Source organism: Neolamprologus brichardi, chromosome 11 (genome assembly GCF_056152115.1).
Source record: "Neolamprologus brichardi isolate AB-2024 chromosome 11, ASM5615211v1, whole genome shotgun sequence".
NCBI lineage: Eukaryota > Metazoa > Chordata > Actinopteri > Cichliformes > Cichlidae > Neolamprologus > Neolamprologus brichardi.
The window spans coordinates 10,778,238-11,066,595 of record NC_142114.1 but is presented as its reverse complement, the minus strand read 5'-3'; the positions used below and the strand labels follow the sequence as shown (position 1 = coordinate 11,066,595).

The following is a 288,358-nucleotide window of genomic DNA, read 5'->3' as shown; positions in this document are numbered from 1 at the left end:
GCATTCATTGCTGTGTTGTTGTGTACCCAGTGGGTGCCAAGTTTACTTTACAGACTGAAAATAACAGTAAACTGCTGCAGGAGACCTTTTGTTTCGTTTTGCATTTCTTTGGCTGTTCTGCATTGAAAACCATGCTACATTGTGTGGTGGCCCTGGCAGTTCAACACACTGCTGCCTAAGACATTACAGGCAAGTAGTCACAAAAAATAGCAAACCTAGTAAACACATTCCACACACTTTATAAGAAAGCCCTCCGCAAAGCCAGAACAGCTTACTACTCATCACTGATTGAAGAAAATAAGAACAACCCCAGGTTTCTCTTCAGCACTGTAGCCAGGGTGACAAAAAGTCAGAGCTCTTTTGAGCCAACCATCCCTTTAACGTTAACTAGTGATGACTTCATGAACTTCTTCACAAATAAAATTTTTATCATTAGAGAAAAAATTACCAATAATCATCCCACAGATGTAATATTATCTACAGCTACTCTTAGTTCCATTGATGTTAAGTTAGACTCTTTTTCTCCAATCGATCTTTCTGAGTTAACTTCAATAATTACTTCCTCCAAACCATCAACGTGTCTTTTAGACCCCATTCCTACAAAACTGCTCAAAGAAGTCCTGCCATTGATTAATTCTTCGATCTTATATATGATCAACCTATCTCTAATAATCGGCTATGTACCACAGGCCTTCAAGGTGGCTGCAGTTAAACCTTTACTCAAAAAGCCATCTCTAGACCCAGCAGTCTTAGCTAATTATAGGCCAATCTCCAACCTTCCTTTCATATCAAAAATCCTTGAAAGAGTAGTTGTCAAACAGCTAACAGATCATCTGCAGAGGAATGGTTTATTTGAAGAGTTTCAGTCAGGTTTCAGAGCTCATCACAGCACAGAAACAGCTTTAGTGAAGGTTACAAATGATCTTCTTATGGCCTCTGACAGTGGACTCATCTCTGTGCTTGTCCTTCTTGACCTTAGTGCAGCATTCGATACTGTTGACCATAATATCCTATTAGAGCGATTAGAACATGCTGTAGGTATTACAGGTACTGCACTGCAGTGGTTTGTATCATATCTATCTAATAGACTCCAATTTGTGCATGTAAATGGAGAGTCCTCTTCACACACTGAGGTTAATTATGGAGTTCCACAGGGTTCAGTGCTAGGACCAATTCTGTTTACATTATACATGCTTCCCCTAGGCAGCATCATTAGAAGACATAGCATACATTTTCACTGCTATGCAGATGACACCCAGCTCTATCTGTCCATGAAGCCAGATAACACACACCAATTAGTTAAACTGCAGGAATGTCTTAAAGACATAAAGACTTGGATGGCCGCTAACTTTCTGCTTCTTAATTCAGATAAAACTGAGGTCATTGTACTCGGCGCTGAAAAGCTTAGAAATATGGTATCTAACCAGATTCTTACTCTGGATGGCATTACCTTGGCCTCCAGTAACACTGTGAGGAACCTTGGAGTCATTTTTGACCAGGATATGTCCTTCAACGCACATATTAAACAAATATGTAAGACTGCGTTCTTCCATTTGCGCAACATCTCTAAAATTAGAAATATCCTGTCTCAGAGCGACGCTGAAAAACTAGTTCATGCATTTATTACTTCCAGGCTGGACTACTGCAATTCATTATTATCAGGATGTCCAAAAAACTCACTGAAAAGCCTTCAGTTAATCCAAAATGCTGCAGCAAGAGTACTGACAGGGACTAGAAAGAGAGAGCATATTTCTCCTGTTTTGGCTTCCCTTCATTGGCTTCCTGTTAAATCCAGAATTGAATTCAAAATCCTGCTCCTCACATACAAGGTCTTAAATAATCAGGCCCCATCTTATCTTAATGACCTTGTGGTACCATATCACCCTATTAGAGCACTTCGCTCTCGCTCTGCAGGCCTACTTGTTGTTCCTGGAGTATTTAAAAGTAGAATGGGAGGGAGAGCCTTCAGTTTTCAGGCCCCTCTTCTGTGGAACCAGCTTCCAGTTTGGATTCGGGAGACAGACACTATCTCTACTTTTAAGATTAGGCTTAAAACTTTCCTTTTTGCTAAAGCATATAGTTAGGGCTGGACCAGGTGACCCTGAATCCTCCCTTAGTTATGCTGCAATAGATGTAGGCTGCCGGGGGATTCCCATGATGCATTGAGTTTTTCCTTTCCAGTCACCTTTCTCACTCACTATGTGTTAATAGACCTCTCTGTATTGAATCATATCTGTTATTAATCTCTGTCTCTCTTCCACAGCATGTCTTTTATCCTGTCTTCCTTCTCTCACCCCAACCGGTCGCAGCAGATGGCCGCCCCTCCCTGAGCCTGGTTCTGCCGGAGGTTTCTTCCTGTTAAAAGGGAGTTTTTCCTTCCCACTGTCGCCAAAGTGCTTGCTCATAGGGGGTCATATGATTGTTGGGCTTTTCTCTGTATCTATGAAGTGCCTTGAGGCGACATTTGTTGTGATTTGGCGCTATATAAATAAAATTGAATTGAATTGAATTGAATTCCTCAGAGCTCAGTGTTCAAACATATTGTCTTCCCGGTACAGTAAACTCTTGTCAAAGGGTTTGGATTTGCAACGCCAAGCTATGTCTTGATAAGCTCATATTCAGCACGCTGCTCCAGCAGCTCTTTCAAAATTCAGACTTTTACCTTGTGAAAAGGTATGCATTACTCCGTTAAATTGGTTTTCATTTGTGTGTTTTATAAACTAACAAGAAGCACTCAGAGAGCTCAAACTTCCACCAAGCCAGCTCACTCCACGATCTCTTACCTAAATGGTAAATGGCCTGTATTTATATAGCGCTTTACTAGTCCCTAAGGACCCCAAAGTGCTTTACATACCCAGTCATCCACCTATTCACACACACATTCACACACTGGTGATGGCAAGCTACATTGTAGCCACAGCCACCCTGGGGCGCACTGACAGAGGTGAGGCTGCCGGACACTGGCACCACCGGGCTCTCTGACCACCACCAGTAGGCAACGGGTGAAGTGTCTTGCCCAAGGACACAACGACTGATACTGTCCAAGCCGGGCTCGAACCGGCAACCTTCCAATTACAAGGCGAACTCCCAACTCTTGAGCCACGATCGCCCATATATTAATTGTTAGTAGTTTTCTTTGTTCTTTGTTAATGTACTTTAAGACGTTTGTGGTGCAGTAAAAATAATGCCTGTTTGGGTTGACTTGAAAGAAAAGTATACGTGAAATGTGAAAATGAGAGCAGAGGTCAAATGTGACCAATAAAGTGATATTTAGAATCCAGGAACACCAGGATCATTTCATAAATGTTGCCAATAAAAACAAAGAGAGTAGAATTTTAAGCACAGTTTTAATACATAAAAGACACTTTATGAAACTTTGACCCTATTGACCTTGAAGAAGAGGTCAAAGGTCCAATGTCACGTAATCTTTAGATTCCCCATATCATTTCCTGTATGCCTATATGTTGTCAGCGCAAACAATGGAAGTGAGAGTGACAAAGCTAGTTTTAAATATCTATATGTATCATTTTAACCTTCCGAATAATGTATCGACCTCGAGGTAGAGGTCAGAGGTGAAATGTGACATATTTTAAATTTTTATACAGTACATTCTTTATGTTTCCAACCAATAAATCGTTGAGTTGACCTTGAAGACCTTGTTGGATGTAAGACAAATTTTAATGGATTGTTAATATAAAACCACTGTACACCCCTACACAGTTTTATCAGAATTCAATTAAATATTTTGTGCTCTTGTGTTTACCGACAGAATGACACGCATGCAAATGCTACCAAAACAATAGAAGGTAATTAGTAACGGAGACAACTGACATAATTATTAAGTCATTTTCATTACTGGCAAAAGGGGTTAGGGCAGGGGTCAGCAACCTTTAGCACCCAAAGAGCCATTAGGATGCGATTTCCACACAAAAGAAAACTACTTTTTGACATCTAAAATGAAGATAACACTGTATATATTGTTTTTTTTTTTAACTTTATGCTTTGTGTGAACAACTAAGGTCTATTGCTTGTGAATCCATGAAGTGCTACAGAGAAAATTACATTTTATTTATGTAATTAACATATTTTAAACTCTTAAAGAAATATAACAAAAGGAAAGACACCCAGCTGAACTAAAATGATCCATGTAGCAAACAAAAACTGCTGTGAGCCGCCACCCTTTGGGCTTTTGGAGCCTTGACCTGACTTTTAACAAAATGATTGGGAAAAAAAGCACTATGCTGCTAAAAAAAATGAAAAATAGATATTTGCAAAATTCTGCCTAAATATGTGTTTTACCTGGTTAATGTGTGTAGTGGGGTGTGGCCTGCAGCCCCGCTGCAGGGGAGGCGGACGCGCCTGAGCGGCACCCGCAAACACGCCTCGCCACCTTAACGTCTGTGCTATCTATGCTGTTGTGTTGGTGTGTGTCGGGCTGTGAGCTGAAAAGCTGCAGCCGGCTGTATGTGTACAGCAACCATGTGTGAAAAGTGGTCAATAAAGAGATGCTGAAAAGCATGTTCATGGAAACATCGTCGGGTCTGCCGTGATATGTTTACAATGGAACTTCTGCTCCTGAACCTCTGCGCACAGCGTCTGCAAATCGGGGCTGTACGAAGTCACTTTCATCTTTACGCAGGACTGTAAGCTGTCATCTGTGAGGCGTGAGCGGTGTTTGTTTTTAACATAATTCACGGTGGAGAATAGCTGCTGACATAATGTGGATCCGAAGATCCATAATTGGCCTACCTGGGGTTGAACGTCTCGGTAAATGCACGGCGTTTCGGCGGGTACACCGGCTTCCGCAAGTGTGACGCTTATTTTGAGCGATCAAAAAATAATAGAATATATAATTTTATATTTCAATATCACAATACTCTTCCAATTTAGAACTACAAGTTAAAAAGAACATAAATAAACATAAATAAAATACACTTCAGCCAAATACTTAAAAAAACACATTTATTTTCCCAAACCACGCGGAGCCGCACTAAAAGGACTAAAGAGCCGCAGGTTGCCGACCCGTGGGTTAGGGTTACATTTGAAATTACCTGTAAATCATGCATGTTACTCCCCCTATGCTTGCTCATATTCTATAGTGCCACCCAGAGCCCTCAGCAATTCTCAGTACTGAGCAAACATCTCCATGTTGTCTGCTAAAAGCAATGCCACAATGCAACACATGAAAAATGGACTCGCTTGACAGTATTTTGGATAAAACTGCCAAACAGATTTAAGTACTAATTAAGTAAAGATGTCACAATGCCATTGTAGTTCTGATTCAAGTTCTGGTTAAAATTAGAAATAAAACTAAAAAAAGAAATGTGCTAATGAACTCTGACTCGAGTCAAAAAAGCCAGTAAAGCAGTACATCAAAGTAGCACAAGTACACTTTATTAGTTTGTGAAAATATTTCCTATTTAGACTGATGCTTTATTCACACCATGAGTTACAAAACAGCCAAACTTTTCATCATCTGTGGGCTTGTATATCTGTGAAAGTGTAAAGAACATTTTAATAAATCCCGTAGTCATGCCTGCTAGCATAACCTGATATTTCGCACTCATCTGACATTGCGCAAGTTAAGAATGATGCTTATTTCTCCTTATATGCATAGTTAGATTAAAAAAAACATACATACTAAAGTTGCAAATGACTGATTACATTTAATACATTGCTTGCCCTCTTTGTGATGCTGTAGTCGTTTCCTGTTTAGGAGTTTTTCCCTTTAGTGGACAGCACTGCTGCTTTACACACCATTAAATATCTCACTAATATGAAAATGTGCAATCTGCTAACTCTCAGTTTCAAACAGCTCTTTACTAGGTAGAACTAGGAAATGGGAATAGAAACAAGTTTCTAAAATCCAGGTTCCCTGTGATCCCTAACAGATTAATTGTTATAGAAAACTGATGGATTGAAACTTTACCAATATATAATTAACTTTCAAAGGTTCTTTTCAAAGTGTATAATGCATCACATAATTTAAATGTAAATTTATGCTGAATTAAAATGCATGGTGCAAATAGATAAGATAAGATAAGATAAGACTTTATTGATCCCACGACGGGGACATTTTTGCATTACCTCAGCTCAGGTACAGATACCAGAAGGAAATACAAACATACAAATAAGTACAATCAATGAAAAAAAGTAAGATAATACACTACATACAACGGTAGCATACACAGTATGGGATTATGGATATGGTTGGAAATATGCAAGACATAAACTATATAGCTTAACATAACTATTGTACCACTTGGTGCAGGGATTTAGGATATGCGTGCAACATTTTTTTTCTTTCCACATCTCCAGGAGACAATCATTACCAAACATTACAAAAGCTAACTATTTAAACCCTTGCTCCTATTGAAAGCCAATTCAGAGTGACTTAAGAAGAGGTTTTTTAAAAAAAGGAAGAAAGGGAGGAAAAAAGGAAACAATAGCCAATATAGACTTGGAGACAACGTGGAGAAGAGAAAGAGGACAGGAAAGGAATGACGGAAAAAGCTAAAGATGGAAAGAGTGAGAATAGTATAGAGAAAAAGATGGAGAAGTGAAGGCTCTTTTGGAGTGCACTGGGCTGTGAGACAGGCCCATTCAGTCCGATCTAAACACTGTGTCACACTGCGCATCAGCGCTCTCACCCGGGCAGCCAGCACTGTGGCCACAGACTCAAAGTTAACCAGTCAACTCCATTACAGTGCAGGGGGCGTGTACAGACCTGCCACACCAAAGGGATCACGCCGGCCAGCCAAGAATATTAATTGCTTTTAAATGAAGTGGAAGTCTCTTTATTGGGTGTCTGGTGTTGGTTTGTTATCTGCACGGCTGAAAAGGCCCCACTGCTCTTTGGTCTCGCCGCCTTTGAAAGAGAAACTGACTCTGGATGAGGTCACTGATCAGTGGGGGCTATATACTCCCAGTGGGTTTTTGTGTGTCCTGCCCCTTTAACTACTCCCATTGTACTCTGCCCATTGTGTCCTCAATGCGTTGGGGTTAATAAACATATTTGTTAATGATGCTTCCTCCCAGGCGTAAATCCAGTCGAGTGTGTGTTTATGTACTCATCGTGCGTGTGTTAAACCTGCAACTTTTGATAGATAAGGAACTGATGCATGCTGTGGTCTTTCACACTTTTTTTTAATCGCAATAGAATTTTAATGGAGAGTTGATACTGGCTTGATGTCACTGTGCTCAGCTAACAGAGTGGCAGCCTGCTGCAAGGACAGGAGGGGACAGATATCACGGGAGAATCTTGAACTTCTACAACCTGTAAGATAAGAGTCACATGATCAACAGAGCCAACTGAAGCTGTCTGTGAGCTAATTCTTGGCAGTTTGCTACTTTCTCTGCTTGTGTTGTAGGCTTGTCATGTGGTGTAAAACACAAATGCAGCTTGGAAAAACAGTCAGTAATTCTCTCTGTGTGTGTGTGTTGGTGTTAGAGGAAGATGGCTACAGATAGTTGCTACATTAACATAGTCTGATGAAGAATTAGAAAGTGGCAACAGATATAAGTTTCTAAAAAAACCAACCTAATAATCATTTCCATTGCAGAGGTTTACACTGACGCATGACTAGGTGACAGTATTAAAAGGTTAAAGGCCTAGTAAAGTATTATATTTTACTGACAATTAGCATTGATTATAAGATAAAGATGTAACATGTGGTGCTAACATATTTTTTAAGATGTGGTGATTAATGTAGTAAAGTAACAAGTACTGCATTTTTGTGCTTTTCAGTAATTAGTAAAGAATCTACTTTAATGAATGTTAGATGATTCAAAAAGAGTCAAATACTTTGCGGTACATCAACACTGCCTTACATTCTTATTCTGTGTAATAATTTGGCTAATGCAGCATTCAGATTAATAAATCTAAAGTGAAGCCTATATGTAGTCTGCTGTACTAACACATTTATAGAGATCCAAACACTCAGTTGGCTATATTAATAGATAGTTTTTTTTATACTTTGCCCTTTTAGTCCACATCGTATGAAGCTAGAAAGACAGTATCTAAAATAAAAGGTATGAATTTAGAGTTTTACAGTAAAAAACATTTTTTTTTATCCCTTAGTTTGGTTTCTGAAAGGTATTTTGATGCCTTAGAAGGTAAACAATGTAGTGCATCTTTTATGTGATGTTACTTGAACAGTGTCTGCTCTGTCATTTGTTTATTAGCTAGACCTGCTTAGTTAGCTAGCTACTACTATGCTTACAGGCTGAGCAACTAATGATTAGTGATTACAAAGGAATTATGAATTATTTCTGAATAAATTTGCAAAATGAGGTCAGCAAAACCAAAGGTTGGATTGGTTTTCAAGAGGTCATCTTAATGCTCACGCAGGTTTCATTCATTTGATGTGCTCAAATCTTTTCTGGATTTGCATCACCCCTTATCTGTCAAACCCATTATTGGACATTGCTCAACATGGAGGTTTTCCCCAGCTGATAAAAAAGGACTGAGTGCAGAAAGTTCAATATTTTCCTTCAAAAAAAAAAAGAAAAGAAAAGAAAAGAAAAGAAAAGGTCATCATCAAAAATTAAGTTACATCCCTTTGATGTAGCAGGAAATAAATGATGTGGACATTTATTTCTAGTTTTTATTTGCATTTCAAATTCATGCATTCAGTTCTGCTTATAGAATGACCTGTAACAAAATGTAATGTAACAAAAGAAGCGCGGGTCCCACGTAGCGCACCCATTTTGTTATTACGTCTCACGGGTAACTCCTCGCCACCTGGCTGTGAGTAAATGTGTTTCCACCCGTGAGCCCTGTTGGAACTACTGGCTTCCGAAGCTCAAATAACGTACAGTGCATCCGCCTCACTAGTCCCCACTGAGCTCCGTGTCTGAGGCCTAGCAGGCTAGCAGGGGAAGAGGATAGAAGACATTATTTATAATTCCCTGCGCCATCTCTATCTCTCTCTCAAAAGGGGCCCGAGCACCAAACAAAGCCCTGGTGCTAGACATCTCTGGAGATGAAGACGAGCTGAGGTTTCACATCCCTGTGAATAAGGTTAGATATTAATCCAGCTAAGAGAAGAAAAAACATGCTACAGGTTGCTTTCTAAGCTTCCTTTGTGGGAGTATTTCTTTGTGTTTCTGTGTGTCTGGCTTTTGAATAGGAACCCCCTCCTTCTCACTATGTCCATTGAAAAAATTGGCTTCTAAATACAAGCTATTAGAATATTTGTGTAGATGAGTAATAAGTTATTAGTTGCAATTACTGGTCATCTATTAGTCTGGTATAATAGACTGATTAGGCAGTGGGCCTTTTAACTTCTGAAGAAGTAATTTGGAAGACAGCCTACCTTTGACAAGGCAAAGAAAGGCTTCCTTTATTCAGGCCATATCTAGCTATTGTACTAACAGACATGTTATAATGGGATTACTAGCGACTACAGTGGACTGATGAAATCAATGGCGAACGCATCATTTTGTATAATTCACAGGTACTGGAGATGAGAAGAGATTTTGGCTAGTGAGAGGGCACTTCAAACAGGATGAATAGGGAGCCGTATATGCATTACACAACCTATATTTAATGTAATTTACTGCCTATAGAAGACGATGGTGGGATTTTTTTTTGTCCCTCTGTGTTTGTTTAGGATGACTTGCACAATTTGGGACTTTGAGAGCTTTTGGAGCCATCATCACCCCGACATGTTACATTTTGGCCTGCTTGACAATGAAATGCATTTGACCTCGGAGAAATTGGAAGCACAGCCTCCTCTGTACAGGTTGTACTGGTCTTTTGTCAAAGAGGATGACAAAACCTCCATTCATATTCTGCCTGCGTTTTCCAAGGACGCTCCATTGTTGTTTTATATCCCTGCCTGAAATCTTTCATTATAAAGAACAATTACAGCTCTTGTGGTCATGGTACTTGGACTTTCTCTGTTTTCATCCATCTTTCTCTTGGCTTCTTTGTTCTTTTTGGTCCAAGGAGAAACTGGTAAAGAAAATGTGGCGCTGTAGCAAGTAAACTGCTCCCACACATTTTTTGCACATGAAAAAAAAAGTGTATCCAATACTAAGGGCAGCAGTGTGAGGGAGAACCTGCACTGCAGCACAAGGTGCTGTAATCTTGAGAAAAATATTAAAGAAACAAATTTTAAGATTTCCCTGAGCATAGCATGACCAGTTTCTGCTCTTGAAGGCTGTGATGCATCACACAGATGGATTTCAGAAGTTCCTTATACCCCTCCCACCCTTCAGTTACTGGCTCAAGTTGTGCTTCCTGCCTCCTTGTTCACCAGTGGCCACAGATGGAGCACCATCATCTTTCCGTACGCACTTGTCTCCACTCTTTGTACCTCTGCTTCTTCCCTGCCTGTTGTTTATTCTAATGTGGTCCGAATGGAGCAGCTGGTGGTGACATGGGGTTGATTATGCTGTTCCCACAGTGACATTTTCAAAGGCGGCTGAGGAAGGCGCCGTTGTTGTCTGTGATCTGTGGATGACAGCCTTGCCTGTTGCACCAGCTCCACATTGACAATTGCATGGTGTGAGGGGAGCAGGGGCGAGTGTGCAGGGACGTGTGCAGAACAGAGCTCAGTTTGACCGATATGTGTTTTTAAAGGGAATTCAGACTACTGCTAGTCCATGTAAAGGATGCACAAGCGTGCATAAAGCTTACACCTATACCTTCAAGCCCACTAGCTCTAATCTGTTTAAAAGCATAGGATGATACTCTGCACACAAGCACAGAGTGCAGCTAGTCACTCAGTCAGTCCAGCCCCTTCATTACAAGGCCCAGTTTGGATCATTTGGTCGGTAATTGCTGCCCACAAGTGAGCCACTCCACATGAATGGAAGTGCAGTAAAGCGTCAGCGGCCATGATCAGCGTCTGCTCCCAGGTAATAGCCTTTTCCCTCCCCCCTTTCTATCACTCTTTCCCTCTCCCAGGCTGCTACTCCTGTTGAATGAGAGGATAAAAGTAGTGAGGGTGAGGCAGAAGGCTTTTGGAGAAAGAGGAGGGGGCAGAGAGGCGGTGATATAGGCAATCCATAATTATCTGTAATGAGACTTTTGTCTTGGAGCATTATAGGGATGTTCTTGAAGTCACCCCGGAGGTGGTTTTCAGATGGAGGAAGAGCTGCACGCGCCTCAAGTCCTCTCATGCCCCATCTCATCCATATGTGCAGTAATAAGTAATTACTGAAGTCTCATTGAAGTCCATGTGGAGTATTCTCTGTCTCTTTCTCTCGAGGCAGATGAATACCCGCCACTCACCCATTACACAAAGTGACACTCCTGGAGATCCGACGTGTCATCTCAATCTTCCTCTTCAGTCCTACTCGTTCTTCTCTTCCACCCCCCTCAGTTTGAGAAAACAGCTGGCACCCTTTGATGTGTGACTGGCAGCTCACTGGGTCACCTTCACTGCTGCATCTGACAGGGTATCTATTCAAGCTAGTCTTGGGACGCTGAAATCATTTTCTGTATGGCACCATGATAGAAATTCTTATCATGGGCTTCCTGTGCTGCTTCCTAACACCTGGAGTGTGATAGCTCTCATGCAGGGACCAAAATGACAGAATTGCCTTGACTGTGACTTTGACTTTAGCCTATGGGTCAACATCAAAGATTCTATCAAGATGAGTTCTCCCACCAAAACTGGTAACTGTTTATTGTTTCCATTGTTGATGGATAATTCTTCACAGAGGAAGAGACTTTATTACTTCTTTTTTGAGGAAATAAGCTGCTGACTAACAGGCCTGTAACAGTACTCTTTGAAAAAAAAGTCATAAAAAGTTTTATGCAGTGTAGGTTTGAGGATTCCTTTTTATTGAGAATTGCAAACCCTCCAAACATTTGTAAGGCTAGTGCTGCTTACACTGTTATTAGCCTACACCTTAGGTTACATCTGTCAGCCGTTGCTAATCATTGCTGTTTACTTTTAAACATGAATGGGAAATAAAATTTGGGCTAATATGAGCTGAAGACCAAAACATTGCCCTAGGAAGTTGCAAAACACTCCTCGGGAATCATTTTGTAGGTACAAAAATGTTGTTACTTTTGATTGATTACAGATTCAACTGAGGAAATGGGCCGCGAATAACACAGTGCATAAAGATACAATTTAGAGTTGACTTGTTTATAGGGTAGTGATAAGTGGCTCAACAAACAGATAACAGAAACTGTAAATATACAGAAGTATAAGCCTTTGACTTAAAGTGAGTGAAAAAGTAACCAATGTCCAAAGAAAAACTTTGAAAGATGAGGGAACACATCTAAGGACCACCTAAAAAAATGACAAGAAATTCAAAGCAAAATCGAGAGAAATGAAGGGTGACTCAAGACTTCTGCACAGTACTTGAACTAAGGGTTAATCTTTCCAAGTGATCCTGCTCATTGCATGCGTGGTGATTTTATCTATTATCTATATATAATATGTGGTTGAGTGGAGCTTTAAGGAAACGTTTAAGCACATCTCAATAACATAGCCCTGTTGAAGCTCTGTTAATATGCCATTCTGAAATCTAATACAGTTTCCTGAATGGACACCTCATATTTTCATAATGAGTCTTGAAGTACACTCACAACTTGTACAATAACACAATGTATGTGGTTTCAAGTGCTCATTTCCTATTATGTAAGCACATATCTATGCATTCCCTCTTAACCAATGAACTTGTTTTCAAGGCCTTGGCTTCTTGACATACACCATGAGGACTTACATTACTGCAACACAGTGGCAAATTCTAGTATAAATTAAAATTTTTTGAAAGCTCCCGGAATAATGGCATCATTTGACCTGCCAGTAAGGTGCACACCTCATATGGATATGAACTTGAAAATCAAGCTGAAGGGCTAAAGCTTTATTGTTTGAACCGATAAAAGATATTCATCTTAGCGCCGCTGTTGTGACACAAAGGCACTGAGAGGAATCTGAAAAATAACACGAGCGCAATGAGGGGGTCACCAGTAGGTACTCCAAGCTTCATCTCTCAGGTGGAGTTTTAAAATGAAGTGCTTTAATTGTGTGTGTGTGGGTGTGGTTTGAGCTCTTGAGACTTCTACCAGACTTTTTTGTTGCCAAAGCAGAAAGTGACCCTTGGTCACCGCACGTGCTTAGACTCACAGTCGCGCACTCTCTCTCTCTCTCTCACACACACGCATTTGCACACGAACAAACAAAACAGCTGTGCGGGTGGGCCTTGTCGTTGGCTGTGCCTGTTTTGTCTTTCGATTGCGGGAACTTGCATTGCGGTGCAATTCTCAATGCATGTTCGAGAGCGATCGTGCGCGCCATGTGGATCAGTTCTCAGTGTCCACTCGGCGCTGGGACTAATTTGCATTCCTTTGTGCGTGAATAAAGGACACCTATTCTGAGGACAGAGTTTACCAGCTGCCATCCAGGACTAGTCCTTATTAGAGTCCTGCTGTTCCTCTGAGAACGCCAGCACATGTTCCACACACGCTGCCGCTCACACACTACCTACACACACGCACACTCAAGGACACGTGCACCCCCTCAGTTATAATCTGTGCACAAATGAAAACACACTAACACAGATGCACAAAGAGAAACAGACACACACTTTCCTTGCGGACAGTACAGGCAGTGATTACAGGCACCAGTGGCAATATTCTGTGGTTGTCAATATGTCAATAACAGGGCAAAGGTCACTATCTCGCTCTCATACACACACACACACACACACACACACACACACACACACACACACACACACACACACATCATATTTCCATTCTGTTTACTCATATACTGCAAGTTTGGATATGAACAACTATGTCACCTTCAGTTTGGCTCAGTTTTTCAGTGCCCACAGACTTGGATGGAGTTATGGTTAAATCGAGGTAAGAGGCAGTACTCATCATTCCTTTTAGTAACAGAATAATACTTTCTTAGATAGACAAAAGCCAGAAAAACCCAGTACTCAAGGTTACTTGATTGCTGCCAACAATAACCTGCCATCCATGTTTTTCTTCCATTAAAAATCTTTAAAATGAAATGAGTTGGTAAAAGTTAAATACCAGTTATACAGGTATAAATACCAAGTAGCTCGCTGTAAATTAAATATAAAAATGTAAAGGAGTGAGAGTTAAAGGATGATGAAAAAGACATTTTTGAGTTAAGTAAATGGATTATACTGATAGTTGTCTTCTTTAAACACACATTGCGTAAGTTTTGGTGATACTGCTGCTGGATTGCAGTTTAAATGGTTCTGAATGGCAATATGTACATGCCCGTGCCATGGCGATGTCTGAACACGGTGGTATCCTCCATACAGTCAGCTCATCTCGGGTTTGCAGACACTCCGTGCAGAAATCCAACCAGTCACACATTTTTTGTTCTGAATGAAATAGAAGAGATAATGCGCTATTGTAGGGTTTTTATCTTGCAATATACAGCACCTCGGGGTGACTATTTTTGTGATTTGGAGCTATATGAATAAAACTTAATTAAATTGAACCTTAGAAGTGCTGAGTTTTAGCTTTAATTTGAGCATTTTTCCATGAATATAGGCAATACTATGCGGAAGATACAGCCCTTTAACACATAGTCATGGACATGCAAGTGTCCAAAAGTAACTGCACACTTGATTATTAACGTTCGCTGAGCAGCTGTGTATCTAATGGTTCCTAGATGGATACATGGATCAAGAAGGATAAAGCCAAAGGGAGCTCACTAATGACTGGTGCCTGTTAGCTTGACAACTAGAGCATTCAGTATGTCTATTTCTATGCAAATATACTTCATATTCTGTAGTAATACTTAAAGATATGTTCATATGTTTTGTTGACAAAAATGCAGCTTTTGTAGTTTTGCTTGAGTACACACCCACAGTGGACTTTATGTCAAATAATTAAGGAGTGATTAAAGAGCAGACTTTCAGCTTCAATTCAAAGGTTTTTGAAATAGACTTGCACTTTCTAGGAATTATAGAATTTTTTTTTTAGACATAGACATTTTCAAAAATGTAATTTCCAGGTGAGCACGATCCTCCATTATTCCATGACAAATCAAGCAGACATAAAATCTAGAGTAATTCCAAGTGATGAATTTGTGTTTAGAAAGTTCACAGAAAACTCACAATAAAAGGTCCAAAGAGCTGCTGGACAGCATCGTGGTGGAGTGGCTAACACTGTTGCCTGTAACTGGGGGGACACTGGAGGATCTATTTTCCTTGGGAACTTGCAGATGGAGAAGGCAGACGAAGTTTCCAGGTGATGGTGACATCGGAGATCGGATTGGCAGAGGATTCACAGGTTTTATGATCGATGGCCAGCTTAGTTTTTCTGGTAAGATCTTCCTTTTTCAGATTAAACAACTCAGAGATTTCTTGGGTTGCAGTCAAGGATTCTTGATGCAGCCAAAGGGTAATGAATTAATGAGAGACAGGTGTGCTGGCTGGAACAGGAGGCAGGGGCAACCCTGGTCAGGGGCCTGACAAGACCTGAGCCCTGCCCAACGTGGATGTGAGGTAGATAAAGTCTTCTAAGCGTTATATGAATGACTGATTTTCCTACACCTAGACACTATTAGGATAGTATAAGTATAGAATTCAGTGAGTGAATCTAATCAGCATCATCGTCTTAAATGTAAATGAATACTTACTACCTTTGGTGTAAACCAGTCCAGTATGGTACATTATTGTAAATTTCACCACAATACTGCAAACTAACCAGTTTAGCTTACTTAAACGGTGCCACACTGCTTAGTAGACCTCCGTAATTTTCATGCAGAGGTTGAATAACACAAAATCAAAAGGCTGTTCCAGATCATTCCAGCCCATGTTAACAGCTGGTTATACTGAAAAACTGAAAGGACAGATGACACTTTGACACTTTGCCAGAAAAACCTCTAATAGAGCCTGCACAGTTTTGTCAACAGATGAAAACAAGTTGAAAGTGTGGGAAAGGAGAGAAACAGCTCACTTTGTGAAGCATATCACATTATCTGTTTAAAATGGTGGAAAACCTGGAAATCAAAGTGACAATATACATATACATACATAAGTTATAAGTGCGGTGTTGATGGAGAATTTAGGATTAGTATGTAGCGTTTATTTTGTAGTTAGAGAGGCAACAAATATCAACATAAAGAAACGGTATTTGGGGAACATATTGTTATCGTGAATGAAAAAGTGCCCTAGTGAGCACCTTTACCTCTCCATCAATTATCAGCAGCACTTTGTAATTTAATTCAGATGTACTTGTGTAATGAAGAGCTGCAGAAGGACGCCCATCGGTGTCATTTCCCATCACTCCCCTGAATGTAAATAACTTGCAGATTAGAGGTTGATTTGGGATTTAAAAGGAGAAACAAATTGCTCAATTTGTGCTAATTAGAGAAGAAGAATGCAGATAGTGACCAGTGTGGTCTTAGGATGAATACCTAATTACAGAGTACAAAAAAATGACTCTCCATTTTTTTAGTCCACCCCCAAAATCAGGCTCTCCCACCAAAATTACAGCTGAAAAATTAAGAGTAGGACCATAGAGTTTGTATGTTTTATGCATTTGACAGAAAACATACACTTCAGTGTCTCCTGTGGTCATGGATCCATGGGTGTGTGTGTATGTGAAGTGGTTGCTGATATTCAGGCCCATATAATGTTTTTTCAGCCAATATTATGGCACTATTGTCCCAGTTTTCTTTATGCTTTTCTTTTTACCAGTTCTCCTTTATCCATTTTGCATTAATCGCATCTGTCCTAATTGTTCACGCGTTAAATAGAGAGTTAGTATGGCGCACAACAAGTGAGGAAGGACAATGGCACTTCAGAAATGTTGCACGCAAGCTAATACTCAAGCACACTTCAGCACAGTGACAAAGTGCAGTTTTTAGTGCTTAATCAAAAATCATTTTGAAAAATAAAAGCTATGTTAATTAGGTTTGTTATTGCACTGCTATCAATTGGTGCAGACACACTGATCACTGAGGGAAAAAAAAAATAATAAAGATGATAATGTTGACCAGTAAGAGCGGAGACATGGAGGAGAGGAAGAAAAAATAATTTACATTTAAATTCTTTGCAGGCTGAAGCAGTGCTGGCAGTCTTTCTTTTTTCTTCTTCTTCCTTTGTTGTCATTGGTTGTCATTTTTCAGAAAACATTAAGGATCTTAGAGGTTGGGAGGAAGCTTGATGTAGGTGAGCCACTGGAATTTCCAAACTCCTCATACCTGCAGCACCTCAAACTGTTCACGCATCAGCACCACATCTTCAAAGGTCAAAAGGTCTGCAGCTCCAGAGACGCTTCGACCATGTTTTCTGTGCCGGTCAGAGTGCAGTGTGTGACACAAAAGCAAGATTTTCTGCTTTGGTTTCACGCACATATAGTCTTAGAAAATATTTTTTAAAATGAAAGGACTTCTGTCAGAAGTTTACGTGTTTAATAACTGAATCTTTTTAGGTCGGGACAAATAGCTACCAGTCATTCGAGCTTCCTCTTCATTATTAAACATAAATCTCCAAATGATAGATTCTGATTTTGTCTTCCCAGGATGAAGAAAAAGAGGCGACGCAAAATCCTGCAAAAGATTAATTGGATCGCCTCAATCAAAACTCATTTAATTAAAAATGATGACCATTGAGATGAATGCAAATGAAAGGCAGCTATTGAACTAAACCCATTCTTCTATTCACGAGCTAAAGGTGGGATGAGACTACATGGTTAATACGCTGTTTGCTCTGCTCGGATTGTGTGTGTCTGTGTGTGTTCACCATTACTCCGATTGTGGGATACTCGTAGCTGAGAGAGGGGCTATGTGATGGAGTATGACCGCTGTCACAATACAGACAACAGAAAGGCTTGGTAAAAAAATGTAATTTTCCCCTCCACTGTGAAGCAGCAGCAAAAAAAAAAAGAGAGAGAGAGAGAGAGAGAGAGAGGGAGAAAAAAAGGAAGGATGAAGAAGGAAAAATGTGGGGGTATAAAAAAAAGGACCCAGCAGAATTATTTGCCTGTAACAACTAGGGCTTGTGGTAATTATTATAATGATGTCTCCGAGTCAAGGCAGAGGTAGTGCCGCGATCACACGAAGGCTGATCAGAAAATACAAAATTTCAGGGGGTGCATAACGCAGCCACAGTCAACTCATTAATGTGTGCTAATAAGGAGAAATGACAGAATGATGCTGGTTAGCCTTCTGCAAATATGACGGGAGGTAGACAGCTGTGATCGTTTTCTTTCGGTTACGTGCTGAAAACATGTACAGTTCTCTCTGAGGCTTCTGCTATCTGCAGTCATTCATACATCAATGAAACTAATATTCCATGTGAAACTTTTGGATTGTCGATTGTATTACATGTCATGCAAGTTGGACTTGAGTACATGCACACAAGCAAAAACAATACATCTGCTTACATTGTGGCATGGGTTTGGATACAGCAGAAAACTTTATGCCCAAAAAACAGTAAATAAATGACAAATATGAACAGTTTTTACAGATGATAAAATGAGAAAGAAAAGAAAAAGAAAGAAAAGAGAATCAGCAACGATCCTTGTTACACTAAATTAAGTGTGTATCAGTAATTAAGGATACACTGATATACTGGCCAATATTACACTACTATTCAGGTGTATCAGTAGAGTTTTTTGTCCTGGTTATAAATTAAAAACTACTGTGACGAGTTGCTGAAGAACTTTAAAACACGTCATTTATTTTACTGATGCTGGAACCTGGAACAAAGTAGAAAAACAACACAATAAACTTAAAAATGTTGGTAAAATATCAGCATTCCTTACCTGACATTTGATCATTTTAAACATTGGTATCAATACAGGCTCAACATTTCCGTGCATTTCTGTGCATCCCTGGTAATTAGTATAATATAGAGTACGAATGGCCATTTAAACACACCAAAAACCGCGATTGCGCAATTTTTAAAAATGTAATTTGCATTCAAATTTTAATCATATCTGTTTCTATCATATCTGAAAATTGAGCTCTATTGTGTACACAGCACGCACGGCTTCATGTAATGTTTCTCAAAGGACTGGATTTATTCAGGCTACATGCTGAAGATCTATTGTAACTTCTCAGGTAATAATGGCGCGCTCTTTTTTCTTGTTCCTGTTTGTCAGATTAGCAGATGTTACATGTTTCCCAAGTATTTCACTGCAAAACAATAAAGTTACTCAAGCAATAACAAGTATTCAACATCTTTGTCTGCTTTCTAAAAGAGCCCGGGCTCTCTTATCTTTTGCAGCTGCAGAGCAGTCATTAAAGATGCTGTTAAAAAGCTGAAAGTCCCCTCACACTTTATTTTATCATTATTAATATTATTGATTTATTAAGTTATTTGAATAACATACTGTAGTATCTGTTCTTTGGAAGAATGCATACATGTTCTTTACAGATGTGCTTTAGATGACAAAAAGACCCTCTTAGAGCAGGAGTCCTTTCATGAGAGGGGAAGGTGTGGCGTGCTTGAACTAGATTTCTTTATGGAAGATGGATTTTGGCAAACAATGTTTTGTGACCAAAAGCATTTTCTCTGTGACTCTGCGACTGGCCCAAGAAGGCATGGTGGACATGCAGGGATAGGGTAGGCTGCTGATATGCACAGATGTTCCCCCTCATATCCACGAGCGTGTGACCACAGTCACTGGTTCATCCTTGCCCGGCGCCCGCTTACGCATCTTGCCTCTTGGTCTCTCCACATTACACAGAGCTCTGTTTGATTCTGATAGGTCCTGAAAGCCAGGAGACATACACAGCTGTAACAACATCAATGCGCTTCGTCAGGTTTTCAAGTCGGGGACATGTCTTATTATAATTACTACCTTTGCATTACTTATTTTGCTCTGCAGAGGCAAATTGTTTTGGTGCTTACTGGATGGTTTTGCGTTTTCTTCTTTTCCCTTCCTTCCCTCCCTCCTTCCTGTCCTCCTTTTCCTGCTCTGGGAGAAGAGAGAAAACCGGAGTTTGGGAAGAGGGACAGGGTGAGAGTAGGTGAGGGGAGAATGGTGGGGGTAGCAAATCATTTATTTACGTTTGGCATCTGCATAATGAGGCAGGGAGCCAATGGCAGCCCTGGCTGGCTGGAGACAGGGTGGCATGCCTTCAGTTTTAATGGGCACACTGAAGAAACTTCCAATCCTTCTTGACATTTCTCATAGCGAAATAAACGTGCTCTGGGTCAGAGTGTCTATTAGCAAGATAAGAGACGAACAAGTCAATTATACTTCAATGACTACATAGCCAGGGGACCTCATTAACATGATCAGGGAGGTCCATGCTGCAGCAGCCCTCTCCTGTGTGTAGCCCCTGATTAAGTTGTGGAAGAATGACATGGCCTTTTCCCTTTGCTCCATGCAGGAAGAGAAGAAAAAGCAGCGCAAAGGACGTAAATATATTCAAATCTACATAAGCAACCACAAACGCCCCCCCCCCACACACACACACACACACACACATGGGCATGCACGCAGTGGCAAAGACACAGCAGACATCGCCAGGACGTGGTGTCTGACCAGCCAGCCAGAAATTGTTGACACATTCAAAAAAAGTAAGAGGCACACTTCATCAGAGGTTTGTGGGGAGGTTTTTTTTTTTATCTGCTGATAGGGTCACAGAAGTGGATGCTTTGGGAAAACATTTGTGGCAGGGGATGTAGCGAGCTGTCATGCACAGCCTGGACGCATGGCCTTGGGTTGCGAGTGGAGGGTGGGCTATGTGGGGAGGAGGGGGGGTGCGGCGCAGCAGCCGAGGCGGGGCACAGGCAGAAGCGGAGGCGCGGGTTTAAAAAAAGCAGAGCCTGGGGTTTGGTGGGCGGAGTGGTGCTGTTTTTTTTTCTTTTTCCCTTCCCTTCTCCTCAGCGCCGGCTTGTTTTCTCGGCGAGGAAGCTGCGATCTGTTGACGCTGATGCGATGAGTGCAGACAGGGTACAGGGAGCACGGCTTGTCTTTTCTAGTGCTTGCATAGTGTGCATCATATACAGCCACTGCTTGGCCAAGGCTCCAGCTAATTAATTTGTATGCCTATTTGGACCAGTGGGAATTGATCAGCAGTCAGCTTATCAGCAGCAAAAGTGTCGACTGCTGCTTCCGACTGCAAGAAAAACACTCATTCACCCAACACTTGCAGTCTTTTATGTCGTGAGCTATTGTGGCTCTGCCTCTTGGCTTGAAAAGCAGTGTTTATACATTTATCTTTCATCTCCATAAGTGTGTTTGAAATAGTAAAGAGAATGGCATTGATTTGGTAACCCTGGCCAGGATTTAAGGATTGCTAAACACTGGCAAAAGATCACAAGTGGTTAATAGTATAGAATCAAAGTAAGGCACTAAATGGAGAAACTTCTCTGGGTTGTGTGTGGCCCTGAAAAGTAAGAGGAGAAGGAGAGACGGTAACAAGCCTTTGTCCACAGGCACACCAAGCACACACAAAGGCATCCCACTAGGAAAGGTTCCAGACGTATTTGCTCACATACCTCCATTATTGCTCTGTGAAACATGAATGATTTGATTATTTGATGACAGCTTATTTCTTAAATCTGTTTCGGCACCATATGTGTCTAATATGCGGCTCGCCCGCAATATGAATGCGTTGCCCTGGGGACTGTAAAAGGCCAGTGCAGTTTTCAAACCTGGAGGGAGGATTGGCTTGTGAGCTCAGACAGGCATACTGTGCTACGCAAAAGCGCAGCGGACTGGATTCAAGTGCATGTTCAAGGAAATGTCTTCTTATTGCCGTGCCTCTTGTATTCTCCCAGTCTTTTTTTTTCTTTTGGATTATGAATTAATAAGACTGCTTAAGGCTATAACTACTGTTTTTGAATATCTTGGCCTTGGCAAGCCAAATAAATCAAGCTGAACAGAGCCACAGAAAGACTCCTTCTTTATGTCCACTGTCGTCCTGAGGTAATATTCTTGTTATTATAATTGGTTCCTGAGTTTTTTTCTCCCCTGGCAGGAATGTCAAACAATGTGTTGCAATTGAGACTAACTTTAACCTGCTTGGCAACCTGTGTCTAATCATTCTAATTGGCTCCTTAGAGGAGCTGACTGGATGACAGTGATGCTCTGATGATAAATCACATCAGGCTGTTCACACTATTGGCACAAATTCCAAATTAATTGAATTAATCCATAATTCTTGCAGAATTGAGTGGTGATCCAGAGCCGATGACTTTGGCATTTTTCTGTGAGAGGTGATGCAGTTTCTGCTTTCTGTCAGGCTTCATCAAACATATATTTTATATATAAAATATATAGTATATATTTTATATATAAAATATATAGTATATATTTTCATTTTTTCATATTTAGTATATTTTTGCCGAGGTTTTAAATTACATATTACATGTGATTTATATTTCCAACACTTAGGAAAAACCACTGCTAATTAACTCATAACTAGTTATATTTTAGTAGCATTTGGTAGTATTTTAATATCTGTTACACAATAGAAATACTTTGCTTAATAAAAGTAATTATTTTCCAAATTATAATATTGTGTTATGTATGTCTATTATGTCTACATATATCATAAATTACAGCTTTTTTTTAAAATAATTGTGTTCTCTTTATGGTCTCACATGCATTTTGTGTTTCATGTACTTTAATGATTACCAAATGTTATTTTTTTGTAATAATGCAATTTTTGTCATTTTAAGCCTTTATTTGACAGCAAGGCAGTGTTGTGTTTTAGTTTTAACTACAATCCTTCCATATCTAAATCTAACCAAGTAATTTGGTGGGAAAAGCCAAAGTGAAAAACAACAGATAACAAAACTGAATGGTTAGAGAAACCAAATATGAACCCCCTCGTCTGAGTTCACAGTTTTATTATTTATATAAACTACTCAATAAATTGTAGTAGAATGAAACTCTATGAAACCCACTTTCATGAAACAGCCATTTTATTGCTATTGTACTCTTGATGCTAAGCTAGAAATCACTCAGAGCTTAAAAATATCTTCTTCATAATAAGAAGAGCTATATTTTTTAAAGTGTGCAGGGAAAACATCCTCTAGATTGGGAGTCAATAGTGCTAGCAAACTAAGCTAAACGTGTGCTAACTAATAGTGGCCCTACCTATGTAATACACTTCACTGTTATTTTCCCAGTCAGTTGTTCCACTGAGAGTCAACCTAGTAAGTGTTTTTCAGGATTACATTTGAAGTAAATCAGTAAATGGAATCATAAACCTTGAGTACCTTGAGTGTTTCACACGGCTCTTTAGCATAACTATAGATATTAGCTAAAGTGCGTACACCTTTAAAATACTGCTATATGCGGATTAGTTTATTTATTATTTCATTCCTGAGGTCCCTCTATCCAAAGTTTATTATACCATAAGTCAGCTACTTCTCTATCTTCTATCTGGAAGTGGCTAACATCCAGAAATCCTACCAGTGGCTGGACAAAGCTGCACTGAAGACACCTCTGTGACATAGAGGCACTAATCATGGCAGCACAGGAACAAGCTCTAAGTACAAGATCCATAGAGGTTGGGGCCTATCGCACCAGACTAAACCCCAGGTGCAGGCTGTGTAGAGATGTTCCTGAGACAATCCAGCACATAACAGCAAGGTGCAAGATGCTAACAGGCAGGGCATACATGGAACGCCATAACCAAGTGGCCGGCATAGTATACAGAAACATCTGTGCCTAAAAGTCCTGATGTTAAAATGGGAGATGCCCCCTAGCGTGGTTGAGAAGGACCGAGCTAAGATCCTGTGGAACTTCCAGATACAGACAGACAAACTGGTGATGGCTAAGGTCGCAAACCGGCACTGCATCCCTGCTATAACTCATACCTCTAGCACAGAAACACCTGATGTTATTCTTACTGAAGTGCAAACAGACATAGTTAGCTTTATGTAATGCAAATGACCTTGTGGCACTGAAGCACATTATAGTATAAAATTGTATAGTGACATGTACAAATTACTTAAGAACTGAGAGACTGGAAGATAAATGGGGTGTTTTGATTATTTTTCTGCTTTCTCAAAGAACCTTTCCAACAATCGGAATATACTGACTTGCTAATTCTCCACTTCTGAATAAAATCAATTCATGAGCTATGAAGGAGGTCGCACTGCGGTCTTGGGATACAAGTCTTCTTTTATCTAACTGCAAATAAAGCCCAGCACCGCTTCAAGGTTTGTGCTACAACAAAATTTTCCAGTGGAGAAAACTGGAAACTCAACAAGGGCAAATTCAGACACTTTTGACCGTACACAGAGATTTTCACAATTAATCTTGCAGTACTTCTGGAAAAGGTAGTTTGTAGGTGTCACAAAGGTGAGAGACATCTGAGGTGGGCTGTAATTCTGTGTAGACGTATATGTGGTTCCTGTGAGGATTTGAGGGGGGTTGCAGCTACGGGGATTCTTTCTGGCCATTTAGCCCGGCTAATAGCCTCTCTGCCATGCCAAATCACCCTTCTTGCCAAACATTCAGACCTGAACTCCTGACATCCCCTCAGGGGATGGAAGAAGCGCTTTAATTGATATACTGCATCTCAAAGCCTTTGAATGTAAAGGAAGGAGGAAACTGGTGTAACTAGAAGAACAAAAGGCTACAGCACAGAAAGCAGGATTCATCTTCTTCTCAGCATTGCTGGTGTCACACTCGGTGTTCCTGCTGCCTCAGATCTCTACAGCAGGGATAATGCTGGCTGTGCCCTAACAAGACATACAGTTATGGTTGATTTCTTGTTTCTCAGGTCTTCTCACAGACTGGAAGAAAATACTCCCTTTATTCACTTCAAATGCGGTAACTACACCCGTCTGCTTGTTCTTTTGACATGTGAAGAATAAACAGAAACCTCAGATAAACAAAAGACCAAAATCACCAGCAGGAATTAATATGCTGGATTTTCTTTTCGTACAGATTTTCATTTGGATGGTCGGCTTGTCTGTGACTGTTTAACATTGCTTATTACAGCAGGGAAGTGAGGCATGTAATAGTCATCCCTTCAATAACCTCTGAGCCATACAAAAGCTGTTAAGTCTGGAAGAGAGAAGAGCACGAGTGCCACTACGCTCTCTCACGGCAGGTAGTTTTACTGCGAAAATCAATAACAAAGACTTCAAGACACTTAAAGGCTGTGGATTTTATATTAAGAACTTATTGGCATTAGATTTGAATACACTCACTAAGGGTTAATATTACTAAGGTTAGGATTTTTAATTTTTAGTGCTTTGTCCAAACAACCGAGTGAAAGTGATGGCAAAGGAGTGAAAACACATTAAACGAGCAAGTGAAAACAAAGCCCCTAAAAAAGCACACAGATCACAGCAGACTAACTGATAAAGCTTCAACTTGGCCACTTCCAAATGAAGACTTTAGTCCTCTTTAAAGGAGGACTGGTGTCTCTCCGTGTCGTCTGCACAGAGGCACCAAGGCCAAAGGACAAAGATTACTAGCAACCTCTAGAACTTGAGATCAATATGATTCAGCAAAATGTTGCAGAACACAGAACATATTGCACATCATAGCAATGTTGTCAAGAAGAGTGGGTCAAAATTCCTCCACAATGATATGAGAGACTGATAAAGTCATACAAAACACCATTACTTCATGCTAATGTTTCTAAATGTTTTTGCACTAATTTACTCTTAGTTGCAGAACCACAAACCAGTATGTCACACAACGTCATACAACGTCTTCCTTGTCAAACGGTGGGTCCTACATTACCCATGATTAGTGTTGGGAAGGTTACTTTTAAAATGTATTCCATTACAGATTACAGAATACATGCCCCAAAATGTATTATGTAACGTATTCCGTTACGTTACTCAATGAGAGTAACGTATTGTGAATACTTTGGATTACTTAATATATTATCATGCTGTTTACAACTACGTGAATGTACTATTGCTGTGATTTATTACTGTTACTGAAGGTCCATGGCTCCGAACCGTAGTAAAGGGACCTCTGACTAATACGGTGGGTCCTGTGTCGGGCTCATAGCCGAAAAATAGCTTTACTTTTTTGTCTGGGTCAACTTTGCTTGCTAGAGACAAAGAGAGGCGTTGAAAGACTGCTCCAACTTATTGTTTCGGAGGAAAACACGAACAGTGTACAGTCAAGTCTGCTTACTTACAACTGGGCTCGTCAGGCACTCTTCTTGGCTGCAGTGGTTATTATTATATTTACATGCTTCCAGCTTCCGTTTCTGCTCCGTGACAGCTCGTACTTTTCCTTTTTCTCCCTCCCTCGCTCACAGACACATAACGTGTATGGCAGTCCATTCTCCCAGCAGCACGGACTACACTGCCTATGATGCTACATTCTTTAGAGCTATACCTGTAGCATTCTGCCTATTAGCTTAGCACAACAACAACAAAAAGGCGCTCTCTCACCCAGGGAACACGCAGAGAGAGAGCGTCACCCTGTAACCATGGCAACCGTAACCCTGCTGCCTGGAACAACAGAACGTAGCTGTCAAACAAAACCCAAACAGTCCTGACCCACCACAATATGAAACAGGGAAGTACCGCAGTGTAATCCATTTATTTCAACAAAGTAACTGTATTCTAAATACCACCTTTTTAAACGGTAACTGTAACGGAATACAGTTACTCATATTTTGTATTTTAAATACGTAACGGCGGTACATGTATTCCGTTACTCCCCAACACTGCCCACGATACATCTCACTCACCAACACTGCTGATTTAGGTGTATGCTAGTGCATGCTTATGTAGCTTATAGATGAACAAACTAGAAGCTGCACACAGTTGTTAACAGATTTGTCTCTTTAGAATTGTTTGTTTGAAAGATTTTGAGTAATTAGTAACGGAAAGAAAGACCAGATAGAGAACCATGACTTGTATTAAACACATCTGTGATTAGATAATAGTGTTGGAGATCAACATACACATGCACAGACACAGTTGTCGTGTGTATTACGTGCTAAGAAACCGTGGCTCCTAAATATCTATTTGCCGCCTGCAGGCTAAAACAGGTCACAGTGTCATGCTCATTTGGCCTGCTATATTTTTCACACTTGTATACGTGCCGGCTAATTTACCATAATTACCAAATTAACTGGTGAATAATTTCATTTTAATTATTACATTTTTTTCACTTCTCGTTCCTTCATCTACCTTCATAGTGTTGGATTTAAAGACGAGGCCTGTTTCAAGTGTCATGTTCAATAAAGTGGGATGGGAAGGGACCCAATTAATATCAGATAGCTGGAACCTTCAAACAGAAAAGAAAAAAAAACAGACTCTAACAGGGACATTTCCTCAGGACATATCTGAGCCTGACTAGACTAGCTTTAATTTGAGCAGTGAAGCCCACAGGGTATAGGTTTGTCTTGAAGGTAAGCACTTTGGACCAAGAAAAGACCTGAATTAATAATAATAATAATAATAATCTTCCGATAGTAAGCTATGCACCTGCAAAGCTCCTGTTGTTAGCAGGAGATGTGGTTAAACAAAGCAAATCTAAAAAAATGAAAAAAAGAAAGCACATGCTTCCATACTTTCCCACCATACCCTATTATATTTGTGTCACTTTAAGGATATCCAGCTCTGACCTGATTAATGATCAAGTCCATGCTCATTCATTGATTTGGTGAGCTAGTTTTTTTGACAGCTACTTTAAAACTCGAACATATTAGATGAATCCACATGACTATACATGGCTACAAAGGTGAACTACAAAGGCAATTTTTTCTATGGGTGGGATGTCACTGTAAAAGAAAAAAAAGGAGAAAATGTAATATTTAAGTGTACCTATTATCTAATAGTAATTTTCTGCATTGAATAATTTTTTTAAATGACGCTTTGACTTACATTTTCAATGAAGGGGATTTTCTCGTAACAGGTTACTTCTGTTCAGTGATGTTGTCACTATAACGGAAGAAAAAGACTTCAATACTCCTTCCACAGTTTGTGTGAGCTCCTTCGTCTTTACAAAAGATGTCTGTGCAAAACCTTTAAAACTCAGACAAATATTTTCGGTGCTGTTTTGGTGCAATTATGATTAATTACATAAAAACTTAACTGAACCCTAGTGAAGGCTCAAACCCACCCTGTGCCATCAATGACCAGTGCAGAAGTTGCTGTGAATGTTTTTCTGCTGTGCTTCCGCTTCTGCTTCCACGTCCCAACCCTCTCGCCTCTTTCTGTCTGTCACTCCGATACTCTAATAGCTCTTCTGCTCCCTGGTAGTCTTAGAAGGATCTCTGCGCTGTGGTCCTTCAGCTCACATTACCCAAGGCTAGTCCACACTCTTGAAATTGTAACCTTATGATTCTCCAGGCCAAAGTTAATGGGACACCAGAGTCCTAACCCGCCCCAACCAGCACCGTGGATTAGTGCTACTCGGATCCAATCACATCCAGGCCCGTCACAGTGGCCCTTCAGACCAAGTAGCTGCAAATCTGAGGCGGCAACTCTGGGCCCAAGACCTGCCTGAGTTTACCCATAGCCCCAGGTCATGTGGCTTTGCTCACCAGCCTTTGATGGCCTCAGGGGACTGAAAGAGCAGAGCCAGAGAGAGGAAGACAGCTAGACTGACCCAGAAAGTCTAGCATGGTGAGACACATGATGGTCCCATGATGACCTCCCCTGGTTTTCAGTTGACGAAGATGTGGACTAAAGAACATCTGGAAGGCATCCCCATGAGCAGCAAGAGGCATGTCTGTGGCTGAAGTGGGGCTGGTCAACAGACCAAGATAAGGGAACGCCTTCTGTGGGTCACAGAGGTAATCTAAAGTGAGCATGTCGATAAGGTAATGCTAGCTAAACTCACTACCTTACGAAACAGTTAGCCACTAAAATAAATACCTTTAGCCCTATGTGAGTTGGTTGTAAAGTCTGTGTCCTTTTTTAAGATACAGTCATGTGACAATACAACCGCAGATAACCTACAAAACTTGATATATATGCACTGTGTTATTATTTATTTAGCAAAAATTGAGCCAAAATGCAGTAAATAGAAAGCTTAGTAATGCTTCCATTGGAATAGGAATTAAGAAGGTAAATAGCCACCAGGTGCTGCAACATAACCACCCCTAACATAAGCAGAGGATTTGGCAGTTTGTTAAGGAAGAAAGATATGAGCAATGAATTTAGATAAGCAATAGTTGCTGCCCATCAATCTTTGACTTTTTAAGACCATTTCTAAACAGTTTGAACTCCATTAGTGCAGTGAGAAAGATTATTCACAAATGGAAAACATTTAAAACGGTTGCCAGCCTTCCAGGAGTTGGAAACTCACTCCAGTAACCTCACTCCAAGATCAGACGGATCTTGTTTCCTCAAAGAAACAAGGAGAAAGCCTCATCTCTCTAAAGAACAGTTCGGCATGACTTAGATTTGCAAAGTTGCATCTAAACAAACAAGACTCCTTGAATAATGTCCTTGGGACAGGTGAGACAAAAGTGAAGACGCCTGGCCACAATGCAAAGCAACATGTTAGTTATAAAGGTTTGGGCTGGGCCACAAGACCTGGGCACCTTGCAGTCATTGGGTTGATCGTGAGCTCCTCTGTACACTAAAGTGTTCTGGAGTTAAATGTGAGTATGACAGCTAAAGCTGAGCTAAAACTGAGTCATGACAATGGTAATAATCCCAATCACAGCAGAGCAATGTTGTCAAGAAGAGTGGGTCAAAATTCCTCCACAATGATGTGAGAGACTGATAAAGTCATACAGAACACCATTACTTCATGTTAATGTTTCTAAATGTTTTTGCACTAATTTACTCTTAGTTACATGGCACTAGAAGTCAGAGGTGAACTCACAAATGAAGGATAAAGTTGTATTCCGGAGGACGACACTCTTAAGGTCTTTTTGATCAAATCTTGCCAATTTATTCTTAATGAACACAATCTCCAAGCCTTATTTTTTCCAAATACTTCTAAAAGTTCCTCAAAAGCCACAGAAAATGTCTGATGATGCCATTATCCCACTATTACACCTGTTTTGGGGTTTTTTGTTATGTTTTTCTTAATGGCGCCCTTAAATCCGTAGACAGTAGAAGGCTGATGTATGCTGCTTCCAGGTCTGAAAAGAAAGGCTATTATGAAAGTACCTTAAACCTTTCGTCACCAGCAGGGGGCAACTCCTGTAGTTGCAAAAAGACTTCCAGTTGTGTACAAGTCCATGTGAAAACAGCCCTTGGCTCACTCAATCCATGCCTTCAAGTAAACACTTTCCTGATGAGATTATAGGCTCGATGACTAGTTTCAGGTCATACTGAACAGAGCTGGATCACTGCGACTGCGAACCTGTTTATTTTCACCACAGCTTCATTAGTTTTCTTTGAACATCCACAGTCCATTTCACGGACATTCAAGACAGCGTGACCGTGAAGCTCAACAGCTGAGCAGCAGGATCCACGAGATGTCAGATACTACAGTAACCAGCCAGTTGCCTTGAATGAAGGTGCACTGAAGAAACGAGGACAAATCAGAACAGAGGAGCCACTTGGTTACAGAGACAAAGAGATACATTTAAGAGAGTACAAAGACAGAAAGGGAAAGCGAGGTGAGGCTGATTGCAAAACTCATTTAAAGAGAACGTCAAAAGAATTAGGTCCATTACATCCAACTGAGCGTAATGGAAGCCAGCGGGTTGACGGGGAGCTCGTGAATATGCGGTGGGCGTGCAACGGCTGAAATATCAGGCAAAACTTGTATGTTGACTAGTCTTTTATTTGACTGGATTAATGTTACTTAGCCCACATGCAATGAAGCGCATGTAATGCAAAGATCTTCATACAGACTGACTTGATTTCTCTTGTTGTTTTTAACATCCTTAAAGATCAAAGTGTAGAGACGTACACTCAATGACCTGTATGATGGACAGTTCAACACTTGTCATTCAAAAGACCCCACAGAACTGTTCTAGTTCTGATTTTAGTACCAGGACGCTCATATTAGGGGCACATTGCTCAGTCAACTCAGCGGGAGCTTAATGCTAGTGAGCTGATTCATAGCATCCACGGTGAATGGCACCTGATTCTGCATTACGTTTTGTTAGCACATCTGTTAAAATCATACAGTGGTTGTTTATGTTAGTTGTCAGTGCAGTGTGATACAAACTACAGTTTGAAAATCAGTCATCAGTTTCACTGCTGCAGCCATTCATTTATGGAACATGCTCCCACCTTCAACACATAAAGCCTTTCGTTTTAAAAGCCCACCTCCCTATTCATCAGCGTTGTCATTGTGAGACAACATGGTCATGCTAGGCCGTGTTTTCAATGCTGTTTACAGGTATTGTGTTCAGGGCTATTGGGCCAGCGTAGCCTGGCCTCCAGGCCATTGTGCCTGCCCACAATAGATAATGAGCTATCCACCCATATGCAGCCAGCAGAATATGGACATACACACACACACAAACGCAGTATGATTTCACCAAGACAGGGACACAAGCACTCAGTCGGTGTTGTCCACAGATTTCATAGATTGTTCTATTCTGCTTACAGTTATTTTCTGTCATGAAATATTCTGACCAGGGCAACTTTGTCAGAGTATTTGGATTGAGATTTGTGCCTGAAAGCATTCAGCGGAAGGTCAAGAGCCCGATCAGGTGTTGTTCACAAGCCTGTGAGACATTCAATGACCAGCACAGTGGATGACTAATTTCAGCCACCTTTGGGGTGTAAAAATGGTTATTCAGGCTGCATGTTTTGAGAAATTTATATTGCAGCAACTTTATAATTAAATACCTCACATACTGATTGTCAGCTTGTCAAGTTATCAATAACACATACAAGCTTATGTTTCTGATGCTTCAACTGAGATTAAATTGGGGGATATGATGATCTGATTTTGGTGTTAAAAATATTATGCTAAATTACTGGATACAATTCAAATGCAGCCATTAGAAGTTTCATGTGAAATAAATGGCCTGAATCTTCTTTAAACCTTCATACTACACTCTCAGAGCCATGTAACACTGGTTTGCTATTCAACATTGTGACATATTGATTAAAAAAATAATACAGCCTTTGTAGGTAGGTTCTTTAAATTACCCACCAGGTGGACAAACTTAGATCCTCGAGCAGTTAAGGAGGTAACACAGCAAGTGGATTTACATGCCGCAACTGATGCAAAAGGAGAGGCCACCTCGCTCACGGCGGCCACATCAAAGGGAACCTGGTTATTAATGGGCACTGGAAGCTGCATTACCATCACATACACCTCGCTGTCCTCATTTACTCTCAGCAGCACACACAAATACGCACTGAACATATGTGCGGCAAGACGGAGACACACACCACGACCACACAAGCTACGAGGGACAAACTGGGTTCTGTAGTCAGAATAACCAGAAGCTGTTGTTGCTTCACAATTAATTAGGCAACTTATTGAGCTCAAGATGCAATATGCATGTTAATTTAATGGGTTATGTCTGGTTTTAGAAAATAGAGAAAACGCTTTGATGTTCACAAAACTTGGCAGTAAATCACTGGCAGCAAACAATTACAGAATTAATGAAGATGGAGAAGACAATAGCGCAGGCTATTGTTGCAAATACATGCATGTTATTATCTTAAAACGCATGCATGGTAAATGGGAATCAGCCAGTATTGTGCCACCGTGTTTATTCAGGCTTAGTATCAATGCTCTCTTACTGGTCATGAGTGCATCAAGTGTGATGGTGGGCTCAGCTTTCTTTGATTCACTTTCACTTTGATTCATTTTGGAGCGGTTCCATACCATAGACTGTATATAAATGATGGATGTCGCCACTGTGTCATCACCCAGTGCTTTGTGAATTGTCATTTTGAACTTTTCCTTTATGTTTATCACCATGTTGTTATTTTTGGAGCCAGAAATGACATGACTTTGACACTTGAAGCTAATTTTTCAGCTAATGCTAGTAAGCTAGGTTAGCAATGCACTTCCAAAGATACCTGCTAATAACCAGGAGTAATTTACAGGGATAATACTTGTATTTCAATCATTCAATCACCAATACTGGAACTTAGTCTTCTTGGACAGGTTCTTAGTACAAAACGATAAGAAACCACCCCCCCCCTTACACACACACACACAAACATTTTCCTCCACTATTCAACCAGACAAACGGAATTGGATTAAAAAATACCATTCGTGCTGCTTGCCTGTGCTCTACATGGACATCGTCACCTCTCTGCACACCTTCCTGGCTGAAGAATTGTAAAATATTATTACTTCTATAGTTGAATAAATATCTACTATATCACCAAAATTATTTACTATTAGCTGACAGTGCTAGGTGGTGTAGGAATGTTTCAAACCATTCCTTTAAGAAAAGAAGCAATAAAACCCCACGAAAACACCTCATTAGGTATAAAACTGCATTACTGGAAAATTATGCATAAAATATCAAATATGAAAATAATTATTTAGCTGGAAAATAATCCTTATCAGTGTTAAATGTATTAATATTACTGCTTTACGTTGCCTGTTTTATTATCATCTTGTTCAGAGACGCTGTCCTCTCTCCATCATTGTCAGAGCGTTTCTTGCTAATGTACTAAAGGAGTTATTAACAGCTTTTTCATACTTCATCTTCTTGTGATGCTAAATCACTGACGTTCCTTTACTTGCTAATGCTAGCTGTGTTTTCCACTCAAAGTGCCAATCATAACTGATCTCATGCGCCCCAAACCATCTGTTAAAGAACAGAGATTTATCCACAATGCCCAAACCACCAGAAAACAGATTTCCCAGCCTACCCAACTCAAGTCAATGCGATGGTAGATGGACTCGCTTGTAACACAGAGACAGCTACATTTTCCTATGAACACGAAACGAGCAGAGCTTTCAGGGACAATAGCTGACTGTGGCCACAAGATGGCAGTAAAGTGGCGGTAAAGGATGAATCCAAACAGGCGAGGAACTTTGTGACAGCACTGTGTGAGATGAAAGGAGAGCGATCGCTTTTTCCTTTGGCAAGATTTAGATTATGTCTATGTTTAGATTTCACTTGCCTTGCTTATCCTGACAAGAGGCCACAGCCCCAACCCAACTGAAAGGTCCAGTTTACTAACTCAAAGTATCTACCATACCTGCCAGTCAGTCAGTCAGCGGGCAGACAGTAAGCAGAAAAGCCCATAACTTTAATAAACTTTAATAAGGTTTAAATTGGTAGGCCATAGAGACAACCAAATAATTTAGTTTTTGATCTTACATAGACCTACATGTTCTTACATGTAGATACAATAAGGCACACCAGTAAAGTTTTAACATACACATTAACATATATCACATAATACCGTTACACTTAACTTCAAATTCAAATTATACTTCAAATTATAGCTTCAAACATTTACAAAAATCATGCAAACTTAAACTATATTTCTTGAATTTCCAAGATGTGCTCTATAAATTCTCTGTAGGTTATATAGGTCTCCATGTGTTTCTTTTATCTGTTTATTTAATCATTTGTATTAGTGTCATTTCAGTTACTACATTAAATGTAATATAGTACAGTATGACCATGTCTAAGCTGACAGGAAGGATGCTAATGCTAATGGCCCCAATAATTTTTATTTTTCTCAGTACTGAAAATCTCAGTTTTTGCAATGTTCTAATCCAGGACCTTTATAAGGGTGTCTTTGGACTGACTTGTTTTGCATGGTGGAGCAGAAGTGAGTGATTTAGGTCACATGCAAATGTCTTGCTTGTAATATTTTCAGCATGTGTTGATCCATCTGGAGCTTGCAGCAAAATAATAAGCACAAGCCTGGCTAGCATGTGCCGACATTCAAAAGGCGGCAAAGACATGCTCAAGAGCTAAAGGCAATGTGCTGTAGAGAGACTTTACAGAAGTAGGTTAAAACATTTTCCTCCTCTTGAATTTGTAAAACACTGAACAATGATCAATGATAAACCACACATTTGGACCTGTCACTTGTTGATTTTTGTCTAAAGAGCAGGTTGAACTCAGTAAACGTTCACGTAATTGTTCACAAATACTACAATGTGGCCTATTTTAGTAGAACACTGTTTTGTTTGGTGGCGAGAGCTGCAGGGAATGATGTCTGCACACACTGTGTTGCAACAAAAATTAATTAAACACGACTTTGGGTCGTGATCACACATGTCATGTTAGATTTCAGTGCGAGAATGCCCACGCTGAGCGCAAGGCCTCATCTAATTATGGAAAGGTTGTCAAGGCGTTGGCGCTCCTGCTTGGTATCTGCGCGTGGTACCCGCCCGAGAAACAACAGGCTGTCGGAAACCTGCGCCCACCACTGCCTCTCAGGCTAAAACCTGTGCGACGTGCAGGCCTCACGAACTGTCTGCGAAACAGAGACGTCCCTCCGAATTACTCACAGAATCACTCACAAGGATGGCTGAACGATAGGGAGCTGCTGAGCAGAGGTTCCTTGATAATGGTCCTCATTCAGTCTACTACCAGCTAGGCAGGGCACCGAATTTGCTGAGAAAATAAAAGTCGGTTTTGGTAGCAACTTGTGTTGACTTGCATCACAAAAGGGGTTGTTTTTGTCATGATTGCAGGAGGTTAATTTAGTTTTAGCTACTAAACTAAGGCCGAGTGTGCCAATCTGGTGCGTACTGTCCACACATCAAGATGCAGATTTCTGTCGCTACAATCCTTTTGTGACACCGTCACAGGTAGGAAACTTTGATATTTGTTGAAGAAGTTTAGCGTTGTTGTGAAGATAAACACAAAGCATTATAGCAAATGAAGAATTTTATTTTCATTTTGTTGCAAGCTTTTGTGCAGTAATCCTTTCACACGCTGAGCAAGGTTAATTCAAAAGGACATAGAAAAGCTGCATGTTGGTTGCGTCCCGTTCTTATTTAGCGGTTGTACTCCACAATCAATACATTTCAATTTTTAATGCAGCCACCTTTATTGAGGAAGAACAAAAAGTGGCATAGTGGTGCAAACAGAATCCTTGAAGTGTAAACTGCTGTCCAGATGACGACAGAGCTGCTTTAGAATTCACATAGCAGATGTTGCTAGCTGATACACAAACAGGTTACACAAACAGGTTTTACAAAACCTTCTTCTAAATACTTTATTTTCTTGCCAAGGCTTATAAGTCTGTGAATGACTTAGGGTTTTATACAATGTACTTGCAGACAAATCAAGTTTTGGCAATAGAAAAAGATGCCTAAAGAATTTGTTTTCTTCGGTATCCACTTTAAGCTGTGAGGTCCAAAAAACAAAGTTCATGCAGTGTCTTACCTACCAAATAATTCGATTTAACATTTTTTAAAAAAAAATAAAATCATCTAAACCTTAAAAATTACAGTTGATAGAGAGGCAATGACACACGAAAAATAGCTTCTGTTATTTGATATATATTTATTTAGAAAAATCTTTCAATTCTATGGTAAAATACTCAAAATATACTTTAATATAATAAAATATTGATCAGAATCAATAAGATATTAAGTTATGTATTCTATTTAGGCAATATTAACCAGTTGTTTTCCACATACTGTCGATGATTATTAAACTGGATAACACCATCTCCACCACTGCCCTCGAGCTGGTGCAATGAAGTAATCTCTTCATTCTTTTTTTTAGACATAGGTGGTGAAAATCATGGAGGACTTTGTTTGTGGGGGGTTAAAACTGTACGTATAGTAGTCATTATCTTCATGCATTAGCTACACAAGTTGCATTAGATGTAAGGGAAAATGACTGTAGAGAAGGTGCTGCTTGGTTGGAAATATAAAAGATGCACTGTCGAGCTCTGCTTGAACAGTGAATAAACGCGCCCTCTGCTGGCACAACTTCACCTGAGCAGGAGCATTTTTTAAAAAGTGTATAAACACAGAATAATAAAGGCTGGTGTATAAGCCCTGGGGAGTGTTTCACAGCATCAGGCGATCTCTGTTGATGCACAGGCATCTAAAAACTCACAAAAATAATTTTTTATATTGTCATTAAAGTCCAAGGCTGACTGAACTGTGGAGACAAACTCAGACAAATAGGAGAAACTGCATGTCCTGTGAGGAATGAAAGTTATTCTGACCAGTTGTGCGGCCTGGTGGATGTGCAGATGGGGGAGGTTGTTTGGATAAAATGTCAGACAGGCGAGTGGGAGGATGGGTAGACAGACACGCAGGCGACTTTCCCCTGGGGGTCTTTACTGATTGGCACTGATCAAAAGGTCTTAGCAAGGTGCCATTTAACATGAGACTGTAAACAAGGTCAAAAGGATGTCGGGTTACAGCTGCATGTTACCCAGCCTGTGACCAGCAAGGTGCTAGAGAGGGCTGCAGGGTGAAGCAAACATGGAAAGGAAGCAAGGAGCACAAACAGAATAAAGTTCAAACTAAAAAAAATAAATAATTATATTTCACCAGCTATAAAATCTCAGTGTGTCTGTGACAATGTGGAAATCAACTAGTTACCTCAAAGTAATGAAGAACTGTTAAATCTGTTAGCTAAACGTCTTCTCAGGTTTACCTTAAAGAATGGTTGTAGCTGCATGAAGTAAAATAGCTCAAATTGTTTACAGTACCCAAGCTTATCTTAGAAATTCTGAAATGGCTAAAAGTAACAGAAATACAAGGAAAACTGCTGAAATGTAAATAAACAGTTCAGCTAGCTACCAGTAATAAAAAGAGCTATAACAGCTAAGAGTAACGGACAGCGAAAGCATCAGTTTTGTTAGCTCATGGTAACACATGCTAAAAAAAAATAGAGCTAAAGCTAAAACAGTTCAAAAGTGTAATAGTAGGTAAAAGTATTTGTTAAAAATGCTTAAAGATACATAAAAGTAATGAATAAACAGTATAAGTATAAATAAGTTGGATATTGTTTGAATTGAGACACTAAAACACTAGCTAAATAGTTAAATAGCTAAAGGATAGCTGATAGAAATATTAAATTTTTTAAAAAGGAGGAAATGTTATCTAAACGTTGTTACTGGGTTCTAATCAATAAAGAAATGATGCAATGAGATCAAAAACAGAAACAATAGACCGTCTTGCTAGATGAATACATTTGAACCTGACAATGAGGATAAAGGGTTTCTTCCTCAATAATAGAAAGTGCTGTTAACATTCGCCATTTTGCACATAACTCATGGAATTACTGGTGTGTTCTGCTTGTGCGATTCTAAGGTTGAATTATATCCTTAAAAATTTTAACCATGTTAAAATTTCCATATTGTGCTTTTATGTTTGTGAAGACACATCTTGAGTAAAATAAGCAGTCAGCAGCACCACTGATGAACATTTACACCTTTGAACTGCATCAGGAACAGGATTTACTTGCCTTTAATGACACATTAGTGGCTGTTTGATAAAGAGGTCCTGGGAAGTAGTAGAGGGGTTGGCTGAAAATTGTCCTGTGGACTAATTTGCATATTGACAGACCTGCACATACAAAGGGGCAAATCTAAGCCTTTTTAGGGCATGGAGAGAGAAGTTTTTGGGAAAATCTAACCAATAAAATGTAATTCAATTAAAGAAATGACCGGTTTAATTCCTTTTGAAAGAGGAACTTGAAATCCTTCCCATGTCTTTTTATAGTCTTTTAAAGTAGCTTTATCAAACACCTTCTAGTAGCAACTCTTCACTTTTTAACCTCAGAAAAAACATTTGGTCAGTTATTTTGAATCACTTGTTCTAAAATAAGGTTTCAAAAATGTTTTTTCCCCCCTTGGAAGATAAACTTTTTGTTATTCTTTGATGTTGTGGAATTCTCTGTTTTCAGCTCTGAATTCTTTTTGAGTGCTACAACTCTCTGTTAGACTGTCTGGCAATAAGAAGATGTTAATCCTTTTATTTGCCTACAAACCAAACACAGCCTTACAAAAGTCAATTATGTGTTAGTTTTATTGCTCCTGGGGCTTGCACAGCCACAACTAATAACTGGATGGTGTTGACATTGAGACATATTGATCCTCAGGTCAGAGCAGTGGTTGCCCAGGGCAGATTTGGGGATTTTAAATGGAGGCTGGAACAGTGAATGTGTAAGGGGAATTTTTTTTTAAAATAAAGATTGTCTCTCAGATTTTTGCCCTGGGTGAGACGCTGAACACTGGATGCTGACTGGTCTGGTTGTTTCTTTATTGATTTCAGACTGGGATGGGCAGTGGGCTCACCAAGGCCTCTGGTACTGACTGTCTGGCGAGTGATTGATTAATTAATTCATGTAAAATCCTCCTCAATTTAATTCAAAAGGCACCAGAAGGACAATAAAATATTTGGATTGAATTTGGCTCTCTTTGATACATGTGTGCCTCTTTTTTTCTGCGTGACACAGTTTGTGAATGCATTTCTTTGTTTGAATTTGCTATTAACAAATATGCGCCAAACGAGTTTTCAGCTCAAATCACATCATTAAAAACATACATAGAGAAAGGTGATTCAAAAGCCAAGATATGTATAAGCGCCCTGTTCCACTGCAATGACATAAGGTGGCCTCTAGAGGGAGGCAGAGCACAATATCATTCGGTGGCAGGACCTTTTACACAGCGATTCTCTACAAAACTCAGTGAAGGTTTTATTCAAAGTCTCTGTCCATCTTTGCCCTTTTGTCAGTACAAATGTGATCACTGAACATGGAAAATATTAATCAAACAATGTTTATTTGAGAAAGAATTTTTGGATTTCCACTGGTACAGTCATAATGCAACATCAGTTTACAGACTTTCCTCAGATTATTGTGAAAAGATGCCTTTGGTACAACACTTCATGACTGCTTTGTCTTCCAGTACTTTTTTAAAACATTCCAGCGCTTTTCAATATTTGTGTGTTGTCGTCCCTTTTTTCACAGTAATGCATATCAATAAGAAAATTCTAAACAGAGCTTCTCTCATATCCCAACATCACATCTTGATGATGACAGTGCACATCAGTAGTCACCATGCCTTCCCAGGGTCTCTATGTCCAGTGCATTAAAGTTTGCATGACTGCACAGTCATACTGTCCTCAGGCCAGCGGTACGAGTCAACAACAAAGTCATCATAGTCAGAGCTGTAGGACAGTGAGCGTATATAGGCTCCTTTGTCGGACGGTTCAGGGCGAAGTGTGGCCATGTTGTGCTTGTAGGCAAACTCAATGATCTGTAACACACAGGTTTTCATTGTTTCATATAACTGGACCCAGATATGACAAGATGCATCTCCTGCACTGTGTGCATCTGCTGAGCTCACCTTGACTGCCAGTTTGAAAGAGACATCCCTGATGGTGCTGAGAGGAGGATACAGTCTTCCCTCTGCCAGGTCCTCCTCAGTCACCAGCTGAGCAAGAGCCTGTTTCAAAGCAAAGAAAGAGCAGGTACTAACAGAGAGCACAACAAATTGAAAAGGATGCATATAGACTATAGACTGTGTGAGTGAATGTTTTACCTCTGCTGTAATCAGGAATATTTCCTCATTAATGTGCGGTAATGAGCAGGCAGTGACGCCCAAGCCCACACCAGGGAAGATGTAGGCATTGTTTCCCTGACCAGGGTAGAAGGTCCTCCCATCAGGCAGCGTCACGGGATCAAATGGACTACCACTGGCAAAAATGCCACGCCCCTGCATCACAGAAAAGTATTTATAAAGTATTTACAATGCCTGTTTTCATTAGGGATGATCAAAAAAATCCTTCAAATTGGACACGCATTGGGATGCACAGTCTTCAGCACCTCTGTGAATGTATAGCACTGTTCAGCAGTACATTCAGCTTTGCTGGTCGGGTTGCTGAGGGCAAAGATGATGGGGCGTTCATTGAACGAGGCCATGTCCCTGATGATCTGCTCAGAGAAGGCTCCAGCAACAGCTGCCACACCTGGGACAGAAAGCCAGTAATGTGCTGTTTATTCCATTTGGCAGCTTTTAGTCGTTTTAGTCTTCATTTTCAGCATATTCAAAATGACCTCACATTCTCACTGTAGTCTACAAATGCATTGGTGACAGATAACATTATACAATGTTTTACCTATGATAGCTGTAGGTTTCAGTTCCCGCACCACATCCTCCAGTTTCTTCATCTGTGGGTGCTCATGTGCGAAACTCTCTTTCTCATGAGTCAGGTGGTCCCGACCCTAAGAATGAAAATTAAAGGTATTCAGTTATTATTAGAAACGTCAGAGAACAGAAAAAAAATGGGTCTGAGTTAAATATGCATGTTTATAACAGATGTTTGCAGGTTAAGTAAGGTACCTTGACAATGAGACCTTTAGAATCAACCATCCAGATCTTTCTCATGCACTCCTCTTTGGAGAGCCCCTCCTTCACCATGGCCATGGTGATCAGTTCAGCAATCCCCATCGCTGCCTGTGAGCAGACAGAAAGGATAACAGTAGGATGGTGGGAGCTGATTGGCAGATTTAGTTTCACATGACTAATCCTGCCATAAAATCGCATCAACCTCACAAAAGAATATTAAACCATAATGTCTTCTTTGTGTTAGAAAGTGCTGCTAACTGTGGGGAAGAGGATTGAGAACAGTCTTGATTAATGGTAATGAAATCACTGTACTGTTCACTAGTCAGAGTGCTGGTGCTCTCTTATTACAGCAGAATTAGGTATGTTCTGTCAGCATTAACAAGTCTCTTCTTCAGAATGAATTTTGCACCCACCTCTCCTGCTCCTTGGAACACGATGGTATGGTCGCTCATTTTGCTTTTGGTGATGCGAAGGGCGGCCAGTAGTCCTGCTACTGCTACTGCAGCAGTACCTGCAGATTAAGACAGAGGAACTTTAGTGCTTGGAGATAATGCAGCTTCACAGGTTTTTTTTTTACAGCAACTCTTCCAGTTTTACATTCCGTGTGATAGAAACATGATTCCATAACCAAGCGGGACACATGGGATAAGAGACTTTGTATGCGATCCTGTCACATGATCACGTCATGTGTCATCCAATCTCAGCTGAATGATAACTAAAGTATGAGCTATTGCAGTAAACCAAAGTGGTATAGAGCCCAGATATTGAGAGGTGAGGTGTGCATTTAACTTTCTGGGGACACTGCATCATTTTGACTGCAAAGCCAAGCAAGTGACAAGACTCTCAACATAAGTCAGCAGAGGCATGTATGAGGGTAGACTACTAACCTGAGTCTGCTGCTCAGAGGCCAGGAGAACTCTGCTTAAAACTTTGCTTTTAAGCCTAAGCTTCTAGTTAGCACTGGATCAGGCGACCCTGAACCCAAGCGTAGTTACATTTCTATAGGCCTAGGCTGAGGCTTAGTTCTACTTTACTAACCTCTTTTCACTCTCATTGTATTTATACATCACTCTGCATTTGATTATTAGTTATTATTAATCTCTGGGTTGCTTCGACAGCGTGTCTTTTGTTGTGTCCCTCTCTCCTCATCCCCAACTGGTCGCAGCAGATGGCCGCCCCTCCTTGAGCCTGGTTCTGCTGGTGGTTTCTTCCTGTTAAAAAGGAGTTTTTCCTTCCCACTGTCACAAGTGCTTGCTCATAAACGGCCATCTGATTGTTGGGGTTCTCTGTATTATTGTGTATTGTATACTGTTTTTTTACTTTAGACTATAAAGCACCTTGAGGCAACTGCTGTTGTGATTCTGCACTATAGAAAAAAGATAAATTTGAATTGAAATGTAACTGAATTCTTTGTTTAACAACACCTTACAGAATCCAAAGAGGCTGTAAGAATGTAAGAATGTGAGCAGGAGCAAACTTCAGTGCTGACTGATTATTGTTACTGCTTGTTTTTATTCCTATTGACTTTTTTTTTTTTTTTACTGTATTCAGTATAAAACCTGAAGTTAAAGTAGGAGTTTACTATCCTTATAAAGTCTGACTGTTTTTCATGTGCAATTAGCTGCCCTCAGTGATGTAAAAGTAGAGACTGTGACTCTGCAGTAACATTCCCTTCAGCAGTAAAAATGTACCTACAGCTAAAAAAAAACAAGCTGTCCACTTTTTACATAGCAGGCAAGCTGTCATTAACTTAAGTGTTTTTTAGTCTTCTTGGGGCTGGTTATTAAGGATGCTAATGAAAAAGTCACAGGGAAAACTTTTGGAAAGTTAAAAAAATACAAGAGCTGAAGGGCAGTTTGGTTTTGACATCTGGTGTTTTTCTTCAGCTTTTTATCAGCTGTACTGACGACTGGTTTATCCATCCGTGTGTGCGTGTGTTACCTTGGATGTCATCGTTGAATGTGCAGTACTTGTTGCGGTACTTGCTCAATAGGCGGAAAGCGTTCACATTGGCAAAATCTTCAAACTGAATCAGGCAGGCCATTCCATACCTGTGAACACAAGAGCCGCATTACATCAGGCTGAGCCAAAACAGAGGATGAAAAGGAGCAGGGGAAGGAGAGTCGCTATCTTAACATCTGAAATTCAGCCCACACGTGTACAGAGAGCATTTTTTTCCACTCCAGAGGGAGGTGCTTGGCAACAACACTGCTGGCTTTTTGGTGCAAAAAGTTAACAACTGGTTGAATTCAAGGACTCAGCTTACAGAAGAGCACTGCTTTGTAAAATGTACAACAGCTGGTCACAATGAGCTTCAGTGAGAGAGGTCAAACATCCAATAAAAGTCACGAAAAAGGTGAGATTGGAGCAAAAGAACACCGAGCAGTGTTGGACTCGGGCCACCTATCACATGCAATCAACACAGGAGTCGGTGCTTATGAGCTCCTACAAAAAACTTTAAACAACCAACCAAACATCAGCCCAGCATTTCACATCTGTAAACAAGATATAGCAGCCAAATGGAAGTTTCCATGTCTTTCAGGGATTTCCTGATTTTTGGAGAGCAGAAAAAGGTTTGCAGATGTAGGAGAAGGAAAGCTTGGCCTGGTGTTTGTTATCAGCATACTCAAGCTTGTTTTTTTTTTAAAGTGTTACCCTTATTGCAGTCTTTGACACTTTGGATTGTTTTTATGTTAATTTTTGATTTCTGCTTATATTTTATTTTTGCTATATGTTATTTGAGTTCTGATCCTCTTTAGTTTTCTAGGGTTTTTGTACCAGTTTAATTATTATTTAAATTCTTGGTTTTCATTAAGCATCAGTTCCTAACCCAGCCATGGGGGGCTACAAGCCAGTGTACTCCTACAGCAGTATTGAGCCCAGGCCTGGAACAATGTGGAGGGTTGCATCAGGAAGGGCATCCACCCTAAAATCTTTACTAAAGCAGACATACAGATCATGAAGAATAAGATTTCCATACACTGGTTAACAATGAACACCACCAGTGCTGTTGACCAGCGGACAAGCCGCTTTGGTGACCCCTAAAGGGAGCAGCTAAAAGAAGAAGAAGTATTACGTTTAATTTCTTATTCTGAGTTTCCTCTGTGTTTATCAGTTAGTAAACTGGGTGAATGATGCTGCATTCAAAGCTGAACCTTATTGACAGCTCTAGATGATCTAGCTAGTGCTAAAAAGTCAGTCTATGGTGAAATTTCAAGGATATAGCTCCGTAGTCAAGAATCATGAACTTCTCTAATTTTGTAAGAAACAGCTGTCACAATGTTTTTTTCCTTTCTTTTTAAAGCATTTTATGTAAAATACAGTCTTTAAATAATTTACACCAAATTATACTCTCTTAAAAAAGAAAAAAAAGCACATCTCTCATCCAAAAAACTTCAGTCTCCTCGGGCTCAAATGCAACAAGCCCACCAACTTTGAGTTACATCGCATGAATGGATGTCATAAAAGTGATAAAACAAAAAACCACACACCTGCCTATACACAGATTCCTGATTTTTTAGATGAGATGGCACTCTTACCTAAGCACACACTGTAAATAGCTGTGTTTTTATTTGCTCCCAGACATTCGCTTTGCCCCGTTCTTCTGTGAGGAAGAAGACTAAAACAGATACAGATGTATACAGTCACAGGTAGAGAGGCAGATAAAATATAGTACATGAAGCTGAGAGCTCTGCCATTCTATTTTATTTGTAATGGTGTTTTAATGAAGACAGCTGGAATCTATAGTAATGATTGTGAAGCAGTAGCACATGAAGCTAGTAGCTGCTATCCATGAATGTCCACTAGCTCCAAACATGCGGCTTTTTCTCTTTGAAGAAAAGTCTTGCACTAGGTAACGTTACAAGTAAGACCCTGCAGCAGACTTTGAAACTCTCACATTAACAAAAGATGTGTGAGATTACTGCATCAAAGTCCTTTAAGCTATGCGACTCTCTAAGAGCATTCAAGAACAGCAGAGAACTGTTTGTGCACTAAGTCAGTTTCAAGACCATAGGAACATTAGGAAAGGGTGAGGTTGTCCGAAACCCGTATGAAAAGCAGAGCTCATGTTTCAGCAACTGAGTGATGGAGGAAATTGGGGACAGGCCAAGCAAACAGAGCGAGTCTCTTCTAACACCTGCAGCCCTGTCAGTGAACTGAGCAGAGAGAGAGGCCAGACATTTCAAAATCCAAGTTCCTCACTTTCTTTTTTTCTGTCCCTCAGTCATTTCTTAAAACCCCCATCTCGGACCACAAAGGTGTGAGATTGTCTGCGCTGTTACGCAGACGTCTCACTAAAGCTGTTTCCCACTTGTTCCAGTGGCTGCTAAACTGCTTAGGTTTGGAGGACGGAGGAGGATGGAGCTGAGCGGAAGCGAGGCTGTAAAAGAACGCATGAGACGCAACCTGAGTTCAGCTGTAATAAAACTCGATGTCCTTGTGAGAGAGTGCCATTCCTTGGTCCGTGTTAATCCTCGCTGCAGCCACCAATGTCTTGTGCAGATACTGACAGTGTAGCTGACTTACTGCCAAGACTACAGCAGTGCTGAAGAGAGAAATGTGTTTTCTATAAAGCAGTGAGCAGCATTAAAGCACAGAGAGCCTGTGCAAAGAGGAGGGATAATGAGGCCAAGAAGGGAGCTATAAACTTTTCATTGTGTTTGGGCTTCAGGAAAAAGGAGACAGGAGACAGGCGACGGGCGAGGATAGATGTGGCCTTGCCCAATCGCCAGCACAGCGCCCTCTGGTACAGTTTGGTGTAACTCTCTGCCGGAGAGGTCACACCAGTTCACGTAGAGCAGAGGGAGCGTAGTCCTCTGTGAGGGGAGAATAGTGCTCACTCAATGCAACTATTCTCAGCAAAACCGTCAAAGCGCTGACAGATTCAAGATTTGAATTCAAGACAGGTCTTTTGAGAGATATTTCAGAATGACTAAGCTGGAAACATATTTATGTGCATTCACTGACCATAAACTACAGACTGACTCTCTGTGGTTGTGGCAGAAAGAAAAGAGCATCTTCCTGCTCCAATAAAGATAGTTGAAGTGTTTCTGACAGCATGTACTTGTGTGCTTTGCTTAAAACACAGCTCACATTGGAGGCCGTTTGTGAAAATCTGTTTTTTTTTCTTGATGACCTGCTGAAACCTGACAATGTACTGCTTTTCCAACTGAATTGAAAAAGAGAGGAAAAAAACTGGACAAAGAAGCAGGATTTGCTTTTATGTCAAGGGCAGAAACCTAACCAAGCCCAGGCCCACCCAAAAGATGAAAAAACACTCGACATACTCCTGACTGTGCTGTGAAAAATGCATTAATCTCTGAGCACAACTGGGGAGAGGTGCACAGGCTGTGCTAACGCAGAATGAGCCGTAATTGTACAAAAACAAAATGCAGATGTTTAAACAGAAGGTTCCACTGTGGATCCTGTGCCATCGGTTGTTACGGATTGGCAGCAATTAAATTAATCAGTCATTCAAGTCCACTTTAAACTTAAGTAACACCATCAATGAAACAGTCAGTGGGCATCAGCACTGGAACAAAGAGCTGTAAAAAGAAACAGGAGAGTAGTAAATGTTGAGAACAAGGAGTGAAAAAGCTGGTATTTGAGGGCAACTCGCATGTTGTTTTAATTAATGTGTACTTTTTTACACACTTAAAGGGCTGTGCCTGGGTAACAACACAGAAAACAGGGTCAATGTAACGTTGATAATATCTCAGTGTCATTTAGTTTTACAGTTATTTGTATGACGTATAATTATGAATCCTACTAATAAACTGTAAAATAATTTATACGTTTCTTGCATTTACTATTGCTTTAAAGTTCAGCTTTGAAATGCTGAAATGTAGTGCGTAAGAACCTTACAATTCAAAATGAAGAACAGGACTTGCTGGGAGGTTTTGAGACTTGATGCTCATCTACATTATATAAAACAGTGACTTTTTTTTCTCTGTGTTATTAAAAAGATAGAGATGGATTAAGCCTGCCACTGGATAGGGGTGAAAGGTCACGTTTGGTCTTGGAGCCTTGCTTTGTCAACAGCGGTGTCTGTTCACAGAGTTTCTGAGTACCAGAAAGGGCCTCGTGGGAAAGCCCTCAAAATGGGACGGAGGGCAGGAAAAATCAAACAGCTGTTTAAGAATGTAAAACAAGACAGTGAAAAGTGTCAATTCTCCTATGGCTCAAACCAAAGACTGTATACAAAAGATGGACTTTAACACCATGAACCAGAACAGTAGCTAACAGCAACTTGTGGCACATAGTCATTGTTTAGTCTGGTATAGAGTTTCATATGAATGTTACCGTTTTATTTAAATCAGTACATTATTTTCAACTGTAAGACTAAGCAAAGGACTGTCGTCAGCCCTCATATTTTACATACCATCTTTATCCTACACCACTGGTTGTCTCTTTTATTCCTTGATTATGCTCTTAGAGGTTTCTGATGCTGACTGAGAAAACAGGTTTTCAAAGCTTACTTGAAGATTCTGCTATATTAGTGCTAGCTTTTAGTGTAAGCCAATCATTCATCCTCCACTTCTACGATATAAATGATCATGTGAAAGCAGGTGTTTTCGTCAATTTAAATGTATAAAAACAGGAAACAACCACACAGGCAGTAAAGCCTACAGCCCAAGCTTTCCTTTCATGGGACAGGAATCTGAGCTACTGGATTAGAAAAAAATAGGTCCTATTTTTACTTAAAACCTTTTTTTCCCTGTGATTTGTGACAAAATGTTGTCAGAAAAAGAAAAGGAAAGACTCTCAGGCTCATTGTTTTCAGATTTTATAGTCTCTTGGCACTTACTGTGAAAGCAGTCTAATATATTGAGAGTGAGTGCTTACGACAATAATATTAATGTTTGACAGTATATAAAAAAAGAGAGACAAGAGCCGACAGACGCATTCCCATGTGGCGAATCACTCAGACGTTTGGTGTTATGTCTGTATTTCTGAGGAGTTAACGAGTGACCCAGCTCCCACAGGAAATGTGATCTGGCTTCATCTGAGACTTAATGAAACTTGACTCTCCACTTAGAGGAAGTAGGTGGAAGTCATTTATGCTCGCACTGGTCGAGGAGGGGGAGACTGAAATCAGAGGAGAAGATTTGAACTTCTTTTGGTGCATTCATGATGGCCGCAAGAGCCAAGGTGGACCTCAGCAAAGAAGGTCACGGACAACGGTGCTCTGTCCAAACACAGCTGTCGAACCAGTGTGCATACACGTGTGTTTGTGTACACACACACGGCTGTCTGCTCCCTCCGTCCCTACAGGGGTTTGTGGCTGAGGCCTTAATAAATTCCCAGCCCCCTCTCACTCTCCAGAGAGCAAGCATCTCTCAGCACACATTATTTCCTCAAATCCCTGAGCCGTCATTAAAAAAAAGGCACATTCTGCATTCTTTCTCTTTTCCTCTGTTGGTCCTTTTATCCATATATACGTCCATCGGTCTGTCTGGTTGTTCCTTAGTCTCTCATTTCAAAAATTTTAATACATTTGATTGCACTCCTATAGTTTTTGCATGCTAGTCAGAATTATCCATGAAATACCCTTAAGTCTATTTCTGTAAAATACAGCATAGCCCTTCCTATGAAATGAACAACACTATACAGTATGTCAGAGAGTACTTTGGCCTCCAAGGGTCTTTTAATAAAATTTATTCACCTAGGGTGTTTTTGATTTCTCCTCTTTCAGCTCTCTGCATGGTTTCTTCATGCAGGAGTCTCCAGGTAGGGCCCTAAAACTATTTTGGGCACACCTTGCAGGTCTCCAAATGGAGCTCAAATACTTTTGGCCTATCCATTGTCTTCCTCCCCCTCCTACGATCCACGCCTTCTGGTTATTAGTCTGTTTTTACTTTCCATAAACTGACTTTTATCTGATTATTGTTGCCCTAACTGAAACAATCAAAGGAAAATTGTTTTCCCCATTTGCAATAATTTATGCTTGGCTGTATGGCTCTGTTCTGGGATCTCCTCTCACTCTAAGCATATGTGAAAAACATCAGGTAAGCACAGCAGCAGCAAGAACAGAACAGCGTCAGTGACAACACAAAGCAGATGTGGATGTGTGTGCATTGCATTGAATCATATCTGTTATTAACCTATGTCTCTCTTCCACAGCATGTCTTTTATCCTGTCTTCCTTCTCTCACCCCAACCGGTCGCAGCAGATGGCCGCCCCTCCCTGAGCCTGGTTCTGCCGGAGGTTTCTTCCTGTTAAAAGGGAGTTTTTCCTTCCCACTGTCGCCAAAGTGCTTGCTCATAGGGGGTCATATGATAGTTGGGTTTTTCTCTGTATCTATGAAGCGCCTTGAGACGACTTTTGTTGTGATTTGGCGCTATATAAATAAAATTGAATTGAATTGAGTATTTCAGTCAGCTATCTGTTATATTATTTATGCATTATTTAATATAATTCATTATCATCTCAGCGTGTTGGTCCAGTACAGGACTGAATTGTTGAATGCAGCTTACTTTAGGCCTTTCCTTTTTTAATTCCTGTGTCTAATACTAAAATGGCACAGATGGCATCTAAATCAAACAATTTCCATTTACTTGTTTATCTCACTGGCTTCATCTGATTCTTATTTATTTTTTATTTTTTTGCCCAAATCTATCTTTTAAAGTAATGAACACTTTATTGTGACCTCTCTGGGTTTGGATAACTTTCTCTAGTCTCATTCAGACCACCACTGTGGACAACTGTGATTTCACAATAGACCACAAACTTGCACAAAGGGCAAAGATACTCTTTTGTGTCAACCCCATGTGGCCTTCGTGCTGGTGGTCACCACTGGTGATGGGACGCGGCTGTGACCCACAGACAGAACAACCTAAAAATGTGTTGTGTATCTGCATGCACTTGAAAAGTTGAGATAATTCTTAATGAATCCAACAGAAAAGATGTCTGCCCCCAACTTGGCTCTGTGGGACAAATATTTAAATTGAGATGCACTGTTTTGACACAGTGGAAGAAATCCAGGGTACACCAGAGTATGCAGGTAGCCATCTAAAAGTAACAGAATTACCTGAATAATCACAGTAGTTCAAAAGGAGCTGACCTTAAAATAGAAAGCAGAGAAATTTTAATCTCGTAGCCTATGTTTTGGGCTTTTTATGGCCATTTTTTAAATGGTATTCTTTTTTTGCTTGAGTCTAAAAAAGTTTAAATCATTTTCCAGCTTTTTAAGGAAAAAACCTGTAGAGCTGCAATGACGGTTGCAATGCAATAAAAGTGGATTTCTAAGTTTGAAGCAAATTATCAAAATGCTGAGCAGAAATGTGAAGTTCAAAGTTTCCGAACCTCGGCAGAGCTGTGGCTTACCCTGTGCTGTGGGTGTGTGCAGGAGCAATGAGATTATGAGATAATTACTTTCATTTCTGCTAGCAGACAAAAGCACCACTGAACCTGATTCTTTTGTGGAGTTGGGAGTCTGGCCTGAAATCAAACAGCGGGTTGCATCACCAACCATTTGCCTTCGAACTAAGAAGTATTCTTGAAACAGCGGATTAAAAAGACTTCTCTTTATTGATGATGAGTCAATCTGGAGTATTTTAGTTCACGTTTAGTTTCTTAGAAAACTAAACATGAATATTACTTAAAAGACTGCAGAGCTGTAATCATTCATTGAATCTCTGAGCCCATAATTATTCATTTTCCGCCAATCTGGCTCCTTTGGGGAAAAAGCATTGCTGTTCCCTGTAGTTGGGAAGCTACCCGGTTATTAGAGTCGTGGCTTGCTGTTGCCAGCTGGAGGGGGCCCAGACCCAGACTTCTCCCTCTGGACTCCAGCCTCCCTGGGTTAGGATGAGGCTCTACCAGCCGTGTGTGTGTGTGTGTGTGTGTGTGTGTGTGTGTGTGTGTGTGTGTGTGTGTGTGTGTGTGTGTGTGTGTGTGTGTGTGTGGTTGTAATGGCTCCATGGTACACAGACATGTCTGAGACTCCAGTAAACACAGGAGGTACCAGTCCCAACAAGAAGCAATAGCACGTCCACAATAATTTTAGGTCAGAAAAGCAATAAACTTTAGCTCTGATAATACAAATCAAGTAAGTGACCATACAAGACACTACATAGTTCAGTGCCTTACTGTGGCTCCAAGTGAAAGAAGCCAAAGCTAACCACTAATAAGGTTTTGCATGTCAACATGACATCACAGATCTCAATTACAAATTCTCTTTGATTGGCAATAACACGACCAGATACTTTCCCTGCACTGGATTACTGGGGTAAACACACAGAAAAGGCACATTCCTCCACAAACCAGAGGTCTCCACCAGTTGTGTGAGCGTCTCTCACATCCTTTGTCACATTCTCCAACCATTTAGTATAAACCAGTTTATGACAAACAACAAAGCTTTCCCTTTATCCTTGAAAGAGAAGAAAAGAGCTCGATCTTGATTTATTAATAAGAAACAAATGTTTGTGGACAGGTCCAGAATAGTTGCTGCCTACTCAATAGCTAGTCAGCTGGTTTCAGTCATCTCTCTGAAAGAAACATGCCAATAAAATCAAAAGCTTCACTGACTCTCTGATCACTTTTCAATAAGCCAATGCTGCCACTCAGCCAGTAAGCAAGAGTTTTGATGAATATTTCTTAGCAACCTAAACTTCAGAAAAGTTCAAAGAAGGTGAATCAATGTGACTCAAATTCCAGACCCCTGAATCCCATGAAATTTGGCTGCATGGTAAAGCATGCACTGACCATGCTAAACTGCTTAACGTTTTCCCTTTAAGAGCGCAGCGCGCTGAAATGGCAATAGCAGGCCCCAAAGAGGAAGTGGGCAAATGATAAATTGAAGGTAAATATGACTATACCTGTCTGATACAGCCTTCATAAATTCATCCAGCAGGTCATCGTAGGCCTGGCCTCGCACTCTCTTATGTCTCAGTCCAATGTAGAGAGGGTCTTTCAGCAGAGCCTGTAAAATCACAGGAAGGAGAGGAAAGGGCAACACATGAGAGAAGAACGTAAAAATCCTAGGAAGACTGAAGCTATGCCAAATAGCACTCCTAAACGGATACTGCAGAACCAGAGATATTGCCTATTTTTTTTTACCCTATTCTTTGTCAAACTATGCAGTAGTTTTGGGGTTTTTTTAACTAAAGATTGTAAAGTGAATCCAATTAAAAATTTCCACTTTTCCATCATCTAGAATGAAAGATAACAACTGATGGTAGAGACAAATGAAACTAAGAATGTAAACGTGTGACTGCGTGAGCTATAAAAAACTGTTTTCTAAATGTACAGCAACTAAACAGTCAAAGGGACCCTTCAGGCTGAGGAAATGAAGGATTGACCTTTGACCTTTGAGTGAAGTGATGAAAGCAAGTGTGTGTTTAAGAGACGGGGAGCGAGGGTGACACTGTTGTGTGGTAGGTGAACCAAAATTCCTCACTAGAGTGACAGAGTGCCCACAAAGTCTGCTTTGATGCATCAGGGCATATTTCACCTGACATGGTCAGGGATGGAGGAAACTAATTACAATTGCTCTCATGTCCGTAACAAAGCTGATTTTCGTGTGTGCACACACAAAAATTAATTGGTAGGAAAACGTCTGTAAACACTCTTCAGGAGAATTCATGAGCTCAGTTGCAAGTTTTCAGGTCATGAAGTTCATTTTGTAAATGATCAAGTAAATGAGTAAAGTAGTACTTTTTAAGAACAAACATGACAAAATGGGTTTCGATACAAAATAAGATTTAAAAAAATTGCTTATTGGGTAACGACTTTTCAGCTTGCAATGTCCTTGTTTTCATAGTCAGGCCCTTTCCCCATTTGTGAAGTCTATTTCAATACCAAGATGGCGACAGTGAGAAACCGTTTTATCATTAATGGTTTGTTTTTTTGTATCTCGTGGTCCAGCAAACGATAGCTATCTAGTTTTGCTTACTTAAGCCTGAGTTACACCCACCACCATTCTGGCTTGATTTACAACCTGCTTCAGATGATAGATACTGATGGGTGAAGAGAACTAAAATTTAAGACATTAGTAATAATAATATCCTGTGATAACAAGTGTATTCAGAACACAACCTGAAGGACAAATTCAGGTCTTTCATCCTCCAGCATGGTGCACCTGTCACATGCAGTGTCTAATAATACAAAAACCAATTTCTAGCTAAATCTACACGTGCTGCACTCTATAAACACTGACTTCATTTGTGATGACCAAATTTGGGGGAACTGGTCCACAGTGCAGTCTTGCCTCGCTGGGACAGACGACCTTTACTTATGAAAAAGGATAATTAAAGGGTGGCACTACGATCAATGCGGCTTGGAGAAGGGAAAAGCCACCTTTCCATGGCAGGGTCGATAGTCACCATGTCCAAGAACAGCTCAAAAAGCTTATTTAAGACAATATTTATTTGAAGTTGACAAGTCATTTCCTGGCAGTGGTGGCCAAGTTCAACTGTAACCAAAACAAGCAAAACATTTTCATGTGGTCCCACAAGAGTTCTGATATCCCTGATATCCGAGGGAGCAGCAAAAGTTTTTTGTGTCACTCAGTTCATTTAGTAACTGCAAAAAAATCAAACCCCTGCTTTTTAAGGTGAAAGAGAAGAAGTCGTGAGTGATTTTCAAGTGTTCTGACCCCGTTGACACCGTGCTGAACTGTTGACATGAGTTGTCTTTCTGTCCCAGATTATCTGCTGCTGATTGGCTAAGCTGTCCTTTGTGCTGCGCAGGCCCTCTTCTCTCAGAGGGGATTAGTCCTCGTGTATGGCTTTACAGTCTGTGCTTGTGAGACACAGGAGCTCCTATTTCACTCATTTCCACACTAAAGACTTCAACTTCAAGATAATAATATAGATCTATATTCAAATGACTTGTTGTGCCTAGTTGAGTTTAATATACGTGTCGCACACAACATTAAACTTTGAATAAGAGGTGAAACAAAACTGAACATTAACACTGCACATCTTCTACCTGTCTGAGCCAGAAGACACCCAAGCGCTGAAGTCTGATAGCCCACCCAGGACTCGCACAAACAGCATATTGTTCAGGATGACATCACACTCTCATTTCAGCATGAGTCAGACCCAGAAACAGACAGACAGACACAATCAGGGGAGATAACAGGGTGAAGCAGAGGGGGAAAAAATGAGACTACTGGAGAAAATGTTTACTTTCCTTCATGCTGTGTATCTGTTTCTGAAACCCTCTCCCTGCAAGCTCAAGCTGCTTTGTTCGCATGTTCTCTGTGTGAGAAAGCAATAAGAACTGTCCTGATACAGATATTTTATTGCCGGGTCTCACAATAGTTTACACCATAGGTGTCAAACTCTGGCCCGCGGGCCAAATTTGGCCTGCAGCCTAATTATATTTGGCCCGCGAAGCCATACCAAATTACTATTAGAGCTGGCCTACTGGTATTATACAGCTAATATATATATTGTTTAGTATTAAGCTTAGCTTGTTCCATATTCAGTTTTTCAGCAAAACTTGTTTGAGTCCATAAGAAAAGATTCATTCTTATATCTAGAGGAAGATTTTTTTTTTTCAATAAATATTAGCGTTAGCCTGCAACTTTGTTCCAGTTTTGAATTTTGGCCCACTGTGTATTTGAGTTTGACACCCCTGGTTTACACAGGTCACACATGTGCTGCTTAAAAACATAATAGCAAGATAGCTACAGAGCATGCTCATAGACTAGTCCAGTTCTAGTTATTAGGAAGGGTGGGCTCAACACTTCCTCGCAATCCATCCATTATCTTAAACACTTTTTAAATTCAGGGTCACAGAGGGTGCTGGAGCCTATCCCATCTGTTCTAGGGTAAGGGCAGGGTACACACTCTAAACTATCATAACAGTCGCTCACACCTACAGCCATTTTAGAATCACCACTTAACTGGGGGAAGTCTTGGGACTGTGAGAAGAAGCTGGAGTACATAGACAAAATGCAAACTCCACACAGAAAGACTCCAGTTTCGATTACAACCAGCACTGCTGTGAGATGTGAGTGCTAACTAGCACACCACCAGGCCAACTAAATCTAACATATAAAGAATAAAAGTACATTCTAATTCCTGCAGTGACTGCTGTCCTTCAGTCCAAAGAAAGCAACATACAGCTGCAACACATAAATAATGGAGCCATTATGCTCGCCGTGTCGTGTGCCGAATTTGGCATCACATTCTGTGTTGCGTGCCACAATCTTTGTGCTTCGGCCAATCGTGCACCTCTCAATTTTTGTAAACTGGTACGCTGCGCCGTGGTGAAGACATGAGTTTACTATCGTAAAGTAAAGCTGCTGGCCTTACAGTGGCAGCAATCTTTTCATCTAACTCTTGGCATGAAAGCAAATAAGTCAGTGTCACAAAATGTGAACTTTTGGTTTAAAGAAAAAACAGAGGTATGTCTAGCTTGTGGGGGCCTGCATTCTTGACTGTTTGGATGGATGCCTGCCTCTCTCTACCCCTATATCCACTCAAGGACACACATAATCCCATAATAACAGCCATTTTAATAATTAGCTAGTGCTACCACTACCACATAGCCTTCCACCTCCATCTGCTACCATCATTCCTGCAGAGTGAAGCGAGTTACCAGTGGCAGCAGGCAAGCCTCCCTTCCATATCAAACTGGTCCTGAAGAACCACACACGTACACACTCACATAGCAGTCTATTTATCCTATTACGTCTCATTTATTCTGTCATCTCTTTAGAATAACAGAAAAATGGAAGTCATCCATGGCCAGGCAGACCACAGCAAAAGCTCTTGTACAGCTATGTATAGGTTGAATGAGCAGCAGAAATATATATCTGTATGTTTGTGAGTGTCAGACATGTATAGTAAATCTTATATCTAACACAACATTAAAGGAATGTGCGGACAAAGAAAGACTCTTGAGCTCCTTTTCAAGATTTAAGAAGATTAATATAAATCTAATATACAGTGGTGGTGAAGTCGCTTGAAAAAGCAATACAGTTTATTTATCAGTGTATGTGACTCAACATGGAACAGAAACACTAAAAAAAAATTCCATCTGAATCCATCTGTTTCATAAGGCCTTCAATCTTAAACATAAAAATAGTCTGAACAGAAATATGTGGAGTTCTCCTCTTTGTACAAGCTAACAAAGTATCTCTGAAATAATCAATCAACATCCAACTGAATGAATCAGTAAAACAACAAATAAGCTGACTTTCATTAATCAAGTCTTAACTGAGATTAGCAACTATATGCTAAAAATTTTCAAACATGAACAATTCATTTATTGGGAGTTATATGCTATATCTATAGAGTGGGTTGTCTACCCAGCACAAATACAAAACTTCTGTCCAAACACAATTTACTTTTGTGTTTGGACAGAAGTTTTGTATTTGTGCAGCATAATTTTAATTTTCCTGTGACAGAAACACTCTAACTTGTAACTGGTTTGGAATTACCCAATCATCATGTTATTGGACCAGAGAAAAAACTTCATGCAAACACAACAGAGCCTACCAGGTGATTCAAACAGGAAACCTTCTTGCTATGAGGTGCCTGTGCTAACCACTGCAGTACTGTACTACAAGAACTCCTGCTTTATAAGATGGCACATACTTAAGCAGTCAAAAAACTGTGTCACTGTTTTGGAATGAGGTTAAAAAGACACTCTGGGATAAGAGCAAGTATGGATCAAGACATTCTATAAAGACCTGTTAAAGCTGTGCTGTGATGCCCATAAATGTCTAAAACTGCTGTCATGTACTCAAAGATCTGCAGACAGTATTATCACCCTAAAATAACATCACTTAAACAGAGCAGAAGATTCAATGTGGAAAACTAGAGTCTGTAGCGATGACAGTACAGGAAAAGGTCAAAAGGTAGAGCAGGCTTATAAAGATAAAGAGCTGAGGTGCAGGACTTGGAAGAATGACTTATTCCAGTTAGAATGGCAGGACAAAGACTAATGTAATATTTTTTATGAGGTTTCTAGGAAGAGAGGAGTGTTTGTGTTGTTATTATGCAGGGGATTTTTGCTGTGAGCCTAAATTCTCTGATGGCGACTGCACCGAGTAAATGTCGTCTACAGTTCATCAAAGAAGACAGCACCTGCATGTTCTCAAAGGTTTTCTTGGCCTCTGTCCAGTCTTACTGCTCTTTGAATTTCTTCCTGCTGCTTAATATTTCTTCCTACACTTTATTTGCACACTCCACTACTCTTTGAAACGTCTCATCCTTAATCCACTTGAGACATCTGCTTGGAATGAAACTAAAGCCCAGGACTGAGTCATCCAAAGATGGTCTTGGAAAAATGAAGGATATCTACTGACGGATGGATCTCAGCTGTACGGGGCACACAAGCATCTAAGTGTGCCACGCCCTTAGCCAAGGCCAAGAGTTGTGTATATATAGAAGCACACGAAGACTATTCTTAGTCTGTTTAAGGCTACACAAACACGTGCTCCATGCCCAGTTTGCATCGTCTTTCAGAGCTGCTGACATGCAGAACAGGGTCCATAGATGGATGACTACAGCTCTGTTGGCTGCTACTCCCACAAACTGGCAAAGAGGAAAGGTGCTTTCCCAACTGGCACCCATCAATGGAGCTGCTAGCCTTGGTTAGGTAAAGGGTATTTCCTGGTTGTAAAGTGTGAGATTTGTTTTCCTTTCTCGGCTGATTTCTAGTCTTGCCCACCAATGGGGGGGATTAACCGCTCTAGCCCAAGGCTATTTTATTGAATTAGTGCCTGAAAAAAACATACCTTAATTTAATCTGTAAAAGCCCCACACTGTTGGACCAACGTTAACAATCTTGGGCTTTATGGATAAATGACATGGGAGAGAAGTTTAAAAGACGTTTTTCACCATGGCCACAAACGAAAACAACTTCAAGAGGTAAAATACTTCTAAAGAGATACGAGATACTTCATGAGACAACAACTTAATAAGCCCGTGATACAGAAGTCATTCTTCATCATAACCATGTAGACAGCCAAGTGTGCCATATATTGCACTGCTTAGGGTTTAATACTAAATATCTCTCTCAAAGGTTACAAAATGCACCTCGCAGTACCTCTAAAGCTCACAAATCAAAATGTCTTTTTATCTTAACCTTGTTTGTTTAAGTTCTTTTCAATTCAGTAGAGTATTATAAAAGTACCAGAAAAGATAGAAAAGATGCTGCTGTAGGGACTCAGTCATATTCAGAGCTCAGCTCTTACCTCATTGTCTGTGCCAACGTCCAGCATCACAGGTAGGCACTGCTGTGGTGGCATACCTCCACAGGCTGTGTAAAGGGCCAGCTTGCCAACTGGGATTCCCATGCCATTGCAGCCGAGGTCCCCCAGCCCGAGGATCCTCTCTCCATCTGTCACGCACACAGCCTGTTAATAGATTAAACTGTCAGCCATAAAAACAGCATACAGAGGTCACACCAGAGATCTTATTATCTTATTATTTTTATTAAAAATCTGTGCGTGGTTCAACTACATTCTGGTTAGAAGAAATCCCTCAAACCTTTTTTCAGCAAGAATCAGATATCAGATTCTTGCTAGTCACATTAAATTTGCTTAAATAAATAACTTTGCTTAGCCTTATTTTGTTTCAACTCCAAATTTCTTCATCAATACAAGTCCACCCCACTACCAGAAAACATGTTTTTTTCCTCAGAGTGAGCCAGGCACTCCTACACCACCTGGCTTTCCACTCACAAGTCACTTTACTTATTAAGAGATAAGTTTCTCAGTGGGTTGTTTCCACAGTATATATATATAAAAAACAGTTGTGTAATGTTTAATATAGGCAGCAGAACAGTTTAATGCAAAATGTTCCTAATTCGGAGCGTTTTTCTGTTTTTCTTTTTTTCTTTTTTTCTTCAGTTCTTTTTTCCAGCACTGCTATGACGCAGAAAACTCTGGCCCAAGGATTTAACAGCCTTTTTCTCCCATAATCTGAATGTTTAAAGAGTGCCGTTAGCTTTCTGAATTTAAAATCCACAGCACCCTTACTAAATACCATTAGCAGCTTGTTTTTTCTATCACTTGCTAATATGTGACAGAAAAGCAGCCAAGTCCTGTCAGTGGATGGCTACCTTGGCTCCAGCGTGCCCTCTGTTAAAGTAGGGCATATTAGGCGAGCTTATCATGAGACCACCCTGACAACGAGAGGCGGTATGTCAGTGCCGAGGTAAATGCTCTGCTGTTGACAGCTGCGAACAGGTGGCTGAGGCTGCAGGTATATTTGACATGCCAAGAATGCCTTCTGGTGTCGTCATTCTAAATATGGCTAGATTATGACTTGCACATAGTTGTGCTATACACAAGATTAAAGAAATAGTTGAGGTTTTTGGGAAATTGGCCAGTAAGACGGGTCAAGGGAATCAATGCCAAAGTCTTCCAAGCCCCAGAGACTCCTGGATTTAGAGAGAGCCCCTCTAATCATCTTGAAATATTTAGTGTAGTCATACTGTATTAAATGGATAATCATGCATCTCACCATTAAATATCACCATCTTATGGTTTGTACATGGTCTTATTTTTTAAAAGAAACACCTTCAGTATACTTTAGTAAACAGTTCAGTATTTTATTTTATTTCCATTAGCAAACAGTCAGTATTGATTTAATTGCATAAAAGGACCAAAGCCAATACTTCCCAGCTTCACAACCCTGTCATGTAATAATGTCAAGTCCCATCTTTCATTCATCATGAAATCTCCATATAAAACACAATGTAGCCGACACATGGTCATGCACATTTCCATACCTCGTAAATATTTCTTGCCTTATTTCAGTCACCAGTATTCTTCCGTCCAGCTGGTAATCACTTCGCCGGCTTTCAAGTTGAGTAAAGTTAAACACACCACCCATTAGCTTGTTCTACATCAATCACCACAACACTACAGCACTACTCTCTTTCTGTTTTCACAGCCCTTAGTGTTAACACAGCACACAAGCACTACACATTTGAAAGCAGTGGTTTTTTGCTATGCTGTAAATCTCCATGCATTTCAAACTGTCATGGCCCTGGGTCTGTGACCCAGCATTTTATGTTCTGAATTATCATTAATAGTCTCTGATTTCATTGTTATTTATAGTTTCTAGTCTCTTGGTTTCTGTCTCTGTGCTTCCCCTGTGTTCTCTGTGTCACGTCTAGTAAAGGGATGTTTTCATGTCTGTGCTTCGGATTGTTTCAGTGTCAGTCTGTGTCTCTGTGCATGTGTTTCCTGTTTTACTTTGATAGTCTTGTATGCTATGTTAGTGTTTTCAGTTTTGCTTTCCCCGGTCTCGTTGTGTGTGGAATATAATAACAATAGTACCAGACTTTTTTTCTATCTGGAACACATGACAGCAGGTGACCATAGGACATCAGAAAAATAGACCTGAGTCAAAGATCACCAAAAATAATTACATAATTTTTGCATCAGTGTTTTTATGACTCTATCACTGCTGACCTTATGTTGATTTTAAGTATTTTGGATGTATAACAAACTGATAAAAACTGAGTTAATGCCACTGTTTGAGTTATTTACCCTTATGTCCTTTTCTGGCCAGTTCTGTAGTATTGAAGCAATGTGACCACGGTCGTGAATAGTGATAAACAGCCCCCTAGAACAGAGAAAAGCAGACATTTTACATTTTTAGATATTAGACAGTTAACCAGAAAATCCTCTTTCTCAGTCTTTAACTTTGACCTTTCTGCTCTATCAAAGCAAAATGTCACTAAGAAAGTCTTGGCAAAAGAATGGCAACACGTCAACACTTTGTGCTTAAAGAACGAGCCTGAAATCTTTACCTCAGTAACTGTTTGAAGTGAACCGCTATTTCATTTCTGCTTTCTTTCTTCTGAACAAAACTATGTTGAGTATTGGAGTAATGTTAAGCCCAGGGCTTCTTCAGGGACTTTGCTTTGGACCCCAAATATTCACTGATCTTAGTCCACCTAACCCACCCCACCCAACCCTACCTCCCTTACCAAACCTCCGTCTTTGTTTTTGTTTTTTTTCTCACTTACATCAATGTCCTTTGCTCCAGGACAAGGATAAAGAGATCTTCTCAGTGTGTGGGGTCCCACTATAGTACCTTTCCTATTTTACTGACCCATCTGGTTATAGTATGTAAGGGCAAAACCTCCCTCGTATGCCAACAACAGTAAAAACATCACTATTTATAAGGATCTGCTCATAAACTGAAAAAAAGCATCCCAGATCAGTGCTTATGGTGGAAACCAGGAGGAAAATGCAAACAGTATGAGACGCTGTTAAATGTAAGGAAAAACAGAGTGAGATGAAGAGAAAGACGTAAAAGTGTCAAATAAAAAAAAGGCTGTGATATGGCAGGAAAAAAACACAGCAGAAAAGATTAAATTAAAAATTCAGTGGATATCCCACATGTGAACAGCCTTGAAACAGATGCTTTAATTAAGTGCACTCGATATAATTGTTTTCCTTATTTTAAAATAAATGTTCAAACTCTATCTATGTATCTATATATGTTTTTATCTATAGACAGACAGGTAGATAAACAGATAGATCCACCTTCAAATAATGAGCGTAATACTAATTGTGAATCAGTTAGTGTAATACTCTGGTATTATCTGTGACGACAAAGCTCAGACTCAGGGACAGCCAATAAGAGGAAGGTTAGGTTAGTGGCAAAGTGGCAGAGTATAAGATAAATATGCAATATTTTGAACTGTGAATCAAAGGTACTCTAGCAGAGTCCTGGAAATGAGCAAAATGGATTCAATTTAAACAGCTTTAAAACCACACGCTCAATAGCAAATCTTTTAAACTAAACCATCAGCTTTTAGGATAAACCTCTGAATTAAGATGTGTGTGTTTGGTTTGAGCAGTGTAGCTGATCATGCGATGACCACATTTAAATGGAAGAGATGCTTATACGTGGTAAACAACATCAGTAGTCCCGGGGCTCTCCTGGCTCTCCACGTGTCCTTCTTAATCTGTTATTGAGGAGGCCGGGCTCATACACAAAACACTTTTTTGAACTTGTTGTTTTCAGGCTTTTTGTTTTGTTTTATTTTATAGCCACTACACACAGGGCTCACCTTTAAACATGACTATAAAAATTTACTATACGGCAGTGCAACTACTCCATGAAGCAGATACTTCAAGTGTAGACAGTAGTGTTTTGTTGTGTAGCATGGCAAAAGCTGACATTAAGAGACCATACGTTTGCAAGAAAGTAAAATGTCAAAAAATGTCATACATATTTTTCTTAAATGTTTTTTGAGCAAGACCCCAATGTATTAAAACTCAGTCACACCCAACCCAGTGAGCACTCCACCCTATACCAGCTGAAAACCTCAGACCTGGAGTTGGTAGTTCTCATTCTTACCATTTCACGTTTCTCAGCTACAGACTGCCACAGTGTAAGCTAGAAGTCACCACCTGATGAAGCCAAAAGAATGACATCATCAAACTCCCATGCACCCTTAAATATCATGAAGAGGACAAAGAGCTGATATAGAGTTCTACAACCAGAACAAAAAACACATTGTTCCTCTTGAATCTTAGTTCACCTAATGGACAGATTCTCCTCTCCAGTATCTTCCCAGAGAGGGTGAGGAGTGAGATCCCCCTGAAGTTACAGCATAGCCTATCAGCCATGACCTCCATGTCATATTTGAGAGAAACATCAGCCAGGACAGCCCCACAATATCCAGAGCATTAAAAAAAAGCAGGACAACTGTCATACACCCCAGGCACCCTGTCACTTAGAAGTTGTTTATCTACTTCAGTGACAGGGGGCCTGGAGTGATGGATGAGTTTCTGCATTATGTCCAGGAAAAAGAAAGTTTATTGGACAACAGATACACAAATAATAAATCAGTCAGGCTGATTCATGCTCACAGAGCATGAATGACCTAAGACACTGCTTGTTGCAAAGCCTTTAAAAAGTGCAGTGGTTCCTCTAATAAAAAGAGGTCTGGAGGTCAAATAAAGGTCACATGGCCACAGACATCTGGCATTCAAAAAGTTTCAACTCTTCTGACACACATCTGCACGCATCTGCACATCTATGCACAAAAATGTTTAAGAGTCGGTTCAAAAGCAGCGCGGAGAGATCATTAAGAGAGTCTGCAAAATGTCTGCAGCTGTAAGGGGCTGTAGGGATCAGGACAAGAGCGAGGAGAAGGAGTGGCCTGCTGTGTGTGTTTATGTGAGGCCAGGAGGACATGAGCCACTGCCAGCAACAGCATTATGATGAATTTTTGGGGAAAGAGAGGTGATGGAGCTGAAAGGTTGACCTCAAAATATGACTGTTGGAAAACAATTTCATACAATGAATCAAAGCAGACGGGCTGGCTGGCAGTAATTCCTAACTTCTGTCAACCTGAATATTACCAAAAACATTTCAGGTTCATGTTTTTCATTATTTCTCTTCCTCCAATACTAATTTTCTGACACTTTGTACTTTCCGGGGAGCTGAAGACCTCATGACCTGAGCCACTCATTTGAGCTTAATCAGGATTACAGCTCATAGAATAGTAAATAAATGTATCTCATAACGTCACAAGTCATAGTGTTTTAAATCCTTCATCACTGTCTATCTAGGATAATACATCTGGAACACTGATTTTACATGGACAAACCAAGCTGGATGAGTCACTGTCAATATATGGCAGCTGTAGGGTAGTTGTGTACGATATGAAGCCTTTCACCCACAGATCAGGGAACAGTACTGTAAACTGTGTGTGCAGTGGACATCAACACACAAACAAAAGGGAAAAGAGAAGTGTGTCTTGCATATTTGTGTGAGAACATTGTTGCAGAATGAAGTCATTGCTGCTAGTTATAGGTTCAGATTTGGGTTGAGGGTAAAGGAAAATTCCACCCTCTGATAGTTTGATCGTTGCTTAGCTAACAAGAAAAAATAAGGTGGACCGCACAATTTCTTGGCCATAAAGATTTGTGGCCAACACTGATATTGTTTTTCCTACAACAACGATTTCAAACTTTCTTTGTAAGAAGTAAATCTGCTGCTCTGTCAGATGAATTCAAAATGTCTTGCAACTAAACCTTTCAGCAGTTATTTATTCTGTGTATTTATACCACATTTTTTGTTATATTCGTTTCCTATAGGAATAGCTCATACATATTTATATCAACCTTTCATAGAAAGTTTTATGTAGTCTGGAATTTTAATGTTTATTCTTATCTACATTTAGTCTTTCTACCATAATTTCCAGCTAAAGAATAACTAGCAGACTATAGCTTACCCTTTTTTACTCTTTTATTCATTTTATCTAGCTCAGGGGTGTCAAACTCAAATACACAGTGGGCCAAAATTCAAAACTGGAACAAAGTCGCGGGCTAACGTTAATATTTATTGAAATATATTTATTCCTCCAGATATGAGAATGAATCCTTTCTTATGAACTCAAAACACGTTTTGCTGAAAAACTGAATATGGAACAAGCAAAGCTTAATACTAAACAATATATATATTAGCTGTATAATACCAGTAGGCCAGCTCTGATAGTAATTTGGTATGGCTTCGTGGGCCAAATGTAATTAGGCTGCGGGCCAAATTTGGCCCGCGGGCCAGAGTTTGACACCTATGATCTAGCTATTTCACTATTAATGGTAAATGGACTGATTCTTATATAGCGCTTTTCTACTCTTTTGGAGTACTCAAAGCGCTCTATACAACATGCCATATTCACCCAATCACACCCAGTCTCACAAGCACTTCCTCTAAACTGAGTGATTCTAATTCAGACATTCATACTCCGATGAATCCATCGGACAGCAACTCGGGGTTAGTATCTTGCCCAAGGATACTTGACATGCAGGATAGAGGAGCCAGGGATCGAACCACCAACCTTCCATTCAGTAGGTGACTAGCTACAGCTAAGATAATCCCTAATGTATGTTTGTTCCCTACTTTAAGTTAACCATTCTGGCCATCTATCTTATCAATTTAAAGCTTAACAATTAACTGTTTCCTCTTACTATTTACCTAACGGTTCCTCCAACTTTTAGCTAACTTTTAGCTAAGCAACTTTAGCAATTGCTTTCACCAAAAGATTAACAATAACTTGGCAACTATAACTTCAATTCTTATTTGATGGGTAGTTTTTCCTACACTCTAAATTCCTGTTGTTTAGGTGTAACACATAAAGCAGTAAGCAAACAACATTTTAAAAATGTTTTCCCAACCACTGGAGTAAATATCTCTGGTTAAGAGGCACATTTTCATCCTCGGATTGATGCTTTGGCTTCTACTAAATGATTTCAATATTCCATTTTTTTAAAGTTTGCTTTTTAATGTGCCTGTTTGTGTGTGTGCGCATGTGTCTGGCTGCTGCTGATATAATGACCACAATGAGTAGCAGACGCCCTATTTTCTAGATGAGAGGACAGCCACAAAGCATTGAGCAGCCACGTCTGGCTCCTCCAGTGTAAGAGTGTGGAGTGAACACAGAAGGTAAAGAAAACAACCTGATGGGCCGAAACAGCCCAACGGCTGACCTGCAGCCCCATACAAAACACACCCCAGGGATTGTGGCTGCTGGACGCCGTCGGGAGGGAAAGCTGCTTTCTTCACCATGACCCCAAAACACACCAGAACCCCACGAGAAAAGCAACCTCCAATCTTTGACCCGTGTCCACACCAAACCAGCCACCATTCTTCACTCCCGCCGTGTAACCTTAATCTTCACTGTGCTGGACGCCCTCAGTTAGCAAGGTTCAACTGACACAATGGACACAAATCACTGAGAAAGAGTGTGAAAACAATGTTAAAGGTCACAGCCGCGCAATATGAGAATTTGACAACTAATTAAGCAACAAATCTAGCATGAAAAACTTTTTTATGGTTTGTCTCTGGCCACTGAGGAAAAACATTATGACAGGATTTAGTTCTTGATTTTAAAAACTGCTTTGAAGAGTCTAACTGAAGCTGAATGGCGCCTGCATGTTATTAGTGTGACTTTTCCCAGAGTCAGGAGGTAAATGTCCATTCAGTCGAGAGGATCCAGCGGTGACTGTATGACTTCAGGTTTTTCACTTAAAAACTAAATTAACGAGATTTTCTTGGCAGAGCTTTCAAACACAACACACAGCATAAAGGCTACTGATTCATTTAAAAATTAGAAGTTTATTTAAAAGGTATTAAAGAATAATTAGAGATTAAAGTTAGGTTTTACAAATTGGGCACAGTTTTAAAAGAACTCTATGTAAACCGAATCTTATTTCACTTCTGACCCCACCTTTTTTAGCACTGCATTTATTTTGCTGTCTCTAGGCCACAAGATAAAAAATAATACACAATATTTTAGAATTTTAGTCTAGCTGATCCTTCCTTAACTGTGTTCACTGTCTAGTAGGTGCGTAATGTAATATGCATATGCATCGTGGAAAATTCTGCGCTCACCAAAAATGGTATTTGGTATTTAACTAAAGTTGTGATCAAAACAAATGACACCAGGTCAAAATGGCATTCCATAAATTTCTAGACTGCTTATCCAACTTGGGTTTGCTAGAGCCTATACCAATTTTATTTTCGTTTTTAGATGCTTATTTTTTATATACAAAAGATCGTAACTCGCATGACTAGAAGGCTAGTCATGCGATTTAGTACTGAGCTGCTTGAGATCACTGACATGCAAAAGCTTAAGGATTATGTAATGAGAATAGGTATCTAAGTTGTATAGCAGTAACTGCATACCAACAGATTCACACTGGGAGGTACAGAAGGAAGACACATTTAGCTCATTAAATGACATAATTCCATGTCACTTTCACATACTGTAGTGGTGCTGCATATGCACTTAATTACCAATGGCTTGCATCCTCCATACACAGATGAGGACAAAATTATCCCCCCCCCCCCCCCCCCCCCCGCATACAATTTTAAATGTTTGTTAAAGTTTTTTTCTAACATCTTTCCCAAGGAATTTCAAACGTTTCTCAGCATATTACTTTTCTTTAGAAAGCATACATTATTTTTCTTTGCACCCAATAACAGAATTATTTCAGAAATAAACAAAAAATACCGGGATCATTACTATTTGTCCCTTGACAAACTGAGCTTTTTACTGAGCCATACTGTAGCACAAATCACTGCTGTGCTCAAAGCAGCTTCTCTTTACACAGTAGAAAAAACCCCAAAAAAACTTTAGCAAGTGTTGGAGCTGTCAGTAAATAAGACATCATGCCAAAAACAAAAGAAATCTGTTTAGATTTGAGAAAAAGAATCGTTGATGCTCAGAAAGCAGGAGATGGATACAAGGTTCCTACAGCATTTCCAAGTGTCAAGAATTGGAGTGAAAAGTATCATAAAGAGACCCACACAGTGCATAACAAAACTGACAGAGGTGGGAAGCCCAAGATTTCAAAGATTCTGGAAAGCCAGAAAACTAGTAAAATATGTGTCTAAAGACCCCAGAACAACTGCCAAGTCAGGACTGTATTTTCAAAGAAGACACTCACTAGAACCCTGCACAGGAATGACTGCGAGGTTACAGACCAAGAAAATCTTCAATTCTGCAGAAGAAATACCTTTGAGCAAGAATGACATACGATGAGGAAAACCTGGAGAAAGAATATGCATACTGGAAGTGCATCTTTTGTTTTTTGTTTTTTTTGTTTTGTTTTGTTTTTTTTTTTCCTGTCCCATTTGGTTCTTTAGCCGTCAGAATTGTTGTCTGAAGACCAACAAGGATACCCAATGGATTTATTTTGCCAAATGGATCATCATGGCATTGCCGTATTGGTCCATTTGATCGACCTTTGTTTTTATTATTTATTTTATTTTATTTTCAGTTGTTACAGACGGGACAGACATGAGTGAGGGATAGGAAAGGGAGAAAGAAAGAGGAAGGAAAAGAAAAACAGAAGGGGAGAGGGACAGTGAGAAAGGGGGGAAAAAAAATATCTCCGGGATCACCTGTTGAGAGAAAAAGAATAGAAAACAAGCAAAAAAAACAAAACAAAGCAACATACTATACACAACACCATCGCATTAATCTAGCTAAGTGTAAACAGCAGTAAATACTAAATATTGAATGTTGTTGTGCAGCACGCAGGACAGACAGCGCACAATGTGCTTTGAAGTAGCAGCCAAGAAAGATGTAAGTCTACAAACAGTGAACACCTGTGTGCACACCTGTGTGGGTCGGCGCGCTTGTATTCAAATGGTTTCCCCATGTAATGGTCTGCAAGAGGATGTAGAGAGCCATAGCCCTGTCCCTCAGGGCATGAAGCAGGCATGGAGGAGATCCAGGCCCCAGACATCCAGAGGTCCCAGAGTGCAAGAGCCCAAGGAGGACCACCGGAGGGGCATCCGTGCCACCTTCATGGGAAGGGCTGAGGATACCCAGACGAGGGGTCACCCAGTAGCCACCGGGCAGAAACTAGAGGGGGCTGCACCGGCGTGCCCGCCGGCTCCGCCGGCAGCCAGCTGTGCCAGAGTGAACCGAGCCGCAGGCACAGAGGCCAGAGGCCCGAGGGCCCTCCGCGCCCCGGAAGAGGCCTGACTGAGCAGCAGGCGCCAGGCCCCGCCAAGTAGCCACCGGGAGTGAGCTGGCACATGACCTGAGCGCCCAGCCCCGGACACCAAGAACCAACAATGCACCGACCCCTGAGGGCATCAGTCACCGGCAGGGAGTGTGGTGAGGGGAGATAGGTCTCCACACTTGGAGGGCCTGGGAGTTCCCAGAGAGGTGGAGTCTAAGACCCGACCTGACATATAGACACAGACAAACAGGCACACACAGACACAGACATGCATTCCCACCCTCATGCACACATATACAAACACTCAGCACTCACCCAACGTAGGAATAAACGTAAATGGACATGTACACACAATCACACTCCCCAAACATACTCTATACCCCGGGTCCAGGTATCCTCGCCCCCAGAGGGGGAAACGGCACCCAGACCCAAGAGATGTTACCCTTCCCTCCGGGGTGGAGGCTAGCAGACCGCCCCAGGCTCCGCAGCAGCAGGGAGGCCAATCGGACAGCCAGCATCTCTTCCCAGCCCCCCCGCCTCGATGGCTAGCAGAGAACGGGGATGTGTTAAGACCCCATACCCTCCTCCTCCCGCTCAAGTGTAGTGTTGCTGCGTGTTGCTCTAAAGTGTGTTTAAAACAAGGGAGAGCATGGTGCTGCTGCCAGAGAGCAGCAGGTGTTAGCATGGCCCCTCCCGAGAACCCTCAATGTCTACATGGATTTAAAATTGACAGGTGGGCACCGGCGCCAGAGGTAGGTTTGAATACACAGACCGTCTACTGGACGCCGTTAACGTGCCCACCCTCAAGGCCCTATATATATATATATGTGTGTGTGTGTTATGAGAGTGTAAGTAATGTGGATGTCTAAGTTGTGAGATAAAATTGAGGCACAGGTGGCCAGAAGAGGACAGAGGGGGGGGGGGGGGGGGGGGGGGGGGGGGGGAATGTCTCCCCTGCACCCTGGTGACACACCCGCACCCCAAAGCCCTACCTGTGTGGGTGGGTGTGGTGGAGCGGGAAGAGGGAGGCAGCCAGGGATGGGGAGGAAAAGAAGGGAGGGGAGGGTGTCCCTCCCTAGGGCCAGCTCCCCCGCTGACCCCAATAGGCACCCCCGTCCTCTGGTATCCACCAAGGCAAGGGAGCCCAGGCCCATCCAGACCGGGGCCTACGGCAGCAGCACCGCCAAGCCCCACAGGACCCGGGGCAGCCCACCCCACCCCACCGCAGAGGAAACTGTACCCACCCCAACATTCAATCATCTCCCAGACTACACAAGACACAGACACCCAGGTTAAGTTTATTCTCCACCTCTCCTATGTCTCTCCCCCACCTGCAGAGTGGACTCCTGCAAAGATGGAACAACCTCCCTGCCAGTTGAAGAGCCCCCCGGTTAGGCCGATGCACAAGAGGCCCCCTGCGCCAGGGCTGAGCCCCCGTGCACCCACCCGCCCACAACCTCGGCGACACACCGACGAGGACCGAAGCCCCCAAGGCCCAGCCAGAGCCCCAGCACGGAGGCGAAGCACCCCCGAACCCCAAACCCCCACGCCCGCCCCGGATCCACTCAGGGGCAGCCAGGCCACCAGGCCAGTAACCTACGTCCGCCAGCACAGACCATCCTCCAGCCCCGCTGCACGCAGCCACGAGGAGAACACCCTCTGAGAGCGACCAGAGCCACTAACCAGGTTATGAACACAACCCCCGGGTTAAGCCCTCCAGGGATAACGTCTCTAGGGGTCCTCCAGGTGCCCTAAGCCCATCCCAACCTCCACATCAACCACAATAGCCAAGGCGGGACCAAACCACGACCCCCCAACCCTGCTAGGTGATGGAGCCGATCAAAGGAGCCCAGAGGGATTGATCTAATGTGGTGGCAGAGGCTATATCGAGACTAATGTGATCTATTAGATAGTTTCTATATTGGCTAGAATTAAGATTATTTTTATTTTTCCAGTTCATGAGGACTGTTTTCTTGGCGATGCATAGGGCAGTAAAAACCATGTGGACTGTATTAGTTTCTGTAGTGACATCATCCAAATTTCCCAACAAGCATACTAAAGGGGAGGTTGGAATTTTACATTTCAGACACTTTGATAAGTCTTCACATATCTCGTGCCAAAACTTCTGCACTGGTGGACAGAACCAAAGAGCGTGGATGTAATTGTCTGGTGTATTGCCTTGACAGTGTGAGCAGTTGTTGGCGGATGTAAAGCCCATCTTGAACATTCGATGACCTGTATAGTGCACTCTATGCAGTATTTTGTATTGTATTAATTGCAGATTGGGATTTTTAATCAATTTAAAGGTTTTTAAGCACATCTGAGACCAGACGTTTTGGTCTAAGCTGACTGATAAATCTGCTTCCCACTTTGCAATAGGAAGGGATATTGATTCATCTATTTTAGAAAGTGTTCTGTATATTTTAGATAATAGTTTGGGGGATTTAAGAGTAAGAAATTGAACCACACTTGGTGGTGTTTGTAATTCAACTTGACTGAGGTTAAATTTCTTTTTTACTATGGATTTAATTTGTTGATATTCTAAAAATCTTTTCTTGTTGATCCCATATTGTGTAACTAGTCTGTCAAATGGAATAAATTCTGTTCCCTCTAATATATGTTCTAAGTATTTAATTCCTTTACAACTCCATTCTGGGAAATTAATCTTATTATTGTTTTGTAATATGTCAGGGTTATTCCAGATAGGTGTACGTTTGCATGGGATTAATGAAGACTCCGTTATTTTTAGAAACTCCCACCATGCTGTCAGAGAAAAGCTGATGTTGATGCTTTTAAAGCATTCATGTCTTTTGATGTTTGAGCTAATAAATGGTAGGTCTGAAATCTCTAGATCATTGCATAGTGCCTGTTCAACATCTAGCCAGGGCTCATCTAAGAGGGTACATTTTAACCATTCTGAGATGAACTGAAGCCTGTTGGCTAAGAAGTATTGGTGAAAATTAGGCAGATCTAATCCTCCTCTATCCTTGGTTCTTTGTAGTGTTTTTAAGCTGATACGCGGGGGTTTATCTTTCCAAAGGAATTTAGAAATATGTGAATCCAGAGATCTGAACCAATCTTGTGATGGTTTGTTGGGGATCATTAAAAATAAGTAATTTATTTTTGGCAAGATCATCATTTTTATAGTGGCGACCCTTCCCATGAGTGATATGGGTAGAGATTTCCATCTAGTCAGATCGCCTTCTACTTTCTTTAGAAGTGGGATGTGGTTTAATTTAATTAAGTCTGAAAGCTTAGGAGAAACATTAATACCTAAATATTTAATATTTCCAGATTGTAGTGGGGCAGAAGATGAATTATGGAAGGAGCAGTTAATGGGAAGAATTGTAGATTTTGGCCAATTAATTGAATAATCTGAAACTCTTGAAAACCAGTTTATTAGAGTAATTACCTCAGAGAGGTTGATTTGTGAGTTTTGCAGAAAAAGCAACACATCATCCGCATAGAGACTGATTTTATGTTCTACGTTCTTACATTTTATGCCCTTAATTGTTGTAGCCTGTCTAAATGCTGCTGCTAGAGGTTCGATAAAAATTGCAAAAAGTGAAGGGGAGAGTGAGCATCCCTGTCTGGTGCCCCTCTTGAGACAAAAGCTGGAGGATGTCTGGTCATTTGTTCTGATACGAGCTGTTGGGGAATTGTATAATATTCTTATCCAATTTATGAAAGAGTTTCCAAAACCAAATTTGTGTAAAGTTGCAAATAAAAATTTCCAGTTAACTCTGTCAAATGCTTTTTCTGCATCTAGAGATAATATTATGGTTTCAATGTTTTTATTGTATGAGTAGTCTATTAAATTAAATAATCTACGAGTGTTTGTTGAGGAGTGCCGACCTTTTATGAAACCAGTTTGGTCAGGATGAATTAAGAGGGGGGTTATTTTCTCTAATCTCTTTGAGAGAGCTTTGCAGATTATTTTAAGGTCTACATTTATAAGGGATATTGGACGATAACTTGAGGGAAATAAAGGGTCTTTTCCTGGTTTTAGCAGGAGATTAATGTTGGCAGAATTCATATTTGGTGGTAGTCTGCCATTTTTCTTGATTTCCTGCAACAATCTATGGAATACTGGTGCCAAAATTGTCCAGAATTCTTTGTAGAATTCTGCAGGAAAGCCGTCTGGACCTGGAGCCTTGTTATTGGGCATACTTATCAGGGCTTCCTGGAGTTCACCTGGCGTCAGTGGCGAATCCAGTGCTATTGCTTGACTGTCTAGTAATTTTGGAAGAGTTACGTTGTCAAGAAACAAATCAATTTCATTTTTAGACGGGTTTATTTGTGGTGAATATAAAGTTTCATAGAAATCCCTAAAAATGTTGTTTATTCTTCCAGGGTCATATATTGTGTTCCCCGATAAATCTTTAGTAGCACATATAGTTGTTTTTTCTTTATTTATTTTTAACTGGTTTGCTAGAAATCGACCTGATTTGTTACTGTGTTCAAAATTCTGCAAGCGAAGTCTTTGTACAAGGAATTGTGTTTTTCTATTAATAATTTCATTTAATTCTAGTTTTGTTTTGCATATTTTGTTCATTATTTCTTGATCTTGGTGGAACGCGTAGGCTTCTTCTAAGGATTTGATGGTTTTTTCTAATTCCTGAATATTTTTGTTTTCTTCTTTTTTTTTGTGTGATGAGAAAGAAATTATTTTACCTCTCATCACAGCTTTTCCTGCTTCCCATAGAACAGAAGCAGATGTTCCGGGAGTGTCATTAAAGTCTAAATATGAAATCCATTCCTTTTTAAAATATTTAATAAAGTCTTCATCTTTAAGTAGTGATGTGTTAAATCTCCAGTTTTTACTTGGCGTAGTATTATTCTTGTGCATTAGTGTTAAAGATACAGAAGCATGATCGCTGACAGCTATAGGGTGAATCTCAGTGTCTGAAATGTCACTCAGCAGTGAGCTGCTGACCAAAAAATAATCCAGACGAGAGTAGGAGTGATGAACATGTGAGAAGAAAGTATATTCCTTACTGTTGGGGTGAAGGGAGCGCCATGCATCGCAAAGGCCATAGTCGCTCATATACTGTTTGATTATATTTGTGGATTGCCAATTGCGCTGAGTTCCTGTTGTGTTGAGCCTATCCATTTCTTCATTTAGTCCAAGGTTGAGGTCGCCTCCAAGAATGAGTGTGCAATCAAGGTGTTCAGAGAGTGCACTAAAAAATCCGTGGAAGAATGAAGTGCATCTTTTGGACTGAAGAGAAAAAAAATACGAGCTCTCTTGCCAGAGGAATGGACATACAACCCAAAGAACAGTGTGCCACAGTGAAACACAGAGGTGGGAGTATTATGTTGTGGGAACGCTTTAGTACATCTGGAACTGGGAATCTCATCAAGGTGGAAGGAACCGTGAAGAACAAAGGATGTGTGAAGATTTTGAAAGAAAACCTCAAGCAGTCAGCATCAAAGCTGTGTCTGGGTCATCACTTCACTGTCTTCTAACAACACACAAGCGGAAACATCTCTCTCATGCAGAACTACCTCCAGAGAGCCAGTGAGCACTTTGTTGACTGACGTGCACAAAGCCCTAACTTGAATCCCACTGAAAATTTGTGGGGTAAACTGAAGATCAATGTCCATGTCAGAAGGCCATCAATTCTGGATCCCCTTTGTTCTCTTGAGAGATTCACAAAAGAAGAATGCTGAAAACTAGCCATTAAAAAGTATACACAATTAACAATTAGCATCAGGGAACTAATGACTGGTAGTTTTTGAATATTGTTAAATAAATGTGTTTTTGTATGAAAAGTAAAATAATGGAAATAACTGAGAAGATGTCATAAAAGTTTCTTGTTCTGTTTAAAAGCACTCGGAAAATATAAAAGGGGGCCTGAAAATTCTGTCCCCATCTATATAGCTGGGGTACATATTGAGAATGAACAAGAAGATATTCATTAAACTGCAGTTAGCACATTGGGAAACCCATGATATACAAAAGCTAAGGCGCTCCAAAAACACTTTTCACTGGAAAATATTTATTCAGTGCTTGAATTCTCTTGATATCGTTGACTTTTCAAAACAGATTCAAAGACAGAGTATTTATTTCTGAAAGACCAATGAGTGAGAGATTTAAGGTATCATTTTATTAAAGTTGGGAAGGTCAACAAACGATCACAGGAACCAAAACAAACCATTTCCCATTTTTTCATCAGAATAGATTAATCAGTTGGCCAAAGCGTTCAAGAGATGAAGAGTTAAAAACACAAAGATGAACCACAAATTTAAATGTAATGCAACTGGATACCAAAAGCACTGCTTTTTTGAAAAACAGTTAAAATAACAGTGTGAAAGGAGTTATTATTTATGCTGTTTCAGCGCGATCAGTTCAGAGCTTAAATCAAACTGGATTTACACTGATGCAGAGCAATTATGATATTCTACAAATGCACTGACATATGGAGTCCGGTCTACTCAGGAAAAGAAATTACTGGACTATCAACTAATTACAATTGGTCCTTTAAAAACTGACCAGATTTGTTAATATTTTGAAGGTATCGTGGAAGCCAAGTACACTACATTTATATAACGGTCCGTTCCACATAAGGTAATGTTAAGAAATAAAACAAGAGACTATGGAAACAAGACTAAATGCTGAAATACTTAAAAGACTACCATCCATTTTCAACATTTTAAGGCAGTACCAAACAGGAAATCAGCTGATGACAATTTTGCAGGTATTTGAATTTTTGACTCCAAATTTCATGGTGATCCAATTCCAGATATCCCGGGGTCATATCCATCATCTTGAAAATCCAGCGAGGAACTGTGCAGTTATTGAACAAACCAAATTACATTCAGAAATCCACGCCACACACATTTTCCTCCTCTCCAGCTGCTTAACTTGCTTTAGTTGTAGCTCTTCTGACATGGGCGTGTGCACTTAATGCCACAGTGAATCACCTCCATTGCACCTTGGTTTACCAACATTAAAGGAAGAAAACACAGAGACATGAAGGGAATTGAGCCTCCAGCTTCTCATTCGCTACAGGGTCAACCAAACAGTCAGTCCTGATTGTGACATGAAGATAACAGTGTTTTGAATTTTTCTGCATGTTTCAATTTGGATTGAACATCAGTTTCCTATCGTAATTAGACCAGAAAGACAGTCATCCTTCTCTGTAAGTGAGTTCAGCATCTTCTATGACACACTCATAGGCGGACAGAGGCATTTCTGTTAATGGATGTGGTACCTAACCACAAGCTGTAGAGAAGGACAGACAGCACAATACTTAAGGAGCAAAACTGCCGGTTTCGACTTACTCGCTTCCTTTGCTGAGAGGTATTTAATAAGTTAATGGCTTTCTAAGAAAAGAGAAGAAGATTTTTGTGGAGAATAGCATTGCACAGCAGAGATTGTTTTTTATTTTATGACAAAATGTATTTTTGTCCTTAGCTGTAAGTTAACTACCGCATCCATATACTGTAAAAGCAAAACAGAAAAAAAATCATCTCTAATGTTTAAAAACTGAGGTCATGCTGTTGGTTTTGGTTGACTGGTCATTTCCAGAGCAATTTAGCAAGTGAGGCCAAAAGGAGTGGAGCTGTCGGTATTAAAATAACACCCTTATGCTGCAGCACCTCGAGCAGCCAAGCAACTGACTAATCCAATAGCGCAAAAGAAGAAAACTGTGAGAAGAGCAGGTCTGGCAGACCCAATCAAAAACCATGTTCCTGCTGCTGCTGACGCCAATGCTGTCCACTATTAAAATAACTAATTGCAATGGAAATGATGACCATCAATGAAGCAGGAAAAAAAGCAAAAGCACTCTGGGAATGGGTAAGAGAAAAACACAACAGGACATGGAATCCACACAATGGGTGAATAGTTTAGAATTATAATGAATGAATTCGAATCAGCTCAACAAACACAATTCCTATTTCCCTGTCTTAGTACAGCCTCTCGGTTATTGTTAGAGCAGAAATCTTTTGTCGTGTTTCTTCGAGGAATTTATCACAGCAGTAAGTGAACTGTGCACCTCTCTCATGAGTCGAAAATGAAATGTGATGGGAGAGATTCTCTTTCCAGTTCTTTCTTTTTTCCTTTTCGCTTCACACCCATCTCTCGAGGCACTGTGACTCTCCAAAGACAATGCACTCTTCTAATGCTTCCCACTTTCCGTGGCACGCTCACACTTTGACAGGATTCCATCACATTAAGAGTGTTCAGCACGCTGCCTGATTCACCCACAAGTGAGAACCAGCTCCAGTGTTTGGCCTCAGACACTGGAGCTGCCCCCGCTTCATTCCATTGCAGCCCACTGATGTTAGCTGGGGCTTCGTATAACTAATCTGTCATGAAGATTTCGCGACTTGGGAGCTGTGCATGTGGGGGGTTAGCGCTAGGGAACTCAAGTCCAAAATGAACACAGTTTAGCCAATTTGATCAGCCTTTCATCACTCCAGATATCGTGCTGAGGCAAAACATAAGAAGACATGGAATCTCTGACAAAGGCCAACCTGCAGGTGACGAAAATAGCAAGCAGCCAGTGTGAGAATCTGGGCTTTCATAGCCAGTCGTCTGCTCTAACTGTCCGGGTGAAGGACTGTCCGGTTTCTTTGTCCGCCAAGCTTACATAACTAAAAAGGGCAAGAAACAGCAGGAAAATCCTGTTCCAGCACAAAGGCCCTGCTAAAAAAATCAGAGGCACAGACCTGATGAACCCAGCTGGTTATTAGATGAGTTTCAGTCCTGTGCAACCAGCTTTTCCATTCATTTGCTACTTTTCACACACATCCTGACATTTGATTCATGCCAATGACGTTTTATGTGGGATGCAAGCTCAAATTCAACTGGTTTTGCCATGGCCAAAAAGTGTAGAAACTGGTCAAAGTGTACTGTGTTTATTTGCAAATTCTCTGTCTTAGCAACACTGTGTTACGTGAAGTATGCAAGAAGCCTAAACTATATAAAATTCAAATAAAGAATAGCTTCATGAAAAATCAGACTGATGATTAGACAGAAGTGCACTAAAATCACTGAGCACTCTATAGAACGACAATGATTTATGACCTATTGTGTGCTCAGGCTTTCACAGAAAAAATGTGGATTGCATTTTAGGGATGTCTCGGGTGGTGGGAGACTAGATGCCATAGTGTTCACTATTAACCAGATGGGAAAGTACTTTCAGAGTATCCAATTCTTCATGGCTTAGAGCTGCAAAGATAACTCATGTAATATGTGACATGAAGTGAGAAGGTAAAGCCATTACTGTATATTTTACAAAATATTACAGGGGAATGTTAAATAAAAGGTGTGTTTTTCTCTCCATAGTCATGGTCTCTGGTGCTTTTAAGTCAGCCAAAAGACAGTCCAGTGCTGTGAAATTCATACTGTCATTTGATAATTAACTGGAAACTTCAAATAGTTCATAAACCTGGTTGTCTGGTTTTGGAGAACGTTAATAAGAGACTGCGTGGTTCTGCAGCAGCTCACCCGACGCATGAGGCTCAGCTTTTACAGATAAAACCATACAGAGTACAAATAAGCATACTAAAGCTGTTCATCCTGACTTTCACTACTGAGATATGGGTTTGTGCCATTTGAATCCAAGTAAATGTGAACTTCTTTTTAGACTTAATGAGCCTATTATTTTCAGTATCTGCTTGTAACTTGGTTAGACTAAGGCAAAAATAAAAAAAATCTTGGTTTGGTTTAGGAAACTAGAGTAAAAATAGGATGGAAACTTCTGCTTGTTGAGGTTATAAAGCATGGCTTGTTGAACAATTGAAGTTACTCAGTGACTGTCAGATGCACTGAATTCTTTTCACATTCTGCGACTAATTGCAAGCAGTTGCAGCAACTAAGTGACCACCGTGAGGTTGAGCATCTAACACCTTCAATCTCTGGACACCCACGGGTCTCCAGTCACGGTCTGAATTGGGCTGACTGCCGTCACTCTCAGATAGATCGTCAAACTTTTGCACTCTAATTTAGAAAAACAGATTGCCAACATGTTGCAATCAGTCTGAGTCAGCCTGGATTACTTTTTCAAATCTATGAGGTTCTGGCTGGATTTTGAGTGTAAGGAGTTAATGTGAATTTCTGTGCATGCAGACATCCACAGATTTACAATTTTGGATAATTTATCACAGTTAATTGCCCTATTATTAAAAACAGATTACATGTAACTGCCAACTAAATGCCACTACAAAGAAAACTGATAGCAGACTTTGTCTAACTGTGCTATTCTTCACACACTAAATTTGTTTTGAAGACAGCAACTGGCTACCAGTGACTGTAGACTTGATCCCCACCTTTGAAGCAAATATTTCAAAGCATTATGTTTGCAAGTACATTGCACACAGTTGCAATACTTTCGCTTGTCATGGTTACACCAATAATTATGTGGTTAAAATGTCCCATGTTAAAATCTGATGTTTTGGGTTGTTTAACTATAAAACATAAGGAATACATCAATGCAGCACTTACGCTTTTAGGTTACATTAAATGAAGCTAATTAAAAAATAATAAAATCTTTGTTCTGTGTAATTTCACATAAAAAGAAGCATTCAGCTCAGTGTGATTTAACTACAGGTAAAATATTAAACCAAGTCACTAACATTTTGATTATAATTGATTTAATTTCACTTAACATATCTACAGACAGAATTGTAGAAAGGATTATACTTGTGTTAAAGAAGCATTTGAGCAATTCTACCCAAAAGAAGAATGTGTGCCCTGTTAATATGCAACTGCCTAGAAGGTGGCATTTTTCACCTCTAAGAAGGAAACTGAGCTCAGCCCTAAATCAAAGTGAACGTTCAGGGGAGAGTTTAAGTGTCCGATAATTAAAATGGAAGAAAGGGAGTCACCTGGGGTCAAACCTCGTTACTGCCGAGGTCACACGGCGTGCTGAAGAGGTGAAGTGTCTGCAATACTACTTACTAAGATTAGTCGTAATAACCACAAGGTCAAAGTGCATTTGGTGTCCTGTAAGTAGACACTGAAACCCAACACACCTCACTTGAAGTATTAACAAGAATGTATATCACTGTCATAGAACATGTCGTACACAAATTCAATCTATATAACAAACACTTTACGCAACATTTCTGTGTTTTATGCCACACTCCAGAGGAAATATGAATGGTATGAAACAGCAGGATGGTTTCAGGCAATTGACTTCCAATGAGCTCTGCAAAAATACGCTAAGTAAATCATGTCATGTGTATTTACAGTATACATTTTGGTGTTACAACACATTGACTGGGATCAAATAGGCTTGAGCAAGATAAACCAAGTTTTATTGTATTTATTTTATCTACAAATAATTTATCCCAGCAGATGCAACAAACTGTGCAGCAGGTTTGCAGAAGCACGTCGACTCATTAGGCGCTCAAAAATAAGCATGCCTTTGCCTCTCATGTCAAGTAATCTTGTTGTACGTTTCTGACTCACTGCACAGGGCCTTTGAGTGCTTACCATAATTCTTACAGCAATCACACTGAACAATGAATAATCACTATTTATTTACTGGACTGAGGTGCAGTGCTCTGGTTTCCGCTCCGTTTAAGCCAACTTTCCTCTGATTGGTTGACCTTCCCAAACAGAATATTTGAACAGCAGGTAGGTGGGGCTTCTGTGCTCGAAACCACAGCTGTGTTTTACCTGAGATGACAATATCCAGGACATCAACTCTCAAGCTAACCATTTAGAGAATTTTGACTTTGCTTTGAAAAAAAGAAATGAAGCTGTTGTAATCACTAAAGACCTCCAAACTCTTTGTGTATGCGCTGCACAAAGCATGCTCTTTAATCAATGTATTCTTAACACTTGACCATTCTTAACACATTTAATAAACGTGAGTGTTAGTAGAATCCATTATTGTATCCACAGTCAGATGGACTGAATCATCTCCAATTCCCACTGCCTGGAAGTACCGAAAGATGTGAGTTCAGGCCCTCTGCAAACACAAGTTTTTGAAATGACATGGTTTGATTTCCCAAGAGCTGCATTTAAAGCTGTGTTTATATTAACATTATACTATGTTCTCCAGGACAAGCACCACAAGAACAAACAGGGACCGTTCATGGAGAGCGGTTCACGTTCCTGCACACTCACAGAGAGGTTTCCCACTGTGCGACAAAAGTTTGGACAGATTAATGTATTTTTTTAATGAAATAAACTGTGTTCTGTCTCAGTTGAAAGTGAAATACCTAAAGCCAAAAAGCATTCCCTAATCCTCTCAAATAACGCACTTTAATTACAGTACGGTGATTGTGTGTGCAAAGCAATCCAAGTTTGGAAGCCGTTTGACTGATTCCACAACTAATATGGCCCATAAGTGCAGATGGATATCTTCAAATTTTCCGTTTCTAACCTCAGGCCAAATATCTGACAGGTCTACAAGTGCTCAATGCCAAAGTTGAGCTGAGAGCTGATGGAGCTGTCAAAACAGAGAGAAATTAGCCTTTAGTGCTTTCTCACCATTAGCTACAGTAAGCAGAGGAGACTGCTAAACTGGCTAATAAGAAGCAGAGCTGTTTAAATATATTACTGTCAGATACCGTAGTATCTCATATTTCAAGACAAATGGTCTTCTCTAAGTGCAAATATGAAAGCAGTGATTAATGACTGATCTGATGACTTAGTTCTTATCAGTAAGGAGGGTGTCCCATGTCAGAATGAAGCTGACCCAGTTTCAGACGTAAGCTGCACGGCTCTAAATTAATTTCATACCATTCTGCACACACCGAATAACTAAGGGGCAACAACAGAGGAAGATTCTAGCTGAGATGTAGCAACCACAAACCACTGAATATGAATGAAATTCAGCGACCTTTAGCAATGACAAGCAAAATAACTGTAACCAAATAACCTCAAGTTTAACTGTTCTCATCTTTGAAAGGTTACAGCTTATTGACATATGAGGGGGTGTAAACACATCATAGGGTTGCCCACATAACCCACATGTTTTTTTTCCCCAATTGTGAACAGAATATATTTCTCAAGAAAAATGGGTCATTTAAGACCATGACAGGAAATCACAAACATGATCCTTAGTTGCAGGACGTACACAGAGTAATTCTTGGTAACACAGAAAAATAACTGTATATGTAGCTGAAATTCTGCCACACCTGGAAAAACTCGCATCATAGCGAATCAAACAGGCAGTTGTGGTGTACTGTCCACAAACTGTCAAGCAGACTCAATCCAGCTTCATTAGACCAAGACTGAAGTTATATAGTGACACTATCCTTCTGATGTTGTTTGGTGTATTCCAGTGTTTGCATCATTCCATTTGGTCACATTTTTTTTGTTTTTTTGTTTTTTTAATACCAGAACAGAATGGGAAAGAGAACACCAGAGATTATAGGTGACAAAATGCAGGCGAGCTTGGATTCAGAGTCTGGGAAATTTTGCTTTGGAATTTCCATTTAATCCAGGGGGAAACAAAGGTGGATTCAGCAAACTTCTCAGACACTTTACCATGTGTGACGCTAAAGATTTGTATGTACCACCTCTAAGATACAACACCAGTCTGTTTACAGTGTATTCTCTATGTATTTTAATCCTTAACATTAAAAATCTTAAGTATAATTTTTAATTCAAGCTTATTTTAAAGCTGACTGCATTTTCACTCTGAAGTGTGGCTGTGGAGATTCCTTGGACCATTTTCATTTTCAGAAAATAATATAGAAAAGAGTAATGAAATAGATAAAGATACCCCACTCATTTCCACAAATCTGATCTGTCGTGGGATAAGGTACTGCGTTAGATAACACACCTGTCATTATACATTACACAACAGTGAGCCTTGTGCAGGTCAGCTGTGTAAATCAACTCTGCTGAGATCTGGGCAACCCTTGTATACTAGCTTTGGACCCCTCCAACATCTATTTGGGCATCCAAGCAATACACACAAATTTGAGTCTTGACAGGTATAATAAAGAAATGATATAGTTTTGTTTCAGTTTGCCGTTTATAGGAGCTCTGCGACAGCAGTCTTAGAGGAAACATAACATTGTTAAAACAGAGTGCTAAGTAAAAAGTGGAGGATGTGGGCAACAGTGAAAAATCGGGCTATCCCAAAAGGCGTCGTATATAACTCGTCACCCTCTGCTGCTTTTCGCTTTTATAGTTCCACCACGTTTTCTTCAAGAGACGACAGCTGCATCAACTTTGTACTAGCTGGGCTGCATTTAGCCATTTGCGCAACTTCTTTGACTCACTGTCATCAGATTTATTCCTGCAATTTTTTTCTCTCATCCCAAGGCTCTGTGAAATTCCCATTAAAGCTGTGAGAGAAGATCTGACCTTTCAGTTTGTGTGACATATGCTCAATACATTTTCTGCTGCATGCTGCTAAGGCACCACTGGGTATGCTTTAAAACTGCAAACCAGGCCGAGTGTGATTTACAAAGAGTATCAGATAAGTTTCATGGGGATGGTCAGCAAGTCGTGTTTTCCAGTGTGGGCTGGTGAAATATTACTACTCCACGCCAAAATCTGAACTGTGGAGATGATGTGGGGGGGATAAATGCCAAACACAACTATGGTCTGTAATTTTTGTGTTTAGAAGAATAGGGACTTTTACTAATATGTCATTTGGCAGTTCCAGTAAGGTCAGACTGAAATTGATTTTTTTATTCAGCTCCTTTGGAGCTGTGTGTACACTTCACTACTGATGAGCTAGGAACTGGCTGTCTTTTGATGGACATCAGTAACACTTACATTTACCTGCTATTTCATATCAAACGATTGCCTGCAAGACACCTGCACTGTAGTTCCTGTGTTTTTGGGCAAAGACACAGTTCATTGTAAACCAAGCCATCAAAATGTGATTGAAGTGCAGACTTTCAGCCTTAATTCAAGGGGTTTAACAAACGTATTGCATTAACTGTTTAGGAACATATAAACATATACACTGCATAGAGAATGTCACATCATATAGCAGAGCTAAAGAAAAATCATCACCTACTGTTATCTCCTGATCCATCCTGTCTCTGTCTGTGTTGAATATGGCACAGGTTTCAACACTATTCAAAATGCAGTTACTCATACGAGTTTATCAACTGTGTCTTGTCATGGTTCTGGGTCGGTGACCCAGTGTTTTTGATTTTGTACTCTTATTTTTGATATTATGAATTAGGACAGTTTGTGTTTTGGTTTCCCAGTGTTTATTCTGTGCTCCCTCTGTTTTCCATCGTCCCTGCCTGTGTATCCCCTCTAGTGTAGTCAGGTCTCTGTGTTAAGCCCATGTCTCTGAGTCTGTGTCTTTGCGTGTGTGTTTCCTATTTTATTTTGAAGGTCCGTGTCTGATCTCAGTGTGTTCAATTTACGCTTCCTTGTCTCATCAGTTCTGATTTCCCCCAGCTGTGCTCTCCTTCTGTGTCTCATCCCCCTCGTTACTTCCCAGTGTATTTAAACCCTGTGTTTCTCTGAGTCAGTGTCGTGTCGTCCCTCAAGCTGTGTGTTTCCTTGTGTGCCTCTCTGCAAAGTGTGAGTTTATGTTTTCCCAGTTTAGGTTAGTTTTGTATGCTTTTCCCCTGTCAGCAAATAAAGCTGGGTTTTTTGAGTTCATCCCTCGAGTCTGAGTGCCTGCATCTTGGGTCCAACTTCTGCCTGCCACACAGCTACTCATGACAGAATGACGCGACCACAACATGGACCCAGGTCAGAGGATGTTTGGACTTATTGGCCAATTTGAATGAAGCCCGGGAGGCGGCGTGAGCTCGGGAAATATCAAAAACAAGAGTACAAAAATCAAAAACACTGGGTCACTGACCCAGAACCATAACATGTCTAATATTAGTACTGTAAACACCAGCAGCCGTCAATGTCCACATAATTTTACTGAAGGTGGTTATGCATTGAGAGACTGAACTGAAAAACTGACCATATGTCAGTTTATTCTGATGCCATCTATATACATATTAGCAACGTGTAGAACAAAATACTGCTGATGATTTTCAGACATATCACGATACACTGGCAGTAGTGTGTTGTTCTTTGGGTTTGTGTAATGTTGCTCAAAGCAGTTTCTGAGGTTTGAAATTTGGGCATTTTAAGCAGATTTTTTTTTTTTTTAAACAAAGTCAGAGTCTGAAAAGCAGTGAGTTCAGACCGTGACTGGATGTAAACCAACAGAGAGTGTGATACTAAAGCCAAACTTGAGGTGAGACTTTGATAGAACTGGCCAGGCAGGCTTTTAGCCTGACAGCCATTAGCCAAACCAAACCCCAACTTAATATCACAATGATTTCATGGTCATTTCGTAAAGACACAGGACAGCAAGCAGACTTTCTAAAAAAAAGAAAAGGCCAAATCCAACCACCTGGGTTTTTAGGCAGGCTACACTGCTCTCAATCGTGGAAACTTATGGCAGTTTTAATTAGCAATGGTCCCTGATAATGCAGGTCAAAAACGATTCAGCCAGGTATTCTTAGTCCAGTACACACAGTTATTCAAAAGATATATTTAGTTTGATTACTTTCCCCGTTTACACAGTAAATTGTAACACTAAAGTGTATTTAAACTGTATATGAAATCATAAAAAAGGATAGGTCTGCTGTGTCCTAAAATTTCTTTGCTTTCACTGGCTTGAACATTTCCTTGGACATAAGCTCTATATTGTTATACAAAGTCCTCAAAGTCCAGAGTGGAATTATTTCCAAATGTTTGCCACTTTCTTCATGAGGTCAGTGTAATTCCAAACCATTTCTCTGCTCCCCACTTCTTCATTACTTCTCCCGATCAAACAAAGCATATTCTGAGTTCTCTCATGGTCTACCAAAAAGAAAAAATGCAGTAAATAAACTCATCATTAAAAGTCATGCAATCACTCAAAATCTTGAAAGAAATTCTCTTAGACTCAAATATGTGGGGTAAGTGAAATTTCTTTTACTTGTGGTTCATCATGGTTCAGTAGTCCTGTGTGGATTAACAATCCAGAAGAAGAATGTAGTTCTTTTTTTTAACTTGTCCTGCATGCTTATCAATCTAAATGCACACGCTTGCAGTGTAACACTGTGTGTGGGCCTGAATAATGGGAAGTCACAGCTCAAAAGCCCATAATCTGCGATGTTGGAACACTTCATCATTCAGCACGTGTCCCTTTAGGGGCGGCTTTAAGTCTTCAGCTGATGCCTTTCATTATAACCTCATGTAGCTCGACTTCTGACTTAATCAAAGAACAGCCACTCAAGACTTAGCTTGGGTCTGTTGAAGTGATGCTACAGTACAGTTTTTATTGTAAAGAAAATGTATACACACAATTAGATTTAAAACACAAAGCATAATTAAGACACAAACCTCAGCTTTCAGGTTTACATTTTAATACTTTAAACCACTTCTGTCCCTGCTAACCTCAAGGCTGTCCAGTCATGGCAAAAATAATCTCTTGATCGAGAGCACAATGCAAAAGCACATGAGAAACTCAGAGATCTGGTGACACAACCAACTGGACAACTGTTAGTGATCGATAGGTTTACCTACAGAAACCTTTTACGATTTGTAAATCTTCTAGACAGATCTTTTTTAGGTTGAAATTCAGTGTGAGTGAGTTTGGGCTATCAAGGACTGATGAAAAGTGCAGTTACCTTCCAACTGAAGTCAAAATGAGAGCGTCAGAGGAAAAAGAAATGTGAAAAAAAGAATAATTTCATTACAATAAACTCATTTTTACATTGTTCATTGAAATTAAATACACTCTTTCAGACAGGAAAGGCATCATAACACCATCAGCCACATACTTCTAATAAATTAGATTAGATTGATCTGACAACATGCCTTTCTCGCATGCTCTGTCTTTAATAACACAATCCATCTTTGAAAGAGTTCATTGAAAGGGCTTAAGAGCTAAATGTATAGGAAAAAAATAGTTCCTGTGTATCATATCACATGGTGCACACTGGTGCTAAGACTTTTAAAAGAAGAAGAAAAGGTTCTTCACCTTGCCTTCAAGAATGCCTCTTAGTTTTAAGAAAGCCTCCAGCTTCTGACAGATAAAACTATACAGATCCCCTCAAAGTGGAATCCACTCGATCTCCATCAGTGAAATGGATTGGTTCATATCGTTTATGACAAGGGCCCCTTGAAAAGGCACGGTTGGTAGTGGTAAAAGGGCCTATGAGGATTTTTGTTTAGACACACCAAAGAGGTCACAGGAGCACTGGAAATGGCTCAGCTAGAGGTAATTATTTTCAAACTACACTTGGAATCATGTTTCTGCTGAAAAACATTTTCATTTATCACAAGTGGGCTCTTTCAACTGTCAAACAAAAGTACACAACCTATATTTATGGTGAGAACAGAAACAAACTTTGTGTGATGAAGACAGGCTAACATTATCTGCTAAACACTATCTGCTCACAAGCTTACAAACCAACAAAAGTAAGCAGAAGCACAAATCTTCTCATCTTCTGTGAATGTATTCCTTTGTCCGACTGTCTCTCTCCTATCTTAAGATCAGTGAAAAAAGCCTTGGTTTGACAGTTAATAGTGCTCAACTTTGAGCCTCTGCTACAAGTCCTGGTGTCAGAGTGTTTAGTCCAAGAGGTAGATTAGCTGCTAATCAGATGAGACAAAGAGGGGTTCCTGCTTCCACACAGAAAGTCTTTATACCTGAATGCCAGTGACTAGAACCTAATCTGCTGCTAGGGTGGTCAGTATAGAAGACATTCGTGCACATATGCACTCACACACATGGATGCATGGTGACATCAGTAATCCATTATGAAGATTTCTCAAATTTCCTCTGAGTAAAAAGCAAAAACAGAAGCATGGATTTTTACACCAGATGTACCCAGAACAAATCTGAAACCTGACCTTATCCTTCAGGATCATAGAAAAAAAACCCAAACCAAAACACCAAAATGACGGCCACGTGTCCTCAGCAGTAACACAAATTGTAAAGGTGGTGTAGTTCCTTACAGTCAAGTCCATGGAAAATGCTATTACTCATATTTGCTTGTGGTTTTTCAATATGACACAAAGACGTGTTCATTAAACTAAGATGTCCACTTTTTGCTCCATAACGTTACAGAGAAAAGACAAAACAGGAGAGGGGCTGGAGGAAAACAGGTGAAAGAAGAGTTTATTCAAAGGCTCTTTAAAACAAGCACAGCCCATGTTACCATAAGTCTGTCCAGTGGATGGATAGCATGCCTTTGCAGCTTGTAGACTGGAACAATCACCCTCGCTAATGATTTATGTTTGCCATTTACAAGACAGCAAGACAGCAACTAACCACAAACTGTCCCAGATCTGGTCTCCTGTCTTCAAAGGCAACAATATTGTAGCTCATTGTGCACAGTTGGAGTAATTTTGGTCATGCCATGGTCTTCGACCACTATTTTTACAAGTGTGACTCCAGGATTAGTTGCTTACAGCAATCATCATTATAAGTTCTGGCAAACCTTTTCCCCCTCTTGTTGACATAGTAATTCATCAGTGCAACATGTGCTCATATTTGAATTTTGTGTGATTTGCAAAGGGACATGTATCACCCAAGTTTCTCCAAAAGGCATCACTTCTCCTCAGCAGCAGATTTTTCAGGGTACTTATATGAACCACAGATTACATGAGATCATCATGCAATATAACCACCTGCAGCTATTAAAATAAAAAAAGAAGAAGAAGCTCACTGGGATAGCAAATGCTGTTCACTTATTTAAGCTCTGCTGAAGGACTTCTATAAAACTACAGACATTAGTTTTATAGAAGTCCTTCAGTTCTTCAAGTCTTTCAGTCAGCATGGGATTTAAAATGCAGTAATCTAGATATCATTGTTCTTTTCTCAGGCTATGTCAGTACAGAGCAACCTGGCTGAAAATCCAAATCTCTTATAGCCTCTTAAAGGCAGTCGGATTCATCCCCGGTGTATTCTGCTAACCGACCCACTGATGCGCATTCAAAGAGGCCAAGCTCCCAATCCCGGAGGCTCTGGCAGCACGTTCTGGCTCACTCTGCTCTGAGACAGAGGGAGTGTATAAAATGACTCCTCCAGGCAGCTCAGTGTGAGAAGAAGGCAAGCATGCTAGGAATATTTTCCAAATAGTTTTGCAAGGATGGGGAAACAGCAAGATGTTGGATAATGTTATGTGCCTGAGAGAATTTTGGTTTCCAAGCACCTTAAATGCACCAGAGGTAAGTGTTTAAAATAAAACTGTTTGGACACAATTTGGAAAACTGCGGTTTCACAGCTCATCCAAAGAATCCAAAGAGTTTGTATGAAACCAGGACTCAATAAAGCAAAATCCTGCTGCTGCTGCAGACCAGATTCCTGATAGCAGGGAATACTGGTAGATCCCCATTGCTACTTGGTATCTTTAAAATATACGCTACCCTTCTGACATCATTCTTTGATTTCTAAGGTTATTACTGTGTTTCAGTTTAGGTCAGTTCTGTTAGTACACTACATATGTAGCTATGTAGAATAAGACTTTTTGAAAGGTTAGTGTTGTCTTAGATTGAGTGAATCCATAGTACAGTGTTTTACACAGTCACCTAACAAGTGAAAGCGCTCTGGTTTAGAAGATTTAATTCTCTTTGGGGTTATGTCAGTGAGGGTATCTGTGGTAATCTCCTGAATGAAGTTTGTGGAGTTACCCTTTGTAACTTTGGAGTAGCAGAAAGTAGCTGCTTCCAAGACATCATTGTAACACTTGTAACACATGACTATAACTGTTGTGGTAGCTACTGCAGCGTGATTATCAGCTGTACATGTTGTGCTTCTGACCACACATAAAACTAGACTGTTCTACAATAAAGGTGATAATTTAACACACATAACAATTCTAGGATAAATGTAATATGTGGTTTCAAGTGCAATCAGGCACTGTTAGCTTGGTAGCTTATATTTGCACAATCATTGGTGTAGACAACATATCCTCCTTTTACTTCCAACTGCACAGCCAAAATGGCAACCTTTGAAAGTGAGCAATGTAAAGCATTTCAGTAGCATTTTAGTAGTCACCTTTAGTTAACCTTGTTAGTTAGTTATCAGTGATATCAAACCCTAACCCTATGTTTTGGAAACAAGAAAGTGTCTTTTGGAAATATGCAAATGGTTTTTGTGTGTCACTTAGAATGATTGTATTTTCACCCATGATGGCCTAGACTTAACCTACAAACCTACATTTAGAAAAAATGTTATCCCAAGATTAAGGTCATCATTGATGAAGATTCATATTTGAATCTGTATATTATGAAGGCTTATATTTTTTTACAGCTCCTGACAGTAGTTTACTAACAATAAATGACTGCACTCCTGTCATTTTAGTAGCTAGAATTGCTTGGTTGCTTGAGGTAGAACAAAGTCAATAATTATAATTCCAGTTAAGTGAGGTTAAGGGCCTGTGGAGGACAGTAAAATGGTAGCCTTTTTCAGTTGGAAGCAAACAGAGCACTTGTAACCACCTGAAAAAGGTTAAATGCAAGGAGGAGGATCCAAGAAAAACAGAACGAGAGTGAAAGCAGTATCAGCTCAATATCTAGTAGCTGCTCAGGGAATTTATTTGTCAGATAGTGAGAGACTTGGACCAGATGAACCTAGGTGAAAGAAAACAGATACAATCAGAGAAATGTGTGTGTGCATGTGTGTGTGTGGGTGTGTGCGTGTGCGTGTGTGCATGTGTGCGTTTACAGTAGAGAAGAAAGGGAAACCTGTGAATGTCTACAAGGAGCAGAGCCAGATCCAGATCCAGTCAAGGTAAATGCTGGACTGATTTCAACAGCCTACTGCGGTTTTTCCTCGAGCTGAGCAGTCCAACCAAACTACAACTTTAAGGCCTACCGCAACCTCCAAGTTTGTTTCAGATTTTATAGCATCAAAGAGTCCAGTTCCAACATAGCATACACATAGGTTAAGAGTCTTTGAGCTTCTGGTTTCGTTACAGTGCAACCAGTCATTTGTTGGCACACATGCTTGAACATTTATATGGCTTTTAGCCTCGGGTGAAATAATGATCTACACAATTGATTAAATCCCAGATTGTGCTATTCAACAATATTATTGTTGCTGCCTGTCAACTTTTTTAGCATATTGTCTCTCCAATGAATCTCTCATCCTTTTTGGACACCATAATCTATCTGCCATGTGCATTTAGATTGCATTTTGCCTTTATCCTTATACCATCAGTCTATGGTATGTTACTAGCTGACACCTGTGACCAGGCACTTCTTTTCAGTGGGACTCGGTGTGTAAAAGGGCAGCCTGAAGCAGTGAAATATAGATGCCACACAGCCAGCAGTAAGAAAAAGACAGAAAGAAATGCTGGCTGATACTGAGCACAACAACCAGTACCACAAAACACTTAATAACTGAGTGTTAAAAGACCAATTGAGGGATAACAACATTGCCTGAAATAAGCTGATAATAAATGTAATGTTAAGTGGGTTTATTAGTTTAGGAATGTACCATTTCACAATATAAGAGGAAGAAAAACACTGTGAGAGTGACTCACCTAGGCCTTTGGAATATGAGGCTATACTGTTGGCAGGCCAGACCCACAGTGGGGGTGTAAATGATGGGCATAAACCTTTCGATGTCTGACAACAGCACCCGATAGAAGAGCTTCTCGTTGCGGTCCTGGAGCCCCATTAGGAACACATATCTGGGAGTGACAGAGAAGAAAACAGAGCATGTTAATCTTAAGCATCTTGACAAATGGTAGCTGCTAACCTAAGCTTATTGAAGTCAGATGTTAAATCCTGGATGTTTTCGAGAGACTATCAAGGAGACTTAGGGATGAGAGAACACTGTGTTCACCTGGCTGCAACAGTGCACAAACCAGGGAGATTAAAGGAACTGAAGCTACTTTAAAAAAAATGAGAAAGAAGGAAAAGAAGATAAGTATTCCCCCTAAAACCTGATTTATGAAGAAATCTTTTACTTGTGTTCCAAATGACTGAAACAAATAAAGTGAATAAAAAATTGTTCTCAGATAACCTACACAAGCTTTTGACTGTGATTGTAGATTTACTGGGAACTGAAGGTTTGCATTTGAACCAAATTAAGCAGAGCATGCCTGAAAGGGCTCTACTCCTGATCACAGAAGTTTCCATGAAGTCAAGAGCACAAGGGTTCCTCTTGTTGAGACGATAAAAAACATGCGCGGCCTCTCTGCTATAGGTTAGGCCACAGCACCTGCACAATGCACGGTGCTGACAGCTGCTCTTGAAGAGATGTGTTTTCATATTGATGAACCCAAATATAACCATAGAACGGCTTGCTTTTGCAGTATCATATAATAAAAAAAAGTTTAATTAATGTAGCCTTCAATGTGTTATTTACTGAAGACTCAAAAACAGTATGTATCTGTTTCCTACAGTAAGAACCAAAGTGATGAAACCGTGTCCATGACACCTGAGCAAACATGATCTGCTGAGGAGAACCAAAAACTACAGGAAAAAAAGCTGCCCTTGAGGTTTTCTGGGGGGTTTTGCTCAATGGATTTGTTTCAGGCGAAATGACAGATTCAAAACTTCAAAATTCACAGCACTAAAAAAAAGAGAGTGGAAAATGTTACTCTGGGGCTCTTTGTCTGGCCAGAGTGGCATGATGAAAGCTTGTCTCTGTTGCTGAAACACTAGAAAGAGAGTCTGTCTTTTTAAAAGGAAAAGGAAATGGTGACAAAACAGTTGTGAATAGTTTGTTCTAGTCTACACTAAATGGCAACCTCTAGGGCTGAAAAATGAAGAGAACTTGGAAGTGCCAAAAGCTGCAATTCCAGAAGAGCTGATTCCAACAGACTTTCATGTAAAAGCTCACAGATTTGAAACAGAAATTCCTCCATAAATAGTGGCAGTTTCTGTAAGACAGTGATTTACCTGCAAAATGACTTCCTGCTCAGCAGACTGGTTGAAACATTGGCAACCTTTCACCAATCTGTTTGAGAATGATTGCAGTCAGTCCAATTTGACCTTGACTAACTGAAGACAGGTTGCTTCCCACCAGGTGACTTGCTTTATCGCATTGCAATTTAAAGCAAGTCATCCACAGCCTGAGGGTGTTGCATGATGGGCGACTGGTTGGTACCCAGAGGTTACCAACTGCAATTCATTAATTGGCAGGTGTGCTGACACAGTCTGTGGTCCACACTTAAAAGACACTGACATGTTTTTATACTCATATAAACAGCCATTAGTAATGTCATTTGCTGATAACATGTGAATATTTATTTTTACCTTCAAAAGCTGCTATGGAACAGTACAGAACCCACATCAGTGCCAGGGGGAAAAGTAGGGAGTAAATTATGGACTTGTAAAAAAGGAAATTAAAATATTTCCTTTTAAAAGAAAATTTAAGCAATGGCTGAGATTAAAGCTATGTAAATTAGTTTTTAGAGTTACAGAAAATCATTCACACCCATCAGGTTTTTCAGTTTCATGCAAATAGCAGATAAGCTGTGTCAGACATATAAATTTCCCTCTGGAGTCAATAAAGTTATTATCATTATCATTATTATTATTATTCTTTTCTGGAAAGCTTTCTAGAAAGTGTCTGATTGGCTCCAGTTTTCAGCAACACAAACCCACTGGCCCTGCAGTAAGAGCATACCTGGGTAGAAAAACACACAATGGAGCACTGTCAGTCATGGATGGGCCTCCCCAGAGCCCGGAGCTCGACATTATTAAAGCAGTGTTGTATCTTGACAGAGAACAGAACAAAAAGCAGCTAATGAAGAGTTTTAAATGTCCTTCAAGAAGCCCGGTGAACTATTCCTCAAGACTACTTAAAGAAATGACAAGAAAGCTGCCTCAGAGAGTTCAGGTGTTGAATAAAATTCATGCAAAATATTGACTCTCAAGTTCTGCTTTTGCCTTATACACTGTATTTCCATGTATGTTTAATTGTGTGTGGAATTTAAAGAGAGGCAAAAGTGAGATGTGATGATCACATTTGGTCATTTTCACAATATAATCCTTTCTTTCTTTGGTGGGCTGAGAGAAAAGTAAAAGATTTGAAAATAAACTGGTCTTCATGAGTAAAATCAACAGAGATCTCAAAACACAAAGAATTGCACGACTGAGAAAAAAGGTGGAAACTGTGTCGACACGTGGCTTCAGTTGAGCACAATAATAGACATTTTACATTTTTCTTCAACATTTTAATGACTTCAATTGTGATTGTCAGTCATCAAACCATCAAACAAAACCACACAACTAGTTACGTCTCCATAGAAAATCCTAATAATTTCCTGTGGGGTGATATGGTTTGATTTGATGCTGGCAAATGTTAAGAAAAAATTCTTTCTCCATTTTTAACCTTAAAAGGGAGCACACTCCCACACCCAGGAAACAGCAATATTTACAGTACACACTGCTTTATAAAGCAGTATCCCTGCTGACTTATTGGATGCATTGTTTCCTTTAAAGTCAACCTAGTGGGGCAGCTGACTTAGGACCTCATCTATCTCTTCCTTTATCTGTCTTAGCATGAGTGATCAACAAGCTCTGCTCAGCCTTGGCTCATTTTAAATCTATTAATGCCTTTTAACAACATCACTGGATGTGAAGTTCCCCTTCAGCTGTACCATTTTATGTCCTGCAGTATTGGGCTTGGCAAAGGCTTTGAACATCCATTTCCTGTGTTGACGGTGCAGTCACAGCAAGCATTCGAGCCGCTCCATCATCTCAAATGGCAAACGCATGTGCTCACAGTGCCGTTTCTCTTTTTTCAAAAAATTCAAAACCAAGACAAATTCCACACGTGGGATTAAAATAGTATGGGAAGATGACATTTTGAGTTATGCTCAATAAAAAAATGAATGACAACGTCTAGCGTTAAACACCAAAGAAGGATTCAGAGTCACAGGACAGACTATGTAAACACAGCATGCTCGAGCAACGACAGGCAAATAGCAGTCTGTGATCTACGAGAGCAACACTCATAGTTTGGAAGACACTCAAGTCCCGGAGAGATTGTAAATGACACCAATAGGGCATGGGAATGGCAATGTCAGGCTTGTAATAACTGTTTTTATATGCTGACGCTGCACTGTTGCTATGGTGAAAAATGAGGAGGCTGTTAAGAAGCTATCTACAGTAATTCCTGCTGATCCTGAATCCTGTCTCACAAGCATTATAGTGACAGCTAACTAGAGCGAGGGGCAGCTTCACAAACACATATTATTCAGCGCGCTGCAGATAATTCAAAACAGTAAACCAGACGATGACTTTGACTTATCAAAGAGCTCGAACTGAAATGGTAACAGCATTGAGTCTAATGAAGCATGTAAAACTTTCTGCACTTTTCATTTGGACCACATGCAGGGTATGACAACAAGAAGAGGTGGCAGGAGAGATGGGGAGAATAGCGTGCAGGTTTGTTAGGTAACATCTATGGGGTTAGGAGATGGATGTGGACTTTAGAGGGGCGGATCAGTAATCCCTTTCGTGTCTTGAAGGCTTCCAGATGTGGAACTCTCTGCGTGCACTAGGAGGATTAGTTGAAATTCAACCCTTCATGGGCTGCTGATTCGAAGCTGATAGAAGATAAGGTGGGTAAGTCATTGCAGCTTGACTGAAGAGATTTCTCATCTGTGTTAGACTGTGCCAGTCTCACCTGTCCAGGTCATCTCTCTTCATGTCATAGTTCTTGAGCACTCGCAACAGCTGCATGTCCTGACTGGCGAAGCAGGGAGGCAGCAGGCCGTGGATCCCCACCTGGAGACGCTCCTCCAGGGAGAAAGCCATGCCCTACAAACACACAGGCACAAAATAAACACACAATCAAAATCCACTGTCTGCCATCATAATAACACACACATGACCTTCAGACTGGGTGAAACCACTGACTGTGAGTCCCAAACTATCTGGTATAGTAAGCATACAGGAATGCAAAAGTCTGTTTTACTGAGCTCTTAGTATCTGACTCTCCGTTAATGGCAGGTAGGCATTTTTGGAATTTTCTAAATGAATCATAAGAACCATTTAGACACACACTCATGCATCAGTCTGAGTGCATCCCTATTTGTCAGCTTCATGTCTGACTCAGGTCCTCTGTCACTTTTCATTACCCTCAGCAACTTTTCCAAAAACATTTACTTATCAGTCACTGTGCGTGTCTGTTACACTGTTACTGTTGACCCTAAACAGCAATACTGTGTATATAAAAACATTTTATGCCATGGTCTCTGTTTCTAGTTTTGGATTAAGATATTTAGCTATGATCCGTGATGGCCGTTCCTAATCCAAAAGAGAGCTCACTCTGGGGAACCTGTGTGTATGAGGCGGGCAGCACTAATCATCATGGTTTGTGTTGCAATACTGCTGTGAAATGTGAATAAATTAATATTTTATGGAGCACATTCACCACTTATTTGGTTTAAGGTGGGTTAAACTTGTCCTCAGCTCCGGCTGACTGCTTGCTCTCAGACGGGCTCCTCGCTCTCAGATATGCCGCTGCTAACTCACATTCTGGTGTGATGTCAACATTTACCGACAAAGCCACATACATAACGGGGCTCAGGCTAATAACCTGTTTCAACTTTGACCTCTGCGTTGCCTTTTATGTTGTTCACCCCCTGACCTGAACTGGATTACTGGAAAAACATGCATGAGTGGAGCATACAAAGAAGAGACTGAACACACTCAGGAGACGTAATGCATCTTAAAGTGACAGTAGAAAGAGGTGGGGTACTTTGGATACTTCAGCTCCTCTGAAAGCATGGCTGTCTCCAAAAAACCCATAACAAGCATCAAGCCCATGTTTAAGACTGGAACAGCTTTGACTATTCTCTGCAAGTGAGGCATGATACGTCGAGCATTTTCAATCCATAAAAGTGCAGCGACCCGGTGAAACCTCAGCTTCAGCACGCCAGCTACTGTCGCTGACTAGTAAGAGAGAAGCGAAGCCCGGCTGTAAACGTCCCTGTGCTGGTTTCCATCCCCGGGCCACCAACCATTTACGTGCAACTCTGCCAAACCTCTGGCACATTTATGTTTCTGGTGGTATTAAAATGGTTCTGAAGTTGTTAAAAAAAAGGCACTTGATCACAGGACCCGCTGCTACAGAAAAGCAGCAAAGCATGAGACACAGAATAATAAAATTCTGCAATTTTGACGTCACGTGAACCATCAGTGCTGACCACAGACACGCTTCAAATTAGCTTTGCATTATTTGAATAAAAAAGCAGATGGTTTCCAAACTGTTGGTTTTAGATTTAATCTAAATGATTCTGGGTAATGAGGCGAAAGAAACAAGCAAAGACACGCCATTGCCCTTTTTGGTGGGAGATCTGAAAGAAAAGGATTTTGTGTTTTCTTAATTACCTACCAGCATGCAGGAATTACTGTATGTAACTACATAAGTTAACAGCATGTAAACATGAAGTCTCATAAATCTGTTTTCTTTTTTTAGTAACAGTACTAAATTTAAACTTGACTCAGGGAAAAACAAGGCATCAGTCATTTGAGATACTGAATTATGCACCCCAATCTGTCCGTCGTTAGCCGAGGCTCTGTGTAGCCTGTACTTAACGGACCTCAAAAGGACAGAAGCAGTTCTGAATTACAACCTTCCCCAATTATCAAAAGACATTTTCTATTTTTCAGAGAGCCAGCTGTTCTCATCAGACTCTATGTGAGTTTGGAGCAGCAGCTGGACATGTCTGCAGCAGCAGACTACGCGAGAGTCTTAAAATACACACGGCAAAATGAGCTTAATATGAGCCTATAAAATCAGATTCCTCACAATGTTCCTCCATTAGCTGAGATTCACTGGCTGCAGCACACACTGGTGTCCTCTGGGGACTGGCTGCTTTAGACACAACTCACATTTGAACACTAAAGTTAAAAACACTCAAAACACACCCACATAAACAGACAAACGGGAGCCTTTAATTAGCTGAAACATGCTTTATTTGCGCTGGCTTACACTTCCTTTGGGAGAAATGGTTTTCTTGCACAGATTAACTGAGCAGATTTGCACACATGTAGCTCTATAATTAGCCTGCCCAATTGTGTGCTTACGTCCTACTTTCACAGTGCTTTCACAGCTCTCAGACTCATTAGATTTCACTTTCACTCACACGGTCAGATTGTATGTGCAGGAAGGGTTTTAAAACAGCATTTGCATGCTAACTGAGTGATGTTTTGGCTGCTTAATGACTCAAATCAAACACGCCCAAAACTTGTCCTGACTGAGGACATTTCTGCTGTTGTTCATTTCAGGTTATTTACAATACGCATGTTCTATTTTTACCTCACTTTACAACAGATACACATCAGTCATGAGACTGTACTTTAAAGAGCCAACATATTAGTGCACTTAAACCCAGCGGCACTTATTTTTGGTACTTCAAAAGAACTTTTTTTACATGCTAAAGTAAGCTGATTGTTCCTTTAGTACGAGCAATGCTAACCACTATGGACATTAATAAAGGATGCACTCCATTCCTGCATGCACTTCCAATGTTAGAAAGTAACAGAGCAGTTGTGCTTATAGTCTTGTGTTGAATCTGATGCATGTATCTCCACTGAACTGCAGCTGTCGATGGCAGCCAGCAAGCTTATAATGGGCATACTTAATCCAGTTCAATTCATTTGAGTTTTATTTATATCACAGAGCCAAAAATAATACAGAGAAAAGCCCCAATAATGGAACAGCCACCTATGAGCCCGCACTTGGCAACAGTGGGAAAGAAAACTCCCTTTTAACAGGAAGAAACCTGTAGCAGAACCAGAATCAGGGAGGGATAGGATAAATGTTTGCCTTACTCTGCTCTGCTGCCTTGGTGAGCTTTGCAAAGCAGCACATGAACCAGTTGTCCACCTACTGGAAGACTACTTCAGCATGGTTCACGCTGAAACAGCATTTGAGACCGCCACATCTCGTCTAGTTGGCAGACAGGGAAACAAGAGACAGAGATATAATAGTGTGGAAGGAAACTTTGCAGTCAGATGTGCATGGTGTACTTTACTAAGGTGGATAATAAAATTTAATATAAAAAAGTAGGTCATCAAATATAATTTTCAAGTGAGATAAAAAATTCTGCTTACTTAAACATTTAAGGAAGGAGAATGGCTAATGGCTCTGAGAATGCCATCCAGTCAGACAAATGCAGGAATCATGCACTGGTTCTTATATAGCACTTTTCTACTCTACCTGAGCACTCAAAGCACTTTATACAACAAAAATGTGATGTTCACACTGTTAACTCCTTGCTGGTGATGTTTTATTTTCTTCCATGCAATGTGCCAAGAAAATTTAACTGATTAGAAGAATGTTTTAGGAGACAGATTTTTTATTGCCAGGAATCATTTTTGTTCATACTCAAAAATATGCACCTTTAGCCTGGTGCGAAGTTGCTCTGCAAGTGAACTCTGTGACCTGAAAGACATCAGTGTTGGACATGTTTCTTTAAGTAGAGAATCGCATAATGTCTTAAACTGCTCACATTGGGTCTCAGGGTCTAAAGAGAAAAGAACAGAAAAAGAAAAATACACCAGAAAAAAGCAAATATTGAATTTAGACTGTACAATATATCACAGTTCTTCCCAGTGCCACGCTTCATTAAGAATAATTGCCGACATGGTTCAGAGGCAACCAGTGTCACATGTGAAACAGATGCCATCCACTAAGTCTGGCCTTAAATGACCAATTAACATCCCTGACAAAGGATCGAGCAGCTCAGCAGTCGGGAAACACTGTGCTCCAGAATCACTTCATGATTAAAGATAAAACCTAGTGGCCGGGTCAGACCTAGCCACTTGGGACGACAGAAGAAGAGTGCAGGGGTGGGGTGCATAAGATGGCTTTATGGTAAGAAAGATTAGCAGTACATGGTTCAGAGAGTTTGGCAGGGCAAAGCGTGGGAACCACTAACACCAGATTTGACATCTTTTTGACTTATGACTTGAATATTGACTCTGCACCGCCCGTGTTGTTAGCATGTAAAAAGAACTGCCAATCTCTTCAGTCCTGGCGTCTTGTTTGTCTTTCCCTCAACATGCTTGTCGATCAACCTAATAATGTATAAAGAAGACCGTTCTCTCAACACGAGCCAGGGTAAATACATTTAAGGAATGATGGCCTGAACTTTCATCTAACAGCTGAAAAGTTAAGATAGTTGCACATGGAGAAAAATGTGGACCATTGCTCTCCTTTATTCCAACCGAAGGTTTGTAGAAGAATTCCAACCGTTATGTAAGAAAGTCTCAAACTAAATGACGCAGCATGCTAACAAAAGATCCACATATTCTTAATAGAACAAATATCAACATTTGTCTTCACTATATTTTCTTGGTTTATATTCTTTAAAACGAAAGTACAGTGACAAACGTAGACACTTGTGTATACACACAAACTATCTCTGTGTTTGTTTGTCTAAACACAGGTTTCTGAGTTTCACTGCTGCACTCTGTTTCTCTTGTTCCGGAGCCCTAAACTGGGCTGGGCGGGATAAACCCTAGAAAGCTTCCACATGGCCCTAACCACATCTGAAGTGCCCGCACCCTGTGCCAACACATGTGATGCCCGCAGCCTCATGTTCCAGAAGCCGCAGTAGCAACCTTAACCTGTAATCTACCCATTGGGCAGTGTCAGCTTTTAACCTTGGACTGGTGCCATGCCCACCCCTAAACACTCAGTGGATAGAGGAAACATCTAATTAGATGCCAGAAGGCTAAACAACAGAGATGAAAGTACAAGTCCTTTGAAGCTGATAAAATGCCTTTCGGTTCTTCCCATGGAGTTCAAAGGGTGGGCTTGGTGCAACTTTTCAGCATGAAGATTTAGAAACCTAAACATTCTGCTGTCTCAGCCTTTTAATTTCCTTCAGCCACTACCACACAGAGTTCAGTCTAACATTGAGCTTCTAAGGTTGACAGTAAAGCCACTCCCTTCAATACAGCCTTCAAGTATTCCTTCATGTAGAAATTCTTTAATGTCACGAGAGGAGAGGGCTTCTTATCACAACAATAACACGGTCCAGAAACACTTTCTCACACTGATATATTTCACTGTGAAAAGCATGCAGTGAATGCTGTATGTTGGAATTTTCTGCACACGATGACAAATTACAAACACGAGTGAAACAAGTATATGATTGTCATGCATTCAATGCAGTGTGATATGAAACAACTGTTTCCTCATGGGGCTGATAAAAGGGCTGTATCTGCTGGGACAGGCGAAGCATTTTCAAGCTTAACAGAGTCATCAAGGATAACTTGATTTGAACTAACTTATATTCCGAGGTATAAACAAACATCAGATCCAGTTGTGTTACGCAAAGAAACAATGTGATATAATTAATAATGTAAATGTAATGTTGTAGTTCATTTTGAGGAAACTGAGTTCTGGCTGCTGAAGTGAACATAACATAACAAATCAAAGCCTTCCATCACATTCACCAAGTCAGATAATCATGTAGGAATTGAGCTCTGTATTATCTAGCTGTAATGTGAGCTGAAAAACCAAGCCCACCGAGGAAGCAACCTGAAAAACAACATCAGAAAAACAAACAAACAGGAAAAACAATTCTCCCTCCTGACATCTGTACACGTGGGAGACTTTTTAACTCTCTTATTTAACTTGCATTACAGGTTAAAGCTGCATTTTTAGCAATGTGACTGCTTGAGTAACAGGTTAGTGCCACCAGCTCTTTCCCATATTTCAGTGTAGCAGAACACAATCTCACAACCATGCCTGTGGTGTTATTGTTTTAGTGGCATTTTTGCCAAATATGAAGCTGTTAGGCTGGAGAAAAAGAGGAAGGCCACAGAGAAGATTCACGGATGTAGGGAAAGATGACATGCAGAGGATTGGTGTGTCAGAAGAGGATGCTAGGGACAGGCTGAGACAGAGGCTGATGATCTGCTGTAGCGAGTACCGACACCTAAAAGAAGCAGCCAAAAGAAGGAGTGACAGGTACTGAAATTGCAGATACAAGCGGTGGAAATGAGCTTTCTCGAGAGGGTGCCAGGGTTTTCCCTTAGAGATGGGATGAGTAGTGCAGTCATTTCGGAGGGACTCAGAGTAGAAGCAGCTGAGGTGGTTCAACATCAAGGATGTCTCCTGGCTGCCTCCCAGGTATTCTGAGCATGTGCCTCCGGGAGAAGGCCCCAGGGCAGTTACTGGAGAGATGCTCCCATGACCCAGCTCAAGATAAACAGCAGAAAATAAATGAATAGATGTCTGATCTATAGCAAGTACAAATATCTTTGGAATATATACATGTGACTTTAAACAAACACATAAATATACTTATAATGAAGGTAAAAAAAAAAAAAATTTCCATCACCTTTCCTTACCATCCTTATTTTTCTTTCTTTTGTATCAAAAATAGGGCTTGTATTTTACTGTAAGACTACATAACTGGTCTATGGGGGCAATTTTGTCAATGTGCTGACAAACATAAACTAAAGAATTAAACCACAATACTCCCTTCCTGAGAAAACTTCAGAATTGTGTAATTGCACACAAAGACATATTGAATCAACGTGTAAGATTCACAGATAAGAAAAAAGGGAACGGGCTGCATTTAATATCATAGACGCACATTTTATTTTTGAATAATAGCCAGCCACACAGACTGAGTTTCATTTTTCTCCATTTCTTATTGTGCTCCCTGAGCGTCAATGTTTCTCCTGCAGAGACAGCCCCTATTGAAAGTGACCAGAGCCTAACACGAAACGGAGGCCTTTCCCCATTGAGCCTCTCTCAACCACAATCACAGATCAGACAGGGGGACAAAAGCCCACAGGCCTTCGACAGGGAAAGGGCTCAAATGTTTGGCACTGAGATAAGACCTGGCAGTGGTGTGTGTGGTCACAGAGCACTTCTCTATTCAGGGCTGTGTGGGAGAGGGAGTGTGGGAGAGCCAAGGCAATACACAACATGGCCTTCATGTACAACATGTTTAGCACATAAACTGCTGGATTAAGGTGGTGTATAGTGATAGACACCTTAACCCCACTTCCTCTCATCCATCTGTTGCATCTTAGTGCACATTTTTTTCTGTCTTTTTAAAAAAATGTTTTTCTTGCTGTTGCAACTAATGATTCAGCAGTATTTATGAGAGCTGCAAATGTAGAGTGAAAAAAATAGGGCAGAAAAGGGTTTGTACATAATAACAGGTAAACCACATCATATACACTGTAAAGCTATAAAGGCAAAGAGGTTTATGAGGTGTTAATGCACGTCTTTAAAAGAAAACTGAGGCAAAGTAAGCTTGATTTGCAAGTCATAAGTACAGTAAGTCTCTAATCTGAGGCTAGGGCAGGGAATCAAGTAATCTTTTAATTGCATGTATTCGGGATCCTCAAAGGTTTGATGTTTTGGCACTATTTGACCCTTTAATAAAATAAATACTGGAGCTATTTTAAACATGTCAATAACATTTCATTTGCCACAAGTCATTGAAAAGTAGAGTTTCAAATCCTTTTAAAAGACTGTAGTTTCAGAGACTACAGTGCTGTTAAAAAGTATTTGGCCCTTTCGAGTTTTCTTATTTTTACACTTAGATGGTTAACATCACAAAATGCAGTTTTTAAATTATGATTTTATTTATCAAGGGAAAAAAGCTATCCAAACCTAACTGATCCTATTTGAATTTAGCTTACTAAAAAATGAAATAATTTAAATACTTCACAAGGGGGACAATTGCTTACTTACAATTACTTAAATAGGGGTCAGGTAGGTTTGGATAGCTTTTGTCCTGTAATAAACAACATCATTATTTAAAAAAACGCATTTGCATTTACTCATAATAATATCAAATCGACTAATTTCAAAATTCTCAAAATTATTATTTTAATGCAAGAAAAGCATTCAATAACTTGTCTGGTTTCCCTTACAGAACTCCTTCTTTTAGAAAGTTCTGGGCTGGATGGTTGGAACCCTGCTAGCATTTTCGTGAGTGGGCGAGAGTGGTAGGATATATTTCACAACTTGGAAAGCAAAGAGCAGAAAAACTTTATCCTGGCAAAAAGGAGATGCCCTTTTTAATGGCTGGCAATACAAAAGTTGACTTTGAATAGACCTGAAATAAAACTGCAGAGGGGGTAACATTTGCGTAACATTAAACGGGACTGTGAGAAAGTCATCTACAGTGGTTAAGTTCACCCACACTCCTATTACACCATAGACCAGTAGATCTGGATTCACTTCGGCTGGTGATGTCAGAGCTCCTCAGACCAGCGATCTCGCTGCAGCTGACCAAACAGGGAACAGAGGACTGCTGAGGTTGTTCCCATAAACACCACCACCAGCGCCATCTACTCTACCCCTCTATTACTGCCACGTGTGCGCCCCATAATGCAGCTTAGACTCATACAGTTAGATGTGCAGCCTACAGTAGCAAGTAGGACCTTAGTTAACTAGGCCAAAAACAATGTTTCTTTTACTTGCATAAAAAACAAAAAGTTGCCTAGAAGCTTAAGAAATACCCACGTAGACATCTCAATTCCTAAACCTGAATACAATATGTGCCCCAGACGTGCCAAGTAATCCCATTCAGACTCCAAAACACATGCAGGAGACTGGTAAATATCAAGAGTCAGCTGAAACTGAATTAGAAACTTGCTATCACGGGAAGCGTCCTGATGAGTTCATTCGGTTGGCTGACTGTGACCCACACCGGGGGAGACTCTGGCTAACAGCTGAAGGAAAGACTGAGTCATACGCCTCCTTTTCCTCCATCACAGTTGCAGTGTTTAGAAACACACACATACACACACACTATAAAGAAATAGTGATTTTTAATGCAAATTTAAGTAAAATCCTCATAAACACGTACAGCTTGTGCAGACAATGTGCACAGGGTTTTGTACGTACTTCACAAACACACATACCACACTCACAACTGTCCTAAGACCTGGTTTTGAGGCACAAAAACATGAGCAGTGAGTCAGTTTAATCTCGCCACAAGAGAAGAACCACGCCGCGTGACGTCTTCATTGTCCAGCAGCGCACCGTGCCATCCTCTTGTTTAATCAATAGAGGCATGTATGTCTAGACGCTGTGAAAACAGCTGGTGGGGGTAAGACAGTGGATATCCCAGTGGAATGACAGATTTATCCCATTGTTATCATAGCTGGGATTAGCAGATAGAATCCAAAGATTAGAAAAACAAGGAAAAGTGCCAAAAACAAGGAAAAGAGCGGGAAAAGAAAGAAAGAACGTAGGGGACACGGCTGCTGTTTTATGAGGTCAAAGGCAGAGTGCTGGGGCAGCCAGCGTTTGGCTGGTGGGGTGACTGGCTCACTGGATGTAATGGGCCAGTAGTCGCAGCTATTTAAGTCTGTGATCAGCCAGCCGACCAGGATCGTTATATAACAGCAAAGCTAACCACCACCACCACCGACACACTCAGCTCAGCCTCTCTCTGGTGCTGCCACGTAGGAAAACAGAAATAAATTTTATCATAAGCTGAGCTGTAAGCAGAACTGAACTCGTCAAACATCTGCTTGTTAGTGGCAAAAGGATCCTTAGGCTGTCATGGGGCAAAGGGCGTGATACAACCTGGACAGGTCACCTGTCTATTTTAGGGTTAACACAGAGAGGCAGACAACCATTCACACTCACACTTACATTTACAGCCAATTTAGAATAATCAGTTAACGTAACTGTGGCGGAGGTGTGGTCCCGGGCGCGGCTGCAGGGGAGGAGTGGTGCAGTGAGCTCAACGGGGCGGTGCTGGAGACGCAGGTGAGAACAGCTGATGGCGTTTGGACTGATGATGGTTTCCTTCCTTTTTATAGTGAGACGGGAGAGGAGCGGAGAGGAGGCTGGAAATCAGCCGAGACCGGAGCTGTCAGACTGTGGTTGGTCATAACATATGTAAACTATAAATAAACGTGGCATCTGGCGACAAACAACTGTGCGTGTGTGTACGTGTGTGAAGTGCATTTCACAGTAACCCATGCATGTGTTTGGGCTGTGGGAGGAAATGGGATAGAACACACGCAAGCATTGGGAGAAAATGCAAACACCACACACAGAAGTACCCCAGCCAGCCAGTGGATTCAAACCCAGGACCGTCTTAAGAGCACCCATGTGAGAATTTGTACAGCAAAATGAGTATGTGTGACATTGATAGAAGGCCCTTTTTATTCTCTTCATGGACAGAACTTAATTTTGATCTAAAAATCCAAACTCTAGGCTCCTTTAAAAATATTAGAAACATTCCTCCTTCTCACTCATAATTTCTCTCTTACCTCCCATCTGACTCCTCTTTCTTATCTGTGCATGTCTTAGAAAAAGCAAGCAGTGTGTGTATGCATGTGTGTCTGTTTTAGAGCATGATCATCATTTAAACTCCATATGGAGATGGCACATAAATGGTCTAGGGTTTCAGAGTTCTTTATATCCTCAGGCAAAAAAAATCAAAAAATCTTGGGTTAGCCGTGGCTATTTGGGTCAGCTGAGCCCGAATAGCCTCCTCCTGCTTTCCTGCACAGGAAATAATCCAAAGTCCGCGAAGTTGCGGAACACGAATCTTAAATTCAAAAAAAGTCACTGAAATAAATGTCCGCTGGGTCCAACATGGTCAGGTCATTCTGTCACAGTCTGTGGGAGGCAGACTGTATGGATGATGAAAAAGGGCCCAAAATGCAGACACCAAGATAAGCGGAAATAACTTGAATTAACAAAAAGCAAGCCGTTTAATATGGCTGATAGAGAAACACAAAATAATACATGGGGCAAACAAAGATGAGAATAAACAATAATCTAAACTGGCAAAACTGAAAATAATCATGAAAAACACAGAACATGAAACTTAGCATAGATACAGAGCGTGGAGCGTGGAGCGTGGCGCATGGCGCATGGCGCATGGAGCATGGCGCATGGAGCATGGCGCATGGCGCATGGCGCATGGCGCATGGAGCATGGAGCATGGAGCATGGAGCATGGAGCATGGAGCATGGAGCATGGAGCATGGAGCATGGAGCATGGAGCATGGAGCATGGAGCATGGAGCATGGAGCATGGAGCATGGAGCATGGAGCATGGAGCCCGACAGACAACCTGACACTGAACAAAGGAGGACAGAGGACTTAAGTACACAGAGAGATAATGAGGGGATGGGGAACAGGTGGGACCACAGCTGGGACAATTCAGACCTAATGAGACAGGGGGAAGCAAAACTAGACACACTGCACATAGGACAAGGACTTTCACAATAAAACAGGAAATAGAATGGAAAGCAGACATAACAACACGAATGTGATAACATAAGACACGCAGCATGAAAAACATAAAGGGTGAGGGAAACTTAAATACAGGGGAAGAAAACACAAGAGGAAGCTAATAAACAAATGAACTTAGCTAACGTAATGAACTTAAACATCAACATTAAAATAAACTAAAGCTTAAAACGCTGGGTCAACAGACCCAGGAACGTGACAAGATGTATATATATTTTGTATTTTGCATTTTGTAAACTATAGTTTTATGTAATTTTCTTTCAGTCATTTTCAGCAGTCATCTTGCTAAATGTTAATCTGTTAGCTTGCTTTGGCTGTTGTCCCTATGGTACTTACACTGAAAACAATAAGCTAAAAAATTAGGCAGGCTCACTAACACGTATACATAATGTGTGAGCCCTGCATTCTTTCTCTGATTTAGCTTTTTTTCCAAGCTTTATGGCATTAATCATTATAACTTCAACAGTAGTCTGTAGCTTTGATCTTAAATATTAGAGCTGAAAAGGAAGTAGGTGGAAAAAGAGAACAAAAACAAGTGTTAATACCCTTTCATAGTGCAGTCTTTAGCATCTAGCCGTGCACAGCCAACAACCTGTGGGGCACTGTAGAGGTGTGTGATGGTGTTCTTGTGTATATTTTACATCACTGTAAGAGCGTAAGTGTGTGATTGATGAGGGATGAAAGAGAAGGAAAAGAGAAAGAAGGAGTGAAGGGCTAAATGAATGCATTCATTCATGCCACCGTGTGCATGCATGTGTGTTTTTGCTCACTCTGTGCATTTTAACTGCAAATCATACAGCAACCATAAATTTGGACTGAGGTGTGCACTGACTGGTTCTTGGCCAACACAAATAATGACCCCTTATACTGATGACCTTTTCCCTGTAACTCTAGGCTCCTTTAAAAATATTAGAAACATTCCTCCTCCTCACTCATAATTTCTCTCTTACCTCCCATCTGACTCCTCTTTCTTATCTGTGCATGTCTTAGAAAAAGCAAGCAGTCTGTGTATGCATGTGTGTCTGTTTTAGAGCATGATCATCATTTAAACTCCATATGGAGTTGGCATATAAATGGTCTAGGGTTTCAGAAAGGGAAAGTGATGTAGGTCTCAGTGTAAACCTAAACCTGCTGGATACTGGAAACATACTTCACAGGAATACCTTTCCTGATTCTGAGGAAGCAAGGCTACTTGCATCACTGCACCCATTGTTCAAAATGGCCAGGGAAGTCATCCTTTTCCATATAAATTCTAGAAGCATCAGCAATCAAGTGGAAACACCAGCAATATTAGAAAACCTTGCATCCTGAAACAAAGGCCTGCTCTTAGAGAAATGTGACCTAAGCTGTGTCTGAAAACCACGCCACACCCTGATCCTCACTAAACCTTGGTAGATGTCCTCAAAAATGACTGTCTGCACTTTACAGTTTGCTTTTTAAGAAACAATTTTTAACAAGCATCTGTGAAACCGGCTGAATTTTTAACTACACATCGCTCAAACTGGACAAAAATGCTTATTTGCTGAGGACTATTTTCAGCTTTGGCTGAATACACAAAAAGTTCTTCTAGAACACACACGAGCAAAAACTGAAAAGGGCTGAAAGGGGCCTGTTCTAAAAACAAAGCGCGCCGGATGATTGCTGGAAGTCTGTGCTGCTATTTAACTCAATTCCAATACGTCCATGTTTGTTTCATTACTGATATAAGCAGCAGCAATTCAATTCAATTCAATTTTATTTATATAGCGCCAAATCACAACAAAAGTCGCCTCAAGGCGCTTCATAGATACAGAGAAAAACCCAACAATCATATGACCCCCTATGAGCAAGCACTTTGGCGACAGTGGGAAGGAAAAACTCCCTTTTAACAGGAAGAAACCTCTGGCAGAACCAGGCTCAGGGAGGGGCGGCCATCTGCTGCGACCGGTTGGGGTGAGAGAAGGAAGACAGGATAAAAGTACCAGTAACCTGCATCATGTTTTAAATGTGTTTCTAAGACATGCCTCTTAAAATAATCTGGATTAGAAGACTGGCGTTGCCCCAAAAGTATGTTTTAAAAAGCTCCAAAACAAGTTGTTTCAGACAGTGGACTGACTGAGGAGCTGTAATTACCTGTGTGGCTTCGGAAAAACAAAAGAAATAAAAATCAATCAAAGAATCCACTGAAATGAAGGGAAAGTAGGGATGCACCGATACCGATACTGATATCGGGTATCGGGTATCGGGCCGATACTGTAAAATGTGTGTGTACTCATACTCGTAAGGTTAGCACATGTTCACTGGGTTTAGGGGGGGGGGAATCAGCTACTAAAATGCCTGTAAATTTTGGAGAATGTACACAGTGCAGCAAAAGCCTGTGTGGTTAGACATTTGCCTCAGTCAAGCTAAACTGTTAGTCTCAATAAACAAAGGACAGGGAGACAGTTAACAAGTCTGAGGCAGGAATGTGATGGCAAAGGTCAGAGATGTCTGTGTGGAGTTAAAGCTCACTCGTTCATTTCAGAACTCCACACATGGCAGATAATTATAGGCTAACTGGACTGACCGTGGACTTTGATAAATAGGAGTGGGTTTCTGTTAAGCACATGGCAGGTGTAACAATCTTTCCCTGCATTTTATAAAGGCCACCCCGAGGACCACTAAAGTGTTTCCTCCCTCTGAAAAGTAAAAGTGAAGGGTTTCTTAAATGGTCCTAAAAGTGCACAGAGTGTAAATGGGAAGTGTATTTATGGCTTCTGCCCTCCGCTTGCAGGTGTAACACTGATGGATGGAAAATCTTGCAGAAATTTAAGCTTGAATGTGTGTGCATGTATGAACGAGTGCATGTGCATGAATTTGAGTCCATGTAAGAAAAGTGAAACGTAAAATGTGTCAACTTGGCATAGTGAGGGAAATACTGAAGCACCTTGAGTATGGTGAACACTATGTTAGGGGTTTCCTCTTTTAGTAGAATTTTCATTACAAATAGTCATAATCAATCCTATGTGAGCACTTCATGTTAACACAAGTTTGCTCCAAGTGCCATAAAGTTGACCACATGAAAGTGAAGAGAAAAGACATTTATGTTTCTGCTGCTCATTGCATTTTTTTTTCCTGTTTGGGTGTCTGTGAAAATACTTGATAGCCGGGGAAATGTGGAGTTTTCCACAGACACTACACAGGATTCACTTCAGTCCTGGCTGTTCCATGGGGTGCTCATCACACCCCTAGACCAATAAGACCTGTACCACAATATTTATAATCCCTTTGCAGGTGCTTTATTTACATTATATCTGTACATAATACACAAAATACACAAAAATTAATTGTTGACATCCTTTTTATTTTTAAATGAAGTAACATTTCCTACATTTCAGAAATTTTATTCAGACTCACTTTATTCAATTAGCTCATAGATTCTGGTTTCTGTAGTATTTAAATTTGTGATATTTTACATAAAATCTTCAATTTAGACCAAGTTAAGGTTTTACAAGAACCGCAGTCCTTTTGTTCTATCTTTCCCAGTTTAATTCACCAACAACACCATTATCAGGATCTTTGCTTCTATGGCTGTTCAGGGTAGAGAGGTAGAATTTTACCTCAGTTTCAGGTAGGCTTGTCTGGGATTTGAACCCAGGACCACTTGTACCCCTAGACCAATGAGCCATGTATATCCAAAAAATATACAGAATGGACCCAATCACAACAGACAGCTTCTACAACTTACAGGTTGAAAAAAAATCACATACATAATATAGTTGATGTTGGTCCTAAAAAAAAAAGTTTGTTCAATTACTTTTGAGCCTCTGATAATGTGGAACTATACATAAAAATAGCTGTAATTCCTAAACAGTTAATGCAAAAAATGTTTGTAAACCATGTGCATTAAAGATGAAAGTTTGCACTTCTATCGCTGCTTAATCTTAAATATGCTGTGCTGGTTACAGACCCAAAATTACAAAAAAATAAGAAATTTCACTGTCCAAATACCCTTGAACCTACATGTATGAGACAATAATGTCTTTTTTAAACATACATAAAATACACATCTTTTTAGATAAATGTGGGACTGGGTTTAAAAAGTAAAGTATCTCATAAATCTCTACTTTCAGCTGTCAGCTGGTATTATCCATATTTTGCTATGCTTAGAATTTATAGCTCGTGTCTAAAATTTACATCCACTATTTGTCCATGTTCCATCAAAGCAACAGGACAATCTGCAGCAATGTGTAGGTGATGGACATCACTTAAAACACACCAAAGGACAGTTCATAACTTGTAGAGCATAGCAGCAAGTGTGTGGAAATAAAGACAGTACAATGCCTTATAAAACTGAGCAGTGACTTGAACAAATACTACCTTTAACACCTGATGTTGTAGATGCGAATGTCCAAAATTAATGACTGCAGTGTCATTTTTATGCCCATCTAAGCTCTCACTTTTGAATGTCTGTATTCAGTGTGAATGTAGAGAGAGCATTACCAGCTTCCTTTACCATTTGAGTTTCTAAGCAAAGGCCAGATACCCCCATCTGTTTCCTGCTAAACTGGAAGCCATAGCAGAGTTCAAGAGGATTACCCTCTGAATAAAGCCCTTTAAATCCATCCTTTCCTCTCAGGAGGAAGACAAAACGCACACATCAGCGCCCAGCTGTCTCCTCTCAGGATCTTACAGCCTGACTAAGCTTTTCCTAAAAAATACCTTGCAGCAAATGTGCCATGTCAGGCGTGCATGTGCACCTAATCAGATCTGCTCATTAGCAATCGAACTTTGTTCAGTGGCCCAAATGCATCCATCAGAAAGCTAACTAGTGATTTCTATATCAACATTTTAGCCACATGTTGTTAATAATACTGTCAAAGAAAAGCAATGAGGAAAAAGCAGACTGAGAAAAGAAAATGAGGAATTAATGGACACAGGTGGAGTCCTCACTACACAACCAGAAGTTTATTATGTAAAAATGTTCTTAAATTGTTAACATAAGCTGGAATTGGATTGTTTGTTATGTGCTTGGTAAAAATTACAATGAAACCCATAGAACCATGATGACTGCCACAATTTTTATTTTTTATTTTAAATATAAAACATATAACAATTGTTGCATTACTTAACATTAAAACCTTAATCTAAAGGACAATGGCAGGGTAATGGCAACTTTGCACTGGGTATGGGTTTTATGTGCTCAAATAAAACTACTAGTAAGAAAGAAAAAAAAACTATACAACTGGAAGTATTTCTGCAACCAGGGGAGTCACCCACTGCTGGCTACTAAAGAGAATGCAGGTTTTCAGACTCTTTTAGAAAACTTAAAATCCCCATAGTACTATGTCAACAACTGCTGGCTTACTTGTGGTTCCTTGGATATTTCGATTTTAATGTAATTTTTTTTTTCTTTTTTTTTCATTCTAACAGTAGATACTTTTTTAATTTCATCTGTTGAGAATGTAAAAAGAAAATAAGCAGAAGAAATACATTAAAACTTTGGGTGTAAGATTCAGATAATTATTTATTAAAAGCTAGACATTTTAAATGAGAATAAGAAAGAAAAGAAAAGTCTTTGTGCCCCCTTTTCCCTGTTAATGCCCTATCGGCCCCCCTGGCTAAACTTTGCTAGATCCGTCCCTGCACAGTTACCAGCCGTCAGCTACGTAGAAAAGGATCCTGGTGTAGAAAGTAATATTAAAGAAATTCTAACAACAGCTTATCAAGCTTAAACATGCTGCTGTTGTTCAGCCACTGGTTTCCTAATTCTGGTGCAAAGTGGGCCAAAAACAAAGAACAGAGACGGACTAGCGACAGAAAAGCCGATCAGCTGATCATTAAGCAGTTTCATGATTTAAGTAGCAGCAGGAGAGGGAGGGAGAGAGAAGAGGCAGTCGCTCCATATTTTGGTTGTTAAGCTTAACGTGGGAATGCTTTACAAACATTTAGAGATGAACTTACACACTTTCTTTACTTCTTTCTGGGATAACTTTCTCGGAGATGAAATGCTGTATCGATACCGATACGTAATATGGGATCGGTCCATCTCTAGTAATGATCTGCTAGAGGGTGTTGGGAGCCACAGCCCCGTCCACCAGGGCATGAAGCAGGTATGGAGGAGATCAAAACTCCAGACATCCAGAGGCCCTCAGACACAAGAGACCAAGGAAGACGAAGTGTGACTGAGCCCCAGGCCGAGAGGCCGAGGGCACCCCACCCCCGAAGTGGCCCGAGCGAGCCCCAGGCTCCAGGCCCCGATAAGCAGCCACCAAGGAGTGAGCCAGTGTGTACCTGGGCGCCCATCCCCGGACACAAAGAACCACCAACGCACCGATGTCTGAGTGCGTCTGCCACTGGTAGGTGAAGTGGTGGGGGAGATAGGCCTCCATACCTTGGAGGACCTGGGATGTCCCCAGAGAGGTGGCATCTGATACCTGACCTGACATTTGGACACAGACAAACAGGCACACACAGATACAAACATCCATTCCCACCCTCATGCTCTCATATGCAATATGCGATTTTAATTTAATTTTTAATTCCACCGGCTTCACCGGACTGTATCGTACAGCTTTTAAAAATGGAGTAAAGTAACATATTTCTCTTGCCGAAATCTGCAGACAAATTCTGAGCTCTGAGTCACTCCTTACTTTCATGGGTCATGTACTCCGCCTAGCAACCCTGAGTTCTGAGACTGATCAACAAGGTCGTCTTAAATCCTCCATCTCAAGCAAATATGCAAAAGCAGAGTTCCTTAAATCAGGAGGTGCCAACTTGTGAATGCAGAGACATGTTGGTCAAACAGCCTTGAAAGCGGAGCCGCTGTTGATCTAAGGAGGGCAGCCTTAAAGTGGGTGGAGGCAGCAGACATGCAGAGTTCCTTAAACACATCCAGTTCCCTTGAGACAGCCCTTTTCATGCTGCAGAGCCCAGGTCCCTTAGGAGCCAGAGAGTTCCTGGAAAAATGCCCAAGGCCCTTAAGAAAATCAGCTCTGTGGTCCAAATGTTCACGTTCAGCTAGTACTGCAGCATTCATCGGACATGTTTGGGTGACAGCATGAGCCTTGACAGCAATGTGCAACTCTGCAAGTGTTGCCACTCTCCTGTTATGAAACTTCATTTGTACTGTTTATTTTCTGCCATAAAAAGCAAGTAATACCCTCAAGCTGATTAATGCAGACAGGAAAACACAAATAAGACAGATGTCTTACTGAAGAGTCCGATGGCTGACCTGTCTTAATGGAACAGGAAATCTCCCACAGACGGCCAATCCAATTTCAAAGTCTGTCCTAAAATAACTGTCTAATTCGTCCGTCAATACCCAGAAGGAAGAACAAATATATTTTAAAAGCAGATTGTGAACAGTCAATTAAAAGCAGTCATAAATACAAGAACGGTATACTCTGGGTGAGTCACTGTGTCACATATATTTGTGTCCTCTTTATTTATTTTAAGGTCTATTTATTGATCTGAGTTTCCTTTGTAGTGTCTGCCTGAATTTGCATTTTTTGTTTTTGGGAAAAAATGCAAATGCAATTAAGTTGCGCCCAATTAATGTTTTGCCAATGTATCACCTGTGAATCTACTGCTCCAGTAAATAAAAAAAATCTAAAAGTAATTAACCTCTCTCTTTACTATAAAAACACTGATATAGTTAAAAAATGTTGGGTCATCAATAATGCTATATATCATGGTCATATGTCAGAGGTAACACATGTCTTTTCATTTAAAAAATGTCATAGTTTTTTTTAATCAAGGGTGGAATAAATTTTAAGAAATTCACATAAATTTCACAATTACTCAAAGTTTTTGTAAACTTTATGTGTCATCAAGTTTGTTCGGTGTATGAAGGGATTTGCCCTTGTGAGGAAACCTACTGATTGCTGAGCGTGGTCAGCAATTCCTTTGGAATCAACTGACTTTGCTGCTCAATTTCACTGCTCTATCTGCAGGCGTGACCAGGCCTTTACCCTATTGATTGAAGGGCATTAAAACGAAGCACCTCCTTTTTCATGAAGCTGCAACATCACAGAGCCTGTCAGTCTGCATGCCATCAGTCATAATGATAGCCATCTCTTCTGTCTCTGGAAAAAAACATTTGCACATAATGGTCATACACTCACAAGCTGCAGAACACTGAAACCAAACACTACTCTTAAATTCTGATGCATCTTTGTTAAGTCATGACAAGACCTCCAGCGCGCTAATATAACAGACAAAAGCAGCATTGAGGAGGAGGGGAGGGGAAAACGACAGGCTGAAAGAGGAGGGATGAGCTTCATAGGAGGGTGATGAGGCTCAGACAGTCTCCCTCTTTCTGTCTGGGACAAGCTAATGGCTTCTCCGTTGCACTCATGTGAATGAGTAACACAACCCCCCCCCCATAAAAAGGTGAGCTGAGGAGGGACCGCTAGTTGGAAGGAATTGCTGTTAAACACACACGAGAAGTGTATGTGTGTGCGTGCAGACAGTTGAATTGACAGTCTGATCACGTTACACGAAGTTTATTTGAGCCAGCCCTGGAGAAAACACTGATTAAAGCACTCATGGCGCAGCAGGTTAACAGCACAGCATAGACATGTGTGTTCGCCCCTGCGTGTGCACACATGTGTGCGTGTGAGTGTGCAAAGCTCAGGTTAGCGGGGTGATCACTGGAGGGGAAACGAGGGTCAACTTTCTCTCTCGCTGCCCGATCCACTCCAGTCTATCAGAGGAATGTCTGTTCACCCGTGATGTGACCTTAAACACCTGGCCACACCTGGGACAACTCACACACATGCATGTCACACACACATCCGCATAGCGAAGCGCATTAACAAGTGTAGCTGCTCTCTATGGAGTTTAGCACTGAAACTCTTGTACTGTTTTCAGTGCTTAGGCTTGTAATCTGACTGACAACATCATCCCTAGTTTAACCACAGACAGGCACTAAACAGCTTGTAACACCCCCCTCCCATACACACACACACACACACGTACACAAATTGATGTAACAAACTTTCTCACACACAATACGATCAGGATTAAAATGAAAAAAAATATAGAAGCAAAGACAGTTATGATAGCTATGACGCTAATCTGGATACAGAGGAGGACTTTGTAAACCAGTAGCTATGTCCATCTTTGATATACTGTGTATGGTTAGAGAAAGCTTAGTTTAGATTAACTCTGGGTCTTACAAAATGCAGAAACAAGCCTGAGACAGCCCACCTAGTAGCTTATTCTGTCATCTAAAACACTTTAGCTTGAGCTAAACACTAATATCAGCTTATTTACCATCTTGCTTGGTTTAACTTTTAAGCATGCTAACATTTGCTAATTAGTGCTAAAATTACAGCTGTGGCTTATGGGATTTTTGTTTTGGTGGTATTATTATCATAAACCAAATAAAACAATCAAGCGACCAATAAGAACATAGTTATTTATCCTGTGTCCGTCTATCCTCAAACCATACAAACGTACTAGAGTAGATATCAAATGATGTTAAGAGTTCTTCATCTTCATCCTAGGAAAACATTGCTGTCTTTATTTGTCTTTTATTTATGTCTTTGACTCTGGGTGCCATCAATCTGCACATCCACAGAAGCAAAACAGTGCAATCCCCATACTTCTGAACTCCTCATGTTGCAAAAACGTAACATTTGTCAGAATTTAGCAACACAGTAAGTGCTCCTTGTTCATTCCTGCTTCCATCAAGAGATCCTCATGAAATGCTCTAATTTAAACCTAATGCACTATCATCACAAACACTCAAGGATTTCCCCTAGGATGTGAAATGTTGATTCTACAATAGGTGGGTGCTAGAAAGCTATGGTAATGATAAATGCACAAAAATTCCCAAGGTCCATGGGAACCTTGGCTAGCAGCACAAACAAAGCATTACACTAATGCTTCCCCAAAACAGCAAACTGTCAGCATGAAACTTTTCCAAGTCGTGACGGTGCAGAAAACAAACTCTGCCCTCGTGTCTCACTGGCACGGTGAATCAGCAGCTATCAAAGTTCCAGACTCCACTGGCTAAAATCAGTGCCATGTCATCACTGTGTTTTCTTTTAAGGAACTGTGACATAACTCAGTTAGAGAGCATACAGGCTTATGAAAACCTCATCAGGTTTTGATATAGATGCAGAGCGGCTGGAGCTCATTATGTTTCAAATGGAACAAACACCAAAGCACAAGACAAATGCCCAAAGGAGAGGATTTAGAACCAGACAACAGCAGCAATATTCCCACTTCCGAATTAAAGGCAGTTTTTATTTGTTGCCATTTGTTCGTTAGTTGCTAAATTTATTTATGTCTCAGTTTGAGGAAAATGCAAACCCGGCGAAGAAAAAAACAAAATCCTTTGCTGAAACAAAGTTACAGCCAAATGGGAGAAAATCTAACATGAGAGCTTAATGACTTCCAGTTGCTTGAGGGTTATCAGAAAAGTTGCCAGTTTGGCATACCAGGACATCTTCAATGCCCAATCAGATAGACTGCTGTTTGCTGCTCGCCAAAAACAAGGCTTCTAAATGTCAGTCTTTCATCTGAGCGGCCATCTTGCAACATTATATGTGGAGGCTGTGGTTACAAATGAGGCATCCACATGGACTTTCCATTTTGCTCAGTATTCATGGGCTCAAATGATGCAGAATGTTAGTGATCTTAATGAACTTAACAAACAAAACATTATTGTTTAATCGAGGGGATCAGTGTAGGTTTACGTCAAGTTTAGCGCACAATTTCTCTCTCAGAAGCTAACTGTATTTGAATGCAAGTCTTTGTGAGTCTGCTATTGCTAAGGTTGATGGTTTTTTTATGCAGACAAGGTAAAGACCGTTCAGATCCCGTGAATGAGCATCTGTTAGGAACAGCATCCCTGATTAGGCGCTAAGAGCCTTTTTAAGGATGTAGTTGTTGTTGTTGTGTTTTTTTGGGTTGTTTTTTTTTTTTTTTTTGAGGCAGCAGCAGACGGAACCAGCGTCACAGAGAGACGCACTGAGCGCCTGAGATTCACACAGATGCCTCATTTAAGTGTGTTCAAGCAGAGAGACAGAGAACTTCTGTGGAGCGAGGCCAGCGCTCTCTTCACCGCCACAGAGGACCCTTTCTACCTCTCGCACCCCACTTCATCTCATTATTGCGTGGTGCGCACACACAAAACACACCTATAATATCCGGTTCCACCTCTGGAGAGAGCACATTAACCATGAAGTAAGGTGAAGCCGTGTTTGTGCGTGTGTGTGTGTGCGTGTGTGTGTTTGTATGTCCATACATCAGCTGCGCAGGCTTACGTGCATGTATGGGGAGATTAAAAGGAAATCGAAGCCTGTCGATGTGAGGACAGGCTGCTTTCAGCGCTACGTCCCCTCAGCATCAATTAACAGGTTGTGCAGTGACTGGCTCCTGTTTGGGGTGAAGCAGGCCAGCTGAGGGAGGTAAACACACCTCATCCCCAGGGCTTGCTCAAATCAGGAGGAGGGCAACAAGGTGCCACTGCCTTAACCACAGAAGCACGCCTGTGTATGGCCACTAACACGCTTTAACAGTAATTTCCTACCTTTTCCTCCAATTTCCTCGACCCCCGGGTCATGTACAGCACTGAGAAAAGTTTAGCTGTCTGCATCATTTTCTTTTCTGATATTACTCTAACCTGAGCGTTTGTGTGTTTGGGTTAACGTTAGACAGCTGATGGGAAGGTTACTTTGACCTCATACAACCACCAATTAAGATTAACCAAGATTACCAAGCAAAGAACATTTTAAAACTGAAACGTTTACATTTGTCCAAACAGTTCTCTCTGAGAAAATGTTTGTGCTGAGTACATTCACAGCAGGCTCTGCCAGTGCTTGCTTCTGAAAGTTTTGTGTTCACATAATGAATCTTATTAATTCTTTCTTCCAAAACAATATAACACCACAAACTGTGAGCTCATTTGGGATGGCTAACTTTAAAATGAGATGAAAAGCCATCTAGTAAAATAAAGAACAAAGGACTGGGCTGCTTGTTACATTCCTCCTTGACACCACTGCAAAGAAAGAGTGCATAAAGAAGAAGAAGAAAAGGGCAGTAGGCAAAGAGTGTGAGAGAGAAATTATTTTAAAATGGAGATAAGTGTGTTTCTGTGTTACTTTAGTCTGGATTTCTATGTTTAAGGTCTTTGCATATCCTTTATTTAAAGAGACAAACTAGTGCCACAAGCTAAGTGACAGACAGCCTTCTTTACGATCCCTCCCCTACACTGGGACCATTTAAGGCCCACATGTGTAAACTGAGTCACGAGCAAACAGTTTACTGGGTCAGCTCTAAACACAGGGCCAGGCATCCACAATGGTCTCTATGACAGTCCTCTTACTATAAAGAAAGGGTTAAAGCACACACTCACACACACACACACACACACAATTTCAATTTAGTTCTCTGAGAAATTCAACCAATAAAATTCACATTTTTGCAAGAGAAAATGAAACTGGATGTTCAAGATGTTGTTGGTAATAATGACGCCCTGAGAAACAGTGCAGCACTTGGCAATGGACACGTAATGGTTGTATGAAGTAATATATTAGTAGTACATAGAAGTAGTATTGTAAGAAGGAGTATATTTAAAACACTGGGACACTTCACTCAAGGTTTTATTCTTTCTGTACAATAATATCTGGGATATAAGGAAGAGCTGGCTGAAGTTGTTAGGAAACCTGCGGAAATAGGGCTGACATTTTTTTTTATTTTGTGGAAACGTTTTTGAATGAATTGGCTGACAATTTGAATGCAGCACAAGATCTCCTCAATATGTCTGTGGTATTAACAGAGTTTGCTTTGTGAGCCACTGATTTAATCAGCATTTCTGAACCAAGACTCACCCTGGTCAAGTCGATTGCTGCCAGGACTGATGTTAATATTTGATGCCTATTTGGTAAAGCACGCAGACAGCATGTCGGCCAACAGTGGCAGCACCAAAGTTGCCACTCGGGAGCTATCCTGGCAGTCCCCGTCTTCTGTTTGTGAAGAAAGCTATAACTTTAATTTCTCCTGAAGTTGTATTTTTGGCTTTTAGGCTTGTATTTGATAGTGACAGTATCAAACAGGAAACTGGTGAGAGGAGGTGGGTGGGTCTGGTCGCTTGGTGACTTTCTCCAAAAATATGTTTTAAAAGCCGTTTTCCCCTACAATTCATACTTCATAACAGCTTCATTAGTGTCATGTATTTTCTTGTGTAGATGTAAAGATTATGACTTATATTACATTTTAAACTGCTCGCAAAGTTCACTTGAGGAGGTAAAGTGGAGACTAGGGGTTGACTCATTGGTGGAACCATTACTTTTAATTTTGTTTCATTGTTAAATTTTTGTTCGGCTTTCAAGCATTGTGAAATTTGGTGTCCACTTCCTGCTTGAGTAGCTTTATGTAACAAAACGAAATGCAAGACTGGGCAATATGGGAAAAATCTTTTTATGACAATTTTTTTCACATCAGTCAATAGTAATATATATCTCAATATACATCAAGTCATTATTTCATTCATATGAGATGAAAGTAGCCTAGTGACATCACTCCGAGATTAGTGACACCTTTTTATCAAGCCTCAAGCTGAACGTTTCCACCCTCACACTTCATGGTGTTTTTGTTTTGAAATCAGCTAATTTAACGTGGAAATGTATGATTTTTTCCCCCAATGGGTTTACAGTTTTGTTTTTTAAAGCACATATTCTGTCAATTCACAAATATGATCCATTTTATACTTACAGGACATCCTTTGCAATGACCTATAATTTTACACATTTATTTCTTACAATTTCTGCCAAAATTGTAGTGCACACAGATGTCTTTCTTTTACTACAGCGTCATTTCTTTATATTGCATAAAAACTAAGATGTAATCTTAAAATTGATCTTGTTTTTAAATATATCAAGAATTTAATCGGTAGTGAAGCTTATTTACACTGACAGAAAGGGGAGTTTCACTGGTTCAGGACACTTAAGATCTATGTGGGCTGGACAATGTAGCCCACAAAGTAAATGAGTTTGGCATCCCTGTTCTTTACCTTAGACTGTCACACTCTATTCCTTTAGCAGGTAAAGTGATCGTTAATTAAGCTGTGCAACACAGCATTTCCCATAAACCATATAACTTACTGTCACAAGGAGGATGTCAGTATATTTATTGCAGTCGAACAGATTTCATACTAAGCATGACACTGCATAAAATGACACAAAGGTTGCCTGTTTACTCTGCAGCAGTCTGGTTTATTTTATCAAACACTGTTTGACATTCATGTGGAGATCAGTCAGGGTTACATATATACAAACAGGACTTTTATAAAGGAAGACTAACATGATCAATCTGTGTCTTTATTTCAAAGCTCACAACCACTACACAACAAAGGATGGCCTTTATGAGTCTCGCTGGACACACCCACATTACAAAAGGTGCCATAATTTATTCTTATTAGTCATATTGCATTTGTGTATACACATTTCATTTCGCCCAGCCACTCTATACACACTTAAACACACGTACACAGGGTTGACATGCAGCGCGAGGTGCTATCAGGAGTGGAGTGATTAACCTGCCTAACAAACAGGCCTCTGTGCAGCCACCATTTTTCCACCCCTCACTTCACACAACCACACATACACACTGGCCTTTTTGACCTCCACTATCTCACTTATCAGTTGCCAGGCTGGCAACTCCTTCATCTGCAGTAAACCAACTGCAACGTTTATCAGCCCGGAGCAGCTTGTATTTAGAAAACAGGCAGTGTTCATATTTTCAGTGTGTATTATGTATATTGTATCTGTAATTCTGGTCAAATAAATCCAAACAGCCCAGATGTCAACCTCAGATAGGCCTACTGTTTTGAATATTTTCAGAGAGTTTCCAAGAGTCAGACATATTCGCCTACTGAGAAGCCAGAAAAAACAGGTCAGAGGGGAAAAAAATAGACAGCAGGAGCGTTCTAAAATTAGCCTGAAAAAGGTCAAGTGGTTGTGGAGCACACTTGACATAAGGGCGAACCTGAATTTAGCCAGTCATTCTGAAGGTCAGTCAGCACCATGGACAGAGATCCTGTCATCACAGCCTGACCTCTGGGGCCCCATCTCACCACAAACACCAGGAGAAAACACTGGAAAGGCTCAAAAGCTGCCAGACCCTCATTGTTTACTGTGCGTTTATGGGAGGAATGGACACAAGTACATCCTACTGATGATACAGCAAAAGGGTGGTCATAAGGCTTGAGTTAGGTATGTTTTTCAAACTTTAAAATGTAAAGTCATCCCTTTTTCTCATGACCTGAAAAGAAGCAACTCAGCACAAATTATTTCAAGAGTAAGCAACTTCCAATAGCTTTCTGTTCCTCATTTTACTTTAAAACAAAGAAGAAAAAAACAAGCTTTCAACTTGATGTCTCGTTACATGGTGTCAGCTTCTGTGACTATGTGCTGAATCACGCTTTAGTGTTACAGTAAATGGGATGAGCCGAGTCACTCTTACATATGCAATATCCCGCCATGGCTGTCCGGGTAAAGCGATATGTGACAGGGCAGTATAACAAAAGGCCAGGCTCTCCGTGTAAGCGAAGCCTTTGGTCTCTTTAAATCTAAATATAACCGCGTCTAAAGCTGATACCTAAAGCGCCTAGCTGCTGTTACATTCACTTACTCGTCTATGGCTCCGACATGGGTCCTGTCACATCACGAAGATTGTTATATGACTAAATAAATATATCAAATACACTGGAGCTTTTGTAGTAAAATTACCACGACACACGAATTGTAGAAAACAATTAAGCTAGGTGTGAAACTTTATATTAGCAGTTTGATTACTCAATACCAAAAAGTCGTTGTGGGTTTGTACCAAATCACTGCCACAATAAAATAATAATAATAATAATAATAATAATAATAATAATAATAATAATAATAATAATAATAATAATAATAAGTTGCCGTGTTTCCCCGCCCCGTTCATATCGATATTTGAGAATGAACTTTCCCGCTGTATTTAGGGTGCTAATATTTCCCGTAGCCCTCGAAGGCATCAGCTAACTTGTTAACCTTGTTCATTCATGAAAACTGAAACCTCGCGCGCTGGGCACGAGCGCTCACCTTGTTCAGGTGGGGGTTTCGCGTCACATCGTAGCCCCTCTTCTTGGTGTGAACGAAGTTCTTCCCCTTGTCCTCGGACCTGTGCATCTCCGTTTCCACTGACTCTCGTCTGACTAGTCCGTGTGCCATGTTGTTGTCGCTTTAAATAGAGCGAGCCCCGTGAACTGCTGTTTACTCAACAAGTGGATGCGCAGGTCCAGCCGCAGAGATCTGGTCTTCACGTCTGCCGCTCGGGGAATCTCTCAGCCCAACAAGAGCCAAAGTCTCTTTTATCAGTGTTTTATCGTAATTAACCGAAGGTCTCGTTATCTGCAAAGTGCCTCCGTGTTACCTGACCTGGCAACCGTTACCAGGTTACTTGAACAAAGTTACAGACTCTCATAAGAAGACATCATGTAATCCCTTATAATTGGCGTAGTGACACATCTTAAGACTATGTATAAAGGCGATATTAGGCTATTTAAGGAAAGACTGCAAGGTTATTAATGTAGCCATATAGTCATGCTAGCATTTCTTTATAAATCAGTAAAAAGGCTAGATATACCTCCCCTTTTGTAAAGAATACATTAGTCATAGAGTTCAGGCAAAACAGTTCATATAAGTAGTTATTATTTGCACGTGGTTTATATGATAAACGCACTTAATGCACTTGCCCATTGATAGCCGCATATATGTAAAACTCCTTACTTTTAGTTATTATGCTCAGTGTTTATGGAACAGTCTGCCCGACGACCAGAGGGCTGCTGAGATTGTTGAGATTTTTAATATCCATTAGGGGGGTTAGGCTGGTGGGGTGAAGAGAGGGTGTAGTGAAAGGAATTAAGCGAATAGCTGTATAAATAAAGTTTTGCTTGACTGAAGTAGTCACAGCAGTAGGCCCCTATTAGTAGGCCTTGTGGTAGCAATGCTTCTGCAACAATAAGTGTTGCACCGAGCAAATAGTTTCTCAGAAAAATACAGTCAGTTCATAAACTAGTATAAAATATTCAGTATAGATTTCAGACTGCCCAACAAGTCTCTGATGAGTTGTAGTATTTGTTACAAACACATAGCTAAGATCATTTTCCAGCACAGTGAGTCTGAGGCCCATGACAGCACAGACATTTGAAGCCAAGGTCAACCTCCAGCCTTGACACAGTCACAGAGTTATGTAACAGCAAGCACCAATGACGTCTGACAGTCAGGAATACACTGGCATTCCTGGAGTGAAAGCGAGGTTATTCAACCCTCACTCCATATGTCTGGTGTTTATGGTGTGACTGCTAACAAACCGGAGCAGACTTTACCCAGAACCGGATGATTTGTCCAGATCGATGAACTTTATCCTAGTAGGGATTTGGAAATTGGACCCATTTACACAAACACAACACATAAATTTTTGTTCCTTAACAAAAAAAGTTTTAAAGTTATATATATTTTTTTTTTTCACATGACTGCTAGTGCATGTGACTGAATGTTGAGGTGTTGCACAACTGAGGCTGGTTTTTATGGCACAGTGTTTCGCTCATGTTGCAGATCTAAAGACGATCAGACTGATAAAGTTATCTTAAAATGCCTGCAGAATGGAAAGTGAAAAACCTCAGGTGAGTATGAAGTGCAGGAGGAGACAACTCCTTGAGCCTTATATACAAGTACTGGTGTCTTGTATATTGGTGTAAGGTTTTAAAGACAAAAAAAGGATGTGCTTATAGTTATGGGATTATCTTATAGTTAACACTGCATTGCTTGCAGTCACTTTAAGCCCAGAAATATTGAGGATAGTAGTGCAGAATTAGTCTGAAATATAGATAAAGGCTATTTCCATGAATTTGAACTTTAAAATGCTGCATGCCCAGAGGTACATATGGATCAGCTAAGAATGATTTTTAATTACTTAATTACTTAAGTTAAAAGAACAAAATATTATTGCACCTTATTCAGCTGAAACAATTAAACAATTAAAGCTTGGACAGTTTAAACAGCTCAACAGCCTTTGTCTAAAGCAGGGGTGTCCAACTCCAGGCCTCAAGGACCAGTGTCCTGCAGGTTTTAGATATCACCCCGGGTCAGTACACCTGAATCAAATGACTAGTTCGACCTCTGGAGAACTTCAAGACATGTTGAGGAGGTAATTTAACCATTTAAATCAGCTGTGTTGGATCAAGGACATGTCTAAAACCTGCAGGACACCAGCCCTTGAGGCCTGGAGTTGGTCACCCCTGGTGTAGTGTATCCACTACCCCTCCTCTGTACATTTCTAGACTATCTCAGCCTTGTCTCTCAAACTTTGCCTCCAAAATGCCAACCCGAGCTGTCTCTCTGACGTACTAGTTTCTAATTCTGTCTTTCCTGGTTGCTCTGGCTGAAAATCTTAACATCTTCAGCTACTGTCACCAAACCATGCATGAAAGCAGGTGTCACAAACCTTCCCTTTCACTAATGCTGCTGTCATTCTGTCACAAATCATCCCTGACACTCGTTTCCAACCTCTCCACCGTGCCTGCACTCTCTTCTTCACCTCTCTTGTGCACTCTCCGTTACCTTGGACTGTTGATCCCACATATTTAAAGTCATCCATCTTCGCGAACTACTCCTTGCTTCTTCACCTTTCCACCTGTCTCCCTCTCATTCATACACATGCATTCTCTCTCACTTCAACTGACTTTCATTCTTCTTCTCTGTAGAGCATACAACCACGTCTCCGGTCTCTATTCCACCACTGTTCTCATACATGTCCTGCACTACCCTCCCATATTTCTCTGCGACTCCTGACTTCATCGTGCAGTGCCACAGATCCTCTCTTAGCGCGCTATCATATGCTTTCTCTATGTCCAAAGTGAAGCTCCTTCAGACCTTCCATATATTTCTGCATCAACACACAACTGTAGTGGTCTTTCTCCACATGAACCCATACTGCTGCTCATCTCACCTTCTGAACCGAGCTTCAACAACTCTTTCCCATGGCTTCATGTCATGGCTCATCAACTTGATCCCTCTGTAGTTACTTCAGCTCTGCACATCACCCTTGTTCCCTGTTCCTTATTTGGAATAGGTTTATTTAATATGACTTATATAACCATTTTCCCCCATAATAACTTAATATACTTTATTATGGAAAATGGTTTTCCTGCCTTCTAGTCTGTAATGAATCACAAATTGAGTGAACTTTACCAGATCTGCTCTGTAACGTGAGAAAAGTTAGTTTTCTTTTTTGAAGATGCATTTTTGGCGTTTGGCTGAAAGAGGCTGGGGAGAATGACTTGCAGGAAATGGTTTGGGACACACTCAGACCCAGGCCCCTTCAGCACCCAATAATATATCCCAGCAAGGTTAGTTTTTAACTTAAATGATAGGTACAGTGGATGTACCTGCACATCTGATTTGGCACAGATTTTACACCAGATGCCCTGGTCATTTAAGGCTCTAATGTCAACTTAAGATAATGGAAACTGAAAATTTTGTAGTGCTTTATAACCCCCGAAATGTTTGTCTGCAGTATCCCAAGAATACCTGGGTATAGTGGTAAAAACTATTGGCTTTCTGCTACATGTTCCTCTCATCAGTTGAGTCACATGGTAATTAATCTTAAATCAGTTTCAGCTGCACTCAAAATATGTTCATGATCAGCCTACTGGGGTTCACCTGAGGTCACACAGTGTTGCACAGTGTGTTGCAGGCAGTGTTTTCATCAAATCAATGTCAACTATAAACTTGGACAAACCTGGCTGAGCTCTGTGACACCATGCATTTGTATTTCTCTGTCATTCCATCATTAATTAAGTACTGATAATGAAACACGCCAAAGAGTTCGAAGAAAAAACTTAACAGAAAGAGTTTAATGAATAGATGCTCAATTAGGACTGTAGGTGTGGCGGATCACACAAATCAGCTTGCATAATGCCACCATCCGTCATCACATTTTAATTTAAATTGCTCCTGTTTGTGTATGATTCCATCACTTGTAGTAAGATATTAATGAAGACAAGATTTTGCGTCATGAGTATTCGAAGACAAATAAGATTCCAGAGGATATAAAATGACCTTTTAAAAAGTGTCTTTGAGTTCAGGTTTGAACTTGATACTGATAAAACAGAAATATTATTTTTGGCTAAATATAGAAATGCAGAAAAATCAGCTGTGCAGATGTTGAAAAACCAAAACTGGCGTCATGTCTGTCACACGGGTCAGCGCTTGATATTGATCAGTGTCTGCAGCCAAAGTGTTTCCAAACTGACAAAAACCTCCTTTTTTTAAAATCAGACTTACACTCTGTGTTTGAGGAGCTAATCTGTTTAGCAAACATCTGCCGTCTGTTTCTGTATCTGGCTGGAAGTTATTTTGGAGGGTCAGGCAGGATGCCAGTTGGCAGTGTGAGGCATGAGGAATGCATGAGAGAATATGGGCCGTACCAAGAGCCCACCCATTAAAGGTAATCGCAGTGCTGGAACACCTGGCTGGATGTGTTTATGAATAAACAGAGAAAGAAAGCCTACAATATATTTTTTTATAATCCAACATCAAAAAGAAATATGTGCTTGTTATGTGCTTTTACACTTTAGTTGTAAACATACACACACTGTAAATGCCTGTGCCAATTTCCTCTGTTTATTTCAGTTCTGCCACTTGTAATGGAAGTATATATAATAGCCCAACGTCCTAAAATTACCAGGCAACAAGCGTTAAGGAAGCCATGTGTGGATTAAAGGCTTTTTTTTAAAGGGATTGTGTCACTATAGTGTACATCAGTTACACATAGTTAAAAAAAAATAGTGCCCGCCTCCCATTTCATAAAGAATTGTTGGTAGCAAGTTACAGATCCAGTTGTTGATTGAACACATAGACAGCATATAAAAGATAGATGTACTCACTGTTCTGTCACCCAGTGGTTGGCATGGTTCTGTTACAAAGTCTCAAACTGGGCATCTTGCTGTTTAGCTATGGTGCTGCCATTTTGCTGTTTTTTAAACTGGTCACAAAGAGTGAGAGACAGTGCTTGTTTATAGGGTCGCAACCTGTAGGGCCCTAAATCACGGCCTGTATTATCCTCCTTGATCCTACCAGGGAACACAACTTACAAACTCGTGTTGTATTAAGTAAGACTTTGCCACTAGTGAGTGGGGCCACTTAGACGTCTGTACAGTTCTTTTTGAAACCAGAGGACTCGCCCCCTGCTGGTCATTAGAGAGAATGCAAATTTATGGTACTTCCATGTCCGTTTTATATATACAGTCTGTGGTTCACTGTCCTGCCCCTGCTTGCAGGTATTATGAGTTATTAGAGCCAAATTTAATAGAGAGAAGACAAAAGGAAAAAAAAACAGAACTCAACAGACAAAGAAAGACTTTTACCCTTTGGTACAAAAACTTTTTTGGTGTTGCTGAACCACAAATAAGGCCTTCTTGAGTTGTACAAGCTAACACTTCACACAGAAGAGAGAGTAAGACAGGATTTTGCGTGTGTGTTGAAGACAGGTTTAATTATTTATTTACATTTTTTAACTTAGCACCCGAGCTTGTGCCTTTGCCTGTCTGATATAACAGCGTATAATTCAATACGGTGCACAGCTACTCTTGCAGCTCTACTGGCTTGTTTTTTTATCCACAAGTATGCATGCACAAATGATTTTCTTTACACAAATACCCCAAGTAGAAATGCTGTGAATTCTGGGAACATCACAAAAGAATGACTGTTGCTGAAAATTAGCATCCAGCAACAGATGTGGTGAATAAATTTCTTTGAGATCTAACAAAGCTTTTGTTCCACTGGAAAGAAGCTCGTGAGGTTATGCATGCTTTCATTTTTTAGCACTTAATAAATAAATAAATAAATACAGCTGATTTGGATTGGAGTGTCTTCAGCCTAATACTGGTTATAAACCAAAGCATAAGGAAAGACTGCCATTTATTGTTAGGTTAGATGAAAGGCCAAGAGACCACCAAAGCCGGGTGACCACTGACATGTGGATAGATTTTTTAGTAAAAGTCTATTTAAAGTGTATTTAAAGTCTGCAATAATAAAAGTCTAGAGTCAGCATTAGATTAAATGTCATACCAGTCCATCCAATAGATATTGTGATATCTGGAAAGTGTTGGAAATAGCAGCTGACTGGGCAACATGTTGACCAATGATAAGGCTTAAATTGCACCTCGGCTAATGATGTGAGCGTGAGAATGAAAGATTACTTTAAGCGCACAGGCTTTGCAGATAATGAAAGACAAAGAATAATGACTGCTTGTGATGTAACATCATAAAAAGTGCTCCTTCCAACAATAACTTGTTACACCATTAACAGAATGATTGTATGCAGTTTACCTTTGATTTCAGTTGCAACACCTTCCAACTCTGTGACCCTGCTGTGCCAGCTGTTTTATCAATATAACCCCTTGTTAAAGCATCTTAATAATGGGCTTGTTTTGTAGAGCTGCCTTAATAGTCACTGTGAACTCATGCAGTGTGCATTATACACAGTAGCCCCTTTTTGTGTGTGTTTTAATTCTAGTTTATCCCTAAGGAACTTTTCTGGGCAGGAAAAGGATAAGACAGCAGACAAAGACAAATACAGTTACTAGCAATCCAATCAGTCAGAAACCCGTGGTTTTCTCACTTACCTCCATTAATTCGACTGCACACTGACATCAACACCTGGCCATACTTCCTGCACAGTAGCTGATGGTAAAGCATTCACAGACATGTCCATTAAATGTAATTAGAGCCAGACTTCGTGGAGTGCGAAAACCATATCTACTTGTCAGCATATACTGTAGAAAAGAGAGCTCAGATCAAGTTTAATCACAGTGTCTGTAAGACTGATCTAACGGGTGGACACCTTTTTAAAGTAGACAATAGAGATACAGATGAGTTCCATGTCATTTATTTTGAAGGTAAGATCACTTGTAGGATTTCTCCTGGCAGAAAGGTCGTCATAGCAGCAGATATAAAATTTAAATGCTGCAAGTGCCTTTACCAATAAACATGTCGGAGGACTATACAGATCTTATATCAAAGATGATATGAACCACACATACTCTTTCTTTTTCTTTTTTCCCCTTTTTTCCCCCCTGCCTTCATGGTGGTGAGGAGCTCATGCATATCAGACTCTGCATTTTGACATCGACTGGATACTTGAGGGTTTGTGGGAGGTAGAGTCTGTTTACATGCCAATCCATTTCCATTTCTATTACTATTCACCTTAAAAAACATGTTTTTAAAAAGCCTAAAAAAGGCAGAAGTGTAGTTTTCTCTCAGATTTCCATATGCTGAAGATGATTATTTTTCACTCATGCACAAACATGTTGCCTACCACTTCTCCTTTTTAAAAAAAATTAAAAGAAATTTCTGAACCTTGATGGTCAATCCGAAGAGTAGTTGCTGTGACCAGTGTTAATTGTTAAAGCAAATTTTGATTTACAGTAGTTTCACATGTTTTCATGAGGGAAAAGAAAGCTGTACTTTTTCCTAAGCGCAGATCAAATGTGTGTGTCTAACCTAAACTTACTACGCAAGGAGTTTACTTCCGATTGGATCACTTCCAAACTTCCTTTCTACACAGCTTCATTAGGTCTGATTGGATCTCATCTCTCAAGAATATTTTCACAATATTTTAAAATCTTGTTTTTGTCAACAAAACTGTCAGTACATTTCATTTTAGTTAGGTGTATTAGATTTTTATTGAGCAGCAAAATCCAGTGGGTGTGACCTTTCATGAATCCTTTTAAGAAGAGACTGTCTATAAATGCTCAAAATTGATATCGATGTTAAAAGACACAACTTCTAAAAATGAGAAATAGATCACTGAATATATTAAAACAAGGAATCGCTTTAGCCAACAGATGAAAGATGCAAAGGTCAAAGTGCAAGGCGACATGAGAGCTTCAGGTGAAAATGTTAGTCTGTTGTGTGATGCTGTGCTCACCTGCCTGGGCCTCAAATTCATGTTGACCTTTCTCTCCTCTTTGAATATTTAGAGACCTGGGCCAATTAACTCTACCTACAATGACCTTTGTGTGGTTTGTTTAACATGAAGAACAAATTTTCCCATAATTAATCGTTCCATAACTCCCAGAAGCCATTCCGCTTTTTAAAAAATGGCAACATTTTAGAGGAAAGTCTGAACAAGAACCACATTTCCTCCTTTGAGGTACGTTTAATAAGCTATAACTGTTGTTGTTTGGACTCTGAACAGAACAGCTCAGAGGCGTTGGGCCTGCTGCGCACCTTCAGCAACAGCAGAGGAAATGGGTGGATGCTTTCAAGGGGTTCCTGAGGGACGCCGCACTTCCAAGTATGCTACATACATACATGACTGCTTTCTTTCGCTTCTACTCCCTCTCCTTTGAGTCCATACATGACCTTCCCCCAATCCCGCAAATCAATGGGCCCTTTCACTGATCACCCTTCATAATGACCCACTGTTTGGTTCCATGGATTTTTGGGGATGTGGAAAAAGAGAGAGCTTTAAGCTGCAGCCTTTCTGTTTTGTATTATTAGAAAGGGCTGAAGTGACATGCATATACTTCAAGAAGGAGTTGATCTTAATACATCATTCCATTTCAAGTTGGCCCTGAACAGATCCTGAGGAACATATTACTGAGCCTTACAGATAACATACTCTATGAATATGTCTCAGGATGAATCAATGCTTTCCTGTTTTTTACACTTCCAAATGTCACAACAGGAATCGAGACTCATCAGACCAGAAAACATTTTTCCAACATCATCTTCTATTGTCCACTTTTGCTGAGTCTGTGTGAATTGTAGCTTCAGTTTCCTGTTCATAGCTGACGGAAGTGGCACCCAGTGTGGTCTTTTGCTGCAGGGTTGGCATTGTTTGACATCTTGCACATTCAGAGGTGACCTTCTACGTACGTATGTTGTAACAAGTGGTTATTTGAGTTATTGCTGTCTCTCTCAGCTCAAAGAAGTCTGGCTATTCTACATTTTCTGTCAGTGAAACACTGCTCACTGGATATTTTCTCTCCTTTCAGACTATTATCTCTAAGCCCTAGAGATGGTTGTGTGATCTGCAGTTTCTGAAGTACTCAGACCAGCCCATTTGCCAAGAACAACCAACCAGATTCATTTATATTACTGTTGTCCTTTATTTATTTAGTTTAACCCCCAGCAGGTCGCCTTGACCATGTGCATTGAGATGCTGCAATGTGAATGGCTTATTAGATATTTGCATAAAACAAGCAATTGAATAGGTGTACTTAACAAAGTGGCTAGTGTGCTTGCTATCACCCATATCAGATGCTAATTTGCTCACTTGCTACACCAAATGTTTAATGTCTATAAGAAAACATAAACAAAAAAAATGTATGGATTTAAAATATCAATTTAATAAATAAAAAATACATAAATTGGAAAGCACACAAATATTACAAACAAACTCAAGGGATACAGTTGCAAATTAGATACAGAGATAAAAATAATAATAAATTTTTACTCACAACATATTGATTTATTAATACCTACATTTAGTTTTAATATCTATTTGCATGCATTTTTAAATGCAACATTTAGTTATCTAATCTTTTTTGGATTTTGGCAGTTTCAGTCCTCCATACGAACAGAGACTGTTTCTGCCACAGTCTGGCTCTCTCTGTGTGTTTCTGTCTGTATGTGTGTGTGTTTGCATGCAGGAACATGTGAATAGGGTTTTGCCTCTTTAATAATGACTTTACTGACTGTGGCAGGGGTGTGGTCTTTGGTTCTGTTGCAATGGAGGGGGGGGGGGGGGGGGGGTACAGTAAGCTCATGGGGCTGTGCGGGGAGGACAGAGGGGACAGGTAAGAGGGATTACAACAAATGAACTCTGCCCTTTTTAGTGTCTGGAGTCGGAGTGTGTGTGGTGTGGGAAGGAGCTGGAAAGCTGGCTTCCCAGTTGAACATGTACCGTGCAGAAGCGCTAGGAAACGCTGTACTTAAAAATAAAGGCACTCAGATTGACACTCGAACGCTGTGTGGCACCTGATCATTTCACACTAATAAAACGAGGAGTACCATTGAACTCAGTGTGACTGCAGGATTTAAAACAGGCATGCAGAAGCGAGGCCAGTGTTTCTCATAAACAAGTGAACAGAAGCAAATGAAGCTCCAGCTCAAGAGTCAAACTGCTAAATGGGATTGGACAGAATGATCCAAAGATCCATCATGCATTTCAACAAAACCCCCTTTATTCTCCAGGAAAGACAGCAGAGATTAGTGCGTTACACTACTCACACGGTGTGTTTATATAACCTTTTTGTTCCTGCATCATGTCCGAGTCTCCTTCCATCAACATACAAACTCTTTTCTAATTCCCCTATTTTATTTCTTACTCTGAAGGTATTTGCATATCATTGCATATTTACAGTAATGTGCAAAAGACTTCAACAACCCCTTCTTTTGAGTTTGTAGAATTCTAACAAGCTTGAAAGTCAATATTTTGTAACATCAACTTTATTCTTTAACACATATTGAACTGTCTTAGGCAAGTGGTCCTCAGAAACATTTCTCAACTTCAAAAGATTACAAGAAAGTCTGACTCCTTGGATGGAAACAAGATCCCGTTTGCACTTGACTTTTTTATAAAGTGTTTTAAAAAGTGCATATACAGTGACATGGAAACTTCTGGGCATCATTGCTTGAGTAAATTTTAAAGAGGGATTAATATAAACATGCACATTTTACTTGACCATGTAAAGCCAGACTGTGCCTTCTGGGGTCATGCGATGTAGGTTTTTGAGTTGTTTTAGGACCATTATGTTGCTGTAAAACCTCTTTTCACTTTTAGCTTTTTTTTAAAAAAAAAAATTACATGATATTGGATTACAGAATTGATCCAATGTACTTCTTCTCTTCAAATATCCCAAATTATACTGGCTTCTATAAACCCATCCTCTGCCAAACAGTTAGAAGTGTTCCATAGAAGTTTTCATACCTTTGCCCACTGTAACCAAAAATGTCCTATTCTAACTTCAACAATGCAAAGAACTTTTCAAAATACAACTGTCTCTTTTAGATGCAAATGTCTAAGGATACAGGAAAAGCTCTGTACTGGTCACTCTTCCACGAGCATCATATTTGTGCAGGTGTGGCTGCACAGCAGATTAGTGTACTATCATTTAAAGGGCTACTAAATCTTCCAGAAGCTGCTTTGCAATCAAAAAGGGGTTTGATTCCCCTTTCTAGAAAATCTCCCAAGCTGCTGTCAGGAAAAATTTCCTTGGACTTCCAGATGTTCCTTCATCTTTCCCTGGTAACAGTTATTTCGACTAAAATTGCTTTCCTATCTTCTCGTAGCTATGTCCTGCACTGGTGGCATTGAATGATTGTCTTCATTTGTGCTGAGCAACTACTCAGAGGAATAACGATGGCTTTTAAAATTTTGAAAAATGACAGTGTTAACACTCTAAACCTTCCCTTTGTGAGAGTCTGTCTTCTTTAAACGTTGCATGCCACAGCAATGTATTCAATGACAAAAAACACTCCAGTTTATTTTAGTTGTTAGGTAGACTTTAACAGCACACTTTCACATCCGAAGCTATGAATGGGTCCTTCTTTGATCAAATTGGTCCTTCTGAATAATAATAACCCCAATCTGCAACACAAATACCTTTTTCTGCCTGTTTTCTCCTGCCTCTCAAATGTCTCAATCTCTGGCAGCGTGTTGGGAAATTAAAACACCTCCTCAGTCCAAATCTCTTCTCTTAACAAGAGGTCTGTCAGAGATAAACTTCACATCTCGCCTTGTTTGTCTCTGCATGTCTAAACAGCTTCATCCGAGCGGGATGCGTCGCAGATCTGTTACCCTCAGCTCAACAACAAGCATGAATTGTTGGTTCCATTTTCCCCCGTGCTGCCAAATAATCTTCACTGGTGATGCGCTATAATCTGCAAAATATATGTTTGCTGTCAAGGTTATTGCACAGAGTAGGTGAGTGATTTCAAGCCAACATTTTGTGCAAACTATAAAGCCTACTCCACGTTTTGCATACACGCTATAACAATAGGAGATAAGGTTTCTTTTTGTATTTGTTTTACTTCCTCTTTGTGAGTTCAGATTTCTCAGCTGTACTCTGTGTATTGACACTGTGGATAAGGACTGAAGTCATTTCTAAAGAAGTTCTCTTAAACTTGCCTGTCTGAAGGGGCTGAAAGGCCATCATCTCTGTGAGGCAACCGTGCAAGAGAGGTCAGTAAAAGCACCGCCCTATTTTTGGTTGCCCTTTTCAAAGGAGACTTGGAACCTTAAATGCGATTCTGTTCATGCTCTTTGGGGCTGACAAACTAACCATGACTGCACAGGAGCACAAATTACAAGATCATCAGTCACAGCTGGAAACCTCAAGTGTCCAAATACTATGCAAAAAGCAAAAGGAGCTCTGTTTCCTACCCTCAGGGCACATTTGATTTTTTTCAGTGGAGAGGGGATTAAGGACATTCAAATTGGATGTTTCAGGCATGCCATGGACTTTTTTCTTTCTTTCTGCAGGAACAGATTATGAGCAGTCAGTGCAAATGTGAGGCCACACACAGCAACACTCCTGGCACAGATGCTAATGACAAGACTGCCGATCTAAATGTCCTTAATGTCTTTGAGAAAAAATTTATTGCGGTTTTGTTGTCAATCTGGGAACTGGGCAGACTAACAGAGGCAAAACCAATCTGTCATTCTGAAAAATCACTCAACGCAAACCGGACGAACCAAAAAGAAATGCAATACACAGATCATTGGCAGCGGTTCTTGTTTTGCCCTGACTTCCTCTCATACCATCGTCAGGTTGACAGGTTGTGGTTCTTGGTGCAAACAAAACACAGTTCGTCACACAGTCTGGTGCAAACATTCATGTTCTTTGTGATTTGTCCTCTTCTTCTTCTTTACAGCATCCATTACAGCTCACAAAATCAGTACCCTGGCATTAGACCAAGAGTAAAAGAATTGATGATATTCGTGAAAACAATAAAATGAGCAAAGTCTTCCAGACTCACTGAAAAATAGCTCACAAATTCTTTTGTGACAACAATATGAAAGAGTGAGCTGTATAGTATGTGACCTGCCTTCACAAGTTTGCAGGAGAACTGCAGCTGCCTGTTCATTTGCACGATATTTAAAGGAGCACGTGCGACTGCACTGAGCCTTTCAACGTGTACAGTCTGGACTCTGAAAGCAGGCTGACCATTTATCCAAATATTTACTATTAAAAAGGTTATAAACTCAATGGAGATCTAAGAGAGACCTTTGACTAACTGACCTGTTACTATACATGTATACAGTATTAGCTTTTTCATGTGTGTGTGAAAGAGAGAGAGGCAGTCAGTCAGGCAGCAAACCCTATCAGATCAATGGTGGTCTGTTTACTCTGCTGCAGTGCTAAAAGGGCGTTCAGTTGTCAAAATAAAACCTGTGGAAGTGAACTGTGGGTCAGTGAGTTTGTTTATTAGTGTGGTTTACGTGGAGGAGTAGGGCACCTTTAATGTGTGCCGCTATATACAGCAAAAAGGGCAACAAAGTTCTCTGTGAAATATGGAGGAAGCCACTGTGCATCACTCACTGGCAGAAGTACAGACTTTCTTTACTTAAGTAAAAGTGAAAAAGTACAGCCTGTATTATTATAATAATAAAGAAATATTAGTACATTAGTCAGTGGGATTTAGAAGGTGGGGGAACCTAAAGATCTGTCATAGTGGCTCAGCTTAGGGAAAAGAATCACAACTCAGTAACAATAATTTCTAATGGTGACCTGTTGCTCTTTGTGGATTTACACAACTGAATTCAACAAGATGTTATCAAATGCTTCACGAGCTATCTTGGCTTTTTTTTTTTATCTCCTACACTGACACTATACTGTTTATACTATCTTTCTACTCAACAGTATGCACTTGATATCAATTGGAATTTAGGGACTGAATCTTAGCATCAAGCTGAAATGCAGATTCATTGCTGCTACACCTGATGTAACATAACTCTGACCATGAGTACCACAGCCACTGTGCATCAGTCCAACACAGTGCTTTACTGCAAATCCACCACAGTACTGCAAACTAACCTGTCTATCCTGGACAAAGCGATATTTTCATTAAACATTTGAATAACACAAAATTAGGTCAGCTTAGTTTGTTTTGCAGGAAGTTTCACAATATGAAAATATCTAATTTATCAAAACACATCATATTCAAATCCAATATGTAATTAAAATGATGACATCATATGTAAACTTTATCAAGTGTCACTGAGCAGTCCTTACCTTTAAATCTAACCTCTCTTCTTCCTCTCTGGTCTTTCTTATCTTTCTCTGTCTCTGAGTGAAGTTAGCTCTCATTCTTTTCTCTCCCTTAAAATGAATTTTAAGCTAGCAAACATCAGCAAACTGCACACGAACATTTTTTGTGTTTGCTGATGTTTGCTGAGCTGATAGAAAGCTGCATTTGAAAAAACGTGACACTTAAAAGAACATCACTCCCTTTATGCTTCCTCATCTTGGGTAGCACTGGCTAGATTCTAAAGTACCGCAGCCGCAACTTACGGACACCTGCACTGGCTCCTACAATCAGAAAATCAGAAAAAAGTACAGACATCTGAAAATTCTACTTAAGTATAGTAACAAAGTATTAGTATTTAATTACTTCCCATCTCTGCTCACTGGTTTCTGGAGTCCACATTTTGAATCTTCAGTGTTGGCATTTTGGCCACGCCCACTTTCTTTTCCGGAACCAGAAGATACATATTTAGATGAAAGGGTGAGGTGAGGATTTATCAGCTAATGCTAGCAAGCTTGGTTAGCAAACTGTATCTATAAACTCTGAGTAAATGCTGCAAAACTTGTCAATACAAATTGGGTTCAGTTCAGGCCAGCAGTGTAAATGTTGACATCAAATTTTGATTTAGTCATTTAGTTTTAGTCAAAATTTAGTCATCTAAATTCTTTTAATTTTAGTCTAGTTTTAGTCAGCTAATCATTATAAGGTTAAAATCTAAAAGTGATGCACTTATACAAAGTATGAAAGTTAGTTGTGTTGTTACAGGTGAGAGTTGCTCTACGCGGTTTACAAAGTCTTATTTTCATTGGCATCCATGCAAAATATGTCTACTCTTGTCTTCCTCCCGAGCCTTGATATTTTGTTGCATTTTCTTGAGAAACAGGGAACTACTTGTACTGTTTCCCAAATTATTCAACAAATAAATGATCAAATGTGCATGTCTCTCCTTACTGACAAGAAATTACTTCTGACTGGAAGGCTTCCAAACTCGTCCCGCCTTTCTACACAACTTAATTTGTTCTGATTGGCTCTCGTCTCTTCAGAATAATTTTTTATCTCATTTTTATTCACTGACAAAAGCGTGTCTCAAAATACTTTTCAGTTACCATTATCTTGCTGTTGGTTAAAACTATGGCAAAAATTATTATTCAATGAAAAAGACTGGAGGCCAGACAGGGTTATCTAACTTGCATTAACCTGTCAATCAAGACAGCCAAACCTTAAGCTTTAAGACAATGCAAACAGGTGATAGGTCATCCTGCAGATTTTATGAAGGGCAAAAATAGTTTTATAGATCAGACTGCTAATGTTTTCATTTCAACACTGAAGCTTGGTATGTTAACATGGGAGTCTATGAGGATTTACCCAATTTTGGATCCAGCCTCAAGTGGCCACTGGAGGGACTGCAGTTTCCAGCATTTCAAGCTTTCAGACTGCTTTGTTTGGACAGGAAACAAATCTTTGTGCTGCTTTTGTTTTATCTCTTCCAGACAATAAATCACTAAGAGCAGGAAATCACCGGCAGTTTCTTAAATTACTGTGTTTGAATAAAGGTAAATATTTGCTCAGGGATCAAAGTCAATAAGAAGGAATGTCACCACAAAACTTTGTGTACACCTTTAAGAACCACACCCATATACTGGTTTACTGCTGCAGAGGTTTGTAATGTCTGATCCTGAGCACTCAGGCACACCACTAAGAACCCATCTAGTAATCCCAGTGCAAAGAGAGTACTTCCTGTCAGGGTGTGACACACAACACAAAAGAACCTCTGTCCCCACAGTGCAGCCCTGACCAGGAATATCACTCCCTGCCTTTCTGTTTGGAAGATACAGAACAGGGTACATAAAGCTCTGACTCTCACTCTCTCTCTGTGAGTGTTTTTCCTTGATCTTCTTTGACCTTTGACCTTGACTTTTACTGAAAACAGGAACATTTACTGTGTGTCTTTGTCTTCCTGTGTTCAGATTACAATAACAGCGGTCACAGTTTGTTATGGTGTTGAGCGGCCTCCCAAATACACAATTATAATTATGGAAGATGCAGTTCTACAAACAGATTTGTTCTTAAGTGGCACCTAGGAGGAGTTCCTGAGAAGCCGTGGCTTTCACTAGCTTTTCTGCTGCTAACATAATCCAGAAGCAAATTCATGAACAGATAGGTTTCATTTTGTGGTGCAAAGAGCACAGCGCTCTAATTTGCTGTACACTCTAATATTCTGTAGTCAGATATGAAAACCTGGTCCGGCTGTCTTAGCTAATTATAGGCCAATTTCCAACCTTCCACTTATTTCAAAAACTCTTGAAAGAGCTGTTTTAAAACAGCTGAATGATCATGTGTAGTTGAATTGCCTACTTGATGTGTTTCAATAAGGCTTCATCATAGCACAGAAACAGCATTGGTAAAGTTTAGGAATAACCTTCCTATGGCCTCTGATGGTAGACTCATCTCTGTGCTTGTCCTGTTGAATCTCATTGCAGTATTCAGTGCTGCAGATCATATTACTGGAGAGAGCAGAACAGACTGTTACTATCAAAGGAAATGCGGTGCAATTCTTTGAATCATACCTAGTTTTGGATTCTACAGACAGACAGCCTCTTTACTTTTAAGATTAGGCTTAAAACTTTCTTTTTTGATAAAGCTTATAGTTAGAGCTGGATCAGGTGACCTCAAACCATCCCTTAATTACACTGCTATAGGCTCAGACTGCTGCGTGATTTCACGTGGATGCACTGTCAGGCACTGAGCACTTAGTCTCCACTCACCTCTTTTCACTCCCACATGTTTATACACCACTGCAGCATGTCATTATATTTGTCATTTCTCTCCTTTAGTCTGTGTTTTGACCTCTCTCCCACTTCATTTTTTTCCTTTTCTCTTAAGTCTGAGCAGACGAGCCTCGTTCTTCCTGCTAAAAGGGAGTTTTGCCTTCCCACCATCACAAAGCGCTTGCTTATAGGGGGTTGTTTGATTCTTGGGATTTTTCTCCAAAATACAGTAGGGTGTTTACCTCATAATATAAAGCGCCCTGAGGTGACTGTTTATCTAATTTGCCGCTATATAAATAAACCTGAATTGAATCATCAGTCTGAGAGAAGCAGTTCATTACAAGTTTGTCCAGTTTGACGAAGTGGGGCCACTTACATGAACAAGCCTCGTGAGGAAAAAAAAAGAAGCATTATAGTTTAACATTTGCACCTGTACTAACATCTGCCTCATGCAAGCAAGGATGGTTGTTTGAAATATCTGAGTTGAGCAAATATTTGTGCAGTGTGCACACTTTGCTATTGTAAGCCCACATTTACATCACATCTGATACAGAAAAGCATTTTGCCATAGCTGAACTTTACTTCCACAACACCCAGTGGAAACTGCTGCCAGCCACTTTTAGTTACTAAAGAGTCAACCACATTTCACCTTGACCATGACCATTCAACCAGACTCTGTGTGGACTGACACATAAATATTTCCCTGTGACTAATTTTAGAAACAGTTTGTGTTGAGATGCACTTTGGGGCAGGTCAGTGGGTGAGAGTGCCAAGTCACTTTTCTGACCATTCAACCTTTGAGCCTTCTGACAGCCTGTCCCGTTTTAAGTGTGTGCTGTGGTGCAGATGGTCAGTTTGGGGTTCAAAATTCCTGTGTTTCATGTATCTCACATGTATTAACTATACCTTGTCTTATCCTGGACAGGGTAGTCAGGGGCTGGAGCCTATCCAAGCTGACAATGGATGAAATCCTGAGCAGGGTGCCCGGCCAGAAATCAGACCATGATCAAACTCTAAACCCATTTAGAATCACTTAATGTGCACGTCTGTGAGACGATGCTGAGAAAACTCACACTCAGAGGCATCGGCTGCACCGCCATGCAGTCCCATTGCATCAGTCTAACTCTCTTTTTATAAAACAAATTTTCAATTTGTAGGCTGATTAAAGCAGATTAAAGGATGCAATGTGAACAAATAAAATTTTCCATCCATTCATTCATCAACCACTTGCCAAACCAGGGTCACCGATTTGGGCAATATTTAGGGAACACCCTTGATAAGGTTAAAACAGAGAGAGACACAGAATAACCATCAACATGCAAGATTTATAGAAACTGACAGTATCCTTCATGAGCACAAGAATTCTCTGATTCATTTGCTTTTGTACAATTTTTTTCTCAAAATCCAAATTCTTCCTTTTTTCCCCTTCATGTCTCATTTTACTGCTCCTCCCAGCTAATTACCAAAATGATTTACATACTGTGGCTTCAGTGATCTGAGAGAGATGATGAGCGGTAACCCAACTTAACCATTAAAAAAAAGTTCCTCTTGAGTGATGTCACATGCACTATGTTTTTCCACTGTCTGTGCAGCCTTCTGCTTAACTTAATATGCTGGGCGTGAGCATGACTATGCATAATCATTATGGAACTGTAGGAGTCACTGGCCAGTGGATCAATCTCTTCTCTCAAAATGTAGCTACAGAGTCTGAAAGAGAAGTGAGGACCACACCCAGATACCACGGTCATGGTTAATACAACTATTGCTGTGCATCCTGCTTGGAAAACATCAGGCTTTGTAGTTGTACACGCGTGTGTGATCACCACCCACAGAGACAAACACCCATCATGATCATTAACATTGTCAGGTGTTGTGGGCCACCCAAGTCTCCTCTGCTTCCAGTTTCAGGAGCAGGTGTAATTCTATATCCAGTAGAAGAAGACTGAAAGCTCCTGCTGTACATCAGAGTGAGTGACAGCGGAGCTTACTCAAAGATCACTCTCTGTCCCTAATGACATGCTGCACTCCCTGCACTCCCTCCTGAGCCACATGTGTATCATCACTCTCCCCTCCAATCCGTCCTCTTTCTCTCTCTCTCCCTCTCATTACACACATATTTTTCTTGGCTCATTGAGACTTCAACCATATAGTCACAGTGGCGTTGAGACCTCCTCTCATTTTGTCCCGTTTGGTTTCCAGATTGCATAATGCAAAGACTAAACAAGCAGAGTTATTTGAGTGGGTTGCTGCATAATGAAGGCAGCAGACGAGCCTGCCAAGTTAACCAGCAGAGCGAGGTTGTCAGCATCCACATTTACCAAAGTACCTCATGAATTACATGGAAGGAAAGCATGGACGAAATATATAAGTAAAGTGTCAAGCTTTATGGTTTCCTGCACCATATGTGTATCTTTTTGTGTACTCAAACATAAATAAATGGAGTCACTGATAGATAATAAGAGTCCCCTACCTGAGTTGTAACCCCAAATCTCAAAGATTAGATGCTTAGAGGACAGAATTAACTTAAATATAAGTAACAGATGGATCTTTTAAGGGGTAACAAATCTATTCAGCTCTGTTCAGTTTAATTTATATAGCGCTAAGTCACAACAACAGTGGCCTCACTAAATCAAAAGGTGTCTTGAAGGGTCAAAAAGTATAAAACTATATCGGTAATCAGTGAATATGTTTGATATATTAAGGTGAAGAAGGAAAAAAACATGTTAATAGCAGCTGCTTATGATATTTTTGTGGCGTTTACACTTCACGCTGTAGAATAAGAGCGCTGCAGATGTGGAGACTCACACGCACCACAACAGAAACGCCCCACACTCTGTAGAGACCGCTTGAATTAATTCCTTCACAGTTCTACAGACTGAGGTGCGTTTCATTTTTATTTTTCCCCTCCTCCACCTCCTCCACGCAGACCGGGTTTGTTGGTGAATAGACCACTGACTTCACTCCCGATTCAGCCTTTTAGTTAGATGGCAAGGTCTGGTCCCACCCATATGTGAACAGCTTTTGTCACAAGTGAAAAAAAAGAAGTCCCTTTCACATTTTCCCCCCTTGCCTCCCTTCCTCCCTCCACAGTCCTCCCTCCCTCCCTCCTCAGCATCAAGTGCAGTGTGAGCGGAGCAACTTTTCTCTCAGCCTCCTTGAAGGAGCAATGAGGAGAAGGCAGCCATCGCCCTGCTGATAGCAGAAGGTCTGGGATGCAGTGAAGTCCCGTTTGTTTTCCAGTTCATTTGTGTAGGTCCTGAGAAAACAAACAATAACGTTGCGGATTTGGCAGATCCATCAATCGAATGCGAGCAGGTAGGAAGCGCTATTGTGCACACTTACCCATTATTACTGTGTCCCGATGGGGAACGCGGGGAATGACTGACTTTATTCCGTTTCTTTCTTTCTTTCTTTCTTTCTTTCTTTCTTTCTTTCTTTCTTTACAACTTATTTACATTTTTAATAGATTTTCTTTTCGTTTTACTCCGACCTGTTGATGTTTTAAAAGTTTATTTAATTAGATTAGAGTGCAAACACAAACACACACACAGGCTTCAGTAATTTTCAGTATAATTACTATTGTTGTGCGATGTTATTCCCTTAGGGCACACTGAAATACTTTCAGTGCATTCTTAAATAGACACGTTGTCAATTTACTCTCCACATACAGGTGATGCAGATGTAGAATTACTGAATATGTGCTAAATATGGGATTTAATTGTAGATTTATTTACATTTTAGTGTTTTGCCAATGGAAACACACGCCTCACATTTTTACTTTGATTTTTTAAACAGGGTTTCAATCGGGCTTTAATGTCAGATTTCTGAATCTTTTGTCTCTTTACCTCCTGACTGACAGAAGTGGAAATAATATTAAGAAAAAAGGCTTCAGTGAATGCTAACGCTTACTGATTTCATTATACACCATTGTGCCACAGCGCCACCCCTTGGTGACGTTTATCTCCCGGGCGCCCCCTATACTTTCCTGTGACTTCTTCCACTGAGGGACGAAGAGGGCACAGCCTGAAATGAGGGCCTTCTGCTAAGACCGAGAGCCACCATGGCAGCATATCAGTTTCCACTCTCTGTCGAATAATTGCAGGCTTTCTCCTAGATTGTGTGTTTGTGTCTGAGTCTGGCAGCAAGAGTGTGAAGTTAAACACAAAACTAAACGTCATTTTTGTCTTCTCGTTTATTGAGAGAGTTTTACAGCTCTTGTGGGCTTGTAGTTTATTGCTGTCTGTTGTAGGGTGGCTAAATGATGGCCAATGGGTACGTTTTATTAGAAGCTTTATGGTAAACTGAAGCCAAAAAGTCCCAACTACAGTTATACTTACTTGAAGGACAGTGTGCTTAATGACAAGTTTATCAGCTGGAGGGTTGACTCCTTGACCAGTGAGGTTCTCTGTCTCAGCTGAGTCTCCTGGGAACTGTACCAAACCAGGCAGCATGCCTTTTTCACAACACATCAGCATCTAATCAAAAGGCAGTGTGTCTTTGGAAAACCCCACCTCCCTTGCCCCATCTTAAAGGTTTTTGTTCCAGCTGGTCTGTCACACTCAGTTTCAACCCTGTATATTTTTACCCCTGACTTCTGTTTAAAATTAACTTTTGGATTTGTACTTTTGTGCCAAATCATTCTCTCTCCTTGCATACGTGTGACTTCATCGCCACAGCCACGCTGACGAAACTGCTCTGCAGTGAAGTGACGGTCTGCTGAATCTATTAAAACGCACACAAATTGTAATTTTCCTTTTAGGTTCATCAGGGCTGTTGACAACGTCACAGTCGTACAGTAGAAGCACGAGCCAGCAGGCTGTGTGCAGACTGCACAGTCTCAGTGTTTGATGTCATTCGTGTGCATGCAAAGAGTCGAGTGCAGCTAAGGAAACCAGATACTGTCATTACAGAAAGAGAAGGTTAACCATTGTGGCGAACCTCCAAGCCAATGTCTCAGCCCATTCGAAGGATCAGGGTTCATCTTATCCTTTTCTCTCCCCGCAGCCTCCAGCAAGATTCAGAGGATATAAATCTTTCAACCACACAGCTAATGTAACAGCTCCAGAGACATGTCTGAGGAGCACAAGACTACTTTAAACTGAGTGCCATTGCTTCTAATAAAAATAAAACTGCACCAATTTGCAACCATTTTTGGCAAGCATTTAAATACATAAGTGTGATGTGCTGTCACACTGCTGTACAGGCAACTGTAGTGCTGCAGAACTGCAAGTCTGTTGGACATCTCTAATGTTCTGGGCCATATTGCCTCCCTGTGGCTGTAATGGGACTGTGCATATTGTGATCCAGAAGTCTTAACATTGGACCTTTTCATTCCAGGGAAATCAGAGTGTTCCTATATTCTGAACATACTTAATTATTAGTGTCTGGGGGGGGGGGGGGGGAATCCCTGGCAAACAGTACAAAAAGTGTTGAGACATTTCACTTCAAAACCACAAACATGAACCTTGGGGTGACCAAAGTTATTGTGGTTCATAATTTGGGGAACCACCAACTTTTAATTGTTATGCTAATTCATGTTGTGGATGTTTAGATATTACAATTAATAAATGGGAAATTTTGACAGTTTGTAGTCCTACATGAAAAGCCAAGGCATTGCCAGTGTCATTATGGTTAAGCATCTGGGAACCATGAATCTCTGCACTAATATTTATGGGAAACCATCCAATAGGTGTCAGCCTTCTTAGGTTGAAGCTTAGGACAACTAGCAGGGAATCACTAGTCAGTGGAATATGTCCTCCATGCACTACAATGGCATGTAAAAAATTGCTTGGCAAATGATCTCCTGATATTGAGGTGTTTTAGTCTGAACCAACCAAAATTTATTCTGTCCAATAGTTCTCAGAGGAACAACCTGTTGGCTACAGCTAGAAGATTATTATGATTTGTCATATCAGGATGACTAATGGTCTCTTTATTTTTATCGTGTCCATGTCATGAATGTCTATATATTTCAGGAAAAGGGGGAAAATGTTGACATGCTTGTCATTGCAAGCATCTTTATGGTTCACCCTCTGGGGAACACAGATGACTAAAGATTACACCAACCTTAACCTCCTAAGACCCAAACTCTTACATGGCATGCATTTTTTAATTTCTCTTTGATATTTGGGCTGATTGGGACATGATGAATATAAAAACAAAGAATTACCAGATTTTTTTTTGTCTAATTTTTGTTTCTGAGAAAAATGAGAGCCACATATAAGGATATTCATTTGAAATTTAGAGTATAATGTCCTCGTAAGTTGATATCAGACCCTTGTTGAGCAAGATTTAGTATTTTGGTCTAAATAACCCAAAATGTGATGTCCACATATGTGGACGCCAGGTCCTAGGAGGTTAAGTGTCACCCTCACGATGGTGTGAGTGTCTACTAGAGAAAAACGAAGGGAGTCACCAGAGTCAGCAGTGTACATCCTGTTGGGACCACGAATATGTGCAGAGAGTTTTATGGCAATTGTTCTTTTGGTGTTTTGATGTTAGCGAAGGATTAAATGTTGAAGGAACATTGGTCAACTCGTGGTCCTACATAACAGGCTGGGCAAGATTTATGGGAATCCATCCAACAGTTCACGCTTGTGCTAATGCTAGCAGGTGACAAAGGAAAAGGCAGGATGTCATCAAAGTCAGTAGGATATATCCTCTATGCCATAAATATATTTATGCCATACATATATGGCAAATTATGTACTGATGTTGAGCTATTTTAGCATAGAGTTTTAAGAGTGGAGTGAGCAACCATCAGTGCTACGATTAGTATCATGTGTGGCTAAAGAAAGTATAATAATAATAATAATAATTTCCTCATATGTTCTTATTTTTCAGAGCCAGGCCCAACTTAACAATGGGCCACATACCCTTCTGTGTCCTGGTCCCAGTGACAGTGCTGGCTGTGGTGGCTGTAGCTGCTGTAGATGATGAGTACACCTGGCCGCAGTGGAAAGTTCCTCTGGTGAGGAAAAGACGTACTGTGCCTCTCAGCAGCCCAAGCTTCTCAGCTCATCCACAGCCAGAGCTAAGTGGGACTTGTGGAATCGAATGCCAGCGTCGCCTTCCTTCACCTTCCCTGGAAGACTTGGAGCAGTTCTTGTCTTACGAGACAGTCTACGAAAATGGCACACGCACGTTTACTTCCATTTCCGTGCAGGGTCTCAACGAGATGACCGCATGGTCCAGAAATGCCTCGTCTAGCTCTCGCCACAAACGAGAGGTGTATGGCACAGATACCCGCTTCACCATCGCTGATAAGCAGTTCTCTACCAAATATCCGTTCTCTACCTCTGTGAAGGTGTCCACAGGCTGTTCTGGGGTTCTGGTATCCCCTAAACATGTGCTGACTGCTGCCCACTGCATCCATGATGGAAAGGATTATCTAGATGGAGTGCAGAAACTACGTGTCGGGATTCTGAAGGAGAAATCCAGGCGAGGGAAAGGAGGCAGAGAGAGAGGAGGACGACGAAAAGGTAGAAGAAGAAAGGGAGACACAGCTCAAGACGATGGACAGGAAAAGGAGGAGAATGGCGGTAAAGGGAGGGGGAAAGGGAAAAGCAGGAAGAACCGGAATAGGCGAAGCGTGGAATCTGAGAAACCATCATTTAGGTGGACAAGAGTCAAAAAGACCCAGGTTCCTAAGGGTTGGTTCAAAGGCGTGTCGGGTGGACTGGCTGCGGATTACGACTATGCTGTTCTGGAGCTGAAGAAATCCTCAAAAGTCAAGCACATGGATCTGGGTGTGATCTCCTCAGTCAAGAAGCTTCCTGCTGGGAGGATCCACTTCTCCGGCTTCGATGATGACCGACCTGGTAACTTGGTGTACCGGTTCTGCTCCGTGTCTGAGGAATCCAATGATTTGTTGTACCAATACTGCGATGCCAAACCTGGCTCCAGTGGCTCTGGGGTCTACATCCGCCTCAAAGAACCAGGCAAGAAGAAGTGGAAGAGAAAGATCATTGGAGTCTTCTCCGGTCACCAGTGGGTGGATGTTAATGGGGACGGGACGCAGCAGGATTACAACGTGGCAGTGAGGATAACACCCCTGAAATATGCTCAGATCTGCAACTGGGTCCATGGGGACTCAGGCGCGTGCCAGGTAGCCTAAAAAACACAGGATCCCACCTCCCCCTTATACATAACCCTAGGTACAAGCGACCCCCAACCTACACACTCCTTGTCTTTAATCATCAATCAGGGGCCCAACAACTGCCTTCCTGTAACCTCCTGTGCCTCCCAGTGGCTCCTGCTACACTGGTCCACACACACACACACACACACACACACACACACACACACACACACACACACACACACACACACACACACACAGCCATTCAGACTCTGTGTTGACAAGAGAAACTCGTCAGCGCATCAGAACTGTGGCTCTTCAGCTTTTCTAATTTATTTGATAAAAAGAAAAAAAAACAACTGAGAAAAATCATATATATTATATGTATTTTTCAGATCATTCTGATCTGCTGTTTCTAATTTGACCTTTTTTTTTTAAAAGATATGACCTCTTTGGAAGGTTGAAAAGTGTGTATATTATATTATCTCTGGTACATTTATTCTTATTCTAGGCCCTGTATGAAAAGACTGCACTACAAGTCTTCTCCACTAGTGCGCATCAAGTTTGACAAAAGACCCAGGAAAAATCATTGTAACTCTTGTTTCGCAATTGAACTATATGGAGATATGGAAATAACTTTTTTATAAACATTTTTAATTGAACATGTTCCATTGTGTGTATCTATCTTGCTTTTTTGTTTTGTTTTTTCAAACTACCTTTTGAAGACAAATCGTCTGTCTAAATAGAGAAAGGGTCCTTATAGAAAATAGATATTTTTTCTCTGTGAGTCTTGCAATCTTTTTCTCTGTTCTTGCAACACAGTGAAATGTGGTTTCATTATTGTGAACATAATTGTGTTGGTGCTTATCCAGAAGATGTGGTGCTAATTTATGAAAAAGTAGAAGGCTTTTAAAAGATGTTTTGTTAGCCACATACTGTAACTATATATTTAATGTGAGGCTACAGATTTGGGTTGCATTAAGATGGATCCGAACAATCCGACAATTTACTTGAGCTGCATATATTTTTCCAAATCTAAAGGATATTGGATTTGCTATAATGCCATAATATTGTCATGTAATGGAAGGTTTTAAATGTGGATTTTTTGGGGGGGGATTTTTTTTTTTAGATTTTCATGTTGCTTATATTCAAAAAGTTCATGAGTATCCTTTTGAAGACCAAATACCTGACATTAAAGATGCAGATTGAAAACTACCAAACATTAAATCAAGTTTACTACCTGTGTGTATATGTGTGTTTTCAATTACGTACATTCAACCACAGCGATCTATAAAATATCTAAACCATTAAACAACACCGTCGGCTTTGAGACTCGCGGCTAGTGATGACATATTCAACCAAGTATAATGTAAAATTAAACTTTAGAAGTGCTTTCATCATTTAAATTAAGAAAACCGATCAGTTGTACACAGTTTATTAGATGTTTAATCCATAAAATTAAAATTAAATTAGGAAAAACTTCTCCAGAGTAGCCTCATATCAACTGTGAAGCATAGCTTTGGAAATGTGATAGTTTTATGCGATTTTGTTGCTTTGTGGACCGTGCAGCTTGATATCGTTGATTAAGCTCTGAATTCTGTATCATATGAACCTTTAAACAGGATTACAACCTTAAACACTTTAGCAAATCTACTGAGACAATAAAAAAGAAGAAACAGTGTTATGGGATCAAGATTATAAGCCCAGATGTGAATCACTCTAGTGGAATTTAAAAACTGGCAGCACATGCAAAAAAGTTATTTTTTTTCATGGAAGAACAGGGATGAAGAGAATTCTCTCAGATGTATGGGATTGCACTGGCTTCTCCGGTCAAAGGTAAACTTACCTTACAGATTAATAGGTTTTTATTGCGTAAATGATGGAAAAAGCTGAAATTTTTTAAACTGTGAAAATGACACATTTCACATTGGATCTGTTTTCTTGTTTAAAACATTCGCAGAAAAGTATTCAATTAAATTTGGACACTGTGGAGTTTAGTTTCTGAATGAGTAACATTTTTTTTTTTTATCAACATATGGCTTAGAGAAATAAAGTTAAATTAAAAAAGACAAAACAATTGAGCAAAAAACAAAAACAATAAAAAAAAAAAAAACAGCACAAAAAATGACTTGCTGATATCACTCCATCATTTCATACAAATATGGTCACCTCTGGCAAAAGACAAAAATGCCAGCAAACAAAATACTAACACTGAAGCATTCATGCTCAGAATGAAATCATAATAGTCAGTACAGACTGCACATGCTTTGTTCTGCACCCAGACTGTACAACCCCACATGTAGGTTGGAATAACTGGGAAGAGACACCGGCCTAAGATGTGTGTTTGTTGATTATTTTGTGATCATTTCAAATTTTGACATACACGTGTTTTTAAACTCTACTCTTTTAGACCTCTTTTGGAGGACAGAGCCACAGCAAAAGACAGTTATAAAAAACCCCCCTATAATGTAGCGTTTTCATGTGGTGAAACTGAAATAAAAGCAGTCATTTGGGAGCCAGACAGTTCAATCCATCATTGAATTTATTGCATCTCAAAGGGCTTACATGCACATGGGGAGGGCCATTGTAAATAAAATAAATTTACAACTAAACAAAAATACAATTTTCATAATTTAGTCATGAAAAATGTTAATAATCTCCCATTATTTTCTCTGAATCACATCTGATTCACACAACCAATCCACTAAGAGGACAACACACAGAATAAGCTTGATAACTGTCTGTAGTTTACAGCACAGGAGAGGGGGACTGGTGTTAAACAATGTCCAAACATATGCATATGTCAACACTGAAAACATACAGATTCCAATGTAAGTAAGCAGGAACAGAAGTGCTTTGGGGAACACGTTCAGAAGGTTCGACAGTGACCTCCTGTGGGTTTCTCTACACACTGTTCCTCATGTGGCCACATACAGAATTACATACAGTTCCACTAAAAAATGGCCGATCGTCAGTACTGATCATATGAAGAACTCAAACGCAGTGTTCAGACAGCAGCAGGATTGGATTTTTTTCTTCACATTATAACTTGGCCACGTTTGATCAGTGGGTGCATACTGCTAGATAACACTGAAGTTAAAGGTACCATGTGGAGTTTTCCACTGCTAACAGGAGTAAGGTTTTGATGAGGAGGTGTAAACACTGTACATTTCAAAGGTTTTTCTTTACATGAAGTAAATGCTTCGTATTCATAACCATAATCAACGGATCGGGGATACTTAAACAGCTTTCTTTGGTGTGAAATACTGAATGCAAGCAGAATATCGTATGCAAACTCCATAACGTACCTTTAATCCGCACCCAAGTCAGTGATGGGATTTTCTAGTTGTTGCTAGGTTACCATGTTGATTAACTGCTGTTCTTAGAAATGACTCAATATAAATTTCAATCCTTAAATCAACTGGATGTCAAATTGATTAATTTGAGCTGGCTGAACACAGGGTTTGGTATGGCATTGCTATTGAGAAAGTCTGAAAGAAAGAACAGGCACCAGACATTCCCCGTGTGAGAAGTGTCAAAAGCAGACTTACGTAGACAGTTAGACAGGAATAGTCTGAATTTACCTCCGTGCTGAAGAAGTACATTTTAAGATATGTCCTGTAATAGAAATACCAGCAAATATCAGTAGCAGTATGGAGGATTATTCTACAACAAACAGAACATATACAAATGAATAACATAAAACAAAAAGACAAAAGAAGAAATGTAGAAAAATAAGCCACCAGTTAAAAACAAGAAAAACAAACAAAAGGATCACTTGCTGGTCTTGTATGACTCAGAAGCCCATAGAAGAGGTTTCTAAATACACAGTATATTAATCATGTAGCGGTAGTCATATTTGCTTCCAAATAGTGTTGAAAGATCATGGTAAATAGAAGGATACTCACACCACTTCTTACAACTTCATGTCTGACTCACATTTATATTTCTCTTCAACACACGTACAGAATAGAGACGAAATCCTCGCCCGGAGAAATCTATGTACATCAAAGAGGACCTTTCTGTAAACAACACACAGCATGTTTCTCAGAAAAATCTCCCGGGGGTTTGTTTGTTTTTCCCACTCTAATCCAATCAGAGCGGGACAAAAGGAGAGCCCCTCCCCCTTTACAAAGGGTGTATGGACAAAGAAAGGGGCGGAGACAAATAAGGGGAGGAGCTCAGGACACCAAAGCACATCCATCATTCGACTTAGTACTAGAAATGAATCCGAACACGTACGCCTTCGCTTTCTCGCGCTTAATTATTATTTTTTTTAAGTGATTTTGTTTAGACAAAAGTTTGGTACATCGACATAAGCACACACTTTTATTTTTTTCTCGTATATTTATATGTAATCTGCTATGGTTCACTTTCACAGTTTGTGCTACAACATCACACAGGAGAAGGGCTGGGCTGGAGTAGGGTGGAGAAAAGAGGCTCTTAATAAGGTTGAATAGCTGAACATCGCTGGTATCCTGAGATGTTGACAGACACCAGGTAAAAAGGTGAGGGGGCTCTCATCCAAAGAGGGAAGCAGCTGGAAGACAGGAAATAGAGAGCATTTTTAATATAAAAGTCATTTTGTTCTGGAGGCAAATGACAAGGTCTGTACTGGAAGCTGACTGTGATTTTTGTTTTGCAAAGCGATGATCTGAAACCAGCTGATTTTCATGTTGCTTATATTCAAGAAGTTCATGAGTATCCTTTTGAAGACCAAATACCTGAAATTAAAGATGCAGATTGAAAACTACCAAACATTAAATTAAGTTTACTACCTGTGTGTATATGTGTGTTTTCAATTACGTACATTCAACCACAGCAATCTATAAAATAACTAAACCATTAACAACACCGTCAGCTTTGAAACCCGCAGCTAGTGATGACATATTCAACCAAGTATAATGTAAAATTAAACTTTAGAAGTGCTTTCATCATTTAAATTAAGAAAACTGATCAGTTGCACACAGTTTATTAGATGTTTAATCCATAAAATTAAAATTAAATTGGGAAAAACTTCTCCAGAGTAGCCTCATATCAACTGTGAAGCATAGCTATGGAAATGTAATAGTTTGATGCGGTTTTGTTGCTTTGTGGACTGTGCAGCTTGATATCATTGATTAAGCTCTGAATTCTGCATCATATGAACCTTTAAACAGGATTACAACCTTAATCACACTAGTATTAATCCTAGCTGAAGACGCTCAGTTCCACCTGGGTTTTATTTAATCCAAAGCTCATTCTTAGTCATTTTATTTTTGTGGATATAAAAGCACAGAAATAAAACATTTATTTAACTTCAGCTAAAAGCAGAAAAAACCCTGAAGATGCTGTATATGGGTTTATTGTTTGTTGATGACTTTCTTAAGCTCTGAACTCAGGTTTGCAGTGGCACTGCCAAGTCACATGATTCCAACAAACGTACAACAAGAATTCTTTCATGAGCTCCAACCTGGGGTGTTATAAGAAGTCCTTGAGGTCAAGTTCTGCCAATGGGTCCTTGGGCTTCTTGGGGCTCTGGCTTGCAGGTCCTGGAGAAAGCTGGAGAAACAGGACACACAGATCTTCTTAAATTGACCACAGATATTTTAGATAAGAAGATATAACTAATTAAATTCAAAATTAAGTAACATTTTTTTAGAGTGACTCCCAACATGTAGCTCATTTATGTTGTTTTACATTGTTTTTATGTGCTTTTTAATGTGTTTTTGTAGCACATTCACAGAGAAGTTTACTGGAGCTTATATACTGTACTTTATGTTGTAGTTTTGCTGTTTGCTAGGACGAAGTCCCACAGCTTTGTAATGGACAAAAAAAATGTTTTCTTATTATGATTCTTAATAATATAAGCAATGTTTGTAAGGAATATCTCTATAGATCTATATGAAAACCAGAACTATTAATTGATACATAAAAGCCAGTATAAATATACATATATATGCACAGATCACGGCACAATTAATTAATTAAATAATTTACTGTCAAACAACCCAATCGATGTGTTTTTAAAAGTTTAGCCGCTGCTAACCAGCTACCTTTAGCCCTTCTCACCTAATGTTTCCATATGGGCAGACTGGTCAAGTTGCTGTTATAGCAGCTCTTTATTTCATTTAGCTATCCTGAGTTTCCCACTTAAACAAGCATGCGAAAATACAGCCTGATTTTGAGGAAAAGACTGTGATGTGTTACCGGTGCTCCTGGTGCAGCGGCTCCAGGTGCAACTCCGGCCACCCCAGTGAAGGGAGGTCTCATCATGGGCTGTCCCATCATGGGCTGCATCATAGGAGCTCCAGGCCCTGCTGCAGGAGGCTGGTAAGACAAGGGAAGGACATCAGTCTTGGAGCGATACAATTCCCCATTTCCCCCAAAATGCAATAAGATAGAAAAGCAGCTCAAAGGGGTGTCGTTTTTGGATGTGTATTTTCAAAAATATGCATTCAGTCAGTTAAACATAAAGTTAAGCATAAAGAAAAAAACATTTCTTAGTTTAGAAGCTCTCTACAATCCTCAGAAAAGATTAGTTATAAATTAAATGAAGCTTACCATGCCAAAGCCAGGCTGTGCACTCATTGGTGGCACCATGGCTGCACCAGGGGGAGCTGCTCCTGGCACCCCAGGAGCTCCAGGGGTGGCACCAGTCTAAAGAGAACAAACAGGTGAACAGGTCACAATAACACATCTTGGTTCAGGAAGTGTCTGCACAGTGGCTGCCTATGTGACCTGTTTTTACTGTCCAGATTAAATGAAAGTACATATTAAAAGAAATGTAGTTATTGATAAGCCCATGGCAGTACAAACGCACACTTCTAAACTTAGTTTTCCGAAAGGCTGTTATTCGTATAAAGCGTATTCTGATCTTGATGGAATGAATACTGTTCTTACCATGGGGGCTCCCGGTGTAGCCCAGCTTGTGGGGGCTACCTGTGGCATCCAGTTTGCACCTCCTGTCAGCTTCTTCTCACTCTGTGAGTCCCTAAAGGAGTTTAAATGTAGGATACAAGTCAAGATATATGCAATTAATGTCACTTCAATCTCTGTCTTTTTGGGCCAAATGAGCTTCATATAATGAGTGATCAAAAATAAAGGGTTTGCAAATCTAATGATTAACTAATTTTTATAGAATTCGCACACTTACTTTTTCTTTACTCCAAGGTCTGAAGAGGAAAAAGAAGGAAGAATGAGTTACCTTTCTATGTAAGAAAACAAATAATAGAACTCCATACAGGAAAAGCTACAGTTTACCTCCAACCAGGTTGGCCAGCGATGTGTCCAGATCTCCTACAATGGTTTTGGTAGCAGGAGGGGTGGCGGATGGAGCGGCTGCAATACCCCCCACTGCAACAGGAGTTCCCATGCTTCCTGTAGTACTTCCAGTAGTGCTGCCCCCAGTGCTCTGGGGCGTTACACTAGGCATCAGCAAGTCACCTAATCCATCAAACACTTGATGGTGGGAAGGTGGGATAAAACAACATAGATTACAAACCTGTCAATCCCTACATTAATGAACACAGAGCAGACAGTATGATGAGTGGGACAATCTGGCTGTGACAGCATAAGTATTCAGTTGTGTATCACATGCACAATGTCTGGTAATACATTTGAGGGCCAAACTGCACCAATTGAACTCACTTGGTCAGCTGCTCAACCAGTTAAGATTGTCACATCTCAGAACTTAAAAACCAGCAACATCTGGAGGACATGTTCTAAACCAGGTGTCATCAAGGCCAGCTGGTTTAATTCCAACTAACAATTACAGAAGCACTGTATTGTTACAAGTTGGCTGTTTGTTGTGGTATATATGCATGTACAAACGATCAATTTTAATTTTATTAACAGCTTCACAGTGTATAAGCAGGCAAGCAGCAGTAACAGCTTTGGCAAAAATTGGGCATAACATTTGCTCCAGAAATGCCAGTCCTCTTCAGCTGATTGTTCGGCTACAAATTATTTGTAATATCTCATATAGACCATGCTCTGAAATTTTGTGAAAGTCGATGAGACAGAGAAGCTCACTTCTGTCTGATTTTAACAATACTGAGGTGAGTTGCTGAGGATATCCTGAACTTTCCTGTTTTTAGGCACTGGTGTTAGCCTTTGTTAGCTGCTGTTAGCCAGTGTTAGCAGCTGTTAGCTGCTATTAGCCAGTGTTAGTGAAACTTTCTTTGAAGTGTATCTAACATTGCTGGACTCAGACATTTAGTAAATAAACTGCATCTCATGCAATGTGACAGGGTCATCCAACTGTTTATCAGAGAGAGAGAAACAGTTGATACTCTGACCTAACATTAGCTGGTACAATGTTAGCTTAACCATCTGCAGTTGCTGTTTAGGCTTGTTCTCAGCTGTCCAGAGACGGGAAAGCCACATTCCTAATCTGCTGTTTTTGCATGTTTTAGAGGCTTGTCTCTTGAGTTTTCACTTCTTTGGTAAAGGAGACCCCTTCTCTTGTTTACCCTTTGACATTCTTTGGATCATGGGTAGTCGACAATGGCAAGAGACATCCAAAACTGGGATTCAAAATCTCATAGAGGTAGGTTCGCAAGGTAAATACTGAACCGTGTAGCAAAGCGGACCTAAAACACATCTACTCAGTAAACGCCATTACCGGAAGTCCCCCAGGAGACCCCTTCTCTGATAAAAAAAAAACCCCATGTGTACTATTCTTCATATCTCAAGTGTGAAGGTTCAGAAACAAATTAAATTTGCCTCTGCAACACACGAACACCTATGAGTTCTCATCTCTATGGCCAGTCTTGCCACATACATAACATCCTTCGACAAACCACCATCTGCTCCAGTGTATTTTTAATGTATTAATTCTAAGTTTATGAGAATGCATCAAGTTGTTGGAAAATGTAGTTGTAAACAAATCAATATAAATTTATGAGTACATTTTTCTTAATTAAATAAAATCAAAAAATGACGGACTGTACCTTTAAGCTGGTATAGCCTACCCAAAGAAGCTGCCCATCTGCAAGTCACTTTGCAATCTGCCTCCACCTAGCTCCTCTTTTCCACTTTCTACTGATCTCCCTGCCTCTAGCTTTCCCTGTATGTGTGTGAAAGGGTGGGGAAGTCCTAAAACAGAGCCATACTGCAAAATATAAAAATCTTACAGATGGAACCATTAACCTTCTTTAGTCTGTAGTGGATCCAAATGGACTGTAACTGCAGGAAGTAGACCATAACCTTTAGTCTTTGACTAATGCTTGCAGTAGGTTTAATCATACGATGCCAATCTATTAGGTTTCATCAGAGTAATGCTTTAAAAAAAGGAAGGTTTGAAAGATGTCGCTGAAGCCTTGATGGCATGTGGTTACTCCAAGAGGCTAAAATCCAAAAGACTGAAGGGAAACGTAGATGCATTAAGGGTAAGCACCAATCGTGTCTCATGCAGGAGACAACATGCAACTTGGGAACAGCTTTGGTAAAGAAAACAGTAAGGGAGAGTTGTCCAAAGGGCATGCTGTTATCCACTGCAGGGTTTAACTCACCAGTTACAGATTAGAAGAAGCAAGCAATGACCCAGCAGAGTGGAAGGAGGGTGATGAGGGAACAAGATGTGTAAAGCAGAGGAGAAACACAGAAAGAAAGCAAGAAAATAGAAAGAAGGGAGAGTGGAGGGGTGAGTGAGGAGGTGAAGAAAGCACAGTATTTGTGAAAGTTAAAGAAGTAAAATAGAGGAGACTAAGAGAGAAAGACCAGTGCAAAAGAAGCAGCGGTGCTGAGGAATAAAGCAGTCAGCAGGAACAAGAGTTTTACGTCAGACTGTGACCCCAGCACGTCAGTGTCTCATTCATGCAGAAATCAAGCTGTCAGCAGGTAACAATAACTAGGTCAGCTGTTAAGAGTGCTCGGCTTTAATAAAGCAAACTGAGATTAATGCACATCAAGCAAGACCTGTGCAAATATCAACAAAATATTTCATAAAATTCTCTTAACTCACAAGACAATGACATCAATCACTAAAATGAAGCAACATAACATCCACTTACTTGAAGCATCAAAGCCACCAGAGGGTGCTGATGTGGTGGATGGAGGTTCTGCCGCTGTTGCTGGAGCTGGAACTATTGGTACTGCTGCCACTACAGCAGGTACTGGTGGAGCTGGCGAAGGAAGCGCGCCCAAGGCATCAAAACCCGTCTCCAGGAGGTCATTCTGCACCAGAGCTGGAGCCAGGGCTGGAGCGGCAGCAGGGGTGAGGGTGGGGGACATTAGTCCTGAAGGATATAAACAACAGGACTGTAGAATCATACCGAGTACTGCATCAGCACAATGAAATAAACAGGAACAGATCATCCCTCCGAAAGGAAAACAGATAAAATATTCATGTTCCAACATATCTTTAGAATTCATAGTATCATAATGTCTCAACAGAGCACTTTGCAGTCAGACTGAAGGCTGACTTGTCATTCACAGTTTCCAAATGTACAATGAGAGACAAAGCCTTCAACTATCAGATTCCTCTCCTGTGGAACAAGCTATTAGTTTATGGTTCAGAAGGCAGATACCAATCTACTTTAAAGATCAGACTTCCAACTTCCCTGTTTCATAAAACCTGGAGTTGACGCTGAATCAGGAAACCCTGAACGATCCCTTAGTTTTTCTGCTGGCCTCAGGCTGCTAGTGGACTTTTCATGAACGGTATCCTTTTTACACTAATCCCAACATCTGGTTGCAGGAGATGATTTCCCCTCCCTGAGCCTGGTTCTGGTGGAGGGCTCTTCCTGTTAAAAAAAGGAAGCTTTCCTCCCTGCTATAGCCAAGTGCTTGGTCATAGGGATATATCTCTCACTATTATGGTAGATCTTTACCTTCTGATGTAAAGTGTCTTGAGAAGATTGAGCTGATGCCTATAATGATTTCAATAAATACCTTTTTTCTTCCACAGTTACCTGACAAAATTTATTTTTAGATGTTTCAGTTATAAAGGCATTCAGCAGTATTTAACAGCTGAAAGAAGAGAAAAAACTGTGTAATGTTGAAGGGTTGGGGTTGATGAGTTATAACAGTGTATGCTGCCAATACACTGTGCATTAGTCTTATTATGACGGTTCTGAAAGCAAGACTTTCACTTAAATTGATTATTTCTATAATGCACTGAAACATTTACTGGGCCAGAGTTTTCTTTTTACAGTAACATACAGAGAGCCAAATAAATGCTTGCCAAGTATCATCTACTTCTAAAGGTTTTGTAATTTCAATGTAGCTAATGCACAACTGCACCTCCCAGTAGGTTCATCAACTATTCAATAAAGATCTAAATGAGATGGGCAAGACATAGCCATGATGTCATTGGGAGGTCGTGGGGGAAAGACATATTCCAAATGAGTCCTAAGTCACTCTGAAACAGCTGTGCAATTAATTCAACTAGAGCTGCCAAGTCATTACTTTATTGACGACATCTTAATCAGTGTAAGACTCTCCAATCAACCATTTGCCAAACTGAAAAGTTTTTAAAAGACTTTTCAGCACAACTTACTTAAAGTTTTCTCTCCATTCAGTCTTTTGATTCACATGAAACACTGTGATGGAACTCCAAAGAGTGACAACTAGTGACAACTCACCTCCCAGCAGGTCGTCCTCAAGTCCTACAGGAGCAGGACTCTGCGTTTCCTCCACTGGGCCCCCGAAAGAGTCTACGGGAGCATCCAGTTATCCACAAGGCAGCATGGAGGGCAGAAAGGGGTGAGAGGTCAGCCCTGGTACACAAAATGAGACACGATGAAGGGGTGGGTAGGACACAAAATTATCTTTATAAAAGAAAAAGAAAAAGTGTGAACAAAAAAGGTTAAATTAAATCAGATTTTAAGGCAATCCATCCAAGAATTGTTTTAACAGAAAATACAATGAAAACATCTGTGTTGGTTCAAGGACACATCTAAAACCTGCAGGACACCGGCCCTTGAGGCCTGGAGTTCCCCACCCCTGACATAGAGAAATAATTGTTCTAGGATCCCCCCCCCCCCCCCCCCCCCCCAAATAAAAAAACCCAAAACAAAAGAAACCCACAAAAAACAAACAAACAAAAGAAAGATACGGAAAAGTCAAATAATATGAGGCACAAAGTACATCAACATCAATTATATGTCACATTTTATTGTAGAAGTGATATACCAGTGTGGGATGTCAAGTCAGTACTTAAATAACATCTATTGAGTGAGCCTACATATGCTTTATGGTATCAGGACACTGATGCTTACCGAATGTGAGTGTATTTGAGACATTAATAAAGTGGCTTTACACTTTATTAACTCTAACAAACTCTACAAATCTTATATATCTGTCAGTTGGTGTTGTATGTACAGTACCCAACAGGTCAATGACAGGCTCTGGCTCTGCTTCAGGTGGAGATGAGGTCCCTGCCGCAGGAACAGAAGCAGGAGCCGGGGCAGCGGCAGGGGTAGAAGCAGGAGATGAAAACGAATCTGGACAGAAGAGATAGAAAAAGAGATTTAATTAAATCAGTTTTATTAATCACTGCTTCAGTGACAGACTCCTCTGCTCACGTAGGTTTTTTTTTCCTGCCTGTTCTAAAAAGACTAAAGCAGACATGCAGAGAAGAAGAAGCAGAAGGAGGAAGCAAGCATCCCTGCATCTTAACTGTGTATCCACATCCTTGAAGCGTGCACCTTTTGGAAGTAGAGGTCTGGTCTGCATGTGCATGTGCATGCAGACCCGAGTACCATGCAAAAACTTGTCTGGCTGCACCCCTCATAAAAAAGGAAGGGAAACAGTGATGCAGTAAAGGTAAAGCAGCTTGACTCACCCGTCACAATGTCTCCAGCCGGAGCCGGCTCGGGCAAAGGAGAGGGCCCGCGTGAAACAGCAGGAAGGTCTAATTTACCAACGCAAGCAAGAGGCAGAATACGAGAAAGAAGAAAACCATGGAGGTTGGGCAAAAAAAAAAAAGCATTAGCGTGGCAGGTAGAAAGATAAAGCATAGAAAGAAAGCAGCCACAACGATTATCCGGTAATTGACGAGTGGGATGCATGCACAGTTGTCACATACCACTATGGGGGGACAAACCAAGAGGTGAGGAAAAAGAACAGCTGACAGAGGAGTGGACATATAGAAACCAGAGGAGATGAAGAGGTTCCATACACAGAGAAATGGATATCAACTCCTGTACCTGCACCAAAAAGGTCTACGCTAGGAGTGGTAGCAGCTTTGGATTCAGTGGTAGGGCTTTGCTCAGGCATAGAATCAAACATATCTACGAACAAGGACACACAATCATATGTACATTCAGAGTCCGAAGTCCAGTGCATACAAAATGGATTCAGAAGAGAGATGAGGGGAAAGCAGAGAGAGCAGATATTTTGATCATTAAATGGGTAAGTTGCTGTGTATCTATTCAGTGCAATGCAGAATGAGAGTTAAAAGGGAAATATTGCCAAAGTTAAGCATGAAGACAAACTTACATATTTTCTATATAATAATCACTACAATCTGCCATGTTCAAAATTCAAGAGCTAAGAGATAAGAAGACTATCAGGAGAGGTTTTCAACATCTGGCATTTCCTTTGCCCTCCAATAAAAAATATATAAACATACTTTCATTTAGAAAATCCTGTTTGTAGCTGTGTGGCATTCTGAGCTAAACAGTAATGTTGGCATGACAATATTCTGATATCTGGCTTCTTCGGTTAATTTTATATTAGCATGTTAGTATGCTAATAATTAGCAACAAACAAAAACTCAGAAGAGGACTGTCATTTACCTATGTACATTTGCTACATTTGTTGGATAAAACAAAATGTGTTTGATCCCTTCTGATGCTAAACAAATTATATATATCTATATCTATATATATATATATATATATATATATATATATATATATATATATATATATATATATATATATATATAGATATATTAGCAACAAACTACCAAGTTGATTTTGGACAGAGTATGATTAGTCCAAAATTCTTTTTCAATGGCTTCTTTACACACACCCAAGTTTTTGCTTTAGCCACGTTCCGCTTGGCCTGTCAGTACCTATCGACTGCCTCAGAAGTCCCACAGGCTAACCAAGCACAATAGGACTCCTTCAGCCTGACGGTTCCCTTCACCTCCAGTGTCAACCATCTAGTTAGGGGGTTACCACCATGACAGGCACCGACCACCTTGCGCCCGCATCGGTGCAGCTGCTTCAGCAATGGAGGCGTTGAAAATGGTTCATTCTGACTCAATGTCCCCAGTCTACCTCGAAATGCTGTCTAAGCAATGCTGTCAAGGGAGTTGAAGATCTCACTATATGTTTAGGCACCCCACGTTTGTCCAGCATCCTCCCCCAATACCTGATCCAACTCCCCACCAGGTGGTAATCAGTTGACAGCCCAGTGCCTCTCTTCACCCAGGTATCCAGAACATATGGCTGCAGATCTGAAGATACGATTAAATAATTGATCATCGACCTGCTGGTGCCACATGCACTTGTAGACACCCTTATGTTCGAACATGGTTTTTGCTATGGACAGACTGTGGTTTACACATAAGTCCAGTAAGAGAACACTGGTTGGGTTCAGATTTGGCAGGTCGTTCCTCTATATCAAGCTCCTACAGGAATGTCGGGTACTCTGAACTGTCGTTCAGTGCGTAGGCACAGACAACAGTCAGGACTCGTTCCCCGACCCGAAAGCACAGGGAACAAACCCTCTCATTCAAAAACTCCAATGTACAGGCAGCAACCAGATGGGATATTAAGATACCCACCCAGCCTGCCGTCTCTCACCAAGGGCAACTCCAGAGTTAGACAGTCCAGCCGTTTTCCAAGAGACTGGTTCTGGAGCCCAAGCCATGCATTGAGGTGAGCCCGAATATATCTAGTTGGTACCTCTCAACCTTTCACACTAGCTCAGGCTTCTTCACCACCAGAGAGATGACATTACATGTCCCAGTCGTTAGTCTTAGTAGATGGGGATCAGTCCGCCAGGGTCTCTGCCCCGGATCGCCACTCAGTGCACACTGCACCCGACCCCTACGGCATCTCCTGCAGGTGGCGGGCCGACAGGAGGGTGGGCCCATGTCCCTTGTGCCCTGGCAGGTCTAAGTTGTCATAGATTAACTAAAATTAATTAACCTTCATGCTGAGACTAGATGAGTTATTATAATTTATTAAAAAATGAGTGCACTAAAATTCACGACAAGCAATCCAGTGGTAATTTTAAAAAACCTAAAGGTTCAACAAAACTTAGAAATCAATGGCTCAGCTCTGCTGAGTTTGAGAAAGCTCAGCAGATGACCAAAGTATACTTATCATGAATATCAGAATCAGTGTACTATCGCTAGCTTAGCTAAGATATACAGCAAAAACAATTCTTATTTGGGCTTCTTAAGGCCTTTGGGGTATTAGACCTTTCCACACACTGAAAAACAAACATAGACAAATTCTGTTCTTTAATTCTGACATGTAGCGATATTCCCTTTTAACTCAGATGCATAAGCTACAATACAGCATTCCCATCCACCAGTATCTAAAAACTCTGGCCACAAGCAGGAGAAGAAAACACTTTTCTTCCCTCCAAGTTTGGGAGACTGTTAGTAATATTAAAAAAATCAACACAATTTGAGCCACCTCTGTTAATAAACACAAAACTAAATTTTCTTTTATCCACAGAGATCAAATAAGTACAAGTTTTGGTCCCCGGTCAGTAAATAATATTCAATTTTAAAACTGGCTTTGGAGATTTTTTCTAATTCACTATATTCATGTTTTTTGGGGGGTTTTTAACAGAAGAGGTCAAAATGCTTGATTGACTATAAACAATCTAAAGGAAAGGTATCATGGAAAAATATAAAAACAAATCAGAATGTAGGGACTGGGCAAGTTATTGTAATTTTCACCATCATCATCATCATCAATACCAAGAGCAACACAATCATCATAATTATTAATACCATCATCATCACCATTGTCATAATGCAGGGCAATGCAGTGAGAGGCATAATGAGAGCGAGAAGACTTTACCACCAAAGAGATCTAGAGTCGGGGCAGCTGCAGACTCTGTGGTGGTGTCGGTGGTGGTTGTGGCAGTAGTAGTTGTGGTGGTGGTATTAGTGGAAGAAGGGGTGGGGGCAGCAATGGGAGCGATGATAGTCGGCGCATCACTAGAGGTGGGAGGAGTAATGGCAGCAGCATCCGCCCCCGTGTCGGTGGGCTTCATAGCAAACAGGTCCAGTTCTGGAGCAATGTCCGCACTGCCCTCCGTTGTAGCGAAGGGGTCTTCACAAAGAGCAGCAGGTTGGTGGCGTTCAGGAGTTAGGGAGGGGGTAATGATTAGAAAAGAAGGGAATGGGTCAGTGGAGAGGGGATGAGGAAGGGAGGGATTAAGGATTTGTTAAAGTGACAAAAACTGCAAAAAGCATTTTTGTGAGGCTAAATACCTCAGAAGTGTCAAGTTAGGGTCAAAGAAAGTAAAACAATACATGGAAACTCTTTAACTTCAGGGCTCCATCCACAAACTTCAGCAGAAAATACAATAGAAAGAAAAAACAGTAATTATGGACTATAGTTAGTAGTGGAATAATTCCATGATGCCCAATTTGTCTCAAACATGCAAGCCTAATCCAAACCATCCATGTGTCCAGGAAACAGCCGGCTCTGTGAACACTGCTAGCAGTATATAAGAATGAAAGGACATGCTATAAATACCTTGTATCTAATAAAAATCAATTTAAACAGTTTTTTTTCTGTCCTACAGTGACAAGTCTTTCTAACTTGGGTTGACAAAAAAAAAAAGGGGGGGGGGGGGGGGAATTAAATATTACTTATTACTAAAGAACTACTACACAGTCAACCATTTGCTTGTTAGCATTAGTTTTTGTTTGTTGGTTGTTTTTGTTTTTTTCTGGTTTATCAATAAGAGCAGGACACCTAGCAATACATTCCTGGAGCAAATAACCTAGAAAATTAGCCTAGTTAGCATTAAGTAATTCTGGGTCTAGTGAAGTATACAATTTAGTATAAGTATTAAGTATTAAGTTTTCTTCTTCTTTACCAAAATAGTTAACTATATATATATATATAGTACTTCTTAATCAATCTACGTAAATGGCCTTGATCTTCATTCTTGAAGTAAATAACTTTGGCAGTGCACTGGTAAATAAGCTAAATGCTAACATGCTCATTCTGACACTAGTGACTTGCTAATGTTTGGCAAGTAATGATTTAAAGTTAGCAAGGCAACATGCTAAGCTAATCATGAACTTAAAACAAAAACTGAAGCTCAGAAAAGCTAACAAAGTGCAGATGTATTTTGGCCTAGCGATGGCGTTATAGTGAACATCAAGGTTCATAACACAATGACAAAGTAAGAAAAAAAAAAAATTGTTTTATTTTTAATCCTACTAAGTATTTTACAAAGCCATTAGAACCTAAGCTTGGCGATTAATGTATTTTGAGCAGTACTGGGGTACGTTGTGGCAAAAACTGGAAAAAAGTCATGGAATCACTCCAGTCTTCTCATTGTTGAAAAACTAAGCTAACCAATGCACAAAGTTGTCAAAAGCTGGCGCTTCCCTTTTACACAGAAGATAAAGTGTGGATGCAGGATAAAGTTATTTTTAAGGTTAATCACACATAAATATTAAATACTCTGTGATTACAGTAGAGGTAATTGTAATGTAAAGTAACATTTTTGCTTATTGAATGGACATTATGTAGGTTGCTTCAGTTTCTCTGCTATGTAAGCTGCTGCAGGCCAAAGAGAACAGCTGAATGAAAGTTATTAAAAACCAAAATAAAATATGATTAGTATAACCATCATAATCCAGTTGTGTCATGGTTAGTGGTGTTAAAAAATACATTTATTTCTGGAATACTGAGAAGATAATAGCTGTACTGTGCTTTTTACTGCAGTATTCACTGGATGAATATTAGGAGGAGAGGGTCCATGACTTGGGCATTAGAGTAGGATTTGGGGTGAGACAGTGGGACCTGAGGGCAGGTTTGTTCTACTGTCTTCTATGAAAGCAGAAGCAGCTTTATTAATATAATAAAAGCAACAGCCTTCACATTCGCACACGCACTCGTACCTCCATGCACACACGTTTGCACAGAAAGCTGTTTTGTCACCCACCAGATCCACCAAATGCATCAGCAGCAGGGCCCGCAGCCACGGCAGCAGGACCATCTCCTGGGGAAGGTGCAAACGCATCTAGGGTATTGCAGACGAAAAACAGCCGGAACGCGAACACAAAACGTAACACCCGGACCAACACACCAACACACACATGGATGTATAGAACAGAAGATGAATAAACAGATGAAATGGACAGGGAAGAAAAATGAGAGGTCAGCATCAGGAAAAAGCAGAGAATACAAGAAATATGCAGCCCAGTAACTGCAATGATTGATCTCATTGTATCATCAGTCACATGATGAGTTTTGTTTTGATGGGGCTGCATAATGCTGCATTCAGTGAGTGCACCACCAGTGCAGGCTTGTGAAATGAGGCATGTTGTCACAAGTTACTTGCACTCTGTGACAAGAGGGGAAATGTCAAGGTCAGGGATGGACAAAGGTCGTTTCTCTTTGGTGTTTTAGTAGTACTCTGAATGTTTGTTAGTATTAACTAATATGCCAAATTATCATTAAATAGCACTCAGCCAGTTTTTGTCTTGGCATATTTAAGAAACTGTTAGTAACTCATAGGAAGAAAATAATTCAGGGCGATAACAAAAAGCACAAATTGACAAATCTCAAATATATGCATCATGATTTTGCACATTCCGGCAGGGGAATGAAATAATGCTGTACTGTACTGGTTAATTTTGGGGGGGCGGATTTGAGATGGTAAAGGTTTTTCCCCTGCCGAGTGAAAAACATGATGCGTGATAGCTGGACACTAAGCCAGCACAACAGTATGTGCGTGGCAGTCACAAAGCAGGACGTAAAAACATGTTTAGTCACATCACTAAGCATTATTTTTTCCAAAAATGAAGTACATCTGTACATCAACAGCAAACATTTCTAGCTATAGAATGAAAAAATACCAGTTTAATTTTGGTATTTTATATTTTATATATACAAAGGAAATCTATCATTATGTAACTAAACAATGAATGGGCTTGTTGCAGAAAAGCAGGCAGGCCGCATCTGCATCCTACCCTCCACCTACACTGACCTCCGAAAAGGTCGATGTCTGTGGCTGAGGTGGTGGAGGCAGGAGCAGAGATGGGCAGCGAGGTGGGCGCCTGCGCAGCCGCAGCAGTGGTGGAACGAGCAGGGGCTATGGGCGGGGCAGCCACGGGGGCAGCAGCAGCCGCAGCATTGGCTTCAGCAGACTCTTTCTTTGCCAGGAGAGATTCAGAAGCTCCGTCGGTAGCGGCCGGAGTCGCTACGCAGATAAACCCCGCAATCCAAACGCCACGACCCAGTCACAACCCCCAAAAGAGAGGAAGAAACAGCAGGAGAGAAAATAGGGAAGAAGGAGCAAGACGGCAGAGTCAAAGACGTCAAAGTGAGTGAAAAGTTCAAAAAGAAAAAAGAAAATTCAGAACTGCAGGTTGAGAGACAAGTTGACCAGGCAACTGCAGGCGACGCTGTCAACAGAGTACTTACCCAAGAGATCTTCAAGACAGCACAAACAAAAACAAAGAGAGAGAGAGAGGTCAGAGACAGTGAATGACTGAGTTAAGAAAGAGATATACTTTTAAATTATGCAGATGCTCCAAGTAATGATTTTTTTTGGTTAATTTGAGAGCCTCCAACCTTTTACAGGAAAAGCCAGAAAAGTAGAGATGGGACGAAAGCAAATCCAATTGAGTGAAAGGGTCATTAATATAACTGAGGCTTTAAAAAGGCTAAGGCTGGACCGCAGCCATGGTTAAGGTATCAGACATGTAGGGAAAAAATCGTTAAAATTGCAAATAAAAACACAAGAAGTTTCACAATGTTAAAGAGGAGAGTCCCATTTCTCTTTCTGTTAAAGCCAATGATTTTCAGTAAAAGTTTAAGAAGAATAAAAGAGGGGTTTTTTTTATGTTTGTTTCTGCACATTTATTACAAACTATAAATAACTGATGCTGCTGCCAGCCAAAGCATACAGGCAGGTTTTTCCGTTCAGTTTCTTCGTTCTCCTTCTTGGTTTTCATTCATTCTATTTTGGCAAGAACCTCACCACACTGTGTGCTTTGAAAAATGGTGCAAATAATGTAAAGTAAAGCTGTCAGCGAGTAGTTTAGTATCTGAAACATTAAAAAACAACAGATTTATTGAAGAACTTGATGTAAGTGTGTAAAATGTGCTCTTTCACTGAAGTACATTAAGTTAAGGTCATTAAATATCACTAGAAACTCTCCCCTGAATACTGAAGGCTCTGTCACAGCTGAGCGACCATAATGTGACAGTGTGAGTCTGTTAAACTAAACCTAACAGCATGTTAAAGAGCTGGGCATAAGGCTGTAGGACAAGAGATACACAGTAGTTTACACCTCAGGAGGTCTGGTTTAACATGAGCTACAACTTTTAGCAGAAACTTCTCACAGCAGTACCAAAGGGTTATATCTGAAGCCAACACGTACTGGGCAAAGTGGCAATAACATCCAATAAACTTGATTTTCCTAACTAATTGTGTTTAATGCTAAAATAAATTTACTGCTTTTTATGTTTTGTTAATGTCTCTGATCTCCTTATTTTGTAATGTTTAGATTCCAGTTTAATTGAATCTTCCCTTCTATCCATTTCCTATTTTTAATAAATTCTATCTTTGTCTTTAAAAGAGTAAAATACTAATTAAAATATATTATCTTGTTAGCTTTCCAAAATTATAAGCTATATTGAAAAAAAAATCTATATTCATAACTAGAAGATCTGATCTAAATTTTCTTTCCTCTGTGTAAGTTTTTCTCACATTGAAAAAGATTGATGTTAATCTGTCTGATATATAAGCAAATAAGGTGAGTATGTTAGAAACAAAAAGCTGATCTCACAGTTTAATTCATAACACTCTATAATACCATGGATCTGATTGTTTACCTACATGGATCATTAGCTTATAGGGATGCTGACTTTTTGCCTGAAAATGATGAATCCAGTTGATTTGAACATTGTATCTGGAGCTACACTGACTATTCTAAGAATTCAAAATACAGCCTTGAAACAGTGCCATGTGAGTCTGTATTGTTCTGTACTGGACAAGCAATCTGATATGACGAACATAATTTCCCTAAAACACTTGATCTTTGGGACTAATGTTGTACTACAAGTCAGAAGTTCCAAAATTCCCAGTCAGTCATTTTTAACTGAAAAATCCCCTTACTTACAACTGAGAAAGTTAGGGAAGCCCCGCCAACCCCGACTTCATAATCCAAAATGGCCCCAGTGCATGTAAACGATAATAAAACTTCTAATCTGTGCCACCACTGCTGTGTCTTTGTGACTGGTTAAATAAGCCATATACAGTGCACTGACCCAGCTCTATTTATGAACTTGATGCACCGCTAATTTAAAGTGCAAGAAAAAAAACTATTATTGTGCTGCTTTCTAATTATGTATGGCTGCCTCCACCTCCGAAGAAGCAAAACAAATCCTACTTTTCTTTGCTTTTATTACTTGAATGAACCCAACTTGGGAGTGACATCAGTCCCAGCTCTGCCATCCAACTTCCGAGGTGAATGAAATGCAGCATGATTGAATGGGTGTGGGACTACTCTGGGGTCAGACCTGTCTCTAACAGCATTTAGCATGATATCTTTGTAGGCATTAATTTATAAGGTCCCTTTTTTTTTTTAACATTTTAGCTAATGTTAGTCAATCAAAGCTGCTAAATCAACAATCAGTGTCTAAAAATGTGGGAATATCAGCTTGTACTCAACTCAGAAAATGACGGGAGTTTCAAACATTTCATTTGGTATATCAAGATGACCTTACCTCCCCATCCAGTTGTGGAGGAAGCCGCTGCAGTGCCCCCTGCTGATGAGGAGGACATGGGATCTAGATCCAAGAGGAATCCATCATCAAGTGCACTGAACACAGGGGAAAAAGACAGTAAGGGTGTGTTGACAGAGGAATCCATTTAAAATGTGGTATCGATGCAGATAAGTTACAACAATCTGTTATATTGATGAGTAATTCTTACTTGCTGGCAGTGGTGGGGATTGGTGCAGTGGGAGTGACAGAGGGTGGAGGGGGCTTGGCAGGCGGCACGGGGCGGGCTGGAGGCCCACCGGAAGCAGCGGGAGGCGCGGGCTTGGCTGGCGCAGCAGGTGCTGCTGCTGCCGGCATGCTATTGTTAGCGGTAGCATCCTGCCGCAGAGGACAACCCCCGTTAGATGATGACCAACATATTCATGTAAGCTAATGTGATTCACGAGCTTTCTAAACAGATGAGTAACAATAAATCACTACCCATCTAAAGTAAAAACTGGTAAGGGTGAAGCCCTTGATTCAAGTTCTCAATAACTGTATTTTTGTCACACATAAATACAGAGTCCTGTTATCATAGCTACATTGTGATTATCATGAAGCATAGCTTACCTTTGTGGGCGACCTGCAAGAACAACAACAGCACATGAGTTAACGAGTTTAACGCTGTACACAATGGAAGCTAATGGCTGCTACTGAGACAGGAGGCAAAGTGACGGCTTAAATATCCCTTTGTCGTTTTCAGGCAGGAAGCATTTCAAAGCAAATCCATTAAGCAAGCATCTTCAATTAATGGATATATGCTGCATTGATGAGTTACAACTTCTTGGCCCCAGCGCCACTTGAACAAAGCTTTTTTATTTTGACATTCCACATAGAAAGTAATGACTGACATGTGACCCGAAGCTTTGTAAAAGTTGGGGCTGACTCTACAGTAGGATGATACAAAGGTGTCAGGTTAGCGATGACATGTGCGAAAAGGCAAGGCCTGTCATCGCTCCAAATGATTTGATGATGAAATGATGATTCTGAAAGATGCAGGATATTCAGACGCTGTGTCTATTCAATCACTGAGTAAAATAATGTATAACATGAATAAGGCAAAACACTGATGAATAACGGGAAACAATGGTGGTGGTGAAATAACATTTACAAGTCCTACTCTTATGGACAGAGATCACTTACTTATCCTCTCTGAGTTGTGTAAAGATAAGAAGAAATGACAAGTTGGAGAAGTATTAGTGAGTTTTACTACAGATGAGCACAACCCCTGCAAAAAAATGTTGCTGTTAAGCGTTAAAAAACCCACTAAATTGGTGTTTTGTTCGATCTACTTACGGTTTCTTCCCCTCCAAAGTATTGAGGTGGGTCTCCAGAGATGCCAGAAGGCTTTCGGGGGCCTGCAGACAAATACACAGAGAGGGGCTGCTAATTACTCAAACACAGACAGCATGTTGAGTACAGTTAGACAGAAAGGCATAAAAGCAGACCAGGGTGCAAAGGGTAATTTATGGATCACATTTGGATTGTGCGAATGCCTCTTTAACATGGTGGCTATAAAATAGAAGGACAGCAGCTGAGGAGATTACTTAATTGCCTTTTTTCTAATATGCTGATAGGCTGCAGACTGGCTAATATCCTGATGGCTGTTCTGCCTTCTCGTATTCCTGCGTGATGCTCTGATAACTGTCCTCCCTGCACAGTTTTATTTTCTCTAATCTCTAATCTAATCAACATTGACTCAGCATCACTGACTGTTGGAGCACCTCACTCTATTTTCATTTTCCTACATCTCTGAATGCACCGCTCCAAAGTGAACCTTAGGCTGGCACATTGCCTTAACTGTGACTTGAGTTTTAACACATTAGGGCTGCAAAATATCCTGACTGGCTCCTTCGTCCAGCACTTAATTAAATACATAAAAGAAACATGTTCTTTTGGAGTGCTAGCTTCTTCTCCTTTTTGTTTTGTTTTTTGTTTGCTTTTTTAGAAATGGAAATTTCTTACGATAAAAACATACAAACCAGTAAGGAAAAATAAATGTAAAACTGCTGCTATCCAAAATATATTTTTTATAATGTATAAAATATATTCAGGCACAAATACACAGCTCTGCTCTGTGCTGGTTCTCTGTTGGGACTTTACATCCATTTTCTTTTCTTTTTTAACCTTCACAATATTGTAAAATGATCTTTGGTTTTTGATATACAGTACTTTAATTGACCTTCTGTCACACAGTGGACACAAATTTATGCATGCCTTCTTCCACAATAGTTCACCAGGTTTCTTGAAGCGTATTCAAAGCTGTTCTTTGGATGTTGGCTGCCTTTTGTAAGTAAGTAAACTTTATTAAAACTTCATTTATATAGCACCTTTCTAGATAAACGATCACAAAGTGCTTCACACAAGGATAACAAAGTATAAAACAAAACAGACAACAGTTAACAAAATGCAATTTTAAAACAATGTGTTTTAATTGTTTTTTTAAAGAAGCTACTGAGTCCAGAGATCTTAAGCTCAGTGGGAGAGAGTTCCACAGTCTGGGAGCAAAAGTGGCAAAAGCTCTGTCTCCCTTAGTTCTCAGCCTTGTATGATGAATGACAAGTAGACCCTGATTGACCTACGAGACCTGCTAGGGACTTAGGGCTGTAGAAGTTCAATGATGTAGGCAGGAGCTTGTCCATGAAGAGCTCTATAAGTCAGTACCAGAATCTTGAAGTGGACTCTGAATCCAATGGGGAGCTGGGAGTTGGAGGAAGTTGTCAACTTTGATGGAATCTAAGCACTCATTCATTGTTCTGTTCTCTTTCAAGATGATCTGACGCTGCTTCAGTAATGCTGAGGTCCTAAATCTGAGGAGACCAGTCCATGATTGATAGTGTTTTATTATTTGTTTTTCAGGTATGGTTTTACTGCATTGGCAGTGTGTTTGGGATCACTGTCACACTGAAAAGTGAAGCTGTTGACAATCAGACACTTTCCCATTGCTATTACATAGTGAATTAAAGTCTGGGGGTATCAAAATATCATAATATATAAAGTTCTTGGCTAATAGCTCTTTGGGAATCAGCTTGTTGGTGTAAAAATAGGAATGCTTATGCTGGTCAAACTATGTTGCTTTCATACAACTAAAGAAATCAGAACAAACTTTGTTTTAGTAAAAGCTGCTAGTAACAAAATGCCTAAATATATCATTGAAAATGTTTCTTTCTGGGGACACGCCACTATTCAATGCCTTAAGTTGGATTTTTTTTATATACTTGAATGATTCACGGAGCAGTATTAAGTGCCTAAACAAAAAACAAAACATAACTAAAACAAACAAAAATCCCGTACAAAGACTGAACTGAAAACGAGTAAAAAAGCAGCCAATGTCTAAAGAAAAATCACTGGGTTCTTGGAAGTAAATGATAAAGAAATAAGGGGAGGCTAAAAAAAAATTCCATAGCATTATACATACTGAAATGGACAATAAACAATAATTGTTACACAAGCGCCAGGACACCACATTCAGAATAGAGCAGATACAGAAGCATCTTCATGCTAATGACAGCCACGATGCGGAGCTGCATGCTCAATCAAGCTAAACTCAACATAATCACCTAATGATGTGCAGTAAAAAGGATAGTATGATATTTAGAAAAATTCTTAAGAATCTCAGCAAAGGTTTTTTGTTCTTCCTATAACACTTTCTTTAATTCTCTGCACACTGGGTCTGTTTATTTATAGCTCCCTTTTAAAACTGAAGACTTACAAGGCAGATAATTTTGTCTTGACACTGAGAAGAATAGATAGATCATTATCACCCTGGGACTTTAAAGTGTCTGTCCTCACTACTCAGTACAAACTGTTCTCTGTGCAGAGGACATTTTTAACTGTTTAGCTCCATTATTGCAAAGCAAATGCAATAATGGCTCTCGTTTTAGGAAGCCTGAACCAAATCTCTGTGATAGCAAAAAGCTTCCAGGATAACGTATGAACGATATGATCTGAAATGGCTGACACTGCCATCACTGGAAGGATAATTTCTACATCTACTTGCTGCTCTAACAAAAAAAAACAACAACAAAACAACACAAAGTGTGCATGAGTGATGACATAACAACACAGCAAGTTAGTCAATGCTAAAATTATTCTGTCTTGTTTGTGCTGATGTAAATCCTCCTAGAAGGGATGAGAATAGAAATCTGTATTAGATACTGAAATAAAGGTTTCAGGGCTCTATAAGACTCACTCATCAACTGCATTTTAGCACAATATTCTGAGATGAATTTACTGTATGTAGGTTAGTCTGTAATGATCAGTGATACTGTTATGGCAATTTATTGCTGATAGCTTTTAACAATGGCTGGTAAAGGAAAGTGTGGCAGTTTAGATAGCTGATCTAGTACCATTTAATATTTATAGCTTATTTTATCAAACTAACAGAAAGAGATTTGTTTAGTTTTCTTTTCTCCTGCTCAGAACAGTCATAAATTGTTATGAGTTAGTCGCAGTGTCTGGACTCTTAACTCTGTATCAGATTTTCCTCATATTACAATATGGCCACCATCCAAATGGCATTGTCAGAAAAGTCAAGAAATTCAACCCAAAGGAAGCAAAGAATAAAGAGTTTCTCTATAGGCAGAACATCAGCATGCCATGTTGGGGCCAGATGTTGCTAGAACACCATGTTTATATGCTTCCCACACTTCCTTCACAAGTTATTGTGTAAAATTTACCACTAGAGGCCAGTAGATTGCAGATTGCAGTCAACTGAATTCTGTTTTCTTACCCCTCCTAATTTAAGTTCCTAAAACTTCCTACAGTGGCTGCTATAGGTAAAACAACTCTGGCCGTCAATCATCTGTAGCAAGTGTATGCTGTCACTCGGCTGTTTACCTGAGCTGGCAATATGCGTCTACGTCTCTACACTTATTTGCTCTGGAGGAAGCCATAAAACTTTGTGAAAGGGGTCTGATGTGAGTCGATGAGACAGAGAAGCTCAATTCTGACTGATGGCAGCAATACTGGGGTGAGTTGTTGAGGATATCTTGAACTTTTCTGTTGGTGAACACTGCTGTTAGCCACTGTTAGCTGCTGTTAGCTGCCATGTTAGTGATAGGAGTCGATGAGTTAGTAAGATGGTGTTAGTTTCTCTGAGCTGCTGCCAGCTGCTGTTAGCCGACATTAGTAAAATTGTATTTCGAGTGGATCTAATATTGTTGGACTTGGATACTTAGCAAAAAAAAATCTCATATGATGTGCAAATGTAATCAAACTGTTTATTCGAGGGAAAGTGTGATTTTTAAGACACTCGAGCCTAACATTAGTTGGCACAATGTTAAGTTATAACCAACTGTCGTTGTTGTTTAGCCAGCTCTTGTCAGCTGTCCAGAGACAGGAGGGTTAAAACTCTAATCTGCCGACAATCAGTACTTGCAACAATATCAGGGAAAAAAAATATGTTTATGCACATTTCCGTGTGTTCCAAGGTTTGAAGGTTGAAGAGAATCACATTTTATCCAGATGCCGGTCATGTCATCTCTTTCCTTTACATGAACACCTATGAGTTCTCTTATTCTACACCTCTGGTATACAATATATGTGGCCAAATAAATAAAACATGACTTGGCGGAACAACGATGTCCATCTCGGCCACTGTATTTAGGATGGCTGGACACTATGGCAGCTTGCACAAACTGATGCACACTCCTTTGTATTTTACCTGAGTTAATTATACGTTTGTGAGTTTGTTGGAAGACGTAATTACACACAAATTGATGTACATTTATAAGTACAATAACACTTTTTTTCTATTAAATAAAATAAAAGAAATAACTGACTATTTTTAATTGAGGGACAATAGAAGAACGTAATGTGTACAGATTAATAGGGAAAAACCTGAGGAAAATACAACAATGAAACATTTAATGAAGAAGATTTTTTTTGATGCTTGACATGTGTAAGATGTTTCAGGTTTAGATAAATATGAAGCTAGTGCTAGGAAGTTCTTATTTAGCTTAGCCTAAATACTGGTCTATCCATTAAATATTTCACCAGAAAAAACATAACCTGCTCTTTTTTGTCTTTATTAAAAATAGTAAAACTAATTTAATTCCATGTTTCTAGGAATGAGAAGACGCAAATAAGAAACGCCTCATTTTTAGCACACAGACATGACACTGGTTTTGAAATTCTCAGCTAACTTAATGTAAACAGACAGTACCTGAAATGCAGAAACAGGAGGTTAAAGCTAACACGATAACTTCTTTTAACTCTTATGTGAGCTGATATATTTCACAGCCATCCAACCTGTATCTCCAGATAAAGGCATTCTGTTTCAGTTCAAATGTTTTTTTGCAACTTGCTCAGCAATGACCTAACAAGCTTCAGACAGCACTACAGCACACTTTTCATGCAAGGCTGCCATGTCTGAAAGGAACAACCTTAGCCACAGAGTTTCCACAGCAGAACAGAGCTTTAAAAACTGCAACTGATTCAGGAAACAGCTGGAAAATTAGGTTTCTCATCCTGGGGATTGCTTATTATAAATACATCAGGAATCAGATTAGGAAAAATTAATCATGTGACTCTATAGCTGTCATGGAAACTGCAGCACAGTCTGAGGATAGCAATCTGCTCTGTTTTATACAGTTGTTGAACGAAAACTAGCTGTGCTAAAATCAGCCGCCTGATCAGCAGCATTGCTCAGCATGTCCTAGCTTTCATCCAGCTGGCTAGTCACATCATCCCACTTTGTCAGAGCGCCTGGTGTATGTCTGCTGGGTCTGCACTCACTGTGCAGTGTGCTTCAATTCAGTGCACTCAATGAGAGTTTAAATGGCTACCTAAGCTGTTTGCTCCCAAAGCTAGCTCTGTGCACTGCTAACTACTCACACTCTCAGCCCGAATGATCGATCTGCATCTCTGAAAGTAAAAAGAGAAGGGGAGCCACGGGGACCGTCAATCAACAAATGAACACAGCTTATTGGTTGTGTGGCGGTTGTGTTGTTCCTGTTTGTGAATTTCTGATTGTTGTCAAGTGGGAGCAGTTGTGGTGGACAGCAGAAAAAACAAATAGTAGCTTTAGACATTCATATTACATGTAATATAGTTAGAAAGACCACACCACTGTTAGTTAGTCTGTTAGCTTGTAGTCTAAAAGAATATTATATCTCCCAAAATGGCCCAAAACTCAAATTTGACAGTCTTACCTTAGTAAGCTCAGGTATGTCATTTTTGTCTATTCCCACTTCCTTTAAAAGAAAACAGCAAGAGGTAAGACAACAACTGCCAGAATGTACTTCAGCTACCAGCCAATCAGTGACACCTGCTGCTCAGAAGGTTACCTCAGCAATTTTGAAGAATTCGGAAACTCGAGTCATTCTTGTCAGGAACCGCTTGTAGATCTCAAGCCCATCTTTACACTGGCTTCTCTTCATTTGAAAAAATTTTTCTAGAAAGAAAAGAGGTTGAAATGTGACACCTTATCCCCCTGAATTTCACCCAAAGCTTTTCCTATTACTCTGCAGTATACATATCCAAACGTTTCCACAGACAAAAAGTATTTGCCACCCATTTTTTCTTTCAGGAGTAGTGTTAGAAATGAAATCCATCTGCTCACCCATCAAGACAGTGGCGTAAATAAAGGTAAAGTTCAGGGGTGACTCTTTACCTAACAGGTTGATGATGCCGTCATTATAGCAAGCATATAACTTGATCAGATCTTTGAAGAGCAGGAGAAAGCAGGCATTTATCACTCCATTGTTGAGATCCTTTGGATGCACCTGAGGGGACAAATATAGCTGAAGTCAAAATCTTCGTAAAATGTTTCCTATGATCAGCGTCTTCATTTAACATAGTCAAATTAGTGTGTATACTTGAGAAAAGTTTAATATCCTTCTTCAAAATGGTCTGGCAAGTTACCCAGCACACAGTCAGGTTTACTCGTTCCGTACGAGTGGATGCACCTCCACATTCATTTTTGTAGCGGTCATGTTGTCATCTTGTAGGTCTTTACCCTTCTAATGTTAGACGTAAAGCTAAACTATGACTCCAAACAATGTGGCCTGATATCATGTATCACTACTTTATAGATGCTGCTACAGTACACAGTTTTGTTAAAGCCGTTCAGTATCTCTAGGGCAATGTCAGGATGCCTTGTAGTGTGACATTGTCGCCTATTAGCGAGTGTCACTCACATCAAATTCCAGCAGTGCGTCGATCTGGCTCTGCAGAGTAGGCATTCCTTTCAGCAGCTTCTCTACTGACATGGTCCTCATCACACCCTCAGCTCTGAGACAGAAAGAAATGGAAATTGTGAGGTTTAAGCAGCAGCTCTGTAAAACAGAGCCTGGGGAGAAAGCTACTATGAACAACCCCCACTCCCTTGATTATTGGGGAAGACATGGTCTACTAACCACTGAAATGAATCCAGCCTCTGAACCTGTCACACACAAGTATCCGCCACTGTGTCTCATCTGTATTTTGTCTTTATTCTGAAGTCTATTTCTCAGTGCCAGTTTATCTAGCTAGAGGGACCTTGTGACTGCCAGCTAAATAGAGCAGTCCCATCCATAAGCATGAGTGTTACCCCTCTCTGTATTCATCTCTACATGCCAGTAAAGCAATGCACGTGGTTCAGTGCCAGGCTGGAGGTGATGGAGCCAATCCTACTCATAAACATGACCTTTGTGGCTTTGGGATATGTGCTATTCTGACTGATATGGACAGCGACTTGCATAAAGTGTATATTTCTGATCTTGGGTAAGAAAAGCATGTTAAAAGATGAAAAATTAATAACAGAGCTGAATTAATCATGCAGCAAGGCCATATGAGAAAGAGAAATAGATACTGCACCCTTTCTTGACACGGCCAAAGTCAAAAGACATCTGTCTGTAGGCAAACGCCTTCTCGTTGAGATAGCGGCTGTAGCGTCTGATAAATGTGGACATGTCGAGGCCTGAGGACAAAATACGCATAAGCATCCACATGCACAGCTCCCAGTGCAAGAAAGACATTAGCAAAGTGTTGAAAGGTTGTATATATCAAAAATGACACCAAAGTCAGACTAGCTTTTTCCACACACTTCCAGTTATGCTATAATTAGCTAAATGCCTGTCGCTTCAATCTTCATTCAACCTACATGTCTGTATGCAAATTATAAAAGTGAAGCTAAGAGATTTTAGCTAGGCTAGCATAATGGCTGTAAACAGCGAGGAAAAGTTAGCATGACTGTAAAATTTAGCAATTACAACATTATTTAACATATATATGTATTTCAAACACATTTATATGTGTTTCAAAAAAAAGGACAACTGATCTCTTAAGGGGCTTATGATTCAAAATCTACTCATAATAGGGCGGAGGTATCTTGTTAAAACTAATGACAGGTAGTAGGCCTCGCATAGGCTTCTATGGAAAATACTTAAATAAAAGCTTCTGACTGTGGCCTGGTTAGCCAAGTCACAGATTTAATGTTTAATAAAGATGATCCAGGGAAAGTCAAGTCTCCCCTTGGCCTATAAATAATGCTTATTTCAATATACAGAGTTAAACAAGTCTTAAAATTAGCTCTAACATTAAAAGGGCATTTAAGATCTAAGTGGGGCATACCTAGCTCCATAACCCCAGCACTTAAATATTTCAAGGAGCAGGGTGTGTGCTTGAGAAGCTGTGGGCCTATATTGGGTAAATCATAACATGGAAAAACTATTTGGTTTGAAATTGTTCTGTTTTGTTTCACTTTGCGTTTTTTTTTTAATCAGTTCATTTACTTTTCCATTTCCTCTTCATGTGATTTGCAGTTGAATATTTGTATTTTTTTATGGTTTTATAGAAATTGGATGCATGTAAGTTTTTATCTCTTATGTAATTATATTTCATCTCTAATAAATAACAAAATGATACAAAATGTGTACAAATGACCAGTTTTAGTTTTACAAAGCTTGTGCTGTTAGTTATGCTATGCTAAACTTAGCACTTAGCTTTAGCTTTATATAGAGTTATCTCAATCTAAAGCTAAACTTTGTATTTGTACTACAAAGAATATGAGCTAGTGTCAGCAGCTGATGAGCTTTACTCTGTTCAGGACTAAAAGTATGAAAGCTAGTCTCATTTTGATTACAAGTAAAGACAGCTAACCAAAAGAGTAGTACAGAGCTTCTGACTTAACCTTCCTAAACCACTTTTAAATGGATACATTTAGTGGGGATTTTGTCAGTGTAGAATCACCATAACAGTGCTTACCTCAGTAAACCCAGATTACCATAATCCTCCTGTTAAACTAATTTAGATTTTAAATGGTCTTAAAAATTGCTTTCCACATTATGTAGTTCAACTAGCAGGCAAAATGCTCATAAGAACAGCTTTTGGACCTACAATTCATCACAAAAAGACAGAAATAACTTCACTGGAACAAAATTGACTGAAAGGAACAGGGGTTACTGGAAGTGTTGCTGCTGCTTGCTTTTAAAATTCAAGTTTGTTCTGCTTTTGTATCTTCAAATATCCTAAACTGAGCTAATAGAGATGCAGAAATGGGCTAAATCAATTAGTGGTGGGATCCAGGATTACTTAAAGTTAGGGAACATGGGCAGGTGTGTCAGAAATTGGACAGAGGGAAGGGAACACCACGCACCATGGGAGCCAGTTCTGTCCAGGAAGTTGCTGAGGTTGAACAAGGTGTTTCTAGATGCCAGGAACTGGAGGAATCTCTGCAGGAAAAGATGCACACACAAGGTTAGCGAATCATCCTAAGAGACTTCAGTAATGAACACATGGCATATTCGCTGTTAATTCTATAGCTGATTAGCATTTTTAAACAGATGGTTGAATCTCTAAGGAGCTGTTCGGTACAGATACAGTAAGGCCCTCTGAACCCATTGTGGAGAATAGACATAAAAGGTGTGACTCTATACTTTTTTTGATTTTCTTGAACAGAAAATCTGCATTGAAGGAGCAGTGCTGCAGCTTTATGAGTGGGAGGGTGTGAATATCAAGGAGAGCGCTGGGAAATAAAGTTTCATGTAATAAAGAGAAATCTGCTCAGAAAGGCTTTCTAAGGCTTTCTAAAATGCTGTAAATGTGCAAAAAAAATAAATAAACAAATAATCTAGTCCTTAAGTAAACAAAGATTTTTGTTTTGGTTTGGATTTTGGGGGAGCTTTTCTGTGCCTGAAACTATAATTTAAAGACGATTGAATGCTTTGGATGAAAATAACAAAGTACGCTGTATCTGCTCTCGGATCTCCCTCTTTTTTATGTGCTCCCATGGAAAGTCAAAGGAGGCATCAATGACTGCAGATAAGGCATCAATCAAGTCAAAGAAACCATGAAAGGAGGAGCTGGGTTGAAGTGGGTTGTAAAGCAGCTTGCAGATGGCCAGCAATTGTGGCCTGCAAAGGGCTTATTATATCTGTTGAAGCTCAAACAAAATGAAAATAACTGAAAATGTGAAGTTAACCAAGTCTAGAAAAAAAATATTTAGATTTATTTATTTATTATTTTATGTTTTTGTTTTTTTTAAACCTGGTTATTCAAAACAACTAGCTTCCATAAGGCAAACTTCACTATTAAATCATACAGAAGTCTTGTGCCCACATTCACATCCACATCAGGCAGATTAGAGTAAAAACATGGAGAAGAAATTCCCCTCGTGACATTATGTACACACTGAGATCCGTTATTAAAAGATGCATGTGCAGTGCCACAGCATCCCATTGTGGCCCATGGTAAAGCAATTACACTTGTCCTTTCCTCTGACACCTGCTGTGGGGACTGCAAGGGTCAATGCTGTTATCTTCCTGTTGCTAAATCTCATCTGCTTCCTGTCAGCTCCTGCCAGGAAATGCACTCCCCCACCTCATAATAATTAATAGGAAACGTTAGGGCAGAGAAAGTAATGGCTTATTCCCAATTAGCCACAGTGTGTTTGCTTTTCTGAAGAATATTTGTGTATCAGTATTTCTCTCTCTGCTTTGTGTCATCTGCTGTTTATTTCTACGAGTTCCCCATTCAGAGAATTCCGCTTTCTTTATGTATCAGGACAACATTTGGGTCAGGGGGTCAGGGCCAGGCCAGTCCCTCGGCTAAAGCACAACTGCCATTGAATGAATGGGACTATGTTTTGCTGTTTCTCTTTCTTTATGGTCAGGAGTAGGGACATCCATGGCCATAGGTGAAGAAATGCTAGTGCTCTGACTGATAGTTTCCAACAAACAAATAAAAATTAAGCACAAAACAAAATACAGCAATGATTTTTGGCGTCAGACATACACAAACTCATGGTGGTGTAAATAAATGTATTAAGTCCAAGAGCAGGTAGAAGTCTAACACATATCAAGCTCTACCGCCTCATATAAATACAAAGAAAAGCACAAACTAAACTTTATGCAGGCTGTCGATATTCACAGAGATATGTACACATGACAATAATAATGGACAATAGTGGATGACTCGACAGCACAAAAAAGCCAAACATTATATTTACCGAGCCAATTCATCCTCATATTCACAGAGCTTTTCGTCTGTCTGAACATATACGGTGACAAAAAGATTTTCACTGCCTCTGTGCAGTTTTTTTTTCACAATGTTCCTCCCTTGACTGTAACTTTCATCTGTGTTAAACCTGTAAAATCCCATTTTCTCTTTCAGTTCCCCTTAAAGAGATTTGAACTTCCATTTATTTTGGCCACTTGAGGCCTATAGACATAGAGCTGACAGAAAGTACTGCATGCACTGTGCATCTTTTTCTCTGGAGTGGATCAGTGGATAGTGGATAGTTTAAAACTATTCACACACACAAAAAAAGAAAATATCAGTTCACTAGGCTGGCAGAAATAAGAAAACTACTGATTCATCTTTTCTGATTACATTTTCACAAGGAAAAACATAACTGTTGCAGATTTTACCTGTTGTTATGTCTTTATATTGCTGGATGAAATGAGATCAAAACCAAACCTTGTATACATAAACAAGGCTATTCCTGAACAACTACAGGCCTCTGTTGTGTCTGCGGGGGGCTAAACCCACATTAATGGCCACAAAAAGACTCAAAGTGGAAACTAAGTTTGCGTGTATTGTGATCTCACCTCATTGCCATGCACCATAAGGTGGTGTGTGGTGATCAGGGCTTTGAAAACCACCACCCAGCTGGCATTGCCAGCCCTCTCTATCAGCGTGTCGGCCATCTGGGGGACGTTCACGTTGGTTTCTTGGGTGGCCTGGATCAGGTCTGAGAAGCACAAGGGAAAGATGGAACAAGAGGTCAGCTCATGGATACTAGCAAGGGACATAAGCAGCACAGGTACAGACTGTACTGAAAGCCTTTTCATTTTAGGAGGTAATGGCAACTCAAACTGCTACACTGAAAGAAGGAAGATGGGCGAGAAGGGACGAATAAGAGTGCACTTGAATAAATGCAATGACACTGCATCTGGCTGCTGCTACATTTCACAGTCACACTCTCACAGTTGTCACTTAAAATGACTGAATGGTTTCACATGCAAAGCACTCCCTCAAATGGAAAAACGCCTTCAAATGGAAAGAGATTTTATACAGCCTTTTTTCAAAAGTTTCTTGTTCTCAGAATCATAATAAGGAGCTGCCACTTTTATAAACTAAACTGCCGTGGCCACACAACACATCGTCATCATTGAATACCATCTTTTAGGGCTAGAATTAGATATTGATCTCTGTGAACTCTTATTTTGCCAATCAAGTGTCCATTTTTAGTCTGCAGCAGGCTCATCTGTGCAAGCAAGAAGAGCTCATCTGTGTGAGCAGAGCTGCGTTGGCAAGCTGCTGATTTACATCATATTGAAATGTACTTAGATGAGCTCTTCACATTATGCCACTAGAGCCTGGTGTGAGTCACACTGGCTGCTGCTTTGTTTCGTTTCTGCAACCAGTCATTAACACCAGCAGGCAGAGCGCAGAGAGGAAGGCAGTGGAATATTCCACAGCAGAAAGACACAGAGAAGAAAATGAAACAAGAACTGCAATTCCAATCAGACGTGTGGATCTATGGTGGGCAGTCAGTGCACCACCAGGAAGTAAAAAAGTTTTTAAGTTGTTAAGTAGCTGAGCGATATTAAATCATAAATTACTGATATCAATAATCCATGTTAATAATTAAATACATTTCATGATGAGGAACAAAAAAGCATAACTTTCCTGTAGAAGATATGACAATATGTTTTCAGCCTGTCATAAAATAGGCAGTCTTTAAAGTGGGCACCTTTAATTATTAGGTACTTAAATGTGATATGCAATTTAATACAAAATACTATGAAGCAAGTTCTTTTTTCATATTCCACAGCCCGGCGGACCTTCCAGCTGATGCTTTACTTTCTCAATAAAATTGATGTCTTGGTATTTCCTCGTTTAGCTCGCTCTAGTGCAGAGGAGCAAGAATTAAAAGAGAAAGTTGATTTCGAAAGCAATGTTTCAAAGAGCTCAACAAAAATGAGCAAACAAACAAGCTGTTGCTATACAGGTCCTTCTCAAAAAATTTGCATATTGTGATAAAGTTCATTATTTTCTGTAATGTACTGATAAACATGCTTTACAGAGTTTGTGAAACAGTTGTACGTGTGGTCAGATTGTTTTGTATTTGTGTGTGGATTGAAGCACATGCATTAGAGCACATCAATCACTGCACATATTTTTAAAATCTTAGTTTAAATAAAGTTTTTGATTATTTATTATAAAAAAGAGATGATATATATATATATATATATATATATATATATATATATATATATATATATATATATATATATATATATATATATATATATATATATATATAATGCAGTGGGTACTCCACCAGCTAACATGTCAGTTAATTTGACACATAACACCAGTTAGTTCCTCCCTTTGGTGAAAGCTGGGCTCTTCAGTTCAGCATGGTACAGCTCCAAATATTCTGCAACATCAAACCCTCTGTCTGCTAATGTTACATCACCTGGGCTGAGGCAGTCCAGGTAATTTCAACAGTTTTTTGTTTTTAAAGTTTAGATATAAAGAAAAAAAGAAAAGTAACATTTGTCACTCTCTATCGTCACGATGGAAGATTCATTTTCATCTCATAATTGTTAGCACCAGTTCTAGAAAAGGAGACAGGTTTGTTCCAGTGTGCAGAAATGTTATTATAAATGTTCAAACTACTGCACTGTAAAATCTAATTAGTTCCCAGAACTCAAAAAACTATGCAAACTCGTTACCTCCAAAAAATTGAGTAAAGTTTACTTAAGATGACTGTTGGGACAACTTATTCATTGCAAGTATGCAGTACTAAGAATAACTTGATGTTCCTGAAGGTGCATTATGAATTGTTTACCCACTGACAAACATTTTGAGTTCTACTAAATTAAAAAACAATTTGTGGTAACCTGATTATGATTTAAAAAGAATGATCAACAACACTTCTTGTAATGGTGTTAAAATCAGCCCAGTGTTTATTTTCAAATGCAAAAAGTAAACTAAACTGCCGCCATCTCTTGGCAACTATGACACGTTTAGAATCTTATGACCACTTTGTCCTTTGATCCTTTGATTCTAAAAAATCCTTAAACAGGGGTGAGACACAACCACTTTTAGTCCGTTATTCGCAACATTTATGTTCGTAGCGTTCAAACATTCGCCAGAGAAATCTTTTAAAACATTTGGATCCTTTTGAGAGTGACAGTTTACAGATTAAAACATGTCTCAGAGAAAAAAAAATAAAGAAATCCTTGAAGAGAACGAACACCTGAAAATAAACCAGAGAGACTTGCAGTGCCAACTCCAAGACATGGAGGAGAAATACAGAGCACTGCAGGTAAAGCTTGATGAAAGACCGCACACAAAGGAAGACTTTCTTCAAGAAAAAAGGCTACAGGAGATAAAACAGAAGGAAATGGATTTCAAGCTTCAGGACATGGAGAAACACAACAAAGGCTTGCAAATCAAGCTTAATGAAGCTCTGCAAAAAAATAAAGAGCTCCTCCAAGAAAAAGATCAACAGGACATGAAGCAGAACAAACTCCAAGGCATGGAGGAAAAATACAAAGCGCTTCAGGTAAAACTTGATAAAACACTGAACAAAAATAAGGAGTTGCTTCAAGAACAAAAGCAACAAGAAATTAAACAGAAACAAACGGACTGCAAGCTTGAAGACGTGCAGGAAAAATACACAGCGCAGAAAATAAAGCTTGATAAAGCACTGCAGAGAAATAAAGATTTCCTTCAAGAGAAAGAACAGCAAGACATGAAACAGAAACATCTGGATTGCAAGCTTCAGAACATCGAGAAACACAATGAAGGCTTGCAAGTAATGCTTGCTGAAGCTCTGCAAAAGAATAAAGAAATCCTTGAAGAGAAAGAAAAACTGGACATTAACCAGAGAGACATGCAGTGCCAACTCCAAGACATGGAGGAGAAATACAGAGCGCTGAAGGTAAAGCTTGATGAAAGACCGCACACAAATGAAGACTTTCTTCAAGAAAAAAGGCTACAGGAGATAAAACAGAAGGAAATGGATTTCAAGCTTCAGGACATGGAGAAACACAACAAAGGCTTGCAAATCAAGCTTAATGAAGCTCTGCAAAAAATTAAAGAGCTCCTCCATGAAAAAGAACAACAGGACATGAAGCAGCGAAAACTCCAAGGCACGGAGGAAAAATACAAAGTTCTTCAGGTAAAGCTTGATAAAACACTGAACAAAAATAAGGAGTTGCTTCAAGAACAAAAGCAACAAGAAATTAAACAGAAACAGATGGACTGCAAGCTTGAAGACGTGCAGGAAAAATACACAGCGCAGAAAATAAAGCTTGATAAAGCACTGCAGAGAAATAAAGATTTCCTTCAAGAGAAAGAACAGCAAGACATGAAACAGAAACATCTGGATTGCAAGCTTCAGAACATCGAGAAACGCAACGAAGGCTTGCAAGTAATGCTTGATGAAGCTCTGCAAAAGAATAAAGAAATCCTTGAAGAGAAAGAAAAACTGGACATTATCCAGAGAGACATGCAAGGTGTGCAGGAACAACACGGAGCGCTGCAGGCAAAGCTTGATGAAACACTGCACAAATATCAAGAGCTGCTTCAAGACCAAGAACAACAGGAAATAAAGCAGAAAGAAGACAAAGAAATTCTTCAGGACTTTGAGAGGAAAAACCTAAACCTGCAAGAACTTTATAACAAACTGAACTACAAAACAACTGAACTGGAAGAGGAAAAGGAAAAGCTGCAAAACCAATGCTCAGAGATGCAGAGTAAGCTCAATGACATGCTGAGAAAAAACACAGAACTCGAGGAACTTTCAGACAACTTGAAGTGCAAAAACACTGAGATGCAGGTGCTAAAGCAACAACTAGAGAAAACAAACAAAGACCTGCAGTGTACACTTCAAGCTTTCGAGAGGAGCAGTCAGCAGTTGGAAGACACGCACAACAAATTACAACAGAGTTATACAGAGCTGCACGAGGCAAAGCTAACGCAGGAGGCAACATCTAAAGAAATGAAAGAAAGGCTTGAAGACAAACAAGCTAAATTGGAAAAAGTGGAGAAAACATGCAAGAGACTTGAGAAGGAGAATGCAGAGACAGTCGATCAGCTGAGAACCCTCATCCTAGAAAAAAAAGTGCTCGTGGAAAAGCTGATGGAAAAGAAGAAAAAAAGATTCCGCTTCTTCTGGAGGAAGAACACTCCTGCTTTTTCTTCTTTTTCTACTTTTTCTACTGCTGATGTCACCTCGTCTTCCTCCACCTCCGTCCCATCTTAATTTTCACCTCTCCTCTCCCTTTCTCTCCCTTTAACTCCTAACACCTGTCCCATCTATCCCCCCCCCCCCCCCCCTCTCTCTTTTCACCCTCATCCCCCAACCAGTCCCGACAGTTGACTGCCCCCTCTAGAGCCTGGTTCTGTCATAGGTTTCTTCCTTTATAGGAAGTTTTTCCTATCCACTGTCGCACCTAGTGCTTGCTCAGAGGGAATTGTTGGGGTTTTCTCTCCTCTATCCCTTTCCTTCTTTCTATCCCTTTCCTTTCCCTTCTTCTTTACAACCCCCCCCCCCCCCCCACACACACACACACACACACACACACCCCTTTCTATTTCCCAAATTAATAATAAACACAATTGGCAAAATTTTAAAAAGTCAGATCAATGTCTTCATTCAAGAATGAATTGTCTTTGTCACGGGGTCATGTGTATTTTGTGTTTTCCTCGGGCTGGTGATTCTTGCAGTCGTTGAGCCCAGGAGTCCAGATTTTTAGTGTTTTAATCACATTTAGTGTTACATTTTAGATCACAACAATAGGATATCCACAATTTAGAATTCAGGCATTTGTTTTTTTCAATATTGTAATCCTTCTATGATTGCAGGTGTTTAGAGTTAATTCGTTGATTCAGATGATTAGGTTAATCACTCGTTTAGAGAACCTTTTCATGATATGCTCATTTTTTGAGATAGGAATTTTGGGTTTTCATGAGCTGTATGCTAAAATCATCAATATTAAAACAATGAAAGGCACGAAATACTTCAGTTGTGTGTAATGAATCTAAAATCTATGAAAGTCTAATGTTTATCAGTACATTACACAAAATAATGAACTTTATCACAATATGCAAATTATTTGAGAAGGACATGTACACTTTGACACACATTGGAACTTTTAGCTAAAGGAAGAGTTTCTGAATTTTACAGGAAAAAATATCATTAATATGTCCCAACTTCATTGAACAAAGATATAAGAAAGTGAGGACAGTGTCACAGGCTGGGTCTCTGACCCAGCGCTCTGAGTTCATTTTGCATTTTTCTCATTTTAGATTTGTGATTAATTTGTGTCATTCCTATTTAGCTTTAGTTAAGGAAAGGCAGTTATTATTTATTGTTTCCTTGGTTTCTACGTTTGAGTTCTTGTATCGTTCATCATGTGTTAGGTCTGTTAAGCTTGTTTTCATGTCTAGTTTCAGTGTTTCTTTTAGACCCCATTCCTACAAAACTGCTCAAAGAAGTTCTGCCATTGATTAATTCTTCGATCTTATATATGATCAACCTATCTCTAATAATCGGCTATGTACCACAGGCCTTCAAGGTGGCTGCAGTTAAACCTTTACTCAAAAAGCCATCTCTAGACCCAGCAGTCTTAGCTAATTATAGGCCAATCTCCAACCTTCCTTTCATATCAAAAATCCTTGAAAGAGTAGTTGTCAAACAGCTAACAGATCATCTGCAGAGGAATGGTTTATTTGAAGAGTTTCAGTCAGGTTTCAGAGCTCATCACAGCACAGAAACAGCTTTAGTGAAGGTTACAAATGATCTTCTTATGGCCTCTGACAGTGGACTCATCTCTGTGCTTGTCCTTCTTGACCTTAGTGCAGCATTCGATACTGTTGACCATAATATTCTATTAGAGCGATTAGAACATGCTGTAGGTATTACAGGTATTGCACTGCAGTGGTTTGTATCATATCTATCTAATAGACTCCAATTTGTGCATGTAAATGGAGAGTCCTCTTCACACACTGAGGTTAATTATGGAGTTCCACAGGGTTCAGTGCTAGGACCAATTCTGTTTACATTATACATGCTTCCCCTAGGCAGCATCATTAGAAGACATAGCATACATTTTCACTGCTATGCAGATGACACCCAGCTCTATCTGTCCATGAAGCCAGATAACACACACCAATTAGTTAAACTGCAGGAATGTCTTAAAGACATAAAGACTTGGATGGCCACTAACTTTCTGCTTCTCAACTCAGATAAAACTGAGGTCATTGTACTCGGCGCTGAAAAGCTTAGAAATTTGGTATCTAACCAGATTCTTACTCTGGATGGCATTACCTTGGCCTCCAGTAACACTGTGAGGAACCTTGGAGTCATTTTTGACCAGGATATGTCCTTCAACGCACATATTAAACAAATATGTAAGACTGCGTTCTTCCATTTGCGCAACATCTCTAAAATTAGAAATATCCTGTCTCAGAGTGACGCTGAAAAACTAGTTCATGCATTTATTACTTCCAGGCTGGACTACTGCAATTCATTATTATCAGGATGTCCAAAAAACTCACTGAAAAGCCTTCAGTTAATCCAAAATGCTGCAGCAAGAGTACTGACAGGGACTAGAAAGAGAGAGCATATTTCTCCTGTTTTGGCTTCCCTTCATTGGCTTCCTGTTAAATCCAGAATTGAATTCAAAATCCTGCTCCTCACATACAAGGTCTTAAATAATCAGGCCCCATCTTATCTTAATGACCTTGTAGTACCATATCACCCTATTAGAGCACTTCGCTCTCGCTCTGCAGGCCTACTTGTTGTTCCTAGAGTATTTAAAAGTAGAATGGGAGGGAGAGCCTTCAGTTTTCAGGCCCCTCTTCTGTGGAACCAGCTTCCAGTTTGGATTCGGGAGACAGACACTATCTCTACTTTTAAGATTAGGCTTAAAACTTTCCTTTTTGCTAAAGCATATAGTTAGGGCTGGACCAGGTGACCCTGAATCCTCCCTTAGTTATGCTGCAATAGATGTAGGCTGCCGGGGGATTCCCATGATGCATTGAGTTTTTCCTTTCCAGTCACCTTTCTCACTCACTATGTATTAACAGACCTCTCTGTATTGAATCGTATCTGTTATTAATCTCTGTCTCTCTTCCACAGCATGTCTTTATCCTGTCTTCCTTCTCTCACCCCAACCGGTCGCAGCAGATGGCCGCCCCTCCCTGAGCCTGGTTCTGCCGGAGGTTTCTTCCTGTTAAAAGGGAGTTTTTCCTTCCCACTGTCGCCAAAGTGCTTGCTCATAGGGGGTCATATGATTGTTGGGCTTTTCTCTGTATCTATGAAGCGCCTTGAGGCGACATTTGTTGTGATTTGGCGCTATATAAATAAAATTGAATTGAATTGAATTGAATTGTTTCCTGTTTTATTTTGAAGGAGTCGTGTGTTCTTTGTTCATTGTATTTAGTTTCACTTCCCCTGTCCTGTCATTAGGCTCATGTAAGTCAGCTGTTCCTCCATGTGTTCCCACATCCCCTAATCACCTCCTGTGTATTTTAGTTCTCTGTTTTCAGTGTGTCATTGTCAGATCGTCTGCTTTGTTTGCAAGCCAAGAAGTTGTGTCAAGTTTCCTCATGTCAAGTCCATGTTCCTGTTGTAGGTTTATAGTTAATTTAGCTCACCCAGTTTAGTTTATTGTTAGCCTTGCCTTTTGCCTTTTGTTTACAGTTATTTTGCCAGCCTCAATAAACGGCTTGTTTTCTGTTATTCAAGTCATGTTTCACATTTCGTTTTCATCTGCATTTGGGTCCACCCTTCACTCTACACACAGTCAGCCCTGCTGATTGTGACAGACAGGGCAGAGGTATTTGCATGATCAGCAAGAGCCATTTCATAAACTGGAATTCAAGGCTCACGTGTAAATTATATCGTAAACAAGAAGCACTCCATCACAGTAGTTCACTCTCTGGGCAGTATTTACTTTTAAGTGAAAAGCATTATATTCTGTTTATATTCATTGTGTTTTCTTTGTTCTTTTTAATCATACTAGAAGTTTGTAGTGCAGTAAAAATCTGATCAAGGTAGCCGGACAGGTTTTCACTTACACAAGCATTACACAGTATTCATTTGTAAATAACTGGACACGAAAGACTAGAGATAAAAAATGTGATATAATATTATACTGCGGTGTATTTCGAACAAACTAGGCAGCTTATTGTCTTTCTCTTGATGATAATTTCTTTCTTTTTTTATGGCTCAAAACTATTTGTTATGAAAGCAAAACAAACAAACTGATGTTGTATAAATTGATTCAGGATTATTTACTTCGAGTCCAGAAATCATAGCTGTCTCATCAGATCCAGTTGTGACATTAGCTATAGTTTCCGCGGAGGGTACTTGGTTCTGTATGACAGCACAGCTTTTAGGTTGAATTCAAGCGCTTGAGTACAGCCTGATAATTAGAGGCCTGCAAACGGTTTGCTGATGAACTTTTTTTTTTTTCAATATAATTTTTATTGATTTTATAATTAAGCAGCATACAACAATCACCTTCAAAAGAACACAATAGAAGGTGGACGGCACGTCAACAAGGTGGTAATACAGCATACAAAAATTGTAAGACAGAGTACATTTCACTTAAGTTTATCCATCAGGCTAATGACTGGTTGCCAAATCTTATAAAACACACTCTCTCGGTTAGACAAGGTAAACCTGATTTTCCCCAGATGGAGTACACTTCCAAATTGTCTCAACCACATTTCGAAGGTAGGAGGTTTATCAGACTTCCAGCTGAGAAGTATCAACTTTCTAGCCACAAGAGTAGTCATTGACACAACCTGCGTCTCTGTCTTGTCCCTTGCCCATCCCGGTTCAGACACCCCGAATAATGCTGCAAAGGGGGTACATGGGACCTCCCTGCCAATGGCTTTGGTCAGAAAATCAAACAAATGATTCCAAAAAAGCTGTAGTTTTTGGCATTGAAAGAAAAGGTGAGATAAAGTTCCTCGACCACTTGAACACTTAACACAGAGGGCTGAAACGTTCTTATATATTTTTTCCACTTTAGTGGGAGAAAAATGCAACCTATACACAACCTTAAATTGGATCAGACAATGTCTAGCATTTATAGAACTACAATATATATTCTTAATGCACTCTTGCCAAAGATCATCAGTAACATCCACCCCCAGTTCTTCCTGCCACTGCTCCCTAAAAGTATCAGATGAAGGACTGTATATATCTAGTAAGGCCCTGTAAAAGCGAGACACAGCACCTCTAGTGTAGGGCTCAACTGACATGAAGCTGTCAAGCACTGAGTTTTGAGGAATCAAATTGTATTGTGGAATAGATGCTTTGATGAAATGTCTTAACTGTAAAAATCTGAAAAAATGTGAATTAGGAAGATTAAATTTCACCCTCAATTGCTGAAAAGATGGAAAATGTCCATCAATGTAAATATCTTTGAGAGAACAAATCCCTCTTCCCTGCCATGTCACAAACGTGATGTCCTCCAGCCCAGGCCTGAAGGCATGATTGTTACATATTGGAGCATCCAAATACATTTTAGGAGCCTTTACTGTACCCAATAGTTGGTTCCAGACCTTAATTGAATTTTGAATCACAGGATTTCTGCCATATAGTGTATTCATCACTTTTATCGGGCTATTGAGCAGGGCTGGAAGACAAGTTTGTCCACAAGACAGGTGTTCCATCATCAACCATGAAGGTTGTCCTTCCAAATCAGCACCTGGAGTACACCTTCGCCAAAATGAAAAAATATTTAAGTGTGCAGCCATATAATATAATCTAAAATTTGGGAGTCCAAGGCCACCACAAGTCTTATGTTTAACAAGATGTTTTTTGGAAATTCGAGGAACCTTACCCGACCACACAAAGGAGGATACAATAGATTCCAGCTTCTTAAAATATGACTGGGGAATGCACACTGGGATCGACTGAAAGATGTACAAAAATCTGGGCAAAACTACCATTTTGATGGCATTAATCCGCCCCACCATGGAAATTGGCAATGTGATCCAAAACTCAATATTCTTCTCCAATTGATTAACTTTTCTATCCCAATTTTGCTTTAAAAGTTGTGACACTTTACGTGTGACTGTGATACCGAGACATTCAAACTTATCTAGCGCTATTCTAAATGGAGTATTATGCAGATAAGCCATGTCCACCAGATCCGACAGAGGCATAAGTTCACTTTTCGTCCAATTTATCTTATACCCTGAGAGAGAGCCAAATGCGTTAATAAGCTGCAATAGTGGACTGATCGAGGTCTTAGGTTTTGATATGAATAAAACTACGTCATCAGCATAAGCGGAGAACTTATGAGGAATACCCTGATGTATAATCGGTAGTATATCAGAACTTAGCCGTATACGAGCTGCTAAAGGTTCTAGGGCCAGGGCAAAAATAAAAGGAGAAATGGGATCTCCCTGCCGCGTGCCCCTGTGCAATCGAAAAGGGCTTGATACATCATTATTAGTCCTTACCGAGGCCATAGGTCCTTTGTACAAAATTCTAATCCAATTGATAAAAGAATCACCAAATCCAAATTTGGATAATACAGTAAACATATACGGCCACTCGACCTGATCAAAAGCTTTTTCAGCATCCAAAGCTATTTCCACAGAATCATCTGAACACCTAGCAGGACTATATATGAGATTAAATAATCTACGCAAATTAAAATAAATGTAGCGGTTAGGGATAAACCCTGTTTGATCTGCATGTATAAGTTTAGCAATATGATCTTTAAGGCGGTTTGATAATACTTTCGTTAATATCTTGGTCTCAACAGAAAGGAGAGATATAGGCCGATAGGACGAGACAGACATAGGATCGCGATCTTTTTTAAGAATCAATGAAATTACACCATGATACAATGAACTTGGCAGCGAGCCAGACAATTTTGAATAGTTAAACATACGCAAAATCAGAGGGGCTAGCAATGAGGAGTAAGCTTTATAAAACTCTGCTCCAAAACCATCTGGCCCAGGGGCCTTATTATTTGACATCTGTTGAATAGCTGTCTTAATCTCATCTAATGTGAAGTCCGCCTCCAAATCTGCAACTGCCTCATCATCTAATTTTGGGAGATTACACTTTTCCAGAAAGTCCTCAATTAATGACTGACTCGCAGAACTCTTAGAGCTATAAAGATCACGATAAAAATCTTCAAAACACTTGTTTATTTCTTGGGGGTTTCTAGTGGTCTGCCCATGTTTGTTATTGATTGATAGTATTGTTTGTGATGCTTGTAATCTTGCAAGTAACCTATGAGGCTTATCACCCAATTCAAAAAATGTTTGCTTACACTTAGTGATTTGAAGGCAAACTTGTTTGCTGAGCAGAGAATTATACTCACACTTCAATTTAGTAATTTTGCCCAGTAATTCTATTTTGGGAGAGGACTGATAGGTTTGTTCTAGCTGCTGTATATTTGACTCAAGATCCTTCAAAGCCGTTTCCTGGGATTTACGTTTAGCTGCAGAGAACGAAATAATGTGGCCTCGAATTACTGCCTTCATACTCTCCCAGAGAATTGCATTGTCAACATCACCTTTATCATTCTCATTAATAAAATCTAAAATGTGCTTCTCTAATTTCTTATGAAAGGTCTCATCTTTAAGCAGAGTTGGATCAAAGCGCCAGTTTCTTCTCTGTAAGTTAGCTAAATCTGCAAAATCCAGATCAATGGACACAGGGCTATGGTCAGAAATTAAAATAGGATGGTAGGTAACATCCCTCATAATTGGAATAAGTTTAGAGTCCAGAAAGATATAATCAATACGGGAGTACGACCCATGAACGGAAGAGAAAAAGGAGTAAGCCCTGCCTGTGGGGTAAAGTAGTCTCCAAGTATCCACCATGTTCATGTTTTTCAACGCACTCTTCACAACATGACTGGATTTAGACTGTTGGGTATGAGCCGATGCACTTTTATCCAAACGGGTGTCCAGTACCAGATTCATATCCCCAGCTATTATAATATTAGAATTATTCACATTTGGCAGCAGCTTAAAAGTCTTTTGAAAAAACTCAGGGCAATCAAAGTTAGGACCGTATACGTTTACAAAAGTGACAGGTAAGGAGTTCAAGAGACCTGTAAGAATTAGGTACCTTCCCCCTGGATCCACAGTAACTGTGCTTTGACAGAAAGGAATATTCTTCCTGAACAAAATTGCAACCCCTCTTGCTTTAGCTCCAAAATTAGCATTGTATGCCTGACCCAACCAATTAGCACGGAGCACAGATTGAACTTTGCGCTTAGCATGCGTCTCCTGTAAAAAAATTATGTCAGGTTGCAATAGTTTAAGGTGTGCAAGAACTTTAGCCCTTTTTACAGGATTGCCCAGGCCTTTCACATTCCAACTGACCAACCTCAGTGTAGTCTTATTGAATGTGTTTAACATAAATGTTACTTATCCTAATTTGACTAGCTAACCAGTAGTTATACACTCTGTAATTACCACATTTAAGATTGTACCACCATAGAACAAAAACATCCAAACACAAAACACTAAGAACAGTCCCACTAAAAATGAGGGGCCTCCCCAAACGAAGCCCTTCTCCACCCAACATATCCAATAGGAACATAGTAGTAGCCACAATCCTACCCCTAACCCATCCCGCAGCCCCACACCAGCAAAGGGAGATTTATAAGACACTTTATTAAAAAAAAAAAAAAAAAAAAAATTCAGATAAATTAAAAAACAAAAGCTGTATAAACCATATATGTGTGAGCTTTACTAGGCTCCCATACAGCAAATCAAAGAGTAAACAAGGATCCTGAGGGCTTATACTGTCCATATTGTAGGAAGTAATAACAGCAATAATACTGACCTAAGCTGTATAAGCCAACATCAACACGCCCATAAGAACAGCAAAAATAAGGCTTATGCAGAAAAAACATATACCTGAGGAAGTAAACCGCTGTGTTAAAAAGCCCTACTCATTTGTACCCACGGCCAGTTTCTGGTCCAGGAATCTTTTGGCTGCCTCCGGCTTATCAAAAGTCTGTGTGACCCCGTCCAGCGTCACCCGAAACCGAGCTGGATGAATAAAGCCGTAGCGTAGATTGGCCGCCCTGCACCGTTTGCGGATTTCTTCAAACTTCTTACGCCGTGCCAGCACCTCCTCGGTCAGATCCGGAAAGATGAAAACTTTCGCCCCGTCGTACTGCAGCGGAGCTTTTTGTGCTGCCAGCCTCAGGATACGCTCGCGGGTTTGATAGTAGTGCAGCCTCACAACTAAAGGACGAGGCCGGTCCCCGTCAGCTGGCTTGGGGCCCAGGGCACGGTGTGCTCTATCCACCACGACCCTGCCCGTGAAGTTCTCACACCCCAGGAGCTTAGGAATAAGCTCGGAAGCAAAGTCCAGTGGGTTTCCTTTCTCTGTCCCCTCCGCAACTCCAAGGATCCTGATATTCTGTCGTCTTGACCGCGACTCGAGGTCATCCAATTTTTTGTGCTGTAAATCGTATCCTTTCTGGAGCGAGTCGCAGAGCGCCTCTAAAACGGCAATCCTCTCGTCATGCCCATTTACAGCTTCCTCGATATCATGTATCCTCCCAGTTACCGTGGAAAGAGTGGCCTCCACAGCGTTCATCGTGGTTGAAATAGCAGTTAATTTGCTATCAACCGAAGTCTCCAATCTAGCAATTGCACTCATTATGTCGGCTGACGTCGGGTTAGCCGCTTGGGAAGTCACGGAGCTAATTGCACATGGCTCCTCAGCTAGCGCGTGCTCGTTAGCCACACTCGCTGGCTCACCTTCATCTTCTCCGATTTTCTCAGTCTTCTCACGGGCTTTTGAAGCTTTAGGTTTCGTCATTGTTATAAAATATATACAAACGTCAGGAATCAACAGAAAGGTGTCAAAAAACAGATGGATATCAGTAAAAAATTATAGGCTGGTGCGGAGCTCTTCCAAAAAACGTCTTACGCCATTGCTTGCTAACCACGCCCCCTTGCTGATGAACTTTTGTCTGTAAAAGTACAGACAGCTTTAGAAGACACAGGACACAAGATGGGTTCAACATTTCTTTTGAGTTCCATGTAACAATCCCTAACTCTGTAATTAAAGAATGTGCCATTTAATCTTGGCTGGCTAAAATGGGGTGGCGGCCGTTCAGGATTTAGCACAAGTCAGCTTTTGATCAGAAAGTTTTCTGGTTTGATCCCTGGCTGCTCCAGTCTGCAGGCCAAATATCCTTGGACAAGATTGTAATCCCAAGTTGCTTTCTGAAGCATCCATTGGAGTGTGAATGCTTTATAGAGTTTGTGAAACAGTTGTACGTGTGGTCAGGTCGTTTTGTATTTGTGTGTGGATTGAAGCACATGCCTGAGAGCAAATTGATCAGTGCACATATTTTTAAAATCTTTTTTTCGCGCTACTTCGTACGGCACTACGTTGCCTGGCGGACAGACATGTGACCAACATACCACTCTTGAACGCTGAATACTGTGTGTCTGATCACATGCCCTTCCGCCAGGCAACGTAGTGCCGTACAACAGCGGAACAAACAAAACAAACCTTCTTACGATATCACAAAAATCATGGACAATCCATAGAAAAGCCGCACCTGACTAAAAGCCGCAGGGTTCAAAGCTTGTGCGAAAGTAGCGGCTTATAGCCCGACAATTACGGTATATAATGCAGTGGGTACTCCACCAGCTAACATGTCAGTTAATTTGACACATTGATTTATTTATCATTTCTTTTTTTCTCTTAGCTTTTAAGCTCCACATTTTTGCCATTTCTTCCACACTCAACTCTTTTCTACAAGGTGAGCCCACAGTGAATGTAGGAGAGGGCAGGTGGCATTAAGAGATTTGATTGGGCAATCTAGGGGCCAGTTAGTTCTTCCTTTTGGTGAAAGCTGGGCTCTTCAGTTCAGCATGGTACAGCTCCAAAGATTCTGCAACATCAAACCCTCTGTCTGCTAATGTTACATCACCTGGGCTGAGGCAGTCCAGGTAATTTCAACAGTTTTTTGTTTTTAAAGTTTAGATATAAAGAAAAAAAGAAAAGTAACATTTGTCACTCTCTATCTTCACGTAGGAAGATTCATTTTCATCTCATAAGTGTTAGCACCAGTTCTAGAAAAGGAGACAGGTTTGTTCCAGTGTGCAGAAATGTTATTATAAATGTTCAAACTACTGCACTGTAAAATCTAATTAGTTCCCAGAACTCAAAAAACTATGCAAACTCGTTACCTCCAAAAAATTGAGTAAAGTTTACTTAAGATGACTGTTGGGACAACTTATTCATTGCAAGTATGCAGTACTAAGAATAACTTGATGTTCCTGAAGGTGCATTATGAATTGTTTACCCACTGACAAACATTTTGAGTTCTACTAAATTAAAAAACAATTTGTGGTAACCTGATTATGATTTAAAAAGAATGATTAACAACACTTCTTGTAATGGTGTTAAAATCAGCCCAGTGTTTATTTTCAAATGCAAAAAGTAAACTAAACTGCCGCCATCTCTTGGCAACTATGACACGTTTAGAATCTTATGACCACTTTGTCCTTTGATCCTTTGATTCTAAAAAATCCTTAAACAGGGGTGAGACACAACCACTTTTAGTCCGTTATTCGCAACATTTATGTTCGTAGCGTTCAAACATTCGCCAGAGAAATCTTTTAAAACATTTGGATCCTTTTGAGAGTGACAGTTTACAGATTAAAACATGTCTCAGAGAAAAAAAAATAAAGAAATCCTTGAAGAGAACGAACACCTGAAAATAAACCAGAGAGACTTGCAGTGCCAACTCCAAGACATGGAGGAGAAATACAGAGCACTGCAGGTAAAGCTTGATGAAAGACCGCACACAAAGGAAGACTTTCTTCAAGAAAAAAGGCTACAGGAGATAAAACAGAAGGAAATGGATTTCAAGCTTCAGGACATGGAGAAACACAACAAAGGCTTGCAAATCAAGCTTAATGAAGCTCTGCAAAAAAATAAAGAGCTCCTCCAAGAAAAAGATCAACAGGACATGAAGCAGAACAAACTCCAAGGCATGGAGGAAAAATACAAAGTTCTTCAGGTAAAGCTTGATAAAACACTGAACAAAAATAAGGAGTTGCTTCAAGAACAAAAGCAACAAGAAATTAAACAGAAACAAACGGACTGCAAGCTTGAAGACGTGCAGGAAAAATACACAGAGCTGAAAATAAAGCTTGATAAAGCACTGCAGAGAAATAAAGATTTCCTTCAAGAGAAAGAACAGCAAGACATGAAACAGAAACATCTGGATTGCAAGCTTCAGAACATCGAGAAACACAACGAAGGCTTGCAAGTAATGCTTGATGAAGCTCTGCAAAAGAATAAAGAAATCCTTGAAGAGAAAGAAAAACTGGACATTAACCAGAGAGACATGCAGTGCCAACTCCAAGACATGGAGGAGAAATACAGAGCACTGCAGGTAAAGCTTGATGAAAGACCGCACACAAATGAAGACGTTCTTCAAGAAAAAAGGCTACAGGAGATAAAACAGAAGGAAATGGATTTCAAGCTTCAGGACATGGAGAAACACAACAAAGGCTTGCAAATCAAGCTTAATGAAGCTCTGCAAAAAATTAAAGAGCTCCTCCATGAAAAAGAACAACAGGACATGAAGCAGCGAAAACTTCAAGGCACGGAGGAAAAATACAAAGCGCTTCAGGTAAAGCTTGATAAAACACTGAACAAAAATAAGGAGTTGCTTCAAGAACAAAAGCAACAAGAAATTAAACAGAAACAGATGGACTGCAAGCTTGAAGACGTGCAGGAAAAATACACAGCGCAGAAAATAAAGCTTGATAAAGCACTGCAGAGAAATAAAGATTTCCTTCAAGAGAAAGAACAGCAAGACGTGAAACAGAAACATCTGGATTGCAAGCTTCAGAACCTCGAGAAACGCAACGAAGGCTTGCAAGTAATGCTTGATGAAGCTCTGCAAAAGAATAAAGAAATCCTTGAAGAGAAAGAAAAACTGGACATTAACCAGAGAGACATGCAAGGTGTGCAGGAACAACACGGAGCGCTGCAGGCAAAGCTTGATGAAACACTGCACAAATATCAAGAGCTGCTTCAAGACCAAGAACAACAGGAAATAAAGCAGAAAGAAGACAAAGAAATTCTTCAGGACTTTGAGAGGAAAAACCTAAACCTGCAAGAACTTTATAACAAACTGAACTACAAAACAACTGAACTGGAAGAGGAAAAGGAAAAGCTGCAAAACCAATGCTCAGAGATGCAGAGTAAGCTCAATGACATGCTGAGAAAAAACACAGAACTCGAGGAACTTTCAGACAACTTGAAGTGCAAAAACACTGAGATGCAGGTGCTAAAGCAACAACTGGAGAAAACAAACAAAGACCTGCAGTGTACACTTCAAGATTTCGAGAGGAGCAGTCAGCAGTTGGAAGACACGCACAACAAATTACAACAGAGTTATACAGAGCTGCACGAGGCAAAGATAACGCAGGAGGCAACATCTAAAGAAATGAAAGAAAGGCTTGAAGACAAACAAGCCAAATTGGAAAAAGTGGAGAAAACATGCAAGAGACTTGAGAAGGAGAATGCAGAGACAGTCGATCAGCTGAGAACCCTCATCCTAGAGAAAAAAGTGCTCGTGGAAAAGCTGATGGAAAAGAAGAAAAAAAGATTCCGCTTCTTCTGGAGGAAGAACACTCCTGCTTTTTCTTCTTTTTCTACTTTTTCTACTGCTGATGTCACCTCGTCTTCCTCCACCTCTGTCCCATCTTAATTTTCACCTCTCCTCTCCCTTTCTCTCCCTTTAACTCCTAACACCTGTCCCATCTCTCTCTCCCCCCCCCCCCCTCCCTCTCTTTTCACCCTCACCCCCCAACCAGTCTCGACAGTTGACTGCCCCCTCTAGAGCCTGGTTCTGTCATAGGTTTCTTCCTTTATAGGAAGTTTTTCCTATCCACTGTCGCACCTAGTGCTTGCTCAGAGGGGATTGTTGGGGTTTTCTCTCCTCTATCTCTTTCCTTCTTTCTATCCCTTTCCTTTCCCTTCTTCTTTACAACCCCCCCCCCCCCCCCCCTTTCTATTTCCCAAATTAATAATAAACACAATTGGCAAAATTTTAAAAAGTCAGATCAATGTCTTCATTCAAGAATGAATTGTCTTTGTCACGGGGTCATGTGTATTTTGTGTTTTCCTCGGGCTGGTGATTCTTGCAGTCGTTGAGCCCAGGAGTCCAGATTTTTAGTGTTTTAATCACATTTAGTGTTACATTTTAGATCACAACAATAGGATATCCACAATTTAGAATTCAGGCATTTGTTTTTTTCAATATTGTAATCCTTCTATGATTGCAGGTGTTTAGAGTTAATTCGTTGATTCAGATGATTAGGTTAATCACTCGTTTAGAGAACCTTTTCATGATATGCTCATTTTTTGAGATAGGAATTTTGGGTTTTCATGAGCTGTATGCTAAAATCATCAATATTAAAACAATGAAAGGCTCGAACTACTTCAGTTGTGTGTAATGAATCTAAAATATATGAAAGTCTAATGTTTATCAGTACATTACACAAAATAATGAACTTTATCACAATATGCAAATTATTTGAGAAGGACCTGTACACTTTGACACACATTGGAACTGTTAGCTAAAGGAAGAGTTTCTGAATTTTACAGGAAAAAATATCATTAATATGTCCCAACTTCATGGAACAAAGATATAAGAAAGTGAGGACAGTGTCACAGGCTGGGTCTCTGACCCAGCGCTCTGAGTTCATTTTGTATTTTTCTCATTTTAGATTTGTGATTAATTTGTGTCATTCCTATTTAGCTTTAGTTAAGGAAAGGCAGTTATTATTTATTGTTTCCTTGGTTTCTATGTTTGAGTTCTTGTATCGTTCATCATGTGTTAGGTCTGTTAAGCTTGTTTTCATGTCTAGTTTCAGTGTTTCCTGTTTTATTTTGAAGGAGTCGTGTGTTCTTTGTTCATTGTATTTAGTTTCACTTCCCCTGTCCTGTCATTAGGCTCATGTAAGTCAGCTGTTCCTCCATGTGTTCCCACATCCCCTAATCACCTCCTGTGTATTTTAGTTCTCTGTTTTCAGTGTGTCATTGTCAGATCGTCTGCTTTGTTTGCAAGCCAAGAAGTTGTGTCAAGTTTCCTCATGTCAAGTCCATGTTCCTGTTGTAGGTTTTTAGTTAATTTAGCTCACCCAGTTTAGTTTATTGTTAGCCTTGCCTTTTGCCTTTTGTTTACAGTTATTTTGCCAGCCTCAATAAACGGCTTGTTTTCTGTTATTCAAGTCATGTTTCACATTTCGTTTTCATCTGCATTTGGGTCCACCCTTCACTCTACACACAGTCAGCCCTGCTGATTGTGACAGACAGGGCAGAGGTATTTGCATGATCAGCAAGAGCCATTTCATAAACTGGAATTCAAGGCTCACGTGTAAATTATATCGTAAACCAGAAGCACTCCACCACAGTAGTTCACTCTCTGGGCAGTATTTACTTTTAAGTGAAAAGCATTATATTCTGTTTATATTCATTGTGTTTTCTTTGTTCTTTTTAATCATACTAGAAGTTTGTAGTGCAGTAAAAATCTGATCAAGGTAGCCGGACAGGTTTTCACTTACACAAGCATTACACAGTATTCATTTGTAAATAACTGGACACGAAAGACTAGAGATAAAAAATGTGATATAATATTATACTGCGGTGTATTTCGAACAAACTAGGCAGCTTATTGTCTTTCTCTTGATGATAATTTCTTTCTTTTTTTATGGCTCAAAACTATTTGTTATGAAAGCAAAACAAACAAACTGATGTTGTATAAATTGATTCAGGATTATTTACTTCGAGTCCAGAAATCATAGCTGTCTCATCAGATCCAGTTGTGACATTAGCTATAGTTTCCGCGGAGGGTACTTGGTTCTGTATGACAGCACAGCTTTTAGGTTGAATTCAAGCGCTTGAGTACAGCCTGATAATTAGAGGCCTGCAAACTGTTTGCTGATGAACTTTTGTCTGTAAAAGTACAGACAGCTTTAGAAGACACAGAACACAAAATGGGTTCAACATTTCTTTTGAGTTCCATGTAACAATCCCTAACTCTGTAATTAAAGAATGTGCCATTTAATCTTGGCTGGCTAAAATGGGGTGTCTGCCGTTCAGGATTTAGGACAAGTCAGCTTTTGATCAGAAAGTTTTCTGGTTTGATCCCTGGCTGCTCCAGTCTGCAGGCCAAATATCCTTGGACAAGATTGTAATCCCAAGTTGCTTTCTGAAGCATCCATTGGAGTGTGAATGCTTTATAGAGTTTGTGAAACAGTTGTACGTGTGGTCAGATTGTTTTGTATTTGTGTGTGGATTGAAGCACATACCTGACAGCACATTGATCACTGCACATATTTTTAAAATCTTAGTTTAAATAAAGTTTTTGATTATTTATTATAAAAAAGAGATTATATATATATATAATGCAGTGGGTACTCCACCAGCTAACATGTCAGTTAATTTGACACATAACACCACTTAGTTCCTCCTTTTGGTGAAAGCTGGGCTCTTCAGTTCAGCATGGTACAGCTCCAAAGATTCTGCAACATCAAACCCTCTGTCTGCTAATGTTACATCACCTGGGCTGAGGCAGTCCAGGTAATTTCAACAGTTTTTTGTTTTTAAAGTTTAGATATAAAGAAAAAAAGAAAAGTAACATTTGTCACTCTCTATCTTCACGATGGAAGATTCATTTTCATCTCATAAGTGTTAGCAACAGTTCTAGAAAAGGAGACAGGTTTGTTCCAGTGTGCAGAAATGTTATTATAAATGTTCAAACTACTGCACTGTAAAATCTAATTAGTTCCCAGAACTCAAAAAACTATGCAAACTCGTTACCTCCAAAAAATTGAGTAAAGTTTACTTAAGATGACTGTTGGGACAACTTATTCATTGCAAGTATGCAGTACTAAGAATAACTTGATGTTCCTGAAGGTGCATTATGAATTGTTTACCCACTGACAAACATTTTGAGTTCTACTAAATTAAAAAACAATTTGTGGTAACCTGATTATGATTTAAAAAGTATGATTAACAACACTTCTTGTAATGGTGTTAAAATCAGCCCAGTGTTTATTTTCAAATGCAAAAAGTAAACTAAACTGCCGCCATCTCTTGGCAACTATGACACGTTTAGAATCTTATGACCACTTTGTCCTTTGATCCTTTGATTCTAAAAAATCCTTAAACAGGGGTGAGACACAACCACTTTTAGTCTGTTATTCGCAGCATTTATGTTCGTAGCGTTCAAACATTCGCCAGAGAAATCTTTTAAAACATTTGGATCCTTTTGAGAGTGACAGTTTACAGATTCAAACATGTCTCAGAGAAAAAAAAATAAAGAAATCCTTGAAGAGAACGAACACCTGAAAATAAACCAGAGAGACTTGCAGTGCCAACTCCAAGAAATGGAGGAGAAAAACAGAGCGCTGCAGGTAAAGCTTGATGAAAGACCGCACACAAAGGAAGACTTTCTTCAAGAAAAAAGGCTACAGGAGATAAAACAGAAGGAAATGGATTTCAAGCTTCAGGACGTGGAGAAACACAACAAAGGCTTGCAAATCAAGCTTAATGAAGCTCTGCAAAAAAATAAAGAGCTCCTCCAAGAAAAAGATCAACAGGACATGAAGCAGTGCAAACTCCAAGGCATGGAGGAAAAATACAAAGCGCTTCAGGTAAAGCTTGATAAAACACTGAACAAAAATAAGGAGTTGCTTCAAGAACAAAAGCAACAAGAAATTAAACAGAAACAAACGGACTGCAAGCTTGAAGACGTGCAGGAAAAATACACAGCGCAGAAAATAAAGCTTGATAAAGCACTGCAGAGAAATAAAGATTTCCTTCAAGAGAAAGAACAGCAAGACATGAAACAGAAACATCTGGATTGCAAGCTTCAGAACATTGAGAAACACAACGAAGGCTTGCAAGTAATGCTTGATGAAGCTCTGCAAAAGAATAAAGAAATCCTTGAAGAGAAAGAAAAACTGGACATTAACCAGAGAGACATGCAGTGCCAACTCCAAGACATGGAGGAGAAAAACAGAGCACTGCAGGTAAAGCTTGATGAAAGACCGCACACAAATGAAGATGTTCTTCAAGAAAAAAGGCTACAGGAGATAAAACAGAAGGAAATGGATTTCAAGCTTCAGGACATGGAGAAACACAACAAAGGCTTGCAAATCAAGCTTAATGAAGCTCTGCAAAAAATTAAAGAGCTCCTCCATGAAAAAGAACAACAGGACATGAAGCAGCGAAAACTTCAAGGCACGGAGGAAAAATACAAAGTTCTTCAGGTAAAGCTTGATAAAACACTGAACAAAAATAAGGAGTTGCTTCAAGAACAAAAGCAACAAGAAATTAAACAGAAACAGATGGACTGCAAGCTTGAAGACGTGCAGGAAAAATACACAGCGCAGAAAATAAAACTTGATAAAGCACTGCAGCGAAATAAAGATTTCCTTCAAGAGAAAGAACAGCAAGACATGAAACAGAAACATCTGGATTGCAAGCTTCAGAACATCGAGAAACGCAACGAAGGCTTGCAAGTAATGCTTGATGAAGCTCTGCAAAAGAATAAAGAAATCCTTGAAGAGAAAGAAAAACTGGACATTAACCAGAGAGACATGCAAGGTGTGCAGGAACAACACGGAGCGCTGCAGGCAAAGCTTGATGAAACACTGCACAAATATCAAGAGCTGCTTCAAGACCAAGAACAACAGGAAATAAAGCAGAAAGAAGACAAAGAAATTCTCCAGGACTTTGAGAGGAAAAACTTAAACCTGCAAGAACTTTATAACAAACTGAACTACAAAACAACTGAACTGGAAGAGGAAAAGGAAAAGCTGCAAAACCAATGCTCAGAGATGCAGAGTAAGCTCAATGACATGCTGAGAAAAAACACAGAACTCGAGGAACTTTCAGACAACTTGAAGTGCAAAAACACTGAGATGCAGGTGCTAAAGCAACAACTGGAGAAAACAAACAAAGACCTGCAGTGTACACTTCAAGATTTCGAGAGGAGCAGTCAGCAGTTGGAAGACACGCACAACAAATTACAACAGAGTTATACAGAGCTGCACGAGGCAAAGCTAACGCAGGAGGCAACATCTAAAGAAATGAAAGAAAGGCTTGAAGACAAACAAGCCAAATTGGAAAAAGTGGAGAAAACATGCAAGAGACTTGAGAAGGAGAATGCAGAGACAGTCGATCAGCTGAGAACCCTCATCCTAGAGAAAAAAGTGCTCGTGGAAAAGCTGATGGAAAAGAAGAAAAAAAGATTCCGCTTCTTCTGGAGGAAGAACACTCCTGCTTTTTCTTCTTTTTCTACTTTTTCTACTGCTGATGTCACCTCGTCTTCCTCCACCTCTGTTCCATCTTAACTTTCACCTCTCCTCTCCCTTTCTCTCCCTTTCTCTCCTGACACCTCTCCCTCCCCTGTCTCCCTTTAACTCCTAACACCTTTCCCCCCCCCCCCCCCCCCCCCCCCTCTCTCTCTCTTTTCACCCTCACCCCCCAACCAGTCCCGACAGTTGACTGCCCCCTCTAGAGCCTGGTTCTGTCATAGGTTTCTTCCTTTATAGGGAGTTTTTCCTATCCACTGTCGCACCTAGTGCTTGCTCAGAGGGGATTGTTGGGGTTTTCTCTCCTCTATCTCTTTCCTTCTTTCTATCCCTTTCCTTTCCCTTCTTCTTTACAACCCCCCCCCCCCTTTCTATTTCCCAAATTAATAATAAACACAATTGGCAAAATTTTAAAAAGTCAGATCAATGTCTTCATTCAAGAATGAATTGTCTTTGTCACGGGGTTATGTGTATTTTGTGTTTTCCTCGGGCTGGTGATCCTTGCAGTCACTAAGCCCAGGAGTCCAGATTTTTAGTGTTTTAATTACATTTAGTGTTACATTTTAGATCACAACAATAGGATATCCACAATTTAGGATTCAGGCATTTGTTTTTTTCAATATTGTAATCCTTCTATGATTGAGTAGATGATACTTTCTTTAAAGACAGAACACATTTGGGTTCAACTTCAAAATAAAATGTGTGGTATCCTTGGTCTCAGCTAGGTGAGGACCTGGTAGCAGTAGAGACATTATAAGAGAGATACTCTTGCCTGTACAACTTTATTTTTGGACAAAGTCTGCAAACTTTTACATGTTTTCTCTTTATCAGACTTGACTGGATATTCCATAAATGCAGTCTGTATGTCTACCTAATAGAAAATTAATTGAAAGAATCTTTCAAAAAGCTTCCCAATAAGTGCTTCCAGTTTGGCTCCTGAATAACAGGTCCTGCTTCTAGAAAGACTGTAGTATCTATTTGACTTTAAGCTGCTGATGTTCTTGAGTCATTTAACAGATTCCACCTATCTACTAGCCTCTGGCCCAGTGTTGGTCAAGTTACTTGAAAAAAGTAATCAGTAACTAATTACTGATTGTTCCCCAAAAAAGTAATCCCGTTACTTTACTGATTACTTATTTTCAAAAGTAATTAATTATTTAGTTACTTAGTTACTTTTTAAAAACGCGATTTACAACCTGAATAGTTGATAAAGCGATAGATCTTTCAGCCCAATTCTACTTTTTCTGCATAATCCATCATACAAAATGTAATCAAATGGAAAAGTCTCTTTTTTTTAACTTGTTTTAATCTTTTAACTTTATGCATCAAGTAAAAATTAAATTATATGCACCATTCTCTGACTTGAAGAAATTAGTTTAACATTTAAACCTATTTTCTGCGTTTACACTCAGTCTTTCAAATAGATGCAAGTAAAACACAGCAGAAAATAAATAAAGTCAAAGACTTGCGGTCCTTTTGCTCTATGTTCACCTGTATAGCAGGAGTGGGGTAGGCGGAGGTTTGCCCTGGTGCAGGTGTGCCGCAGCGGTCAGTGGAAGAATCCATGAGTTTCTCTGTGAATTTCCCATTACGTCATTGTGCACTCGGTGCTTGTTTAGGGGTTTTTTTTTCGCTGTAAAGAGAAGTTTTCTTCCCACGCACAACGGACGCTAATGTTTTTGTCACTTTTTATGGAATCAAACTCAAAGTAAGGTCAGTACTTCCACGCTTTAAACGCTGCACGCTCATACTCTCTCCCGTACTCGATATATTATCCATTGTTAATCTGCACACAGCTGTTGTCACGAATGTCGCACTCGCTTACGTCATTGTCATGAGACATTCTCGCAAAAAAATCACGGTTTTAGTAACGCAGCAACGCAGCGTTCCTACAGGAAAGTAATTAGATTACCGTTTTTGCGATAGTAATCCCTTACTTTACTCGTTACTTTAAAAAGTAATCAGATTACAGTAACGCAGTAAAGTAACGCGTTACTTTTAACGCGTTACTGCCCATCTCTGTTCTGGCCACACCCACAACCTGTCCACAAAGAAAACACAGAGGAAATTATTATGTGACCTACTTTTATGAAGCCACAGCTTAAGACTGCACTCTCCTCAGCCTTACTTTAAAAGCACCCACACCCCCAAAAAACTCTGGCACACCAAGCCAGTAGTCCAGATCCAGGTGATTAAGGTTAGCAAGTAACTGTTAGCAACATAGTTGAGCACTTTCCAGCTAAAAAGCCACATACTTTGATATTTTCATCAAGATTTGGTGGGAAGCAAAAAAGACTGGAAATGCTTGCTAACACATTAAGTGATAGGTGATGGATGATACATGCTACTTTTGTAGGTTATATAGTTATACAGTTCTGGGATAGGGGGCTTCTTTCCCTAATTGTACTCCACAGTGGTAACAAAATTCTTATATTTTAATTAATTAAAGCAACTTTAAAGCTCATTTTAATTTCTTAAACACATTTTCAATCAAATACCGTTAGCTAACTCCTACATTTTCCACTTGAATATTAAATGTTTGTTGGTCAAAAATAAAGCTGATAAAGAAGATGAAGCACGAAAAGCTTCGAATATCCACCCAAAAATAAGACTAGTGTTTAGCTGTGTTTCCTCCCTCCTGTTTATCAGCATCTTAGAGATAACCGAAAAGCCTCTGTGCAGGAAATCTATTCACTGGCAGACAGGAGAGGCATACCTTCAGTGACAGCGTGAGGAACGAGATAACTAGATGTGTGCTCAAAGTGATGGACAGAAAGGCAGAGAAAAGATGACCGCTGTCATTTTAATAGCCTTGATACAGCAGAGCAAGCCAGACACCAAATATTTCCGTTGAGACTTGTCGATTCATTAACAGTGTCATATCCATGTCTGCACACTTAATGGCAGCACACCGGGGGGAAAGCTAAGAGGTGTCTATTCAATTTTCCTCTTTGGCTTATTATTGACTAAATGCCACTGCATCTCACACCTGGTACATCGTACAGTAGGAACAATCTGCAACCAGTATTGGGAACTTGTAAGTTTTACTTTAAAAATAAGACTGAATGTTTCAAAAAGTTATATAGAAGATTGTTTTGTTAACTTTTGTATTGCTAGTATAATAGTATAAAAAAAAAATTTTCCATATCTATTATTTTTTTTAATCAACAGAAAACTGAAGTGGACACCAACATCTAGAGTAAATGCTCAATGGAGTGCCCAACTGTTGTCATTAAAAAATTGCAGCCTCTGGGGATGAAAGACAACTCCAAAGGGCCCCAAACTGCATTTCCTTGAATGGTTACATGGTTGATTTATAGAGAAAATATCCAATGAACAGCAGTTCTCTGGGAGAAAATGTCTTACTGCTGCTAGAGGTCACAACAGAATGATCAGACTTCTTCAAGATGAAAGGAAGACAACAGTAACTCAACTAATCCCTCGTTAATACCAAGGTATGCAGAAGAGCATCTCTGAATGGACAAAATGTTGTGCCTTGAAGCAGATGAGCCGCAGCAGCAGAAGATCAAACTGAGTGCCACACCTGTCAGCTAAGAGCATGAAACTGAGGCTGCAGTTTTCACAAATGGACAATGGAAGACTGAAAAATGTTGCCTGGTGATGAGTCTCAATTTCTGCTGTGGCATTTGAATGGTAGGGTCAGAGTTTGGTATAAAGAACATGAAAGCATGGATCAATCCGGCTTGTATCAAGGGTTTAGACTCCTAGTGGTGGTATAATAATGTAGGGGACATTGTTTTGGCACACTTTAAGCCCCCTAATACCACCTGAGCATCATTTGAAATCAGTGATGTGGAAGTGATGGCACACAGATTAGCATCATAGACGAGCTGCGAACAAATCTGCAGCAACTATGTCATGCTTTCAGGTTGTGGACCAAAATCTCAAAGGAATGTTTCCTGCACCTTGCTGAATGTTTGTCAGAAAGCCTTATGGCATTTTAGAAGACAGTACGAGGTCCAGCTTGATACTAGCATACTCTTGGTGTTTGAGGGATTTCATTTTTTTAAGGAATAAAAAAATAAGGCAAATGCCAACAACAACAAAAAACAATTTAGCAACATTAAATATTTCCAAACTGTAGAGGTTTTTGGGTATATAAATGGTAAATGGCCTGTATTTGTATAGCGCTTTTACTAGTCCCCTCTAGGGACCCCAAAGCGCTTTACACACCCAGTCATCCACCCATTCACTCTCACATTCACACACTGGTGGAGGCAAGCTACAGTTGTAGCCACAGCTGCCCTGGGGCAGACTGACAGAAGCGAGGCTGCCATATCGCGCCATCGGCCCTTCTGGCCAACACCAGTAGGCGGTAGGTGAAGTGTCTTGCCCAAGGACACAACGACCGAGACTGTCCGAGCCGGGGCTCGAACCGGCAACCTTCCGATTACAAGGCGAACTCCCAACTCTCGAGCCACGATCGCCCTATAGACAAGAATCTTCTGGATTTAGACTTTGTCTTTGTTCATGGAGACTCTGGTTTTACTCAGCATCCTTGACATGATGTTTGGAGACATTGTGTAAGTCTGCTTTGAGCAAAAGTACACGAGCGGTGTAGACAAACGTATCTCTGCACTTTCTCTCGATAAAATTATTTATTTCTGGACTGCTGTTAATTTTTCCTCATTCCATGAATAAATCAAAACCTGTATTCATCCGTATGAGTAGCTGGGAGAGAAAATGAATGAATAATGATGTAAAAATTGCGTTCAAGGGCGTTTTGTCTTTGACAGTCGTGTTACAAGTCCGCTGGCTTTTTTGCTTCCTCTGTCATGCTTTCATCATGCAGCAATGATGGCTGTGCACATCCTCTCAAATAGTAAGGCAGTGCACATGCCCACAGCACACGCACGCACACACAAACATGTAAAGTGTGTGAAGGATAATCCCTACAGGGCTGATGAGTCAGCAGCCTGCATCATCCTACGCTTTTCATCTCTCTGTCTGTCAGTCTCTCTCTCTTTGTATTTCCTCCTGTGAGGGTCAGTGCTGCTGTAAGACAGTGAGGCAAAATACAAAGCTACTATATCTACCATCTCCATAAAGATTTTGCTTAAATCTATCCTAATCAGCATGTCAGATTCTAGGTGCAGGTTGTGAACATTAAATAAAGAATCTGGTCAGATCTGCTTGTGTGAAACTGTGCAGGATAAAGTCGAAGGAAATATTTCAAAAAGGAATCAGAAGCGAATCCCAATCGTACAGCAGGATAGGAACGTGGGTAGAGTCTCAGTTCAGATTGAGATTCTTAGCAGCAATTCAGCAGGAACTCCTGACTCATCGTCTCCCCTCCTCTTCCCTTTTAATTATTTATACGTGTGAGTATGAGTAGGAACGAGTGACACAGGGGACCCAGCGTAGCTGAGCGCTAGCACGCACAGATAGAATCACCCTAACAACTATTTGCATGTTTGGATCCACGTTCCGTGTACTGTGTGCAGAAATATGCAGCAGATGGAATCATAAATATTTTTATGGCATGGCTGCCTGTCTGCACCCTCTCTGCATGGGAAACACCAGCACAGTCCTAGCTTCTAGTCCAGATTCTGGTTCAAATTTTTTGTCATAGTTTACCTGTTGCAACAGTGAAATTTTACTTTTATGTGTAAAAATGAATTCCCAGGTTTGGTGTTAATAATTAGTAGTCAGGTCCAACAAATTCCAAAAATCTCCACATAATCCAGGTTATGTTAAAATCAGTTAGGCTCACGTCTCCGTTGATTGAGCTCGGCAGCGTGCTATACACCACTGCATCCACGCTTTCCATTGTGCTTGGTGATGTAAGGCTTGGATGCAGCTGCTCAGCCATGGAAAATCATTCCATGAAGTTTTCTATGTGCTGTTGTTGAGCTAATCTGAAGGCCACATGAAGTTTAGAGGTCTGAAGCGATTGACTCTGCTGAAAGTTGGTGACCTTCAGCATCGATTGACCCTGGTCTGTGATTTCATGTGCCCTACAACTTCGTGGCTGAGCTACTGTCGCTCCTATTCCATTCCAGTTTGTTATAATACTACTAACAGCTGACCGTGAAATATTTAGTAGTGAGGCAATTTAACCACTGGACTATCACAGTGCAAATCCTATCACAATATTCACTGTGAGCTCCTGAGAGCGACCCATTCTTTTGAAAATGTTTGAGGAAGCAGTCTGCATGCCTAGGTGCTTGATATACACCTGTGGCCATGGAAGTGAAACACTTGAATTCAATGATTATGGTGGCCGAGTGAATACATTTGGCAATATAGTGTGTAGCAATCACACATATTTGTGTGGAGGATTCTCGTGTGATGGCCTGCAGTAGCATGGAAACACTCAGGCACCTGAAATGCTTAAAGTACAGTTGGGAGGCTTCATTCTGTGGTATTTTGCGAATTACAACCCCAATTTTGGTTTTATTGATTGTTCCTGAAAAATAAATGTAAAAAAATCCATTATAGCTTAAAAACAGGAGGGTCAGTCTTGTACTGTGGCCACAGTATACCTTATCAGCATACAGCTTGTGTCCTTCATTTAAAGCCTAGGGAACAGTTTAGCCGTTACACAAGGTTATTTGTGACATGAAGATTATAATAGCCTCTACACTGTTCCGCACATTTATTATTTTATTTTGTTCGCAAATGTGCATGCGCACACAAACACAGATTTTTCCTGCTCTATTTTACGACCACAGCACCTGAGCCGTCTTTGTGCAATGTACTGAACAAAGACGGGAGATGCATGATCATGTTGTTCCAAAACAGGAGGAGAGAAAACAAGAGATCCGCACCTGTTTGAATAATAGGAGCTCATTCAAACAGGAGCTCTAAATGACACGCACATACAGTCCGCATACATGCAGCAAAAATGATAGCAGACTTCTGCAGCACCACCTGAGCAGGTGGTGCTGCTGGATTATATTGACTGGGCTCGATCTTCTCACACTTGGAACTTAACGTGTGCTCTGTTGACTTAAATGTTCAGATAACTGTCACAGAATGCTTTATCAGGATGTTCGCAGCATCTGCTACACCCAATAACTCTCAAGTGGCAGGACTCGGATTTCAACTAGCTCTTCCTTTAACGCATCAATAACTGTAAGCGATATCAAAACCACTGCATGTGAGTGCAACTGAAGGCACACCACCAAGCATGAGTGCACCACAAGATGCACACATATATGTGCCATAGGGAGGCCTCCTGCACCAACAACACCCTCGACATTTTTCTGTTCTTTTTCATAGATTAAATTTTACCAATGTGTCGAGAGACACTTGGGACATGCCAAGGTGGTTTCCTAGGCAACAGGCTCTGGTGTTTGCAGTGACATCAAGGATGCAGCGAAATTTCTTTGAAATCATCTTCACAGTAGCAAAATGATAGGGGTTATCTAGCCAAAGCCAGATGCATGTGAGTCATACCAGCCTGAACGTGGCTGAGAGCAGAAGCGGCTCTGAATCCACATAAATACTCAGCTTTACCCTTCATATAACCAGTGGTTATTTTATCTTGTCATATCCATATACAGCAGCTCCACATTTAAACAGATGATACATAAACATGAATATTGGTTTATTCAGTAAGCAGTGTGAGTGTGTGCATGTATGTGTGTGTCTGTACGCGTGTTTGAGTGTGCAGAGCGTGATACAAGCCATGCTGCATGAGTGATGCCTTGTTGAGCTACACATGAATGGACCACGAGAGTGCAGTGGTTATTTATAGCTCCTTTCACCCTTCAGCAACATGTAAGGGGAGGGGGGTTTGTACCCACAATGCACTGCGCTCCATAGTAGCATGGCACCAATGTGGTGTGGCAGCCAAACAAAGAGGGAGCCATTGGGATTCAGACGCTGTGGAGGCTGGAAATGACATCTGAGGAACAAGCAGGCATCCCATATAATGCTGCAGTTACTGCTGGTGGACACAGATAGCAGCGTCGTATGGATGCTTTGGCTTTTAGTGACACTTCACCCCGCTGGTGGAGTTTGTAGTTTTGTTTTTTAAGGATCCCACATTCATTTGTTTCTGTATATTAGTGTTTTTTAACTAATATACAGGAAAAACTAATTTTGATCTGGCATTAATGTCCTGATCTTATCTGCTATATCCTGTATAGTGGCTTGTCGCACTTAGCTTGTGTAGAAATATCTACATTTGTGTTGACACTTAAAAAAAAAAAGTCCTGCTATATTCTTAGGTTATGATACGATTTGGAATAAAAGAGAAGAAGTTTAAGAAAATGTGATCAAGCACACTTAGAGTGGGAGACAGGCACTTGGCTTGGTGGCGATTAGTAGGTATTAGCATGGTTAGCTAACATGGTGTATTAGTTAGTGATATTACCTTTTTTAGCCTGACTGGCACTCATTAAAGGTGTGCGCTCAGTAAAGGTGGTGGATCAATTTAAATATCGATAGCATCCATACCAAGGATTTTTTGGGGGGGTCACACCTATTATTTTGCCCCAGAAAAGCCGTACCAGATACATGTTTACACAGTACAATATAAATGTGCCCATAGACCTTGAAATGAACCTTCACTGTTCACTGGCCTGGTTCATCGCTCATCATATGACTAATCTTTTCTGTCGGTCAACAGATCTGTTTTTGCTAGCTATATTTACTGATTAGTCTTCCTCTAATTACTCTAATTGTCCTCCCTCTTGCCCACATCCCCTGTATCTGAAAACTGCTGTTGCTATCTGAGATTTAAATTAAACAACAAAAGAAAAACTTCATTCATTCATTTCATTCATTTATTTGTTCATTTCAGGCACAACAAAAATACATATATTAAATATAAAGTGCACAAAAACAAAAAACAAAAAATTTACCTGAAAAGGAGTGGGACGAAGAAAACTTATTAAATCCCACCCCTATACTCACTCATCAACAAAAAACAATAAGCTTCCCACAGCTACGCCCATCGTTGCAACCAAACAAACCATCAACAGCCCCGGGCACATGCAAGCATCTCAATGGCAGCTCGCAACAACAAATAGGACCTTCATAACAGAATACAGAATATATATTAATTATAAATTGCGTTACCACAGGTAACAGGCAATAATAATTACATAGTGACAAACACACATACATATACATACATACATATATATCTACACACACATGTACATACATATGCACACACTTTTTTTTTTTTTTTTTTGAATCCATACCAGCAATGGTAAGAGAACAAACATTACAGAGCACACTATAACCATCATTGAGTATACTGTGACCAAACAAACTGTTTGTAGAGGAATTTAAATCTATGAATATTTTTGCATTGTTTCAGTTGTAAACTCAGACTGTTCCAGATTTTCACACCACGTACAGACACACAAAAACCTTTACGGGTTGTTCGAGTTCTGGGTAATTTGAATTCTCCGAAGCCTCTCACATTATAAACCCTTTCTCGAATTTCAAATATAATTTGTAAATTTGCAGGTAGAAGTTTATTAAAGGCTTTGTATAAGATTATGGATGTATTGTAATTAACCAGATCCTGGAATTTAAGTAACTTTGCCTGAAGAAAGAGTTTGTGAGTATGATCTAGATAACCGGCCTTGTGAATAATACGCAGTGCTCGTTTCTGTACTGTGACTAATGGATTAGTTGTATTTTTATATGTGTTTCCCCACACTTCCACACAATATGTAAAATATGGAAGAACCAGGGTACAGTACAGAGTACGAAGTGCATCTTTATCAAGGTATGGTTTCACTTTGTTCAAAACTGCGAGGCTTCTGGAAATTTTGGTTTTTATGTGTCTGACGTGGGGTTTCCATGAAATTTTGTTATCAATTACGACTCCCAAAAATTTGTTTTCACTCACATTATCAATTGGTACACCTTCAATGATAATCGGTAATTCTATATTATATTTTAAATTACCGAAAAACATTGCTTTAGTTTTATTTATATTTAATGATAATTTATTTATATCCATCCATTTTTTTATTAATTTTAGCTCCCTGTTTACGGTCATTACAAGGTTAGTATAATCATCGCTACTGAAAAATATGTTGGTGTCATCTGCGAACAGTATGAGCTTAAGTACTTGAGAAACATCAAAAATATCATTTATGTATACATTGAAAAGTTTTGGTCCCAACACTGACCCTTGGGGAACACCACATGTAATACCAAGTTTCTCTGAATGGTAATGCCCTATGCTAACATATTGTTCCCGACCCGTTAGGTAACTTTTTAACCAGTTACCAGCTTTCCCTCGAATACCATATCTTTCCAATTTATCCAATAAAATTGAGTGATTGATTGTGTCGAAGGCCTTTTTGAGATCAACAAAAATACCAACTGCATATTTATTTTTATCCAGTGCATTAGTAATTTCTTCTACTGCCTCAATTATCGCCATTGAAGTGGTTCTTTGCGTTCTGAAACCATACTGACCAACATTTATTATTTGATGTTTTTCAAGGAATTTTTCTAATCTTGAATTAAAAAGTTTTTCTAAAATTTTTGAGAATTGAGGCAGTAGAGAAATAGGCCTATAATTGGTAAAACTGTGTTTGTCATTACTTTTGTATAGTGGTATTACTTTTGCAATTTTCATTTTTTTTGGAAAACAACCGGACTGAAATGATAAATTACAGACATATGTTAAGGGACTAGCAATATTCAGAATAACCTGTTTAACTACAGACATATTTATGTCATGATAATCCATTGAAGACTTACTTTTACATTTTAGTGTGATATTTATTACTTCTTGCTCATTTGTAGCTGAGAGGAACAGTGAAGAGGGATTTGATTTTATATTACTGATGTTTTCATTTTTTTGACACGGGATGTCCGCTGCTAGTTCAGGGCCAATATTTATAAAAAATTTATTAAACCCATCTACAATGTTACTCATGTTGAGATTTTCACCATTTGCATCAATGAAACATTCAGGATATGATGTTCCAGAAGATCCTTGTTTAATTAAGTTATTTAACACATCCCAAGTTCCTTTTATATTGTTTTTATTTTCATATAATCTTCTTCTATAATAAAGTTGTTTACTCGTTCTTATAATATCAGTCAATTTATTTCTATATGCTTTATATCTTTGTTCCACTTCTTTTGTTTTTACTTTGATGAACTGTTTATACAGATTGTTTTTCTTTTTGCAAGCATTGATAATTCCTTTTGTGAGCCAAGGACTTTTTATCTTTTTTTTCTTTGTCTTGTGTTCATTTACAGGACAATGTTTATTGTACAACATAGTGAAAATATCTAGGAAATTGTCATAAGCCTTGTCCACATCTGACTCTTCATACACCGAACTCCAATCTTGTTGTGCTAAATCGAAATTAAAGGCATGAATTGCTTCTTCATTTATTGTTCGCTTTGCTATCGTAATCTTGGTATCTATTTTTTTTAAATCACAGTCACACAAAGTAAAAACTGGTAAGTGGTCAGTTATGTCACAGACAAGCAGGCCACTATTAATTTGGAAATCCATGACATTAGTAAAAATGTTGTCAATAATAGTGGCGCTATGTGATGTTATTCTGCTTGGCTTTGTTATTGTTGGATATAGTGATAAGCTGTACATCGTGTCAGTAAAGTCATCAATGGCTTTTAACCTTGTTGGGTTTAGCAAATCAATATTAAAATCACCACAGATGAATAGTAATTTTTGGTTCACCGAAGCAAACATTTTTTCTATCCATTCATAAAAAGTGTCAATACTTGAACTGGGTGTCCGATATATGCAACTTATTATAACATTTCTCTTTTTTTCATTCATGATCTCAATAGTCAAACATTCCAAAATTCCATCAATAGCCATAGACATAGTTGTTACAACATTATATTTTATAGAGTTATGAACATATATAGCAACCCCGCCGCCCGCCTTATTTAATCTATTCATGTATTTTAAATCATATCCATTCAAACAGAAATCTATTCCTTTATCAACATTGAACCAAGTTTCAGTGATGGCTATAACACTGAAGGGGCGAGAGAATTGTTGCAAGTAGTCCTTAATGAAATCAAAATTAGAGTACATACTTCTGCTGTTAAAGTGAATTAATGAGAGCTTCCCATCTAGGTTGATTTTTTTTTCATATTGTTCCTGTGTGAAATAATTACAATTTTTAACAAAAGAAGAAAGAAAATTACTTTCAGAATCTATTTCTGGGTCTATTATATTATGCTCCTTATATTCACAATCTAGATCAATTACTTTCTGTTGGAGAATTGATTTCAACGTGTCCATGTCATTTCCTGGTGTAATTAGAGATGTTGGTGTATTTATCATTTGATTGTCATTAGAGTTATATATTACCTCAATACATTAGTGTCAGTTGTACTTGTCCAGATCCTCCATGTTCCTCACTATCAGTACTTTTGCCTCTTCTGGTGTCCCGTTTAGCTTAATGAAAATCTTGCAGTTTGTTACCCATGTATGTTGTATTTTACCGTTCTTCTTCAGTTGCCTTGCCTTCCTCGCGATGTCTGCGTTTTTTCGTGTCAGATGTTCATTAATGAAAACGTCCGTGCCTTTCAGTTTGCGTCCTTGTTTCAGCAGTGCGACCTTGTTCTTCCGATTGACGAATCTCATAATGACGGCCGGCGGTCTGTCACTCCTCCTGGGCAGTGGGTGACATGCTTCTACGTGCTCCAGGTCCATCTCTATCCCCTTGCTTTGGAGGAAGGAGGCCACCTGTTGCTCCACCGAGCGGGTCTCCTCGTCGCTGGGCTCCCCGACGCTCCCGGCCACCGCGCGCGCGTACGAGCGCGGCTTGATTTTTATACCGCTAATGACCACGTCGTTCGTACGGGTGTACTGCTCCAGCTCATCCACCCGCCGCTCGAGATCCATAATTCGTCTGTCCTTCTCGGCATTTTGGAGGCGTAGCTGTTTTACCTCCTCCAAAAGCCCCAGAAGCAGCTCCTGCTGCGCCCTGACTGCGGCCACGTCTCCGCACAATGCTCCGAGGGAGGTTTTAATGTCCTCGACCTCCTCTGGTGTTGGGCCTTTCTTGGGTGGCATACTGTCTTTAGTTTGTGTTACTCGTGAAACTTCAATAAAATATTTGTCTTAACCAGCCATTCCAGTCCAGGGGTCCTTTCTTCTTTTTTTTAACTGGCGAGCTAGCAGCTGCTGGTAACTAATGTTGGCTAATGTTGCTGGTAGCTAATAAAGTTTCTTGACTTCGATGTCCAAAGTTCTTAATTTAAGATATGTTAAATCTCCACCAGCTGTTCTTCAATCCGCACTGAGGTGCAAATCTTGTCAAACTATTTCACTTTACTTACTGAGAATTTTGCAGAAACAAGAAAAGTGCGAGGGAGCGCAGTACCGCGGTTGCTGTCCTCGGCGCCATCTTGGAAATTGACCGTGCACGTCATATGTAAGCACGTCTTACTTATATTAAATCAGTTCTGCCTTCTGTCTTGCTGTGGGCCTTTGCTACACTAGTCAGTGTATTAGCGGTTTATTTCCCCTAAGTATGAGGGTCTTCCCTGTGTAAACAGAAAATTGTCTAGCTTGTGGATTTCTCTTGGGTGCAGCAAGTTGTGCTCTGAGGAAGGTTCAGCAGACAAAGACAAATATCAGCCCTGTGTGCTGAACCATGTGCTGCAGCCAAGACATTTTTTGTTGTTGACTTTTTAAGGGGTTGTTGCACTTGTTTTTCTGACAAAGAAACATTTATCTGTGTGTTCGTTACAGAAAGTGTGCCCAGAGGTGAGGAAGCACAGAAGAAACATGGTACACAACACATAAGTGTGCACATAGCATCTGGTGATGTTATTTATTCTCTGAGGTCTAATTCAACATAGATGGCAACTTTAACTATATATGTTGGAGAAAGGATAAACTGACTTTTTGATGTATGTCAGTTAGCATGATGATGATGATTAATGTTATATTATTATTATTACTAGCAAAAATCTACCCAGCTGGAGTCTTTTCTAGGCCAGCCTGTGGCGCTTCGTTAAGGTATTAAGGCAGACATGTATGTTAATTAATCATGTTATTCTTTTTATCTTCATTATATCACTATATGTGTTTCTTCTTCTTTTTCTTTGCAAGCTAGATATTCATTGTGCACAACAAAGTAATCAGTTACTATTAGCATCACTGTCTGATAAACACTTATTTACAGACTTGCAAGGCAAAACACTTCAGTGACCTCAAACTGCATCTGTGCTACAATTTGTTTAGGAACATTTAGTTATAAACCACAATGTACACATAATATACACGTGATGTAACGTACACGTAAGGTGACAGGTTGTTAACGGAGATCAGCTAGTTTTTTGAATGTTAATAAAATAATTCCCAAAAGCTATATAGATACTGATACCGTAGGCAATTCATATATTAAGTTTAATCAAGATTCACTAACAAGGACTTAAGGAACGGACTACATACGTACATATGATAATTATAGTAAGATTATTATTATCATTATTATTATTATGCAACTTCATTGTCAAGATTTAGGAGAACAATTTAATAATAACTAACATGATTACCAAAGGAGTTTTGGTCAGGGTTAGGGCCATTATCAATGATAACATTGAACTTAGTGGGTTAAACTAAACTCTTAAGAATCAACAGAAGCAGTAACAAACTACTGAAAACAATCTAGCCTTGAAGTAGTTTTGAAGTAGAGTAGGGTGTGTCAGGGTAACCATGCTAAAAGTGTTAATGGGGAAAATTTCTGTGCCTCTCTTTATTAAACATTTTTCAAACAAGTGACTAGTCAACACCCCAAAATTAACTCAGAAACAGCAGAGTTATGTTACAAGAAGTCAGTGTAACCACCCTTGCATCACAACTACAGTATAGCTAGCATACCACTGCCTGGAGCTAACTGCAAAAACTTAATTCAGGCAGCAAACTGACACTTTCTGGAGAGAAAAGAAAAGAATGCGCAGTCGCCTTATGTCTGACAGTTTTAGCAGCATTAACAAAGCCCAAAGCTACAGCAAATGATCATTTTCTTAATTAAAAACTGATCACGAGAAGAAGAAGAAGAAGAAGAAGTTTTTTATAGCAAGATAGCAGTCCTACAAGTAGCACATGCTACTTGTAGAGTCTACGGAGATCATTTTAATAGAGACATGGGTGACGTGAAACTCTCAAAACTATTTTAATCTTTTTTTACAACTCAAAATGTTCCCACAGTGCCCCTTACCTGGTGATTCAGTGAGTGGGGGGGGGGGGGGGGGGGGGGGGTACATTTTCTTGTGACACTTTGCTTTTTATTGCAAATGTCAGATCCTGAAGCAGATAGAAGGAGCAGCCTAATAAAACAGCAGGAAACCCTAGCCTCCCTGCATTATTGATACGCAGCCCTGGGTACAGACATGCCCCTTTACTGTGGGAGATTCTGCTGTTGTTTACCTGCATACCAGAACAAAGGAGTCTACGCTTGCATCCAGTCCTGCCCATTTAAGCACAATAACCCCCTCTGCCCCAAAAGATTCATCTTCACTGTAATCGGCATGTTTTCATTCTCAGGCTAGCAAACTCAAGGGCACTGCGACCTCTAAAGAATATGAGTAATAGGCCTGAGAGGGAGGGTAAGAGGTGGGAGGAATTAAGAGAAAAGGAGCAAATACTTGGTGCTCACATTTAGAGTAGATGGTCGGATAACAGCGGCATGGGGGATCCATAACCCGGCTCATTAATCTGGACACACACTGTTGGTAGAAGAGCGCACCTCCCACACATTGCTTGACATTAGAAAGACTTTCGGAGGCTTTTGCAGAGCCCCGCTGTGCGATCAGCGCAGCAGTACATGGCCAGCCTTCTCAACAAACTCCTTTTACTCTTGCACTTGTTCTCTGCAGCTCATCATTAGGCAAACACTGCACTCGAACATTATACAGAAGAGAAGAAGAACTGGTGGGAGTAGAGATGATGCAGGAGAGTCTGAATATATAAAATGAATATCACAGTCCATAACTATTTGGACATTGCGTCAGTATAAGAAAAGGAAGAATTGTTTTCTAGACAGTTGGACACTTCTTCCCCAGCTGCACCATTTTAAGCAAAAATCTTTAAGAGTTATAAAGGGAACTGGTCCATCACAATTTCCAAGCACAAGAATACAGAATGGCAAGCTTGCAGGTAGAAATCAGAAAGTTTTTGTTGTTATTTAGCTTTGAAATACAGTGAAATTAGGAGTGAAGTTGAAATGAAACCATAGAGAATGAGTATTGCTAAGTAAAAAAGCAAAAAAGAAGCAGGTAAACAAAATGTAAACACTGTTAAACTTGATAGAAAGAAGAAAGTGTGGTTAAAAAAGAAGGAACAATTCTTGAGATGAAGCAGGCTCAAGGCTTGGGTACGTCTGGCTGCCAATGGAACTGCCAGCATGCTGGCACTTTTGGGTGATTGCACTGCGGACGAAAGCCACAGGACGAATGTAGATGTATACGGGAACATGCTGACATGCTGTGTTCAGCCAAATGTGGCAAATGCTTTGGACAAAATTTCCTAATTAAAAAATTCTAAATTGCTAAACAGGCAACTTTTAGCCCTTTTACATTAGTTTGTACTTCTGCGCAGCTTGAAACATTTTTAGGGTTTTCCATTAGGCAGTAATACCTGGTAATAACCTGAAGCCTAAAACCACATTTTGAGCCTCAAAAATGCCTTCAAATGTTTCAGGACTGGCATTTTGTCCCCAAATTGGTGACTGTTTGTCCCAACAGGTATAGTGGCATGCCAATTTTTGGTCACCACAAAGTTCGCACACACTCACACACTGTGACAACAGCAAGCTGTCACAGGTGTCAAAAACAGTAAGATTACAGCACTAGATTGTATTCGTAGCTCACAGGATCTAACCGAAGCAGCATGAAAATGTACGCTGCAGAAGCAGCCAGCACTTTCTGTGACGATATCCACACTGACATCACAGGGTCAACAAGTGGAGGTGCTTAAAAAGATGTCACTTTGTGTCAACTTTACTGACATATTTCAGGCCTCTGCTGTTACAGAGAAAACTGAACTGGGCATGTCTTCAGCATTTCCACCATGCTTGGAATGAAGGCCAAGTCTCTGAATCCCACTGAAGATAAGCTAAGCCATGCTAACCTGCCTGTGGCTTCATATTTGCTACATATACAGAAGTGGTATCACTCTTCGCATCTAATGCTATCCGGGAAAGTGTGCTTCCCAGAATGCTCACTCTGGATTAATCCCTCAGTGCAGAGACATGAATCTAAATTGTAGGTGTGAAGGATTGCCTGTCTCTCCATGTTTGCCCTGTGAAAGGCTAGTGACCTGTTCAGGGTTGCCATTCTATCACGTTTGCACATGGAAAATCATAAAAACAAAGATGGACAATAAGATGGATATTTTACAGAGATATTGTCTGCACTAGACCGCCTTTATTTAGGGCAAATAAAGTTGAACATTGACCATGTAAACGAATACAGACACGCTTCAAGCCCCTTCCCCCATCCTCCATCTTTCGAGGAGGCAGAAGGCCTCTCAAACATGGTAACACATTGATGGTGACTCACGCTGTGGTAACAGCACCATAGCAGCCAAAGGGGACTCAGCACGCTGTTTACGTTTCTCCCCGCCTCCAACACACACACACACACACAGAAGGTATTGTATCCTGTGTTTGCTCTAAGCAGAGTATAATCGTGTCTCTGGGTAAAAAAAAACAAAACATGAAAACCCCCCCTGTTCACTAGAGTGACTGGATTTAGAGCGGTGGGAGAGCTGGTGATAATGATTGCAGAAAAAAATGGACAGAATGTCAGCTGTGACGCTTAATCAGGTCATTATAATCAACATTGGAAAGGTTTAAATATTGTGTAGTAATAGAGAAGCAAAGAGAAGAGAAGAGCAGGCGGAACATGATGCCATACATTTCTGAAAATATAACCTTCAAACTGTAAACCTGTTATAGCTCCTTAAACAGCATGAGGATTAAGAGGTGAGGGGCAACATAAGCAGTGGCAGCTAGAGATGGAGGCTATTAGGAACAGCAGCAGGAGTTGTGGTGCCCGTCCTGTTACACTAGTTATCTAGTTGCTTCCCTTCAGGCTGCAGAAACCCTGCGTGTCCTCTGATCCACGCTCTAGGCCTGTATCTAGTTGAAATTTTTTGACCAACTGCACAAAGAGATGCATTCAAGCACTGCTCATAAACTCCTAATTTCTAAGGCAGTGAAAAACAAAATGGTCTTTGCAGGTAATAACAAAACGGACCTGATGGTTGAAGTAGTTTTGTTGCAGTTGCTGCGGTGGCAGATGTTGAGTAATCCACCGACTCCAATCAATCCCGGCAGAAAGAACCAAAGCGGCATCTCGAACACGCCCACGATGGAGGAGCAGCATCATGTGCAGTGGCATTTCTCTACTCAGCCGCCGCCTCTTTAAAATTCTAATATTTCAAAACAGCAGCATCTCACCGTCATCCCACACATCTCTGTTTCATACATTGATAAGTGTGGTGAACATGGCTTGCTTGTGTCATTTCTCACTCCACTGTGAACCTCTGAGCGTACGTGCGTGCCAGCGTGGCAGATGGCCACACTAAAAACATTTCTACTGATTCATTTAAACTTAAAGTTAGCCCATGTAATTTACTGAAACATTAACACATTTACAAAAAATACATTGTATCTCTTAATTGTGCACATATAGTTCAGGAATTGTACTTTCACACAGATGTCCTCATCTTCACACCAAAACAATGAGAACACCTGATATTAATTCATTTTTATTAAGTTTATTTATATAGCACCGAATCACAACAACCGTCGTCTCAAGGCGCTTTATACTGTAAGGAACAGACTCTACGATAATACAGAGAAAACCCCAACAGTCAGACAACCCCCTATGAGCAAGCACATGTCGATGGTGGGAAGGAAAAACTCCCACTTAACAGGAAGAAACTTCCAAGAGAACTATGCTCAGGGAGGGGCAGCCATCTGCCATGACTGGTTGGGTGGGGGTCAGGGGAACATTAAATGTGCCTGCTTGAGTTTTCTGCTGTTTATAAAAAAAAAATTCCTTCCTCATAAAAGCTGGATTTTAAATTAGCTTTGAATTTCTTAAGCATGTTTGCAGTGACTCTTTGTTTATGGCACACGTTCAGTGCATATTTAAGATTTTGTGCGACTGACACCCCCCCCCCCCCCCCCCCCCCCCCACACACACACACACACACACAGAAAAGAAAACTACCAGACTAGAAGTGATCTTTGTACACTGCTAGGTTTGTGAATGCACACATGCAGACACGTGCTTGTGTGGAAGATATCAAGATCCATCTGTAAGACACACTCATAGCATGTGGGGTGTCGGGCAATCTGTGCTGCTGCCTGAGCACTAATCTTTTAAGAGTTTAGAAGACTTCCGATCTGCATCTCAGTCATCTGTCAGGCTCTTAAATATTTTTTTTTTTTAAAGTGATATCAAATACTTGCTAAGCCTCCACAGACACACTTTTACTGAACTATTAATCATTGCGTTTTGTTTTCTCCAGCCTTTTAAAAACCCAAGGTAAAGAGGCATGAACCTGTAGACGTGTCTGCTTATATTCTCATCCCACTCTTTGCTAATACCATCTATTTATTGTGCTTTTCATCCTCAGAAACACTACAGCACCTGATTCAGTCTGAATACAGTGACTTCTAATTTTCTCCTGTCTCTCTATCTCAGTGCACGGTTTGGGGATCACAGCTTGTGGAGCTTACTGCCCTGGATGTCACTTGAACCGAACGAACACACATTTGGCTGTCAGTGGAACAATCCATGAGAGATATTTTTAGACCTTGAGCACACAGCTCCTAACACAAAGTGCCCTTTTACAATTCAGCATGTTTTCTCCCCCCCTTTTTAAATGACTTGCAGAGTGAAGTTAGTACATGTTTAGTGTATCATTTTGCACTGATAACAGACTGACCAACTACAAACATTATCTATTCACTTGGAGAGGGACAGAAAATGTGCTGCTGTCAGGTTTCAGACAGAGTGAGAAGCAGCGCGTCATATTACAAGCCAAAAAGCTCCCAAAATGAAATACCACAAGGATTTGATATGCAAGAAGGCAATCAGTTATATCATTGCAGCATCTTTATGTTATTAAAATATGTAAATTGCTTCAGTAATAGAGTATCCTAGAGCCAAATACACATACATAAATCCATGTGATTGTGTGGATGACAGAGTGTATTTCCAGGGGTATTAATGGATGCCAAGCATGCTGATATAAAACAGGACTACAGCGGTGTTGGAGGATCTTGGCAACAAGTTTCACTGATGATTAAGATGCATCTTTCTGCCAGCAGTAAAAGTAGACATTTTTTCTCCAAGCAGCACACTGGGTAAATGTCAGCTATGGGTAAAACAGGATGTAATGTCAAACAATTTAACCTAAGGCTGCTTCTCCTGCGCAGAACAAATTACCTTTGTCACATACGATGAAGCAGTTTGATTGAAAAAAACAGTATGAACTCAAGAGTTCCATGAATTTAAAATGTTAAATTAAAATAAGTTCAGCTAAAATATTTTCAGGTCTTCTTTTTTTTTTAGCATGTTGGCACTTGTAGCAGAGATTTTAAGAGCTAAATGGTACTAGCTTAAAGTTACAGTAAGCTATGCTAATGCAATTTATTTGTAAGAGTTGAAACAAGGAGTTTTACCTCCATGCATGTTCTGCCTGTCACTGCCAAATTCGTTTTAATATATAGTTTTTATTTATTTTTAATATCGTGGGGGAAGCACGTTTAAAAATGAAATGTTTAGCTTTAACATAAGATAAAATAACCTAACAAGGCTGTTAGCTTAGTGTAGGAGCAAGCTAGGTGTTTTACTTCTGTGAATGGCTACAGACAGGTTTTTATGTGTGCAGGTAGGTCCACAAGCTGTTGGAAACAGACACATTTTTGTATTTTTTTTGCCTATACACCAACATGGTAGATTCAAACACTCAATATGTGACTGAAGTGTAGGCTTTGCAGACTTTTAATAAAGACTAAAAATTAATTGGACAATTGAGTGACGAGTAGTTGAGGTAAGGCCTGTTCGGGGTGAAGCGGACATAATGTCTGAAGTTGGTTTAAAGTGTTGAATTTGTATTTGATAGCTTATCACTGTATTTCAATATGATGCCAAAAGCACAAGACATAATAAGGATGAAAAATCAAAATAAACCTATTAGAGAGAGAAACTAGGAAAAACTTTATGGACGCAGCCGAATCAACAATCTGAATTATTCTTAAAAACAAGGACCTGGTAGCTCAGCAACACCAAAAGACCTGAAAGACCACAGAAGACAACTGAAGTGGCAAATTATTTCCATTATTAAAAAAAAAACATTTTCACAACATCTAACCAAGTCAAGAACATCTTCACACAGGAAGAGGTATCACTGTCACATAGTCTATAATAAAGAGACACCTTCATAAACAGATATATGCAGAGATTACAACAAGGTGCAAACCCCTGGTTACACTCAAGAACAGGAAGAGCAGATTAGACTTTGCCAGAAAACATCTGCAGGAAAATCTGCAAAAAAAAAAAAAAAAAAAACCGAAGAAGAAGAAGAAGACAAAAAAGTGGATGGTGAAACCAAGATGAACTTACAGCTGAATGATGGGAGAAGTATTGCGAAAGAGAGAAACACCTCATGATCCAAAGCAACATTATCTGTCAAACACGGCGGAGGAAGCGTAATGGCATGGGCATGTATGACTGGACACTGACAGACAATGATTTCACCGCTATATTTCCAACCCTGGTGATTCTGTCTGTTTAAAATTACACTAACAATAATTTCTCAGTCAGGGGGCTGGGTCTGTGACAGAGTATTTTGGGTTATTTTGTATTAGTTCATCTTAGTTGAAGTTTAGTCTAGTTTATGTTATCGTCCATGTCTCCTTGTTTATGAGTCTTTTTCTGTTTGTCATATGTTATCTCCTTGTCTAGGTAGGTTCCCCTTGCGTCTCTCTCCTCTTCGTCCCTCTCCCTCTCTCACTCCGACTCTCTGTCTCTTGTATCAGGCTTGTGTCCCAGTTCACGTCTCTCCATGTTTCCTGTTTTACTTTGAAAGTCTGTGTTTCCATGTTCGGTGTGTTTAGTTTTGCTTCCCCTGTGGCGTCAGGTTCATTGTGTCAGCTGTGTTTCCCCAGGTGTTTCCACTTCCCTCATTACCCTTCTGTGTCCTCTATCCCCCTCTGTTGGGTCGTCTCTTTGTCTCGCGTCATGTACTTCAGGTCTCAGGATTATTTTCATACTTCGGTTTAGGTTCATGTTTCTTGTCACAGTTTTCGGATGTACCTGTTCTGATTCATGTTCATGTACCATGGCATAGTTTTCATGTTAGTTTTAGTTCATCCCAGTTTAGGTTTTAGTTTAGTTTTTCCCCAGCTCACCTTGCCTTGTTTTCTGTTTAATATCACCCTTAATAAACGGCTTGCTTTTTTTTAAACTTCGTTTTTCTCTCACATGTCTGCTTTTGGGTCCAGACCTCAAACACATCGGCCATCCCGGCCGTAACTTTCCCTCCAATAGTTTCTGTCTATATAGATGCCTATAACCTCAACAATTCAGTGACTTGCACTCACTGACCTCTCACCAGCTTGTTTCAATAACTTCCTAATGTTTCCAGTTATTCCAAAACCAAATAAATGCACTAAATCGTTCATTTTGGGGTCAAAAGGTTCCTTGGATAAAAATCCAGTCAGGGATCACGGATTTCATTGGTGTAGGAAAAGGACTGAGGACATTCCATGTATTTCTATTTATGCCAAGTCTTTATATTTCCCAGATGTGATGCATGGATGGTGTTTATATTATAGACAAATTAATTTTGTGTGTTGAATATCTTAATACAAGCTGTATTATATCATTGTGCAGAAAAAGCAAAAGGCTGTGTTATTCACATGTATGTGTTCTGATCAAATGCACAAGCTTGGTCTGTTTTTTGCATATTTATTGGCAAAAACTACTTAAAGGCCTTGTGTCACACTCTAACTGAAAACATCCACCTTTGCTGTGTTCACTATTATCTATTCTAAGCATGAGTCATTGGAGAGCTCAATCTACTTTATGTATGGATGACCACTGGGGATATTGACTGTCCCTGAAATTGTGTGTTATCAGTAAATACAGCCCCATTCCGTCCTTTCCAAAAAGCTAATAGCCTTTTTTTTTAAATTGAATTGGCACCGCCTGCTCCTTCATTTGACAACCCTGTTCGTGCAATGAAAAACATCAAGAAACTGCACCAAGAAACGAAAAAAGAAATCTGTGATAAATATGTTGGCAGTTTTTTCAGTGCTACCATAGAGGACAAGGTCTCAGGCAACAACCCCACCTGTGTGCTTAGTAGTACTGAAACTACTTTTGGCCTTTTAATTATGCAGTAACTAGCATAAGAGCAGCATTGGAGGGAGAGATAGCATGCAATCAGAGGGACTTTTATCTGTAAGTATCTGGTTGGAGACTTTGTGGTCTCCCTATTCTGGCTCTACACTAATGCACAGTGAGCAGGTGAGAGGCCCTGTAATTACATATTAACTTTGGCTTGGTCAGTTAAGACTGAAAGCAGTTCCTATTGGTGGTCTTTCGGTAGTACGTGTGTGTGTTCATACACGTGAGTATATACTATGACTAGAAACCCATCCAAGCATATTAACACACACTGGAGGAACGGATGTGGGGGTGGAGGGTAACCATCATGGCTTTGGTGCAAGGCCTAGTTGTGCATGAGAAGGATAGATGGAGGGGTTACTTAGACGTAGATGTACTCACACTCCAAGTGTTTCTTCTTCGGGGCTGTCTGTTCGTGCGTGGTGGCTTTGCACACCGCTCGGCACACCTCGGATCCCGTCAGGCTGTACTGAGCCGCGGCGATGCGGTCCGTCAGCGTCTGCCCCGACATCTTCTCTCCGCGGAGTCCAACCAGCAAGCCTCCAATATGGTCCTACCCCCCCTACTCACACACACACACGCACGCCGGAATGAGCGAGCAGCCTCAGTAATCCCAGCCGCCCTCGAGAACACCACACAGACACAGGCTCCAGGAAAAGAAATATTAGGGCACTTTCTAAAGAGCCGCAATTGATTTGAGTTGCATAACAAGCGGAGAGCTGGTATTCCCACTCAGATCTGCTGGATCTGCATGCGTTTCTGGAACAACATGAACTGACTTTATTCCCTGAATTCCAGTATCCGGTGATAACTACAGTCTATATGCAAAAAAAGGGGGGAAAGGGGGAAAAAGGAGAGGGCAAAAAAGTAAAACGCTAATCCAGGTTTTAATTCAGTGTTTTCCCCTCCGTTTTTTAATGAATTTCTTACTGTTCCGCGTTATGGTCGGACAGCCTCACTCACAATGCCGTCCTCCCTGGATGATGCTTGTCTCTTGCCTCCCCTCCTCCCTGTCTTCCTTCCGCTTGTCTCCTGGATAATCCTTACCACCACCACCAGTCTGACAGTCCCTGAGTATCAGCGGGGCGTGCAGGGGAACATCATCATCATCTTCATCCCACACCATCCAGTGCAGCGTTTTTTTCTCTGTTTGTTTGTTTTTCTCTCTCTCTCCTTCTCCTTCTGCAGCCCTACGCTTCCTCTGCGCCTTCCTCACCGTCAGCTCCGGGGATGCGCGCTTCAAACCGGGTCGTTGGATGGCGGTGCTTTCGGTGGACTTACATCCTTCCGTTTATTTAATTATTATTTTATTTATATTTCTCAACACGCCCTGCCCCCTCCTTGGAGTCAGGTGACGCAGTGTTACCAACCCCACTGCAGCCTCTTTTATCGCGAGAGCTCAAGGGAGAAGCGAGAGAGGTGGGGAGGTGGGCGACTGGGCTTGCTGCGTGAGGATGTGAAGGGTTAATACAGCTACTCTACAGGGTTTTGGTGCCTGTCATGCTGCTTCCGTACTACGAAGGTCATAAGAAGCGTGCAGCTTCAGGGAGCACGATTTTATATAACCACGCGCAGCCAATCAGGGGATTCGGCCCTGTCCATGGTGCTGAAGTCTTCTGGCGTCGTGCTCTCAATCACATTTTCTGATCAGCATTATGCAGTTCTATCAGTCGTTTTTCATAAAAAATGTACATTAAAATGTGTTAATGTACATTGGAAAGACCTACATATAAAACACAATACTTTTTCATGGCACTTAGAAATGTATTTTAAATATATTTATTTTTAATAGGGTATAATAACAGCTGTGACCTTCTCTCTCCCATCCGACAGCGCTCATCTCTCAATTATCAAATCAGACTACTCTGGAGAAAATATGAAGTCTCCTGTATCCCACAGACTGACTGTTGACCTATAAACCCCAGCCAGGTTGAGGACCATGTATATCCATGTAAATGCATTTTATCTAGCTCCTTGTCTTTATTATGTTTCGTGCAGACAATTTTGCCTGATGTATAGTTGAGGATGAAGACCACTATATTTCACTATTTATGATGTGATTGTCTTTCTTGAAGGGATATGAATAGCAGTTTCCTCATTTGGTTCAGAGTCATCCGATTCTGAATTGACCTCAAGATGGACTTTATCTTCAAACACCCCCCTAATCTATGATCTACGTTGAAATCCAGAGCTGTCAGCTGTTTACTTCTGCTGCCCATCTTGTAAAACTCTAACAGGCCACTATATCATACATAGCTGCTCAGGATACTGTTGTTAGGACTCCCTTGCAGACAATGTTTATATGTTTTGCTCCTCTCTCTTGCTGAGTGTATACTCAATGTAGGTGGAGTTGACCAACAGGAACTTAAAAGGGTACCATCTAAAGTCCATACTGATACGGTCATCTCAGAGACAAACTGACCTCTTGACTGCCTTTGTGGTGTTGCTGCTTTGCATCTTTAATGGAATTATCTGACAAGAATGGCTTTCTGTGCAGTAGAGAAGTCTTTGCTTCAGTTTTGGTTTTAGGCATTTTCTAGTATTTTATTACCCCGGTACTTAGCACTAAACCACAGGTAGGTGTGTCTGTGTATTGCGCTCACACATTTTTCTATGTTCTCTAGCATCAGCTGATAACTTAGTACTCGACCCTTTTTGAGAAACTGTTGTCATGGCTGGCTCCAGAAAAACAAGATGCCGATGACGACAAAGCTAATGTGGAAACCAACGGGCAATGCGGTAGTGGCTGTCTATCTTTTATACACAGTCTACACCTGCTCAGATGAGAATGGAGAAGAGACTGAAGAGACTTAGACTGAATGGCAGGGGCGTAGTGTAAGTTCTTTCTTAATATTTAGAAAGAGAAAAACATAGCTGATGTAAACTTCTCATTAGAAATCTTTATTAAGTCACATCGATATGGAATGGCACAGCATTTTCACTTTATCCTAAAGGACTCACATGAAATGTTGAAAGTCATCAAAGCTGCTCCATATATACAAATAATTAAAATCAATAAAGTAGCTTTTAAAAGTAAAATCATTATAAATACAAAAAAAAAGAATGTACAAACTCCTCCCCAAGTTTATAGTCCCATATAGTTTTTTTAATGTACAGGTTGAGGTTCACTAGTGTTGATCAGTTGTGTGTTAGTTCCCTCTCCCTCTGCTTGTTTTGACCTCACGTCTTGATGAGCCCCTCTAGAAAGTCTTTTTCAACCATCTCCTCGATGTTTTGTCGAGCTCGACTCCAGAACACTTTCTGGCTCTCCAGTTTGTGGCCCTCCTTGTGGCTGGGGAAAGAGGCATCTGTGCGGTTGTGAGCGTAGGCGGGGCCTGAGCGGCTGCTGGCCTTGCTGCTGAACACCTGGCTGAGCAAGTTGAAGAAGGGCAGCAGCTGCTCCATACTGCGGATCACGTAGAGGGTCAGCATTAGGTGACCTGGCTCCCAGGACAGGGTTTGGGTGGAGCAGTCCTCCTCTGGGTTTTTCTATGAGGAGGAGGCAAATAATTTACTAAAGCTGAAAATTCACCTGCCAACCCGCAAAAACTACGATTTGCAAAACAGGCTCTTTTAAAAAGCACTTTCCTCTTTGTAAAAGGCACTCATTTATCTTCATTATTTAATAACCTGTGCAGACAAGAGAAGATGAGATACCTTGGCTCGTTTCCTCAGCAGCTTCACTAGTCGGACAATGTAGGGCTTAAACTCTCTCTGGTGAGTCCCCTGACGTCTCACTTCCAACCCCGAATCGTCTGAAGCCTCTGGGATGAAGGCCCAGCGATACCTGTAATGAGGCGTGACATACTCAGAATGACTCAGAACAGCTTTAAAGGAGTGAAATTCACATAACCAATTATCACAATGTACCCTTCCACATCTCAAATACTGACAGACAGGCACACACTTCTACCTAAACAAATTATGTCTGTTATTGATTCCCTGACGATGACATGCAAGCGAGTGTCTGTACTGACATCTGAAACTGAGGCAGGCTCTCGGGAGGCAGCGCCAAGGCCAGATCCAGAAGCTTGCAGGCAGAGAGATAGAGGTTGAGCCAGCGTTGACTGTTGTAGGAGGTGGAGAAGCCGTTCCCTCCAGAATAGGTGGTCTCTAGCCCAGCCACAGATGGCCCGGATGTCCTACAGGTGAACAGGGTTTTGTTTAAAAAACAAACAAACAGGAAGACAGGAGTGAGTTGTCTGTGATGTACATTTACCACCACAGACCAGTTTGTTATAACAACACTTTGTATACCTTGATATGTCCTCATCTGCTGTCAGCTCCTGCTCCATCAGTAGAAACACCTGAACCTGCAACATACAAATGTGTGAGTGTGTCAGTTTGAGTAAAACACAGGCACAGCTGCAGCAGGGGTCAGATTTTATGTAGCCTGTATTGCTAACCAGCTCAGTGATCATGGTGGGCCACAGAGAGGTGAGGTGCTGAGGTGACATGCGCAGCAGCAGCACTCTGAAGAACAGGAACACCTGAGCATGAAGGATGGGCACCTGAGGCAGACGCAAGCTCTCCACGAGACGCTCTGTGGACACACACGTTAGAAGAAAAAATACTTAATAACTTCAGCTGGGCTTTCAGGCGACGGATAATATTAAGGAACTTCAGAGTGGTGTTTTCTGTGTGAGGTTACCTTGTATGTCAGGCAGATATTTCTGATACTGGTCCACTTCGCTGCTGTAGATGGTGAAGGCCAGACGTTTAAGCAACATGGCCCTCTGCTCCAGCTCAGCATCTCTGTTGGTGAACAGACTCAGGGAACTGCTCTGGGCTACAGCCACCCGAGCTAACAGGAACACACACACACACAAATGTGACGTGTTATTACTTCACCTGCCATAGTCTTTTAGCTTTTAATATCTGTAACATATTAGAATGTTTTGAGCCGTCAGTAAGTGGAGGGAGTGGTCTGATAAATGATCTGTGACTGCACCCAGTGATACATCTCCAAATTCTAATAGGGAAACTAGCTTACTCATGAGGTCTCTGAATGTGGTCTTGTCATGAGTCATCAAGTGGTCAATGATCGCTCTCCAGCTGCAAAAATGAGGAAAATTATGGAATAATTTCTACAAGCACAGCTCTGTTATATTTGGCAACAGATTATCTTCATGCAAAACTAAAACATAGTGAAGCTTTTACTTTAAAATCTCTCTCTTATGTATGTATGTATGTGTCTTTGTTTATAATTCTATCCCCCTTCAATTGTGATCTCTTAAGTGCATTTCTCTCTTGTAATAACTTGCATTACAGCTGTACAAGTCTTCACCCACACACAGTTAGTTTCCTCTCCTTCCTACTCACTGGCTGACGCAGGAGGAGTCCATCTGGAAGAAGGTGTGGTCCATGAAGAGGTCGAAGGCCTCCTTCTTCCAGGCACGCCGGGTGTACTGATACCCACTTAGACTGCTCAACAGTTGGATACAAGCCCGGTAGCTGGGGGCGTTGTGAGCGCTGACAGAGAAAAATTAGGAATGACCAGGATGTGAAGCATCCATGCAGACATTCAATGCGTTTTATTATTGATTATCAGTACTAATTTTTTTTTTTTTTAAAAAGAAGAAAATACATAGTGTTATTTCTCAATGAGGACAAAAGCAGAACACAATACAAAGAAGCTCATCCACACCTGTGGTTGCGGAGGTAGGGAACTACGTAGTGCATGATATTAACCAGCAGCGGAATCACCTTCTCCTTCTCATCACTGTAGAACACCATGTCCAACAGATGAGCCAGCACCTGGCGGATACATTCATTGTGTTGTTTACATCAAAATCTTAGTAAATGGGACAAAACCAAGCAACATTTTTGAAAAGTAGAGAGCAGATAGTTACGGCCACTGAGCCTCAACACCTGCTTCTTGTGTTGTTTGGTTGCAGATAAAAGAAATAACAGGCATGTTCTGATGAGTACAGAAGTTAAAGTTAATTATGATAATGCTTTAAAATGACTGCTCAATTAACTGCTGACTGATGCTTCCAAAAGAAGTTGTAAAAACCACATTACACCAAAGAGACTTAAATTGAAGCGTCCTTGAAGTTGGCTGCCTTGAACACCATCTAACCACTGCATTGTGCGTTTTTTATGCTGGCATAGTTTCCAGTGCTTGCACACCTTAATATTTTTCTTGAAACAGTAAGTTTCTCATTCATTACTTTGTGCATATTAAGGTTTTGGACACAGTAGCATGCTAAACAGCGCTCTTTTCTCATACAGTTTCCCACTCTTTGGTTGCTTTATTTACAAACCACATCACACATCAAAAATGTTACCGATATGATACATATTTGACTGCATACTTAACTTTATTTCTGCTTAAATAAATGTGTTTTTCACAAAAGTCATGTACATTCCACATTTTGTCACATTCTTTCTGCCATTAGGTACTTTTATCCAAAGAGTGAAAAATAAGAAATGACCATCACACTACTCACCAGCTACCAGATGCATAAACTGCAGTGCAGGACATATTTGATGAACTGCCTTATATGCATCCATCCATCTATAAACTGCACCCATGAAGCATGGGCAATATCTGCGTAATGAGCTCCACTCTGAGCTAAAACAGCCAAAACATTGGAGGTGGCCACCGATTTCAATTATCCACCTCCTCCAAAGCATAACACTTAACTCAGCACATGAATTTATTGGTTCATTAATAATGGTTTAAGAGTTTGAGAGGTGGTTATAAATCAGCTCTAAGAAGTTCAGATGGACCATGGGGGTGGGGTGCTTGATAGCGACAGGCCTAAACATTGCTGGGAGAGCTAGTATGAGCTAGAAATATGAGCGAGAGCAGCTTGAAGCATAATCAAGACGAACAGTGGAATGAAGCAGCACAGTCACTGACTGATGGCTTGAGAAACAAAGACAGGGTTGAACTGAGTCACAGACACTCAGGTGTTTTACCTCGGCCAATAGTGTGAGGGCGTGCACACTGTATACTGATGGAGTGAAGCTGGAGGCCTCCATCACTGTGAGCATTAAATCTACAAAACACACATACCAAACATTAGCAGCAGCTACACAACAGATAATAACACATCCACGCTGAAGCACCCCAAAACTATTCATATTTCACATGTTTTCAGACATGTTAGCTCCTGTGAACACAAGTTTATAAGTGCTTTGCTTGAGCTGAGTTACGTTAAGAATTATTGTCTGGCATTCAGATTAAACCTGAAAATGTTAGCTACATTTATGACTCTGCTATCTGAATTCACAGAATTACCGAAATCATCTTAAAAAAAAAAATCAAGACGAAAAAAGGAAAACCAAGAAACACATTAAACCATCCATGGCAGAAGCAGAGAATGTAGTTGGTGTTAAGGCCAGGCATGTTTAGTGTGACTATCAAGCAACATAGCTAACAGCCTTTTCATGTATGATCGTAAAGTTCAGGCAGCGCACCTTCTACATCAGCTTCCAGGTTGGTTCCATCCACAACGATCTGAGGAGAAGGTTTCACCTCCAGGTTCCTCCTCAGCCACGTGGTTTGCTCCAACGAGGAGCCTGCAATCGTCCCAATGGCCTCCACCACTTTATGTGTCACGTCCTGAACATACAAATGATTTTTATTCCCTCAGTGTTCTTGTTGTGCTTAATTTGATTGTATCCAGCACGTTATAATCCGGCATGTCTGTAGAGCATGGACTTGTCACACTATTATCTACAATCAAAACAACAGTTCTGGCTGCAGTACCTACCTGCAGCTCTCTCTGGTCCTTCTTGCTCTCCAGATTAGGGTTCTTCAAAATGAACTCGTTTAGAACTCTGGAGAAGAAAAACAAAGGAGCAAAGGTATTAAATAAGTTAAAATTAAAAACTGTATTTTGGAAAATCCTGACAGAGACCTTTATTTACCCCAGTTACAAAAGAAAAGAGACATTTTGTTGAAGCAGGATTCTATCAGAGTAAGCTGTATCTTGTTTGCTTAGTATAACTGGTTTTACTTGCCCTGTTAAATTTATAGCATTAAGACTTTCTTTAACTATTTCAAAATAAAAGCCTTCTGGAGCTAAACTGGACAGAAACACAGAAAACAGCTTTATACAAAGAATGACAAAGCAAAGTGAATCATACCACTGTTTACTCGGTTTATGTTTACTGGACTACTGTAACACCCAGGAGAGAAACGTACCCCAATATGAGAAACTGTCCTGGAGCGGGCAGGCCCAGCTGTATAGAGTCCTTCAGCAGTGCCAACAGAGATGGCCAGCTATCAACCAAACTGGAAACAGGAATCCTAGCACAGAAAGAGGCAACATCATAAATTCAGAGTGGTTAGTTGTTGTAATTATACACACAAGGAAAGAGTGTATTCTATGTATATCGGAATTCAACAGATATGGTGTCTAATTATATAATTATGTGAGGAAGCTGTGTACTCACCTCTGGACATAAGAATAGAAGAACTGCAGCATGCAGACCTCTAGAGAGAGGTGCTTCTGGAAAGCAGAAAAAAAACAGTTATTGTAATGACTGAACTCTAACTGAAAGATTTCAAGGTATCCTATGAGAAAAGGGATCAAAATGAAAAAGCACCCCTCTAAAACAAACCGTAAAGCCTCTGAAGCAGAAAATCATGGCAACAATTACCACAGTTCTTCATTTTTACTGACATAAATCATAATGATTCTCTTGATATTCACATGAGTACATTCCTGTCCTAGCATTGTTATGCAAAATTTAGAAGTGAGACAAAAACAGATAAAGACTGGCTTGAGCAACAAACACCAAAACACCAACCTTGTCCTTGGCGATAGCAGGCGGCTGTTTCAGGACCTCTTTGACTGTTTGCATAACAGTCTCAGTGCGCATGGCGCTGACAGAGCGAACCAGTTCAACTAGCAGCAGTTGCTCTTCACTGGCTACAGGAATCACCTGAAAGAAAGTCATTCAGACTCAATGACAGAAATGCAATGATTTCAAGAGTGTAATCAAATTGAGGCATACTGGACCCTGGTTAAACACTCCTATTAAGAGAAAGAGAACAAATGTGAAAATATATAACTTCAGCATGCTTTTAGAAATAACCACACTTTGTCATTTACTACAGCAAATAGGAAAAATATTTTGTGTTATTTAAATAGCTTCAAATGGAGGCATTGAGACAATCGTCCACATTTTAATTGCGTATACCTTATTTCTGACTGGAGTCTTGACCTGTTTCCTCTCATTCCAAACGTAGGCTATAGCTGCCATGAAATGAGCGCCATGATTCATGGAGATTGGACCCAGCAGCTCTAGGATCTGCTGACGGAGGTTCTACAGAAACAATGCACAAACATTAACCATACTTCTACCATCAACATCCTATAATTTCAGTCTATCTTGCAGAGCTCTGATTTCCCCAGGATACAGCTGCAAACAGTTTACTTCCCTAAAAGCTCACATGTCATATTCAAATATGTATAACACGCAACTTTCCACAGTGAGCATATAAGTGACACAATAAACTGTTAAAGAACATTTAAACTGGGCCTTGCACTTCGCATATGTAAAGTTGGTTACAAAAGTAACCATGTTATTTAGTCCTAATTATTCCTCCATCAGGGACTCGGGGCCTGTAATAGTTACAAGTTATTTCAATTGCAGGATACGATTCACCCCAATATCTCTGCGAAATTACATTTCCATCCCACCTCAGTAAAAAAAAAAACATGAAATGTTATCTGCAAGGGGCAAATAATTATCTATAACTGCAGAAAGAAAATCCTTAAGCACCAATAATGAGATTCTGTTTTAGTATTGCTTTATGAGTTATAGAGCCAAGCAGCAACTCTTCAGGTTAGGTAACAACACAAGGATAACAGGCTACCTGGCTTTATTTGGGCCCAACTTGCAGAATTTACTGCGTCTTTGCTCATGCCTACAAATCATTGTTTCGATTTAAACCAATTATTAAGAGCAGCATCACTTCACTAGGATAGATCATCACATTAATTTACAGTGCTTGCTCAAGACCTGTCGACAAACCAGATACTAAATAATCAGATCACTGTAACAGCTCTACTTCTTTCCCACATGAGTTGAACGGGTAAACCAAGAATCAATAGAGCCAGCTCTTGAGTAGTCAGACAACTAAGGAGAACAAGACCAAGATAAAACTCCATTATTCAAGTTTCTGGTCGATACTTGGTCTCTGTGTCTGTGCTGATGCCAAAGGCATTTCAGATCATCTGTGAAAGAAAAAACACTTCTGAAGGTAAGTTATCTGAAATAAAATCTATTAATGAAAATCTTCTAAAAGTCTTAATATTAGAGGCTCCTTTCACCCAATTCAGTCAATTTGAGCAGTCTAACTATGAGACCAGACTGACTAGACAACCATGAATACATTTCAACTTGTATACCTTAGTGGAGCCAAGGTTGATATTAGATGTGGAAGCAGCAGAGGCAGCAGCTGGCTTGTCAGAGTTATCAGCCAGGTGGAGGACACTCCAAAGGAGGGTGACAGAAGACATGATGGTGTGGAGGATGGACAGGATGCCTGATCGAGCCTCAGCCAGGTGCTTCTGATCAACACTCACTTGTAACTAAACAGCAGAACATACAGTAAGACACTGAATGCTGGTATACTGCAAAGCTTTAGACAATGAAACAGAAAATGTGTAAAACCTCATTATGATTATCCTCACTAATGTATCAAATAAGGAAACCACTATTTTAAAATATAAGGCATTGCTTTGTGTAAATGAGTCTATGTAAAGGCCTAGAAATGTTCACTGAGGTATCAGAATGCAGTCTGCTGCAATCATGTGGTGCATGATGCCCTCACCTGGTGGTACTGGGAGGTGGGATCCAGTAGGCAGTAATGGATGATGGCTGTCACGCCCTCTAGCAAAGTCAGAATCAGGTCAGGAGGAATGCAGAGAGCCATCCACTGTGGTCTAAAAAGCACGGAGAATAAGCAGTTTAAACATGAAATATTTTAAATGAACAAAAAAGCATAACATTTTACACAGTTATAGAGGCATTTTAGAGAAAATTACTTGCAAGTGAATCACTACATAAGATGGTCAAGGCTGCCCTCTGGTGACCAAGCCATGCCATGGCATTTTACTGCACTGTACCGCTGATCTGTTACATAGTTAACAAGATCCATCTAGACATTAATACCTGGTGTCAGTGATCCCAGTCTCATAGCGGTACTGCTGGAGAAGATTATCCAGGTTCCTGCACAGCTGCAGAGTGACCGAGGCCACAACCCTCCTTAGGACTCTCCCCATGTAGGGTAGTGTGGCTGTGATGAGTCCGATCCACTGTGGGTGCATCTTGCACGCGTGGTGCTGATGCAAGGCCCTGATGACCGAACAAAGGAACATACCCTGTGCTGTGATAGGCTGTCCGTGGAGGTACTGCAGTGATGTCATTGGCTGCTGAGGGTTGACATGCTCCACTTCCCCACCCAATATCTCAAACCCTGCTCCAGCACTGCCTCCAGTCCCTCCACCTCCTACCCCTCCTACTACAGGTTCTGCTCCTTCATCAGCTGGCAGAAGGACCCTGTGCTCAAGCACAACAAGACTCTGCAGCAGTCTGAGCAGCTGGGCCTGGACTGCACTACAGCTGTCTATCTGGTCTTCTGACAGGTTGATAACGCTGTCCTCAGATAGACCTTCTTCCACTGTGGCCATGTTGACCCCTGCCACCCTCTGGTCGTGCCATTTCTGAGCACTGAATATGGAAGAGAGAAGGCAGTGTAGAACCACCTTCTGAACTTTGCACTTAGAGAGGACATCGCTTATAAAACTAGCAAAGCCCTTCGCTGAGCCACCTGTGACTTTGGCTAGCTCGCTGAAAAGGAGAGTTAAGACCTCCACACTGGTTAACTGCATGGCCCGGTTTCCTGCCAAGTCCTGAGGGCCTGCAGGCACATGAGCAGAGTAATAACTTCTTAGGAAGTAGAGACAGAGTGAGATGATGATCTCCAGGTACATGGCACTGCGGAATGAATGGGAGTGGGAGTCCTGGGAAATGGGGCAGTAAAAGTCTTTGCCCATGACAGAAACACGGTGACGGGCTAGGAGGTTTTGAAGCAAAGACAGCTGTGGGGTGTAGGTGTTGTTGATGCTGGTGGTGGAGATGGCGCTCACAAACCCTGAGGGAGCAGCTCTAAGCATGGCTGCAATGGCTGACAGGGCGTGGAGTGCCCGGGAAGAGTCATAAAGCTGGAGGTAGAGGAGGACGTGCTGGTAGAGGGGGTGGATGTTAAAACGAGGTGGGGCAGAGGATGATCTGCGTCCTGTAACGCTGACACCCCCAACAGTCATCCCAGAGCCCCCGCTGGGAGAGCCTGTGTCGCTCTCTATCTCCGACACCTCACCTTCCCCGCAGCTGTACCAGTTTTCTAGATCTAAACTATCACCAAAGAAAATACTGGGCGGGCGCAGTTTGTCTGCTTGATTTGCCTTCCTCTGTCTCTCCTCTTCCTTCCTCTTAGTCTTCTTGATCTTTGGCTTTGCCCCTGGAGACTTGTCTGCCAGCTTCTCCATAATTTTCCCTTTAAGGCTAAGCTGGATGCTGCTATGGCTACGTTTGCGGGCCTGAGGGTCATCCACCTGAAGGGTGTGGTCTGGGGTGGCCGGGTTGGAGCTGTCTGGCAAAGTGACAATGGAAGGAGAGGAACTATGGCGGGTAATGCCCTCTTTGTGCTGTCCGTCTACTGATGTAACAGCTGGTGTGATGGTGAGAAATTCCAGTGTGCCTTCAGCCAACATCTCCGGCACAGTCTGGTGGTTGGAACAATGAGGAAGCCCAGAGTCCAGGCGGGTACCAGTGGATATATCCGAGGAGGTGCTGTCAGTGTCGGTTTGGGGCCAGTTTTCAGGTGGATATGATACTTCAAGAGAGCCCTCAACTAGCTGTAGAACTCTGTCGATGAGTTCACCTATAACACAAGACACAACTTCCTCTATAGAATCCTCAGAGGGGTCATCTGAGGATCCAGGTTGTGGGTCTGAGCCATTTATCATGCATTTGACTCCCTCTGGTTCCTCAAAGCTGCAATTTTCCACTGTAGAAGAATGAGACCCAGTGGAGTCTGAACTCTGAGGCTCCCCCTGTTGGTGAGCAGGCTGATATTCACCAGCTAGATGCAAGTTCTCACTGCTCAGACTCATTATGGACAGGCTGTCACTCAGTGGGTTTACAGTCAGGCAGAATGGCTCCATGTCACCCACTGTCAAACCTCGGAGATCCTCTTGTCCAATCCTCTCACTCTGGATCTGACTGAAGTCTAAGGAAAAGTAAGGAGGAGATTAAAGGAATATTTACATAAAGAACCAAAGTGAAGCCAAAGTTCAAAAAGACAGTTAAAGGTTAGTGCTCACTGTCTGAGAAGCCAGAGTCTCTGTGGTAAATGGGTTCTGATGGCTCCCGTTCAGGCGGTTCAGGGAATACTTGGGCTAAGTGGCGCTGCGCCTGCACCCTCTGAATGGAGACTCGGTGGGTCTTGGGATGGAGCAAGAGGAGGAGGAGTGGTTCGAGGACCCGGGCAATGTCATGTCTTTGAAGGACCTGATTCAGCCAAGCCCGACCAACTGCACTGGTACATGGATCCCAGTAGCTCAGGCAGTCCAGCATTATAAAGAGAGATCTGAGGGATAAAGACAACAGTAAGACCAAGAAAAAATGAAAATGAATTTAAGAAAAAGGGGTCATCAAATCTACTAATGGTGGATACTTTCATCAGCACAATTTCCATATGATCAGCAGTTTCACATGTACCTGTCAAATGTGCGACTAAACGGAGAAGACTTGGTGATGTTCAAATCTCGCGTTAAATGCCACAGCACAGAGAATTTAACGTGGGCCTCCAGACGAATTTGCTGAAACAGAAACATGCTTCAGCATGGATTTCTTTTATCTGATTTTTGCCTGGTAATGTGAGCACTATGCTGACCTTGTCCCTGTGCATAAGTTGCTGGCTGATGACATCCTCGCAGATGCTGGAAGAAGGAACGAGGTTGTGAAGCTGGTAGAAAAGTTCCACACTGCGCTGATGGTGCTGAGGGGTTCCCTCACTCAGCTGGTCCCACAAAATCAGAGCCACCGACTGAGCAAAACATTAAATGGGGTTAAAAAAAATAAAGAAAAAAAAGCCAAATAGTTCCACTGCAATCTGGAACCAGATCTCTACCTTGAAGAAGTCTGTCTTGTCAGCAATGTGCTTTAGGATTCCCTGAGTGAGCGGCGGCCTGATGACTACAGCCACTCGACCCTGGCTTGGACTCATGGGCTGGGTGGACTCGGAGCTGGCGCCAGATGCCACACTTTCAGCAGTAACCATGGCAACAGACTGGGTAAGCCCAACTAGGTCCATGAGGAGGGATATGGCTACACATTGCAGGCTGAAGTCACTGGCCAGGCAACAGGCATCCATCAGCGTCTGGAGCCACAGCGGGAGCCGGACCTGCTCACTCTCTGCATGGATGCAGCAGGGACAGAAAACATGTTAAAGACTTAACTAACATGAATTTGTGTCGACAAACCTTCCTTGTTCTTATTTACAATGATGTACAACTGTATGCACCCATTAGTGCATTTATTAACATAGACTGCACCTACCAAGCAGTTCTTCCTGTCTGGGTGAAGACTTGAGATTCCCCTCTGCGATGTAGACGGGGAAACTGGAGCATTCAAGGAAGAGTTGGCAGGCAGCCGTGAACGCAGCAATGCACTCTTTCTGGACCATCCCAGAGCCCGAGCAAACCTCTGCATGATCAACATTCTGGGAGATCTCTGAAACTAGGAGCCCTGATTGTGTCACTTCGCCTCTGTGACCCTCAACTTTGTTCACCTGCCCTGGGATAATGTATAAGGTGATGAGGCGGGAGAGAAACTGCTGGAAGTGCTCCAGGCAGCATTGCATGACTGGTTTGTCCAGAGGTTTAGAATGACACGGGCCTGAGGAGCGACGGCCTGTTCTGACTGTGGAGTGCAGATGAGGGGTGTGCTCTGCCTCTTCAGGAACGTCTCCTTGGTATTGGACAAACTCTGTGAAGCCACTCTCAGAGCGACAGCTGGGAGTGTTTTCCACATCCTCGAAAACATCCTCAGTGCCAGGGCCCTCCAGAGTGGAAGGGAGAGTCTGTCAAAAAAAAAAAAAAAAAAAAAAAAAAGACAAAGGAAGAAAGATCGGCAAAAATGCAGACATTATCCATCTGTAAGTGGATTGTTTTCTGTAAAACTCTCAGATTTCCTATTAATGATTTTTTTTTCTATCCAAAACCAAAAAAAAGTATTAAGCTGAATGAAGGGTGTAGAGATGTTTTGAAGCATCATCATGGACACTGTCACAGCAGACCCTTTGAACTATAATTAGAAATTACATCTAAAATAGGACATCATAAATTTATCTAATAGCATTTTTTTTACTCCATAAGGCATTGCAGGAAATGGTAAGACACCATATGGCAAAATTTGTTGAAGTTGCAGTTTTTGCTGCAAGTTACAGAATTTGTTTCTCATTTGCAACTTACTGATATAACTTGGTTTATTACTGATATAACACTGCTCAAGTAACTCCATCTCCACCTATAATATAATCTAAAGACACTTCCATCAAGTGCAGTGTATTGTTCATATAGTGACTTGAGCAGAAAATTACAGCCTTTGTCCATAAGAAATATGCACTCTGTTCAGTAAATAATCACTATGTGTTTAACTATTAGTTAAAATAGTGGTAGCCTTGCAGCAGACACAAAGTTTATGACTAGACTGGTCTTTATATAGTAAGGCTGCGTACACAGCTGCTGGGCCTGATCTGAGGGAGCATCCTGCTGCAGAGACTGACAGACTGAAGTTCTTACATTTCTTTATTCCGGCCAACCTTTGGGGGCCTTGAGGCTTCCTGGGATATATTTTGAGTGAGGTAGCGTGTACATTATGGAGCTTGGACTCAGATGGCATGTTTGCTAGAACGTTCTCTATATGCCCCTCAGAGTGGGTGTAGTGGTGGGGTGTTACAGTATTCAATGGATGTATGCAGAATGTTTCCACTCTGATGGATATGGCAAACCCCAGAGGCATCGCGAGCTAGTTTATTCCTCTACTTCCTCAGAGGAAAAAGCGAGCCGGGCTCAGCTGTTGGGGAACCATCTTCTGCCTTTCTACTTGTCCTCTTTCAAGCCCCTCATGGGTCTCTCTCTCTCTCTTTCTCTCTCACTCTCTCAACAGTCATGGCCCTCTCCAGCTCTGAGCACTGGACTGACTGAACTTTAAATCATGGCTCAATAGGCTTACAAACACTTAAAACAACCAGGTTGTTGGACGGGGACCAGAAGGACCTCAACAGCCGAAAGCAGCATTTGTTCCGAATAATCTTCAAATGACTTGTGTCAAGGGAGCGTGGAATGGCAGGGCCACCCAGCCAAAGACAGCACAGGCCAGAAGGCTGGCAGGAGGCACCAAGAGGCCCTGTTCATGGACCAGGACACACCATCAGAGCCTAAGCTGATGAGTTTTTGGCCAATAACTTGTAGGGGAAGCCAGTCAAATTAAGGTTTGATCCTTGTGTTTGGCAGCAACAGGGTCTATGTTTTTTTAAAGGATCAGAGACTAAACTAAATGATCAACAAAGTCAGAGCTTGGCAGAACACTGACTTCTCTTTTTAGTGCTTTATTTTTAACTTTGAATCTCTTTACTGTGATTAACCCCGACACTTTCCAATAATTATCTTTTTCCCTTGATCAGGAACTCCAACTCCCTTTTACACCCCTGAAACATTTTGAGACACTGTAATCACCTGTTTGTCCTCCGTGTCTCTGTTTTTGTCCCTTGCTGAGTTTGATGGCTTGCCGATAGAGCTGGAGAGGCCCTGAGCCTGAGGACCAGATGGCAGGGCCAGAGGGGAGACCAGTGGAGGTTGCACCTTGCTGAGAATCTTGGAGCACAGACGGAGGCAGTGAGTGAGCTCGCCGAGGCCCAGGGCCTGCAGGTGACAGGTCAGGGCTGCTACCATCCGCAACAGCAGTTGAGGGAGATGCTCTGTCTGGATTTCTATGTACGTCTCCTATAAAAGTGCAAGGGAACAAAACAGAACTGAGTTGTGGAACTGAATATAATTACTGTGCATTTGAAGGGCTTAGAGGGGAACGTGATATAAAGTTATTACGCCTGTTAGCTATGCTGATGCTGGGCTTTAACTCTACAAAATTGTTAATAGAAGACAGTTTGCTTGATTAAATATTGTTAAATACAAATTCATATATACAACTGAATACCAAGGGACAAGTCAGTGGAATTTTTACATGCTTTCTTTTTAACTTACATGAGGTGTGACCAAAAAAAGTTACAGGAACTGGCCCACAAATATCAAAAAAAGTACCCGATTTAATTCGTCTGAGCTCGTTCATCTTCTTGTGCACCACTTCCACTGCTGCTGCTATTTTTATTGGCTCTATGGAAATCCCATAATGACCACCGTGTACGTCAAACATCAAGCTAAGCTGAGCAGTATTCAGGAACCAGGAGCAGGATTGTTATGATTGTTGTTAACTTAGAGTTTGACTACCGACCTGAGACATCTGAAAAGGGACATTCAGTGGAACCACCCACCACATCGTAATGTTTGTTTACCACTGCAACACAATCTTCGCTCACAACTGGCACTACATGCCACATTATGGCAAGAAATCACTGTTTTGACACACTGGAGGAGATCCAGTACATCACAGAGGCACCAGTGCAAAGGGAGAGAACAGGTCTTCCTCTGAGGGATCTAAAAATAGCAGCAGCACTAAAAACAGTCTGGAAGTGCAGGAAAAAAAACATTTTAGACCAGAAAATTTGAATGTTCCTATTTGTTTATGATCACACCTTGAATCAATAAATTTAGTGTTGTATCGTTTCAGTGAATGACCATGTGCTAATTCTAAAGAAGAAAGAAGTGGAATATGCTATTTGATACTGTTTATCTGTATATAGAATGTGTGTGCATCTTATATAAAGTCTAAATAAGAAAATAAAACTATCAATTTTTTTACACATCAGAACAGGACAGAATTGGGTAAACACAACCGGATATGAACAACACATGATGTCATTTATTTATTTTACAAGCAAATAAGCCAAAATATAGAAGCAGTGTGAAAGCCAAAGTATATTCTAATTTTTAACAGCTTGTAAGCTAGTCCCCTTTAGAAGAAAAAACATGAAGAAATAATTTTTTGTCTCATCTGTCTATCAAAATGTGGAGGAATTTTGGCCCACTCTTATTCATAATGTTGCCCTAGGTTGTTAAGGTTTGGAGGCATCTATTTATGTACAGCTCTCTTAAAGTCATGCAAAAGCATTTCAATCAGGTTGAGATCAGACTGTGATCGGGCCATTGCAACACCTTGATTCTTTTCTTTTTCAGCCAGTCTGTTGTATTTTGGGGGGGTCATTATTCTATTACATGCCCCAGTTTCAGTCAGGCTTTAGCTGTCGGACAGATGGCCTCACATTTGACTTTCCTGAGTGTACTTTATTTTTATTTTAACTCGTTTGCATTTTTCTGTGTAATTTGGAATATGAACTACTTTAGGAGGTGGTAAATCCCCCCCACCCCCACCCCCTTTTTAATCTGTAGTGGTTTAATCCAGAGCCTGTTTGGCCTTCGGCTTAACCTGTTAAATGCTAATTGGTCAGCTTGTTTATTTGTGAATGTGTGATTGGTCCACTTGAATTTCTTCTGTTTCCTGTTTTTTTATTTAAACACAAACTCTTTGATATTTTGTAGTGACCCTGATGAAAGTCACAAGCCGAAACACATTTGTCAACCAATAAAGTTGTTCACTAATAATTTGAGTTTCGTTGGAGTCTTCACGTCATCAGATATTTGTATTCTCCATGCACCTTGGAAGTAGGTGCAGTTGTCCCAGAAAAAAATTGCTGGATACTCACGTTTGACTCAAGAATACTTTGTTATAGAGAGGAATTCATGGTTGACTCAATGACTGTAAGGTGCCCAGGTCCTGTGGCTGCAAAACCAAATCATCACCCCTCCACCATCGTGGTTGACAGTTGGTTTGAGGTGTTTTTGCTGATTTGCTGTACAGTGGTCCCTCGTTTATCGCGAAAAAATGACCCGCGATAGGTGAAATCCGCAAATCAGCCAACTTTATTTTTTATTTTAAAGGTGAACTGTGTTATAGCGAGGGACCACTGTATTTGTTTTTTATTATATGTGTGGTTTTGGGGGTTTTTTGCATTTTTTTGCAGTTTCTCTGAGCACTGCATGGTCTGACATTGTTGTGAATTTTCTGGGACATCCAGCCCTAGACCCCTGTTTTCGCCATCATAGTTGGCGAAAACAGTAAATAGGTACTTTGTTTTTTCACACATTGCTTCTGCATTTTGGGTTAGATTTTACTCATCTAAGATTACATTTACCCAGTTTTAAGAGCTGCTAAGGACCATATTATTTTATTTTTAACTTTCTTTTCTTTACCTTTAGTTCAACAGTTCAAATGGAAGACAATTGTAGTTTTGTCATTAAATGTATTAAATCTATGCAAGTTGGAAAGTATTTTTACTCAACACACAGATTTATAAAACAAAAAATGCTAACAAAACATATTATAGCACAAGCATTAACTCAAAGAGTAAAATAAAAGGGTCATATTTCTTAATAAATATGTGAGCACTGCAGTAGCATATAACTGCATGCATACTTAAGAAAAAAAGAAAAAGCACATACACACTGGGCAGTGATTTCATTTTCACAAGATCCACACCAAACAGCCAGGTTAAGCTTGCAACACATGTGATGGTATGTCATAATCCATTGGGATCATGTTCATTTCATTTGGAATTAAAATGACATTAAGTGACAACAAGTCAGTCAATTTGAAATGATCAGTCAAAGCAGGGAGGCAACAAAGATGGCCTGAGGGATGTTGGCAGGACGTTGCAGAAATGTTATCGTAGCCTCAGTGAAGCAGGGTGAGGTGAAAAAGCAGGAAAGAGCAGTACTTTACCTGGCAGATTACCCTCATGCTTCTAGTAGGCTTCAAGGAGAAAGAGCAGATAGTTTGAACAGACAGGAGCGAGCAGAGAACGGGCAACATAGCACTCTCACAACATTCTCTCTTTATACACATACACCTGTACGCACACAGACACATACACACGCACACACACACACACACACACACACACACACACACGCGCGCACACACACACACACACACACACACACAAGCTTTTAAACAGGGTAATAAAAGAGTGTGGGATTTCCAAACCATTCAGATTGGAAATTCAGTCTAGACAAGCATAATTTTACAAAGATGCAAACAATAGTTTTGGCAGGAAAATGAAACACACAGGCTTTTTGAACCTGTCCAGTGATGGCACACAAACACACAGAACAGACAGGAGGAGGGCACACACCCGAGTGGTGGCCGTAACATCCCACAGACTGGATGTTACAGAAACAGATCTGAAGGACAAATCTGACAACATGGGTGCAGAATTGTTAATGGCAAAAGTACTTGTAGGGGACATACTGGATAAAAAGAAAGTATGTGAGCCAAGAGAGAGAGACTGAGACTCAAAGCCCAGCAGGGTGACAAAGTACTGTAGGAGAGAGACGACAGGTTGTGCTAGAGATGCAACCCCAAAGAAAAAACCTATTAAAGACAGAAACTAAAACATGAAGGTACGGTAATAAAAGAAAGAGCACAGGGCGTCAAAGGAACCTAACACTGCTGTAGTATGAAGCAGACAATGGAGATACTGGACAATGAAAATAACATGTAGAAATGCATGTCCAGCTACAGGTCTGCTGCTATACGTAATAATAGGAACAATCTATACAAAAGGAAGACACACTTCAAACTGCAATGTTTCTGCCATCTATCAGAGTCAGCTCCAAATATGAGCTGGGTGCTGCTCCTAACGTTAAGAGAGCAAAGTCACTAACAAATTTGTTTAAATTAAAACCTTGAAATTGTATCTGGTGTCAACACTCATTTAATTACAATGATATTGGTACGGACTACAAAACCTCAGATCACTGAAGTTTTGTAGTGTTAAATAAATAAATCTGTAAATGACAAAGTAGCACCCAGAAAATAATACAATTGATAAGAAAGCATGAAAATGCTTAGAAATGAGTGAAGGAAGGAAGGAAGGCAGGAAGGAAGGAAGGAAGGAAAAAAGAAAGAAAGAAAGAAAGAAAGAAAGAAAGAAAGAAAGAAAAAGACTCACCAGGGAAACAATATCCAGCAGAAAATCTACCAGCTGACAGAACTCAACCAATAAGAGCTCAGGAGGATCTGTACTCCCAACATGCCGTGTTGCAGTTGCACTGCTGTTCACTGTCCTCCTGCAACAGGGAAACATATCTACTTAAATGTTAGGAACATTTTTTTGCTAAAATGAGAAACATCCTGTCTCTGAGTGAAGCTGAAAAACTAAGAAAGCATTTGTCACTTTTAGACTGTTCCTTTAGTTTCAGTTAATAAAACACCCTGAAAAAGACTGGTGCTGATCCAAAATGTCACAGTGAGAGTACTAATGAGGACGAGAAAGAGAGAAAAAAGAGAAAAGAGAGTCTTTTTTTTGTTGGCTCCCGGTGAAATCCAGAATTGAATTTAAATTGAACTTCCTAACTGGTCCTGAATGACCAGATTTATCTCATCATATCTTAAAGAGCTCTTATCAGGCTTTTCTCCTTTTGAACCAGCTCGTAGTTTGAATTTAGGAGACAGAAACCCTCTCTAATTTAAAGATAATGCTTTTTGATAAAGCATATAGTTAGGACTGGAGAGTAGGTGACCCTGAACCATCTCTTAGTTATGCTGCTATGGGCTCTTATTCCCCCCCCCCCCCCCCCCCCCCCCCCAAAAAAAAAAATGTTTTTTTAAATCTAATATTGCACATCCTCCAGTATTAAGCACGTTGAAACAACAGCTGTTATGAACTGAATTAGCTCCCACTACTGGCTGGAGAGAGCTTTACCACCACAATGAAAACCAAACAAGAATGAAGCATCAAAAGCAAGACAGCAAATTTAGTTTTTAACAGATTTACACTTTTTGATATCAGCAAGATGTGCCTCAAATTGCCTTAATTGTATTTTGTATGTCAACATTTATCTTAATATACAAACCTGCAGCACTCCTCAAACCAGTGAGCAATGTAGTCCCACATGTAGTACGGCTCAAACGAATTAAACAGCAAATTGGCTGTTTTTATCAGTTCTGCCGTCTTCTTGTTCTCCCGCAGTTTACTGAGAAAGAAGTCAAAATTAGTATCATGCAGCTCCAGCACAATACAGCATGCCAGTGTTAGAGTAAATGTATTAGCTCCGGAAATAAAAATATTCCATAACAGGTCCAGTACGCTCTGTAGTAAATTCTATTTGTCATTCATTGAAGAAAAAAAAAATACCGTATACTCACAGAGGGGATCTTATTATCCCACTGACAAAAGTCCTTTCAGCCAAAGTTAACTAATGTGCTCCCTCCTGTCACTGTCTTGCCCTTAACAGTCCGACCTAATGTATCTGACTGGATGGTTTAAAGTGATTTATGTATTTAATGTACTACTTTTGCTGTGTAAGCTTTATATTGTAAGTCCATATTTCACTATACCAGTGTTCACCGTCACTGTTAAATGAGCTGACGAATAAATGAGGCTTTATTTATCATCCCTCATGTCTCAACAGTAAAGAAAGTCGAGTAGTGGATCAGACAGACCTGCTGAGGTGTGTGTGATCTTTGCTGAAGGGACTCTGGTTTTGGAGGTCCAGCTCTGTTCTGCACTGTGTGTGCAAAGTTCGAAACACCTCGATCAGAACGTCTTCCAGGATAGCAGGCCCTTGGATGACACACAAGCAGAGTGTGTGGACACATTCAAAAATCAGACTATTTATATGAAACATAGTGCATATAGGACACTAATTAGACTTCTATTATCGCAACACTAATAAACTGGTTACCAAGCTCTGGTTTGTCCAGTAGACTGATCAGGATGCGAAATGGCTTGAGGTCATGCATGAGGATGCTCTCCTCCTCTCCACCTCGAGCCTTACCCTGCAAAATCCCCACCATTGCCTGAAAAAAATAACCCCACGCATCCACACACACACACTTTATTACTGCAAGAATCATAAAATATAATTTATATTCATTTGATTTTCATATTCATATTTGTTTATTTTCCATTATGTTTGTCAGAACCAATTTTGTCTTCACAGTGTCGCCCTCTCATTTTTTTCTCTTTCTGTATGTGACGTGTGTGTTTCACGCTTCGTCTGCCACATCACTGGCAAAGCCGTGGAACAGACGGTCCCTGTAGTACTGACCGTATCCCTACGGAGGGAGCTCTGATTAACTATCTGAGCAGATGGCAAAGGAGGAAATATATATATATAAAAGAGACAAAAAAAATAAATTAAAAAAATTAAATAAAATGTAAAAATAAAACTGCTGCTGGCTGCTCTCTGTGCCCACTGTGAGTACCAGAGCACATCACTGAGTTGTTTTTAGCATGACAGGGCAGATTACACAAGAACTGAGCTGTCTTCAAAGTGCTGGCTGCTGGGAATAGTAGCAGGACATACAGTATCTGCACAGCTAGGGAGAGGTGTGGGAGAAGGATAAAGGGGGTTGAAAAAACTGTGTAGCACACAAAAAACAACAACTAAAGATTTTCCCCCCACCACACTGCAGACATGTCTAGTCTCCAGAGACATTGTTTGGGGAATATTTCGAAAATCAGTTTTACACAAAAAACAATTTTTCCATTGGTGACCTGATTATGCAGTCAGCCTGAAAGCTCACCTGGACCAGCATGTCCTTAGAGAAGGTGTTGAAGTAGTGGCTAGCGTGCTCCTCTGGGTTGCTCTGTCGAGTGCTACGGGGGCCTATTATCACCCCATTGTTGTCAAAGCCTTTAAAGAAAAAAGTCGTACACTTAGATTCACATTAACATTCAGAAAAAATTCTATAACACTCAAGCACAGGAAAAGGTGTAAACCCTTTGTTAAAAGAGGAACAAATATAGGTTGAATCTCTCTCTGAGAAAAACCTGTGTGTTTTATAGCTTCTTTTACAGTTAGTGGCTGCTCAAGCATTAGTAATATTTCAGCCTCAAATGCAGATTAAGATTTACTAAGTGTGACTAGATTAGACTGGGTCAATCTCCAAAATGACTGAATAATAAAACCAAAACAACATAAGTGCTGCTGACTGAATACTAATCACACCCTCCTGTTTACCTCAACATAAGACTCAGCCTGATTTGTTCCTTCATCATTTCTGTCATTCAGAAATGTTTGTATTTAATGCATTTAACATTGTAAGCTTGCACAGTGCTTTAGTTAAAAAGAGTAAGCAGATTCACTTAGTGTCGCCTTTTAATCATGCTGATACTTACCAGTGTGTTTGCCCACAGTAAGTTGCAAACAAGAAAAAATAAAGTAAGACAACAGCCAAAGCAGATACAAGCTTAATGTATTTTGTTAAAAACAGCAGAAACATAGTGTGCACACAGAAGGAGAGTGTTTAAAGCTTTGTGTCTCAAGATTCCTGCCACGGTCTGTGAAACTTGTCTGTTAGTCCTCCTGTATTTACATGAAAGTGGATTTAAGGCTAAGAGTAAAGAGTAAGAGTAAAAGTAACCATTTCTTAAGAACCATGCACTTTGACAAATACAGGAAAATCTGGAAAATATCCCCCTATTTCTACAATATTCCACAACTGACATGATGAGTACAAACTGTGATGCATCCGAGTGTCAGTACTGTGTCTGAGCATGGATTTCGCACCCAGGAGCCAGGCGTAGAGTCTGCGGTTGAGGGACATGTCTCTTCTCAAAACCACATGCAAAGCTGCTGACAGGATCCGGATCATGTCAGGGCGAGTTGCCTGAACACAACACACAACAGACCACAATATTTGTCATTGTGTATTTGTCCTTTTTGCACAGATTATATGGTTTTACACACAAACACAAAGACAATCAAGGCAATCCTAGCCCTGCCAGATCCAGAAATGTTTTTGAGGTGAAGAATTTAACAAGCAGCCAGTAATAGTCACCAAGCTAGCTGCCTAAACAGCCTCCTCGTGATCAGATACACACACACACACGCATGCATGTGCAGATGAACAGAAAGACCCAAAGAAACACCTTTAGATTTGAAACAACAAAAAACAAGAACAATAATACTAATGTTACAACGGATATCTTATTATGAGAAGTCCATAGATACTTCAGTCTAAAGCAGACTCAGGGAAACACTGTTATCATACTGCACAGACCACGCTACTTCCCCCTACCTGGCTCATATGAAAGGGGAAGCAGAAGAGGATCAGGTCCAGAGTGCTCCTCTGTACTAAAACACTGGAGTCCTGGACTGACGTACTGACTGCCTCCACCTGGCAAGAACAGAAACAGAATATTATCCAGCCAGTCCAATCCACTCTAAGCTGTAGTGCATTATTTTAACTAGTGCTCTCACTGAAAGGATCAAGACCTATATTTTTAATTGAAGGACATGCAATGCTGTCATGAGGAATTATCTGCTACGTACCATGAGCTCGATGTCACTACCCATGACATAAAGCTGGTCCTCCATGGAGAGCTTACGGTTGAGGTGCAGAAGTACAAAGGATACCCCGGGGAGACGCACAGAGGGGCTGGTCAGGATGCTGCCCCACAAGGCACTGTAGAAAGCCGACTGTTCCACGGCTGCAGCCACCTTTTCCAACAGGGTGTTGGTTCTACAGGAAGCACAGACGGGTCACAGGGACCAGCCTTAGTAAGCACACACCAACCTTTACCTCTAACTGGCCTGGCGCTAGAAATGATGCAGTCCACAATGCACAACTGGTACTAAGAAGTAAAAGTCTTTGTCTACATGAGCATCTAAAAATCCCAAAGTAAAGGGGGTTTATATGAGTTCCACCACAACCAGGAATCTGAGAACTCCAGAAAGCAAGTGTTCACATTCTCACACGACACTTTAATTATCATATTGCCAATCAAGAAATAAGATATATATATTACTAATGCAACTATATACATAGTAGTATTGATAATGTTATTGCTATTTTTTCCACCAAGATTTAACTGAGAAACAATCCAAGTTAAATAACAAACCATCATAATTTATTAGTCATTACCGAGTCTTCTCTGAAGAGAGCATTCACTGAGACACAGCAGATAATGCGGCCCAAAAGTGGTGTAACGTCTACTGAACTAACAAGAAGGCAGTATATTTGTGTTTCACTTCAGTTTTGTTTCAGTTAGTTTCAAATGTTACAGCTTGCATCGTTCAGTTTAGCTTTCATTGTTATTACATTGTTAAGTACTCTGAAAAAATGTTTCTTTAGAGTAGTTGAAAACAGTCTCATCGTTAGATTTTAGTCTTTTTAATTATTCTAAAATAGCTGGTATGTGTCAGGGGCAAGATACACGAAGTTCTGAATAAATATTACAGTGCCAACACAACACTGTGGAAATAATTTATAATCATGTAGACAAATATGAATTGTAAGAGCCACATCAAGATGCATATCTTATTTTTTGCTTTATAAAACTTTTTTTTTATTATATGCATAAATATATCCACCATAGCCTACTGATAAATCTGTGAAATCTGTTTTCACAGATTTAACCACAATAACAAAGAATGAAGATATGTTAAAGTTATGACTACAGTAAATTTTGTTTATTTTGAAAGCTTTTTTTTTATTTCAAGTAACCAAAATATTTTAAAAAACTTTTTTTTATTTTATTTTAGGTAAAATATAATTTAACTATAATAACCTTGCACACAAGGTATATAAGACATAAGTTAGTTCTTAGGTTATAATGCAACATGAAAGTCCTTTGAATGAGAAAGAAAATACTGAAACAACAACAAAAATAAATACATAAAACAACCTCCTTTTAAAAGTAATTTGACAGAAGCAAAATCTGTTCAGAAAGGAATCACAATGATAATGTATATACAATTACTAACAGGCTGAAAAGACAGCAAACATTCAGATATGCCATAAATAGGCACATTTGTATTCACAAATATTAATTCCATACGGTATTACTTACTGAGACACTGTAACAAAATGGCACCACTGTTTGCATTGGAAACACCTATGCGTTTCCTACTAGAGCATGCTGAAAGTCTGCTATATATACTGTAGGCCAGTAGTACCATCATAGTTTAACTGGAACTGGAGCGCCCCCTAGGGTTTACTTTGCACAGGATGAATAAATTTCTGAATACCTGGCCTATCATTTGCCAATAAATGCTAAGATAATCTTTTGATTTGATTGAACAATGAAAAGAATAGATGCCTACTTTCAGTTTTCAAGACAATCTTAGGCTATGTTCACACTGCAGGTCTTAATGCTCAATTCCGATTTTTTGATCAGATCTGATTTTTTTGTCTGCGTGTTCACACTACAAATAAAATGCGACAGCAAACGCGCTCCAGTGTGAACGCTCAAAGCGGCCCGCATGCGCAAAAGAAGCCGTCCCACACAACGCGATCTGTTTAGATCCAGAGCAAACAATATTGTTTGACTGATGGCCCTTAATATAAAGACTTCGGACTTTACGTTTCCTAATTTTTGCTTTAAGTTATTTTGTTATTTACATAATAATGTAAATAACCTAATAATTATCCTTATTGCTGTTTTGGAGGAGCGGTGCTTCAAAGGATAGTTGCCGATTTTTTGTCAGAATCGGCAGATTATACAGTACAAATAAAATGTTCACGTTTCTCCAACGTTGTCTTCCCAACAGTTTCACTAACATCTACACTGGATGGCCAGGAAGCGATCATGATGTCTTCGCGGGCGCTTCTCCGGAGCTGATAATTGGCGTCTGTCTTGTGTCGGTGACGTAAAAGACGGATTTAATGCGACATGACCGTTCAAACAGCAGTCGCTTTCTAAAACATCGGATATGTATCGGATTCAGTACCACATACGAAAGTGACCCAGATCGGATTTGAAAATATCAGATTTGCGCCGTTCACACTGTTAGACCATGATCGGATATGGGTTGCATAGGGTCAAAAAAATCGGATTTGATGCGCTTTCGCCTGCAGTGTGAACGTAGCCTTAGACTGTTTCAGTGATCATTATGAGACATGAAAATACATCGGTCTAAAGTCCACACTGAGGTACTAAGTCTCAGGCTATCCTCTGTTAATAATAGTGATGTTGCAATGACTCACATACCTCATTTATCATTCATATGATCTATTATCACTTCCTTTCCACATTAGGCAATAAAATGCTTTCTTGTAATGGGCTATCACAGCAATTTAACTCTTTAAAGCCCAGCATATCGTATTTGATATGTGTGTTTTTGAGAGTTTTTGAGACTTCTATATATCATCAGCGGGACTTTTTTGTACCCTTAAAAAATTACATAATTTGCATGACACATTTTTAAATACTAAATTGCAAAAATATGCCTTGTGTAGCAAATGTTACACAAATTAAAACTCATATATATGCAGATTGAAATTTAATATATTTTCATATAGTTTGTCTAAAGGTTCAACAAACACTCCATTATCAAAAAATTAAAGATTTCTGGCAGTTATTTCATGGTTTAGTTAAGGGCTACTGTGCACGTCACCATCATTCCAAGTGTTGCTTTTTGTGTTCCTATTCTCACCTGTCATAGTACTCAGAGCCCTCCTCCAGACCAGGTAGGACCCCAGTCAATAGTCCCTGCAGGCCTGGCTTCAGGGTCTTTCCCAGGGGCAGGTAGTAGGTCTCATACAGCCCCAGTAGAACAGGCTTCACTGACATAGCAGCATTGGAAAGTAAAGGGAAAAGCCCAGCACTGTGGAGGGAAACGGCAGATGTTTATTGCTACCCACCTAAAAACCTTGTGACTATCTTGCTTTCTGAGATCTGACAGTGCAGTATTACCTATAAAGAAAAAGGTCTTTGGCCAGCCTCTTAGGTCCTATGATCTTGAAGATGATTTCATAGGTCTCCAAGGCCTTGCGGTGGACCCCGCTAGGCAGGGCAGGGTGGAGGCATTGGGCCAACCGTTTGCCTATTGTCAGCTTCTTAGGAACCACTTGGTATTTTGCATTATTCTGCAGAACCTGAGACAGGATTTGAAAACTGACAGCTGGAAGGCTTTTCCGTACAAATCATAGAACCAAAACAAGTGAAACTAAGGCCATTGTACAGACCTGTCTGTGTTCCTGTTACTTATACAGACGCAGTTAGGCAACAAAGCAATCTTTAGAAGAAGCTGAGCCTATAGAACTCTTACCTTATTGAGTTTGCCCAGTGCAGAGATGAGGTCTGCCCACTCACTGGAGTACTCAAAGTTCTTGAGGGCCTTGTCCACTGCTGCGCCATAATTCCTGTACTTGGAGTCACCGAGCAGCTCCAGTTCCTCTGCATTCATTCTCCTGGATGGTAATGTTATGCTAATGTAAAACACCAGCCACACATATGTACATCACACCTGCAATAAAAGAAAGACAACACGAATGGTGACATTAAGCCAAAGTGTTATCCTCTCCGTGCCTCATCATGAAACAAGAAGCCTGAGTCTGCAGTATCAATTAAATGTTCAGATAGCTCCAGAGTGAAGCTGGAGCCATTTTATCGAATCAGTCTGACATGAGTAACCATTATCGTATTTACTCTTAGGAATGAAACACGGCAGCAGACACGGTGACCTCCCCACAAACATCTGCAGAGTTTAGAGAAGGAGATGGCGCTGCTGCTGTGAGTCCTACAAGACAATAGTTCAAGAAATCCTATTGTCTAAAAGGAATGGGGTTCCAATAAGCAGATTCCTGAGGCTGGTTAACAGGAGAGGGATGAGTCTGACTAGAAATTGTGAAAAAGTGACAGCCTAACCGTGAAATGGCCTTTTGTTTACACATAGGCAGCTGTCAGGTCTGCTCCCTGTGTTACAAAACACTATACAGGCTGACAAACCACCATTAAATCATAAATACTGTTAGACCCGGAACAATTCCCTTCTCTTTATATGGCATTTTATACATAAAAATACCTAAAAACCCTAATAACATTCAAAATGTATTGCAACATTAATAAGCGCATCCTCTCTTTCTTAGAATACACCAAAGCTGCTGATCACACTCTACTTAAATTTGGATATGAATGCATCTGACGCACACATTCATCATATAACTAATCTGAATATTTTGGAGAAAATGTAAAACAACAACAATGTCGTCAGTATACACATTTATACATATGCTGACTAAGCTGTATACACTAATAACACTGCAATATGCCAATACCTGCGCAATAACACTCATCTTCTGAGTTACATCCTGTTTTTTCCTCTGAAATTTGTAGTGTAGCAGCTAAAAGTGACAAGTGGAATCAGTGGGAGAAACTGATGTTAGACAAGTCACATATTACATTAGGAGCTATGTGTACTATATGGCTATCTGCACTTGTTTATTTACATCTATAGTGGGTTTAAAGCCACAGACTTTTTCTAGACCAGGCCCTCTTGTCTTGTTAGAGGAGGGATTGTGACACAAGTATAGGCGAGCCTTCCTCCACAATGCGGTCATTACTAATTAATGTTATTAATCACACCTGTGTTTCTTCTGACGTCACGTCGAACCAAGTATAGCTGTTTTTCTCCACCTAGGAGAAGCTGACTTTCACTTGGGCTGAGGTAGCTGTGTAGTTTAAATTTCAGGGAAATGCAACGTTACGATAAGAAGCTAGCTCTGAAACCTGGCAGTTGTGCTCTCAGACAAACTTCTGTACAGCTTTCAGCAATGAAAACAACAACAACACCCCCACAGTGGAGCAGTACCTCTCTCCTGTGCGATGGTTGCTGCTACCAAAGTATGACAACGTAATGCTACCTGAATAACTACCCTTTTACACACGGAATATTCCCGAAACATTACAACTAACCCCATTACCGTTACTGCCTGTTACAGTAATATCCCTGCTAGCAGCCACAACGTCATTAGCCAGGTGAGGTTATTTCAGCCAGCGCAGGTCGTGTGACACTTTATAACGTTGAAATTGAAGAACACATAAGAAGCTTACCTTTGTAGGGCACTGACAAACGACTGTCATTCATTCGTGTATCCCGTTAAACGAGGAAAAACCAGCTGACAGCATCAATAATGAGTCGAAAGCTAGCTAATGTTGGTAGCAGGTTGTTTTAAATGATGGGCCCGGCTACTGTATCAGCCGTTCATGCGAACAACAAATCAGACCCGTTGACAAGATGGCTTTGGAAGCAGACAATAGGTAATTATATTCTACATATTCTTTTTTTTCTCTTAGGGTTGTCCCGCTGTGTGAATATAACAGCGGCGAGCGCATCGGTGAGCTCCCAGAGCCACAGATACAAAGCTAAACGACTGACAGTTCCCAGACTGCACTGCAGATTAGCTGTACGTCCAACCCAGGGCGTCCAACTGGTCTTCCGCATGGACGTCTTCCGCCTCTCGGCTCTGTGGAGTCACCAGCCGTCAGGACGAAAAATCCAGGAAGTATGCAAGCTTTGTTTTCAAATTAAAAGCTTAGTATTGTATCATTTGAACAGAGTATATGGCATTTGTGTTTGTAGAGTACACACAATTTACGTTGACTTCCAAACAACTCCTTAGAGCACATTTTCTCCCTCTAATAACTGTACACAAACATTTCCACTAGTGCAAGTTTAAAAATGGAGGGAAAATATTCATAATTCACATTATACCACGTCTCCAAATTTAGATTTTGCTTATTCATTCATATTGATAAAATGAATTGGACAGTGTTGTGTGAATAGAAAGATAAGATAAGATAAATGTAAAATAAATAAAAATAGAAATAATAACAGTTTCATTTCAATAAAATGAAATACAAAGTTTAGTGAAGAAGAGTACAGGCAGGGTAGAGTGGGTTCAGGTGAGTGTCAGAGGTGATTTGTGACAGAGCTGGAGGCACTAAAGCTGAAAATACTAGGATTTTCCTTGGGAGAGTGACCAGGATGGACAAGATTAGAAATGAGTACAGTTTGGGGTGAAAGAATAGAATAGAATAGAATAGAATAGAATAGAATAGAATAATCCTTTAATTGTCACACAAGGGGAAATTTGGTTGTAACAGCAGCAGAATAAAAGCAAATATACAAACAGAACAGGACGCAGAACAGAAACATACATAGTAAGTATACTGCACAAAGGCTGCTGAAGATGGAACGTCTAGGCAGGAAGAAAGGGGGAAGACCTCAGAGGAGGTTCGTGAATGTAGTGAGAGGGCTAGGATGAGATGGAGGCAGATGATCTACTGTGGCTGCCGAAAAATAAAAAGAATTAGACAGAATCTTTAAACATCATCTCCTAATCATACAGCATAATTTACCCTAAAACCCAAAGACTACACGAAAAAATGTGTTCATTATGGGCGTGGTGTTTTAAAAACGTTTAACCTTTATTTTGAAATCGTTACAGGATGTTGTTCCTGCCTTGTCACTCTATTGCTCTTGGTCTTACGTACTCGTGGTGCCGTCACGCCGCGGACAAACATAAAACCCTGTACATTCAGTTTGATACATCAGGCAGATAGGGTTTTGTGTTTACTCTGCTTTGGATTCTGTGTTTCTGATTAGCGTCACCCAGCCACGCTCGTGTTTTGATAAGCGTGTCATCTCTTCTGGATTCCTCCTAAACAAAGCGAATGGCAAACGAGGTGCCAGCCAAGACACATGGAGTTGGAGTCTTCTTGGAGCTGAGGAGAAGGCTTCAGAGTGGACTGCTTATTGTGGGGTAAGTATGCAGCAGACATCGTAAGTACCAAGTAGTCAGAAATGCATGTTTCTTTGGCAAGTACAAGCAAGCCTAGCTAACATTAGCTAACTTAGGTGATGCTACAGCCCTACCATAGCACCGAGAGCAGGCAGGCTAAATGTAATTCAGTGTTTCAGCGACATACTCTAACGTTTACTAATGTTTGAATTTGAAATTAATACAAAGAACAAGAATTTTAAAAGAAATGATCGTAGAAAGTAGCAAATTGTACTGTGAAACGCCTTTTTAAAGTAAGTGCTTAAAGTAACTCACCCGTGTAAGATAGTATTTTGAAAATGAATTAACTTTATTGTTGTTGTCTAGACTAAAACCCTATGAATGCGTGGTTAGAAATGTGGCTTGAAGTCTAACACTTTGAATAACCAGTGAAACTGAAAAAGTGCTGTAACAAATCCGTGTGTTACATTACAGTTACATTGCAATAGAGTACCTTCTATAGAAGGTACTCTATTGAAGTTTTCTACAGTTCTCTAATTCATAATCCTATTTAAGTAAACCCGCAAACATTTTAGTATCAAAATGTAGTTAAATTACTAAAGTGGAAGCATTTACAATGGATAATAGCCTTTTTTTTTTTTTTTTTTTTTTTTAGAGTTTTATGTATTATTGAATCATAATCCTTCACCCATTAATGTTTTGTGTTTTAGTTAGATGGGCTGAATGAGTTTAATTGCCTATATAATGTTGGGTAGTGTTATCTAGAATAATCCATTATCATTTATTCCCTTCTCTTAGCTGTTTGTCCGGCCTAGAGTTGTGCAGACACTGGAGTCCGTCTGAGCAGTCCTAGCACGAGAGGCAGGGTACACCTGGACAGGAGTGTCCAGGGTGTAGCAGACAGTTAATCTAAGTAGCATGTTTTTGGACTAATGGAAAAAGCCAGAGTGCCTTGATAGAGCCAACATAGGGAGTGAGATAACATGCAACCTGCACACAGATGCCTCAGCCAACCAGGAGGTTTGATCCTGTGAGGCAACAGTGTACCACTGTGCTGCCATATGTATATACTAAAGCTTTCAGATTAGCAATTCAGGGTAACAAGTATAACATTTAAAGTTACTGTGGAGTACAAATAGATGACAGTGTAAAATAGAAATACTTAAAGCACAAATACACTGAAGTTTTAATATATTATATTTAATGAGTGATAGCGTCAAATTCCACCACTAGTGTTTTACACACAGAATAGAAATCTCTTAAAAATAAATGAATATTATTATTATTGTTGTTGTTGTTGTTGTTGTTGTTATTGTTCATAAATCAAACAATAAAATTATATGCTTAAAACACAGAAAAAGCAAACTAAAAAATACACAATTACAATAAAATAATTAATAATTAAGAAGTGGTGTTTCTTACCTTGAGGTGGTGTATATACCTGAGTATATACTACAAAGCCACTAGATGGGGCTAATGAGATTTGAAATGCAGCAACAAGAGCCCTAGTCCTTTGCTGTCTTTCATAGTATTCAAATAATGGTTGACAGGCTGTTCTATTGTGTGGTTTTACATATAACTACATTATGTAGCACTGTACAGACCTGTGATCGGTAACAGCAGAGCTACCCTCTCTCCAGTGTTTGCCACTAAAGAAAAAAAGTCCATAAAATGGTTGTATATCCATGTGACTCAGGAAATGTTCAGGCTTTTGACTTTGAACTGTTTTTATTAGTGTTTATTACTGCAGTAGTGTTCATAGTAATAGCTCCTAACTGTGCCACTTCATATATAGTTCTCATCATTTAACGTACCTGATTTCTGTTGTGCAACAAAGGCTCGCTCATTTCTCACTGTGAAGAATGAGGCTAATTCTGAGTCCATATGTTTTGAACAAGGGAAAAAGATTAATTTATGCTGGATTGTGTGAAGTTTATGGGTTGTTTTATGTACACATTATGTGACAAGAACAGAAAGTACAAAAGGAGTCAGCCTTTGACATTTTTCTTTCATTCAAAAAAAAGAAAAATGGTGCTCCAAAAGATGATTTGGCCTCCCTCCTGAAGAAAGATCACCAGAATTATTATTTTTTCTTTTTGTTATCATGCGGTGACCATAAGTACAAGAAAAATGTATTATAGTAACCTCTGACTTAATGAAAGTATTGTTTTGATAACTTTGACTTTTAAAAATGTCAGAATAAGTGAAGAAAGCCTGTTATATTATCAACAGCCCCAAATCCCAAATATTTATCATTTTTACTTGGAAAATGAATTTTTCAAAGTTGCTAACTAATTATGGTAATATGGGCTATAGATGTGATTGGTCACAGCAGATGGCCGCCTTTCCCTGAGTCCGGTTCTCTCAGAGGTTTCTTGGTAAAAAGGAGTTTTTCCTTCCCACTGTCACCACGTGCTTTCTCAAAGGAGGTTGTTTGATTGTGTTGTCTGTCTGTTATTGTAGGGTCTTCACCTTAAAACCTCTACAGGAGTCCAAACAGTTTGTGTTTATTTACACTTACAAACCATCTGCTCTTCAGGAAAGATGTGGCCCAGACGCCTGCAGATGTGGCTGTAACAAGTGGAGATTCATCCCTCCACATCCGTACTCCCAGAGGGGTGCTGTACCTGACTCTGCCAGCAGGAGTCACCTTCGAGCAGGGATCCTGCATTCCGACACCTGCGGGAGAATCGTGTGGAGAAGAGCTTCATTTCAGACTGCGCATCAGCGTGGAACGAAGCACGGATGAAGGTAATGCCCAGGGAGACCTCCCTCTGAGTAGCTGCGCTCCTACGTGCCAAGACAAGAACAAAGTCTTTTGGTAGCTATTTAGAGCCTTGCTGTCTATTCTGATTTAATTGGGCTGAGTCTCTTGGTCATCTGAGAGAGTGAAGGTGTAAATTTTCCTCTCAGGATCCTTAGCAGCGCACAGGCAGCTAATCATCAGCCTGGGAAAGCTCCCTTTAAGTGGTTTGAACGGACTCCTCTAAAGCAAATCCCAGAGCCATTGCATAATATCCCCAAACTCCCATCTTTTGGCGTTCTGTTTGTTTTTGCCATTGTAACAGAAATTTACAGCCAAGCCCCATCAGTGACAGTCCAATCAAACTCAGATTGATCGCCCGCTCTCTATCCAGCCACCTTCACCACCCAGTGTTTCATCGATTTTTGTGCCAAGTCGTAGAAGGTTACCACCCTCTTACCAAATCCGCCTCATTTGTTTGTTTTTTTTGCCTTTTGTTCCCCACCCACTTCCCACAGATTCTTCTGCCAGCATGATGAAGACGCTCCGGGCAAAAAAGGCTTATTGTTTCTACTGCCAGGGCTGCATGACAAGGCTGCTCGAGGACAGGTGAGGAGAAGACAGGACGAGGAAGGGCACTGGTGGAAATGGGTTTTTATTTACTCCCTCCTGTGTAGGAAGAGGAGCGATTCTTTATTGATGGCGTGACCCAGCTGTAGGAGTGATAGTCGGACAGCGAGAGGGGGAAAAATTGATGGATGGGAGCCTCTGCGGAGAGCACAGCTGACAGCTTGACTGGGTTAGAGTTATAGAGTCTGTGTGACGTAAAGGTCTGTGCTAGCCATTAAAAACACAATTGTGTTTCTTACCTTGAGGTGGTTTGACTGGACAGCGGTATTGTTCTTATTGCCTTGTAGCTTTCTCTGGTCAGCAATGTGACATGCTGAAAATTGCAATAGCTGCATTATGGAGACCCTTACCCTCAGGCTATGTTTCTCAGCTGTAACTCACTAAAAGTTGGCAAAAACATATATATATATATATATATATATATATATATATATATATATATATATATATATATATATATATATACTTTTTTCTCTTTTTTTGCAACAAGGTGTCGGCAAAGGTTGAAACATCAGGGGAAGAACGAAGATGAAAAGTTATAATTTCCACAGCATTATGGCTCATTGTGCTTTGTAAAAAATGTTCTATTTTATATGTCTGCTCTCAGGTATTAATGGCTGGACTTGCCACATAAAAGACTTATGTGTAATAAAACAGGGCTGGAATAAAATAAAGAGTAGTATCTTGTAGCTTTAGGTGTTTAGGGTGCATAGCGTCTCTGCTGGCTTCAGTCTTTTTCCAGTTGCAGTTGCCAGGTGTTTTTATTTATTAAAAAAACAAACAAACAGAAAAACAAAAGTTCTGGGTCCTGCCACTCCAGCACCCAACAGCAATTTACAAGTTAGTGGACAGTGGAAAAAGGAAAAGGGCGAAGTAAACACCACTCATCCAATGAGCTGTAATGTGCGCTCAATTTACTGTAAATGTTGCTTACAATCATTGTCATTTATTTACCCCAGTTGGAAAACTCTGTAGTTACAAAATGAAGCCATCTGGTTACTGGAGTCAGGGGGCGTGTGACAGGTGGAGCAAATTGCTCTCCGCGAGGCTACACATCACATAATTCGAGTCACTCAACTGCATCTTTCTGCTGTGCTTGTGATGTTTGTGCCTTTTGGACCGTTGTGCTGGAATTATGTGACTAATATTATAGCTTGCTGTCTCAAGAAATTTGGGCTTAAATTTGGTTTGTGAAATTGTGTTTTTATGTTGTTGTTTTTTTGTCTGTTACTAATTAGCCGTTATTTATCTGTGCATTAAACCCCTACAGTTTAGCATGCTTTAGCTGCTAAGTTGGCATGCCACCCTTTTCCAAATATGGCAAACCAGTGTCCAAAGCCAGTGTTTGATGGTTAGTAACCGGTGTAGTTCCAGTTTTTTACAACTAAAGGCCAAATATTTCCTCCTTTTGAGCCATTTCCATGGCTCAAGCTTGTCCTCTTGCCACCCTGTGGGATCTGGAGACTTTGGAACCTGGGTCAGCTCTTTTAGGTCTTTGTCATATTCCTTGAGCTGCTACAACCAGGAAGTGCCTGTGCTCTGGGGAAGGATATTGACTACATTTAAGAAACTCCTGGGAAAAAAAATAATGTAGTTGGATGACCCATCATCATTTTTTTTTTTTTAGCTAATTATACTCTTCTGTATTTTGATTTTTCGCCAGCTCTCTGGGATCTCTGTGCTTATTGAGAGATAACACCTCTCACTGCGACAAGAACCAATTAGCACCGTGGTTAAATATCGCTGAACAATAAACACTGTAATTGCTTTTTTCCTTATTGTTTTTCCTCTTTTTCAGAGTGTTTAAGCGAGTTCTTCCTCTCCCTAATGGTAACTGGAACGCCATCGTGGATGACTGGTGTTGTCACCCAGACCCGTTTGCTAACAAGAAACTGTTACCCCGAGCAGAAGATTGTTTAATGGGCGATTCCTTTGTGCTGTTAGCCCGAGATGGCAGCTGTGAGCAGACTCTGACTGAGGAAGTGAGTCCTGTTGGCACAGATGACAGCCAAGATCCAAAGGTGAGGGACGTGCAACAGAAATGGCTCCTGTTTATGCAATTAGTACAAAAAGATTTCAGTAGATTTTCCATCCATTCATATATGCATCCAGACACTATCTTCTTAGACCAAGCAAAATCAGACTGTGCAGATGAAGATTGATCCCCCTCTTCGTCCATTAGTCATTCTCCACACAACCCGCTCAACACAGGCACAACTGCATGACTAAAGCTGAAAGAGAAAGTGCAGGAAAAACAATCTTGCTGCTGTAAATCTCTCTCTCTGTTATATCATTTTCTGTCTTCCAACCTAGCTATAGCAGCTACTAAATTTTAAAACTGCTGAGTTATAGGTGGCTGCTTTGTGGTGATCCGTTTCTGGATGTCTCTATCTATGGTGTGCACAGAAACCTTGCCGCAGACTGGCCCTCATCTCCTGTGCGAGCTGTTTGTCGGTGCTCGGAGAGGCCGTCGCACCAGGTAGGGGACGATTGTTGTAGGTTTTTATAAATAAACAGCATTTCAACAAGCATGTGTGAGCCCTCTCCCCTGTGGTGTCTTCCAGAAACGCTGAAGCTGTACGTCACACAGGTGGTGGTGGAGCCTGCTGTGGGAGACAGAAAGCCAGAAGCTTCACTGAACAGGCAGGTTTTTGTTTTTTTTTCTTTTCAAATCCATACGAGGGACTGTCGGTGCCAAAGATTCTGTTCGCATGCACATTGTCTTTGTCGACTGAACACGTGACAGAACATTTGTTGATGCCAGTGCAACTTTACTTCTGAGCTTCCTTTCATTTTAGCCACGTTGTTGTGAATCTTGTGTCGGTGCATTGTTTGGCTCCGTTATTGCAATTGCCATCCTGAAGGCACTGTCTTTGTTATTGTCCCATGCTGTATAAAACTGAACTAGTGTTTAAAGCATGAAAAATGTTTGTCATCTGCAGTGCAGTGTGGATGTGAATTCTTGGCACAAATGGAACATCATATTCCACAGATGACAAGAAGGCATCTGTTGCTTTTAAATTACACAATTTTATAGAAAATAATCTTTTTTTTCCCCCCATTTCAGGTTATTTGGTGGGGGGGGTCAAGTCACACAAGTTCTAGTCAGGCTTTACTTTCTCTATAGTTTCATCATTATGACTGCTGTTGGATATTTTTAGCCCTTCACAATAAAATCAGTACGATGGCTATAAATCAGTTCAGGTCCAGTTGTATGTTTTTCTCAAGTATCTGACACACCACTGATTGGATTTTACTGGATCTTGGGGGTGAATGAGGCATATCAGCACTGTGTTCAGGCTTCTTCAAAAATGATTGCAGTCTAGGTCTGAATTAAACACTTTAATAACCACATCTCCCACTGCACCAGTCTGAATAATTCAAAACACCTGCACATAAGCATTTCTCGTCTACGGCCTCATGATTTGATTAACCGCCTCATAAAAACCAACTTTTACCAGACATATTTTATTTTTGTTTTTTTGTTTGTTTTTGTAAACTTTGATCAGGCAGGATCATCTTCTCCTAAGATGAGTGTTTGCTCCAATCAGTTTTACTGCGAGTGCTCAACCACGATCGAATGCCTTTTCAGGACAGAATATGTAAAGTGAATGAACATCGTGTCTCTCTTGGACAGATCTCTGTTTGTGGAGAGGACGGTAGCTGTTAGGTTGCTGGAGCTGTCAAACTCATTGAGCACCTACCACTTCTCTGTCCAGACTCCCGATGGAAAAGCCTTCCTGTTGGTAAGAACCACCCAGCATAATCAGAAAAATAAATGATAAAAGAAACGGAAAAAGATTGACTGTGATTGTGTTGTGTGTCGCATTCCCCCAGTGTGTCCAACAGAGTGAGTGAGTAAATTTTAGATAAAAATGCTTGGTTATATAAGGTGTTTGGGGTTATTTATTTATTTATTTATTTTTTGTGAATGAGGATTATAGTAGAAAACACAGAATACTCAAGTTGAGTAGTAAGGTGCTATAATCAGTTTACTGTCTTGCCCAAGGATGCATTTTGCTCTTCTCCAACAATGCACTGTTCTGTCTTTGTGATATTCTTCTAGTTTTTGGAATAATATCTGTTATGCTATCATTTTGTTCCTAATCCATTGTAAGAAAATCGTGGCGGACAGACTCCTTATGCTTGTAAATTTCTTGTCATAGCTTCTAATAGTTCTATGACACCAAGTCTTGTTTGGTGGAAATGAGTGCAGCTGGTTCCAGATTAGGCATCATGTCAGTGGAAAATGTGTATCTGACATGTGAACAGGTTTATTCATAAAATTGTGTTTTTGTTTTTGTTTTCTCAGTTTTACCTGATGTTTGAGTTGAAACATTTTCACAGTAAAAATGTCCAAAAACTATTCCAGTGTTCTGGTTGTGTTCTTGGCAGATATTAAACAGCAGCACATTAAAACTCATCAGTAAAACTCGGGATGGCAGTAACAGTATAATTAATCTTGTGTGAAACTGGGCTGAAAAGGAGCATATTCCAAATGAGAAAAAAATTATTGCAAAAATCAACGTTTCCACCTCTGTTCTCCCATTATTACAGATCAGTATGAGGAATCATGTTGCAGTAGTAACCCTTGATTTACACTGAACTTAGAGAATAGAACTTAAACCTGTGTTATCCTACAGAATAAAGAAATATTTTCATCTTTCATGTTAAATCAGCTATACCAGAATAGACCATTTTATTTCTGAAACTCAAACTAATGAATGTATATCATCTCTCTGCTTTGTGATGTGTGACTCCTCACCCACATATGTCTCAAGTGTTAAGTGACCTGTCTGCTCCTCCTGCAGCTCTGGCTCTTGAACAGCGACTCCATCATAGCATCAGTCCCGGAGACGCGTGTCGGGACTGAGAGCTCCAACGGCTCCCCTGCTCTTCACAGTCCATCACCCAGAGCCACGAGAGCCCTGAAACTCCTCTACATAGCCTGCTCTGACACGGGCATCCAGCAGAGAGAGTAAGAGAGGACACTTAACATATCCCCCCCACCTTCCCCTTCAATCTTTGTTTTCCTCCTCCTAATCTTATCCTTTCATCTCTCTTGCGCACCTTCTCAATCACCATCTCTCTTGGCTCACCGTGAGGGATGAAAGCCTACTTTGTTGGTGAACAGACTTTAGGTGTTAATAGAACACGTTGCTCTAAGGGTCCCTGCTCGGATATAATTGTCTGTTATCCTGCGAATGAGCTTCCCATCAAAGCTGCCTCAAAGTTGTCAGCAGCATGGTTGTTGCACGCATAAGGGGTTGTTATGTTGTTTTGACTGTATTGAGGCTCTGTGTGCCTTGCTGTGATGCATTAGAGAAGTGTAGGTGGATGTGCTGCATGTGGTTCTCCATGCTCAGCACAGCAGCACCCCACTGGAAGAGCCTTCCACCCTCATTATTTTCAACAGAATCAGAGCTCAGCAGTTTTTTTCCCCCCACCCTCCTCTTTCATCCCTTTTTCATTCCCGCTGCCGGGGAAGAGTGAAAGCAGAACAGAACAGGTTTTGTTGTTTCAACCGTTTTGACAAGTTATGATGGAGAAACGATAATTAGAGACAACACTAACCCAAAGGAGAAATAAGGCTGGTCTTCTCAGCCATAGTAGTAAGAGTTAAGAGGAATACTGTAATGTACTGTTAAGCTGAGTGATGCATGGGAACAGAGTCGATTCCTTTTACACAAGCTATGAAGGCATCTTCAAGGGAAGTGAGAGACTAGGACATACTTTCAAAACAATCTGCTCCTTTCTTTATTGTGCTGTACTTTGTCCACCTTGAGTTTACCCAATAACTCCTACAAATAAATAACACTCTCTCAAACAGCCCATGTTAGCACTCCTCAATAGAAATATTAGTGATTCACTTTATTTAAAAACAAAACAAAACAAAGCAACTGTTGGAGGCTGAGGCACAAACACAGCTAACCTTTCACAAGAAGAGTGGTGTGGTTAAGTCTAGACAACGTCCTGATTGTTTTGTTTTAGGAAAAGATCACAGTTTCAGTTCAAAATACACCCTTTCATAACATTACAGTCATGTTGGAGAGCTCATGCTTTGTCAGCACAATTTATATTTACTCACTCACAGTCTTAAAATGGCGCTTAACTTTAAGACCTAATTATAGGTAGTAATCGTAGACTGTAAATAAAAGATCAACACTGCCACTGTGACATCACTCAGTGGTTTATAGACTTCCATTTTGAAGCCTCCATTTTGACTGCTGCTGTCTTTGTTTCTTTGAAGCAAAACGTAACCATATCCTGAGAAAAGAGTAGAAGAGGGGAGTAAACAAGAAAGCAAGTTTCTTCAGCGATATCAGTAAGCATGCACATGCCGACAGGAAGTCCATATCCGAGAGAAAGAGTTGTGAGCTAAAGAGGCTTCATCCTGGTTCCTAGACCAGTAGGTACATCAGCTAAGAGTTGAATTCCTACATTCTGAGACACCCAAAAATGTGGAGTTGTAAGTCACATATGTTTTTACAGATTCAGGCAGAGACCATCATACTGCTTAGCTATGTTAGCGTGGTGAGCACGGCAAATTGGCCGCCATTTTTCACTGAATGTCACTAAACTCTGTGCATTTAGGATATAACGCAATTGAAACTTAATATGACAGTTTACCTCGCTTAGAGTTGTCACAGATGGGGAAATAGTTATTACTCACAGTTTTTACTCACTTTTGGCAGATGCCTCAAGTGGCCATTTGAGGACATGGCGATTTTCAATTCAATTCAGTTTTATTTATATAGTGCCAAATCACAACAACAGTCGCCTCAAGGCGCTTTATATTGTAAGGTAGACCCTACAATAATACATACAGAGAAAAAAGCCCAACAATCATATTGACCCCCCTATGAGCAAGCACTTTGGTGACAGTAGTAAGAAAAAACTCCCTTTTAACAGGAAGAAACCTCGACAGTTACTGCTGATCCATCAGTTTCTCATTTTTATTCTTATTAAGTGGCTTGTACACCATATTAATTACAAAAAATAAGGTGACAAGGCTTCACCAGTCGTTTCATTGTGTCACACACGTACTCCTTTTTTATTGACATGTTGTTTATGTTACATGGCTTCAGCAGATGCCAAATATTACAGGGACCCATAATAAAGTTATCACAAATAAAGATTATTTAAAAAAGGATCTTTTGTTGTGGCAAACTTGCCAAGAAATAGGCTAAACAAGATATTTTGTTCTTAAAGTAAACATGTCACAACTCTCTGGTTGCGAAACTACTATTTATCATAGTGAAACTGTATCTGAACAGTTTTAAACATGCTTTATTTTTGACTGCAGTCACCTATTGGGCAACATCAGCCCAGCCAGTTTGGGTCTGTCTTTATTTTTCTTTTTTTCTTTTTCAACTGTTCTGTGTTTAAACCTGCCATGAACTCCACGTCTTCTTAGAGAATAAGCTTCACGTTGGTGGGCTGCTTTTTAGAATTTTGCCCATTTCTGACATTTTAATTTTTGAAGTTTAGCGAAGCTAAATGCCGGTGTGACTCACACTTCCATCCCCCCCACATAATTTACCATTCACCCTTCATCACTCATCTCTGACATTTTTAAATTAAATGTTATGCCTGGGGAGCTGAAGTCCCAGGATGACGGCCCTCTTATTCAGGATACAGCTGGTTACAGTTGAGTGCAGCCAGTGGTTGCAGTCCGCGTTGTTAAAACTGCCAATAATTGGCTAGAGAATCAGTGAGCCAGTGCCTAAGTGGATTAGGCTTGTCACTAATGGCAGTTATTTGATTATAAATTGAGTGAAAGTCGCAGGCACCATCACTGTCCCGGTACAATAGAGAAACAGGAGGTCTAATAGATGTGGAAAGTGAGTCTAATGAAAAACACACATGCACAACTTGTTCATAATGTCTAATCAACTCCTACAAAGCGTTATGATGTCGGCTGGTTGGGGTTCAGTACAGCCACTGTTGCCTTTCTCAAACCCCTTTTTTTTTTTCCTTTTTGACTGTCTTTCATCTTAAGTACAACTGCCAAAACTTTGAGGAGACTTTACTCTTTCAGAAACTGCACAGACGGCTAAATGTCACCCAAACAAACTGGATCAGCACCTCACGCTGACAGACCATCAATCTTGGTTCTCTCAATCACTCTTCCTCTTCTCTCTTCAGCCCTTCCCCTTTCTTTTTGTCCTTGTCTTGAACACACACTTCATCAGGCTCACAGACACGTATAGCAACACACGCTCACACAGGTTATAAATCCATGTGTTTGTATATGTGGTTATCAGTTTACAGTTTAAAACTAGTCAATTAAAATGGCAGGACGACCACTTCAACTTGAGATTTACGGTAGCTTTTCTGGACTTCATTTTGGTCGTAAAATGCTAAGGCCGTCACAATAAATCATTGCTTCTCTCTGTGTTTTCAGCACTGTAACTAGTTGGGAGGTCAGTGTCATAGGACATCCTGTGGTGCTGCCACTAAAGGTGTGTGAGGAGCTGCTGCAAGTGATGGATGACAGCAACTCAACACTTCCCGCGTCGATGCGTTGCATGAGGTCCTATGAGGTGAGACGTTTACCATGTATTGTAAAGCCATATTCATTGGTTGTTTATCTTTATTACATAAGCAAAGAGAGAGGGAACTTCATGTACCTTTAGCTTTCTACCTTTTGTAAAAAGCTGTATTAGCAGCACCACAGGCTTTGTTTTAGTTGACAGCGCTTGCTTACTGCTCCCCCTTTTTCCATACAGCGCCTTGTTTCTCCATTATTCAGTAGTGCTTGACAGTGTTTTTATCCCGCCTTAATTAATTTCATGATTCAGAGCTTTCAGTTAACAGCCTCGCTTTAGGGATTATGTGGGTCAAATGTAAGACTTTTCTTTTGTCAGCCTTATTTCAGCTCCTATACACCTGTAATTGTGCAAAATGTGTATATTTAGCCCGAGTTGCCAAGGAAAGCCATGCGACTAGAAAACGGGAGGCGTTAACTTTGCTGACAAGTCTATTCTCTGTGAGGCTTTAAACAGTGATGGGGTAATTAGTGCCATTATCCTCCACTTACTTCTCAGAAAGTTTGGGAAGGGACTCCTACCTCTTAAACAAGTCTGCTAAAAATTACAAAGGCTAGATTTGAGCCTCAAAATCTACATTCTAAATCTCATTCTGATGCTTGGTTTGAGCTTGAGCAGATTACTGTGACTATAAGCATATGTGCCTCAATGCCAGAATGCTTTGATTGGCTGAATAAATATTTTCATTAGCAGTTGTACAGGTGTACCTAAGAAAGTGAACGTCTTTATATTCATTCATTTTTAATTCCATTTATTTCTAACACAGCCTGATAATTAAGATGAGACCCAGATAAGGTAAGGTTTAAAGAAATAATCATCAAAGTCATCAATGACTAACTGATTTGTGACTTGGAGAACCAGTGGAGAACTGAAGAACATGAGTTAAAGCACTGATGAAGATATAATTAGGAACTTGTAATTTCACACACTCAAATCTCTGCTTATTGCCTACGTGACAGGTTGTGGTATTTCAGCGCTACTTTAAGATAAGCTAATAGACTTGGGAATTTACAAGTGGATGTTTACACTTTTTTTTTTCTTCCCCTAGCTCAGGAAATGGAAATGCCATGGCAAAGGACCAGATTGCTCTCTGGCCCTGTCCATGTAAACCACATTAAATTCCCATCATCCACATATAAAACAATCTGCTCAGCACTTATCCCTTTGTGGCTGATACTTGGGCACTACTGGAACCCAGGCGCTGGGTTTGTAGGTACCCCACACTCTGTTATGTCAGTTACCAGCCTCCTTTGCTACTACTGATGTGTTCTCTAGTTGCTTTCCTCAAATGAAGATTAGTTTAAACTGCTACCTGTCCACTTCTCCTCAGATCATTGCTACTAGCTACCAAACTTTATAGTGATTCCAAAAGCTCTGCTCTTCAATTTTGTGCTAGTCTCTTATGGCATATGCCATAATCAGTATATCCCCTTAAGGCATAAGGAAGCCCACTCTTTTGTTCTCTTTGATGGCTGCTGTTTGTCCCTGGCTCCCTAATGAAATGCGCTGGGAGGGAAATCTTAAGACTATGCTGTATTATTTTGACTAAGATCTGAATTTGACTCGTCTGCTTTCATTCCTCACGCATAAAAACTGAAGTCCACTAGTTTACATCAACACTAACATAGTGTTAAACTTAGATGAAGCCACTTTTCCTTCTTCCTTCTTATGAGGGTAGTGGTCTTTAAAGCTTAAACATTCCACACTATGGAATTGCCGTCTCGCCGTCCCCCCCCCCCCCCCCCCCCCCCCCTTACACACACACACACACACACACACACACACACACACACACACACACACACATACACACACACACACACACACACACACACATACACACACACACACACACACACACACACATTGTGGTACAATAATGAGCAGTATTTTTGTTTTCTCTGCTAACAACATGACAGCGGTGGGTGGAGCGGAGGGAAATTGGGCCCTGTTGAAATGGAGAAGGTTACAGAGAGAGCGACCCAGACAAGAGACACAGGATCTGTCTGGTGGTGGAAGCGGTTGTAACAGTAAAGAGAGTGTGATAAATTGACACAGTCAAACATTTCCGGATAGTAGGAGCCTCTTGTGCTGCAGGCGGCAGAGTACGGGAAGGTAATGTGATCATAGGGTTATCTAGAATTACCGGAGACTGTCTGAGAAGAGTATGTGAGACTCGCTGTTTGAAAACACAACAGAGTATCAAAGCATGTAGTGTGGCATCCACCAATGATCTGAAGAACTATTTCTGCTACTTAGACTGTTGAGTGAGTAAAAGTATTACTGTTATAGTTATAGTTATAGTAACATACACTTGGCAAATGGAGGGTCACCGGTTCAATTCCAGCCAGATATGGTATTGCATATGTGGACCTACCTGCTATGACAGACAAAAGTACATTTTGACTATATTTAAAGTAAATTAAAGTGAATTTTGTGTTGTGTTCATGATCTTGGTCAGTATATGTAATGGCTACTTTTCAGGTAATATATTACAATACCATACAATATGTAGTGTCTGTAATGTTGTTTCCAGTGCAGCTGGAATTTTTCAAATGCATCATTTCAAAATGGATATTTCACAAGCCTTTAGGTAGCTCTGTGAAAACTAAGTCTACTTTTGCTCCGTCTACTCTTTATATAGAAGGTAAGAGGATAAGTAAGCCTATAAAGGCAGAAGTTTTGGCAGTTTACTGGTCTGAAGCATGCACGTCCTAGGAAGATGGGTGCATTGTGTTAAGTGTGTTAACAGAATGCCAGTATTTCCAAAGGAGTGGACTCCCCATCAAATTCACCCCCAAGTCAGGTTGTCAAATGCTCAGAGAAATTGCAACAAACCCAAAGATTTACATCTCAGATTCTACAGGCCACAGTTAGCATGTTAAATATTAAAGTTCATGACAGAACAATTAGAAAACAACTGAACAAGTACGGCATGTTTGCAAGAGTTTCAAGGAGTAAGTCCCTTGTCTATAAAAAGAATATGGTAACATGGGTTAGATTTAGAAAGTTGCAAGACTTCTGGAACAGTGTCTAATGGACAGATGACATGGAGTATAATTACCTTAAACTGAACACCAGCATAGCAGCACAAGAACCTCCTGTTAAGCTGTTAAGCACAGTGGTGGAGGGGTGATGTTTTTTGAGCTTGTTGTGCAGCAACGTGATCTGCACTCAGTGAAGCACTCATTTAGTTAATCATGAACTCTATACCAAAGTATTCCACGTTAGGTCATCTGTCCTGACAGCTAAAGCTTGGCTGTAATTAGGTCATGCAGCAGCAAATCTACAACAGAACTTCTGAAAAAGAAAAGAATGAAGGGGTCGCAGTCACCAAGTCAAAGTCCAGACCTTAACCTGACTGAAATGCTGTGATGTGACTAAAGTGATGTTGTAAAGAAGAATGGACCAAAATTACTCCCCAATTATTGATAAAACCAAGACTGATAAAGTCATACAGAAAACCATCACAGCAAGTTAATAGTGCTAAAGTTGGTTTTACAAGTTACTGACTCATAGCATGTACTTACATTTGTGTGACTATAGGAAATAATAATGGCTCTTAAAACTCAATGTATTCACTCATGCAGAGCTTAGGCGCTAATAAAAGACCTTTTCAGCAAGTCATAGTTGTACAAGTACAGGTAACTAATGAATATACTGTGGGACTACACATGCTGGATCTTTGGAATGACTTATCACGTTGCTTAATTGAAACTTCATTAAAGTTAGTCATTCTTTCATGTGTCGTGCCTACATTTAACTTCTCAGCAGATTACTAACTTTTACCTACACTGGCTTCCATTTACTGAGCTCACTTTCAAAGTTCTGGTATTGTGCATGTTGGCTCACTGTCACCCTGTCAAGGCTGACTGGGACACTTGAATAGAACTGAGCCATTGTTAATGTGATTAGTGACAGCACTTCTTGTGATATGACAAGTGAAAATGTTCGCTGTGAAAAAGCTTTTTACAGGGCCCGGGAACGGCTCACCAAATGGAATGAGCTGCCATTGTCATTAATTACACCTTTGTTTTTTTTTTTCTGTGATGATGCCAAAATCTCTGCCATGAAAAAAGAAACGTTCTTTACAGACTGAAAAGACAACGTTCAATCGGATTAAAACAAGTCAGGCCTACATTTAACATATAGTTAGATATATAAAATGCAGTAATCTATCTATATATATATTTAAGGTGTCTCCCTACATATTTATTTTTCACCAGCATACTGTATGAGTAGCAACCAGAACAGCCTCATATCACTACCACAGCACTTTGGCATTGTTTGCAGGTAACTGTGTTGAATCAGTTGTGTTTCCAGATCTGAGTTTCTTTGTTTAATTTCAGTCAGTGTGACCAGATCAAAGTCTGCACCGTAGCTGTTCCCATTATTATGCTACATGTAGAATGTGTGGACTGCTGGGTTCCCCGCCTTGCGTCCCTGGGCCTGCCAGCGTAATGGGGTGTAAAGTAGATCGAGCTCGGAGTGTCACTCTTGAGCCTGCAAACAGACAACGCCTCCCTCCTCCCCCTCTGCTTCATTAATCTCCCTCTCACACACACTGAGATGGCATGTAGCTCAGACAGAAAAGTGATCCAGTGTTGAACAATGGAGAAGCGGGAAGATCCATCGATCGTGCAGTGTTTCTGCAGTCCACATGCCGTTACATCAGGAACACAGCTGCACTTTGAAAGAAATGACTTCATCCGAGATGCACGCGTAGTGATTCATTGAACAGGGAATTAATTAACACACGGGGGTGTGATCCTGTTCTCAGTTAAATGTTTACATCACTGGACTCTGTTCTAAACATGAAGATATGAATAAAGTTGATTATATGTTGGTTACCTCCAAACTTTATTGGAGACCTAATAGATGAGACTCTAATAATAATAAATTGGATTTATATAGCTCTTTTCAAGGCACCCAAAGCGCTTTACAATTCATTCACACACTGGTAGAGGCAAGCTACGGTTGTAGCCACAGCTACCTTGGGGCAGATTGACAGAAGCGAGGCTGCCATATCGCACCATCGGCCCCTCTGGCTAACACCAGTAGGCGGTAGGGTAAAGTGTCTTGCCCAAGGACACAACGACCAGTACAGAGAGCTCGGGGATCGAACCGGCGACCTTCCGGTTACAGATACGCTTCCCAACCCCCCCCACAGTCGCCCCGGTGAAGTGCTTTGTCTTATACCTCCCCCCCAGTTTTTTTGTTTTGTTTTGTTTTGTTTTTTATGAAATCCTTTACTTCTCTAGTAACTCATAAATGGCATTTTCTATGACAGGTTAAGAGCATCCTGTATTCGAGCTAGTAATAACTAGATAGCAGCTATAATGTGAAGCGATAAAGACATGACATGTCCTGTCATGGAGGCACACCAGACGTCGGCAGTAACAGTGCGTTATTACAGAGATCAGCAGATTTGCTCATTTTGTCAAAGTTATTTATTTATCAGTTTTAACTGCTGGGAACTCGCTGTTTCTTTCATCACCTTCTACTCTTCCAGACCTCTTTCAGTTCTTCACAGGCAAAGACATGTTCTCAGTGCTGCTGGCCAAGTTTGGAGTGTTATGATAGTACAGCTCTGGCACCAAGAATCAAAGAGCGTGTTTACGCGAGTGACTTCCTTAAACCAGGCTCTTGTCATTGTCTCACTACCTTTAATACCCACACTTTAACTGTAAAAGCCACTGAACTAAAGAGCTGTCGTGTAGAGATGAAAACTAAAACTAGAAAAGGTGGTCTCCCACCACAGCTAGGTGTATTACTCTGAAGGATTTGCTGTGCGATGATGTATAAACTCTGAATTCTGATAGATCAAAGACACCCTTAAGTATATTAATGAGGCAGATCTGCTGTCAGCATCCCAAAAGACTTTAATTGATCTGAGAAGCTTTTTGTTTTTTAAATTCCAATAATTCTAATAATAAAAATGTAAATTCTAATGAAAGGTTCTAATTAAATTCTAACAATATAGACAAGTGACTTTAAAAGGGGGGAGAAAAAGTCAAATCTGTTTACCTCGACTTGGTTACCAGGTTTTCAACCCACTTAATTTCATAGTTGATGCCAAAGATGAATAACAACAAGCTGTGGGCCAGAAAATTGGTAATGCTGGCAGCTTACCTTTGTTATCTATATGTGAGCAATCACTGAGTCCCTCAGACTGAATTTGACGCATGTGGTAGGTTTGTTTTCTTCATGTGGGTTGCATATTTCAGGGTTCCTATTATATGTGGAGTCTTTCTGAAAGATGTGTTATTTTCTCAAATAGTAAATGAGGAATCTCACAGATTAATAAAAGTTAATGTACGTGTTTTGTCCAAGCAGGGGAAACATTTAAGCATTTAATTTAATGTCGCAGAAGGGAAGAAACCTGCAAATAGTGTTTTACCTCTTGAATAGAAATATTCACCCTCAGATTTTTCCTGAAGGTACGACAGCTTTTTCTTTAAACGTTCTGAAAACCAGTGTTGTTTTAATCAGCTTCTCACACTGAGGGATGGCGCCCCTCCAATCACAAGTCTGTCTCTGCTTCGTCTCCTTTTTCTTGGACTTAGCAGCAGCAGCAGCAGCTCACCTCTCATTGCCATTTCTTATCATTTGTATGAATTACCACTGATGCGCTTGAGCAGTGAGCAGACATTGGCACAGGGACGGAGAAGACAGGGCCTTGAGTGAGGCAAATGCCCTCATCTATCATCCCAATATAGAGCCCTCAGTGGAGCACAACCATTGTCTGCAGCAGGCACACACCCAGGAATAGCAGATGGAGGGAGAGAGGGAGGATGGGGCGAGCTGATTTGTTTTCTGGGCTTTGTTTATCTGAATGTGTGTTTTTGAAGTTGATTAAATCTCTACCACCTGTGGGTTTTTTTTGGGGTTTTTTCTGTTTGAAGACAGTAATTGCAGATAATGTGTTCCTGAGCTGATCAGTGGACTGTAGAGATTGAGTACATCTGTGGTTTGGCCAACAACAGAAAAAGAAAAATGTACAATTGCCCATTGCAAACTGGAATTTGACCAAATGCTGAAGTTCCATTTATTTTTCCATGTTGTGAGTTTCTTCATAGATTTTCACTCTTTACTAAACTTGTGCTTGTCATTTCTAGGTGGCGTACTTAAGGCTGTGAGATCGCAGGTCAGAAGGCTAGGTGGTCAGGACTCCCACTCGTCACCCTTGGTTACATATTTCAAGAACTACTGGGAACAGCCAGGATTACATGTGCCGTTTCTTTAAGTTAATATCCCCCAGTGCACCGAGAATGGGAATGGAATTTACTGCAGGAGGGGGAGAAGTGCACCAAGCAGGCTGTAGCTTGTTAAGCATGTCAAGTTGTGGATTGCGGTTGCTTCTGTCAGAATATTTTAGTGTGTCATCACCTGCACTTAGATTCATGTTGAAACAGGATGATGGCACACTACATTTGTAGTTCCAATGATCTTGAAATGTATCACAATGGTACAAAAGCCTGTGTATATGTGTTGGGTTTGGGGTTTTTTTGACAATTCTTAGCAAAAAACCTGAATAAACAGTTGCTTAAAAGAATCACCTCTCTTTTTTTGTCTTATCTCCCTGAGATGACTGCTGGTTGATATGTGGGACATTGTTCTTCAGTTGGCTCTTGATGAAGGCTTATTATGGGAACACTTCAGCCCCAGGGCACAGCAGCACATCTTCCACTTGAGAGTAATTACAGCTCATGGAGCTAGGTGATTTTTTTTTTTTTTTTTTTTGTCTTGTTGTGGGTTTGTTTGGGAGTGTGTACCAGTTATTGATAGTATTTATATAATGTGCGTGATATGAGGAATTATTGTCAAAAAGGATGTTTATACTTTGAAAGTGGTCCTTTTCATTTGAAATAATTGCTCTACTTCCAGATGGATGGAAATTCATGCAGACGGTCAGGATTTCCAACAGAGAAATCTTTGGTGGTCCCACAGATGGTGTGATGTTTATAGCTTTGACAAAAAAATGTTTTGCTATCACAAGGATTACCATGTAGCCTAGACATGTGTTAGTTTGTTACGTCCATCATTTTGGTTTATGATCAAATACCTCCAAAACTAATAACACTCCCATAAACCTCATTCCTCTTAACATGCTAGCATTTTAAAATTAAGATGCTGAACATAATTAAAAGGTTGTCGGCGTGTCAAGTAAGGATAAGTAACAATCAGGGATTCCACAAATGACATTTAACTTGGGATTTACTAACACCTGCCTGTATTGGTCACCCTTTTGTTGCCCAGCCCTGACCCACTGAGGCATGGACTCAACTAAACCCCTAAAGGTGTGCTGTGGTATCTGCACCAAGATGTTAGCCACAGATCCTTTAAGTCCTGTAAATTGCGAGGTGGAGCCTCCCTCGATCCAACACGTGCTCGAATTTGGAGGCCAAGTCAACACCTCAAACTCCTTGTGTTCCTCAAACCATTCCTGCTTTGTAGCAGGGCACATTTTCCTGCTGAAAGAGGCCACAGCCATCAGGGAATACCGTTTCCATGAAATGGAACGGTAAATGGAACGGTAAATGGAAACGGTATATACACGGTCTGCAACAATGCTTAGAAAGAGGTACGTGTTAAAGTAACAGCCACATGGATAGCGGGACCCAAGGTTTCCCAGCAGAACACTGCTCAAAGCATCACACACTGCCTGCACGACTTGCTTTCTTCCCACAGTGCATCCTGGTGTCACATGTTCCCCGGGGATGGTGGAGCCCATGCACCGGGCCATCTATATGATGTACATAAAATGTGATTTCTCTGTTGTCCAGTTCTGATGCTCCCATGCTCATTGTTGGTGCTCTTGGAGGTGTACAGGAGTGAACATGGACACCATGACTGGTCTGCAGCTATGAAGCCCCCATAGACAAAAACACTGTGATGCACTGTGTATTCTGACACTTTTCTATCAGAGCCAGGATGAACTTTTTCTGAAATCTGAGCTACAGTAGCTTGTCTGTTGGATGAGACTACAAAGGCTAGCCTTCTCTCTACATGTGTATCAATGTTTCTTGGCTGTTGGATGAGCCTGTTGCTGGTTCACCACTGTTCCTTCTTTTAACCACTTTTGATAGATACTGACCACTGTAGACCAGAAACACTCCACAAGAGTTGCAGTTTTGCAGACGCTCTGGCCCAGTCATCTAGCCATCACAATCTGGCCCTTGTCAAACTTGCCCAAATCCTTATACTTGCCCATTTTTATTATATTCACTTGCTCCCTAAAATATCTCACTGACTAACAGGTGCCATGATGAAGAGATAATCAGTGTTATTCACTTCACTTGCCAAAGCGAGGAGTAGTTCCATGGCCCAGCTTTTACACGCTGAAGGCAAACAGCATAGAAGGGTCTGACAGTGAGAAGGAGATCTCACTGGCTGCATTCCTTTTCCTTTAGCAAAGACACAAGCTTGCAAGAAATGAGAAGAGAAAAGGGCAAAGTATGGTGGCCCTGAGAGGCCAAACGGACTGCAACTTAATAAAATACCAGCAATAAGAAAAACGCTGCAAAAGAACACAAAACACAACGGAAATAGGAAAAAACAGATTTCCAAAAGCACAAGGGAAGTGTTTCTGGGGAGACAATAACCTGACGGACCAGTTGCAGGAACCAAAATATACTAAGAATTAGTGATGGGATTTCCGGCTCTTTTTAGGGATTTCCGGCTCTTTTTAGAGATCCGGCTCTTTCGACTCGGCTCACTAAAAAGAGCCGGCTCTTTCGGCTCCGAACTGGCTCTTCAGGTTGTTTTGTTGCTTTAATTATTTAATCATTAACAATAATATAAAATTATGCAGAAAAGGAATTACTAATGTTAAAAAAAAGTGGTTTTATTTATATATGTTTATATATGGCCCCTAGAGACAAAGCACGTACAAACTCTAAAGCATATACAAACTCCAAAAAGCCCGTACAAACTCCAAAAAACATTTCTAGCGTTTACTGAACTTCCAAAACAGAGCTACCCAGGTCACTTAAATTACACAATTGAAAGCATGTGTGTATTGTTTGTGTATTTATAGACAAGCACTCATATTTATTCAAATAATTAAAAAAAAAAAAGTTCATTTACCTGTTACTACCACACACCAAATCCGGTTGTTGATACTTCCTGGCTTGTGTAGCCACTAGGAAACAAAAGCTCAACACTGCGCCCTAGCATCCTGGAGCACTTCTGTTGTCTTTTGTACGTGATTCTGAGTTTGTACGTGCTTCTGAGTTTTTACGTGTTTTGGAGTTTGTACGCGTTTTGGAGTTTGTACATGCTTAGGAGTTTGTACGTGTTTTGGAGTTTGAACGTGCTTTGTCTCTAAGGGCCACCATAAATATACTTTTTTTATTCACTCCACATAAAATGTAATAAATAAATCATATAATACAAAAAACAACTATTTACATTTTAAAATTTTAACTATTTAAATTTTCAGCTTTTTCCTTTTAAACAAATTTAACGTGAAACAACACAAAACACTGCAAACCACAACACAATTAAATATAAATTAAAATATTAAAACAAAAAGAAGATGCACATTCTCTGTCATATGGGCCTGCATGATTTCTGAATCCTTTATCATCTGCAACTGAAAATAGCGGATGATTACTATACCTTTCTAATGTGACATTGTTGTCCCTTGCTCTCTTTCTCTCTGGCTCTGTTCCTGTGCTACTGCGAGTGTAACTAACGCCCCTCCTCCCTCTGCCCAGCGCAAAGTACAGGCCGCGCGTGCGGAGTTTAGCGGAAAAAAGGGCGAGAGAGAGGGTGAGAAAAAGAAAAAAAAACCTCACGGCTCCCAATAAGGAGCCGGCTCGCGTCGTTCACTTCAAAGATTCGGCTCTAAGAGCCATTTCGTTCGCGAACAACCCATCACTACTAAGAATTGCGCTGGGAGACAGAAGTGGAGGATCGATCGGTTTTGTGAGGAAAGAAAAGATGAGAGGTAAGTGTGTTAGCCTAACTATTAGCCTAAAAATCCGTCATCAGTATTATATGAATCATGATAAAACACACCTACCATGTTTTGGGTGCCTGCGACTGGCAGTTGTATACAGTTGTTATGAAAGGGGAAACTGTCCATAGATGCTGGAACCATATTTTTTATTAGGTTGTAAAACATGTTTATTAATCCTGTAAAGTTCAGAATTTTAACATGGCAGTCTATGGGGACGTACTCTCTTTTTGATGCAGCGTCAAGTGGCCAGTGAAGGAACTGCAGTTTTTGGCACTTTAATCTTACTTTTTTAAGTTAGATTTTATGTTTTGTTTTGTTTTGTTTTGATGTCCTCCGTCATTTACATCAACGTCAGGTTGGGCCTCCTCTTGATACCTCCAATGAACAGCTACGAAATACAAGTCCAACATGTGGAATCGACTTCAGCTCTTTTGTCTGCTTAATTTGTTACTGAATAACAAGGGAACCTGCCTCACCTGTCCATGAAACTGTTTAGCAGTTAACTATCCAATTAAATTTGAGCCTCTAAAAATGGTTAACTGTAAATAAAATATATCTATAACTCCTGAACATTTAATGCAAAACTTTTGTTAAACCCCATGAATTAAAACTGAAACGCTGCACTCCAACCAAGTCTTGATTGTCTGATTTAAAATTCACTGTGATGTCGTGAATAAGAAACCTAGAAAAACTGTCCTTGTCCAAAAACATATAGACCTAGCTGTATATTCTCCCTTATGTAATGTCAGAAAGCCATATCTTTCACTTAGCTGTCACTTCAACTGCTCACCTCAAAGTTGACGCTAGTTTAACTCATGTATCCAGTTATTCTACCTGTCATCACTACTAGTCACTATTCATCCCTCAACTCCTTTTTTGCCTGTGAAAGAAAGGTGACTTATTAATTTGACACTTTTAATTCATATTTTCAAATGTTGTATGGAGAGCATGTCATCAGTGTCGCATTTGAATGCTTGAACTTGCCCCATAAATCAAGAGAGAAATACTTTTCCTTCCTGCTTATGAGCAAAACTGCCTCCAGAGGCCAGCCAGATGAGTAAAGCAAAATGATCTATTACAGATTACCACTGAAGCATGTGATGCACACACCTCTACTTCACGGCTCATGAACACGGCACCCAGTGTGCATAGGTTATCTCCGACCAACAGTGCAGCATAATATCTGCCTGCACGTCTATTTTTACAGGCTCCTAGTGAGGACAAGGGGACTTTTTCTCCCTCCTTCTCCTCACTGCATGCCTGGATCTGCTTAATGCTGATGCGGCAAGTGACAATTACTTTTAAAAATACAAAGAAGCATTGTGCCCACCGAGGCAGCAAAGCAGAGAGTGAATTGGCTAATTAAATACATCCAACACTGAACCGTCAAGGGGTTCTCATTTCCTTACTGCCCTTTCTCCACAAGTGCAAATGAAGTAGGCCCTAAATAACCCATTTGTTTCAAGCCCGCTGAGCAGACGGAGCTACTCCACATTACTGGCTACTGCCGCTGCTTTGAACATGCCAACAGACACAGTCACCCAGAAGCCTTGAGGAATTCTCCGTCTTCCCCCCTCTTGATGATAGACAATAGAAGTGTCAAATTGAAAAAAAAAATTTGGCCAGTACACCACCGTCTGTTGACACTGTGTGGCTCATTAGCCTTTTCAGGCAGTTATCCCATGAATAATATCAGCCTGAACAAAGGTCTACTACATATTCTGACTAATTACATGTCCATGTTGGAGGGCTTTTTTTAAATGGTTGCTCTTCTTTTACGTGTGCAGTAAATTTAAGGAAGAAAAGAAGATGAGACTCAGCTGCAGCTGGCGCGGATTCTAATAAACTGACATTGTTGTGCATTGTTCCAGGTGAAAAATGTTCCTGTGGGATAGTTCTGGCTCTTTGCAGAGATATCACTGTCATTATTACAGCCCAACTCATATTACCATGCCCATAATATTCTTCTTCTTTTTTTTTTTGCCTGTCCCATTTGGCACAGTAGCAATCAAAATTATTGTTATTATTGAAGGCCAAGAAAAATGCTCAACAGATTTATTTTCCCAGGTGGATGAGCACCCCTTCTGTGGGCACCCCCGTTTCCTGGAATCCACCAAGAGCAGGCGGCCCAGACCCATCCGGACTGGGGCCGATAGTAGCAGCACCGCCAAGCCCCACAGAGCCCGGCAGCCCACATGACCCCACCGCTTTTTGTTTTTTTGGATGGGTTGGAGTCATGTGGCATCTTAGGATAATTTACTGACCAGTTTTACTGGAAAGTTACTAAACATTTTCAGAGATCAGCCTTGCTCTGTACGTTTCTGTGAGTAAGATCCACTTAATTCCCAGGATCCACCATTCCCCAGCAGAACATTGCACTATAACCACCTGTCACCAGGTTTTAATATAAACAATATCAAAATCAGCATTAGGGGTGGGGGGGAATGATACAGCAGTGTATCTAAATATTTTGCGTAGTAGTATTGTATGGGTGCAGGGACACCAAATATCAGTATTTTATGAAATATACTGAATACTCTGGGAATACTGAACAAGAGGGCTCACCTCATGTGCCACTATCCTGAGATAACGTTAACCAACACTGGACATACTTAGCTTGACAAAGCAAACTCTTAAATCAGAGCAAGCTAATGGCTCAGTCACATGAATAACTAAATGGTTGCCCAGAGCTTGAGGTTGTTGCACCTCAAGCTGCACTTTTGATATTAAGGCAACTACACAGACATCGCCTGATAGGACGTGTCCTGCAAACAGTCACAGTCGGACTTGGACCGACTGCAATCAGTTTACAAATAATTGATTTGCAGACAGATTGCCAATATGTTGCCATCAGTCTAAATGAGTCTTTATCAGTAAGGACAACTCCCGGGGGCTCAAGTCAATTGGC

The 288,358-nt window shown here is 40.3% G+C and overlaps 9 protein-coding genes across 14 annotated transcripts; 5 read left to right on the top strand and 4 right to left on the bottom strand.

Moving 5' to 3' along the window:
- Window positions 1–39,461: 39,461 nt before the first annotated feature.
- On the bottom strand, window positions 39,462–122,950 carry me1 (malic enzyme 1, NADP(+)-dependent, cytosolic). Its single transcript, XM_006794817.3, has 14 exons — window positions 122,638–122,950; window positions 95,005–95,138; window positions 90,902–91,051; window positions 60,515–60,590; window positions 58,208–58,369; window positions 51,870–51,973; window positions 42,991–43,100; window positions 41,463–41,560; window positions 41,044–41,157; window positions 40,820–40,925; window positions 40,527–40,669; window positions 40,243–40,416; window positions 40,048–40,146; window positions 39,462–39,957 (listed from the first exon to the last, which is right to left on the bottom strand). Exons 1-14 carry the CDS (start codon window positions 122,764–122,766, stop codon window positions 39,790–39,792), a joined length of 1,767 nt encoding a protein of 588 aa, XP_006794880.1. The 5' UTR covers window positions 122,767–122,950; the 3' UTR covers window positions 39,462–39,789.
- Window positions 122,951–142,727: 19,777 nt separating this feature from the next.
- Window positions 142,728–148,946, top strand: prss35 (serine protease 35). The gene is made up of 2 exons (XM_006794818.3): window positions 142,728–142,940; window positions 146,469–148,946. The coding sequence occupies exon 2, from the start codon at window positions 146,488–146,490 to the stop codon at window positions 147,739–147,741; it is 1,254 nt and encodes a 417-aa protein (XP_006794881.1). The 5' UTR covers window positions 142,728–142,940; window positions 146,469–146,487; the 3' UTR covers window positions 147,742–148,946.
- A 1,283-nt stretch (window positions 148,947–150,229) lies between these two features.
- On the bottom strand, window positions 150,230–231,146 carry snap91a (synaptosome associated protein 91a). The gene is made up of 27 exons (XM_087847913.1): window positions 230,199–231,146; window positions 182,654–182,796; window positions 180,202–180,277; window positions 178,422–178,524; window positions 177,764–177,857; window positions 177,238–177,349; window positions 176,912–177,018; window positions 176,777–176,818; window positions 170,919–170,980; window positions 170,193–170,205; window positions 169,795–169,961; window positions 169,587–169,681; window positions 166,840–167,061; window positions 165,793–165,870; window positions 163,683–163,937; window positions 160,839–160,922; window positions 160,475–160,543; window positions 160,017–160,133; window positions 159,273–159,344; window positions 157,701–157,925; window positions 154,948–155,145; window positions 154,841–154,859; window positions 154,588–154,678; window positions 154,249–154,344; window positions 153,895–154,014; window positions 153,158–153,246; window positions 150,230–152,245 (listed from the first exon to the last, which is right to left on the bottom strand). Exons 1-26 carry the CDS (start codon window positions 230,326–230,328, stop codon window positions 153,166–153,168), a joined length of 2,871 nt encoding a protein of 956 aa, XP_087704039.1. The 5' UTR covers window positions 230,329–231,146; the 3' UTR covers window positions 150,230–152,245; window positions 153,158–153,165.
- Window positions 185,139–187,391, top strand: LOC148100501 (uncharacterized). The gene has a single exon (XM_087847742.1). The coding sequence runs from the start codon at window positions 185,269–185,271 to the stop codon at window positions 187,327–187,329; it is 2,061 nt and encodes a 686-aa protein (XP_087703868.1). The 5' UTR covers window positions 185,139–185,268; the 3' UTR covers window positions 187,330–187,391.
- On the top strand, window positions 198,631–200,866 carry LOC148100500 (uncharacterized). The gene has a single exon (XM_087847741.1). The coding sequence runs from the start codon at window positions 198,761–198,763 to the stop codon at window positions 200,819–200,821; it is 2,061 nt and encodes a 686-aa protein (XP_087703867.1). The 5' UTR covers window positions 198,631–198,760; the 3' UTR covers window positions 200,822–200,866.
- Window positions 204,329–206,827, top strand: LOC148100499 (uncharacterized). The gene has a single exon (XM_087847740.1). It carries the CDS (start codon window positions 204,417–204,419, stop codon window positions 206,475–206,477), a length of 2,061 nt encoding a protein of 686 aa, XP_087703866.1. The 5' UTR covers window positions 204,329–204,416; the 3' UTR covers window positions 206,478–206,827.
- LOC148100498 (uncharacterized) lies at window positions 215,213–219,773 on the bottom strand. The gene has a single exon (XM_087848105.1). It carries the CDS (start codon window positions 219,448–219,450, stop codon window positions 218,758–218,760), a length of 693 nt encoding a protein of 230 aa, XP_087704231.1. The 5' UTR covers window positions 219,451–219,773; the 3' UTR covers window positions 215,213–218,757.
- Window positions 231,147–232,897: 1,751 nt separating the features above from the next.
- On the bottom strand, window positions 232,898–261,296 carry dop1a (DOP1 leucine zipper like protein A). Of its 5 annotated transcripts, XM_006794833.3 has the most exons (38): window positions 260,869–261,296; window positions 259,085–259,282; window positions 258,730–258,911; window positions 258,470–258,640; window positions 255,365–255,554; window positions 255,111–255,209; window positions 254,600–254,699; window positions 253,614–253,723; window positions 252,770–252,884; window positions 252,528–252,648; window positions 251,939–252,058; window positions 251,035–251,152; window positions 249,804–249,833; window positions 246,587–246,853; window positions 244,407–244,929; window positions 243,979–244,262; window positions 243,742–243,894; window positions 243,567–243,667; window positions 243,170–243,435; window positions 240,957–243,075; window positions 240,616–240,727; window positions 240,191–240,373; window positions 238,977–239,102; window positions 238,584–238,718; window positions 238,227–238,282; window positions 237,976–238,080; window positions 237,542–237,608; window positions 237,246–237,390; window positions 236,745–236,824; window positions 235,465–235,574; window positions 235,140–235,289; window positions 234,811–234,872; window positions 234,469–234,621; window positions 234,224–234,360; window positions 234,075–234,130; window positions 233,795–233,959; window positions 233,475–233,604; window positions 232,898–233,306 (listed from the first exon to the last, which is right to left on the bottom strand). In XM_006794833.3, the coding sequence occupies exons 2-38, from the start codon at window positions 259,220–259,222 to the stop codon at window positions 232,998–233,000; spliced, it is 7,488 nt and encodes a 2,495-aa protein (XP_006794896.2). In that variant the 5' UTR covers window positions 259,223–259,282; window positions 260,869–261,296; the 3' UTR covers window positions 232,898–232,997. The 5 variants fall into 5 exon arrangements, with proteins under 5 accessions (XP_006794896.2, XP_006794895.3, XP_006794892.2 ...); XM_006794832.3 differs by lacking the exon at window positions 249,804–249,833 and having other exon boundaries at window positions 254,537–254,699; XM_006794829.3 differs by lacking the exon at window positions 249,804–249,833.
- ube3d (ubiquitin protein ligase E3D) lies at window positions 260,754–282,039 on the top strand. Of its 2 annotated transcripts, XM_006794834.3 has the most exons (12): window positions 260,754–260,793; window positions 261,112–261,320; window positions 262,424–262,580; window positions 265,099–265,310; window positions 265,821–265,911; window positions 267,731–267,953; window positions 268,339–268,411; window positions 268,497–268,575; window positions 269,570–269,678; window positions 270,744–270,910; window positions 274,340–274,478; window positions 281,603–282,039. In XM_006794834.3, the coding sequence occupies exons 3-12, from the start codon at window positions 262,492–262,494 to the stop codon at window positions 281,621–281,623; spliced, it is 1,203 nt and encodes a 400-aa protein (XP_006794897.1). In that variant the 5' UTR covers window positions 260,754–260,793; window positions 261,112–261,320; window positions 262,424–262,491; the 3' UTR covers window positions 281,624–282,039. The 2 variants fall into 2 exon arrangements, with proteins under 2 accessions (XP_006794897.1, XP_087704230.1); XM_087848104.1 differs by lacking the exons at window positions 260,754–260,793; window positions 261,112–261,320 and having other exon boundaries at window positions 262,293–262,580.
- Window positions 282,040–288,358: the final 6,319 nt, after the last annotated feature.

Coding starts and splice junctions, on each gene's coding strand:
- me1 (XM_006794817.3), bottom strand. CDS start 122,766: ATGGCACACGGACTAGTCAGACGAGAGTCAGTGGAAACGGAGATGCAC. Junction 91,052..95,004: donor AAGAGAGATGACCTGGACAG/GTGAGACTGGCA, acceptor TGTCACTCCCAG/ATATGTGTTCCTAATGGGGC. Junction 41,561..42,990: donor ATTCAACGATGACATCCAAG/GTAACACACGCA, acceptor CTTAATCTGCAG/GTACTGCTGCAGTAGCAGTA.
- prss35 (XM_006794818.3), top strand. CDS start 146,488: ATGGGCCACATACCCTTCTGTGTCCTGGTCCCAGTGACAGTGCTGGCT.
- LOC148100501 (XM_087847742.1), top strand. CDS start 185,269: ATGTCTCAGAGAAAAAAAAATAAAGAAATCCTTGAAGAGAACGAACAC.
- LOC148100500 (XM_087847741.1), top strand. CDS start 198,761: ATGTCTCAGAGAAAAAAAAATAAAGAAATCCTTGAAGAGAACGAACAC.
- LOC148100499 (XM_087847740.1), top strand. CDS start 204,417: ATGTCTCAGAGAAAAAAAAATAAAGAAATCCTTGAAGAGAACGAACAC.
- LOC148100498 (XM_087848105.1), bottom strand. CDS start 219,450: ATGCCACCCAAGAAAGGCCCAACACCAGAGGAGGTCGAGGACATTAAA.
- snap91a (XM_087847913.1), bottom strand. CDS start 230,328: ATGTCGGGGCAGACGCTGACGGACCGCATCGCCGCGGCTCAGTACAGC. Junction 160,544..160,838: donor CGTAGACCTTTTTGGTGCAG/GTACAGGAGTTG, acceptor TTGGTAAATTAG/ACCTTCCTGCTGTTTCACGC. Junction 160,134..160,474: donor GGCTGGAGACATTGTGACGG/GTGAGTCAAGCT, acceptor TCTTCTGTCCAG/ATTCGTTTTCATCTCCTGCT.
- dop1a (XM_006794832.3), bottom strand. CDS start 259,222: ATGAATGCAGAGGAACTGGAGCTGCTCGGTGACTCCAAGTACAGGAAT. Junction 246,854..251,034: donor TGCTGGATATTGTTTCCCTG/GTGAGTCTTTTT, acceptor GCACTTTTATAG/GAGACGTACATAGAAATCCA. Junction 237,391..237,541: donor AGGACCAGAGAGAGCTGCAG/GTAGGTACTGCA, acceptor TTGTATGTTCAG/GACGTGACACATAAAGTGGT.
- ube3d (XM_006794834.3), top strand. CDS start 262,492: ATGGCAAACGAGGTGCCAGCCAAGACACATGGAGTTGGAGTCTTCTTG. Junction 267,954..268,338: donor ATGACAGCCAAGATCCAAAG/GTGAGGGACGTG, acceptor TGGTGTGCACAG/AAACCTTGCCGCAGACTGGC. Junction 270,911..274,339: donor ACGGGCATCCAGCAGAGAGA/GTAAGAGAGGAC, acceptor CTGTGTTTTCAG/CACTGTAACTAGTTGGGAGG.